Source organism: Ptychodera flava, assembly GCF_041260155.1.
Source record: "Ptychodera flava strain L36383 chromosome 23 unlocalized genomic scaffold, AS_Pfla_20210202 Scaffold_23__1_contigs__length_28996876_pilon, whole genome shotgun sequence".
NCBI lineage: Eukaryota > Metazoa > Hemichordata > Enteropneusta > Ptychoderidae > Ptychodera > Ptychodera flava.
In genome coordinates this window covers 21,029,118-21,317,475 of record NW_027248277.1, presented here as the reverse complement: position 1 = coordinate 21,317,475, position 288,358 = coordinate 21,029,118, and the positions used below count along the sequence as shown (strand labels likewise).

The window sequence follows — 288,358 nt, the reverse complement described above, 5'->3', positions numbered from 1 at the left end:
TCCAATTTTGGCTGTTCAGAACTTCATCTTCAACTGCATTGAGGAAAGCTTCCAGTGTTTGGTTTTCATTCGGAGGTGGATTGTAATAAGACTTTTCCCTTTTAAAAGGACAAATGATTTATATGTTGGCTTTGTACGATCCGGCCGGTCAACATCGCTACTTTTAGACTGAGTGTTCACTCGTCTTCTGTTTATAAGTTCAAAACTTTTTTCTTCTCGTCTGTACAGATTGATTTTTAGCTATAGTTCCTTTTATAAACCAACAACTCGGTTTTTCGAGTAGTTTTTAAATGGTTTTACGCCAGTGTTGCTCTTTTTCGTTTTTACTAGTCCCATATTTACTGTAATTTTGTTGTTTTTTAGATTCCTGATGAAGATTCCCTGTGTGGAATCGAAACGTCGAAGTTTTAGAAATAAACTCTATTTTGGAACAGAGTCTTGTTTTTTCATCCGCTCAAGACCAAGTTTCATTGCCACCTAGTACCTGCTACTGTAGTTGGACTGACACCAGTTCTAAAAACAAACACACTTTATATTTGTAAACACCTGCCTTATGTCTTTCTTGCAGAAACAATCATTTAAAATGGTTATAATTTATCGAAAAATAATTCACAATATTTAAAAATACATTTTTGGGAACAACGTATCACATGACCAAACACATGATCAGTCACGTGATCAGTCATATTGATATTATGGCTGCTATAAAATTTCACTGGCTTATAGTAAAAATTGTATTTCCTCTAGTTTCATTCACGAATATTGCTGTTAACAGAACATATTTACATATAAATCATTTGTTTTCCATAAATTAACATTTCACTTCATTAAAAAAACTAACCATAAACATCTTCGCAATAGTCCGTACTTCTGAAAACTGTAAACAATCAGCGCGACACTTTTGTGATCAGTCTGACCTTTTAGGGTCGAGGTCATGGGTCACGACATTTGCTTCCGGATTTTGGCCATACTCGGACGTACGGGGGCGCAATTACATTCAGGCCAGATCGGAATACATCAATCTTAGTTGCGCTGCGTGCCGACGCCGAAATTACGGGATTTTTAGCGACAAAAACGAAGCAAATACGCCTATTTAACTGTGCCGGATATTTCCGGCACTCAAGGTATATGGTAATTCAATATGGCGCCGGATATATCTGGCGCCATAGGTAGTCAAGGGGTTAAGGTCATCTTCAGGTAATCATCACAAGACTCGATGTTATGTTGTCCTTTGCAAACAACACAAGGTTTGTTACTAGTGTTAGTGTTCTTGGAAGAAGTTGAACTCTGCTTCGGTTGAGGGCGCTGTTTGCTCTCTTCTGTGCCAGTTTTGAAGATTCTGGCAGCATTTGTTTACTCTTCGTTGGCTTCTCAGCTGTCGTCTTGGTACTGTCTTCTGTCCTGCGGTTTTTTGGACCGCAAACAATTTCAGCCTCTTCCTTCAAGAAGTCACAAAGCTTGGAAAATCAGTGTTTCCGTTAACGCAAAATCCTACGTATTTTACGCAAAATTTTTCGGAAATACGCAAAAAAAATCATGACTGCGTAAACAAATACGCATTGAAAAATGCCGCCCAATGACACAACGTACTTGACCCGCACTACATTGCCTGAGCGTGGTTCAATGCAGGACAAAAATAGAACATATGCACCTGCTTGCAAGTGACATTCATCATGATATTGCAACATTTTAGACTTTAGCAGACCGCAGCACTTTATGCAACATTGTATTTCACCAGCACAAAACGTCATGTCAATCAGTTCTGTACAGACAATGGCACTACAGTTGCAAAAAATTCGAGAATCAATCGAGTCTACGTTGTTGGTAACACTATACAGTTAATGGTCATTACTTCGCATGTTATTTGGAAAGTGTTTACGGTTGACCATTTAGACTCTGTCGGGTTGCATTCTTGAGAGGTCCTGCTGGACTTTGAACGGTATCTGCTTTTTGTTGGCCCTTTGAAAACACTAATTTCGTAGTCAGAAGGTATTCTCTTTGAACATGAACTCATTGGGCTGCTCAACGATCATATACGGGACATGCATCACGGCGTGGCAGATGTTCAGCTACACCTTGAAGCCCCCCAGGTTGTTGTTTTTTGTTAATAGAGCATGCGCATTACAGGAAACCCCAAGTTTTACAGAAAAGACTGCCCAGCTCACTTCAGATACTGATTCCTGCCGTACGCATTTCGAATACATTTTACGCAAATAACAACTCAGTTGCGTAAAATCGTACGCAAGTTTTGAAATTGTAACGGAAACGCTGGAGAATGATGGGTAACTTCCGTACAGGTTGTCTCCATCATCATCATGCAGATCAACATTGGAACCCTTCGTCTGCTTGTAAACGTAGCAGTCCCATCTATCGACTATATGTCTGGGGAGTTTTCGCAGTATTTTCTCGTGCTCCTCAGGATCATGCAAAACTCTCAGTTATCGCATCGTTGACATTGCTGACTGGCATTGTTGCAGGTAGTCAGGAAATTTCCGCAGCTCTGGACCATCTCTGTTCTTTATTGGGGGCCAGTCATGGATCTTCTTTCTATACATCTCTGCAACGGCCATTTTGTTGCCATAGCGATCAGCTAGTAGCTTCTTAGCCTTGGTGTACGCTTCATCTGTGTCTTGTAAAAGCAAACACTTGATAGCTTCCTTTGCTTCACCGGAAGTGTACCTGCCTAGATAATACAGTCTATCGGCAGCTACTGAGACCTTTCTCTCGATCAATGCGTCAAATGATTTTTTCCACATTGGATAATCATGCACAGAACCACTGAAGACATTTGGTTCCTTACTTGGAAGTTCATCACTTCGATTGTTCAAGAGCGTATTTAATTCCTTCGCAGTAAAGGAAAACTTCTCTCTGTCACCATGGCAACTTGGTGACATCATACGTTTACTCGGTGTAGCCTTTGGCTCAGTGTGTATTGAGTTTACACTGTCTCGGCTAGAGAATAGGAAAGTCCCATGGGACGAAACAGAATCAGAGTACTTTGAGCTGTACTCACTTTGACGGTCTAGCTGTTTCATCATAGCTGTATACTGGAAGTCTAGTATTTCTTCTTTTAGCCTTCTTGATTTCCTTTCTCAACTCCGCCTTCATTCCTTCAAACTCTAACATTGCTGTCTTTATTTGAAGATCAATCTCTTTCATCTGTAAGCCCAGCTGTTCTTTGTCTTTGGGTAGTGCAACGCTATCTGCTAAGTCTGACTTCCTTATGTCAACACCTCACAATCTCTCAACACTGTTGCTGGAATGCGTGGAATGCGGATTGCTTCACGTACCCTTTGTCAGGAATCGTCTGTCTTGGATCGATACCTTTTCATCAATCTTCCCTTCGCTGAAGTCGAGCTCGAACATTTGCTTCACCTGGGCTGGACTGAGTTCTTTAGTCTGTTTTCTGAAGGCAAAGTGACACCTTCTTTCTTCTGTATTGACAAGTCTGCATGCACGTACGTCGTTGTAGTTCATTGACTTGTTCACGATGCCGATAACACCCCATCCAAGAATAGTCTTGACTGCATAGGGAGCGTCGTCTTCGCCAAGTATAACATTTCTCGGCTTTATGGCACGGACACAGTTGTACCCGATCAAAAGGCCAATCTCGACATCATCTCTGAATGGATGCAACTTCTCTGCAACTTCATGTAGGTGTGGCCATTGTCTTAGTGTCTCTGGCTTTGGAATCTGGTCGTGGCTGGCTGGAATGACATTCCTTGTGTAAACACTGGGCAGGTATACTTTGGTTGTGACATCCAGATCCTTGATGACTAAATCGTCAATTTTCTTACACAAGACCACTAAGTTATCATCCAACATGGTGGATAGTGTCAGTTATATTTCTTGACCTCTCACCGGCCTTCATCTTGCTCAGGGTATCTTCTGTTATAAAACAGGAGTCTGATTGTGGATTGAGCAGGGCATACACAAGTGTTTGTGTAGCTGGTGTCTTCTTGTGATGTAGGTATACAGGCACAATGAGTGAATGGGAGCATGTACCTGTATAATCTTTGTTGACCTCTACTCGGTGTGAAACGGCGGTTTCTTGTTTCACCTCTGTTTTCTGGGAAGCTTGGTTGGTGTCTGGATTCTTCTCACTGGAGGGATCATCATGTAGTGTGGTATGGTGGCCTTGTCCACAAGTACCGCATACCTTCTTAGGGACCGTTCAGTTTTTACGGCCGGGGGGGCCGGCAAAATCCAGGGGGGGGTCATCATAATTTTGGAATCCGAGAAGGGGGGGTCATCACTTTTTCACTGGTAGGAAAGGGGGGGTCACCACATTTTCAAAAACATAATACCTACAATAAAGTTCACTTTTATGCCATGGCTATGATCGACCCTCTTTACCGGCGGGCCGCCTTCGGCGGCCCACTACAATAAATATACTTTATGTATTACCCATGACCCTCTTTTAACAGGCAGACGCCTTTGGCGGACCACTCCAATTAAGTTACTTCATGCAATGGCCATGATCGACCCTCTTTACCGGCGGGCCGCCTGTGGCGGCCCACTACAATAAATTGACTTTATTGTAATACCCCATGACCATCTTAACAGCCGGACGCCTTCAGCGGCCCTTTTCAGTAAAGTTTACTTCGTGCAATGGCCATGGTCGACCCTCTTTTTATCAGCGGGCCACCTTTGGTGGCCCACTAGAATAAAGTTGACTTTACGTAATGGCCCATGACCCTCTTAACCGGAGGGCTGCCTTTGGCGAACCACTCCAATAAAGTTTACTTTATACAATGTCCATGGACATAAGTTGTCTCATTATGGAAGTTCAAAATTGCCTTACAGTCGTCCTAATTAACAGACGTTTGCATGGATGTGGCTGAGAAGTTTGTGCACTGGCATCTCTGCTACACGAATAAAGTGCGCCGCGTACCGGAGTTCAAATCCAAACCGTGCGGGTAAATTCGACATATGGGTTTTGGTTATATTTCAGCGGGGGGGGGGGGGGGGTCATCAAATTTTTCGTCTGACAAAGGGGGGTCAACACCTCGCAATCTCTCAACACTGTTGCTGGAATGCATGGAATGCGCACTCATCTTTTTATTCTTGATTTGGTAAGAGTGTGGTTGAAAGTTTCAACTTGTCAACATCAGCCAGTGTTTTGTGCTAAGCTAATGTTGACAAGTTGATTTAACCCTTTCACCCCCAGTTCCTGTATACAGGTCCAACTTTACCATAGAAAACAATGGATTTGGGACAAACCATGGTGGTGAAAGGGTTAAGATGTAATTGCCCCCCAAATATGAAAGCATTAAACTTTAATCAAACTTCTCTCAACAAACTTTATACTTCTCTTTCAAAATCAAGAATTAAATTTGGGATCACCATGCAAATTTTTTGTACAACAGAAACAAATTTACCGATATTTAACAGTATTTGAAATTCAAAAATGTCCACAATCACTGTATTATCTGTATGGAGGTGGGGGGCGGCGGAAATAAAATGTAAAAGTTTGGTGTGGTCATTGCATGAACACTGCTTAGAGTAAAAATTAAGTAAGTACCAATAAACCATATATTTTCTGAATCAGCATGAAATTTTCAACTTTTTACATACATAAGTTTTGTATTTCCAGGTCACGTGACTGATCACATGACACATCATGTGACCAGAGTTTGCAAAGAATATGAATATTTGAAGCATCAGGACGTGTTTTGAACCCATATAATGACGCAAATTTGAATACAATTGCAATTTTCATGGCATTGTCTTTACACAATGTAATATTAACTACCCTTTACTTTATTTATAGATGTACCTATCTATGATTTTTCTCAAAAAAGGCAGAGTAAATGAACCACAAACATCAGCATCTGACATGATTCTGTATTTGAAAATCAACACATTTTATATTTGTAAACACCTGCCTTATGTCTTTCTTGCAGAAACAATCATTTAAAATGGTTATAATTTATCGAAAAATAATTACAATATTTAAAAATACATTTTTGGGAACAACATATCACATGACCAAACACATGATCAGTCACGTGATCAGTCATATTGATATTATGGCTGCTATAAAATTTCACTGGCTTATAGTAAAAATTGTATTTCCTCTAGTTTCATTCACGAATATTGCTGTTAACAGAACATATTTACATATAAATCATTTGTTTTCCATAAATAAACATTTCACTTCATTAAAAAAACTAACCATAAACATCTTCGCGATAGTCCGTACTTCTGAAAACTGTAAACAATCAGCGCGACGCTTCTGTGATCAGTCTGACCTTTTAGGGTCGAGGTCATGGGTCACGACATTTGCTTCCGGATTTTGGCCATACTCGGACGTACGGGGGCGCAATCACATTCAGGCCAGATCGGAATACATCAATCTTAGTTGCGCTGCGTGCCGACGCCGAAATTACGGGATTTTTAGCGACAAAAACGAAGCAAATACGCCTATTTAACTGTGCCGGATATTTCCGGCACTCAAGGTATATGGTTATTCAATATGGCGCCGGATATATCTGGCGCCATAGGTAGTCAAGGGGTTAAGGTCATCTTCAGGTAATCATCACAAGACTCGATGTTATGTTGTCCTTTGCAAACAACACAAGGTTTGTTACTAGTGTTAGTGTTCTTGGAAGAAGTTGAACTCTGCTTCGGTTGAGGGCGCTGTTTGCTCTCTTCTGTGCCAGTTTTGAAGATTCTGGCAGCATTTTGTTTACTCTTCGTTGGCTTCTCAGCTGTCGTCTTGGTACTGTCTTCTGTCCTGCGGTTTTTTGGACCGCAAAAAATTTCAGCCTCTTCCTTCAAGAAGTCACAAAGCTTGGAAAAATGATGGGTAACTTCCGTACGGGTTGTCTCCATCATCATCATGCAGATCAGTATTGGAACCCTTCGTCTGCTTGTAAACGTAGCAGTCCCATCTATCGACTATATGTCTGGGGAGTTTTCGCAGTATTTTCTCGTGCTCCTCAGGATCATGCAAAACTCTCAGTTATCGCATCGTTGACATTGCTGACTGGCATTGTTGCAGGTAGTCAGCAAATTTCCGCAGCTCTGGACCATCTCTGTTCTTTATTGGGGGCCAGTCATGGATCTTCTTTCTATACATCTCTGCAACGGCCATTTGTTGCCATAGCGATCAGCTAGTAGCTTCTTAGCCTTGGTGTACGCTTCATCTGTGTCTTGTAAAAGCAAACACTTGATAGCTTCCTTTGCTTCACCGGAAGTGTACCTGCCTAGATAATACAGTCTATCGGCAGCTACTGAGACCTTTCTCTCGATCAATGCGTCAAATGATTTTTTCCACATTGGATAATCATACACAGAACCACTGAAGACGTTTGGTTCTTTTCTTGGAAGTTCATCACTTCGATTGTTCAAGAGCGTATTTAATTCCTTCGCAGTAAAGGAAAACTTCTCTCTGTCACCATGGTGACTTGGTGACGTCATACGTTTACTCGGTGTAGCCTTTGGCTCAGTGTGTATTGAGTTTACACTGTCTCGGCTAGAGTATAGGAAAGTCCCATGGGACGAAACAGAATCAGAGTACTTTGAGCTGCACTCACTTTGACGGTCTGTTTCATCATCGCTGTATACTGGAAGTCTAGTATTTCTTCTTTTAGCCTTCTTGATTTCCTTTCTCAACTCCGCCTTCATTCCTTCAAACTCTAACATTGCTGTCTTTATTTGAAGAGCAATCTCTTTCATCTGTAAGCCAAGCTGTTCTTTGTCTTTGGGTAGTGCAACGCTATCTGCTAAGTCTGACTTCCTCATGTCAACACCTCGCAATCTCTCAACACTGTTGCTGGAATGCGTGGAATGCGCACTCATCTGTTTCACTGGCGTAACGTGTTCAGCACTATCTGGCTCTTGTTTGACTTGTGCAGTCTTCAACATGTCAGTGACAAAAGACTGGAAAGTTTCAATGTCTCCCTGTCTCACATGCAACTGTGTCTCAAGCTGTTTCAGTTCTTGTTCATCCAGCATTGCAAGAAATTCTGATTCAGACTGGTAGAATCTGTCTAGCAGTGGTAGCCACTTATCATAGTTTTCTTAATTAACACGTGTATTGTCCTCACCTGTCACGATCAGGTCATACGTGTCTTGCATTACATCATAGAGGCGTCTGTATGAGTGGTCAAAGTCCTTGGAAATCTTCTCCCTGGCATTTGCCAAGGCTCTTGCAGTCAGCTTAATCTGACGTCCATATCTACTGTAAAGGGGTGGATATCTTTTTGCCGATGCCATCGTTCGTTGAATGTCGATGAATCCACAGGGTAGAGTTTTTACTGTTGCGGATATATATTGGCTCAACACAGTTCTTCAGATTACCAATATTCAGTTTTATTCATCGACATTGTTAACGTAAAAACTGTAGGACAAAAATTAACGTAATCTATGTAAGAAACTCTCTACAACTATTAAAGTCAAGATAACTCGGAAAGTTCTACAACTACAAACTCAACTGTAAATCAATCAATACTATAATCAATTACTATTTCAATGCGCACCTCTATTCCTGGGTCGGAGGGTGAATTCATGGGTTATTTTGGCATCAAAGTACCATCGATGTTGAGGCCAGTCTACTCGTTTAGGCGGGCACTCATTCTATTATCTCAAGAGAACATGATAATGATCTTGTCTTTCAAGGTTAATGTAGAGGGCGCTCTAATGCAAACTACTTCAATTCAGTTCAGTTCAGTTCATATCAATGCAGTGTTCATTGTCATTTGTTACACTGTAATTTTTACCATGTCATGGACCATACATATTAGTTCAGCGCTATTGTCTCTTTGAATAAAAGAGGTCACGACTCAACATGGCAAAGTCGTGACCTAAAACTGCTGTTTAAAGTAAACAAGTCATCGTTTATGACACAGTCCCCACTTTTTAATTGGTAATTTGATTACAGGTCCTCAGAGAGCGAGGATAGAGTCATGTTTGTTAACTGGGTTTATGATTGAAAATACTGCAATACAGATGAGGCTTATAATGGCCAAGAATGAGTTCCATGGTGGTGAAAACATAAAACCAATCTGGTCTTCCACCCTAATTACAAAAATGATTCAAGTAGTAATTAATCAATATGATGTTGCAAATCATTTTTACACTGACAGATTATCACCTGTGTCACATTTCATCACCTAGACATCACCCTAATTATAAATATTCATCAAATATGCAAATAACAATTAATTTTTGCAATACTCACATATGTCAATGTGTGATATAAAAACTCTGTGTGAAAAACATCTGCACAGTTTCATCAAATTTGGCACAGTCGTACCAGAAATAGCGCTCTAATCCCAAATTATGCAAATTAGCAATAATTATGCAAGCCACACCAATATAAGTGGACCCGTATATGTATGCCATAGCGTAGTATCATTGTGTTAAGTTTAAAAAGAATTGGCACGGGCATATCTGAGATATCTGCATTCATCATCTCCTATGCATGGACAGAGCATTATTTATACAAAAAGCACACCCAGCAACGGTATACCAGGAGATTTTGACCAGTTCACGACATATATATAGCGATAGCGAGTGCATATATGGAGTGAACTGGTCAAAATCGAATGGTACAGCGTTGCTGGGTGTGAATTATTGCTATTATATCATAACAGTATATTGAAATTCTAGCGAGGAACGACAAAAACATATTTTTGCTCAAGCTGAGAGCTTGTGCGTATGTCAGCCATTGTATCTCACCAATATACCATGGTTCTTTTCGCGTCTCAACCAATCAGATCGCTGTATTTGCGCCATCAATATACTGGTATGATATAATCTTTATTATCTCTTAATTGGCCATCCTTGAGCCCCTTGTGTATAAATCCTGGCGATCCTGTGGATGCTGTCACACAGCCATTTTTGATTGGATCATTACAAAAAATGGCGTGCATATATAATATATGACATATTGATTAATATATGTACCAACTTTCAATACTATCGCTACCGGGATCACTGGGAAATTTACGTGAACGGACGCACTGTCATCAAATATGGGAAACAAAATGGCGGCCATTTTAGACCAGATCAAACCAAAAATCGATGTGCATATGTACAACATGTAGAGCAATCCTTGTACCAAGTTTGAATAGAATCGCTCCAAGCATCACTGAGAAATTTGCATGAATGTACACACCGACATCAAATACTGGAAACAAAATGGCCACCTAGCAGCCATATTGGATATCGGATCACAAAACAAATCAACATGCATATGTATGACATAGGTAATAATCATTGTTACAAATTTGAATAAAGTCTCTCCAGGCATCTCTGAGATATCTGCGTGAACTGACAGACCGACGGATGCATAGACGCATGGACGCATGCAGGGACATGACCAAACCTATGTCCCGCCGGACGTTGTCCATGGGGACTAATAAAGGACTATAACACCATGTAAATACTCAATGTCAACAAGAACTCATACAAGAACCAGGGATTAGGGACTGCCCCTTTAAGTTTGGAGGGGTTGAATCATCAATGCATGACATACAACAGGAAAAATTAGAGTCAATATTTTTATTGATAAATCCTTCATGAAATAACAGAATCTATAAGTTCCATTGCCTGTAATGTTTGATGTACTTTCCAAGTGCCTGAGGCACAGATATTTGGACTCTCAAATTTTAAGCTTCTTCTTTTTGATTTACCACTTGTGGGACTTCATTTTAAAGATCTGGGAGTGAGAAAATGTTCACTGTCTTATGTTTGCAAATATAAAAAAATATTTATCCCCATGGAGTTAACACAGGGGTAGCAGCCATTTTGAATGTTAAATATCATTAAATGTCATGCAATTTGTTTCTCTAGTACCAAAATTATGCATGGTGACCCGAATTTTTATTCTTGATTTGGTAAGAGTGTGGTTGAAAGTTTCAACTTGTCAACATCAGCCAGTGTTTTGTGCTAAGCTAATGTTGACAAGTTGATTTAAGATGTAATTTGCCCCCCAAATATGAAAGCATTAAACTTTAATCAAACTTCTCTCAACAAACTTTATACTTCTCTTTCAAAATCAAGAATTAAATTCGGGATCACCATGCAAATTTTTTGTACAGCAGAAACAAATTTACCGATATTTAACAGTATTTGAAATTCAAAAATGTCCACCAGGAATGATTAGTGACCAATTTCCTCTGTTACCCCCACTTTCCAACACCCCCATACATCCACACTCCCCATCTAGGAAACCATTGACAGTACATTAGCATTTTGAAAACCTGATGATTTTTACTGATCAAAATTTATACATATAGATTTCAATATTGGTTTGACATGACTTTCAAAAGTGTACACCAGAATGAAATTTCAAGACTGAAATTGTCTTCAAATTTCCCTTTGAATATTTCGCGAGTATGACAAACATTCCCTGAATAGAGCATCAAAAAGAGAATCAATAAACGTGTTTTTGCAGGTAATTTACATCCCTTTCACCACCATGGTTTGGCCCCAAACCCATTGTTTTCAACGGTGATTGTGGACCTGTTTACAGGGAATTTGGGTGAGCCATTAAACATTTGCTGAGTGGAGAGAGTTTCATTTCCTAGCTACAAGATAAAAGCTTTGTGGAGCTGAGCATTGGCAAGAAAGATGGCTGGGCTGTTCTATTCAACTTCAAAGAAGATGTGAGTACTTGGGATTGACATCCAGTGCACACCCAGGACACGGAAAGTCTTTGGTCAGGAATGGTTCATACCTGCAGTGAGACAAAAAAAGTATGAAGGCAATTACAAAAACTATTTTATGATGATTTGTATAAACTGGTTATATAATACACTGTAATATGAATTTTTACTATAACCCAAACAGGATTTGAACCCCCACACACTCACGGCAACATCGCCTAGCTGCTAGGCCTCACACGAAACCAGTCGGCCACCACTTCCAACCCAAAAGAGTTGGTCACAGTAACCGACTTAGATGTTACAATTCTGTGCGCGACCGAGCAACACAGTGTGCGTGGAGCAGATGACACATAGGCACAGTACACACACATATAGTAATCAGAAAAGCACGAAGCTTTTACTGAGCTATCAGACAGACTCGGGGACAAGTAAATATCCACAAGCAGAACTGTCCACTCAGGTTAAAGAAATATGAATTTTCACTATAACCCAAACGGGATTCGAACCCCCACACACTCACGGCAACATCGCCTAGCTGCTAGGCCTCACACGAAACCAGTCGGCCACCGCTTCCAACCCAAAAGAGTTGGTCACAGTAACCGACTTAGATGTTACAATTCTGTGCGCGACCGAGCAACACAGTGTGCGTGGAGCAGATGACACATAGGCACAGTACACACACATATAGTAATCGGAAAAGCACGAAGCTTTTACTGAGCTATCAGACAGACTCGGGGACAAGTAAATATCCACCAGCAGAAACTGTCCACTCAGGTTAAAGAAATATAAATTTTTACTATAACCCAAACGGGATTCAAACCCCCACACACTCACGGCAACATCGCCTAGCTGCTAGGCCTCACACAAAACCAGTCGGCCACCACTTCCAACCCAAAAGAGTTGGTCACAGTAACCGACTTAGATGTTACAATTCTGTGCGCGACCGAGCAACACAGTGTGCGTGGAGCAGATGACACACAGACACAGTACACACACATATAGTAATCAGAAAAGCACGAAGCTTTTTACTGAGCTATCAGACAGACTCGGGGACAAGTAAATATCCACCAGCAGAACTGTCCACTCAGGTTAAAGAAATATAAATTTTTACTATAACCCAAACGGGATTCAAACCCCCACACACTCACGGCAACATCGCCTAGCTGCTAGGCCTCACACAAAACCAGTCGGCCACCACTTCCAACCCAAAAGAGTTGGTCACAGTAACCGACTTAGATGTTACAATTCTGTGCGCGACCGAGCAACACAGTGTGCGTGGAGCAGATGACACACAGACACAGTACACACACATATAGTAATCGGAAAAGCACGAAGCTTTTTACTGAGCTATCAGACAGACTCGGGACAAGTAAATATCCACCAGCAGAACTGTCCACTCAGGTTAAAGAAATATAAATTTTTACTATAACCCAAACGGGATTCAAACCCCCACACACTCACGGCAACATCGCCTAGCTGCTAGGCCTCACACAAAACCAGTCGGCCACCACTTCCAACCCAAAAGAGTTGGTCACAGTAACCGACTTAGATGTTACAATTCTGTGCGCGACCGAGCAACACAGTGTGTGTGGAGCAGACGACACACAGACACAGTACACACACATATAGTAATCAGAAAAGCACGAAGCTTTTTACTGAGCTATCAGACAGACTCGGGGACAAGTAAATATCCACCAGCAGAACTGTCCACTCAGGTTAAAGAAATATAAATTTTTACTATAACCCAAACGGGATTCGAACCCCCACACACTCACGGCAACATCGCCTAGCTGCTAGGCCTCACACAAACCAGTCGGCCACTGCTTCCAACCCAAAAGAGTTGGTCACAGTAACCGACTTAGATGTTACAATTCTGTGCGGGACTGAGCAACACAGTGTGTGTGGAGCAGACGACACACAGACACAGTACACACACATATAGTAATCAGAAAAGCACGAAGCTTTTTAATGAACTAACAGACAGACTCGGGGACAAGTAAATATCAACCAGCAGAACTGTCCACTCAGTTAAAGAAATATGAATTTTTACCATAACCCAAATGGGATTCAAACCCCCACACTCACGATATAAATATCTGACTCAATTTATAAAACTTATTTTGCTGGTAATCAATGAAGACTTCCAAAATTGACACATGTGTGGAAGTGTCACCGTCCAACAGAATGCATTTAAAAAGCCTATTATTAACATTAAGGATTTGGTTATTTTGTGAGGACATACTGAGACACAAGTAAAAATAACACAAAATGAAATCCAACTCTAGCATTTTACATGTTACATCAATGTCATATTTCCTGTCTGCAAACATCTATGTCACCATGACAATGTTTTAGGCCTTTAAGTTGTGAATCAACTTGACTTACTACAAATCGAGCATTTGTAATGAGCTATGCAGCTATTTTAATATCAATAACTTTATCACTTAAAAACACAGAGTGCAGTAAGGCAAAATATTATATATATATATATATAAATATATATATATATATATATATATATATATATATATATATATATATATTATTTTAATATCAATAACGTATCAAAAACACACTGCAATAAGGTAAAAATTTATATATATATATATATATATATATATATATATATATATATATATATATATATATATATATATATATATATATATATATATATATCCATTAGATATATATAGTTAGAGAAATATATAAAAGTCAACCTTTATTGACCATACTTTGGCCCTATTATGTATCGTTATCGATGTAAGTGTGAACCTATTTATAGGGAATTTGAAGTGAACAGGTTTTTCCCTATTAATAGGTTTGATGCTAAAAGCAGAGTGTTCTATAGGAAGCACATCCTAGTTTAATATTATTTTGCTCTGACCCAGTCAGTTATTTCCCCCTGAAGTAAAATCAAGCTATTTATAGTATTTGGATGAATCATACAATGGAAGTAATTCTCACACTGCGTGGTATACCACGAGATTTAGACCAGTTCATGACATATATGCAGGAGCAATTGCGAGTGCATATATGAAGTGAACTGATCAAAATTGAGTGGTATACCATCGCTGGGTGTGATTTATTGCTATTATATCATGACAGTATATTGAAATTCTGGTGTGGAACGTCACAAACAGTGTTGCGCTCAAGCTGAGAGCTTGCACATATGCCAGCCGTGGTATATCACCAATATACCACCTTTTTCATGTCTCGACCATTTGCACCATCAATATTCTGGTATGATATATTATTATACATCTACCATCGAGAACAAAAGAATTTTGTGTGCACTAAAAGCCGTACGGAACGCCTGTTCCGTGGAGGCTGAGTTATACGAGGCAACTCGCCGAGCAACATAACGAGCAACACGGTAGGCAACTCGCGTTGCCTGTCGTGTTGCTCGTCGCATTGTTCAACGAGTTGCCTCGTGTAACTCGGCCTTAACACGAACGATATCGAGGCACCCCATCCCCTGCAGGTTTATCTGCATGTTTTCTGTTGAACGACCTCAACGGATCCATTGGCCAAGTGCCAAAAAGTGTCTCACACGCGCTCTGGACGTCTGTGCGTAGTGCACACACTCCAAAACTTGCAGAAGCGCATCGGAGATAGTGTTCCACTCGTGCGCAATAAATCTTAAGAAAAATTCTTGACATTGACGTACCGCCCTCTGTTTTGCGTTGGTCGATACACTGCACCAATGTTCTTGTGCATCCTTTGCGGTATTTCTGTAATAACCTCATAAAATTAATATTTTGCAGGCAATATAATCACAGGAGTGACACGTCATGCTCATTCACGGGCTCATTTTTAGATATTGTCAGGAAAACCTATGTTTGCTTGCGCTGACACTTTTTCCACCAAATGATGACAATGAATAGCTTGTTTTTTACTAGCCTTATTATTGCTGTTTGGACATGTGCCTCATTGTTTCACCAAGCAGGTAAAAGTGTAATATGTTGTAACCAATCAAAAACTGCAAGACTTGAACTCCTGGATTTTCAAAATTAGCAGTGCTTTATAGATGCTATGCAGACGACAATTTTATAATGCTACAGCCAATCAAATGCTCAGATTTTCACTTTTAATTGTATTTTCTGAGTTCAGAGACTGAGTCTTCTAATAAGAACAAAGTTATACCTTTGCCTTGATTAAGACAAACTAAAATCACTTTGAAGGCCTGTGTCAGGCATCAGATTGTCTTGCCAGGAAATTTACTTTCTAGATTTCAATTTCAACGGAAAACAAAAGCCTGTGACACCTTCGTAATCCTCTTAGAGACTAGAACAAACTTGATCCTTGGGATCCAGCCCCTGGCTTGCAAGTAACTTTTGGCTGATGGGATTATAGTTGTATGGTATGGACTACTGAAAACTCTAAAAATATTTTCTTTGTAAAATTATTCTGGAGAAAGGTTGCTTTTTTCCCCAACTCACCAGAAATTGACTGCAACATTGCGGTTTTCCGTTAGACTTGGAAAAGACTGGACTTCATGCCACCAGAATGCCGGCATCAACAAAACCTCACCCTCGGAAATGGTACAGTTCTGGGGATATGTCCTGGAAAATTCTGGAAACCTCTGGAAAATTATTGGTAATAACAGAACCTTTTGTTAGAAAGTGAAAACATCTGTGCAGTTTTTTCAGATATTGCTTTTTCTATGGAATGCCATTTTGAATAATCTGGTGTACAAGATTACAAACACAGACATAATTGAACAACTGAAAATTGAGAACTGCAAAATCTTAAATCGTATGGTATCTCACTTTTGTCCACGTAGAGTCCACAAACACATACCCATAAACAAATTCAATATTATAATACATGGGTTTATGTGCCCGAGAGCAGGTGACAATTTGCCCGATGCCAGGCATGTATTCAGGCAATAATAAGCTATCTTTATTACATGCCTCTTCACAGTTAATGCTATATTACATTTAGTTACATGCATGGCATTTTCAAACAATATTACCATTATCGACAGGCATCAAACAGATTTTAACGAAAGTCAAAATAGCAGTGCGCACATGGATATGGAGTTAACAAACACAAACAAACACACTAATAAAAAAGGACCAATGTAAAAGCTTGCAATGTTTTCACAAACTATGATAAAACTACCAAGAGATTTGTCAAGTCTATGCTGGACATGAAAAAAAAAAACTAACATCACAATGCCTGGTTTTTGTTGTGTAACAATTATAGGAGGGGAAAGACAGCTTGTTACTAGGTCTGAAATATTTGTATAATGGCATACAAATGAAACTGCCGGTATCATGACAAAAGTTTTGGGTATGATCAGGTCAGTCAAGATCTATCAACCAAGGTTGGTACATTTACGTGTATTATGATTGCACATCATTAAAAAAGCTGCATAGATGCTTGCTGGTATATGGTAAAAGTTCAATGAGCTCATTTAATTGGGAGAAAAGAACAAGTTCAAGGTCAAATGCGATAATCTTTCAGCTTTCACTTTTCATAGCCTGCAAGATTGTTTACTCAACGCAGCAGCTTTCAGTTATCATCTTCACTCAAAGAGGAAGCAAAACGAAGAGCGCCCTCAAGTGACAGATCGTCCAACCTAACTTGAACTGTTAGAAACCTGACACTGTTGTTGGGTATAAATTATTCCTAGGGATGAAAGTGCACAAAAATTACAGGACACATAAATAGTAGCTTGACACTCTTACATATATGATTGGAACGAACCATCTCCGGAGATCAGCGTAAGGATAAACCACCTGATTGTAATTGACCCGGCATACCCTTGAAGGGTAACTGTCAAGTCAAAGGCGTGTTTACAATGCCAAAGTATAAACGGAAGACAACGCAGAGAGGGTTTACATCGGCCTCACTGATAACACCTTCAAGAAACGCTTCACTAAGTACACGCAATCATTCCATAACGAGAAATACAAGAACAGTTCTGAGTTGTAAAAGCATGTGTTGAACTTCAAAAGTAACGACCACGTCTTTGACATTTCGTGGTCAAAGCACCGAGCTACTCTAACATAAGCAAGCGATGTAATCTTTGTATATCAGAAAAGCTGCATATTATCATTGCTGACAAATCTACACTGTTAAACAAATGCTCTGGGTTGGTTTCGCCACCAAAACATATATTATTTATCAAATTTTAACACAGCACTACAAATAGAATGGTTCGTTCAAATCATATAATCATATATGTAAGAGTGTGAAGTTTATATCTATATACATATATATACATATATATATATATATATATATATATATATATATATACATACATACATACATACATACATACATACATACATACATACATACATACATACATACATACAATCATACACACACATACATACATACGTGGCCACTTCTCTCATGTTAGCTCTACAGGGAAAAACGGAATTACGTTTTTCGACAAAAATTAGATTATAAAAATTTACTTTTCTCCTAGAGCTTAAATGTTGTGTAATTAGTAATACTTTATAACGTCTTTCATTTGAATTTGTAGTTTGTGGACTTTGTAGCAATCTTATATAAGGTTTCTTGTCTCCGCTATATTAATTGTACATCGATCATTCATCATTCTGGAATGTAGAGAATCTGTAGCGTTCTGCAGTCTATACAAGAGATATTTTCCCGACAATTTTTGGAAATCTAGTAGATCGGAGTAAAATTTGTGAAGTTAACACCAAACTTTTATTGTTATTCATTATCCTCCGTGGTGGAAGTTGAGATGGATATATTATAATTGTTTATGTGACTGCTAACGTCGTGTATTTTATATAATTAATTGAGTGGCATTGTGTCAAGATTAAACATGTCTTTTACAAGTTGTAAAAGACTATATTGTATGCGGTCGACGATTTTGTGAAGTTTAGACATTGATTGAAATAAAACCTTAACTTTACAGATATATATATATGGAGAAAAATGTGTTGTTGTTAAGATTGATACAAGCTAGTATGCAGTCATCAGTTTACTTCAAAGTCAGTGCGAATTTCTAAAATGATAGCACTTAATTTTTGCACAAGATATTAAAAGTGTATCTTCGACAAATTCAAAATATCTAAATTATCCAGTTTACCCTATTTTTCAGACAAAACTCACCCACAGCGTACGTGCATAGATTGTCATTTATTGTGAGGTCATTATGTATATTAGCCAAGTGATAATGTCCTACAAAAAGAGTGGCTTTATTTCACCAATTAACCAATCAATCATGGCTATGATACGGTCGGAGCTGCAGATGTACCTTACATGGAGTCACATCATTGTTGGGAATATAATAATAAATTGCTATGTTCGCTAAGCCAAAAGCACTAACCTTTTACGTTCACCACTAGATGTCTTTTCATAATTTATTAACATCCATGCAATTCATAATGTTATTCTGAAGTCAAGCCAGTAAGAAAAGCTGTTTCAGCCGTCTTGTTTTGGATGTCAGCTTTCAATAAGACTCTTCACTTTGCCATCCGAAATGAGTAACGTAAAATAATACTATAATTATTGAAGAACGACTGAGTGCTCATACCATCAGTACCATCAAAAATGAGGTCGTATAATAGCGTTGGCTAAGAGACCGCAACACATCAGCAGTAATGAAGTATTATAGCCAAATAATTGGCAACATTTTCAAGAATATTTCTGAAGGGAAGGCAACAAAAGACCGAAACAGTAGTTCTAATTGTAGAAGGTCTCGCTTTCAAAACATCTTGTTCTTGGCGAGCCCAGAAAGGCCTGTTCGATAGCGCCCACTGTGACCTAGACTAAATGGTACCACGCCACAGCGGGCCATCACCGGTAATGCACCTATCAATGTGTTCCACCGGGGAGGGGGTGTGCTGCAGGCCTAACTGGGAAATTTTGACAAATTCATTAGCCATGACAAATTCCTCTCTTGGGCAATGATGATGTCAAATAGCCAGGGTTGGGGAAATAGGGGATCAGTAACAAGCTACCTGTTAACGATGAAAGAGGGAAAATTTGTTTCAAGACAAATTTAAACCGTGACTTTTTAGGGAGGATGGTGTTCTCTATATGACAGTGTACAATCGTACATATAAACTGAGGCCATGTGATTTGAAAACGCCTAGCAGGTTGAATATCCTCTCTTAAAGTTAGCAGCGCGAGTGGTAGGAGAGTAACTTTAAATGGCTTAGTACCCTGCTAACAGTAAAGGGGGTGCATAAATATTTTTTTATATAAACACTCTGTCTTTTTTATTGTAATATAATAAAGAAAAGGAGAAAATACGTGGTATGTATTTTGATATGATGAGTGGATTACTTTCAACATTTTCCAAACAACAAATATGCTTCAGCATGGCCTTTTTAGTCCCCACGGACGAAGTCCGGGGGACTTATAGATTGGGTCATGTCTGTCCGTCCGTCCGTTCACGCAGATATCATTTCTTTCAAACTTGGCACAAGCATAGTACCCTACTCCATACAGATGCACGTCCATTTGTTTCACAATGCGATCAAATTTGGCCGTGTTAAAGGACTTTTTAGTTTGCACCTCCATAGACTCCCATGTATAAGGCAGTTCTCCATATACTTCCATGTATAAGGCAGTTCTCCATAGACTCCCATGTATAAGTCAGTTCTCCATAGACTCCCATGTATAAAGCCAAGAAAAATAAAAATTTAGTTTCTCATCGTATTCATATTGCAAAAAGGATGCAGTGACACAGATTTTAGTCCCAACGAATGAAGTCAAGGGCAGCTTATAGACTGGGTCATAACCGTCCATCCGTGAGTCCATCCATTCACGCAGATATCTAAGACATGCCCTTGTCAATTTCTTTCAAACTTTGCACAAGGATAGTACCCTATCCCATACAGATGCATGTCGATTGGTTTTGTGATACGATCCAAGATGGCCGCCAGACGGCCATTTTGTTACGATTTTTTGTGTTTTCAGCCATAACTGAGGCATGTCTCAACCGATTTCTTTCAAATTTAGTAAAAGGGCATTGATCTATGTCATACATATGCATATTTATTTTTGTTGTAATATGATCCAAGATGGCCGCCAGGCAGCCGTTTTGTTACGATTTTTCGAGTTTTAAGCCATAACTAAGGCATGTCTGGACCGATTTCTTTCAAATTGGGTACAAGAGCATCTTTGTCATAGCAGCCATTTCGGTACGATTTTGTGTGTGTGTGTTTTGAGCCATAACTCAGACATGTCTCAACTGATTTCTTTCAAAATTGGTACAAGGACATATAGACCTTCGTCATATATGAGAATGTCGATTTTCGTTTTTATAGATCCAATATATGGCTACCAATTGGCCATTTTGTTTTCCATAATACAATTCATGTCAACTGTTTGAAGGCGCTCAACTTGATTCATGATGTATATTGCAGAATAAACATGGGTTGACAACATTGCCCATTTTAAAACCCTCTTACAAATGTCCATAATACTACACACATGAGCACATCCACTTCATATCTGGTATTACGATTTTTCTGGTTCAGAACGGTAACATAGACATGCCTCATGTATATCTGGTATTACAATTTTTCCCGATTTAGAATCATAACTTAGACATGCCTCATGTGTTTCAAATTGGGAAGAACGACATAGACCTATGTGCCCATAGATCTCAACATATACACTCCAGTGATACTTCTTAATGACCACATTTCCCTGCCCCAATCAAGACTTATACTCCTATTACGAGTGGGGACTATGTCATTGTCAATGACTTGTTTTATTGTAATATGATAAAGAAGGGAGAAAATACATGGTATGTATTTTGATATGATGAGTGGATTACTGTCAACATTTTCCAAACAATAAATTTGCTTCAGCGTAGCCTCTGTTGCATTCATAAAAAAACGGATGAAGTTATACTTTTCAAAGGACAAGTATCGTAACTTTTTTGCTCTTTCCAATACAAGTCTTTTCAAAATAATATACAATACAGTACACATATAAGATTAACTGACATTAAGACGAAATCCAACTGAGAGAACAAAGCTGTCGACAAAAAATGTTTGGTTTTGAACATGGAGGAAATCCTCCATGGTTTTGAACTACGCCCGATACAGGGACTAGATTTTACACGGCAGCTCAATTGTGCTACTAGCAGTCGACAGTCAAGTTGATGTTTACTTGCCTTTGTTTGTGGCTGTTTGTTTGGTCTTCAACCAAAGTTCACAAGGCCAATTGTTACCACGATATATCGACGCGATGACAAGTTTACAATTCATTTAAAAGAGCACTAAGGGGCCGTCTCAGATTGTCGCACATGTTCAAAAAACGAAATTCGTTCGTTTACGGGGGAGGGTGTTTGACCTCCATTCTATCAGTGAAAGCTTCGCACTTTCATTTTGTGATCACAATTTCTCGTGTCAAACTGAATCCGACTCATACGTAGCCCAAAACACATCCTAAACCTTTCAATCATATAAGTATAATTTTTAAATGTGCTATAATCGTCTGCCTGCTCTAACCACACCTGGGTGGTCATTTTGCTCATACTGTGTTGACGAGACAGCACTGAATCCAGTGTAAAATATCGAAAAACCAACCCATATAGCTGGGCAAGTGACGTAATTTTGTAAACCAGTTGCTGGCTCAAAGCAATACTTCATAAAGCACCATAATGCCTTTGAAAAGTTCTTAGGAGCCTTGTGTTTGTACACCAGGGCGACTTGTCGACAACTGAAAAAGAAAGAACAGAGATGCACAGAAAGATTGGAAAAAAGTGTTGAAGTTTGACGCTGGAAAGCTAAAATTTGTGACTATCTATAGCGAAACAAAAAAGGAAGCAGGAAAAGGGGAATAAAATAACACCTCTATGCAGTAAAACGCCCAGTCTATTACTCAAATTTGGTTGATTGCTTGACATTGTAATGTGACATGGTGATACATATTTTTCAGTATTTATATAGCAAAATGCTACATTGTACTCTCAAGCAGACATCAACATTTCGCACTTTCGAACTTTCGTTTAGGGAGGGTGTTTTGATGTTAACGAAGTTATTTCGTTTTTTGAACTTCTGCGACAATCTAATAAGACGGTCCCTTTTCATGAGTTACGTCGATGTGCGTCATCCTTCGTATATAAGCTTACTCCCAGAGGCCTAGAGAAGGGCTGCAAATTGTTTCGACATATAGCACTTTACGACAGACATGCAAAACTTACGGTCATACTTGGCCGTAGGCCCAAATGTCGCAAACAATTTACGTCATTTAAGGTTTAACGGTACCATGAACTGTTCTATTCGCGATATTTTTACAGCAGTAATGAGTTTCAAACTTTTTAAAATCATTTTAATTATTTTAAGCTTTCAGGGGCCATAAGACCTAGAAATCGCTTAGGCAAAACTTTTCCATCAGAAATTATGCATTCATTTTTGTGAATGGTGACGTGCGCCTGTTAATAATTGTTAGTCTTCTGAATAACATAAATTTGTAATTTCTATGGGTGTACAGTGTCAAACATGTAATTTGTAAGGCCAAAGAAAAAATTTGTGCTGTTCCGATAACCCAACCCAACCTACTCTATTTTTTGCCTGCCGACCCTGAACTTTTTAGAGCTACGTAAACAAGGAAGTAAAAAAAGAAAGTAAAAAAAACCATAAAATCACGTGTTTGTTACCTGGCATTTGATATTTGCTTGGACGAGGAGGTGTTTTATGTTTTTATTGCTTTTATATGTATGATACGTTTTTCTGGAAATCTTGCTGCCAGTGTTTGATCACCCTGAAACCCTAGAAAGTATGTATTTAAAAATAAAAACATTTTGAGGAAACAATCCCTGCCGACCTACCTACCCTATTTTCGAAAACAATTTTATTGGAACAGCATGACTTATTTATTTATTTTGCGTAATGTTTACTGTTAAAAAATGACGTGTTCAAAATCTTTAGTTTTTAATTTAGACTAAACCCCCTTCTTATGGACAAGTGCTCCTTTAGTAGATCCTCCCAGATGATAGGCAAGAAGTCATCACACATAACAGCAAAAATGCAATAAACACAACATAGCTTAAAAACACAGGCAAAAATGATACGACTAAAATATAGAAAAATGCCATAATACACACAAATTAAGACTTGACACTGTAGCAAAAAATGTCAGACTCATAAAAACTTTTCGAACGCACAAACTCACGAAAACTGAAAATTATATGCTCAGCAAAGACTTACAATCAATCCGAACATCTAATCATTCCAACAGAATTAGTATTACACGATACAAACAAGTACATCTGGAGTCATTTTCCAAGTGTCATTTTTCCAGATGTACTTGTTTGTATCGTGTAACAGTTGGATCTTTTTGGCTGATTAGGTGTTTGAATTAACTTTCGGGCTTTGCTAAGCATGCAGGGTTCATTTTTTGTGAGTTTGTGTGTTGATCAGTTTTGTATGAGTCGAACATTGTTTGCAACAACGCTAAGTTTTAATTTTTGTGTTGTGGCCTTTGTTATTTTTGGTCGTTTCTTTTTTTTTTGTTTCTGTGTTTTTATTAGTTTTGTTGTGTTGATTATATTATTGCTGTTATATGTGATATATTCTTGCCATCATCTAGGAGATCTACTAAAGATGCACTGGTCCATAAGAAGCGGTTCAGTCTAAATTATAAATTAAAGATTTTGTACTCGTCTTTTTTTAAACAGGGAACATTACATATTACGTTTTGACACTGTACAGTGTAAAACACCCATACAAATCATAAATATGCCATACATAGATGAATCAAATGTTATATTCAGAAAGAGAATATATTCAGAAGAATAACAACAATTAACAGTTGTCATCTCTAGAAAAATCTCAAAATAATACTTCTTTTTCACGCAACTTACGACTGCTTGACAAGCTAAAAGGTGAACCCAACCAATATTTTAATCTTGGGTTTACAAATTAATCAAAATTGAATGAATATTTCAAAAAAAACTGATTTTGAGTAAAATACGCTGGGTTTGGTGCAGCGCCCTCATAACAGTTTCTTCTTGATGTTCCTAGTGCTAAAAACTATACCAGAACCCTAGTTATATTAGAAGCTATTAAACTATCTATAATAGAAGCTATTAAACAATAAGGCATTAAGGTGGTTGGAAAGGCTAGAGCGTCAGTTATAAATTTCAACAAAACTATTAAAATATAAAAGTAGTCAACATTCTCTGTGGAATAAAAAAAACTAGACATTTGGGCACAAAGGCATTGCAGAGTTATAGCCTGTTAAAACTTCTGAAAAACTGACCAAATAAGAAGAAGTTGGGGAGTCCTTAGTGTATTAACTATGGTAGAGGTCCCCTAGCTTTTGATAAAATGTTTGAAAAGGGAAAGTCATTATTTGCTGTTTTTCAGGAAAGTTTGACAAGGTGGTGCTGGCATTCAGAGTGAGTGACTTCTATTGTAAATGCATTTTTAGATTCTTTGAGTGTCAAAGAGGTGTCAAAAGTGAGATTAACCAAAAAAAACTGCTCTATGACTTCAAAAGAGGGGTGCAAATATGGCTTGTTTTCAACATTTTTGATAGAATAACAGTTTTCCTACATAATTGTATACCAATTTAATCCAACTTTAAAATGAGATATGGACATGGAATTTTTACAGCCTATTAACAAGGTTACAGATCAGATTTGTACGGCACAATTTTCTTGTATTTGAAGTACTTTATGAAAAATAACATTTTGAAATTTGAAAGAATTTTTAATAATTTTTTTATATGTAAACCCATGTAAAATCATGAAAACAAATTTTATTTACAAATCCTGCCGTACAAATCTTACAATAAATAGTGTCAACATATTTATAACTAATTTGGTAATATTAATACTATCCAATTATTATGAAATTCAAATATGTAAAAAAAATATGAAAAATTAAATTTTAATATTTACTGGTGTCATATTTCAAAATCATGGCTGCAAATATACAATTTTTATATTCTTTGGAGAAAATATTAACTAAGGGAGTTATCCTGAAAATTTGAACTAAATATCTTGATTCTAACACTTGAAACTTGACATTAACTCTGAGAAAAGAATTGGTGCAAAAATAGCCTTTCCAACCACCTTAATGTGGAAGCCATATTTAATTTATGAAAATTATCAAAGCGCCTTTTAAAAACATTGAACCAGCAAAAGTGTTTCTTCCAGCCCAAGAAACATATTTAAAATTTCAAAATGGCTAAAATAGCTTGTATAATACATAGTATATGACAGAAAAGGTCTTTTGTAGCTATGTTGACCGCCATATTGGATTTATGCAAATTAAAACAATTCCTAAGCCAATAATTACATCTCCCAAATCGCTTGTCCATGCCAAAGAAATATACATTTAACTTTAAAATCACAGAGACAGCTTTGTTTAATGCGTGGTATATGACTGATAATGTCTTTTATAGGTATGTTGGCCGCCATATTTGATTTATGCAAATGAACAAAGTTCCTACGCAAATATTTACATCTCCAAAATCGTTTGTTTTGCCGAGAAATATACTTTTAACTTTTAAATCACGGAAATACTTGTTTAATACGTGATATATGACCGAAAATGTCTTTTGTGGGAATATTGGCCGCCATATTGGAATTATGCAAATTAACGAAGTGCCTATACAAAACATTATATTTCCAAAATGATTCCCCGGGGGGAAATAAATAATGTCACACTTTGAAATCACTGAAATAGTTTGTTTTACATGTGATATATGGCTAATTATGTTATTTTGTCAGACGGCTGGCAGCCATATTTGATTTATGCAACTTAGACATATTTCCCCGAAGTGGATTCGAGTAAACTTTTAATATGTTGTTCTGGGTACCTCTCCAAAATGCATTCTGAAGAAAAAAATTCTGTTGCAATTTGTGGTAGGTTGGGTGCCAAAATCTCGTAGATTGACTGGACTAAAAGTGTCTAATTACATTGTTTGGTATAGGTCGCAGTGTATTTTCTTAGTTCGGGCTGTTGCATTTCAGAGGGTTTAAAGTTAGGAAATGGCGATAAGCAGGGTGGCATACTGTCAACCAAACTGTTTAATATTTATATTGATGACTTCTTCTCTAAGCTAGAAACTTCACGAACAGGTTGTAATATTGGTGGCATGTTAATTAATCACGTCTTTTATGCTGATGGTAGGTGTCTTATTAGTTCCTCTGTTAAAGGGACACAGAAATTGGTCATCATTTGTAGCAATTATAGTAACATCCATGACATAGTTTTCAATACGAAAACGACCGAATATTTATGAGTCACATCAGATAGTTTTAACGTTAAGCACATTCCCACTGTTTACCGTTTGTCAAAACGACACCACCGCGGTGATCCCTTGGTGCGAGAACCTCATCTTCGTTCCATCATGTGTCCACCTGGGCTCGTACAGTTTACCTGTCCCCCAGGACCCCCTCCCCCAGGCCGTATCACCACCGCAGTGATCCCCTGGGTGTGAGAACCCCTTTTCTAACATCATTCTCAATTCATCATTCATCATTCTCCTTTTGGGGGTCACTTCAGTCATACTTCCTTCGTTTGGGCTTTGGATTCCATCCTGACCCCCATTTCTCGGGAATTCCAATCCTTTCCCACATCCTCTCAGGATGGATTCATCATCAAGGTCTTTCAGACCTTGACCCCAAGGTACCAATGACCTTTGCTCGGTTGCTTGACTGAAGGGGCCCTCTCCCATATATTTTGCTCATATTTTAGTGTAGGTTAGTTTGCTACTTCTATTTTGACTGTTTTGTATTGTAAGTTTTGATAGTACATAGTTTGAGATCTGCGAGGGCACTAGTTCAATGCCCTTTAATGCTTTAGATTTGCTATTTCATTTTGTGCTTTATTCTATACTTTGTCGGTCTTTCCATTCTTCTTTTTGCAATAAACCCTCCTCTCTTTCCCTCAACTTAGCGGTGGTGTATTCATTTGTAGCAATTATAGTAACTTCCATGGCATTGTTTTCAATACGAAAACAACTGAATGTTTGTGAGTCACATCAGATGTTATAACGTTAAGGAGGTACGCTACCATTCCAAAAAATGTTGGGACATTCTTGAAGTTGACTTTTCTGAAATAGTTTTTATGTGTACATTGCAAAGATTTGAAAAAAATATGGGGTACCCAAATTTTTGAAAAAACACATGTCAAAATTGACAGAAAACCACTAAATCTCCCATTTTGCGAAATTTGCACTTACCAGCAGAATCTTTATTTTATCGCAAACGATTAACAGATCCCAGTGTGCGTACCACATTTTTGCATTGCCAGGACAGCTGAATTAGGACAATCAACTAAAATTTGTGATGTCTTGTCTTAAAAATTAAATATTAGACCCTAAATTTATCATTTAACTGTAAAATTAGTCTTTTTAAAAAATATAAACTTCTTATAAATGCACAAAATAATTTTCAAAATGTTAAAAAGTACAGCAATATCTATCAAACAGACAGTGTTCATTGATTTAGAAGCAAAAAAAGTTTGGGTCACCACGCAAATTTTCTTACTAAACAGCAAAAAGTGACGAAAAAAGGTGAATTTTGTTAGACCTGAGATATGACCCTCTAGCTTGTTGATATTACGTCAGAACTACAATTGTTAATTATTCTCTACTGATCTTTCAAAATAAAAATTACTGTCGATTTTTCAGTGCAAAAATATAACTTCGGTTGTTTTGATTCATAAAAACTTCTGAAAGAAATATTATGAGGTCACTAGCATGATTTTTTGCCATTTTGTCCTGTTATTCACGGTCACCAGGTTAGGTAGTCGAAAAGGAACATGTACATCTTCTGGACAAAAGAGGGCGCTCTCCTATATAGAATGGTAGCGTACTACCTTAAGCACATTCCCGCTGTTTACCGTTTGTCGAAACGAAGAAGTATCTTGGGTTTTGGCTTTCAAATCACTTTAGAGATGAAAGCGATATTTGGTGACAAAGGAGAGCATTCTATGTGTAAGCTAATAAGTAGTAAAGTAAAGGTGTACTTTTGGGATGAAGTAAGAATTTTACACCCATTTTATTCATTTATCTACATGAAGCGAAGGAAAAATTAACCATCCATGTAACTAAAGTATGACCCTGACCTATATACGAACTCACGCATGCGCAACAGGGGTTTGGCGCAGCCTGAACTAAGCGGGAAATTCCCTGCTGAGCATGTTTATACATGTACGGGAAATTCCGTGTGAGTCAACCGGGTCATCAAACTAGCCTATATAAAGGAGCCCGTTGTCAGTCCGACCGGTCGCGGAGTCTAGCTGATGTTGAACACGAGAGTTCCTATCGGTACGAACTAACTTTCATATCCATTCAATCCATAATATCGTAGATATCGCTCCAGCGGCGGACTAAATCCTTCTTGTTTTTGAATTTCTAGCGCCTGATGAAATATGTCCTGAATAAGTTCTGACCCGGAGCCTCCTCGTTCCGAAGGGTTGCGCCTTTTTCTTGTATTTGTGTAAGCAGCTGTTTATATTGAACATAATAATGTTTATATTTCTCTCGTCTCTTTGCTACACCAGTTTTCCCTTGTATCACATCAATAACAACACCTGGTATAGGAGTTAAGGCTAACAGTACCGGAACTGTTGGAATTGCTGCTATTACAGCAGAGCTTACAAGAATTCCCTTAGTAATATTAAGAGCCATATCAATTCGACCCATTAATTTATAACTTCGTCGATATGCAGCACTTGTTCTTTCTATGTAATCAGCCAATTGTTCAACGCTTTCAACAACTGAGATGTGCATTTTTACTGTATATGTAAGGGATGATAAAAAATAATTGTAGTAATATAGAAATACAATATGGCAGAAGGAGGAGAAGATATACCACTCCAGGTTTTCGATGATGCAAATTTAAATGATGATGACGCTACTGCTGAAACATTCTTTATAGAAGATGATAATGCTCTTGCAGAAGCCGATCCTTTCCTTGCTAGCCCACAGGAGGATATTTTAATTAAACAGAGAAGAGAACTTACAAAAGATATGGCTGAAGGACTCTTAGACAAATATAGGATTACTAATACGGATGCACGAACCGAATTGATTTTAAATGCTGAGATTATTGGTAATGATCTGTATTATAAAAAAATCAGAGTTACAACAGATAAAGGAAGTAGATTTTTAGAGAAATCTACATTAAAAAAGAAGGCAGGAGGATCCGAATTTGTAAGGAAAGTATATGAATATAGAGAGCCCGAATTTGTGGGACGTGCATTGCATTCTAAAGATGTGGAAAATGATAAAATACCAGCTGAGAAGATGACGCCAGAAGACATGGGTGTATACAAAGATGAACTGACAGAGTTACGGCGAGATGCTTCTGGTAATGCAGATAAAATACAAGCTTTTGAAAATAAAATCGAACAATGGAACAATCTAAACCCAGAATATAGAGCTATTAATGATGAATTAAGGATTGCGAATATGCGTCTTGGCGAGCTTAACAATGAAAAAGTTAAAATAAGGCTAGAGAAAAGAGAAGTTGAAAAACAGTTAAAGGAAATTCCTGTAGAACACACCCAAGCAAAAGCAAAAGCCGAGAAACTACTAGCTGAACTCATAACAAGAGAAGCTAAAATTGACAATCGAATTGAATATGAAAATGGTAAGATCAGTGAGGCACGTGAAAGTCTAGCTACGACTAGGTCTCTTCGTGATGTAATTTCTGATCCAGAATTATCACTGAGACTGAAGCTGACAGAATTATTTAAACGAAATGGTATAACAATCGCTGCAATACTGACTGCCATTGGAATGGCAATATCAACAATTGCCATGGCTGTAACTAAAGGAGGAGGAGGAGGGGGAGCAGGAACTGGCGGGTCTGGTTCAGGTCCGCCCAAAGTATATACAAAAGCGAAAGAAATTGTAAAGCAATTTGGTGAATGGTTAAAAACCTTGGCCGCAAAAAGTGCTGCTGCAATACCAGGTTTAATCGGTTCCCTTGTCAGTTTTCTATTAAAAACAGCAGGATCGGTGGTTGGATTTGTTGGAGAACAGCTATGGATATTTTTAACTGGATTAACATTAGTCATTATAAATAAAATATGTATTAATATGGCATCAACATGTTTGGTGAAAAGAATATTACAAAGTTTCTTTCCAAAAATAAAGACCTGTTTGGTTTCTCTGTCGAATTGGAATGGTGCAAACTCCGGCGGGTAAATCGACATATCCTTCGAGCAAATCCAGGTGTCCGACTAAAGGATGATAATCTGTATCATAACATATTAGCTTTCGTGAAGGAATGTCAAAAGACTAACTTCTTTAAGCGACTAGAATTCATAAACGTCTTTCAGGAGATTGACAATGATGATATGGAAGTCCAACATTTACAAGAATATTGGGTCCTTCGATTGATTCGCGACACAGGCAATCGATTTATCTTTCAGGCAGACGGAAATATTTATGTAAAGATGTGATTTTTTCTTCTAAGTCATTATATACACGAAGTGAAACTTAAGATGTGATTTATTTCTTTTTTTTTCTTCTACTATATACATTACACGAAAATGGGGTACGATAGAACATTATCACCGACTTTCACCAACCGAATACCACAGGGAACAAAGTCAGAAAGAACTCATCCACGTGATTGCTCATAATCCAAGTGAGGCAGATCCAGGCCAGACACTTATCATACGATGTCCAAAGTTAGAAAGCGGAGTACTCTTAGTTCCAGATACTTTCGACCTGGTTTTTGATCTCGAAGTAATGGGAGGTGGAACTACCCGAGTAGTACAAAATGTTGCAAAAAATTTGGTGGAGCGTATGGAACTCAAATTTGAGGGTCAGACACTTTTCGATTTGAATAAATATAACCTCATTGAATGCTATCGTGATCTCTTCAAACATAAAAAGGAGAGATCGAACATGACACTGTACGGAATTCAGAACGAAAATCTAAGAAAATTGAGAAGTGGCGCGGCCGATGCAGATGCTGCCGTCGTGGGCGATAATTTACTTTTCGACACATATAAACAAAATATGCTATTCGTCTCACTCATCCCCTCATAACAGGTCATGGAGTTGCATATCCAAAAGCGTTAGGGAGTCATATTGAATGGGAAATTACGTTGGCACCGCCCCCCAATTAATTGTCAGTAATAAACTGATTACAACCAATTATAAATTAAAAACATTCAAATGGAATACGAGACAATTTCTGACCTCGATCTCGCGAGGTCAACTGCTGGTTATTACAACGGTGGAAAAGTTACCTTTACGAGCATATACATTATTTTAGAACAATCCCATTCAAAGAATCGGACACGGTTATCAATGAAAATATAATGTTCCACGACGTAGCATTAGAGGTATTGCTATACTCTTCACTAAAAATCAGAATCAGTCAGAACTTAATAGCGAACTTTTCTTTAACCCATCCATTGAATCTGTGTCTGTAATGATTGAAGGCATTGCAAATAAAGTGTACGCTCAGAAGATGATACCAAGACAATTTTGGCGAGAGGTGCGACGGTATTTTGCTGAAGATAAAGATTGGTGTGAAATTGATATAGATGAGGTCGATTATTTGAAGAATAAATTCTGTCTGTTTATCGATCTGCGTAGCTTTAAAGATATTGAGTTTCATGGAAATGGTTTAAAAGTAATGAACACAAAGGACGGAATTCAACTTGAGATCCTGAAGAAAGATACCGCGTGGGTTGGCGATGACGCTCACAATGATAATATATTTGCCCACATTTATGTTATCAGTGATGCCCTGGTCTCTATTGAAAATAGTAGATTAAAGTCTTTACAATTTTAACCATGACCCGTCGTCCGTCCTATCGGCCATGTTTCTGCCAGCCATTCGCCCGTGACCAGATCGCATAACTGCACACGTTTGATATCATTTGGCGCCATCATGATTTTACTGCGCTTTTCACTACGGATTTCTCCAGCCTTTTTCCGTACAAACTGTACAAACTGTGCCGGCTCCGGCTGCTTTTCACTACGGATTTTTCCAGTCTCCTGCTTCTTCCCAGTTTCAAACAGATCTTTATAATCTTCAAAGTTCAAATGTTTTCTAACACAAACATCTTTTATCCCTTTATTTTTTTTCGTCTCGGAAGTTGGAGTTCGAAAAGCATACACTTTCGAACGTATGCCGACAAAATCAAGAATAGGTACACCATTCAACTCATCTTTAAATTTACCTATCACTTTTTTATTAATCTTCGGAAAGTTGGGGGCTATTGCGGAGCTCATCCCACTAGTATCATATATAGACTTCTCACCATTCTTTTCCACATCTTCTCGGACTATATCATTGAAAGTTACGTCCGGGTCCGGGAGGGGCACACTGTAAACAAAACTGTCAGTATCCATGTAGGCTAATCGTATTCCAGGGAACCGCTTTCGAAAGTAATTGTAATGCGTCTCATACATAAGCAGCTTAGAAAGTTCCAGTACTGCGGCGCCGATGAAAACTGGTTTTACATATCTATGCTCATCCGTTTTCAGTTCCAGTAGGACACTGTCGCAGGAATCTCCATCCTTTTTGGAAGTTATGAAAGTTGTATGTTTCGTCTTTGGATTATACTTATGAACTTTTTTACAACCACTATCCGTACCGTTCCGGTCTGAAACAAATTTAAAATCTCTGTACTTTCGAACATCTTCTATTGTCTTACCGAACATTGCATTATTCATAAGCTTATAGAAATTCTTTTCAAAATCTGTCCTCCCCTTTGTCCTCATTTTAGTGTTAAAGTCAATATATTCTGCAAGACATGGCGCCTCTTCGAAGGCAAGCGCCCGATGAATCTCTTTCAATCTCATTCCCATCCGAAGATAGAATTCCAGCAACTTGTAGTGTAAGATGTATCTCTCTCTGTCCAACACACTTGTAATCAGTCGAGTGCCCTGCCTATCAGGAAATTCATAGTGATGTGGCGCTAATGGCAAATCGCTGTGTTCTTCATGTAATTCGACCGGATATTCTAAGTCTACTTCTAGAAAACTTGGTGGAAAGGTGGAACCGGGTCCCCACCCTCCCAAGCCTGCTCCGCATTCTTTCCACTCTTCCATCGTCATCCAATGAAGTCCACCCGTGGGCATTGCCTGACTCATTGCCCAGCCGTAGAGATTGTTTGCATCGAGATATTTTATTTCGGTTAACGGCTTCTCTGGATCGTAATTCCCGCCAGCTCCGCCGGCGACGGCCGGATGATTTGTCTGTAAATAATGAATATTACACTGGCTGATACCGCCTCGAATCCCCCTCTGTACGAAAGTCATCTGCTCAGCATCTTGAATGAGCCCAAATTTATTACCCGTGTAAAGTAACATAGCATCCCATGTCAAGCCGGGCGCCGACATATAGTGGGCTGGATCTAACTTGTAAGCTTCTAAACATGTGTCGCGGAAATTTTCGAATATATTTGCAAGAAGGAGAACGTCCGTCTCACAATAGAATTCCATATAATCTTTAATCGTCTTACATCCCACTTCATCCCACACCTTCAATGCATGCTCATAATCGGATTCTGAAATCCCCTCTTCCGTCAATTCGCTATAAAATTTATCCCTCTCTGGGAGCTCCTCCTCTCCCAGTCTGTCAACCGAGTCTAAATATTCATATGGGAAGAAACCTTTCGCCCTTTGAATGTCCGGGTATGAAAGTGGTACTGCCGTCCACCCGTGGTCCGGCACAGTTTTTGCCAACTTCGCGAGCGACCCAGACATCAACTGAGCACTGTCCATAAACTTTATAGAAAAGAAACGTTTCTTTGTCTCCCTCTTCCCTCCGGCAACAACAATTGAGCCACTAAAAATAAATGTTTTCGAGAGACCCATAATTCCACCATTGCTCGTCTTAGCTATGATTTTAGGCTCTGGTCCGGGGGTTTCCCCTCCATCTCCTTCGGTAACGATTTCATGTAATTCTTTCAAAATAAAAGAACCATCGTATCCCTTGAGGTTGTGAAAGTAGATAGGAATGGTTCTCGACGGCCGGCATCCTTCGCAATAGAAGGTCGCCTCATCCTTCACTACTCGGTATCCGGCGGGCTCCGGACACGCAATACAGTCTGGATTGCCGTAATTAGAAGGATCTTTCATCGGTATTATTTTCCAATAATACGATTTCGAATAATACTCAGCCCGTTCTTTCATATCCTTTAGAAAGTCTGTAACACAGGAGAGCCCCGTGAATGTTCTTTTACCATAAACTTTTGGTCCGCCGCCACACCGTTCCACCATAACATACGAAAGACAAATTGGAATGTGTCGACCGGTCCCCTTCTCAATAATTGCCTCAGTATCTGCATAGACGACGTAGGGAGAAGGAACCTTCTTCCGATGTCCTTCAAATTGACACACTTCCTTAGGAAAAACTGGCTGGGAGTCGTCTGTTCCACAGTACACCTGATGTATTTCTAATTCTTCTGTTGACTTAAAACCTCTTTTACAAACCGGGCAAATACACTTCCGTCTGCGCTCATTCTTTCGATTAGTATGAGAATTAAGAAGACGATTTAATGAAGTAATTGGCACGAAGTGGCTATCGCGTGAGCCCCCGCCCTCTTCACCAACTATCAGTAATATATTTGCTACCCGTCCCACTCCCATAACGGGTCCCTCGGCTCCGCTATATAACACAGTTATGTCGGACGGGGCGGGATCGGACTCGTGGATCTGAAACACTTGAAGTTTCGTGCTCGGATTTTGCTGCTCGAAGCGCCTGAATACAGTCAGATCGGCGGGCGTAGGAAAGGGAATACCTTCCCAACAGTAGTCAGCCATAAATGGGGCGTACGTATTCCATTTTCTCCTTACCTGACCACCCCTCTTTTCACGAAACTCGGGGTCGGCCAACTTTAAACTTGCTACGATGGCGTATTGAAAACAGTTCTCGCTGCCCGAAGGTAGCACCAGATCGCTAACACAATGCTTATTTTTTAACCATCCGGGAAGTTGGACTGCGCCAGCCCCCGGCCAGCCCCGAGTAAAACTTCTACTAGAATTACTTCAAAATTAAGTATCTCCTCGAGAACGAGACCAGAACCCTCACATTTTCAATTGTATCAAGCATACGATCGTAGCGATCTATTAATTGTTGCCCCACATCCGATCCCGATCCTCTTACATCTTTTGTGTATGTATCTTTTAATTTAACAGGCAATGTACGATTTTGTGTATTACCAGTTTTCGGATCCGATAATTTGACTTCCATTTCAGTATAAACAGAGTACATCTTTCGTTCCGAATGGACCATACCTTCAATATCCACCAGCTCCCCGATATCCTTGACTCGCTTGACTTCAGGAAATTCTTTTCGTAAAACTGCTCCCTTGAATGCTGTATGTAATCGACGGGCCATAATAATCTTTATGATATATACTATCCTAAAATTTTTTAAAATGAAAAATAATTATTTTATGATAGGTCATCAAAATCCACTATAATATTTTTGGCAGCATTTATTTGTTTATATATCTCGCCTAATCTTTCTAAGTCGACTAGTTCTTCCGCATCTTGAATTTCTGGTTTATTAGGTGCAGCACAAAATATTAATCTCTCAACAGTGAAAGAAAGAGCACGCTTACTTAATCGCGGTTTAAATGCTAAGAATTCTATCTTACTACCTTTCCTGATATTACGAGGTACAATAGCAGGATTTTCTCGGACTGGTAGTAACGGGCTCACTGCTTTAAAAGCACAGTCAATTTCTTGAACCATATCAATACATGTAGCGCTTTTAAACTGAAATTTAAAATACCTCATGCCCGGCTGAGGCCCCTCGCTCCCTCGCTTCTGATACACTTTAGATGGATTGTAAAATCTGCACCCTTCGGTGACGGTTCCGATAGGATTCTTGGAGTGAGCGGCCAGGCTTAGAGCATAACTTTTAGCAGTAGATGCATCGAAACTTTCACCTAGGGTACGGAATATTATTAAATCAGTAAACTTTTGAAGACTCGGTTGCCAACGGACACACACCCCATCACATGTAGCTGGATCACCTCCCGAACCATATTTAGGTCCGATGTTGAAAACTACTTCTAGCTCACTGTCTATGTATATGAAAGGATCTACATATTCACCAAATACTAATTTGCCTCCATCATCAATTTTGATGTTTTCTCCGGTTTCAAGTATTTTTATTGCATCTGAAATAGAAAGGATTGTCATTGTCTTATCGTATATATCTTAATAAAAAATTTTTTTTAAAAAAAATTTCTATGATATAGTATCCCCCCAAAATGTCATACATATTCATAAATGGACCAACTGGAAGTGGTAAGAGTTACGATGCAATAAATTTGGCGGAGGGACCGGAGGTGTATCACGTACCAGAATTTGACACTAGTTTTTCCAGCAACATTGCCGACTTTTATAATGGGCGTGTCACCCCCGTTTCGATTGCCGATTTTCAGAATCAGTTTATAGAACATACTCTTAGTTTACAATGTCAGGCTGGGAGGAGGAGGGAGGAGGTTTCCTCCTCCCCCCTCCCTTCAGAACAATACATTATTTGTGACTCTTCCATAATTCAACATCTGACTTTTTCTCGAATCCGGGGCGTTTCCACGGAGTGGGAAGAAAAAAAGATTGTTTCTAGAGCATTTGACCATTTACCCAGTTTCATTATCATATTCAAAGATATGCCTTGGGATTATTGCAGGCGGAATGTGTTGACTCGAGCCAGGTCGTACGAAATCACCGGTACCGCCTTAGAAGAACTAGAAGAGATTCACAACAAGTTCAAACAGACTTTCTTAGAAATTTGCCACGACTACAGACTTCCATGTTTGGTAATTCGGAACGCTCTTACCCCCCTCGTTCTCAAGAATATACTTAATCCAACAATTGATACTGAGACAGTCGGACCAGTAGAATATCCACGAGCTTTTGACTTTGGAATTGCATGGGGCAGCCCTTCGGCACGCGATAGCGGCAGCCAGGGATTTTTAATAGACGGTTTTTCCGAAGGTGAACTTGAAAAAGCGTACTTCCCACCTGGTCAAGAACAACTAGAACAACCTCGAGTCTCACTAAAGAACCTACACAAACTTCTTAACGCTTGTGAATCTGTGTGTGCTTATAATGCTTCGTTTGACCTACGAGCACTTGACATTATGAAACCCTACGGTTCTGTAACACCGGACTTTGAAGTTACTTGTCTATGGCTCATGTCAGTTGTGTACATTATACTTCAACCAGAACTTATCGATAAAGCTGAAAAAGGGGGACTCGAAAGAACGGACTGTGGTAACATGAGAAGTCGTTTTGAAGATCTTGCAAACTTAATATGTGCCTCCGGAGGAACTGAGGGGGTACCACCTCATCCACATACGGCCGAAAAAGATGCAGTAAGTGAACATTACTTACGACAGTACATGATAAATACTTGGCCAGGTGGGGGGTGGAAGTGGGGTGGTAAACTGACACTTTCGGCTTTCAAGAAATTAAGACTTTTTCCATGGTACTTATTGAATAACTTTCGTAAATACTTACGTTAGTACTTACGTAGTACTTGACAAGTACCATGGACAGGAACTTACGAAGTACTTACGTAGTACCAGCACAGGAACTTACGAAGTACTTACGTAGTACTAATAACATTTTCCTCCGGCTCCCAACTATTGAAACTTTCTGGATAACCTTTCCATTTATCAGATAATATTTCTTTCCTCTAATTTTTTTCGTCTTCAAAATTCGTTCTACTCTGTACAGCTCGTCGCGTTCTGAAGGTGCGCTCTGAAGTTCATCAGAATAGAAAGTGCCGAGTATTTCCTCTCCATTCAGATCTTTTATTTTGTAAACTGGTGGTGTTCCCAAGCCAGCTGCGTACACAACTTTTGAAACTACGAAAATCTCCTCTGTCCAATTTGGCAAATATCCTTTCTTGAAAGTGGTCTTGTATTTTGTAATTCGGACCCGTTCTCCCGGCTTGAATTCAGGGTTGGCTCCCCCGGCTGCCAACTCAGGACCGAATAGTGTATAAAATGCCTGCCAATCGTTCTCCTCTGTTACGTCCCTGGGTTTCATTTTGATACTTCCGTGAACGGTGTTATTGTAATTCTCAAGAAGGTGGGGTAGAATAGAAAGCCATTCACGTGTCTGTCTGTATGTAAAGTATTTCCACATCATCGTCTTGAGGTCCGATTAAAACGTTCAACGACGCTAGCTTTTTTGTCACTGTAGGTGTGAAACCAATGAATGCCTGACTCCTCCAACCACCCCTGCATTTTTCGGTTAGTAAATTCCCGCCCCTCATCTGTCTGAAGTTTGTCGGGCCTTCTCCCAGATTTCTTAATCACGTCTTGTAGCGCCTGTAACGTATCATCAGCCGTTTTGACTGTATCGGCCTGGCCCATGCATATTTGCTGAGCACATCGATTACTGTTAGCATGTATCGAATGTTTTTATTCTCTTTTGCGAATGATGAAGGGAATTCCACGAGATCCGCTTCCCACTGGGCGTCTATCGATGTTACGAAAACGCGCCGGCCCCTTCGGAACGCGCCACGAGTACGAGGGACCGGTTTATGAAGATTATAAGTTAGCTGAGTTTTTAACCAGTCCTGTACCTCTTTCTTAGTGACGTGGAGTCCGCTGGCCCGTGCTGCGTCATATAATTTTTGTACACCTCCAAAACCAGTTTTCGGGTTGTAATATAATTCTCTAAGAGTTCCTTCGGGGGTGTCACCTTCGGTGTTCCTATCGGTGTTGTCGTCTTCCATAATTGCTATATTATACGAAAAATTTTATGTCGTACGGATGCCGTAAATGAAATACTAGTTTACTGAATGGCCTACTTTTCAATTGTCTGACCAGGTCCGTGGCCTCCCGTTCTGACACCTCCATTCCATATTCTTTTATAATAGTTTTGTTGTCTGTCTTGCTCGGCGTGTAAAAAAGTACTAACATCTGTATGTTTTCCCTGAATGGTTTACTAATACTAGTATATTGTTGAGTCAGAACCCAGACAGATAGTCCGTCGTGTCTTGCGCTGAAACCAAGTTTGACTAAAACGTCACTGCGCTTCTTCATATCTTTGGACGCGGCGCAGTCGTCGAGTACTATTAAAGTGTTTGTACCGACCCATTCGTTCCGTACGAAGGCTAGTGTATCATCCACAGCATCGAGTCCGACTGGAAACACAAACACATTGTCATCGGTGAAAATGAATCTTTTATTATACGTTTTATTGTTCATGAATGTCGGACAAATGAAAACTATATATTCGAATTTTCCTAGGTACGGACCGGTGAGGAGATCCATTACATATTCCGTTTTGCCAGAATTTGTCGGTCCAGTTACAATCATGTTGAATGGTGGGGTTGCGAACATTTCCATCGGATCGGATCTATATACTGTACATTAATGTAATGAATATTGCTAAAGATAACAAACCAATTTTACCATATTCATGAATAGGGTCTGCGCCGGTCACTGCTGCTGCCCGTTCCGAAGCCCTGTCGGAAAGGTTCCGAAGGGCCTTCGGGGACCGAGTCGTGTCATTGTGAGGTGGTGGTCCTCCGGGCTCGTCCTGCCACTTCACAGGATCCGCCTCCCCCTCCATCTCGTGTACAGCACTTTCTCGAACTTCCGTGTTTATATCACCGTTCACTCCGAAGACCATAGATTCTGTTGCGTATTGCAATTCATTATTATAACCTGAGATCGCCGGGCCCGAAAGAATGACCATCTCAGACGGTAAGAGAAGTAAATTTGGTGAGACTGCCATATCAAGTTTGACACCAGTATTCATTATTGTGTCTTGATATCGCCTATAACTAATTACTTTGTCGGTATTACGAATTTCATCTTCGAGGAGAACGCCGAATTCTTTTCGGACTTGCTCTGCACTGCCAGTATCGCCCACTATGGTACTACGAATATTTGCTTGTGCGCCGAGTATGCAATATACGTAGGCTTCAAGGCTTTCATTGAGGCGGGCGAGACCGGCCTTTGTTAGTCCCGAGTCTCCTGTCAGAGGAATGAAACTATTATATTGTCCCTCCGATCCATCATTTCGGAAGAAATAGTAGTGCGGTCGTCTTTGTCGGGCAGTACATGTTTTTTCTTTCCAAAATGGTATGTGTATAGAAAACGCCTCCGTCGGCGGAGAGGAAAAAGTCATGACCGTTGTATATTGCTTTTGGCTGTCGAACAGGGCCACGATTAGTGTAATATTCATATCCATAACCAAGACCTTTATTTTGACCTTTTCGATATCGAAAGTCGGACTTCGTTGGGCTTATATTTCCAAATTCAGTACATAGAAGTTCATATTGGACGAGATTGTATGGATTGTCGCCCGCTTTGAAGGGGGGGTATCGTCTGGAAGTGCAACGCCCATTTCGTGAAGGATACGACGTATTGTAAAATATACATGGAAACGGCAGAATGATCGTATTTGGGGCGGAAATTTCTTATCAAAGAGATGGGCGAATGATATACCACAACCATAGTGCTACACCATACAGCGAAATTCAGTTGCTGGTCCCAGTATTTCATGTTTGGACCGCCCAGCCAGACATTACTTTCTTTTGCTGTTCTATGAGTGATTACGTTATCTTTAAATATATCCCGTGGATGAAAAGTAAATTTATCTGTCGGTGTTACATATATTTCTAAGTCCATGAGAATAGGTTTTATTCCTCCATTCGGTTTGGTAGGAATATCAGCATGCTGTACTGTTGGTATGCTCGTCTTATTCAATTGAAAAGCAACTGGGAATAGGTCTGTACTCATTATTCGTGTTTCTATATACAGATAGATTTAAATGGAGGAGAATTTTCCATACTTCAGAATCCCTATCGGAACGGTACTAACATTCCAGACCATGTTAATATTATATTTCGGATTCAGGTTTAAACGAATTTTTTATTTTTTACTAAGAATAGATAACATACTGCAAACAATGGAGAATTTAATAAAGTCATCGGCAGCGGCAAATACGCGTTCCGAAGGGTCTTCGGTGCCTTCAGACGCTCGATCCATAATAGAAACAAAGCGTGAAAAAATACTCTGTGTCATCGCAAGTGGACAAAGTAAGTTATTTTTGGTAAGGAGATTACAGTTGTTGACGTTGAAAAATGGGGAGATGAAACGGTGAATAAAGCATTTAAAGTCTATGAAGCGAAATACAGTTCTCTTATAAGTGATAATATCACTCAAAGTTTCATAGATCTAGGAGCCCGTGCAATAAGTCAGGTAGTTCCGATCAATGACCGAGATAACTATGCCACTGATCTTAAAAGGATTTTATTCTAAACAGTGAAATAAAAAGATTATCAGGACGGATAGCGTACACGTGGGGCCCCATACTTGCTCTAGTTTCCACCGGTTTAATTACGGGTAAACATTTAAATTTTAAAAAAATCGGGTTTAATATAGTACCTGAAATAAATGGATTCAACTTCGCCGACTCAGCAAACGACTCCGGCCCCGCCGACGGAGCCCACACCGGAAATGGAAACAACGACTCCGACACAGCGCAACATAGAGAAAGTGACGTTACCGCCGAAGCATCCAGGGAGAGTTGCTGCGGGCAAGAAATTAGCGGAATGGAACAGGCAAAACAAGGAGAAGAAACTAAAAGCAATGGGGGAGGGGACTGATGCGGTAGCGACAAACTGTATAAGCCTACCGCCTACAATGAAAGAACAGTGTGATAATAATTCACGCTGGTATAATAAATGTTATCTTGTTTTAGGAATTGTGGGAGTTTCATTGACTGCATTAGGGCTATATTGGGGGCGTGCTCGGCATACCCCCTGTCCCGTTAATCGATCGAGTTCAGATCGGAAAGGGGCTGCTCCCCAAAATAAGAAAGCGGAAAAAACAGAGCCAGTAGCGGCTCCCTCCAGAACAGTTCCGACGGGAGGGGAGGGGGAGGGGAGGGGGAGGGAGAGGGAGAGGGAGAGGGGAACCACAGCTCCTCTACATTGTATGAGATGGATTAACTCCCCATATTTTTTATTTTTATTTTTTATTTTATATACTAGTCAGCAATCATGGATATTAAAACAGTTGTAAACACAATGTACGATGGAATTGTAATCGCAGGACTTGCGATGGGATATCTTATGATCTCCAGCAAATTTTTGAAGATGGATATGGGCGATCCAAGTCGACCAAATTTAATTCGATTGGCAAAATTAGGCGGTGCGACTGCTGCCGCGGTTGCGACCAAAGATCTCCTTGAACAGAAAAATATTATTCCTGCAGAACCTTATACTGTGTAATAATATTCATCGAACACTTATACTTAGTAATATATACAACGTACAACAATGATCATTTGGATTGAAAGCAAAACAGGTGAACCTGTTACTGTTAATTTTTACCCTTGTATTGACACGACACAGTTTACGAAGATAAGACTGCTAGAGTGTGGACTATATAATTCATGGCATAACATAACATCGACGAATAATGTAATAAAATATCAAGAAGGTGACCAACCGAAGAAGACTAAATCAATACGTCCAGGTAACTACAATATCGATACGTTAAACAAAGCAATCGGGTTGAAGCAAAAAATTAATTTTGAAAAACTCTGCCGACAAACCACGTTCTTCTAACTTTGGCTAAAGATGTTAAAGTTTATTTCAATGCTACAGGTAGCTTCGCCAACGTCGTTGGCTTTTCAGATAAACCAGAGGACAACCCAGTTATAAAAAGTACTATGAGTCCGAAGAAAGTGGATTTCTTAACAGTCACTAAATATATAGTTCATTCAGATGTAGTCGATGTTACTGGAAATTATGTTTCATTTGGCTCCGGAGGATACATACAGGGGAAAGTATCGAACTGTTTACAAATACTTCCCATCCGGGATACGAGAGAAATAAGTGAAAAGGTTACTTACGATTTTAAAAACGGAGCAATTTCTATGCCATTGAGAAAAGGGGGAGATTACATGAATTCAATGCGTATCTGGATAACAGATCAGGATGGGAACATGATCGATTTCAATAACTGGCCAATTAGCTTTTGTATTGAATTGCTGTAGTCGTTCTGAAGCCCTGTCGGAACGGTTCCGAAGGAGCCCCCTACCGGTGTAACATAAACCATCCCACGACTAATCCTCCAGCAATATAGATCATCTCATATTTCTTTTGCTCAGGGCTGGGTTGATAATAATCTGAGAATTGCGCTAACGCTTGCGCTGGACTTGACGTAGAGTTGCTTTGCACCGCTTCTGCTTCTTCCAGGATTTCTGCATCTGTATCTCTTAATTCTGCCGCAGCATGTGCGTCCTTTGCCTGATTTTCTCTTTCCCAGTCAGCCTGTAGTAATCTTTTTTCTGACCAGACGTTGCGATCATGTTCAAATTTTTCTAATGCTTTATCATGTCGAACTTTCTCTTCAATAAGAGCCTCACCATTCCCAGAAAGCTTTTGTCCGATAATATTTCCTCCTGTGAATGCCGTTGCATTTAATACAGCACCGAGAACTGTCATTCCTATAGCTGAAGCCATGACTGTGTATATTACAAGGTATTATTTTAATTTTCACTGTATATAGGTCCCTACGGAGTATGTCTGATCCAAGTGGCTTCGGTCTAGGTACAATTCGTATGCAAAATCTTGAGCTTGAAGATCTGAGTGATGTTAAAGTTAACAATAATACTAAGATGGCTGCTAATCATAATAAGGATTACGTCCTTCGTTATAAAGACCGCGAAAAATATTTCGTTTTAGCCAATGCCGCGGCGCCACCCCACGAACATGCTGTAGAATTTTCCGAACTTAAAGACATTGATGAAACTGTAATTGACGCCACAAAGGCTTCGAATGATTCTACTCCTTTTGCTCTGACATGGGATTCGGCTAGTCAGAAATTCATGCCTTATAATGTGCCGCGTAACATCTTAGATATATTGGGTAGTGAAATTGCAGGAGGTGTTGCTGAACCACCAGGAACTCCGAATGTGATTTATTTTGATAGCAATGTAAACAAATATAAATTGTTAGATTTTCGTAGTTGGCTTACTCCTACAAATCCATACATTGCACTTCTTGGTATACCAATTCATCTTAAAATTAGTCCTCTTAATACAATAATGAAGGCAGATAATACACTAAGAAGGTGGATAAACGAGGGGGAGGGGGTCTATTGCTCGTATACAGCTAGCGGAGTTCCAGTTAGATTATTTTGGGACACAACTTTAAAGAAACTGGGCTTGAAAAGTGTCGGTGATGAGGCAGCTGTTCTCACTTTACAGACTGTAAATCAACAGATGACTGATAATATGAAAATACTTCAACATGGTACAGTTCTCATTAGATGTGTAAAGTTAGCTACGGGAGACGAGTTTGACGATTTGGTTGGATATTATGCTATGAAACAGATAACAGAACAACTTGTGATATTATCATAAGTATTGATAAAGATCGGGGAGGGGAAATGAGTATTGAATGTTTTGTTGGTGGGAATAGAATAGAGAACGACTTAGGAACTACATTTGTACGTAGAGATAAAAGAGTGAACACTTTAGATATCAGTACCATTCATCTGAAACGACTCATTTTGTTTGAAGTAATGGTCTTTCGTCATATTTTAAGTTCAGAGGAAATTACTAAAATTTTATCTATCAGGTGAACAAGTTCGCACCGATAGGAACTCTCGTGTTCAACATCAGCTAGACTCCGCGACCGGCCGGACTGACAACGGGTCCTTTATATAGGCTAGTTTGATGACCCGGATGACTCACACGAATTTCCCGTACATGTATAAACATGCTCAGCAGGGAATTTCCCTGCTTAGTTCAGGCTGCGCCAAACCCCTGCTGCGCGTGCGTGAGTTCGTATATAGGTCAGGGTTATACTTTAGTTACATGGATGGTTAATTTTTCCTTCGCTTCATGTAGATAAATGAATAAAATGGGTGTAAAATTCTTACTTCATCCCAAAAGTACACCTTTACTTTACTACGCTAATATGCTGCTAGGGACATTTTCCTTGTTCTCTTTTCAAGTGTAATGTAGAATTTTTAAAGTGTGTTGACCTTAATTGTACGATGGCTACCTCTGACTCAAACGATGCCATGAGAAAACAAAGTTGCCTACAACTATGCTACCCGTACTTTTTGCATTATGAGAGACGAAGTAGTGCCAGCTCTTTGTTTGTCACAAATTGGTTGTGCAACTTTTATGCCCTTCTCAGAAAGCAAATATATGGTTTCATGGAACGTTTATCACGAAATGGAAATACGAATGTACGTCGAGTTTATGACAGTATGTATTTCATTTCTGATCTCCTCAAAATGTGGATAAAATCACTTTGCTATTGAGCGGTTGTGGTTATTTTTGCAACAATTATAAAGTATCACGAAAATTTCACTTCTTCAGGCAGTATTAATGATATATCTGTATATTTATTTATCATTGTACTGAGAACTCGAAGGATACATTTAGTCCTAAATAAAGTGAAATAATAATAATAATAATAATAATAAAAATAATAATAATAATATCCAAAAATTTTAAATTAAAAAGATTCACCATAAATTCTTTTTGCTTATAAATATCTGCTTCTAAAACTAGATAATGGGAATGCTAAAAATGCACTAAAGCTAGACATTTAATCAGAACAATAGTAAGTTGCCATAATCTACATCAAAGTCATAGACAACAAACCAGTTCTATTACACACAACAAAGTCCAATTCGTAGATTGAAAATATATGGACGTCCGGTAAAGACAACCGAGAGGTAATGTCACGTGTTGTTAAAATGGTAAGCACACTCTGCCTCACATGTGGCAGATACACTACATCTATTTATTTTCATGAATAAGATATTTCAATTTTTGTTTAAATATTGGAAATTGTCACAAGAAAAATTAGAAGGATACACTACATCTATTTATTTTCAGGAATAAGATATTTCAATTTTTGTTTAAATATTGGAAATTGTCACAAGAAAAATTAGAAGGATACACTACATCTATTTATTTTCAGGAATAAGATATTTCAATTTTTGTTTAAATATTGGAAATTGTCACCAGAAAAATTAGAAGGAAACACTACATCTATTTATTTTCAGGAATAAGATATTTCAATTTTTGTTTAATATTGGAAATTGTCACAAGAAAAATTAGAAGGAAACACTACATCTATTTATTTTCAGGAATAAGATATTTCAATTTTTGTTTAAATATTGGAAATTGTCACCATAAAAATTAGAAGGAAACACTACATCTATTTATTTTCAGGAATAAGATATTTCAATTTTTGTTTAAATATTGGAAATTGTCACCAGAAAAATTAGAAGGTACACTACATCTATTTATTTTCAGGAATAAGATATTTCAATTTTTGTTTAAATATTGGAAATTGTCACAAGAAAAATTAGAAGGATACACTACATCTATTTATTTTCAGGAATAAGATATTTCAATTTTTGTTTAAATATTGGAAATTGTCACCAGAAAAATTAGAAGGAAACACTACATCTATTTATTTTCAGGAATAAGATATTTCAATTTTTGTTTAAATATTGGAAATTGTCACAAGAAAAACTAGAAGGATACACTACATCTATTTATTTTCAGGAATAAGATATTTCAATTTTTGTTTAAATATTGGAAATTGTCACCAGAAAAATTAGAAGGATACACTACATCTATTTATTTTCAGGAATAAGATATTTCAATTTTTGTTTAAATATTGGAAATTGTCACCAGAAAAATTAGAAGGAAACACTACATCTATTTATTTTCAGGAATAAGATATTTCAATTTTTGTTTAAATATTGGAAATTGTCACAAGAAAAACTAGAAGGATACACTACATCTATTTATTTTCAGGAATGAGATATTTCAATTTTTGTTTAAATATTGGAAATTGTCACCAGAAAAATTAGAAGGAAACACTACATCTATTTATTTTCAGGAATAAGATATTTCAATTTTTGTTTAAATATTGGAAATTGTCACAAAAAAAACTAGAAGGATACACTACATCTATTTATTTTCAGGATAAGATATTTCAATTTTTGTTGAAATATTGGAAATTGTCACCAGAAAAATTAGAAGGAAACACTACATCTATTTATTTTCAGGAATAAGATATTTCAATTTTTGTTTAAATATTGGAAATTGTCACAAGAAAAACTAGAAGGATACACTACATCTATTTATTTTCAGGAATAAGATATTTCAATTTTTGTTGAAATATTGGAAATTGTCACCAGAAAAATTAGAAAGATACACTACATCTGGTGTTTGCACATGAGAAAATTGCTGAATATTACTAAAAGGGAGTTTTTAAATTCTTAATGAAAAGCTGTTATCAAAGAGGAAAAATCTGTATTGGTTGTGTTGATTCTTACACTGAGATATAAAATAGACCTAATCGCAATACCGTTATGTACTATACACATGTTTCTAAAATGGTAACCTAAAACCAAAGTTCAAAAAACACTGAGAAAAATACATTGCTCTTGTTTTGCTTTGGTTTTTAAATACCTATCTATTAAAGACATAAGACTGAAGCTAAGGAATTGTTTTCCGTATAAATTGTTATCCTCCTTAATTGATTCTGAAATATTTTGTATAAAAAATGCATGGTATAGATAAAGCTACAGTTTTGGAAATTGTTGATGTAAAGGTAATACACACAGATTACAGAAAACTGCTGAATTCAAAGTAAACATATGATTCCAGGGGAAATTAGGGAGGCTATTAAAAACCGTTACTCTTAAAAAGTGCCATTCTTATTGTAACTGTCATTGCACAATGTACCTTTGCGCTTTTATTTTAATTGTGTATTGAAAAAGTCAATACCGGGTATCACAATATGTTAAATGATATAATACAATAATTCTTGGTTAAAATACATACCTTACTGTCATCCGTAATTCAATACTGTGAGTCCCGATACAATTGTAACGTGTTTGTCAAATGTCAATTTCTACAAGGCATTTGATGCCACGAAACTCAAATAATTTGTAATGAAATGCCTTCCTGCTGTCTTGGAGTATGAGCAACACGAGAACAGAAAACTGTTTTGGCAGCATTTCTGTACTTTGAGTTGCACAGCAAATAAATAAAGGGATTGACTGAACATTGAATAACAAGTAAAAAATTACAAATCACAACTATAATATTGAAGTTACATGTACTCCAAAATGCAATCATAGCTTGGGGCTGTATAATTAATGCAATGAATAATAAGACAATATCAAATGGGAATGAACCGAAAAAGTACACAACAGTCGTGACGACAACAGTCCTAAATACTCGTCTAGAATTTTGTACAACTGACTCTGACTGAGGTAGAGTAGACGATCTACGTCTTGAATTCATCGCTTTTGCGACTAATATGTACAATATAGGCACAGCAGTTATATTGATAGGAAGAACAATAATTATGAAAAAGAAACTGATTAAAATAAAGGAACTACCAGGGAACAATCCAAAAAAGCAGAACGCACTGAGCAACCATGTTATTGAGAGCATGATAATAAAATTCTTCTTCTTGAAATACAAACGTGCCTTAAATGGATGGCACACGGCAATGTATCGTTCAATTGCAACTAAAAGAATCGTAAAATTCGACTCCATCAATGATAGCCAAGTAATATTGTGAAAACAATCTATTAGAAAACCGGAATGCCCGTAGACACCAACTGATATACATAAAATAATTCTAAAGATGTTAAAAAGAATATCTGAGACGGCTAAATTAAGTAATAATATATTCGTTTTGCTACGCATTTCCTTAATTTTACTTAACACAAATACGAAGAAAGAATTGTTTAACATTCCAACAATGGATATTGCCATATTGAGGAAGTACAGATACTTGATAGCATCGCAAAAAATGGTCGTTTCGTTAAAAATGTCTTTTGTTGCATTTGTTGAAAATCTACTTGATGTATTGTATGTGAAATTCACCATGATAAGCACTTCTGCGTATTCGGTAATATCTACAACTCAGAATATTCTTTTAAGCAATCTGTCAGCTCCTCCTCGGTGAATATTTTCCTTTCACACACAGAGGCCGTTCTCGATGACGCTGATGTTAGGTATTTTGGAATTGGTGACAAGTAATTATGTCAATCTGCTTCAACGGTTGTCCTTTGCAGTGTCAAAAAGAGGGTAGACGATACCACTAGTGGAATCTAGCCGTCACTACCTGAGAACAATCAATATAAATACATTAAGAATGTAATAACAATTTATCTGATTGACAGTTTTAAGCACACTCTTGTCTATTCCATATTGTTCACAAATGGCTGACATTGCAGTATCAATGTAACCTTCCCTTTATCGTACTGAAATACTTTTACTCATTTTAGTGTTATTCGTCTTCCCCATGACAAAAATTCAGATCTCCCTGAACGCTGATAAGATAAGAAATGAAGCGAGTTTGTCTCTCCCAAAGTATGGTTAAGTACAAAGTTTTACTATACCAGGCTTAAGCAAGTTGTGCGTTTAATGAGATCTTGCTTTGAAACAAATTCATCGTCCAGTAAATACAGTCTTTGTCAGCTATTGTTTATTTTGTGCCATGTTGAAACCAGTGTATAAGGTATTGGCTACGCTATGTCCTGAGAAAGGATGTTGAAAAATGTCACACTACCAATGCATATGAATCTTTTTGAACAATATTGAACTTGTCATGAAACAAAGAACAAAAACAAAAATATTTTTGTATTCCATTTTCATTTTCATGTAGATTATAATTTTATTGAAACAAATACATTGAAACTGTATTCATTATCTTAAGTCACTTTCTAACAATGACGCAAGTAAGGCTTGAATGCACTAGATTTTGTGAATTATTAGCATGCAAATTTGGTCCACCTGTAATATTTTCTGGACATGTAAATTGTACGTCTTTTGCACTTTTTACAAAGCAAAGTAAAACGGTTTAGTTACATGTATGTATGGCATTTATTTTCTTAGAAATAAGGGTAAAATTTAGCTAATATATGCAAATTAGGTAAATATTTATTACATTTATTGTTCGAAAGTATTTATATGTAACTTGTTGAACCTTCCATAATTCCATAGGAAAGAAACCAGTAACTTGAAATCAGTTTATACGAAAATGTATATGTAATTTGAATATATGCAAATTCAAATTATTTCACCCAGTAGATTTTCTTCGACTTGTAATATGTCACTAGTAGGACCTGTAGGAAGGTATTTCTAAAGAAATAATTTATGTTGCCTTTAGTGCTAGGTTACATCATAAATTGACTGAAAGTACACCTACTATCCATATACGCATGCCACAGCCGATGTATAATCCAGGCAAGGCTGCAGAGTTTCAGCCCTTCATGCAAGTCATGCTCTGAATGTAAAGCATGATAGGGGTTAAGACAAACAATTGGACGACACCGAAACATACCATTTTACCGACCGTATACGCTTGCGTCTACCCAAGGACAGGCATACAACACTGACAATGTAAAAAGTATACGTTTATATGAATTCACACAAAATAACGATTGAATCCTGATTTGGTTAATTTATAGACATTCCTTTTGAATAGATCGACTTTTCTTCCCCTGATTAATTGTGACGCAATCTGTTGAACACTTATAGGATCACTTTTCAATATTTTGTGACTGTTACCTCGATAAGCTCAAAGGATCGTCAGAAAACCATCGACAAATTCCTTTCTTATCTACAAGTGTTCAAATTCCTTTCTTATTTACAAGTGTTAGACTCTCATTTCATTCGGTGCATTTTCAATAAGATATATCAACTGGGTAATTATGGAACGAAATGATTATTTTAGAGTCATATGTGTAAATATAAATATCAAGTCGTGAAGAAAAGCTGGGTTATCATATTGTCGATTTTTACAGGCTCTGTTGATGGCCTTACACAGAACAAATAAAATAATCAAGCCAATGGAAATGAAACTATGCGCTCTCAAAACTGATTCCAGTGAATTCTATATAGAAGGTTATCAACGAGCCATATGAAATGATATCTTTACCTGGCTTAACAGCTACAGATCATCAACAGAGATATGCATAACATTCTCAACAAGCGTTCGAAACTAATTCCCAAATGCATACATAGAAATCAATTTATCTGTCAGAGTCCCGTACCGCGTACTAATGCTGGATCACTGAAGAGAATGAAAGGACTAGAAATTATAAACACACAAGAGAGTCAAAAAATCAGTTGTGAGTCTACTTGCAATCTGAAGATCTTTGAAATCCTTTGAACTCTTAGTTATAATGAAGTTATTTGAGCATTTTTTGTCTAATAATCATGTATTGTCTCATCTGTTGTACGTGAAAGACGATTTGCCTCTCTGATAAATTTGGAAATGTTCATCAAATTGATAGCATGAGATGAAGTCTGAGAAAGGGAAAAGCAGAATTTGGTTTTGTAAGACAGACAACGGGAATAATGCAGCAATCAATGTAATCCCCGAGGGACCCCACCTCGGGCAACACGGGACATTGTGGGAGATTAAACCGTGTTTGCCATGAAACTATACCGAGGCTCGAGGGATGTGGCAATTTCCTTATATTGATGCCCCTGAATTAATGAATGCCCAACCCATTAGGGTGGGGGAAAAGGGGGATTTACCTGTCTTAGGTGGGGTTTTTCAGATTGTCTTGCTCCAGGAGGTAGGGCATTTAACAAATTTCATAAGACTAATTTCTAAATCTCCCGCTATGCCCCTAGGTGGAGGAGTGGAGGTTGATATTGACTGCCCCATATGAGTCATTGTGATATTTTCGTATCTTTATTCGATTTTTGTCGAATAGTTCTACATCATGACAATGAACTGCAATTATAACTCTAGATGAGAATTAACTGTTTTGATACAAGAAAAATAAGTACTTTCAGGTTTTGCTGGATAACACTGTTTTTGCCAACGTTCAATATTGAAAGCGTACATTAGACAGGTGACTTTGATACATTGACACAAGGTAACCATGTGTTTATGGATATATATAACATCTGTGAACAACACTAGATTCTCTAGTACTTTAAATATATCGTTTAAGTGAACGTCACAAAGTACGAAAACTGCACTACTGGCCGTTTTGTATGGAACACCGTGTATGATAAAATTTTGATTAAAAACTTTGTTTACTCTGAGGTGTACAACATTGAGTGGCAATTGATCACGTTCGCCTAAAGAAACACAACAACTCTGCTGCACATTAAAAAGCGTCTCTAACACTATATTTACATCATGCATGAATACTAAAAAGATATTAAATGTCATGGGATAATAGAATCGTTTAACTCATCGCTGATCTCTACTAGCCGTCCTCCAGTTCCCAACACCGTGACATTAAGCAAGTAAACTACACTAAATCATCAATCCTATACGAAGAATGAGCCTCCGTTTTACTGCTATATAATAAAATCTCTCCGACTTGCATGATTTTGATCTCGTTTCTTATTTTGCCCCTTGCTCGCGCTATTGGTCGCAGATGGACGTAATCTTTGGGCTCCAGATTCTCTAGGATTTCAGGAATATGTTGGTATAGAAATTTTGTGATGAAAATCCCGACATTTGACTGAAATTGCGATTCTTAAATTATGACTATGATACAAATTCAACTGTACAGCTACTTCATACAGAGCGACCGTGTTGGCAATGCTTTGAAAAATTGTCCTATTCGCCAAGCCAAAAACACCCAACCCGTACATTCACCGCCTGATAGCGTTTGATATTTTAGTAGGATGTGAAAGACTCCCGTGGAATTTGAGCATTTTGTACAAAATATGAGGCGTGGCCTACAAAAATTATCATTCATAAAACACATGCCAGTATGCTTAATATATAGCACTCTTTTAACTGGCCACGTTGATAAGACAGCAGCTCATTAACATAATGAATTGTTATAACATCATACATTAAAATGCCATTTTCCTGAGAATAATCAAGATATTATGATCGTTCAAAATAATGGGGTGTTAAGTTTTAATACTGGTGTACAGATTTGCCCTGGTTGTTTTCATAGTGCTGAGAACTGGATCTTTAAATCTGACGCACCATTCGACAGTTATAGGAGACAAGAAATTATATATTGAGTTGGCGATTAAATATGTCAACATTGTAAGGCTAAAATTATAAAACACACCTCTTCACACCATAAACAATATATATTCAACGATGACTATCACTGTCTGGATATAGAAATAATTTAAAAACCCATCATAGATATGTCTATTTTTCACAGTTTTAATTTTCAGCAGGACCCTGTTAAAAAACTCATGCTACACAAGATGTATGACTCCTCAGGAGAAAAAGTTGGCATAAAGATGTAGAACTTATGAAATGGCGGCAGCACAAAATATCGAGAATGAACAATTTTGACACGCCTACTACTACTTCTGGGCTACCGTCTTCAATGGTGCACGGGTGTGTTACGTAGGAAAAAACTTTGTGAAAACGTATTAGTCTGACAATCAAATTGCACAATATGATGCACAGTTGATGACAAAATAAAATGTTTTACTCACCGCTATGTGAAAACTAGACTTGATTTGACTTGACTTGTCTGTGAAATGGTTTTCAGTCTGTTGGAACAGATGAAGCTTGTATTAGTTGCTGGCAGTTAAACAGTCACAAACCAAATGTGAACTGATTGATCAAAGCTTGATCATAAGATCTAGAACGTTGGCCAATCACAAAAGTCAAAACAAAAGAGCAGTCCCTATTCTTCGAAAGTCAAAACGACTTCTGAATTTGAAATTTAAATATTTTAATGAAGTACGCAATGCTTCCAAATTTAGAGATACACGTCAAAAGACAGCCGCCTGAATTTTCTAAATGTATAAATCTTGTAAAGTAATTGAATGGACATCCAATGTTTCAGCTATAGGTAAAGGCGATTTTCTGCGAAAAACAGGGTTTACTTTTAAAAGTCCCTCTTAATAAAAACTACCCCGTCTGTTGAATATGTAAAGAATGGCCTTATTTTCCTAATGGAGCTTAGACATGCACCAGAAGCGTGATATTGGTTTTCAATCATAGCTAAGTATAGACGCGGAAGTCCCAAGATGCCTCGACAATGACACCATCCTCTTGATATGCCATCAACACGTTTTGTATCAGCAGAAAGAAAAGCTTTGTCCGAGGTCTGTTTGCATAAGTTGTTTTGACCTTAAAGGTAGTCACAATTGAACAAACTGCCCCATACGTTGTCGCCACTGGATTCATGCTACTCACAGCTTGTTTTAGGACAACAAGCTGAGTCCAGTTTGTCTGAAGCAATATAAAGCGTTTTGTGGCTGTTTTTCTTGAGACGAAATTTCTAAAACGGCAACAGTAGACTATGGCATGGAACAACTTATTCAACCTATCCTTACCAGCACTCTCACGAAGCTATCGCCTCGTCAAACCTATCTAATAGTGTATCTGACGTAGTAAACCAAAAATCTCCCATTTTCTGACTTTTCCAAGAGTGTCTTATTTTTTTTACCACCTTATGTTCAAGCAATTTACAAGGCAAGTACGAAAAAACACTACAAATTATCTTTACTGTAGCTGTAAAAGACGTTTTCCTGAGATTAATCAAGATGATATGATCGTTCAAAATAATGGGGTGTTAAGTTTTAATACTAGTGTACAGAATTGCCCTGGGTGTTCTCATAGTGCTGAGAACTGGATCTTTAAATCTGAGGCCCCACTCAACAGTTATAGGAGACAAAAGATTATATATTGAGTTGGCGATTAAATATGTCAACATTGTTAGGCTAAAATTATAAAATACACATCTTCACACCATAAACAATATCTATTCAACGATGACTATCACTGTCTGGATATAGAAATAATTTAAAAACCCATCATAGATATGTCTATTTTTCACGGTTTATTTTTAATTTTGAGCAAGTCCCTATTCACAAAATCATGCGACACAAACAGTTGGCATAAAGGTGTAGAACTTATGAAATGGCGGCAGCACAAAATATCGAGAATGAACAATTTTGACACGCCTACTGCTACTTCTTGGCTACCGTCTACAATGGTGCACGGATGTGTTACGTAGAAAAAAAAAACTTCGTGAAAACGTATTAGTCTGACAATCAAATTGCACAAATTGATGCACAGTTGATGACAAAATATAATGTTTACTCACCGTTATGTGAATAAAACTTTCACCCCTGGACAAGATTTCCTTATGTACCAGATTTCGTCACGACAAAATCGGCCTGGACTGTTCTGAGATATTCGATAGACCGAGGTGTCTCAAACACGGCGTGAAATGTCTTTCCAGTCCGTTAGAACAAATGAAGCCTGTATTACAAACTGGCAGTTAAACAGTCACAAACCAAATGTGTGCATTGCTTCAAATCGCAGATATAAATTCGCATGACTCCCTTTCAAAGAGACCAAACATGACCGTATAAGGACTTAAACTCAAACTAAAAACAGTGACGAGATCAAGAAATGGTTCTATTGGCTACAGAAACCTTTCCATACGCAAATGAAAACGTGCCAAAATAAGGAAATGTGTGCACCGGTTGAAATAACAGCTATAATATCACACGACTCTCTTTCAAAGAGACCAAACAAGACCGTATAAGGACTTAAATTAGAGGTTATAAACGGCAAGCGAGGGTATTTGGTTGCGGATATAAGACCTCTGGGGTGAAAATTAGCATATTTGGCGGGAAATAATCACCGAGCGAAGCGAGGTGATTATTTCACCCAAATATGCTAATTTTCACCCCAGAGGTCTTATATCCGCAACCAAATACCCGAGCGCACCGTTTATAACCTCATTATAATATGCTAAAGTTAAAAACAAGTGGACAATTTCGTTATTTAGGGCCGAAGTTGGAACGACAGTTCAGGAGCGCGGAGCGCCCAGCCTCATACAAACTCGAAAAAAGAACGTTTAATTTCAGAACGCGCGCGCGTGCACAGTTGAATTCATAAAATACGGTTACGCAACGCATCGATATCGCGATTAGACATCGAACTTGAAGAATTTTACTCCAAAAAACGCTCATAAAACTTTAAAAAATTATGTTGTTGTTACATAGCCTCCGCTGCTTACAGAAACTCTTCATATGTTGCACTAGACTAAATTTAACAATCAAAATCAATCTGAAGCCATAGATTTGTTCGATATTATGGCGCGTTGAGCTCTCAAGTTGGCGTTCGAAATTTGCGCGAGCTCAAAAATGTTACGCGGCGCGCAGGTCTTCTTGTTTAGAATATAAACCCCGGCTCCAGCCAATCAGATTGCCGGATTCCAGCCAAGCATATTATAAATAGAACTTAAAACAGTGACGAGTTCCAGATATGGGGGTTTTTTGGCTAAAGGAACCTTTCCAGGCGCAAATGAAAACGTTCTCAAAATAAGCAATCCCCCTATCTTACGAAAGACGTAGAAACTTCTAGAGGTCAGAGTGTAAGATGAACAAAGTGAATTCTTATAACTTTAAGTACAGATTTCGAGGGAGAAATATGAAACTAGTAAATTTTAAAAATCTATGAAAAGGCGAAAAGACATCAATCTGGACACCTTTAAGCAGGGTTCATTGTTCGCCTTACAGTGCATTTACAACTCTTCAATTAGAGGTTATAAACGGCAAGCGAGGGTATTTGGTTGCGGATATAAGACCTCTGGGCTCAAAATTAGCATATTTGGCGGGAAATAATCACCGAGCGAAGCGAGGTGATTATTTCACCCAAATATGCTAATTTTCAGCCCAGAGGTCTTATATCCGCAACCAAATACCCGAGCGCACCGTTTATAACCTCATTATAAAATGCTAAAGTTAAAAACAAGTGGACAATTGTCGTTCTTTTAGGCCGAAGTTGGAACGAGAGTTCACGAGCGCCCAGCCTCACACAAACTCTGAAAAGAACGTTTCAGAACGCGCGCGTGCACAGTTGATTCAATAAAATACGGTAAGGTAACGCATCGATATTGCGACAACGAATTTGAAGAAATTTACTTGAAAAAAACGCTCAAAAAACTTTAAAAAATTATGTTGTTGTCACATAGCCGTCGCTGCTTACAGAAATTCTTCATTTGTGTCTCATCGAGCTGCACCAGACTAAAATTTAACAATCAAAATCAATCTCAAGCCGTAGACTTGTTCGATATTATGGCGCGTTGACGCGTTGAACTCTCAAACTGGCGTTCGAAATTTGCGCGAGCTCAAAAATGTTACGCGACGTGCAGGTCTTCTTGTTGAGGATATAAACCCCGGCTCCAGCCAATCAGATTGCCGGATTCCAGCTAAGCATATTATAATGCAAGATCTGTGGATGGTATGACGCAACACGGGTGCGTTTTTGTGGTTGACACATTCCAAAACGTGCAATTATCAAGGGCATTGGGTTGTGTACACTATTGCTATACGCGATCGCGTGGTTAAGAAATGTCAAAAGACAGCATTCTAAATTTTCTACATTTTTAAATCTTGTCAAGTAATGCAATAGATATCCAACGATACAGTTATAGGTAAAGGCTATTGTCTGAAAAAAGAGAGGGTTTGCTTTTAAAAGTCCCTCTATAAAAATACCCCGTCTTTTGAATATGTAAAGAATGGTCTTATATTTCTAATGGAGCTTAAACATGCACCAGATGCGTGATTTTTGTTTTAATCATGGCTACGTATAGACGCGGAAGTCGCAAGATGCCTCGACATTGACGCGTATCCTCTAGGTATGACATCAACACGTTTTGTATAAAGTATAATTTTCCGAGGTCTGTTTGCATAAGTTTCACAATTGAACAGACTGTCCCATACCTTATCGCCACCGGATTCGCGCTAGTCACAGCTTGTTTTAGGATAACAGGCTGAGTCCAGTTTCTCTGAAGCAAAATACTGATAATGGGGAAGCGTTTTGAGGTTGTTTTTCTTAATACGAAATTTCTAAAACGTCAACAGTAGACTATGGCATGGAACAACTTATCCAACCTATCATTGCCACCACTCTCACGAAGCTATCGCCTCGTCAAACCTATCTATAGTGTATCTGACTTAGTAAACCAAAAACCTCTCATTTGTCTGGTTTTTCCAAGAGTGTCTTATCTTTTTACCACCTTATATTCAAGCAATTTACAAGGCAGGTACGAAAAAACACTAAAAATTGTCTTTACTGTAGCTGTAAAAGACGTTTTCCGGTGATTAATCAAGATGATATGATCGTTCAAAATAATGGGGTGTTAAGTTTTTCAATACTAGTGTAGAGAATTGCTCTGCTTGTTCTCATAGTGCTGTGAAGAGGATCTTTAAGTCTGACGTACCACTCTACAGTTATACAGTTACACTGGTTATACTGGTTATACGAGACAAAAGATTATATATTGAGTTGGCACAGCGTCCAGAAAAACCAGACTGCCCCGAAATGCAGTGTGGGTAACCGAGACAACGTAAATGGACACTCAGGTCAAAGGGAAAATTCCACAACAGCTATTTTTCCATTAGTGTAACCCTGAAGAAGGTAGTCTATGTACTGCCGAAACGTGGTTTTAATAAAGTAATCTTCCTTGAAGACGGGAAAAAAGGTCGAGCACACTTGCTTTCTTTTACCGAATTTATGCTATGATTGTGCGCTCCCATTTTCCACCGAAGGCTTCAATAGTTGTAGTTGGACTGACTCTCTTATTAATACCATACAATTCGAATTTTTTGATGAAGTCCCAAGCATCTGATATGATGGATCCTACGACTAAACTAATGGAATTTTCAAAGACACAGTGGAACCACTTCAACAAAATCAAAGCACTCCAGAAGTAGAAGAAGATCTAGGTTGTATTTTCATATGTTTTTTTTTCCCATTAGTGTAACCCTGAAGAAAAGACACAAATCTGACTCCAAATTTAAGGAATAATCTGGTAGGCTCAATCCTAGTGGTTTATCATGTGCATGGCTAGAGCAGAACATTTGATTTTACATGGACAGATTTGATCGACAACTCAATAAAGAACTGAAACATTTTCCTTGCACAAATATCTGCCATTGATGTTACCACTTGATATATAGAGACAAGTTAACACAATTTTTTGTTTATTCCCAAACAATTCAACAACATTTCTCCTGTAAGGCTGCGTTCACAGACACTTCTGGAGGGAGCAATTGCAGGAAATGAAAGTGGTATTCAAAAGGAATTTGATATTCAGTAAATTTTCAAAGGGGCACACTTTGCAACATCATTTTTCCCCTTGTTTGTTGTTAATTTTTTCAAGTCCCCCTGAAATCTCCTGCCCCCCCACCTCCAGAGATGTTTGAAAATGCAGCCTAATTCAGCTTGTCAGAATCCTGTTGCAGTTTTCTTATTTCCAAAGCTGCCGACCTCTAATGAACATTCTGAATAATTGTCTACTTTGATCTGGAAAAAAATATTGTAAAGAAGCAGTTGATTTATCAGCTTTATCTGAAAACAAATTGACCAGTTTGATACAAATTTGGAAGGAAAACAAAAGACTAATGTCATGTAAATACTCAATGTCAATAAGAAGTAATGCAAGAACCAGGGATTAGGGACAGCCCCTTTAAGTTTGGAGGGATTGCGTCATCAATGACATACTACAGGAAAAATTAGAGTCCAGGATATTGTATTGATAAATCCTTCATGAAATAACAGAATGTATAATGTCCATTGCCTGTAATGTATGATGCATTTTTCATGTGCTTCAGGAACAGATATGTGGACTCTAAGATTTCAATACTTCTATTTTGATTTACTACTAATGGGGATTCATTTTAAATCTCTTGATTGGAGTAACAAAATGTTCACTATCTTCGATTTGCGAAAATAACAAATTTTATGTATCCCCATAGAGTTAACACAGGGGGCAACCATTTTGAATATTCAAAAATCTTTAAAATGTCATACAATTTTTTTCTATTAAACCAAATTTTGCATGGTGTCCCCTAATTTTTATTCTTGATTTTGTAAGAGTATGTTTGAAAGTTTTATCAAGTTAGAGCAAAAGTTTAAGTCTTTCACTTTCTCGGAGCTTCCTGTTCTTTTCTAAAACCATGTCACTCAGCTGAATATTCAACTTGTCAACGTCAGCCAGTAAATGTATTTTATGCTAAGTTATTGTTGACAACCCGATTTAAGGTAATTTGCCCCTCAAAAAATAAAAGTATTGAATATTTGCTCAAGCTTCAGTCAACAAACTTTGAACCTCTCTGAAGAATAAAACTCAGGATCACCATGCAAACTTTTGGTACAACAGAAACAAATTACCCAATATTTAGAGGTTATAAACGGCAAGCGAGGGTATTTGGTTGCGGATATAAGACCTCTGGGGTGAAAATTAGCATATTTGGCGGGAAATAATCACCGAGCGAAGCGATGATATGCTAAAGTTAAAAACAAGTGGGCAATTTCGTTATTTAGGGCCGAAGTTGGAACGAGAGTTCAGGAGCGCCCAGCCTCATACAAACTCTAAAAAAGAACGTTTCAGAACGCGCGCGCGTGCACGGTTGAATTCATAAAATACGGTTACGCAACGCATCAATATCGCGATTAGACATCGAACTTGAAGAATTTTACTTAAAAAAAACGCTCAAAAAACTTTAAAAAATCGTGTTGTTGATACATAGCCTCCGCTCCTTACAGAAACTTTTCATTTGTTGGTTCGTCAAGCTGCACTAGACTAAAATTTAACAAACAAAATCAATCTGAAGCCATAGACTTGTTCGACATTATGGCGCGTTGAACTCTCAAGTTGGCGTTCGTTCGAAATTTGCGCGAGCTCAAAAATGTTACGCGGCGCGCAGGTCTTCTTGTTGAGAATATAAACCCCGGCTCCAGCCAATCAGATTGCCGGATTCCAGCTAAGCATATTATAATTAACAGCATTTGAAATAGTGCTGTTCACAGTTACAGGTTTATTACTAAATATAGCTGTACGTACGTGACATCGGACATGCAGCTTGAAATGCGGACACATTTTCTCAATGTTGCATGGCTGTTTTTGCAGCTTGTACCCTAAGTCGTGAATATGTTTTTAGTATTCATTGTTACACTAGCAGTCGCCCACTGAGATGTGTTTTCGTCGTTCTTGCATGCGTAATTTTCAAAAGCGTAATCTAAAAATGCGGACAAATATTTATTTTTGCATATTAATGAGAGAACAGTGACGTAAACTGGAACGGCCCTATTCAAAATGGCTGCCATCGCTGTATAATCTCAATGGAGAAAATACAATTTTCAATTTTTATAAACATAAGCTGGTGATAACTTTATTTACTCCATAAACTTCAAAATGAGCCCCCACAAGTGGAGGGTCAAATGAATATTGTAAAAGCTTCAGGGGCCAACTATCTCTCCTAAGGCAAATTTTACCTTAAATCTGAACAAGAATCCATTTGTCTTCAGTAATATTGCCTTATTGTACAAAGTACACTGCTAAACCTTTGAATTTGGATATAAATTGAAGAAAGGAATAGGAAAATGTATTTTCTTTATAGATTAAAAACAGTGACAATGTAATTAAAAGTAACAACTATTCATTTGACTAGACTGCATCAGCATTTAAAATTATTGTGTCATTTAGCTTTATTACAACCATACCAATTTGGTAAAGTATGCATTCTTCAGTATTGTCTACCAGGGTAGAAGTGGGGAAGTGTATGGGATGGGAGGGGTGGGGGAAATTTGTGGCGCTAACAGGGTGGGGGAAGTGTGTGGGTCTAACAGGGTGTACGGAGGTTTGCAAGCCTAACAGGAGAATGTGATATTTTTTCCAAGCCATGTCAAGTTGCCCATCCACAAGCTACAAAACTATGTCAAATACCAAAAGGTATGTGAATTTGGCAAATTTTCATGGGATTTGTACTCACAACATATGGTACCCTGTCATAGAGGCAACATGTAGATAATTTAGGACTTGATATCAGCCAAATTAGAACTAGCCTTTTGACGCATTGTCAAATTTCCCATGAAGGGCATATCATAACGATCAAATTCCCGTATCTCAGGATACAATTTGTGATCAATTTCCCCTGTTGCTCCCACTTCCCACACCCCCATACATCCACACATCTCCCATCTAGGAAATCATTGACAGGTACATTAGCATTTGAAAATCTGATGATTTTACTGATCAAAATTTATACATATAGATTTCAATATTGGTTTGACATGACTTTCAAAAGTATACACCACAATAAAATTTCAAGAATGAAATTTTCGTTAGAACATTTTGCGAGTATGGCAAATATTCCCTGAATAAAGCATCAAAAAGGAATCAATAAACATGTTTTTGCAGGTAATTTACATCCCTTTCACCACCATGGTTTGGCCAAAGCCCATTGTTACCAATGGTGATTGTGGACTTGTTTACAGGGAATTTGGGTGAGCGGGTGCAACATTTGCTGAGTAATAAGAGTTAGTTTCCTAGCTACAAGATAAAAGCTGTGTGGAGCTAGCATTGGCAAGAAAACTGGCTGGGCTGTTCTATTCAACTTCAAGAAGATGTGAGTACTTGGGATTGACATCCAGTTTACACCTAGGACACGGAAACTCTTTGGTCAGGAATGGTTCATACCTGCAGTGAGAAAAAAAATATTATTTATACTTTGGAATTGATTGCAAATCAAATGAAATAACAAAACTTTTAAAATTTGTTACAGGCAATTACAATAACTTTTTCATGATGATTTTGATAAACTGGTAATATAATACACTGTAAGTATCTGACTCAATTTATCAAAATTATTCTGCTTGTAATCAATCAAGACTTCCAAAACTGACACATATGTGGAAGTGTCACCGTCCAACAGAATGCATTTAAAATGCCTATTATTATTACCATTAAGGATTTTGTTATTTTGTGAGGACATGAGACACAAGTAAAAACTGCACATAATGAAATCCAACTCTAGCATTTTACATGTAACATCAATGTCATATTTCCTGTCTGCAAACATCTATGTCACCGTGACAACTTTTTAGGCCTTTAAGTTGTGAATCAACTTCACTTTCTACAAACCGAGCATTTTGAATGAACCATGCAGCTATTTAAATATCAATAACTTTATTACTTAATAACACAGAGAGTGCGAGAAGGCAAATATATATATATATATATATATATATATATATATATATATATATATATATATATATATATATATATATATATATATATATATATATATATATAGTTTCTACTTTAAATTTCCACGCTACACAACACTGGGGAACCGGTCATATTTCATTATCACGTTTCTAGTTTATATCTATATATATATATATATATATTCTTGTGTACAGGCCAATGTATACTTATATATATATATATATATATATATATATATATATAATATATATATATATATATATATATATATATATATATATATATATATATATTCTTATTTTGCTCTGACCCAGTCAGTTCTTTCCACCTGAAGTAACAATTAAGCTATTTATAGTATTTGGATTAATCATACAATGGAAGTAATGCTGAGGGTGTTTTAGCATATATAAGACCTTTCAGGGCAATATTATTATATATTTCACAGCAATATAATCACTGAAGGAGTGACACGTCATGCTTGCACAGGGGCCCATGTTCTAGGTATGTAAGTAAAACCCATGTATGCCTGTGCTAACACTTTTTCCACCTAATGATGACAATAATAGCTTGTTTTTTTACTAGCCTTATTACTGCTGTTTGGACATGTGCCTCATAGTTTCACCAAGCAGGTAAAGTGTAATATATTGTAACCAATCCAAGACAGCAAGACTTGAACTCCTGAATTTCAAAATTAGTAGTGCTTTATAGATGCTAAGCAGAAAACAAGTTTTATCATGCTACAGCCAATCAAATGCTCAGATTTTCGCTTTTAGTTGTTTTTCAGAGTTCCGGGACTGAGTCTTTTAATGAGAACAAAGTTATACCCTTGCCTTAGTCAATCATTTGACTTGATTGAGACAAACGAAAATCACTTTAAATGCCTGTGTCAGGCATCAGATTGTCTTGCCAGGAAATTTTATATTCAGATTACAATTTCAATGGAAAACAAAAGGCTCTGGGATCTCCATAATCCTTTAACGACTAAAACAAACTTTGATTGAGTCCCCAGCCCTTCAGCAACTTAGTGGCTGATGGGATTCTAGTGGTATGATGCATGGGACTACAGAAAACACTGACAATATTTTCTCAGTGATATTGTACTAGAGAAAGGTAACTTTTTATAAAACCTACCAGAAATTGACTACAACTTTGTGGTTTTCTGTTAAACTTGGAAAAGACTGGATTTCATGCCACACGAATGCCGGCATGAACAAAATCTCACCGTCGGAAATGGTACAATTCAGGGGATACGTCTTGGAAATTCTAGAAACCTCTGGAAAATTATTGGTGATAACAAAACATTTTTTCAGAATACGAAAACAGCTGTGCAGTTTTCAAGCTATTGCTTTTTCTAAGTAATGCCATTTTAAACAATCTGAAGTATATAAATACAAACACAGACATAAATTAAACTACTGAAAACTGAGGACTGCAAAATCTAAACTCGTGTGGTGTCTCCTTTTTGTCTGCTTAGCGTCCACAAAGATAAGCACATACACAATAAACAGATTTGATTATACAAAGTTCTGATGACACCCACTTTTCGAATTATTTTACAGTTAACAACCACAAACAAACACACCGAAAAAAATGTACCAATGAAAAAGTTTGCAATGTTCTCACAAACCTATGACAAAAACTACCAAGAGATTTGTCAAGCCTTTTCTGGACTTGAAAAAAAAATTACATCACAATGCCAGGTTTTTGCTGTGAAACAATTATCATAGGGGCAAATCAGCTTGTTACTAGGTCTGAAATATTTGTATTATGGCATGCAAGTGAAACTATCATGACGGAAATTTTGAGCATGATCAGGTCGGTCAAAATCTATCAACCAACGTTGGTACATTACGTGCATTACGATTGCACACATCATTATAAGTTTCATAGATGCTTGCATGGTGGTATGTGGTCAAAGTTCAATCACTTCATTTAATTGGGAGAAAAGAGCAATTTCAAAGTCAAATATGATTGTTTAATCAAGGCAGCAGCTTTTAGTCATTATTCTCAGTCAAAGAGGAAGCTTGGAGAAGAGCGTCCTCAAGTGACAGATTGTCCAACCTAACTTGAACTGTTAGAAACCTGACACTGTTGCTGGGTATAAATAGCATTCCTAGCGATAAAAGTGCACACAACTAGAACAAGAAAGCTGAAAATAAATGTGGAATCTCAAGACAGCATACACATTCTGCCTAGTTCTAAAATACCGCAGTAAAATGTGAAAAGTTTTGGCATGCAAAAAAAAACCTTCCACACCTGCCATAATTCTGATCACTCATACCACTCCTTTTTATAATATCCATTACTGTAGAACACTTTCAATTTGCTGCAAGTTTTTAGCTAAATTGGGAATTTAAATCGGTTTAGTTCATTCTTAATTAAGCTAACAAGACACTCTGACCACTGTGTTTTAATGTAGGGAAATATTAGCTGCACCTAATTCTTGCCGCTAAATTATCTTAAGCTTGCTTGCTAAAAAGTACCACAGGGGGCTGTCTACATGTCCGTCCCCAGGGGTGGGTAGGTGTTTCGTTGTATCGCTAATAAAGATATATTCTACCAACCTTTGGTGTTTCGGTCTTAACTTAGTACTGCCCTTGACAATCTTGCGTATACGTTTTATGAACATGCTGCGTCTATTATCTGATGAGTTTGAGTGCCTAATTAGCCAAAGTAATCAAGGGTAAATTACTAATCTGTGGACGCTCTCACCAGATTATAACCGATTAAATTTGACAAAGTCAATAACGAACGCGCCAGCAAGGTATAACTGAAGAAAGGGCTGAAACTCTCAAAAGCCGTGTCCAGAGGTGGTCCGTAAAACTAGTGGACACTTTATATTCATGTATTCATAAACAAACAGAAGGCAAAACACAATTGAATATTCATTTGTAAACGAACAGGTCGGAAAGGAGGACCTCCCAGGAATGCGTGGTATGAGTTCAACATACCTTGGTAACGTATCGGAGATGTGTTTATACTCTTCCTGCATGCTGGCCCGGCAAAAAACCACGTTGGTTGACGTGTCTAACACCGCATCGAACTGAATCAGTATATTGAAAATTCCGTGTTAGTCGAGAACAAGAACAGAAAGACTTTATTAACTGGACGTTCGAGCTCGCCTTCAACTTGTCCAGTTTATCAACTGCGTTCTTGCAATACGCACACTTTTGTATTAGTCTTTTTTTTTCAATAACAAAAGACATGTTTTATATAGCTCAAAGCTGTATTAACCGCCATCTTGGAAATCGCAAAGGATTATGGGGCGACCGCAGTGCTATTGGAGGGGCAAACCCAGAAACATGTCACTGGAGCCATAGAGTTCTAGCGTACACATCGTACCAGATACTCCGCTATTTCCGATCATTCCTTGTACAGAACTACTAAAACACGTCTGAATTCCTCCAGAAAAAATATTTTCGATTTGAAATATTTAATAAATCGGAAATTAACACCGCTGAAACAATCAATGGTCAAACTAATAGAAGACATAGGCCATAATCATGAAATTTACGCGAAACATGTATTTTATGTGATGACAGATTTATAGCATGAACGGTAACATTTTTTGAGATCGACATATTTATCATTCAAACTACGAGTATATATAATTATATATAATTTAGTATTGACAGGCAGGTAAGAGTCCAAAAGCGTTTAGTGCATTAGTCTGTCCTTACGAAAATAATAAATGTGACATCACCGATCATAAGAAACGTGGTGTTGAAGAACATATTTTTTAACAGATGACTACGGCGACCATTTTCGGTAAGTATAATTCTAACTTTAGCAAACTTCTGAAACCAACATATGAAGAGTAACTTCAGCAGTCTTGGTTTTGTTCTACTCTCGTTTCAAAATTAATCAAATGTCCGGAAAGCATATGTACATTTTCAATATCTGTGCAGCTACTGCGTAACCCAACACCCACCCCCTCTCGCTCGTGACAAGTCTAGCCATTTGATGTGTTATTTTGCCGATATTTATGGTTCACGGCTAACCCTCAATAATGATGTCGATTTCAGGTCGATGTCATCACTCTGTTTTATTGCGGTCATGTCTGGCCTTTAAAACGCGAACGCTAGCATCGCATCTTTTAGAGGGAAAACTTCAACTTGACATATTTCATGGCCTGGAGCAAGTCATCACTATCAAAAGTCTGTAGAATTTTAAGTTTTTGCTATATATACAACCTGGCCAAGTATTTTGCTTTGAATTTTCAATTTTTGTTGAGTATTCTCTGTAATCAAGAAGCCTTTCGAACACAAAAAGAGAAAGAATGAGTCAGTAAATATGAAATCATAGACGGGAGAATCGAGACTGTCTATGATTTAATCAATTTGAAACATAATATTTCGATTAATTGACTAACACAAACAGAAAGAACATTTTATTCAACTTTAAAAAAATAAGTCGGCGCCTTTCCTTGGCATCCCTGGCAATGGAGCAACACACGATGTCGTTTGGGTCTTCAAAATCTTGTAAAACGGCCTTGACGGTAATATAATACTTTTCACGACAGAAAACAAGTAAAAGAACTTAAATCTCAACTTTAAATAATAGTTCTGTAGTAGAAATGATCGGAAATTGGGGAGTATCTGGTACGATGTGTATGCTAGAACTCTATGGCTCCAGTGACATGTTTCCGGGTTTGCCCCTCCAATAGCACTGCGGTCGCCCCATAATCCTTTGCGATTTCCAAGATGGCGGTTAATACAGCTTTGAGCTATACGACCGATCATGTGCTCTGCAGTACAAGCAGTGTTGTGGGTTGGTGACTACGTGCTTGCAAATGTTATACACCGCGGTATTTTGCTTTGAATTTTTCAGTTGACCCCATGTGCTAAGTTAAAACACAAACAAGAAGGTCGAGTGTTCTCTCTGCAAATCAAGAAGTATTTCGAACACGAACGATTCAGATATCTTGACCTCAACATTACTAGCTACGCAGCTCGAAAGTTATGCTCGGAAACAGGACGGGAACATTAGTCACAGCCGGATTTTGCATGGAAAGCATGCAATGTACTGCATACTGCTTATGCTCCCTTGGGTCTGAGACTCTCGCCCTCTCGGCCATAAACGTCATTGAGCTGCCAAGAATATGATAGTGCAGTCGCGTGAATCTGTGTATATTTTCATACATTATTTTATCAATCCTTATTCTCAACTACCTAACGCATCAAACAAGGGTCATGTCAGGTTCTTAGGACATTCTCCAAAAGACATATAATCGATTAGTGTCGCGGAATGATTTTCACCAGGTTTGAGAACTAATAAATAACTGCATGGTCGTCAGTGTGTCTTCGCATATCAAATCGACAAGTGTATTACTAACTTCGAGGGATCACATCCTTCACTGTAAAGTTGTTTTTATACAAAACACATTTTCGAGAAAGCTGACGTACAAGGGAAAGACCCAGCGACTGAGTCCGACGTAGGCGAAAAAAACCCCAGTGCATTCGCATTTGTGTCCGATGTACACATCTCTGTTATTCCATTCTATCAGTCGACGAAGCCTACGTCAAATTGTAGTGAACTCCGAGCAAAGTCCCACATAACATGTAAAGGCGAGCCAGTGGCGGCCATATGATGATGGATTGCATAAACTTCGAAGTCTAACATCCTTAACTGTAAAGCTGCGGTTTTTATACAAAAAACACATTTTTGGTAAAGCGAATGTGCGAGGAAAGACGGGGAAAGACACCGTGATCGCGCGACTGAGTCCGACAGCGGCGCAAGAAGTGTTTTCCCGACAGTCAGACATATACAGTATGCTATATCATGCATTTCTAAAGCGTGTCCAAACGTTGACATAAAAGGATATGTCCAAAAGGTTTTGTATAGTTATTACATTGTTACGCAGGGTTTCACGCGGGTTCAAAAACTGACATAAAAAGATATGGTGTCCAAAAAATTCGTTTTATTCAGCTGACTGATTTATCGTCTTTGCTATGGCCTAAACATCCCCGTTTTCGTTCGACAAGACTGTGACATCAATATCTCCCCAACGTATAGATCAACCTGGTTGAGTATTACTATGCTTCCAATGTGTCTTCGCAGCTTTCATCTCGTCTGGAAACGAATAAGCATATATATAAGACATGAAAATACTTTTGCCGACTAGTCAATTTTTATGTTTACAAGCGGCGAGTTTCTTCCCGCAAACGATGACCGGCTGTAGGGAAAAATACATAGATTGTCATGTCCGTGTTTATAAACACCGATGAGCTTGACCCTCGATCCCAAAGCATGTTGGCTAATTTGTTTACCTCTATCGATCATGTGGGCTTAAACTAAACATTTCTAAGGTTAAAGGTTTGTAGTTCCGGCTTCCGGTCTGACGGACCACATCGGGACACTGACTCCGCCACTTCGATTAGCGTCATACAGCTCAAAGAAGCAACCGACGAAAGCATAAATTGGCCTGTCCCCGTTTAAACATGTCAGAAAACTGTTGACGTTCGAAAAATTAGGAAATGTTTATTGTAAAGTAGATTTCTGTGAACACGGCTTTTGAGAGTTTCAGCCCTTTCTTCAGTTATACCTTGCTGGTGCGTTCGTTATTGACTTTGTCAAATTTAATCCGGTGATAATCTGGTGAGAGCGTCCACAGATTAGTAATTTACCCTTGATTACTTTGGCTAATTAGGCACTCAAACTCATCAGATAATAGACGCAGCATGTTGATAAAACGTATACGCAAGATTGTCAAGGGCAGTGCTAAGTTAAGACCGAAACACCAAAGGTTGGTAGAATATATCTTTATTAGCGATACAACGAAACACCTACCCAACCCTGGGGACGGACATGTAGACAGCCCCCTGTGAAAGTACATTTTAGAGTTGTTGTTCTACAGTTGAATATGCCATTCCTGCAGGGAATATAAAAGACTGTAAATCATGGATTAAGGCACAAGGATTGAGGTATGGATTGGAAGACAACTATTTCACCTTAAAATCTGGATCCAGAATATCAACTGGAGACATGAGCATGATGTGCTGTCAAGAAGCCTCTTCCGCCGGAATTTCCCAGTCTCCCGCTGATAGTCCAAAATCGCAGTGGTACCTAACCTCACTGAGTATCCCAATGGGTGGTACCTAACCTTACTGAGTATCCCAATGGGTGGTACCTAACCTTACTGAGTATCCCAATGGGTGGTACCTAACCTTACTGAGTATCCCAATGGGTGGTACCTAACCTTACTGAGTATCCCAATGGGTGGTACCTAACCTTACTGAGTATCCCAATGGGTGGTACCTAACCTCACTGAGTATCCCAATGGGTGGTACCTAACCTTACTGAGTATCCCAATGGGTGGTACCTAACCTTACTGAGTATCCCAATGGGTGGTAACTAACCTTACTGAGTATCCCAATGGGTGGTACCTAACCTTACTGAGTATCCCAACGGGTGGTACCTAACCTTACTGAGTATCCCAATGGGTGGTACCTAACCTCACTGAGTATCCCAATGGGGGGTACCTAACCTTACTGAGTATCCCAATGGGTGGTACCTAACCTCACTGAGTATCCCAATGGGTCGTACCTAACCTTACTGAGTATCCCAATGTGTGGTACCTAACCTTACTGAGTATACCAATGGCTGGTACCTAACCTTACTGAGTGTCCCAATGGGTGGTAACTAACCTTACTGAGTATCCCAGTGGGTGGTACCTAACCTTACTGAGTATCCTCAGTCATATTTTTGAGGGTTCCCCATGCTATGTAACAGCAATCATAATAGGGCTACAGATCACCAAACTTGTGGAAAACACACTAAATATTGTAGAAAAATTGAAGTATGTCAAAGTTTGCTTAAAGCAGTAAAGCATTGCCCCAGTATCGATAGAATATTGTCACAGAATGTAAATACACTGTACTATCTTACCTATGAAATGTCTAATAATAATTTACTATTGAATAATATCTCAATATTTAAATGTTTTATTGGACGATGAACATTTTAATGTTAACGAATGAAATGAGTTGTAACATCAATAAGTTGTAGCTTATCTCTCCTGTATAGTCGGGTATTCTATAAACTCAAAAGTGTGACCTTCAAGTGACCTAGTTTGTATTGTCTCATTTGTATATTGATTCAAAGATAAGAACTGGTTTCTTGTAAACTCTGAACAGACTAAAAATTAATAATCAAGGTAATGAAACCATTTAAACATTGAAAATTAGCTCCATTTAGATTTTCGTTTTTGAAGGTGAAAATTGGTTTATTGGCTGGCCGAATGTGCCACGGATTTATTATCATGCCAACAAAGACTTTTGAAAATCAAGGGTTTTACATATAAAAAAAAAACATTACATTTAGTTTAGGTAACTTTAACAAATAACTTTAACAAATAACTTAAACTTTAAAATAACTCACTAAATAAACTTCTATATTATGAAAATAATCTTTCTTATGCTTTCTTATGCAAACAAGTGTAAACATCAAGGATTGTGGAATCAACTCAAACAAATCTCGACCTTAGCCACTGTCCAGCCACAACCGTGTTAAGTCAGTGTGCCATGTAATTCCTATTAAAGTTTAGTTTCTTTATAAACTTTGCACTTATGTACAAGTCCGTTGATGTATGACAAACAGATTGATTTTACAACATCACTGCATTAAAGAAATTCTTTGAAGGAAGAATGCAAAAAAAAGGCCAGGATTCACAAGAGAAAAAAAATAATATCCAGTGGAACATGTGGAAAAAAATAATGTCCCCCCAAAATCTTCCAGACCCCCCTCAGGATATCAAATGGTTCACCCCTTAGTATTAACAGTTACATTCTCTGGTCGACTGTTATCTGCAGGTGCCTGTATTGTGGGTGTTTTGCAAGTGGGGGCAGGATCGTCACCTTGCTCGAGAATATTACCTCCAGCAATCTTTCCTGAGATACTCTCTGTTGGCTGTTCAGCCTGTTAATCTCATGGGCTTGATCACGAATTACCGACTGCATTTGCCTGATCTCATTACGCATTTGTTCTAGCATCTCTTGACTTTCTCTCGCCTCCCTCTCATAATCAATACATTCTCTGTCATCTGTCCTCATGCCGACATCAGCACAACTACTCAACCTTTTGCCTACATCTCCTTCGTGAAGACTGCCACTCACACTTCTACGTTCGATGTAACCCCTATCATTATCACGCAGTCTCTGGTTTGCTTGCACACTCGTACTCAAACCTTCAGTCAGAAGTCTGCCATCTCTACCAATCAACACCAAAGTACTTGGAATTTGATCTGTTTCATTTATCTCATCAACTTAAGTCAAAGGCTCGTTATAGTAATAACCCTCACTAAACTCGTCCACACTTCTAGCATCATCATGCCTCTCACCATCGAAACTCATTGCTTAAGCCATTCTTTGAAAATATACAAAATTATTATAATTTTTTTCAAACAAACTTCTATGACCGTATACTAAGCTAGTAAAAATGCAAAGTCAAAAGTGAACGCTTTCCCTTTGCAAATAAATGCTTAGCTCCTGTATGCACAGACAAACAGCAACACAGATCACAAGCCCTTATGTGTATATATTTTTCAACTTCCAAAAATTAATAACGAATCAATTAATCATCCCACCGCTGCCACCAAATTGTAATGATTTGATTGATTGTTTTCGGGACGAGTTAATTAATTTGGAAGGCCTTGGTTTCGACTGGCCGTGGGTAAGTGGGGAGACTGAACTCTTAATGTGATCAATACTACCAGTTATTGTCCATGCAACAGTAATCCAGACACACAGAAAATATAGTGACTCTCCTATTTATTCTAATTAAATATAAAAGAAATAGTAAATCACAATAATAAGAAAAACTTACCCGACTCTTGTGCATAAAAGAGGGGTAGGGAGTAAGGTGTAGTACAGTCTATGAGCTCTACAGTTGCCCGGGTTAAGTAAGCGTCCGTTTGCCGTGTTCACTGTCCAGTCGAGCATACAATTCCTTGATTCGGTAACTTCAACACAGATCCCGTCCAAGTCCTTTCCCGTAGCACGTGTGCACAGTTGTTTATCCTAGCACCAGAGGTCCTGCAATTCAGGCCCTGTACGATAATTCCGTAGGATGCCGAGATTGTCTCTGTACAACTGGCCGAGTGTATGCACGCCAAGTGCTTCTCTCGTAGTTCAGTCACTCTGCTCAATGGTGGGACCACAGTCTTGACACCGTAGAGTCCTGACTTTCAGCACACTCAGCAGGCTCCGCAGAGAGGAGTGCAGCGCAAGGAGGAGAAGTAAGGAATGAGCTTCCCTAGCTCAATCATACTACGAATTGCATTTTACATTAAAGGTTTGATCATTGATAAATTGTCAAGGAGTGGACGCAAAGTCTGGTCTCAGCGTCATGGTCTGGCAAGTTCAGATCATATGTACCTACAGATGGTCTGTAATCCATCATATTTAGACACTAAGTAGGGTTTAATTGTGAGAAGGGGGAAGCCATTCCCCAAGTGTATTATTTGGCAACCTCCACTTAAAATCTGATCCAGGATGTAGCCGTGCCCTTGTCATCTTAAAATGTATAAAATGTCTTTGTGGAAGTGCGGCCGAGGTGCCGACATTTCAAGGTAATTTTGATGTTTCACACAAGTATTCACATGAATTCTTTCACTTTCAGGAGACGGTGGCAAAAAAAAGAGTAATTTTGGCAAGGTGATGAATGATGCGCCACCTTAGAATACCATCAGTCACAACAATTGTGTTTTGGATACAAAATCAGCCACTTTTAGAGTATTCAGTCAGGCTAATCCACCAGCATCAAAGATGAATGAACCAAACTTTTGTTTATCACTTAACCAACAAATATGAAAATGTCTCATCAAAGGTTGATATTTTAATATTCAGTGTGGGCTCAAAATGATCAATTTTGAAAAGTTCCCGTAAAAACAGCATTTCAATGAACTTGATGTCACATGAGTGATACAGTTTAGACCATTGACAGGTGGATGCTAGGTTTAGAAATTATTTTCACATAGATGCATGCACATTTCGCCAGAATTCATCCCGCACCAGAGTTGATATATACAAACAAAAATAAAATTTGCACAACACACAGCAGACTATCATATCAAAACAAATATTCCTATTTATTATCTCAATTTATCTCCCTGCAGGAGTCATCAAAAATTTGAATAAATGTCATTAAAAAATGCTAAACGTCTTCAATAATCTTGGAAAAAATGAAATATCAGCAAGAAACAAAACGTGTTCACAGAAAACAGCTGTTTTTACTTTTTAATGTCGAAAGTACAAGTAAACTAGAGCACATGCAGCTGCATAGTCGTGGCCATGGACACTGACAGAAAATAAAGTATATTTGGAAAGCCACATATGTGCAGCTGTGTTGAGAAACATGATGTGATTGTAGACTAGATAGACAACGAATGACCTCTCACGTCGAGAACAAATTAATTTTCAGTAGTTGAAGTAGCTTTTGTCGGTGCTCGGGGGTCAAAATACATGATTGATAGTGATATTTTGCTGGTTAGTTTACCTTTGACCCCTTGATGTCATCCAAGGTCAACAGGATACAGTTGCGAGACTTGATGACTGATTGTGATGTTTGTTGTCTTTTTATGTACACCATTTCATGGAGCATATATTAGTTCAGCTCTGTTTGATGCCTGTAATTTTGGACCAGACATCAGTTCAGCTCTATTTGTTGTCTGTAATTTTGGACCAGACATTAGTTCAGCTCTGTTTGTTGTCTGTATGTTGCGGATATACATTGGCTCAACACAGTTCTGATCAGATTACCAATATTCAGTTTTATTCATCCACATTGTTAACGTAAAAACTGTAGGACAAAAATTAACATAATCTATGTAAGAAACTCTCTACAACTATTAAAGTCAAGAAAACTCGGAAAGTTCTACAACTACAAACTCAACTATAAATCAATCAATACTATAATCAATTACTATTTCAATACGCACCTCTATTCCTGGGTCGGAGGGTGAATTCATGGGTAATTTTGGCATCAAAGCACCATCGATGTTGAGGCCGGTCTACTCGTTTAGGCGGGCACTCATTTTATTATCTCAAGAGAACATGATAATGATCTGGCCTTTCAAGGTTAATGTAGAGGGCGCTCTAATGCAAATTACTTCAATTCAGTTCAGTTCAGTTCATATCAATGCAGTGTTCATTGTCATTCGTTACATGGCTCCCCTAAATTGGAAGCAATTTACCTAAACTTATCAAAATAGTCCCTAACTAATAAGGAAAAGCAAAAGGTAAAGTGTGTCAATTTTTTTTTACTACATCTATCAAAGTTTCACTATACTATCGAGTAATAGATTCAGATAAATTCAAATTGAATCAAATCAAATCGGATCAAGGCTCCTCGACGGGGCTGCCTCGGTTCATCAGTAGCACAAGTTTGTGGATTGGTCTATCATATGTTGATTGTCCAATGCGCAGTCGAACTTTTCTCACAAGACCGTCTTCTCCTGGAAAGGTTTTCACAACACGTGCTATTGGCCACTGGCATCGGGGTGTTTTATCATCAACCACCAAGACAATATCATCCTTCTGGAGATTTGGTGTGGTAGCAACCCACTTATTTCGCTGTTGCTGGGTTGGTAGGAATTCTGTTTTCCATCTTCTCAAAAATTCGTCGGCAAGATACTGCACACGTCTCCAATGACGATGACAATACATATCTGCTTTCTCGAAATTGCCTGGGGGAGGTAAAACCACCTTGGGTTTCAGTGTCAGTAGTTGACTTGGAGATAGGGGTTCTAATGAGTTGGCTGAACTCACATCGTTGTAGATCAGTGGGCGACTGTTGACTATCGCTTCTGCTTCTACGAGGAGGGTTCTCAGTACTCGTCGTCAAGTCGATAAGCGTGGTTTACCATTAGACTTGTCATGGCGTTCCTCGCTGATCTTATCATTCTTTCCCACACTCCTCCCATATGACTGGAGTAGGGAATGTTCATTTCGAATTTTATCCAATCGCAGTTATCCTTCAGTAACTCTTGTCTGATCTTATCTTCATCCATCTCTGCTAGTGCAGCGGCTAATTCTCCCTTGGCACCAACAAAGTTCGTTCCTTGGTCGGATCGCAACTGTCGGACTGGACCTCGTCGACAAACAAAACGACGGTACGCATTGAGAAATGAATCGGTGCTCAATGTGTTCGCCATTTCGATGTGGATGGCGCGTGAATTCAGGCAGGTGAATAGCACGCCATATCTTTTCTCTTCCTTTCGTTTTCTTTCACATAGAATGGACTGAAATAGTCCACTGCGCTGTAGGTGAATGGTGGGGCTGGTTCTAGCCTGTCTTTCGGTAGGTCTGACATTCGCTGTAGTTGGGTAGGTCTCCGCAGCTTTCTGCATCTTACACATTTCCATATGTGGGAGCTTACGGCGGCCGTGGACGCAATTATCCAATACCCGGACGAACGTATCTCATTTATTGTCATACCGCATCCTGGATGGCCTATCTTCTCATGGTAATGAGCAATCACTAACTTCGTGATGTGTTCTTGTTTCGGCAGCAACACAGGGTGGGTTATTTCTCGTGGAAGATTTGCTCGTCGAATTCTACCGCCAACTCGAACAATACCGTCTTTATCAATATATGGATCAAAGCGATAGAGGGAGCTCGTCTTCTTCACCAGAGATCGAAGATTTTTTGCTTCGTCCTCTTCCTTTCTCTTCGGTGGGAGAGTCAGGATCTCTTGGACGAAAGCTTTCTTTTGCACCAATTTTATGATGAATTGCTCTGCCTTGCGCATTGCTTCAACGTCGACTGGTACATAGTCGCTTTCAATCAGTTTCTTCAGGGTCTCCTTATCTTCACATTTCTTCGGTTTCTTTACGCTGCGCTTCTGTAGTTTCTCTCTGAACTACATACACGCTGCTATCGCTCTCTTGGCTCTATGCCAACTGGAAAAGTACTCTAGCCTTGTCAGTACGTCGGCATAGTCTTAGTTTGTTTGTGAAGCGAGGACTGTTGCTTCTTTCTTCACTTCAGGATCATTAGTATCGAGTTCAGGTATTTCTTGGGTTGTCTGTTCCAGTTCGATATCAGTCAGGAAAGCCGGTCCTTTCCACCATAGAGTACTTGTAAGTAGCTCGTCTGCAGTCATACCTCTCGAAGCCAAGTCTGCTGGATTTGTCTTGGTATCGACGTGTCTCCACTGGTCCACTGATTTGCTACAAAGATGTGGAAATGCTTTGCTTCATTGTTGATGTAGCCCAATACCGCATTACTATCGGTGTAGTATGTGTGGCTGACATCTTCATATTGTAGGTTGTCTCTCAGAAAGGCGCCAACTCTGGCTGAGATTACCGCGGCTGTGAGCTCCAATCGTGGCAACGTCATTGGTCTGGTTGGAACCACTCTGGATTTTCCCATGACGAGAGAACTTGAAACTCTGTCTTCGTCATCGATGAGTCGCAGGTAACTACATTGGCCGTAACCATAATGGCTGGCATCGGAGAAATGGTGTAGTTCTGCTTTCTCCAATTAACCAAAGTTGTTAGGCTTGTAACATCTTGGTATCTTCAAACTTGATAGAAGAAGTATGTCTCTTCTCCATTTTTCCCACTTAATCATGGTGTTTTCTGGTATCGGATCATCCCAGTCGGCACCGTCTTTGCATAATTCTTGCAGTATGTGTCTGCCTCCGAGAAGTAGTGGGGATACAAGTCCGAGGGGATCGTACACCGAACTTACTGTCGATAAGATGCCTCGTCTTGTCAGTGGTTTGTCCTTCAGCTGGACTCGAAATTGGAAAGTGTCGGACTCGACACCATTGCACACCCAGCATGCACTCGATTGGTAGGTTCTGGCAACGAAGGTCGATGGTTTGTATGTCCTTAGCTCGTTGTGCTGGAGGAATACTATCGATGACTTCCTTGTTGTTCGATATGTACTTGTGCAATTTAAGCCGCCTCTCTGACACAGTTGTCGGCTGCTCTCAATCAGGTTAATTGCCTCGGACGGCTCTCGGACTGACTTCAACCCCTCGTAGACGTAGAAGTCTCTTCTAACGAAGTCAGCAGCATCTTTACCATAGTCCTTTTCATAAAGGTCAGCTGTCGTCTTGAGGGCGAAGTTTACACAGCCTGGTGAGGACGTTGCTCCAAACAGTCTGTATTCAGTGGGCTCGTTATCAAGGTTGCCGTTCTCGTACCAAAGAAATCTCAGGTAATCACGGTGTTTAACGTCAACTCCAACTTGGTGGAACATCGCTTCGATGTCGCAAGTGAATGCTATCGGTTCTTGTCTGAAGTGACACAAAACTCCGATCAACTCGTTTGTCAGATCTGGTCCTTGAAGCAGGTGGCTGTTCAGTGTCTCTCTGTGATATTCAGCGCTGCGGTCAAATACCACTCGTATTTTACCTGGCTTCTTCGGGTGATACACGCCGTGATGTGGAATGTACCATCGTTGACCGTCTGTCTGTGGCTCATCATCGGTGGGTACCCTTTCTGCATACCCTTTGTCTATGATGTCACTCATGAAGGTAATATAATCGAACTTATACTGCTTATCCGTCATCAGTCTGTTCATTAATCTAGCCAAGCGTTTAACAGCTATAAGGGTCTGTTATCTGGTAACTTAACTTCATCTTGTTTGAATGGAAGTGGAATTTCAAAGTGTCCGTCATCTCTTGGCGGATTCCTTCACGTACCTTTGTCAGGAATCGTCTGTTTTGGATCGATACCTTTTCATCAATTTTCCCTTCGCTGAAGTCGAGCTCGAACATTTGCTTCACCTGGGCTGGACTGAGTTCTTTAGTCTGTGTTCTGAAGGCAAAGTGACATCTTCTTTCTTCTGTATTGACAAGTCTGCATGCACGTACGTCGTTGTAGTTCATTGACTTGTTCACGATGCCGATAACACCCGATCCAAGAATAGTCTTGACTGCGAAGGGAGCGTCGTCTTCGCCAAGTATAACATTTCTCGGCTTTATGGCACGGACACAGTTGTACCCGATCAAAAGGCCAATCTCGACATCATTTCTGAATGGATACAACTTCTCTGCAACTTCATGTAGGTGTGGCCATTGTCTTAGTGTCTCTGGCTTTGGAATCTGGTCGTGGCTGGCTGGAATGACATTCCTTGTGTAAACACTGGGCAGGTTTACTTTGGTTGTGACGTCCAGATCCTTGATGACTAAATCGTCGATTTTCTTGCATGAGACCACTAAGTTATCATCCGACACGGTGGATAGTTTCAGTTGTACTTCACGACCTTTCACCTTCATCTTGCTAAGCAGGGCGTCTTCTGTTATGAAACAGGAGTCAGATTGTGGATCGAGCAGGGCATACACGAGTGTTTGTGTAGCCGGTGTCTTCTTGTGATGTAGGTATACAGGCACAATGAGTGAATGGGAACATGTACCTGTATAATCTTTGTTGACCTCTACTCGGTGTGAACAGCGGTTTCTTGTTTCACCTCTGTTTTCTGGGAAGCTTGGTTGGTGTCTGGATTCTTCTTACTGGAGGGATCATCATGTAGTGTGGTATGGTGGCCTTGTCCACAAGTACCGCATACCTTCTTAGGGACCATTCAGTTTTCACGGCCGGGGGGGGGCCGGCAAAATCCAGGGGGGGGTCATCATAATTTTGGAATCCGAGAAGGGGGGGGTCATCACTTTTTCACTGGTAGGAAAGGGGGGGTCACCACATTTTCAAAAACATAATACCTACAATAAAGTTCACTTTTATGCCATGGCTATGATGGACCCTCTTTACCGGCAGGCCGCCTTCGGCGGCCCACTACAATAAATATACTTTATGTATTACCCATGACCCTCTTAACAGGCAGACGCCTTTGGCGGACCACTCCAATTAAGTTTACTTCATGCAATGGCCATGATCGACCCTCTTTACCGGCGGGCCGCCTGCGGCGGCCCACTACAATAAATTGACTTTATTGTAATACCCCATGACCATCTTAACGGCCGGACGCCTTCAGCGGCCCTGTTCAGTAAAGTTTACTTAGTGCAATGGCCATGGTCGACCCTCTTTTTATCAGCGGGCCACCTTTGGTGGCCCACTAGAATAAAGTTGACTTTACGTAATGGCCCATGACCCTCTTAACCGGAGGGCTGCCTTTGGCGAACCACTCCAATAAAGTTTACTTTATACAATGTCCATGGACATAAGTTGTCTCATTATGGAAGTTCAAAATTGCCTTACAGTCGTCCTAATTAACAGACGTTTGCATGGATGTGGCTGAGAAGTTTGTGCACTGGCATCTCTGCTACACGAATAAAGTGCGCCACGTACCGGAGTTCAAATCCAAACCGTGCGGGTAAATTCGACATATGGGTTTTGGTTATATTTCAGCGGGGGGGGGGGGGGGTCATCAAAATTTTTCGTCTGACAAAGGAGGGGGTCATCATTTTTTCGTGAAAAGTGCAGGGGGTCTATATTTTTTTGAACACCGGCGACAAGATTTTGCCACACCCCCCCCCCCCCCCCCCCCCCCGGCCGTAAAAACTAAACGGTCCCTTACTTCGACATTCGCGTCGTCTGTGTCCCCATCTCAGGCAGGTCATACACAGGCCTTTTGACATCACTAAAGCTTGTCGGTCGTTTAACCCCTTGACTACCAAGGCCAATGTATTCCTATATACCAGGCCCCTTATGTAAATATTGATAAAATCTTGGGTGTGGTCATTGCATGAACACTGCTTAGAGTAAAAATTAAGTAAGTACCAATAAACCATATATTTTCTGAATCAGCATGAAATTTTCAACTTTTTACATACATAAGTTTTGTATTTCCAGGTCACGTGACTGATCACATGACACATCATGTGACCAGAGTTTGCAAAGAATATGAATATTTGAAGCATCAGGACGTGTTTTGAACCCATATAATGACGCAAATTTGAATACAATTGCAATTTTCATGGCATTGTCTTTACACATATGTAATATTAACTACCCTTTACTTTATTTATAGATGTACCTATCTATGATTTTTCTCAAAAAGGCAGAGTAAATGAACCACAAACATCAGCATCTGACATGATTCTGTATTTGAAAATCAACACATTTTATATTTGTAAACACCTGCCTTATGTCTTTCTTGCAGAAACAATCATTTAAAATGGTTATAATTTATCGAAAAATAATTCACAATATTTAAAAATACATTTTTGGGAACAACATATCACATGACCAAACACCTGATCAGTCACGTGATCAGTCATATTGATATTATGGCTGCTATAAAATTTCACTGGCTTATAGTAAAAATTGTATTTCCTCTAGTTTCATTCACGAATATTGCTGTTAACAGAACATATTTACATATAAATCATTTGTTTTCCATAAATAAACATTTCACTTCATTAAAAAACTAACCATAAACATCTTCGCGATAGTCCGTACTTCTGAAAACTGTAAACAATCAGCGCGACGCTTCTGTGATCAGTCTGACCTTTTAGGGTCGAGGTCATGGGTCAAGACATTTGCTTCCGGATTTTGGCCATACTGGGACGTACGGGGCGCAATTACATTCAGGCCAGATCGGAATACATCAATCTTAGTTGCGCTGCGTGCCGACGCCGAAATTACGGGATTTTTAGCGACAAAAACGAAGCAAATACGCCTATTTAACTGTGCCGGATATTTCCGGCACTCGTATATGGTTATTCAATATGGCGCCGGATATATCTGGCGCCATAGGTAGTCAAGGGGTTAAGGTCATCTTCAGGTAATCATCACAAGACTCGATGTTATGTTGTCCTTTGCAAACAACACAAGGTTTGTTACTAGTGTTAGTGTTCTTGGAAGAAGTTGAACTCTGCTTCGGTTGAGGGCGCTGTTTGCTCTCTTCTGTGCCAGTTTTGAAGATTCTGGCAGCATTTTGTTTACTCTTCGTTGGCTTCTCAGCTGTCGTCTTGGTACTGTCTTCTGTCCTGCGGTTTTTGGACCGCAAACAATTTCAGCCTCTTCCTTCAAGAAGTCACAAAGCTTGGAGAATGATGGGTAACTTCCGTACGGGTTGTCTCCATCATCATCATGCAGATCAACATTGGAACCCTTCGTCTGCTTGTAAACGTAGCAGTCCCATCTATCGCAGTATTTTCTCGTGCTCCTCAGGATCATGCAAAACTCTCTGAGTTATCGCATCGTTGACATTGCTGACTGGCTTGTTGCAGGTAGTCAGCAAATTTCCGCAGCTCTGGACCATCTCTGTTCTTTATTGGGGCCAGTCATGGATCTTCTTTCTATACATCTCTGCAACGGCCATTTTGTTGCCATAGCGATCAGCTAGTAGCTTCTTAGCCTTGGTGTACACTTCATCTGTGTCTTGTAAAAGCAAACACTTGATAGCTTCCTTTGCTTCACCGGAAGTGTACCTGCCTAGATAATACAGTCTATCGGCAGCTACTGAGACCTTTCTCTCGATCAATGCGTCAAATGATTTTTTTCCACATTGGATAATCATACACAGAACCACTGAAGACATTTGGTTCCTTTCTGGAAGTTCATCAATTCGATTGTTCAAGAGCGTATTTAATTCCTTCGCAGTAAAGGAAAACTTCTCTCTGTCACCATGGCGACTTGGTGACGTCATACGTTTACTCGGTGTAGCCTTTGGCTCAGTGTGTATTGAGTTTACACTGTCTCGGCTAGAGTATAGGAAAGTCCCATGGGAGGATACAGAATCAGAGTACTTTGAGCTGCACTCACTTTGATGGTCTGTTTCATCATCGCTGTATACTGGAAGTCTAGTATTTCTTCTTTTAGCCTTCTTGATTTCCTTTCTCAACTCCGCCTTCATTCCTTCAAACTCTAACATTGCTGTCTTTATTTGAAGATCAATCTCTTTCATCTGTAAGCCAAGCTGTTCTTTGTCTTTGGGTAGTGCAACGCTATCTACTAAGTCTGACTTCCTCATGTCAACACCTCGCAATCTCTCAACACTGTTGCTGGAATGCGTGGAATGCGCACTCATCTGTTTCACTGGCGTAACGTGTTCAGCACTATCTGGCTCTTGTTTGACTTGTGCAGTCTTCAACAAGTCAGTGACAAAAGACTGGAAAGTTTCAATGTCTCCCTGTCTCACATGCAACTGTGTCTCAAGCTGTTTCAGTTCTTGTTCATCCAGCATTGCAAGAAATTCTGATTCAGACTGGTAGAATCTGTCTAGCAGTGGTAGCCACTTATCATAGTTTTCTTAATTAACACGTGTATTGTCCTCACCTGTCACGATCAGGTCATACGTGTCTTGCATTACATCATAGAGGCGTCTGTATGAGTGGTCAAAGTCCTTGGAAATCTTCTCCCTGGCATTTGCCAAGGCTCTTGCAGTCAGCTTAATCTGACGTCCATATCTACTGTTTTGCCGATGCCATCGTTCGTTGAAATGTCGATGAATCCACAGGGTAGAGTTTTTACTGTTGCGGATATATATTTGCTCAACACAGTTCTTCAGATTACCAATATTCAGTTTTATTCATCGACATTGTTAACGTAAAAACTGTAGGACAAAAATTAACGTAATCTATGTAAGAAACTCTCTACATAAAGTCAAGATAACTTGGAAAGTTCTACAACTACAAACTCAACTGTAAATTAATCAATACTATAATCAATTACTATTTCAATACGCACCTCTATTCCTGGGTCGGAGGGTGAATTCATGGGTTATTTTGGCATCAAAGTATCATCGATGTTGAGGCCGGTCTACTCGTTTAGGCGGGCACTCATTCTATTATCTCAAGAGAACATGATAATGATCTTGTCTTTCAAGGTTAATGTAGAGGGCGCTCTAATGCAAACTACTTCAATTGAGTTCAGTTCAGTTCATATCAATGCAGTGTTCATTGTCATTTGTTACACTGTAATTTTTACCATGTCATGGACCATACATATTAGTTCAGCGCTATTGTCTCTTTGAATAAAAGAGGTCACGACTCACATGGCAAAGTCATGAATTTGTGACCTAAAACTGCTGTTTAAAGTAAACAAGTCATCGTTTATGACACAGTCCCCACTTTTTAGTCTCCACGGACACCGTCCGGGGGGACTTATAGGTTTGGTCATGTCCGTGCGTGCGTCCGTGCGTCCGTGTGTCCGTCCGTTCACGCAGATATCTCAGAGATGCAAAGAGCGATTTCATTCAAACTTGGTAAGAGGATTACTTCATATGTCATACAGATGCACGTCGATTTGTTTTGTGATACGATCCAATATGGCCGCCAGGCGGCCATTTTATTACGATTTTTTCATGTAAAGAGCCATAACTCAGACATGTTTCAACCGATTTTATTCAAAGTTGGTACAAGGACATTGACCAATGTCATAGATATGTACATTGATTTTTTGTGTGATACGATCCGGCCGCCAGGCGGCCATTTTATTACGATTTTTTCATGTAAAGAGCCATAACTCAGACATGTTTCAACCGATTTTATTCAAAGTTGGTACAAGGACATTGACCAATGTCATAGATATGTACATTGATTTGTTTGGTGATACGATCCAATATGGCAGCCAGGCGGCCATTTTATTACGATTATTTCATGTATAGAGCCATAACTCAGACATGTTTCAACCGATTTTATTCAAAATTGGTACAAGGACATTGACCAATGTCATAGATATGTACATTGATTTGTTTTGTGATATGATCCAATATGGCCGCCAGGCGGCCATTTTATTACGATTTTTTCATGTATAGAGCCATAACTCAGACATTTTTCAACCGATTTTATTCAAAGTTGGTACAAGGACATTGACCAATGTCATAGATAGGCACGTTGATTTTTTTGGTGATACGATCCAATATGGCCGCCAGGCGGCCATTTTATTACGATTTTTTCATGTAAGGAGCCATAACTCAGGCATATCTCAACCCATTTTAATCAAAGTTGGTACAAGGACATTGACCCATGTCATACATATGTACATCGATTTGTTTCGTGATACGATCAAATATGGCTGCCAGGCAGCCATTTTATTACGATGCTTTCATGTACAGAGCCATAATACTCAGACATGTATCAAGCGAATTTATTCAAAGTTGGTACAAGGAGATTGACTAATGTCATACATATGCATGTCAATTTGTTATGTGATACAATCCAATATGGCTGCCGTGCAGCCATTTTGTTACAATTTTTTCATGTACAGAGCCATAATTCTCAGGTATATCTCAACCGATTTTATTCAAAGTTGGTACAAGGACATTAACCTATGTCATACATATGTAGGTCAATTTGCTTCATGATATGATCCAATATGGCTGCATGGCAGCCATTTTGTTACAATTTTTCATGTCCTTTGCCAAAACTTGGGCACATCTCAACTGATTTTATTCACGGATTTTATTGAAACATAGTGCAAGGACATTGACCAATGTCATACATATGCACATTGATTTGTTTTGTGATACAATCCAATATGGCCGCAGTGGTGCCATTTTTTTTCTGAATTTTTCATGTCTGGAACCATAACTCAGACTTGTATCAAGCGAATTTATTCAAAGTTGGTACATGGACATTGACTTATTTATACATATGTATGTCGATTTGTTTCACGAGATGGTCCAATATGGCCACATGGTAGCAATTTTGTTATGGTTGTTTCATGTCGAGAGCCATAACTCTGGCAAGTCTCAACTGATCTTATTCGAAATTGGTACATGGACTTTGACTTATGTTATACATATACGTGTTGATTTTTTAATAGTGAGATCAAATATCGCTGCATGGCTGTGATTTTGTTACAATTTTCGAATGTACAGAGCCATAACTCAGACATATTTCCACCAGTATCATTCAAAGTTGGTACAAGGACATTGACCTATTTCATACATACGCTCGTCAATTTCTTTCACATCATGTAGCAGTAACATGTCAATTATTGAAGTTTCGTAAGTAGGCTGATATGTCAAGAAATACTGCATCAAATTCATGAAATTTGTACAGATGTTAAGCTCACATTGCTTTAACATTGAAAAAGACATTTATCAGTGTCATTTTCATTAATTTTTAATTGCATAAGTAATGAACTTTCCTAATTAGAGTGATATAGCAACAAATTAATACAACGTCAAATTTGATGAACCTTGATACAGATGTTGATCTCATAGTGTTGTAGATACTGCATCAAGAAATATGGTAACATTGAAAATCTGTTAAGTGTTAGGATTGTATGCAAAAGTGTTTTACAACATCCTGTTGATTAATTCCTAGTTGACTCATTTTATGAACTTTAGGATGGTTGCCTACATTGGTTTTATGTTTTCATCACCATGGAACTCATTCTTGGCCATTGAGCACCATCTGTATCGCAGTATTTTTATCACAGACCTAATTAATGAAGATGACTCTATCCTCTCTGAGGACATGTAATCAAAGTACCCATTAACAAGTGGGGACTGTGTCATCAACGATGACTTGTTAATTGGTAATTTGATTACAGGTCCTCAGAGAGCGAGGATAGAGTCCTGTTTGTTAACTGGGTTTATGATTGAAAATACTGCAATACAGATGAGGCTTATAATGGCCAAGAATGAGTTCCATGGTGGTGAAAACATAAAACCAATCTGGTCTGCCACCCTAATTACAAAAATGATTCAAGTAGTAATTAATCAATATGATGTTGCAAATCATTTTTACACTGACAGATTATCACCTGTGTCACATTTCATCACCTAGACATCACCCTAATTATAAATATTCATCAAATATGCAAATAACAATTAATTTTTGCAATACTCACATATGTCAATGTGTGATATAAAAACTCTGTGTGAAAAACATCTGCACAGTTTCATCAAATTTGGCACAGTCGTACCAGAAATAGCGCTCTAATCCCAAATTATGCAAATTAGCAATAATTATGCAAGCCACACCAATATAAGTGGACCCGTATATGTATGCCATAGCGTAGTATCATTGTGTTAAGTTTAAAAAGAATTGGCACGGGCATATCTGAGATATCTGCATTCATCATCTCCTATGCATGGACAGAGCATTATTTAATCAAAAAAGCACACCCAGCAACGGTATACCAGGAGATTTTGACCAGTTCACGACATATATATAGCGATAGCGAGTGCATATATGGAGTGAACTGGTCAAAATCGAGTGGTATAGCATTGCTGGGTGTGATTTATTGCTATTATATCATAACAGTATATTGAAATTCTGGCGAGGAACGACAAAAACATTTTTTTGCTCAAGCTGAGAGCTTGTGCGTATGTCAGCCATTGTATCTCACCAATATACCATGGTTCTTTTCGCGTCTCAACCAATCAGATCGCTGTATTTGCGCCATCAATATACTGGTATGACATAATCTTTATTATCTCTTAATTGGCCATCCTTGAGCCCCTTGTGTATAAATCCTGGCGACCCTGTGGATATATCAAATACAGGAAAGAAAACGGCTGTCACACAGCCATTTTTGATTGGATCATTACAAAAAATAGCGTGCATATATAATATATGACATATTGATTAATATATGTACCAACTTTCAATACTATCGCTACCGGGATCACTGGGAATTTACGTGAACGGACGCACTGTCATCAAATATGGGAAACAAAATGGCGGCCATTTTAGACCAGATCAAACCAAAAATCGATGTGCATATGTACAACATGTAGAGCAATCCTTGTACCAAGTTTGAATAGAATCGCTCCAAGCATCACTGAGAAATTTGCATGAATGTATGCACCGACATCAAATACTGGAAACAAAATGGCCACCTAGCAGCCATATTGGATATCGGATCACAAAACAAATCAACATGCATATGTATGACATAGGTAATAATCATTGTTACAAATTTGAATAAAGTCTCTCCAGGCATCTCTGAGATATCTGCGTGAACTGACTGACCGACGGATGCATAGACGCATGGACGCATGCAGGGACATGACCAAACCTATGTCCCCCGGACGTTGTCCATGGGGACTAACAAAGGACTAACACCATGTAAATACTCAATGTCAACAAGAACTCATACAAGAACCAGGGATTAGGGACTGCCCCTTTAAGTTTGGAGGGGTTGAATCATCAATGCATGACATACAACAGGAAAAATTAGAGTCAATATTTTTATTGATAAATCCTTCATGAAATAACAGAATCTATAAGTTCCTGGCATTGCCTTTAATATTCGATTTATTTTCCAAGTGCCTGATGCACAGATATTTGGACTCTCAAATTTTATGCTTCTTCTTTTTTGATTTACCACTTGTGGGACTTCATTTTAAAGATTTGGGAGTGAGAAAATGTTCACTGTCTTATGTTTGCAAATATAAAAAAATATTTATCCCCATGGAGTTAACACAGGGGTAGCAGCCATTTTGAATGTTAAATATCATTAAATGTCATGCAATTTGTTTCTCTAGTACCAGGCGGAAATAAAATGTAAAGTTTCAGAAACATAAGGGGTGATAACTATATTTACTCCATAAACTTCAAAATGAGCCCCCCCCCACAACTGGAGGGCAAAATGAATATTGTAAAAGCTTCAGGGGCCAACTATCTGTCCTGAGGCAAATTTTTGAAGTTTGACATAAATGACAGTAGGGAAAAGAAAAATGCATTTGCTTTATGGATTAAAAACAGTGAAAATGTAATCAAAAGTAACAAGTATTCATTTGACTAGAGCTCATTAGCATTTAAAATATTGTGTCACCTAGCTTTATTACAACTATACCACTTTTGTAAACTATGCACCTATCGGTATTTTCTACCAGGGGAGGGGTGGGGGAAGTGTGTGGGTCTGACAGGATGGAGGAGGTGTGCAAGCCTAACTGGGGAATTTGAGATGCATCTTCCAAGCCATGTAAAGTTCCCCACCCACATGATGCAAAAATATATCAAATACCAACAGGCAGGTGAATCGTGCAAATTTTTGATTGGATTTGTACCCACAAAATATGGCACCCAGTCATAGAGGCAACGTGTACCGGTAGATAATTTAGGACTTGATATCTGTTAAAATTAAAACTAGCCTTTTGCAGCATTGTCAATTTTTCCCGATGGGAGTATCATAACGATCAAATTCCCCCGTCTCAGGATATGATTAGTGATCAATTTCCCCTGTTACCCCCACTTCCCCACATCCCCACACATCCACACTCCCCATCTAGGAAACCATGGACAGGTACATTAACATTTTGAAAACCTGATGATTTTTACTGATCAAAATTTATACATATAGATTTCAATATTGGTTTGACATGACTTTCAAAAGAGTACACCAGAATAAAATTTCAAGACTGAAATTTGTCTTTCACAAATTTCCCTTTGAACATTTCGCGAGTATGACAAACATTCCCTGAATAGAGCATCAAAAAGAGAATCAATAAACATGTTTTTGCAGGTAATTTACATCCCTTTCACCACCATGGTTTGGCCCAAACCCATTGTTTTCAACGGTGATTGTGGACCTGTTTACAGGGAATTTGGGTGAACAGGTTAAAACACATGCTGAGTAATCAGATTTCCATTTCCCAGATATTAGATAAAAGCTGTGTGGAGCTAAGCATTGGCAAGAAAGCTGGCTGGGCTGTTCTATTCAACTTCAAAGAAGATGTGAGTACTTGGGATTGACATCCAGTGTACACCCAGGACACGGAAAATCTTTGGTCAGGAATGGTTCATACCTGCAAGGAGAAAAAAGAAAGGTATTGATTGCAAATCAAACAAATAAAAAAATTTTTAAAACTAGTTGCAGGCAATTACAATTACTTTTCCACAATGATTTGGATAAACTGGTTGTCTAATACACTGTAAATATCTGACTCAATTTATAAAACTATTTTGCTTGTAATCAATCAAGACTTCCAAAACCGACACATGTGTGGAAGTGTCAACATCCAACAGAATGCATTAAAATGCCTATTATTAACATTAAGGATTTTGTGAGGACATACTGAGACACAATTAAAAACAGCACAAAATCAAATCCAACTCTAGCATTTTACATGTAACATCAATGGCACATTTCCTGTATGCAAATATCTATGTCACCGTGACAAGGTTTAGGCCTTTAAGTTGTGAATCAACTTGACTTACTACAAACCGAGCATTTTTAATGAACCATGCAGCTATTTTAATATCAAGAACTTTATCACTTAAAAACACAGAGAGTGCAGTAAGGCAAAAATTATATATATATATATATATATATATATATATATATATATATATATATATATATATATATATATATATATATATATATATATATATATATATATATATATATATATATATATATATATATATTATGAGCTTATTACGAAAATACCGCATATATATATATATATATATATATATATATATATATATATATATATATATATATATATATATATATATATATATATATATTATGAACTTATTACGAAAATACCTCACAGGATGCATGAGCACATTGGCACAGCGTATCGCCCGACGCAAAGCGGAGGGCGATGCGCAGTGCCAATGTCCTAGTGCATCCTTTGCGGTATTTTTGTAATAACCTTATTATTATACATCTTACATTCATGACTAGGGCATCAAATTGTCAGAGAAATGACCGTTTTCGTGCAATGTCAACAATTTTTCTTCCGATTTATAGCGCAAGTGTTGAACGCTATCTCGGACGCACTTCTGCAAGTTCTGGATAGTGTGTGTGCACTACACAAGTACGTACAGAGCGCGCGCGAGACATGTTCTGGCACTCGTCCAATGGGTCCCTTGAAACCGTTCAACAGTGAACGCGCAGACGAAGCTGCAGGGGATGGGGCAACTTGAAAACATTCGTGTTTCGGAACGGGCATTCCGTACGGCTTTTTTAGCGCACGTAAAATTCTATCGTTCTCGATGGTGGATGCATAATATATATATACATATATATATATATATATATATATATATATATATATATATATATATATATATATATATATATATATATATATATATATATATATATATTCTTATATATTCTTCTATAGCGCATTACATAATAGTATAAAATTTCAATGCACTTTATATATAGCATATATATATATATATATATATATATATATATATATATATATATATATATATATATATATATATATATATATATATATATATATATATATAGCATATAGCAAGTAACAATTAATTCTATTTTATCCTTTACTACATGACTAATTATGAATCAATACAAATAACATTTCTAATCTAATAACCCCTGGCGCGACACCAAGGGCTGAGTCCTATATAATATTATTATTTTGCTCTGACCCAGTCAGTTATTTCCCCTGAAGTAAAATGAAGCTATTTATAGTATTTGGATGAATCATACAATGGAAGTAATGCTTAAGGTGTTTGGTAGCATATATAAGACCTCTCAGGGCAATATTTAAGCGATAAAGTACACCCAGCTATGGTATACCACGAGATTTTGACCAGTTCAGGACATATATGCATGAGCGATAGTGAGTGCATATACAAAGTGAACTGGTCAAAATCGAGTGGTATACTGTCGCTGGGTGTGATTTATTGCTATTATATCAAAACAGTATATTGACATTCTAGCATGGAACGTCAAAAACAGAGTTCCGCTCAAGCTGAGAGCTTGCATGTATGCCAGCCGTGGTATATCGCCAATATACCACTTTTTTTCACGTCTAGACCAATCAGATTGCTGTATTTGCACCACCAATATACTGGTATGATATAATATCATATATTTCGCAGGCAATATAATCACTGAAGGAGTGATACGTCATGCTCATTCAGGGGCTCATTTTCTAGGTATGGTAAGGAAAAAAGTATGTATGCTTGCGCTGACACTTTTTCCACCCAATGATGATTACAATTTCAATGGAAAAAAGCCTCTGGCGTCTCCATAATCCTTTGACAGACTAGAACAAACTTTGATTGAGTCCCCAGCTTTTGACAACTTAGTGGCTGATGGGATTCTGGTGGTATGATGCATGGGACTACAGAAAACACTGAAAATATCTTCTGAGTGAAATTATTTTAGAGAAAGGTTGCTACTTTCCCAACTCACCAGACGTTGACTGCAACGTTGCGGTTTTCCGTTAAACTTGGAAAAGACTGGACTTCATGCCACCAGAATGCCGGCATGAACAAAACCTCACCCTCGGAAATGGTACAGTTCAGGGGATATGTCTTGGAAAATTCTGGAAACCTCTGGAAAATTATTGATGATAACAAAACATTTTGTCAGAATACAAAAACAGCTGTGCAGTTTTCGAGCTATTGCTTTTCCTAAGTAATGCCATTTTGAACAATCTGGAGTACATAAATACAAACACAGCCATAAATTAAACAACTGAAAATTGAGAACTGCAAAATCTAAAATCATATGGTGTCTCATTTTTGTCTACTTAGAGTCCACAAAGGAGTCTACAAAGATAAACACATACACCATAAACAAATTCAATATTATAATACATGGGTTTATGTGCCCGAGAGCAGGTGACAATTTGCCCAATGCCAGGCATGTATTCAGGCAATATCTTTATTACAGTTAATGCTATGTGACATTTAGTTACATGCAGGGCAATGTCAAACAATTTTACCATTATCGACAAGTATCAAACAGATTTTGACGAAAGTCAAAATAGCAGTGCACCCATGGATATTTTCATCAGCGTTAAGCATCTGCTTTGACGTCGAAAACGCCTGATGTTTCCAATTCAAATCAATGCACTGATTTTCACTCACATCGAGGCATTTAATAACAGGGTTTTATGACACCCACTTTTTGAAATATTTCAGAGTTAACAAACATAAACAAATACACCAATATCATCAATATCACCAAGTCATCATTGATGACACAGTCCCCAATTGTTAATGGGTACTTGATTACAGGTCCTCAGAGAGGATAAAGTCCTCTTCATTAGGTCTGTGATAAAAATACTTTGAATAAATTCGCTTGATACATGTCTGAGTTGTAGTTCAGGACATGAAAAATCGTAATAAAATGGCCACATGGTGGCCGTATTGGATCGTATCACAAAACAAATAAATGTGCATATGTATGACATACCGGTAGGTCAATGTCCTTGTAGCAAATTTGATTAAAATTGGTTGAGATATGCCTGAGTTATGGCTTGTACATGAAAAAATCATAACAAAATGGCCGCACAGCAGCCATATTGGATCATATCACAAAACAAATTAATGTACATATGTATGACATTGGTCAATCTCCTTGTACCAACTTTGAATAAATTCGCTTGATACATGTCTGAGTTATGGTTCTGGACATGAAAAAATGTAATAAAATGGCCACACGGCGGCCACATTGGATCGTATCACAAAACAAATCAATGTGCATGTGCATGACACAGGTCAATGTCCTTTTACCAAGTTTGAATAAAATCGGTTGAGTTATGCCTGAGTTATGGCTCTGTACATGAAAAAATCGTAACAAAATGGCCGCACAGCGGCCATATTGGATCGTATCACAAAACAAATTGATGTGTATAGCTATGACATTGGTCAATGTCCTTGTACCAACTTTGAATAAAATCTGTTGAAACATGCCTGAGTAATGGCTCTGTACATGAAAAAATCGTAACAAAATGGCCGCACGGCGGCCATATTGGATTGTATCACAAAACAAATTGATGTGTATAGCTATGACATTGGTCAATGTCCTTGTACCAACTTTGAATAAAATCTGTTGAAACATGCCTGAGTAATGGCTCTGTACATGAAAAAATCGTAACAAAATGGCCGCACGGCGGCCATATTGGATCGTATCACAAAAAAAATTGATGTGCATAGCTATGACATTGGTCAATGTCCTTGTACCAACTTTGAATAAAATCTGTTGAAATATGCCTGAGTAATGGCTCTGTACATGAAAAAATCGTAACAAAATGGCCGCCTGGCGGCCATATTAGATTGTATCACAAAAAGAATTGATGTGCATATCTATGACATTGGTCAATGTCCTTGTACCAACTTTGAATAAAATCTGTTGAAATATGCCTGAGTAATGGCTCTGTACATGAAAAAATCGTAACAAAATGGCCACCTGGCGGCCATATTAGATTGTATCACAAAAAAATTGACGTGCATATCTATGACATTGGTCAATGTCCTTGTACCAACTTTGAATAAAATCAGTTGAAACATGCCTGAGTTATGGCTCTGTACATGAAAAAATCGTAATAAAATGGCCGCCTGGCAGCCATATTGAATCGTATCACAAAACAAATCGACGTGCATATCTATGACATATGAAGTAATCCTTGTACCAAGTTTGAATGAAATCGCTCCAGGCATCTCTGAGATATCTGCGTGAACGGACGGACGCACGCACGCACGCACGCACGCACGGACATGACCAAACCTATAAGTCCCCCCGGACGGTGTCCGTGGGGACTAAAAAGGACCAATGTAAAAGCTTGCAATGTTCTCACAAACCTATGGAAAAAACTATCAAGTGTCAAGTCTATGCTGGACGTGAAAAACAAATTAACATCACAATGCAAGGTTTTTGTTGTGTAACAATTATCTGAGGGGCAAGAAAGCTTGTTACTAGGTCTGAAATATTTGTATAATGGCATGAAAATAAAACCATCATGACAAAAATTTTGAGTATGATCAGGTCGGTCAAAATCTATCAACCAAGGTTGGTACATTACGTGTATTATGATTGCACACATCATGAAAAAAGCTGCATAGATGCTTAGTGGTATGTGGTAAAAGTTCAATAACTTCATTTCATTTGGAGAAAAGAACAAGTTCAAGGTCAAATATGAAAATCTTTCAGCTTTCACTTTTCATAGCCTGTAAGATTGTTTACTCAAGGCAGCAGCTTTCAGTTATTATCTTCACTCAAAGAGGAAGCAAAACGAAGAGCGCCCTCAAGTGACAGATTGTCCAACCTAACTTGAACTGTTTAAAGCTGACACTGTTGCTTGGTATAAATTATTCCTAGCTATGAAAGTGCACACAACTACAACTAGAAGGCTGAAAATAAATGTGGAATCTCAAGACAGCATACACAGTTTGCCTAGTCCTAAAATACCGCAGTAAAATGTGAAAAGTTTTGGCATGCAAAAGACCATTGCACACCTGCAATAATTCTGACCACTCATACCACTCCTTTTTATAATATCCAATGCTGTAAAACATTTTCAATTTGCTGCATGCTTTTTAGCTAAACGGGGAATTTAAATTGACTTAGTTCATTCTTAATTAAGCTAACAAGACACTCTGACCACTGTTAATGTAGGGAAATATTTGAATTAGCTGCATCTAACACTTGCCTCTAATTATCTGAAGATTGCTTGCTGAAAAGTACATTTTACAGTAGTTGATCTACAGTTGAATTTGCCATTCCTACAGGGAATATGAAAGACTGTGTAAAATCATGGATCAAGGCACAAGGATGGAAGGATGGATTGGAAGACAATACTTCACCTTAAAATCCGGATCCAGAATATCAACTGGAGACATGACCATGGATGTACTGTCAAGAAGCCTCTTCCGCCGGAATTTCCCAGTCTCCCGCTGATAGTCCAAAATCGCTTCTGGAATGTGAGCTTCATAGAGTTTGTGGTTGTCATGAGGTTCAAAAATTATCAGCTGTTTCTTTCCACTGACCTGTAAAAAGTACAACATATTTGAAGAATGTTGTTTTTGACAAGAATGTTTACAACGATTACGAACATTTGAAACAACAAGTCTATTTATAAAGAATCCTTCAAGCTAATGTAGTGTTTGTACAAGCCATGTTTTTTGCTTTGGGTGGAACCTAACCTTAATGAGTATCCCAAGTCATGTTTTGAGGGTTCCCAAATGTTATGTAACAGCAATCATAATAGGGGACTACAGAAATCTTACAGTTAATTTCTAGTATTTGCCTGTGTCACCAAACTTGTGGAAAACACACTGAATAATGTAGAAAAATTGAAGTATGTCAAATTTTGCATTTGCCCCGTATTGATAGAATGTTGTCACAGAACATAAACACTCTGTACTATCTCATCTATAAAAATATCTTAATATCGAAAAAGTAGTTTACATTTGAATAATATCTCAATATTTTAATGTGTTTTATTGGATGTTTAACGTTTTAGTGTTAACCAATGAAATCAGCTGCAGCATCAATAACTTGTAGCTTATCTTCCCTATGTAGTTGGGTATTTCATAAACTCAAAAGCATGACCTTTCAGTGACCTAATTTGCATTTGAATGGTCTCATTTGCATATTGATTCAAAGATAAGAACTGGTATCTTGTCAAACTCTGAACCGGATATTCAATTTTCTGCATTTCTAACCATGCGCCAAAAGAGACCAAACTGAATGTATATTGTTAGTTTGCTTTTACAGTGAACTGTTCAATGTTGTCCATATCAATTCCCTTGGAGAGTGGTGCCTGGAAAAGTTAACATTAATCTCATCTTGAAAAGTTTGAGATGCTTTGACACCAGAGAAAGAACAGGGTACAGGGGAAAGTCCCCTGGGGTGGGGAGGAAGGTGTTTTTTGTGCAACGGTTTACCTTATTTGATTTTATTAATTTTGACTGTGATATTTCAAATACAGAGTTCAACTCTACACCGTCTGACTGCTTTATTATTACCGACAAGTCCTTATCTCCTCTCCAACTTGTGTATACACCACTGTAATTGCTCCGAAAACATTGCCAACTTGCTAATCCGCTGTCCGTATCAGCGGATTAAGTGATCGAGTCAACACCACAGCCGTCCCACACGCATTATTTGAAATATCACAGTCAAATTAATAAAATCAAATAAGGTAAACCGTTGCACAAAAACACACCTTCCTCCCCACCCCAGGGGACTTTCCCCTGTACCCTGTGGAGAAAGTTCAATTTTTATCCCATGATGAGTGTTTATAGGAAAGAATGGACACCAGTGGTGCAGTACTCTATCTCCTTGGCACATCAAAGCCTTGAAAGTTTGATATAATTATCATTTTCTTTACAGTTGTTAAGAAGGTAAACAGTACAAATAAATTAACAAAAAAAGAAATTTTTTTGTTCTTTAATTTTATCACCAAATAATAACATAAATGACAACAAAACAACAACATTAAAAACCAAGGTTACTCTGTTCCGAGTGACAATACTTACCATGCACAAAAAGTTATCAAAAGGATCGAAGTGCAGTTTTCCAAGTGTGTTTCCATCACTAATCCACAAATTCAAGTGTTTCCGAGTGAGCATTCCTTTCACAAAAGGAAATTCCTGTATGTCTTTTTCCAGTTCCGGCATGTACTGTGGTATAGAAGAGTACTCCAAGTAGGCAGAGACATTATTCTTTTTAAGGGTTGCATTTTCCACCATATCCAGAAAGTCTGAAAATTTTAAATTCATGGTGGCCGGTCGAACCACCACTAAATCCGGAAAAGGAAGCTGATCCCGGACTTGTTGAGGAATTTTGAAAGATCTGGAATCTTCCCATATCCTGATGGTTCACATCCTTCAAATTCACCTTCGGTGCAAGTTTGTTGTGAATTTCTTTTTTGCCATACTCTTTCCGCAAAAATTCATTTTTCCATTTGTCAATGGCGTCCCAGTTTTGCATGGCGTCTGTGATAATAACTGGTTTTGAACGTTTTAGAAAATCGTGAAAAAGTCATCTTTTGTTGGCATGGTGATCCTTTCACATTCTGGCATTTTGTGCGATCGCCAAGATACAGTGACGCGGTTTCCGTGGCAACACCATCGTCCTCGCCGTCACATTTCTTGCAGTTACTGCTGCCTCGCCTTCCGCAAGTCTCAAACTTTTCCTTGAACGCCATACCTGAAGTGCAGTTACTGATGTCAGAAACACGAAAGATGTTGTTTAGAATATCTTCCTTGTGAAGTCCCTCGACAGAAACATGTCCGTTCGCGTTTCTATACGTGCCGCACTTTGAGTTCACAAAGTCAAGCATTGCTCCGAAGGACTTGGGACCATCGTAGTTCTCGGCTTTCGGATAAAATCTAGGAGCTCGGATGAGACACATCCGGTCGGTTTTCACCTGCTCAAAGAATGCTATGTCCTTTCTCTCAGTGGGTTCGACCCATTTCAGTGTCTCTTTTCCCCTTCCTTCGTTCCATGTGAACGAATCCAGGTCGTCCGACAGACGGCCAATGCTGACGTGTATTTCAGATCGGAAGCTGTGAGCCAGTTGCTCGAGAATTTCGACCGTTTTGTCGTCTGACGCCGATGTAGCAGCAAAGACACAACTTTGTTGCACTGTTGTGAATATATCTGATGGGGACAGCTGTTGCAGGCACTCGCAGTATAATAATAGTAGTAGCAAAGGTGTAAACAGTCGGGCAAATAAGCCGTGCATACGGTTTATAAATGCTGCCATATTGAACCACAGCGCCCTCAAGTAGGTCACCGCTCTTTGCTGCTCTTTGAACCTACATGAACCTGAGATGACCCTGGGATGACCTCCTCGGCGGTTTACGCTCGGTTTGAGTGTCCAATAAAGTATATGCAGAGTCAGAGTTATCTCTCAGTGTGTCACTACCGATGTGCAGTGACAGTGACACTGCGGTAGCAAGGCAGAAGATGTATTAACTTTGATTATTTTGACAATATTTTTGTTCAGTTTTAAAATACAACTCGGCCTGTGATCTACCATGGATGTAAAAAATAGATGAGTCTATTTTTTACATCCATGGTTCTACTAGTCCCTTCAGCATGTTGAACTGTTCAGTATTCAGTTTGCCAACACAGCCTGCCATGTATGTGTACCGTGCACTTGTATCATTGACAAATGACTTTCAGTCTGGACTCTAATTCAATTATCATCCTACATACACATTTATATAAACAGGCTTTGTCGACAAACTGAATATTGTGTGTTTCAGTATACTGTATAAGCTTATATTGCATAGAAATATTGAAAACATCAACATTTGCGACTTCTTTCCCTTTAACTTACCTACTAGGCCAACTTGTTTGGGTTTTTTTTTTGCCAAAATTCACAGTGTTTAGGTTTTTTGATATAAAAGTCATGAAATGTGACAAAATTATGCTAGACTTTGTTTAATTATTACTAATATTAGAATAATTAGATGACACTAAGGGACCCTTCAGTTGTTATGGCCGGGGGGCGGCAAAATCCAGGGGGGGGGGGTTTCATCGTAATTTTGGAATCCGCGAAGGGGAGGTCATCGCTTTTTCACAGGTAGGAAAGGGGGGTCACCACATTTTCAAAAGCATAATACCTACAATAAAGTTCACTTTATGCCATGGCCATGATCAAACCTCTTTACCTCTTTACTACAATAATGACTACAAGACTTTATGTAATAATATAGCCCATGACCCTCTTAACGGGCAGATGCCTTTGGTGGCCCACTCCAATAAAGTTTACTTTACGTAATGGCCCATGACATTCTTAACCGATGGGCCGCCTTCAGCAGCCCTGTCCAGTAAAGTTTACTTCATGCAATGGCCATGATTGACCCTCTTTTTCCGGCGGGCCACCTTTGGTGGCCCAATAGAATAAAGTTGACTTTACGTAATGGCCCATGACCCTCTCAACTGGACGGCTGCCTTTGGCAAACCACTCCAATAAAGTTTACTTTATACAACGTCCATGGACATATTAAAGATGTCTATGGAAATGAAGTTAAAAATTTCCTTACAGTTATCCTAATTAACAGGCGTTTGCATAGATGTGGCTGAGAAGTTTGTGCACTGGCATCTCTGCTACACGAATAAAGTGCGCCGCGTACCAGAGTTCAAATCCAAACCATGCGGGTAAATTTGACATATGGGTTTTGGTTATTTTTCAGCCGTGGAGGGGGGGGGTCTTCAATTTTATTCGTCTGACAAAGGGGGGGTCATCTTTTTTTCATGAAAAATGCAGGGGGGGTCTATATTTTTTTAACACCGGCGACAAGATTTTGCCGCCCCCCCCCCCGCCGTAAAAACTGAACGGTCCCTAAAATGTTATAATTCGTTTTTTCATTGAATTACCTGAAAAAACCTCGGAATTGGAAAATGTAAAGGTAAAAGGGAACCATAAAATTTTCATGTCCCTTTTATAGGCAGTGCAAGCCTCTCAAAGCCGTGCATCACCTTGCTGTTAAAAGATAAAACATACAATATTTGCACATCGTCGTAAACGACGCACCCCTTTACGGCAACAGCAAAGAGCTTCATTTTTGCGCAGGTCCGCGGGGTGGAAATCATGCTGTGGCTCGTTAGAATGCATTTGCACACTTTTAGAAGTAATTTACAGTGTCTATTCGGCTTTTATAAATACCTTTCAAATATAACCAGCTAAGAATCTTTGAACCATTTTGTTTTATCAAACCTTTCCTTGGTAAGGGAGCCGTCATTATTTACAGCCTGGAGGGTCGGAGTAATTTCGTCGGAAACTCTTAAATTTCGAGTACTCCCCCCAAAGTCACAACAAATGTAGATATAAAAGCTCATTCTATAATCAGTATCATATAGTATTGTTTAATTTTGATTGGTATCATGACAGGGTTTTCACTAGGCTATCTGACGTGGCAGAATTTGAAAGTATAAGGGGGAGAACACACAAGGGGCTAATAGGAAAAGCGTCAGAGGAGTTTCCCCTCTTTTGTGGGAAATTTGAGAAATCGATAGTTGCAATAGTGCAGTCTGGTGTAGTCTGAAAGGTGTGTTCAATTTATTTTAAGTAAACACGCCAAGGAGGAGAGAATGAGAAATGTTTAGAGAAACTGATGTGTGAACTTAAATGATGCAATCTGAGAAGTGTTTCAATTTCTTTTGCACCAAAAATTGAGTAACCCCTTCTTTCTCTCCACATTTTGAGCAACCCCTATTGTAGCTTTCAATTTTTGAGTGACCCCCCCAAGATTCCTCCACCCTCGGCCATAAATAATGATGGCTCCCTCAGCCTTTATCACATATTGTGCTGAACACATATTTTGTATGAAAAGTGCCATATAAACACAGATGTTTTAGTGAACAAAAAGACACAAGATGCTGCATAATCATTCTCTATTTATACTACTACCAGCTGACTACGACCATCCCTCTTGCTCCTCCTCTCCAGTATCATCATCATCATCATCATCATCATCATCATCATCATCATCATCATCATCATCATCACCATCATCATCATCATCATCATCATCGTCACCATCATCATCATCATCATCATCATCATCATCATCATCATCACCATCATCATCATCATCATCATCATCATCATCGTCACCATTATCATCATCATCATCATCATCATCATCATCATCATCATCATCATCATCATCATCATCATCATCATCATCACCATCATCATCATCATCATCATCATCATCATCATCATCACCATTATCATCATCATCATCAACACCATCATAATCATCATCATCATCGTCGTCACCATCATCATCATCATCATCATCATCATCATCATCATCATCATCGTCATCATCATTATCATCATCATCATCATCTTCATCATCATCATCATCATCATCATCTATATACATGCATGTAATACTGTTATTGATCAGTATATGTAGATGTGCGGTAACATTTTTTCACAGAAAAGCTGCATGTTTTTATTATAAATAAGCCGGCATTTCTTCCTCACACCATATACACTTCGTTGATATGTGTCTAATCGTTCATCATAATATTGGAAGTCACGCATTAAGTCGTGTTTTCGTGGTTACTGGGTGAGTAATTTCAATTTTAGTTTCGGACGAATTATTGCTTTCCTGTCATATTACCGAGAAAACAATGTCGTCATTGGCAAACAACAAAATTGAAATTTGGCAAGGGCTAGGCGAGGAGGTCGTCATTTTTTGCGTAGGCAGCCGGTTTGGGAAGGGTCAGTAATTTCCGTGCATTCATCTTTTAAATAGCACTAGCTCTTCCCTTCTGCATCATTCGATCCAAGCCCATTCTGACAAGGTGCAAGGCCCGAGTCCAGGCATGGGCCGAAGTAGTCGCTGAAAATAAAACTTGCTGGTATTGCTTTTATATTTCTTTCGTCTCCACCCATCCAGGGGCGTTTATTAACTACCGTGTCACGGACACTTGCCATAAAACCCGTAGCATTGCCACAATCTTGTTGTTTGTATTGTAGGGCAAAGCAAATTCAGGGGGAATGTAACTTGTATGGCTACACAAGGAGGTCTCGCTCGCGCTCCTACCTCTTTCATCTCACTGGCAACAACACGAGATCTGGTGAACTGCAAATGACTCTAGGATCTTAATGGGCCTCACGGAAGCTTCAGACAGCTGCAGCTTCTGTTCAGACAAACCCAATGATTGATTTCCCGACGCAGCGCATCCATCATATCATGCATATACACTCCGTATTAAATATTAACCCCAGAGTACGGCGAGTCATACGCAGCTGGTTCATCCAGCCACCTTGCGGACTTATTTCAGCCATTATTGCAGCTAGAATACACAAGAATAACGAAATAAAAACAAAAGCTACACAACTTTAATATTACAAGATCTTATAAGAATGAAGACGGCTCTGTACATTCGCTTGGTATCAAATTGTTGACATCATTCGACCCAAGCGTTAGCCCGATAACATTCTTTTAGTCCAGACTCCAGAGTTTACTTGTTTTACGATATATGAAAGTTTGACCCTAAAATACGGTCTTGTAGCTCATTAAAACAAAGATTTACACTTTGTGGCTAGTCTGATATCGGAGAGGGGTGGTGGAGGACATGAGAATGAATACATTTGTTTACTCATTACGATTTTTTTCAAAATATTACTTGAACAGGTTTTTGCGGGGAGAGGGGTCCTATTGAGGCTAAACAAGTATATTTAGCAAAACGCTCAATAGTTCTAACAAAACACAATCACGGTGCAACACAATGTCGATATTAATTTGACACTGCCTGCGATACAAGCTGCGATAATTTGGAATGATTCAAAAAACACTGGCAGTCATACTGTTTATATATGTTGCATATCAGGAAGATGATATACACACAGATTCATATCATATATGAGATTTGGTGCGTGCAATAGCTGCTTTACCCGCCCACTACTTTGGTTTAGCCCAAATCCATTGTTATCAATGGTGATTAGGGACCTGTTTACAATAGTGAGGGTGAAGGGTAAACCATTCCCGCAGACAATCCGCGAAATGGTTAAACCGGAGGAAGGACTATGTATTTTTTCACCCGTTTATACTCAGGTACTTCCTCCCTAGTTCTGGCACAGGAAGTCTCTTTTTTTGTAATCATGGTTGAGTTCCAGTTACATATATTTGAAACGACAACATGAGATTGAAACAACAACAACACGTGTTTTTTTTATTTGTCCATTTTATCGGTAAAATACAACAAGAAGAGTACTGAGTTCCCGTTGTTACGCTTCCACGTACATTATATCAGGTTTTACCGACAGTCATGCACCCGTTGCTCTAAAATGAGCTAAAATGTTAAATTTCAATCTACATATAAGATCGCCTACGATTAAAATTTACACACTCTCTCTCTCTCTCTCTCTCTCTCTCTCTCTCTCTCTCTCTCTCTCTCTCTCCAAACCAAAACCTTATTGCGAATCCAGTAAAATACTGAGTCCAACCGAAACTAGTAGTTTATTCACTTTTAACCCTTTCCCTTTGAAGAGTTGGGCGTTAAGTATCGACCGGCTTTTAACAAAGACTTTCGCTCTTTTTGAATACGACAATAGGACACTGACCTCTAGTTGAACTTCCTGATCTGAAAAGTGGGCTCGTGATTAGTTTCCAACACGCCTCAGTGTTCTGGAAAAAAATAGTGTATAGCTGCCTATTTCCAGTGATATTTTCACATTTCGTTTATTTGTTTGTTTTGTTTTGTTTTGTTTTATTGTCTGTAAAGGAAATGGTGAGTTCGGGTAAGGACGATCCGGCGTATTCTTTCTGAAAGTTGCAACAGACGAACTGAGTCGTAAGGATATTCTGTCATCTACGTCAAGTGTTAGATAAAATGATATAAGCTCTACCGATTCCACTGGATTCGTGTAAACTATAAGCTCACGTATCGTATAACAACCCATGGAGTGTTGCTACGCAGCCACTTAAGGCATACACAGTACAAAAAAAACTCTCTACAGTCTGTAGCCTAAGATGTGCTTTTTGTTGAAATTCGTGCCAACGAAGTCAAGAAAAAAATCCACGGTAAATTGAAAACAAATTGCCTGATTGCAAGTGGAAACTTATGAGCATTCTGTCTGCACTGGGAATTACATGTAATATTCGAATCGCTGGTTTTCTATCAATGGCTACATTGACCAGCAGGGCAGAAATTATTAATGAAAGTTTTATAAATAGCAACGGGCAGAGGGAGACGCCCTCTATTGATGAAAGTGGTGAATGCTTGTAGTCGTTGAATTATATTATGAAAGGGGTTTTTACATGATGTGCAGGCGAGAGCGAAAACATTTGGGCGTTCCCCTTCTAATTTCGTAAACTGTACCCCAGCTGTCTTCCACAGTGGGCAGAGGGGATACTTCAAGACCACAGCTACCTCCCAAAACCGCCGAAGATGCCAAAATTCCCGCCGTTCTGTTTAATTTTCGCCATTTTCTGCGTGGTGGTGAGTGAGGTTGCTGGCGCTAGAGGTGATGGCATTGTCGAAGACGAGAGTTCTACAAGTAGAGCACTTCCAGGTTCGTATTCCACATATATCCTTGTTTGGTTAGGGTACAACACTCAAATTGTTTCATATATGCCTCGGTAGAGAAATAACTCGTATTGGTCAGGTAGTAGAGTTCGGATATACCCCGCGGGCAAAGAATATTGCCCATGTGTTAAATTATGTGATGTGTGTATGTTTTGAAGTTTAGCGCGGTAGCTGAGCCACGCGACAGGCATTACCATGTGAAAAAGCGACATGTTTATGGCGTCGATGACCCAAAACTTGCCCTCTGAAAAATCCTTCTTTTGTTAAGCACAAGAGGTGCTTAGCAAGAGAGCTCTCAATGCAGAAGTGTTCTCTAACCGTAGTGATGAAAGTTTTGGGGACACTGGACGGGAATATTGGCGTCAACGATTATGCAATTTGATACACTCGGATCGTACAACGTCAGTAGACTTCACAACGTTACAGATTCTAGCTTCCGAAACACAGCTTCCATACCAACAAAGGAATAAAGCTGTAGGTTGTAAGATTAGGCCGTCAATGCAAACGTGGAAGGTATTAGCAGCTGGTTAACCAGTATTACACGATAAGTCCTCTGTAATACCGCCATTGAAGCCTCATCGGTGACGGTTAATTAAAACGGCTATACACAACATTGGGAAGTACTACGACACAATGTGTGTTGTAATGGGGCACGTACAGGTACTCAGCTTGAAGGAGGCAAACTCGAGTGTTGGCAAGTCATTAATAATCTTTGAAAAGGTGATAACAGATTATTAAAACGCCATCCATTGACGAGTGTTGTGTTGTTTATAGCGAGGAAGTGGCCGGACAGTAGGAAATTCCGTGTTTACATTGCGGTCTAAAGGTGGCTAGCCGGTTGACAAAAGGGATTAAGTCGCGCTTTTCACATGTTAATAAATGGGAAGACCAACAAAAGAACATTCCACACTAGATTGAAATTTGTGTTTAAAAAATTCTCATCATTTGAAAACTAGATTTTCTTGTGATTTGAAATGAAATATTTGATTTGAAATATGTAATTTCATTTAGTATGGAATATAAATGCTTCATGTCAGAGTTCTGAGCCTCAAAAGAATAAGGTCCGTAACATTTACATTAATCTACAATTTTAGTCGCAACCCCTCCTTTCCTGCAAACTTTGGTACACCACAATGGCTGAACCTGGTTTTGGTGAATCTATCCATAAAGAATAGGGGTCTAGGGTGAAAACAGAAATGATATTCTTTGCTGCTAGTACAGTGTAATGCAAAATTGCAAATTGAAAGCACATTTTAATCACGCACAGGTCCGACCTCGGCATTGAGAACAATGGTGTTAAACCACAGCACAGCGGTGAACACCTTCATTTCCCTGTACATAGGTCCAACCTCACCATTGAAAACAATGGGGTTAAACCACAGCACAGTGGTGAACACCTTCATTTCCCTGTACAATAGGTTCCCCCTCACCGTTGAAAACAATGGGGTTAAACCACAGCACAGTGGTGAACACCTTCATTTCCCTGTACATAGGTCCAACCTCACCATTGAAAACCAAAGCACGCCTTAATTTCCGCTTGACAAATTAGATCATTTCAGCCAGCTCCGAACACAAATTACAGGATGTGAGAAATAGATTTTTGAGAAGAGAGGAATCCAGTTACATACTCTACAACTGCTATAAATAAACGGAATAATTTTCTCTACTACTGTATGTGTGTGTACTCAGCGGTGACTACAAGTGTGTCTAGCCAACTGTGATACATTTAATTAACCCTGTGTGTGGGACACACTGTGCGTAATTGAAAGTGTAATCTGATATTTGTTAAAGCAAATCAATGATCCATTGTTGGAAAATAATAACTTGGTAATTTGAAGTAATTGAGCGACTTGCAGGTAATTAGTATTACAAATAAAATCTGGCCATAGACTGAGTTCTGTAAATTAATCTTTTGTTCCAAAAAAATAATTAAGGATTGACAGTTTCAGATACATTGATAAGAAAACAATTGGTCTGTAGGGAGTATTTTTGGCTCCATTCCAAAATGAGACACCTATTGTCTCAGAGATATCGTTTTGAAATACCCATTTCTGCTTCCAAAAGACACGCTGACTATAAGGGAAGGCACTTTAACTCTCTTCTGTGTACGTAAATATATGTAGGATTTGGTCATATTTCGCTGAAGTCAGTACAGTCGTGTATGATCAATAACTACACTACAAACAAGGTGTAATTTTGAGTGTGAACCAATTGATGTCTGACTCAAAGTACCAAATGTGTGTACATATATACCGGTTATGTGTGTGTATATTAATTGCCAGCATATTAATATAACTTCCATGGAAAGGTGTATTTTGTGAATTCACTGGCAAAGGTTGTGGTCTATATGTTTGATGTTTTGACAAATGTGTTTTGGGAATTTAATCATCTCAGTAAAATTTCACTTTTCATTTCATTTCATGATACGAAACTTTCATCATATATTCATTAAAGGATCAGTAGCTGTTACTTTGGATGATTTCTAGGCTATTTTTGTCGTGTCAACCACAGTTTTTTTTTTCTGTTCGCCAAAGCACATTTAGATACACAGTATTCAGCTTGTCAACTCAGCCTGTACAGCAATGTGTAGACTGCATTGTTATGGTCGACAAGGTGAATCGGATCTACTGAGCAACATGCTCTGGGGAGTAAAACATAAACTTGAGATTGACACGCACAAAGTGGTTATATAATAAAGCCAAGAAAAAGACGCAAATTGTTCCTCAGAATTGTCGCTTGCTCTTGTGATATTGCAGCAATTACAGGACATTTTTGTGGGGGGACATATTTTTTGTTTTAATTTCCAGGAGCATGTGGAAATGTTCAGAATTTGTTCTCTAAACACTGCCTGCATATGCAGTGCCTCTAGTATTATTGTGGATAGTATATCAGATCTAAACTCCAAGTCATCAGTAACGATGCAACTACAGTGGAAGATTTTCCTGGTTTGTAAAACAACTAAAGGAACAATAGTGTTTTTGTTATTACCTAATGCAGTGTTACTCTTCCATTGGCTTAAAATTACTGGTAGTATCTAGGATATTGTTCATAATTTTAGGCCAAAATAAGTTCCCCATTGATATTAAATAAATCAATCATCATGCAATTTTTGTATACTGTATTGTTGGTTGTACACTCGCCCTGCACCAATTTCTAGTTTACACACTGTTTTGTAAAGGAATATATTTATTTGGGAAATCAAGTGCTGATTACAAAGTGATCACAGTAAAATCAGAAAGGATATTCTATTAGGCCGAACAAAATAAAAATGTGCTGTTCCGATAACCCAACCTACCCTTTTTTTTTAACCTGCTAACCCTAAACTCTTTAGAGCTACACAAACACAGAAGGAAAAAAAAAGAAAGAAAACAACGTAAAATCACGCGCTCGTTACTTGGCATTTAATTTTAGCTTGAACGAGAATGTCTTTTATGTATTTTTCCTTTTATGTGTGTGATAGTACATTTTTCTTGAAAATTTGTGGCCAGTGTTTGACAGCCCTGAACCCCTGTAAAATGCATATTTAAAATTAAAATAGTTTTGAAAAAAATTCGTACCGACTTACATGTACATGTACCTACCCTACATGTATGTTTGAAAATCATGTTATCAGAACAGCACAGTTTATATATTTTGGGCTTTATACAACTTCTTCTGCGTCATGTATTTGTAAAACTCTCTTTTTCATTATTTTCTTTCCCAGGAAGCCAAACAGCTAACAGTGAAACACATCACGCAGGTACAAACACCCCTTTCCAAAACTCTCCCATTCCAGGTACAGTTGCCGTGACAACAGCCCAGTCGAGGCTGACTCAGGAAGCAGACCATATTTTGTCAACAGCACAAAATGCACAAAGTAGTTCACCTAGTTCTAGCAGTACTCACAACCCTCACCATGAATTTAGATCTAGACTTCCAGAAATTTCAAAAATTTTGCTCAGCTTTCAACAAAGAGACTTGTGGTCAAATGAGTATAACGGTCTCATGACAACGCCCTCGCATGACTCTTCTGAAGGAGAGGGAGAAAGGGAGACGGCGTCACGACCGTCGCACAATTCACTGCAACGCACCTTACAAACTGAGGCTGTTGATCAGCACCACACTAGTGTAGATACCGTAACACCAGCGCTTGAGTTGACGCAGCGCACCACGTTGTCCCGCATGGCAGACCAGCAGAGTGTTGCAGAGGCATCAACACAGCCAGACAATGAAGTTACTCAATTCACAACAGTATCTGGTTCAGAGATTCTTTTAAATAGTGATGCGGCCGACACCGCGAGATCATCGTCACATCACCACGCTGAAACACCAGAGCCTGCTACGCAGCTAACTGGTACGAGTAGCGAACTGGTCGTTGAACCGACACAAACATCGTCGCCATCACAACTGACAACGCAACATATCACTGGACAATCTGGTTCCACAAACCAGCAAAGTACTAACACAGCTTATCTGACATCACCATGGCAACAGACTATGCAAAACAGCAGTTCATCTGCCCCTACACAGCAGCTGATAACAGATACACCTTCAGTCGAGACAACGTCGCATGCGCGACACACAGAGGCATCTGACCTCGCCATGCCCTCATCACCAAGCGTCGTCGACGAAAGTACAACATCACAACATAGAATGCGAAACACTGCAGCTCCCAAGTTCACCGCTCGTCCCCGAAATGACACCATTGATATTGTACAACCCACTGCGGTACCTGAATTCGCTGTGCGGCCCCGAAATGACACAATTGACGTGACCCCACCATTGCATGAATCTGAGGTCACTACCGCCATGTCTGGCTTTGCAGATGAGAACAGCACTAGAGTAGATAAAACTCAAAAATCACAGTCAACCATTCATCTTAACACTCCCCTGTCATCATCAACAGCCAAACCACAAGGATTCGTTGAAATCAACAACGAAACAGACACCTATTCCTCGTCAGAGAGAGTTTATCAAAACATCAGTAGGAACGGCGTTTGATGCGACAATGCCGACCACTGAAAGTAACCCATCAAGCAGTGCGGCAGGACTCGCAAATATTGACACCATTGAAGCCGCCATGCCATCAAATCAAAATTCCTCATCTGAGAATCTCATCAGCACCGATGAAAACCATGACAACGATGATAACGATGATGAGGAAGCAGAAACAACAGAGCAACCAGTAACTGACTCATCTTTTTCAGCATTTACACTAGGGAATCACAGCACTGGTTCCCAGGAAGCAGTGGTTGCCACGACAAATATTTCCATGGCAACATCAGAGATACCAAGAGAAGATGCTACTGAAGAATCAGACACTATGGCAACTGTTACCATGGAAACAGAAGCAAACGACCATGGAAGCACCGAAGAGCCAGTGTTAGTCACGACTGAAGTCACAACCACACTTTATGGTCTGTATGGAATGTAACGAAATATGACACTGTATATCAACTTTGTATGTGTCTGTGGCAGTTATAACATCTCATTTACATGTTCATGCATCCTGTTTGTGTACTAACCTACTGATCTCGAGCAGTCGTCAATAGCAACACGTTTCCATGGCAACACATTCTTTTAATTTTGCAATTGCAGCATACGTCTCCATTGACAACCATTGTACCACAACACATTGCATGGTCAGTAATTTGCTCTTTGGCTGTGCATAATTTTCTGTTTATATCATTCACATGGTAACATATTTGTTTAACATATTGTGACATATTATTAATTCATGTTTTCTTTACACTTACCACAGATTTTTCCAAATTTCAAGTAACAAGTTTGAGTTTCTAAACGTTGGACCCTAGGATTATGCAAATTTGTAAAATATTTCGATATTGGTCCAGCATTCTCCATTTTTTGTTCAGTTCATAGGCTTCACTGGCTGTGTTTTATTTCAGATCATGCTCTCAATTTTCACCCACTGTTAGTGTCTTGTGTAGTATTCATAACTTACATCTTATTACACATTGACATATTTGTTTTATGTAGATTTACATGTACAATGTTTCTTTTTCTTTTAAGGTAGTGCGCGCCTCAAATTTGAAAGACTTAAACTTTTGCTAAAATCTTCCAAAAAGAATCTGCAAATAACTCCCATTTGAATACACGAATAAAAATCAGCGGTCACCATGCAGAATTTGGTACTTACAGAGAAACATATTACCTGGTATTAACTTTTACTGACACTTGAAATCCAAAATGGCCGCCATTCCTGTGTTAACTTTATGGGGAATATTGAATTTTCAATTTCACAAAAACCAGCTAGTGAAAATTTTTGTTACTCTAAGAGCTTAAAAGTGAGCCCCCACAAGTGGTTGACAACAGAAAAATTGCAAAAGTTTTAGAGTCGGAATATCTGTCGCCAAAGCGCATTTTACCCTTCTAGAAAATTTCGTGATGTTCTGAGATTCACAACTTGACTTGGACTTCTTGTCAACAAATTACAACATTGTATGCACACGTATTTATTTACTAACATATTAACTTTAATTTTCTTACCCAGCACTGATATGTTATTTCTTTCATCAGTACACCACTAAATTGTCTTTTTCCCAATGAAAAATTTGTAATAACGTGGTCTCACATCATACATTGTTTTATTTGCGCATTTCTTAGATATACATGCATTTATTTATGCCTGATTCAAAATTCCCATAGTTTACACAGTCAGACTGTCATAGAAGAATGACATGCATGCATTAATTCATTTTGCAGATTCTTCAGTTTTCAAGATGTGAGTGCATTGTTAGAATTCACTCACAATCACAACATATGCATGTACGTTTTCATATTTAACCCTTTGAGCACCAGAGTCAATTTTTGTCACCTTTAGAAAATGTACTCCAGTCAATTTTTTTCAGATTTTTGTCAAAATTTTGATAACAAACTGGAGCCAATGAAATGTGATGTCCATTCATTCCAAAATTATCAAAAAATTACAGAAAAATTTATAAAATTTGGTAAAAATGTTGCGCTAAAATTTTGGTGGGAACAATTACAGCACTCAAAGGGTTAACATCAATTTCTGACTTCAAACCCCAATTTCCAACTTATGCCATCGATAGAACCTCAGGCCCATGATAAATTTCATTGTGTAATGCTTTTTGGTTTGTCTCCTTTTTCTTTATTTTTAAACTGGATAGATCCGTGTTCGTCGTCTCCGTGTCAAAACGGCGGGCTTTGTGATCAAACCGATGGAAACTTTACTTGTGAGTGCCGCGTTGGATTTGAAGGAGAGTTCTGTAGTGATAGTAGGTATCGCTGAATAATCTCTGCACACATACTGTGTTCTCATTGGTCGACTTGAGTCACATGATCACAAATACACTGCCAAGACACATTGCATTCCTATTGGCTGACAAAAATCACATGATCTTGGTTGGTTTTGGTCGTGCTTGGTCTGTGACATGATGTACATTTCTAGTTTATCACCAGGAAAGTTGTCAGAATTAAAACTAAGTCATGAAGACGGCCGTCAACATTCGCAGACAATATTTTCGAAACCAATATTTCTTTAATTGCATACATTTCGGAAAGGGCGTTTCTCGTATCACTTACGTAGAGTATTAAGTCACCATATTTCACACAAACAGGATGTGCTATTGAAAGATATTATATTTTTAATGACAGACATTTTTCAGTAGTTGGTACGTACCGATGTCATAGCTATTGAAAGTATCATGTTGCATAGAAAGAGGAAATGGATTGAGACGGCATTGAATTTCTTACATAGATACAATTACCATGGACACCAAGAAAAGCGCCTCTCATTTACCCATTCACAAACAGACAGTGGTACGTCCCAATTGCTTTCATTAGGAAGGTGGGCTTATATACAGCGAAATAGGGGTGGAAGGGTGGAACAAACTAAATGTGACCCTCAGAGTTCCCCTTATCTGTTGAAATGAAAGTTTGTTATGTTATTGCCATGTAATTGTTCCTGTCATGAATAAAATGTATTTATTTATTGGTATCTTTTATGTAATATTTCACAAACTTTCATAAATCTGTGCATTTTATACATTACAGATATTGATGACTGTGTCCTAAGTCCGTGTGATAATGGGGGTCAGTGTATAGACCAGGTAAATGGTTATTTATGTGTGTGTATGTCCGGATGGAATGGCATAAACTGTACTTACAGTAAGTATAAACATACACAGTTTTGAGTGACATGTACAATATTTTGATTCATGCATATTTGTCATACGAAACCTCTGATGTGTTTTAAACGCCACGAGCTGATGTGTTGACCAGATTTTTGAATCTGATAGATGCTGTACATTAGTCATATTGAGATACCCAAATATTCTCAGGATGGAGTATACCGTATGTCAATTTTAACTCTAGAAATTTCATGCAGACTACCACTCAGATGTGTGTAAAATGTTTTTTTCTCTCAAGAGGGTTTTATGATGTATCAATAGCAATTGATACTGGCTGAGGAGCAGCTTGTTTGACTGAAATTCTTACCTCACCAATATACATACCCTGCAATGTCTGTATCAGAACACAATTGATAAATGTAAGTTATTAAAAGTATTCATACCTCATGAGAACCTCCTGTATGCACACTGGCTTGATATGCTCACCCCTAATTCCCAGTAAACAGGTCCAAAATCACCAATCATAACAATGGGTTTGGGCCAAACCATTGTGGCAAAGGGGCTGAAAGGTACACAGCTTCATTGAACTTCTACGCATTGTTGAATAAGGGGTTACAAGGTCAGTGTAATGAGGTCAAAGAACATGGACCTATGTCACCAACCGAGGGCACATGCCATAAACCTTCTGTTCAGAGTTTTTTCAAATGGCAGAAGTACCGGTTTATTCACATTTCGGAATGACATGTCATGAAAGTACCAAAAATTGCTTATTCTTGAGTTTAACTACTTTGATAATGGTTAATTGTGAAGCCAAGTAGGGGAAAATTGGGTGTGAACATGTCAAAGGTCGTGACCTTTTCACCTGAAACATGTGAATCAGTTTTCCCGGGTCTCTTCAGGCACTTCCACTCTTCCTTGTAATTCACTCAATAGATAAAGCAGGCCTAGTTTGATGGTTGTGAACATGTCAAAGGTCATGACCTCTTGACCTTAAACATGTGACTCAGAGTTTTCATAGCGTCTCTCCAGGCACTCCAATTCAATTTCAACTCTTTGAAATTTAAATCAACAGATATTGATGAATGCAGCAGCCGTGATTTGAATGACTGTAGTGAGAATGCCAACTGTACTGACACCGAGGGCAGCTATCACTGTGCTTGTCATGATGGCTATAGTGGTGACGGCAAGATTTGTGCAGGTCAGTGTTTTAACCTGTTCACCCCTTATACACAGTAAACAAGTCCACCATAATCATAGATAGCAATTGATGTAGGTTGAACCATGGTGTTAAAAGGGTTAAATTAATGTCAGTGACACCAGCTGCTTCACGTTGTTGCTGGCTCCTGTATTACTGCTTTTGGTACAGTACTGAGGAGAAATAGCAAGCAGTACTTGTATTCGATGTCATCCTATTAGGTGACACTGTTATATTGAAGAGAATCTTCAAATTTCTCAGAAAAACAATAAATAAGATCATTTGCAATACGGATTTGTTTGACCAAAAACCATGAATAAATTGTTACCTTTAAGATTTGTCTGATTTGTAACTCAAAGACTATGGATCCTTGCCCACTCCTTTTCATAGTTCTTGTTGTTGAGGGAGAGATAGCCACCCATGTGATTTTGGATAAATCTGTTCATATGTTAATAACTGTGCAAGACATGTTAATTATGCATTATGCAAATTAGCCACCCTTTTGTTTTTCAAAAGCTGTGGAGCACATGCCCCTATGAAATTTCAATCAAACATAATCAACAATGGATGTAAAATTATTAAACTAAGTTCAGGATATAAAAATTTTGCAATTATTGTTATCATTTGTAGAAATTGATGAGTGTTCATCTAACCCATGTATGAATGGTGCTACGTGTCTGAATAAACTCAGCAGATATGAATGCAGGTGTACCATGGGATGGAATGGAACACACTGTGAACAAGGTAAGAATTTCAAGAACAAGGTAGAGGGGACAGTGACAGATCAACCTATATCTGATCCTTGCACAGCTGTATAACCTCAATTTAAGACCTTAAAAAAACACTTACTGCTCTGAGCCAGATCAGTAAACAAACAATCAGTCACACCCATGTCACAAGGTCATATCATTCTGCAAATTGCTATATTTGACAGCTGTGCTAGAAAGATATAATTTTTTATTGCCAGTGGTAACAGCTATACTAAATTCTGTACTCAAAATTTTCCTTTGTCTGAATTTACCATATTAAACCGTTGTCGATTGAAGGGCCAGAATAGAAACACCAGTCATGACGTTCTTTCCTGATATGATGAATTAATTAGAAGTAATCAACATATACACAGTTGATTTGTACTTTACTCCATTCACCACAAAATTTCAATGTAAATACATCCATTTTCACAGTCATCAGTGGCCTAGTTAGACCAGGTATTTGTGTAGCAAAGGTTTAGTCCTGGAAGGTGATCTGAAGTCTGAGCTTATGCCCCAGAAACATTTCTTAATAAATATATGCAGTGTCTTCTGAGGTCAAGTGTTAAAGTTCATGACATTCTTGGTTTCAGATGTTGATGAATGCTCATCCGGTGTGGCAGTCTGTGACGCTGCAGCAGAATGCACAAACCTTGATGGATCTTACCGGTGTGAATGTCATGATGGATTCAGAGGTGACGGATACACTTGTACAGGTGAGTTAGGATTAGTTAGATTTGTTCAAATTGTGATGAAATCATTGTAGATTAACTTTAGGAGAAATGGATAATCCAATGAACACCATTCCTCATCTTTCTTACAGAAATAATGTTGTATCCATACCAACACAGCGGTGCTCGCACTCTGAAGGGTGACGATGTATTTACTGAAGCAATACCTTTTCTCGAGGGATTTCCCTTTTTTGGAAAATTTTACACAAAATTTTATGTAAGTAGAACCAACATTTTCAGACTTTTGCGATGGACTTTGTAGCACAGGTGCAGCTTTCTGTGATAAGATAATGAAGTAGTTACATATACCAGTAGTGTTCATTTTGTACTTTTTCTCAAACATATCTTACCAGTACTTCCTTATTATTACAATGATCTTTAAAAAATAAGAAATGCTCTAAGAAAATGAAAGTTAGTCGTTTGTCTAAAAAAGATTATTTTAATTTCTTTTTGAAAATTTTATCAAAAGCTACCATGAAAGATAAGGAGCTGTGTTTTCTTGCTAAACATCGGCATAAGAATGATATAAAAAGAACCAATCAAAAGACGTGTTTCATAGAACTATGCTAGCTGTGTAAATTTAAGGATGTACTGTGCCAAAGCAGTGTAGTGATTGGTCTGTTACACCTACTGTATGCAAGCCAATATTTTTTTCAGCCAATTACACTTTTGATGACAAACTGTATATATTGGAAGATGTTCACACTATCCTGACATTTCATTTTCAGGTAAATATGAATGGGTACATCTCATTTGACAAACCATATCAGCACTCGGCACCTATGAAGCCATTCCCAGTGCCCGCTGGTCAGGCAATATTGGCTCCTTTCTGGTCCGATATTGACACAACACACGGCACTGGCGCTGTGTACTACCAGAGTTACTCATTGTCTTCCTCCAGTGAGGGTCGAGATCTGATTGCCAAGGTCACCAGACACATACAGGCGTACTTCAACGTGCCCGATTTCAACGCTACTTATCTATTTATAGCAACGTGGCACAGAGTGCCACCGTACCCTTCCAAAACTTATGCAGACATTGAGGTAAGCTGTGGGATTTATTTTTAAATATTAATAATTGAACAGATTTAATCGTCAAGAGTAAAAACTATGAGAGAAATACATCGAAATATGTGGAAATACTGATTGAAATATAGTTTCACCTTAAACCATTATTATTAATGGGGATTGTGGACTTGTTGTGATGTGAATATGTTAAAATGCTGCTTCCAATGTAATTTCTGTTTCATTTTCTTTTTCAGACTGCCTTATTTCAAGTTGCCATAGCAACTGACAGAAATTTATCATATGCAGTGTTCAACTACGACCTTGGTGGAATGCTGTGGCATTCTGGGAATGTTGAGGACAGGTAAGAGTCATCTTTCACTATGTCATAGTACTCTTTCCATTGTGTTAAGTTATACCATGTAAAGGACTGAATGAAATAAAAAAATGAATTATGACTGATCTGATACAGTTAACCCTTTGAGCACTATAATTTTCTCCCGCCAAAATTTCAGTGCAAAATTTTATCAAGTTTTATGAATCTTTCTGTAATATTTTGATAATTTTGGACCAAATGGACATCACATTTCATTGCCTACAGTTTTTTTTCACAATTTTAGCAAAAATCTGAGAAAAATTGACAGAGGTTTATTTTATGTAGGTGACATAAATAGATTTAACAATGGATATTGCAGGTCAGTCCAAGTAGGATATTCAGATGGCGGCAGTCATTACCATTCTCTGTTAGAATCTTTTACAAGAGATGTTTACCAAATGGATGAAGTCATTGGAAATTCTACCGGTAAGTGTACAATAGTATTGTTGCCAATTAACCCTTTGAGTACTGTAATTTTCTCCCGCCAAAATTTTAGTGCAAAATTTTACCAAATTTTATAAATTTTTCGGTAATGTTTTGATAATTTTGGACCAAATGGACATCACATTTCATTTGCTACAGTTATTTCTCAAAATTTTGGCAAAAATATGAGAAAAATTGACTGGAGTTTAGTTTATAAAGGGGATAAAAATAAACTATGGCGCTCAAAGGGTTAATGTCGTCACTCTGTCTGTCTCTCTCTCTCTCTCTCTCTCTCTCTCTCTCTCTCTCTTTGTCTGTCCTTCAGTCAGTGCAGTTGCAATGTCAGAATTTTGAACAATTTTGATGTAATCAATCTTTGTCGTAACCTACGTAACTTGATTATCTTCAGGACAACGTGGACGGCTGGCATTTGATCTGAATGTACCAGGGCAATACAATCCAAATATCCCTTGCTATGACTGGTACAAGAATCGTCCTGACCTCAGCCAGTACATCCGTGCATCGGAGCCGTGTCCGTGCAGTCTGCAGCAAGCACGGATGGATCCGCGATACGAGGTGATGAACAGATCCTTCTGTGCGGGAAGTCTCTTCTGGAAGGCAGGGACCCGTCAGCAGTGTTGTTATGATGAATTTATGCTTGACGACAGCACATCCACTGGCTTGCTTACAGGTAAGATGCAGCACATGTCTGTTGAAAAATTCCAAAATTGCTATCTCCTCTGTTGAAAAGGGTTGATCTTCTCATTATTTCAAAGTGGGAAATCAAAATTTTATGATCATCAAGTTAATGCTGTTTGAATTTGAAATATACAGACCATGCTGTTCTGTGCACAGAACCTGTTTGCTTCATTTCAATAACCCCAGAAAATTGTGAGTAACATCACTTACCGTGCCTGGTCCAACCATTCTGCTCTGAATGAATGTCAGTTGTACTGAAGTTTGGATTTGATAATTTAAAATCCATGTGAAAGAGAATTATTCTGTCCAATTCTGTTTATCAGGCCAGTTACATGTAAATATAAGGAGAAACTATCAAGTTTTTGCCACATGTGCATTTCTTATTGGAAACCTTTCCAGCCATGGTTATTTCTCACTATCAGATATTGAACTTGGTGTAAACCAGCGAATAGTGTGTTTCACATTGTTTTTGGAATGGGTTAAAGTTTGAGAACTTTTGTAACATTTCTTTTTACGCCGAATGCACTTACATTGATGTACTGAAATGAATCCAATGAAACTTTTCCAGGGTTGGGCCTTTAACAAAAACACTTTCAACCATTTTCATCATTTGTAGATCCTTAAAAACAAAGATTAATATGATTTTTGCCAACTTTCCATGCCAAGACATCACACGCCTTATTTTCACTGACATGATCCCATTGATAATGTATGTTTTCACGATAGTGTGTGTCACAGAGATGTTCTTGATGTCTTAATTTTGATAACTTGACTTGAAAAGCGTAGATAGATTCAGAATCAACCTATTCATGCTATTCAGTTCCATATCTGTGCAGACTCAGAATCAGGCTCAGATTCATAGTCAGATTTATTATATAATGGTAGGGGACTTGCACGACTACACACTGACAGAGATTTCTTGGTTCCTCTCACAGGAACCCCCAGGGGAGGCACCATCATGGTTGAAAGTATGGAAGACTTCCGAGTCAAAGGATTCCAGGAATGTTGCCAGCGGTCGGATTACTGTCATCTCTACTACAGTGTCTTCCCATCGGATGATTGTAGCCGGTACAGACCAGTAGCATCAGGTAATGCCATATATTCAGATTGAGGGAAATTTCAGTACATGCAGAGATAAACTAAAAGTAGTGTGTACCTTAAATGTGAAAGACTAAAATTTCACTTGAAATTCCCAAAGGAATCTTTCAACCATTCCCTTTCAATGTCAGAGATAAAATCAGGGGTCACAATGCAAATTTCAATAACAGAAACAAATTACCTAAAATTATCTGGTATTTAAATTCAAAACGGCCCATTCCTTTGCAACTCTATGGAGAAAAATTGACTTCAATTGCAAAAAAAAATATGACCATGAATTTTTTATATATTCCAAAGGCTTCAAAATGAACCTACACAAGTGGTAGGTCAGAGAACCATTGTAAAAATCTGTCCCAGGGGTACATTCTAACATAATAAGGTATTTAAGCCCAAGAAAGTTGAAGTGTTAGATCTCTCTATTAAAATGTTTTGAAGCCAGATTAAAACCGATAGCTACAACCTGACTTTGATCTACTTTGAGAATCATCTGTGGCAAGTCAGCATTTTTGGAATCAGATTTAAACTCACAATTAATCTACAGTACCTAGACACTTAGCAAAGAAATCGACATCAAGAAACCACTCAGACACTCCAAATACCTCTATTACTGATTGCTCAGCTAAGCTAAGACAGAGCAGTATCTAGTCAGCCCTCTTTAGTTCATCTATATCGTAGCTCTTCTTAGATTGTCAAAGCAATTATGCTAAAAGGACAGCATGAATGATGTTACAGGATTTTTCAACCCATCTACCCACTTTTAAATCATAATATTATATAGGGCTCAGCCCTTGGTGTCGCGCCAGGGGTTATTAAAGATTGGCAATGTTATTTGTATTGATTCATGATAAACTGTAATTGTTACTTCATAAACGTTTATATGACAACTATGCCCAGTTTCCCTCTGATGAAAGCAGTTCACGTACGTACACGACGTCAAACCCTGCAGCAGGGCAGGTATAGATTTTCTGTAGCGTGTAAAAATTTTGGACAAAAATTGGCAATTTTTACAATGATAACAGCCTATTGCGATAAACAAGGGACGTATTATGCAATCATTATCATTTCAATGGTAACCGCACTGCCCACCTTCCACTTGCAAGCTGAAAACTATAGCGTTCCGTCTAAAAACTGGCAATTTTTGAATCTAATTATTGACACAGGGGGCGCTCTTCTATAATTCAATCCCAGCATTCTTTGCGTATGCCCCCGTTCATATGCACGACAGTTTTCTCCCTTTATCTATATTAACGATATTTTGTATCAGCGACAAGGTGCATAATAACATTTACTGGCTAATAAAAGAGGTATATTTTATAAAAGGCATGTTATATAATAGTAATTTGTTTCGTTTTTGTTTATTTACGAGTACTCAAAAAAAAACATGGCGGCGCCCATGAAAGAAGGGTACACTTCCGGTTACTCGCATAGTATATTATGAATAAGCGCATGCGTAGTCAGTAAGCCGCTGGCGCGACCCACTTTTAAATCATTTTAAATCATATCAATAAAATTTATAGATATTGACCCATAAATTTCAAGGAACAAGAAGTTTATTGACTGTTTTCTTGTTTGTTGTAACAGCCTTGTCTTGGGGAGATCCTCACCTTATAACACTGGACAATTACAAGTATACTTTCAATGGAATGGGAGAATACACTATAGTGGATGTGGACAACCAGTAAGTAATACTATTATTGCCTGAGGTCTAGGTCAGTATGGTTCCGTTATTACCCTTGGGCTAGGTCAATAGCATTCCATTATTTCCTGACATGTTGATCAACACGTTTCCATTAGTTCCTGAGGTGTTGGTCAGTATAGTGCAAATTAACCATCAAAATGAGTCCAAGGTGCATGCTTTATGGTCAAGTCTCACCAGACCTAAAAATTCACCTATAAAATCAACTTTGTTGGTCATCTTGCAAGAGATACCATACAGTCTTCATCAGTGAAGACGATTATCATTTCAGTTTACTCACAGGCTATATTACTTATAACACAATTTTCCCATAGTTACGATATCTTACCTTTGGAGTTATCAACACAGTCATCCTATATACTGTGTGATTCATTTGTTTTCAATGGTGTTGCGTAGGTATATCTGGTTTTGAACTTAATCTTCTTTTGCAAGTTCACAAACTTCTAGAGAACTTATTGAGAAGCGCCCTCTAGTGACCAAATCTAACACTGCTGTCACATTTTTTTATAAAGTGGCAAGTGGATCAAATCTACATTGCTGTGAATGCATCGAGCAAAACAAATGACAAAGCAAATTGTCTACAAAATTAGTAATTTAAGAAGAAAGAAAAGAAAGAAAAATATCAATGCATTCAAGATATATGAATGCATTCAGGACACGTCCTTCTTCTTCAAGTCTTACAAGGCTTGGAAACTTGGCCATTGACTTGTTCATCATGTTATAAGTGTAATACAATGTATTCATCATTGAAGAAAGATGGCATTTGAGTTGTATGAGATTGAGGATGGGCACAATTTTTTTTTTTTTAAAAAGATAAATTTATTTCAACATGGTCGCAAATAAAACAAATCTACATAACTGTGAATGCATTAAAATTACAATGCGTCTTGTCTGAAACAAAAAAAAAAACAAAAAATAATTAGCTGTGTAATTACAAAGATCATCATATGAATGCATTCAAGATGCATTCTTCTCCTTCAAGTCTTACAAGGCTTGAAAACTTTGCGATGAAATCCTCACTTTTGGCACATCATATTGCAATGTGAATATATGAAAGCGCCCTCTAGTGGTAATATATGATATTAGTGACTCTGAACTTGGATGTCATAACCATTGTGTTGATAAAAAACCAAAGACAAGGTCATCTTATGAGAGTTTTGCAACAGATCTTCAAATGATAGTAATTTCATAGTGTTTGTTTTCAGTACTTGCATTATTTCAATCAGTGAAAATTAATCCGTGAGTTTGCCTTGTGGAGCAAGGTGTATCATCCGCCATGCACATTATTGCTCAAACTTTATCAACTTGAATGATATTTCAAATGTCCTTTTCTTCTAGGTTTTTTGTTCTGCAAGGTCGGACAGAAGCAGCGCCTTCTATTGGCAACAGGACAACAGCGACGGTTTTCAGCGCCTTTGCTGCCAAGCAGAATGGCTCTGAAACAGTCCAGATTGAACACATCCCTGGCACGGAAGACGTACAGATCTCAATCGATGGCACAGAGAACAAGAAACTCAGTGAGATTGAAGAATACCAGATGGAGAAATTTACTGATGTTGTCCTGATACAAAATCAGGAGAAACTTCAGTGCATTTTTTCTTCAGGAATATCAGTACAGGTATAATTATGGTTTCCAAACTCTGTTTTTAGCTCACATTTGGCATATGTATATGTACCAACGAGAGCTTATGTGGTAAGTCAGCAGTGTCTGTATGTCTGTATGTACATATGTCCATCCACATCAAAAACTTAACAAAGCACAGCACCTACTGTCTTTGCATTTGTGTACAGGAGAGATGTGACTTTGTTCAAATGAACATGTCAGAGTCAAAAATATGCAAATGAGGTTAAAAAAAAGGAAAAATAGTTATATGATCCCTAGATTCTGTGTTTTTAATATTTTATTAATCTGTAACATTTTGGTCTAAAGCATTTATTGCGTACAACGTCGATAAAATGGTGTTCATTTCCTTTTGAAGAGTTTGTGAATTTTTAAACAGTTAAATTCCACATTTTATCACTGAGGGGAGATGCATGTATTTTGGTTTTATTTATCCAAACGGTTACATAAACTCAGAGTGAAAGAATGTTATCCAGTGCAATAAACTTAACTGTACATTCACTGTATAGCACTGGTTGCAATTCTAGTTCGTTATCATGTCTTTCATGTGACTTTGACCTCTATCATCAGAAATTTTCTCATTCATGTTTTGAATAGAGATCTAGAAGATTGCATTTAAGATATTATATGCCTCAAAAGACAATGTTTGAAGCTTTTGCTCAAAACCTTCCTCAAGAACCTTATAACCATTGTCTTTCTTAACAAGGAGTGATCTCACAAAGTTTTGAATTAAAATTTGTAGATATTTTGAATGTTATAGTTTAATGGTCACTATACAGTGTTAGCTACATTGAGCAAAACACATTTTTATCTTCACAAAAAAAAGATGTCAACATTTTATATAATACTCAGGCATAACAAAATCCACATGAGCAATAGACAAGCAAATCACGGTAAAATTTCAGTGTCTAAATATCTTTACCAAAGGTGTGCTTGACCTCATTCGACTGACAGAATCTGTTCAACTGTATGACCTTGCTTTCAGATCACAGCAAGTTACAATATGTTGACAGCATCGGTGGTGTTACCAGAATCATTTCATGGACGTACATCCGGTCTGGTAGGACTCTGGAACGGTGATATGGCAGATGACTTCCTACTTCCCAATGGTACAGTCATGTACCCAAAGAGTGGGAGTTTCTCAGATCAAGAAATCTTCACATTTGGACAAATGTGTAAGTTGTACACAGACAGATATCTAGATTAGTTTCCCTGTTAATCAATTGGGACTAAATTGGGAGAATTGGATCTTCATATTGTTAAAATTTCTTAAAAGTTTTAGGTGCCCTGTATCTGAATGTTGCAATCTTACAAATTACTCATAAAAACAAGTGTGTAACCTAAAAAGAAAAGCAGATGAGATTACATTGAAAATATTTACATAATTGCATACTAATTATATTTAAATTATTTGCATTTTGTACACCTGCCCTGACAACTAATAGCCACTCTTGTCATGAACAGAATGTCAACAGAGTTCCAAGACTATTTCTCATCATTATCTTCCAAAACTTGGCAAAAACAGTGTGAGTAACTGATGTGTCATATTTTAACAGCAGGTGTTCACATCTACCATATTACAACATATAATTCATATTGAATGTTGTGTACATACATATACTGGTACATATGTCGATAACACAGTATATCATGGTTTTCTGTGGTTTTCAATGCAGAGCAAATACGTCGATAACACAGTATACAATGGTTTTCTGTGGTTTTCTATGCAGGGTAGTGTTCTCCCAGGATTTTTTTACAAGAGGGCGAAAACGTGGTGCAAAGCACCCAAGCGGACCGCGTAAGCGTTCGCGGGGGGAGGTCAGGAGGGAGTGTCCCCCCTCCTGCCGTTGGAGCTTTTGAAAAACAGAGATTAAAATGGTGTTATTTGGTGGCACTTGGGGAGTATTTTTTTTGTATAAAAAACTCAAAGGAAACGAAATCTGAGACAGCGGGGGGGAGGTCAGGAGGGGGGTGCCCCCCCTCCTGCCGTTGGAGCTTTTGAAAAACAGAGATTAAAATGGTGTTATTTGGTGGCACTTGGGGAGTATTTTTTTCAGATTTTTTTCGTATAAAAAACTCAAAGGAAACGAAATCTGAGACGGTGTTCCACAACTTTTATTCCAGTTCAGTGATTTCAATGAAGATTACATTTTTTGAAAACGAAAACATAAGCTTAGCGACAGACATACATTTATTCATCGATGTCAAAATTATCACCGTGCACCATAGCACTCACGTGTTCTCATCCTCCGGCGGAGCCTAAAAAAGGTCGTTTTGCTTTGGGAAGGAATACACAAGCGAAATTCTAACCTCCTATAAAATCTTCAGTGTACTCTGCTGTCCTTGGTTCGGCTCAAGCTCCTTGGCATGTTTACTCAGCTATAAAGTCGGTTACCTAATGCACGGTCCCTATGGAGGGACCGTTGCTAACGATACTTAGGCCTGAGCCATGCAACATGTTGTACCATGGTTTTCTGTGGTTTTCTATGCAGGGCAAATAGAAGAAGCTGAGTCACTCTTCACATATGGTAATGGCACAAACTACACGCACTACAGAAACGACGACTTTCAACCACTCTTCTTTGGTTCAATTGATGAGATGTTTGAAGGGATAGAAGACATGAAAAATGCTTCTGTGGATCTCTGCGGAGAAAACATGGCCTGTTTGTTTGACATTGCTGCTACAGGAAATATCACTATGGGAGAGGTCACGGCATTGGCTGAAACTACTTACAACTCAGAGAAGGAAATTAGAGGTTGGTATTGTACCATGGCAGATATTGGCTTCTTAGTAGCCAATCACATTAAATTTACCTAGGAAAAAGGCAGTAAGACTCATACTGACCTGCATGTAATGGTTATGGAATATTATTTGAGTTCTTTAACTAAGTAGCCAATCACATTAAATGTACAATGGAAGGGGGCAGTAAGACTCATATTGATTTGTATGTAATGATTATGAAATAATATTTGACTTCTTAGTAGCAAATCACATTAAGTGTTCCAAGGAAGGCAGCAATAAGACTGTTATTGCCAGGTATATATTGGTAATGGAATATTATTTGACTTCTTAGCGGCCGATCACCTGAAATATACCATGGAAGGAGGCAGTCAGAATCATATTGATTTGCATGTAATTGTCATGGAGTATTATTTGACTTCTAAGTAGCCAATTATATTAAATGTACATGTACCATGGAAGGAGGCAATTAAAAAATCATATTGACTTGTAAGTATAATGGTTATGGAATGTTATTTGACTCGCCAGTGACCAATCATATTGCAGTTCAAATGACAGAATAATACTCATAATGACCTGTGTATAATAATTTTAACACTGAGAAGGGTATAAAAAGCTTATAGTCCAAAAGTATATCTACAATGTCCATTGTGCTACTTTGCAATGTGATGTCCTTACACAAAATATTTTCTTCCTACCAACAGGGAACTACCCTCCAATATTTAGCAGTGCACTTCCAAGTCGATTGGAGATGAAAACAACCAAAGACTATTCAATGACTCTTGATGCTTCTGATATGAATGGGGATCCAATCAGCTTTGCTGTGTGGAGTAATTTTGTACCTCAGGACTCTATCCGTAAGTTATAGCCATATCTTGCCTACTTCCTTTGTACGATATAATACAATACAAGATAACTTGTGATGCTGAATGTAAATCTTGACATTCAGTAAAAATCCCAACAGAGCAGTATAATTCTTTTATAATGTGTATTCGCCACCAACAGTACAGTCAAATTTATTTCAGGGAACAATTCTGGTAGTTATGTAAACAACTTATGAGGGCGCTGTTTAAAATGGTCCATAAACTTGAATTTGCATGGCACTGATGGGTCATTGTACACCCGGCATATCGACACTCACACATGTTTATGTTGATTGAATGTTGTAATTAAGAGAAAGTGAGAGTAAAGTTGATACCTTGTGAGAAAAAATAATGCAAGAAAATGGTGCAGTTGGCTTTAAAATGGTTGAAAAGCTGATCAAAGTTTCACAATAATTGTAATCCACTTGTCGAAGGGTAGCTTTTATGATAAAGTACGTAATACAAACATACCCTGTAGGAAAGCATGGAACAGGGCATTGTATGGTTGTAGGTTAGCTAAATCTAGCTGCAAGCATGTGATGTGGTAATTGCAGCTTGTTGTCTGAGCTGTAAAGATGTCTTTTGCTGTTTGTCATTGTAACATTGGAAGTCGCCTGCTAAGCTTTTGCGTCGGTACTGCATGTGTAGTGGAAAGAAAGAATCTAGATGTGTGGACAAATGTGTATTTTTGCATATTAATGAGGAAAACAGTGATGTAATATTGTTTGTCCCTGTGCTAGGTTTCTTCATCTGACAAACTGTTGACAGAAAGAATGATATTTTTTTTTTCCTTCAGGTGGATCAGAGTTCAGCTGGACACCAGAGCTTCCTGTTAATTTGAGTACTCCCATTGTGTTGTATTTCACGGCAAGTGACGGCAGTGGCGCTGCCATATATAACCCAGATGTGTGGATATGTGCCTGTCAAAATGGCGGCAACTGTACTTTTGGTGAAGGCGATAATTTTGCATATACACCCCACAAATCCAGGTGAATATCAACATTTGACACATGCACAATTTAAGGTAGTATGTACCTCAAAAGTGAAAGAATTAAACTTTGCACAAACTTCCTCAAGGAAATTTAACTTTTAACCACGAACTTTAAAATTGTGCATTTTCTTTCAAGATGCACTTACAAAGTCAATCTGATTAAAATCAGATGTTTAGATGGTGACGTATCCATCTTTGCTTGTTCTTTGCTATTAGCTGCTCATCCCCTCACTACCACTGAACCACTACCATTGAAGGTTAATCTGGCACTTTGCAGAAGCCAATCAGGTTGCATTTTAAAATGTAATACAGGAATCCATAAATAGTTGTGGTTGTAAACTTCTTTCTGATTGGTTGGCTGTTTTAGCTAATGCGTGAGATTTGAACACCAAGATACTTTCAGTGTTATCATATTCTAAGCCATTTCCGAGTTTTCTAGGTGCTCTCATGTTTTCTGATCATCCAATCACAATAAAGGGACCCCCTAGGCTGCAATCAACAAAATTGTAGCTCGGCTTGTGATATTTTCCATGGTCATCAATTTGAATTAAGTATAAGCTGATGTGCGCAATCAGTCATGGACTTCATACCTATTCCATGTAAATGTTTTGAAAGGCCCAATTATTGTCATGGCATATTTGACCTCTATACTATGAAATAGGGGTAACAGTGTTAAAAATCATGTTTGTCTCTTCAGAAGGTTACTACATTGCTGACTGTGATTGTGCCAACGGATGGACCGGCAGGTTTTGTCAGGAAGACAAAGACGCTTGCCTGGATTATCCGTGCTATCAAGGAGTGAACTGTACGGATATGCCAGCTGGCAGTGCCGTGGAATACCAGTGTGGACCGTGTCCTGACGGAATGGTCGGCGATGGCATAAAATGTTTTGGTGAGTTTTTCTCATGCAATGAAGTGAAATCGCCTTTCGAGAATGCAGCAGTCAAAAAAAGTCAACTCACATCCAAAATGTTTATCTGTAGAATGGGTCAAGACGTAGGTACAGACTTCCACTGAAGCATGTTGAGAAGTATTACATGTAATTGAGAAGTTGAAAATTTAATTATACCCAGGATTGTGAGGTTGTAGGGTATAATGGCAGTACAGCCAGGCAGCTGTAGTGAGAAAATGTCTTCAGCAAGATACTGTATTTTGCACTTTGTCACAATGATCAAAACACTGTGCCAGATCATTGTCAGGTCAAAGATCACAATAGGTCAGCTGAGGTCAAATGTCCCATTGGAAATCTTACAAGTCACTTAGTTGCACATCATTTCAAGCGTCAGATTTCAGTATTTGGAAATAGGGTTGTATGCGGCATTGAGAGAGGAAACTTAGAAGCTTAGTGATAACCTTAACCTGTTCACCCCCAATTCCCTGTAAACAGGTCCACGATCACAATCGATAACAATGGGTTTGGGTAAAACCATAGTGGTGAAAGGGTTAAATGATTTTACTGTATTTCAGATGAGAATGAGTGTCTGAGTGAACCAGGTACTTGCAACCAGACATGCATCAATACACTGGGATCTTACTATTGTGAGTGCAGGCAAGGATTTCATCTCAATGAAGACAAACATTCTTGTGATGGTAAGTATACAAACTGAAATTCAGTCAAAACAAGACATACTTTCCATGGCACAGTGCATAACCTTCCCTCTACATGATATCTTTGGTTCTCGCCAAAAGATTTGATAGTTGAGGTGGATAGTTCTATTATGATACTGCAGGGGTGTCAGGGTGCCGCTTTTAGAGGATATCTATGTGACCATGTCATTCCCAGGTTTTTTTGCCAAATAATCACATGGTCATGCAGATGCTGTTTTTACATAGATAATGTGTCTGTGATTTGAAAGAGGCGAGGACATATGTCTGAAAAGCAAGAAAAATATGTTGACGCACAGCAATTTGCGGCAGCCAAAACAATGACAGTCATAATCTCTTGCAGTAATTTTACACTCTTTTGTAAAGACGTTCACTTTGGAAATAAAATGCAGAAAAAGTTGGGTCTACCATATTTCAAGGACTTTAGTCACCTACTAGATTTACAGTAGCCTATCACAGATTGTCACTCAGGTGCCCTGCATAATCAACTGAGCCACCAGTGCTTGTATAGATTACTGAATTTCTGTATAAACATGCTTTTGGCTGAGATACCTCTTCTATAGTATTTGCATAGACCGAGTATCCTACACAACACTGCAAATCCTACCTGAACTCCATCGGGAAAATCTTGTTTATTCCAGAAGCTTCAAAGTGATATTCGAGCCCCCAAAATTGGTAGATCAAAAAAGAACTTTAACCCTTTCACCCCCAGTTCCCTGTATACAGGTCCAACTTTACCATAGAAAGCAATGGATTTTGGGACAAACCATGGTGGTGAAAGGGTTAAAAGTTTGAGAGTCCAAATATCTTCCCCTGAGACACTGTACCTGTATAACGGAGGGATGAAGTAATGTTTCCCAGTTAATTTCAAATACCAGCCCTAGATGGTTGATTTTACACGACTATCCTTTCTTTGCTTGCAGACATTGATGAGTGCAGTCACCATGGCAACCGGTGTGCAAGATATGCAAGGTGCATCAATTTACCAGGATCTTTTGATTGTCAGTGTCTCCCAGAATACCATGGCAACGGATTTGTCAAGTGTATTGAAGGTATGACAAAATAATTTTTATGAGACCTGTAACAACATTTTGAATGACTTATTTTTGGATTCAAACCAATTTTAACTGAATACACCCCTGCAAGGGCACTCCTTAACTTTAATGGCCAATTCTAATACAAAATATCAAGGATACAGGCCATTAAGGCATTTATTAACTCCTGAAATATTTCATGTTTCATATTGACATTACTACTTCCCAGCTGTGAAGTATGGTGCTACATTGGTGTTTCCGTATCTGGCTTACCAAGATGACTTTGAAAATCAGGACAGCGATGAATTCAAAGAATTAGCAGAGATAATTGAAGCAAGTGTGAGTGTTGAATTTTTCCCTGTACAGTCCATGCTCAGTAAGAATTCATTATACCAATAACATCCAATAAGCAACAAGTAAACTGAAGGCAAATACATAAAATGCAATGTCATGAAAAACACCTTCATAGTCACCAAACAGAGTGTTGAATACAAGAGGCTGAGTAACTTTTTGATGTCAAGTCCAACACACTCTAAACAGTTCAAGTATGATATTCTATAGTCTAGTCCCTTGCTGGAGTATTTTTGCCTTCAGAAATTCCTTGATCTTTGGTACTTTACGGGCAAAGGCAAAAAATCTTGGGAGGCAAAAATATTCCGGCAAGGGGCTAGACTAAATATTCTCCATCAATATCTGAACATTCAAGAGATATTTGATATTGAATGTGGTGTTGCCATGCAGCAAAGAATATACAAGGAAAAGACTGCCTTTTCAGTCAAAAATTGTAATTATCTCAAGTTTACATTATTGTTCAAACTTCTGTCATTTCATATATTTCATAATTCTGTTTGATATTTTGGTGATTTTCACTGGTATACCATCACAGCATAGCAAAATCATGCAGTTTATTTCTGATAAAAAATATAACTTTTTCATTTCTTTTTCCATTGATCAGCTCAACAAGACTTACAAGGCCTTGGAGGGATTCATTGGGTCAAAGGTCATCAAATTTGAGTAAGTAACAGATTTGTAGTGAGACAGTAAACAGACTAAAAGAAGTGGGGACATTAGTATAGACAGATACGCAGACAAATAGATGGACAGACAGACTGATAATGAGTAAATAAAAAAGCAGAATAAAACTAGACATGAAGAAGATGAAAACAACGTAGAATGATGAATATACAGTTCAGTACTGGACGGCTTTCATCCTTACATTAGTCTGTACACCAAATGTGCACAACAAGTGGCTGAACCAGACTTTTGATGATAATAGGGATGAACCATTCATCTTGTAAGGGTGTAATCAATAATGGAAAAGATTACAGGCAAAGAAAAAAACTCTTTGTAGCCTCGCTGGTTTGAAAACATATATATTGGGTTTGCTATAAAAGGTGTGCAAATCCAGGTAAACATTGTTTGCATCCAGTGCAAAATCCATAAGTTACGTGATAAAAATTAAACTCGCCAAAGTTGGAATAGTAAAATTTGTACATTACATGATAGCATCCCAATCACCCTCTCCCAAGATCTGACGGTCCATCATGTATTGGTATTGGGTAAGTCTTATCATAAGTGTGAAATCAATGTAATATAAGTTAAACAATTAACCCTTTCAGTGCTGTAAATTTTTTCCCATCAAAATTTTACAGCAACATTTCACAAAATTTTATGATTTTGGGGTAATTTTTTGATAATTTTGTATGTTATGGACATCACTTATCATTAGCATACACATCAGTATTTGTCAAAAATTTTGGACAAAAAAAACCGGAAAAAATTAACAGTAATATTCTGTACAAGTGACAAAAATTGACTTTGGCACCTAGAGGTTTAACAAATACTCAATTTTTCTATATGAAATTTTTCATTGTAGACATGGTAGTGTGGTGTCGCACAGTGAGCTAGCATTTGACATCGATACCAATGTGGATATATCTGATGTGGAAAGTGCATTAGAAGACGCTATCCAGTGTGACGGTAGTACATGTTACATGAACAATGAAGAAGTCCCTGGACTTGAAGTTGATAGACATAGTTCTGTGGCTGGTGGTAAGACAGACGTCTTCAAGAAATTGCCTATTGATGTGAAACATTTTGCTTTCTATTATCAGTGCAGCAAACTAATGGAAAATGCTAATCAGATATTCTGCCACGTAGTTTGAAAAGTTGCCAGTCAGATGTCTTCAAGAATTTGTTATCTCTGTTATACATATTAGACATTCTATTATAACTGCAGTTAACTTGTAGAAAATACCAACCTGACATCCTGTGAGGTAGTTTTGAAAAGCCAAAATAGCGACTGCCTTCGTAATTATATTTCACTGATTCCTCTGTATACTTAACCTCTGATCTTTCTGATAGATCAAACCAAATATCAGTTAGTATTTCCATCCTGCCACCCGGCAAGTAACCATAAAATTACACCTGCCCAGCCAATAACTTATCTTGTATGACTTTGTATGTAAGAAATGGTAAGCACTGATGCTCAGAATATTATGTTATGTATTTTGAAGAAATTTCAACAATTTCTATATTCTGTGAATGTTTTTTTTGATTTCAGATTTAGATGAGTGTGTGTTAGGCATCGATGACTGCCACCCTCTTTCCACAATTTGTATCAATTTGAACGGTACTTTTACCTGTGAATGCCGTGATGGATGGAGGCCGTACAGCTTGCCAAAAATGTGTGAAGGTAGGTATTGTGTGTTTTTTTCTTCACAGACAGTTATGATGTAGCTTTTGAAAATATGTGATAGTGGGATGGATGTGTTGTTGTTGTAAATATTACCGAGAGAAAGACCAGTAGAATGAGCTTGTGGTCTAGATTAGAAGTCGTTTCCCTTTCTTCCACTCAGTTTTAAGAAACATTGCAAGATTTACAAGAACATTCAACAGGGTTTTCAGTGAAGACATGCAGCAATCAGACAGAGAGAAAACTTGACTAGACTGAACCTGGAATTCAAATCGACCACGGTACAAACAAATCCATGTGCACAGAGCACATGCATAGATATGCCTGTATTTCCATTCGCGTTACTGAGCAAACAGCATTTGTTTGTACTGTGATCATGTGATCCCTTGGGCATAATGGGTATGTAAAATATTGCGCTGCCTTTTTATTCTGGAGTAGAACCATTGTCGGCTAATTGTAGTAGTCAGACAGGTAAATAGAGAGATACCTTGGTTGATCAATTGATGGAGGGAAGGAGGGAAGTATATGCAAACTAAGGTAAATAGGGAAGAAGAGAAGGTGATTGGAAAAAAATGGAAAAATAAATTTTGTTTATTTTTGAACAGATATTGATGAATGTGCCGAGACTTTGAATTGTACAGCTCCCAACACTGTCTGTGTCAACAAGCCTGGCAGCTTTGCATGTAACTGTCAAGCAAGTCACATGGGTGATCCACTCTCAGCTGAAGGATGCTCCAGTAAGTACACCTCTCAGTCTGAACTATACGAGGGGCCCTATGGAAGATTTATGCTATTGGCATTGTGACCTAGCATGAGAAATGCACATGAATATTTTCGCCTCAAATCATATGAAGAAACAGGTCCGTAATGTTGTTACCAAATCATGACACGTCCAAGCTGAAATATGCTAGTCATTCTTCTCTACAATTTTTGTCAATATATACGAGGAAGTATAATTCATCAGTTACACATTTTATGTTTTAATAAACAGATATTTGTAACTCAAATCCATGTTTCAATGATGGTACATGCAAGCTGTTGAGAATGGATTTACTTGTCTGTAAGTATCTAGCTATGTCCTATCGCTCTTTTATCTTTTGCTTGATTTGTATCCAAACTTTGGTTCCATTTGTGACTCAATATACAAGAATATTGGTTACGTTGTTACCATTGCCATACTTTGTATCCAGTTTGTTGGTTACTTTGTTGCAAATTCTGCAACTAAGTATTCATTAAGGTTGGTTACTTTGTAACTGATGCCATACCTCAGTATCCAGAATTTGGTGACTTTGTCACAAACTCTGTAACTTAGTATCCAATATTTGATGACTTTTTCACCAATTCTGTAACAGAGTATCCAGTATTGGTTACTTTGTTAAAAATTCTGTAACTTTTTATCCAGTTACTGAACAATATTACCAATTCTATTACTTTGGAGCTAGTCATTTTGGCCTCTGCAACACTAATTCGGTAACTTTGTACTCGTAATTAAGTCAGATTATAGCCATTGTTATTTAGTTAACCCTGTTATCTGATTGTTGTGCTTTCTATACCCACTATATTGTAACATTTTTAGCAGATTTCATGGAAAAATTCTGTGATTAAGATTTTCAATTCCCATGAAATCTTTGCTATTTCATATCAATAGCAATATCAGGTGTAAGTATGGGTGAAGCAGGTCTTGTTTTCTGATATCTGTCGTACACTTACAAATGTTTTTTCTTTCAGGTGTCCAAGTGGATATGTTGGTTTGACTTGTACTGAAGAGGATCCTGAATTGAAAAGTAAGCAATAACAAATCACAAATGGCACAAGACCTTTAACTGATTTCTCATAGGCTATCACAGTGGCATTGAGCTAAATTTTCTTATTTTATTTTCCTAAATTTCAAACATTCAGGAAAACGAATCCTCTTGACAAGTGTGAGGTCAACATCAGATTGACTACTGATGAACTTTTCATGTGGACAAGTCCAGTGAAATTTTGAGTTTAGTGATGAAAATACCGCCCCAGTGATACTTTTGCAGAAATTCAAACTCATTGCTATGATTCTCAGGGACCTTATAACTCTCTATATTACCATAGAATACTACAGCCATGTTTCACAACAGTCAACATTTTGAGCCAAGCAGACAATTATCTTGAAATTACAAAAATACATTAAATCCAATCTCACACCAAACAAGCATCAATGCAGATATCAAAACTCAAACTCAAAGGTCTGCACCAATTTTCATTTTAACCGATTTTGTTTGTGGTTAACAAACCAAAAGTGAATGGTCTTGTGTCAAATGATTAAATATATCTGTTACACTTCTACAAGTCTTAGACATTTCGTGATATTTTTGTACATTTTCCATAATTGATCATATCAATTCTCCTTATATATAAACCTCTTACAATAATGATACACATTTCTTGTAAATGTTCTAATTTCAGAATTGAAATGGATCGCCATTGTAGTGGGCGGTATTGCTGGATTTCTGCTAGTGGTATTGGCAATAACATTGTTAGTGGTTTGCTGTAAAAGGTATCTAAATTTTGCACTCGCTATCAGTCTTCAGGACAACCCCACACTTATGTCTGATCCAGTATCATGGCTATATGAAGTCATAGCCATTTCATGTTTCAACCCATACATGTATAGAATGCACTGTTATTGTTGAATCATGGTCCAGATTGGAATTCAAATATCAGCATTGACAATACACTTTACGTAATGATGTGATGATATGCTGACTAGCAGGCATTTCAACAGTTTTATAGAGTAGGAGAACTTGCTGTTGACATGCAAAACAAAAAAGTGATAAAAACATATAAAAATGTGAATTCTATCCCTTTAAAAGCAACAAATTGTTCCTGAACCGCTGATCCCAATTAACAAAGTCCACATTATATTCAGGCTTTGTTGGTCATCGTAATTTCACACCTTTAATTCATCCCTGAAGAGCTGATGAACATCAAACTTTTCACAGGGAATGTTCTATCAGCTTGTAGACATTTGTAACATTTTTCACAGCATGTGATTGAAATATTATAGAAACCCAGGCATCATTGACCAATATTAATGTGGCCTCAGACAAATGTGATCACACTACAAATATCACAGCATAATATGCATTTGAAAGAATAGATAAATGACTTGCTTTTGTCAGGAAAAAACTTGATGTACCAACACCTCGAGAAGAAGATGTTAATGAGTTGCTGTGGTCATCAGGGTATCAACCTGGGTTACTCAGAGCCACACTACATGATAGAGATTTTGAAAAACTAGAACTTGAACAACAACATGCAAATAGGAGAGATCCAGTGATAGGTGAACATCCTGGTGATGTTGAACTTAGGGTAAGTTTTTGAGTAGATTGGATTTTTTCATTTACATTCCTTGATATCAAGGTTTAAGTTGGTATTGAAATCCATGGTAATGTACCATGGTCAAGGGTTTACCCTTTCACCACAACGATTTGTCCCAATTCTTTGTTTTCTACAGCAAATTTTGACCTTTACAGAAAGAACTAGGAATGAAAGTGGTAAGAATATCAAACGTTTGCAGGAGGTTGCTCTTTTTACAAATTGGATTTACTATCTACCTATTGAACCTTGATCCCATTGTGACCTTGAAACAATGCAGAGATTTGACCTCAAACGGAATGTAAGGATAATAAATAGATTTATTGAAAAATATATTTCTCTATAGGGATGAGCATATCAGTACATGGTCCAGTGTCTTCATTTCAACTCAGAGCAGATATTTTTCTATGTATTTAGTCTGAAAGATGGCATGTCATAGCTTTGTATTACTACATAATATTCTTTTGTTTTGTGTTCAAAGACTGTTCCTCAGAGTTTAAGGTTCATAGCATGCCGTCCTTGCAGCATTAGGGCTATACAACTGCACACCAAGTTGGTTTGTTGTTGTTGTTGTTTTGTTTTTTGTTGTTTTTTTGCTTTTAGGGGGGTGTGTGACAATCACCAACTCCTTTCCATTCTGTTCCTTGATAGCGAGGATATCATGTAGGTTCTGAAAACCTGAACAGCAATCATCAAGTGACATGCTCCCAATTATTCTTTCCTTTAATGTAATGGTCCATGAGTAGTGGCCTTGGACCATTTCAGCTTTTCTATTGCAATAAATTGGTATAAATATAACTAGACAGTAAACATTTTGAGACTCTTAGTCTTATCGACTTCACATGCTGCCAGTGTCATACAATAAAATAACCTATGAGTACAAACCAGTCCATCTGACACAGTTACATCTGATATCATTTAATGAAAAAAATTACTGATTTATTGCTTTAATTAGGAACAATTACACACAGAAAATACACTAACACAAAACAAAAGACAAAAGAGTCACAAAATTGTTATGCTACATGTTAAAAAAAGATAACTGTAGACTGTCAACCAATGATGCAAAGTCTAAATAAACAGTTGTAATGCAGCATCAAATATTACAAATTGGTTAATTTCATGAAATAGTAAGGGTTGAAGTTAGGGATGTTTTACTTTGAGACAATGAAATGTGGAAATTAAAACATTTGTCTGTCTTTTTGATTCAAAAGTCTTAAAAGTAGAATGAAATTAGTATAAGTAAGCTTACACAAACATGAAAATGTTGAAAGGCATGCTTACATTGTATTGAATATTTATCTACTTTACGTAAAATGCATTGAGAATTAAAAGGAATTGATTTTTTATATGGAAAAAATACTATGAGTATTATAAAAACTACAACTACTGTCCTATAAGGTAGTTCACGCCTCAAAAATGAAAGACGTAAGCTTTAGATCAAAGTTTTCTCAAGCAAAGTTTCAACTGATTTATTTCAAAAGCAAGAATATATTTGGGAATCACCGTGCAAATGTTTGTACCAGGGAATTAAATAACCCAACATTTACCGGTACTTGATATTTCAAAATGTCCCAATGCCTGCATCAACTCTATGGGGAAAATAAAATTTACAACTTTTGAAATACTGAGACAGTGAAAATTTTTCTTACTCCAACATTTTTAAAATCAACCCCCCCAAAGTGGCTGATCAGAAAAGAATTAAAAATTTGAGAGTCTAAATATCTGTCTCAGAGGCCACATTCTTCATAAACTTTCAAAGTAAATATGGAATAATATATATATAATAAAATAAATTCTCTTTACACACACTTACGTCCATCTACCCAGCTTTGTTCTGACAAGTGAATCAAGTGAAGTTGAAAAAAGGCACTTTTTCGAACAGTAGAAGAATATGATGTCAATAAAAAGTTCCTTCATGAATAAAGAGAAAATAAAAATGTCTCTAAAACCTGTTTATTTATTAACTGTGGGCAAAAACTGCAAACCAGTAACAAATTAAATGTGATTGAGTGTGATCAAATCATGAAAAAATCTTTGTTTTACTTGTTTGCATTTTGGAGGTTTTTTATTACAAGAATAAGCCTATACTGCTATAAGGGAATTGAATTTTTTCCTTTCTTCTGCAACATATCAATGTTTTTATTAAATTGCTTGTAAAAGATGAACAAATATTCAGTATATATCATTTCCATTTAAAAGATGTAGATCAAAAATGTCTCTGGATCTGACCAATGTCAACAAAACACAGTCTGGTACAATTTATTGTGATGTTATCACTGTACAAACACTTTAATGCAGTGGTTGTCGGTATCAGCAAGAACCACCCTGCAAGGTACATCATCTGTCAGTGCTATACCAATGGGCCAATTCAGCCCATCACTATCACTATCAATACTACAAACAAACTTACCACTACTCTCAAACTTCAGTAGACTACTAGGGCTACTAGTAGTAACATAGACATATTTATCATTTTCAATTGCTATTCCCCTTGGGAATCTGATCTTACCATCCCCACTCTGACAATCAAAGGAATACAAATACTGGTCATGTACATTGAATACCTGGATATACTGGTTAATGCAGTCTGCTACAAATACCATTCCAGTAGTTGCTATGACTACACCCCAGGGCCAATCGAATTTCCCTTGACCTTTACCTTCTGACCCAAATGACCTAAGGTATTTGCCATGTTTTGTATAAACCCTGACACAATGCCCACCCTTGTCTGTCACATAGACATTGCCATCTACAGGACTAATCCCAATACCATATGGATTCTTCAACTGATTTTGTCCAAAGTATCTGATGACATGTCCATTCTCATCACTGACAACTACTTGATTATTGTTGTCATCTAAACTACAGTATCTATTATCACTTGATACAGCTATATCACGTGGTGTGAAAGGTTTGTTAAAGTGTTTGAATTCTAAAATTTTCTTAAATTCTCCTTCTCTAGTGGTTATCTGCAACCTACTTATTGCCTGTATCTGCAGTGACAATGTCTCTGTCTTTGTTTATGGCCACACTCCAGGGACTTTGTACTGTCCCTCAGCACTTCCTAGACTGCCAATGGTCTTCACCAATCCTTTGATGACAGGTATGATGACAGGACAGCCTGGTATTGGTTGATTTCCTATTGTCATGGTAACTTGATATTTTCCATCCAATTGTCCAGACACTTTCACTCTGTGTGTACCATCTCTGTTATCAGCTACATTGATGTCTTCCCATGATGCACCAGGTTTTCTTACCATGGCTTTCACATGTTGTTTTGGGATGACTTGTTTTCCTGTGGAATCTCTGGTTGTGATCAGTAGGTCCGCAGAGTCACCTTTCAGGAGTTGTTTTGGAATGTTTTCAACTGTACACTTTGACATACACACATCAGATTTCAGGATTCCAAGAATTCCATTCTCACAGTCCTCATGATTTTGTGTGAATATGATGTCCTCGTATTCGGATTTTGCTGTAGTTTCCACGGTAATCAGTTGCTTGATACGAGTGCTGACATCAAACTTTGTGGAGAGAATTTGAGCAGCATTCCCATGATGCATCAGTGTCTCTATGTAATTGCCTGCGCTCTTAATGTTACCATGTTTTAATTCCATGTCATCAATATCAGCAGCTGCTCTTTAATTTTCACTTTGTAATTGTTTTCAGTTCATTGATCAGTCTCTGCTCTTCTCTCTGTATTTTCTTGATGATTTCTTCTGCTTTCATTCTCACCTTCCTTTCTTCTCTGCTGCACTGCTCTGTAAGATCAGTGTGTATCTGCTTGGCCAGGGTTTTGTTCTTTTCAGCTTCCTGTTCTTTCACTTTCAGTTTGTCAACCATGGCTTTCAATTCTGTAAGATACTCATCTGCTGCATCTTTCAAGTCTCTGTGTACATGTTCTGGTATGCGGTGTTTGACTATGGTGCAGTTTGTACAGACAGGTACCTGACAGGTTTCACAGTAGAATTCTATTTTGTTCTCAGTATGGACACTGCAATATTCCACTACTTGCAGTGTAACTGGAATGGTTGACATAAATGTTTCATATTCTCCAATGGTCATTAGTTGATGCGTACGTGTTAGTGGCAGATTTTTATGTGCCCTAACACAGTTGTCACAGAGATTGTGTTTACACTCCACGCACCTGTGAGTTGCTGTATTCTGTTGGCAGCCTTCACATTTGATCTCAGTTCCCTGCATAGACTCCAGTCGTTGCTTGAATATTCTCGATCAGATTGCTCATAAAGAAGTTGCCTTTTATTGCTGGCACTCCTCCAACAGGAAGCTGATATTGCTGTCGACATTCTGGACAGTTTAGAGATCCAGTCTTCTCAACCAGTGTGACTAAACACTGCTCACAGAATGTATGCAGACATGGTAGAATTTTAGGAGACTTGAACTGCTCCAGACAGATGGTACAACACAGGAAATCTTCACCGATTTCTTCCAAAGCTTTGCGTTCAGAAGCAGCAGCCATTGTGCATAGGTGGTCAGTAAACCAACTGTAAACAGGTACAGAGCTGATCGCAGATAGGGCCCCTCAAGATATTGCAGATACTGTTCATGGTGTCACATGACTGACACTCACTAACAGACTTTATTTGTATAGTGAAGTGTGTTTTGATTTTATAAGGTTAGGTAGGGAGTTCTTGGTGACCTGGTTCTTGATCAGGCGATCCACATAGTATGAATACTGACATGTGACTGAGGTCAGAGGTCACTTTCACAACAATTGCATTGTTGATATAGAGATTTTAAACTGAGTCCTGGCAGAGCCATAGTTCATACAACATATTAAAGGAAGTTTTTTCTGGTGCAATTGCTCTGCAATAACGTTTGTAGATAGTCGGTAGGGCTATTGCATAAATTTGCTGGATATTTATATGTATGTAAATATTTACCACTATGTATGTTGTATGTATGATATCAGCTGTTCAAGTACATAATTTGCCGAAGATTATATTAATATTCCATTTGATGATGATGTCTTTAAATTCTTTTTTGTTTTGGAGGTTTTGCATTTCCTTTCATTTGTGGTTAAATCTTGTATGAAATCATTGTGTTCCTTGGCAACCAATATATTAGGGATGCTCACATATATATATTAGCTGTAAAAATCACAATGCAATGAGCAATGTTGTTTTTTCAGGATATATTTGTCATCGTCTGCCAAACAATATTCTGATAAAGCTCTCTTCTTGTTGCTTTGAAATTGTTTACAGGACGCTTTGAGTAGTAACAACATATTATGAGGATGAATGAAATGATTTTGATCAAATAATAGTCAGATTTGCATACAAGACTGTAGCAAGTTTAAAATGTAGATCAGTTCTAGAATTCAGATGTAAACAATAACTGTACATTGTACATATATAGATGCGTCGACAGGCTAAATGGTAGGTTTTTCAACATGCTTTTAACTGTCAGTAAATTGGCCTGACCATGAGTCTCTTCACATTTGTGCTCAATTTTGATAAAATTTGTGCTATCATATCATTTTGGAAGCTGTTGTTATTTTTTAAAACTTCCATAAATGCATCACTCTCTAACTGAAAGTAGCATTTTTTGTTCCTCATGGTATGGAATGTTTTCTTCAAATTTGATGAATTATCAAATCAAAACTAGGAACATTGGCTATTTTAGGAGTAAAGTGACGAAATTCAAAAATCTTCAAAAAAATACTGCTAACACAATATACCTTTTGACACATGTTTGTACAATATCGTGTAAACAAAATATGATCGATGGGAGCAATGGTCATTGATACTACATCAAATCTTGATTCTTGTTACAATCAAATAACAGTGGATTTTGTCATTCGTGAGTAACCACAACTAGAATAAAAAGATAGTCACAGTTTATTATTTGACTTTTCTCCTCATGAGTAATTGAAATCATTGCACTAACAAATCTTTAATGTTATGTTTACATGTGCAGTTTTTTCAACTTTTCATTAAAACATGGTTTCATTATTTCTTTACTAGTTTCTGTGTCAGTTGTATACGGTCAGTTGATTATGAAAAGCGATATTTTCTTTAGTAGTTTCCAATTTCATCATTTAACATTTTTTTCTCTTTTAACAGTACCAGCCGATCCACTATCCAACTGGAATATACTCTATAGACAGCACAAACAACAGTACACTTGACTACACCCTGGAAAATGGAGCTGGTCCAAGCAGGCTTGGAACAGAGTATTTCTAGTGGATGTCAGCCAGGTCACGGAATCTTCCATTTACAGAACAGGGTGTTTACTATGAAGACTTCCAGATAATTGTGTGTCAGATTATCATTATGTCAGTACTTTTCAAACTGTGAATCAAGAATGATGGATCATAGCTTTAGCTACCCTGTCACCCCCATTTCGTAGTATGCAGGTCCTACAATTCAATAGACAGCAGTATGGTTGGAATGAATTATTTGCAGTCAAAGGTGTAAATTTGTCTGAGACATTAAAGGAACAAGTGCGGTTAAAATAATTCAAATGTATTCCTCAGGTTTATAATACATTAGATGTAAGACTGATAATTGAGAAATACACCTCCCCAATATCTCTCTCATAAAATAACTATTTTTCCAAACTGTCTCACCTGGTCCTTCATCTATTGACTCACTGGACATGAATTTCCTGTTGAAATAGTTGAGACATGTACAAGAACACTAAAAAATGACTCCGAATGCAACCATTGATCATATCATACCATTGCCTTTATACAATACCATACCGGCACGAGCAATTTTGCACATGCCAATGAAGATACTGACAATTCTACTCTAAACTTACCAAAAACCATGTGATATGAAACTACCAAAGCGATGTTGAATGTTGTATCCATATAAGGCTTGCATATCTCTGAAACACTGATTTCTATGACAAAAGTGACGTGTCAGACACTGTTAAACAGCAAGGCACCTATATCCATTTTCACTTTTATTTCTCATAAATGCACCAACTTTCACATGAAGTGACGTTCATTTTGAACATGATTGAAACTAATTGAGAGAATTAGATCTTTTAATTGTGCAAAATTATCAAAAGAGTTAGGTGACCATATCTGAAAGTTGCAACATTACAAAATTACCCTCAAAAACAAGTGCAGTGCAAAAAGAAGAAAGCAGATGAGCTATACATTTGCAGATAACCAACACTACTAAACTATCACACATAAATACTTCAAAATATACACGAGTATCTGAAAAAAATCTGTGAATTTTAATGTCTACCAAACTTTGATGGCAGGGGCTAAAAGACACAAACTTGAACGTGAAGTTTAGGAATAAGAAGACATTGAAGATATTGTTCCCAAAACAGGCATTTGTCCATAAACCTCACACTGCTCCCATCTATTACTTCCAAATTTTGTACTGTAACCTTTCTTCTAGTACAACTTTGAAGAAAAACCCGATTTTATCAACAAAATCAAGTCAGTCATGTTGCCCTGTGCAGTACATCATCAAGAAAATGATTACAGAGAGTGACGATCAGAAGATTTCTCAAGTCTTACCACTTTTCTCATTTGAACCTTGTAGAAACTGTTTACAGTATGATGTCTGCTTGTACAAAACACGGTACTTTCCATCAAAAAGTAAGATTGTTTGTAGTTAATGACCACTACAAAACTTACCTTTCTTTGCACGCCTTATAATTTTTCATCACATCCTGTGAAAGTAAGAAATGGGTACTTTTGTGTTGTGATTTATTTGCAATTTTGTTGAGTGATACATTTTCTGTTTATTGTTATTTTTCAGACTGTAATGTTTGAAATGATGAGGACTTTTGAAATCATGTGTGCTATTATATAATCTTTCACAAGAGAGAAGATTATAACTTGCCAGCCTTCACTATTTACAGTCATCCAATCATAGTCAGCCATTCATGCTTTAATTTGCATTGGCTTTGTTAAAAGCTACTTGATTGGCTAAGCAGTATACTTTGGTAAACCAACAGCCAATCAAAGACTTGATGCCAATATCTTGACTATGTCTTATTTATGTATCAAAATGATACATTATTGTGTATGCTTGTCGTGAAGCTTTTTGTTTACATTTGGCCATGAAAATCACCTAGCAGTATTCAATTTTTTCAGATGAAAAAGCAATGTAAATAGAATAAAAGTGCCAAAGGCAGCTAGAATTTAGAAAGAAATGTGCCAAAGAATTTATTTTTCTTTGCTACTGTGTTACAGCTTTGTCCATTTCTATAAATTTAATTAAGGTCTATAAAAAGGTGATACAAATATTACTTCTTACCAACTTACTTTGTTAGTCCCTATGCTGAAGTCAAAATAACAATGTCTTTCTTTAATATGGTAATAAGTCCTACCAGTTGTGGTTCAACCACAGTTACTTCCTTGATATCCACCCTAAACCCTTATCCAAGACACAATGTCATACATGGGATCTGTCAGTGTGGTGAATGTTGATGGGGTCCTATTACTAGTATCGCTTTTTTGACTTGCCAGTCAACTGACAAACAACATAAAATGTTAACTTTTGCTCACATTTTACCCTGAATTAATGAAGACTGCATGCAAATGATATCAGAAAATGGAGGTTTTTTGAATAATGTGGCAATAGTTTAAAATTATGAAACAAACAGCAGAGACATATGAAAATGTGATTTTGAAAGTACGTTATTTAATTTTGAGTAATGGTTCAAGAAAAATTTAATTTCATTCAATTTGGGATCATATAAGAATGACTCTAGCAACTATGACTTAAAACATTTTACCTAATTGTTGAGTCAAAATGTTGAATTTAAATGTTCATTTCTAGCTTCCAGTAATTCTGAACAATATTTTCAGTGTGAAAAACAGAAAATTGTGAAGTTCAACAATGCTGTACAAAAAGATGTATAGCTGTAGGATTTACTTATTTTGAAAAAATACTCAGTGAGCGTGAAACCTCGGAACCCAGAGTTTAAATTAAAAAGAATGTTTGGCAAGCTTGAAATGAAAGAATTGCTTGTTATTATGAAATTAGAAAAAGAAAGAGTGCATCTTGATTATTTTAGCTTTTAAAAATGTTCAGAAACTAGAAACAGTTGAAATGTATCATTTTTGTCCATGCCTTTATCATTCTGCCTCTATCAGATTTCTGAGTTTTGGCAGTGTGTGTTTGCCATTGCAATTTTTGTTGTTTTACAATTTTTACACGGTTGTGTGCTGTTGTTATTATTTCAAGTTTTGTTATTAGATTTTCTCAAGAGAAATAACTTATTTAAAGAGAGCTATTTTATGTGTAACACAAGTTGTAAATAAAGTTTATGCATTATAATTATAATATTACTTGACATATTGTTTTTAAATGGACAGTTCATTAAGGTGATATGCATTTGCCAGACCAAGTTATCATGTTGGCTGAAGCACCAACATGTAAGCATGGCAATATTTTCTCAGTCAGACTAAACTGTTTAAATGCAACTGTCTTTGAAGCCATGAACCCTACAACCACAATAGTCGTTTGTCTTATTCCTATTGAATTATTTGAAGATGGACATGCCAATAGGATCAATAACACATCGCCACGCTCAAATACATATATTTCTTAAACTAGTGCTCTTGAGTTCAATGTCATTAGTGTTATAACTCCTCTCATTGACACCTGTCTCTGCTGTATCATGCCTGTGCAAGCCTGATAGGACAGAGATTGTACGTACAGGCTAATGAATTTCCTCATTCTCACAATTCCACACATATCAACTGATATGGTACGTGCACAGCTGTAGAGAATTGGATTTACCTGTCTGTGTCTATGTGTACTTACCTGTCCCAGTTTTGCCTTCCATTCACTCAATACTTTGTTACCAATTGTTTCACTGCAGTATGCTGTAATATTGGTTACTTTGTTACTAATTCATTGACCTAATTTCATTTTTGTTACATTGTTGCCTAATAATAATAATGTTGTATAAACTTCTGTAAAATTCTATGGAATCTTGTTTTTCTATAGAAATATATGGTGCCAAAACTATACAAACTCCTATAGAACTTCTAGAGATATCAATAGAATATCTGTTAGCAACAGAATTTTAGTCTTTATCGTAAGGGTGAATAAGCTGGATAGTGGGTATTTCAGCATGCTCCACTGAGTAGGACAAGAAAGTTTTAATGACATACAAACAAAAGTAGTGAACAAATCATTAAATTCACCAAAAGGTCCTTCAACAATCTCACTGGTCTATGTTTTTACCTACCTACGTTGCTCATTGTAATTCAATACCTTTGTACCCACAGTCATCCATAGCCGTATACTTAGGGAGGCTGACAAATATCAAACTTTTCAGTGGGAATGTTCTGATCAGCCTGTAGATATTTGCCCACAATTGATACAGCATGTGACTGAAATGCAATTGAACGTCCAGGGATAGTGAACAATTGTCAATGTGACAATGGCTTGTCTATCTTAGAGACACGTGGTACTGAACAAAAAATTCACTGAGAACCATTTGTCTCTTTCTTGAAGACTTGCTCGCGCTGTATGTTGTCCTTTGATTTCTTTGTTGTTTGTTTGCTTGTTCAAATTTTAATTTGTAAAGATCAAACAGCCCTTATTTTCATATTATATGAAAAATAATTTCTGAGGTGGAGCCAAACTTGACCAGCAAAAAGCTATTTTTAGACTTCAAACTTACCAGTTCAGTGTCGTACTTTGGACTTTGGCTAGTTATAAGTAATTTAAGCATCATTTTTTGTGCTTTACTGGCAATAAATGAGTGCATGAAAGACAAAAGATATGTAGACAATATTATTATATAATAAAATATTTGCTTTTGTCAGGAAAAAACGATGTTCCTAAATCTCAAGAAGTTGTTTTGGTCATCAGGGTATCAACCTAGGTTGCTGAGAGCAACTCTCTATGATCGAGATTTTGGAAAACTGGCACTTGAACAACAAATGCAAATAGAAGAGATCTGGTGATAGGTGAATGTCCTGGTGACGCTAAGTAAAGGGTAAGCTTTTCACTAGACTGGACTCATTCCATAGTCATATCTGAGGAAGAAGGCTGAACCTAGAATTAGAAATAGTCTTGAGATGTACCATACTCAACTGTACTTTATCTCTATACTTTGATCCAATGTCATTGCTTTCTATGGCGAAGTTGGACCGTTTAAATTGGGATGAAAATATAAAAAAATCTTATGTTTGCAGGATCCCTGATCCCTGGTGTCTTCATATGACATGTGGAGATCTTACCCAAACGTTTACTACTAACCACTGAATCTACCACAAGCTTCAGAAATATATGGTTATAGGAATATAGTCGAACTATCACTATACTCCATTGTTAAACGGCCGTGAAAGTTTGTGGTAGATTCGGTGGTTAGTAGTAAAGAGCAACACAAAATCTGACAGTGGACATTTTATTATAAGTGATTCATCGTTTATGCAAGGATACTAGGCATAAACAATAGTTATGTAAACACGCACAGCCTGGTTTGAGCTTGGGTAAGTGGACAATGCATACCTGTCGGTTGCTGCGAATCCGTAGCCTCTACCACTCGGGTAGGTTGGTCATTGGAAGCAGAACACGTCAAGGAGTGGCAGGGCTCGTTTTCGCAGCAAACCTGTCGGAAGATGGTCTCTCTCATAACATGTGATGCAAGTTCTAAGCTTGGAGCTTGTTTCTATGATTCATAATACATGGAGTTGAAGAAGCCCTAAAATGACAACTTCCTATACTACTTTTATCGCTTTTTGTAAAAAATCGCGCGAGTTACAAATGGCGAAATAGCATTTCTTGGTAAGTGACCACAAAGCTAGCAAATATGTAAAAATCATCCTTGGTGAACTTCCCCTTTAATTCATTTATAGTTCAACTGGCCTTTATTGTACAGACAGCACTATTATTGTTTATCAAGAAATTATTATATCTTAAAAGTCGTATACACATATGCACTTTTAACAACCCTACTCCAGTCAATTATCAAATGTGTATATATGCACAAATATTGCGAGTTTTACATTGGGATTTGCAGTTTTGTTATAGACTCCTTTGTATAGTGGATGAACATCTTCGGTGAAATTCCAAAAGTCAAATTTCCTTAAACATAAGCATTTGTAACTATCTTCTTCTAACCAAGTAAATTTATGTCATTTATTGAACGTCTATACTATATGCACAAGTATAGCAAGTTTTATATTGGAAAAAAGTATTCGCAGTTCTCCTCATAGACTCCCATATATAATTGATGAACATTTTCCAAAATCAAATAAGTGAAGTAAAAAAAATATTTCTTAACCTTATTAATGTTGTATGTGCAAACAATACAAAGCAAAAACAATTATATGAGAATGAGTTTGATCGAGACATGAACAAGCCCTTGTTTTACTCATTTACATTGAACACAATTTGAAGTAATTTTGGATAATTGGATCTTCATATTTTTCAAATTTCTCAAAAGTGTTAGGTGCCATATAGCTGAACACTGTAATATTACAAAATACTTATAAAAACAAGCGTGTAACTTAAAAAGAAAAGCAGATGAGGTTACAATTGCAGATTAAATCGACACTACTCACCATCCAATTATCCAAAATTAGTCCCAATCGTGTTATTGTGAAATTTTTACCATAAGAAAAAGCATAAGTCAAATACTTTTGAAAGGAAATTGATTTGTTTTCTTTTTCGCTGCCATGTGTCAATCTTTGATTGAGTTTCTGATAAAAATTGTCTTTGGATTTGACCAATATCAATCAACAAAACAAAGTCTGGTACAATTTGTTGTGATGTTATCACTGTACAAACACTTTGATGCAGTGGTTGTTGGTATCAGCTACAACAACCCTGCAAGGTACATCATCTGTCAGTGCTATGCCAGTGGAGTCACTCAGCCCATCACTATCATTATCAATGCGACAAACAAACTTACCATTACTCTCAAACTTTAGTACACTACTAGGAAAGTCAGTAGTAACATAGACATATATATCATTTTCAATTGCTATTCCTGTGGGACGTCTCGTCTCACCATCCCCACTCTGACAATCAAAGGAATACAAATACTGGTCATGCCCATTGAATACCTGGATACGATGATTATAGTAGTCTGCTACAAATACCATTCCAGTACTTCCAATGACTACACCCCAGGGCCAATCAAATTCCCCTTCACATTCACCATGTCCCCCAAAAGACCTACGGTATGTGCCATACTGTGTATAAACCTTGACACAGTTCCCACCATAGTCTGTTACATAAATAAGGCCATCTACAGGACTAATCCCAATACCATGTGGATTTTTCAACGAATTTTGTCCAAAGCATCTGATGACATGTCCATTCTCATCACTGACAACTACTTTCTTGTCCTTGTAATCTAAACTATAGTATGTATTATCACTTGATATGGCTATATCACGTGGTGAGAAAGGCTTCCTAAACTGTTTGAATTTTAGGATCTTCTTAAATTTCCCATCTCTGGTTATTATTTGCAACCTGTTATTGTCTAAATCAGCAATGACAATTTCTCTTGTTTTTGTTTATGGTCACACCATGGGGATTCTTGTATTGTCCCTCAGCACTTCCTTGACTGCCAATGGTCTTCAATAATCCTTTTATTACAGGTATGATCACAGGACAACCTTGTATTGGTTGGTCTGCAATTGTCATGGTAACTTGATATTTTCCCTCAATTTGTCCAGCCACTGTAACTCTTTGTGTATCATCTCCGTTATCGGCTACATGGATGTCTTCCCATGATGCATCAGGCTTTTTACCTTGGCTTTCACTTGTTGTTTTGGTATGACATGGTTTCCCATTGAATCTCTGGTTATGATGAGTAGGTCTGCAGAGTCACCTTTCACCAGTTGTTTTGGAATATTTTCAACTGTACAGTTTGGCATACACACATCAGATTGCAGTATTCCCAGAATTCCATGCTCACAGAACTCATCATGTGGTGTGAATATGAAGTCCTCATATTCAGTTTTTTCTGTAGTTTCAATGGTAATCAGTTGCTTAATACAAGTGCCTATGTCATCTTTTGTTGAGAGAAGTTGAGCAGCATTCCCATGATGCATCAGTGTATCTATGTAATTGCCTGCGCTCTTAATGTTACGATGTTTTAATTCCATCTCATCAATATCAGCAGCTGCTCTTTTAAGTTTCATTTTGTAATTGTTTTTCAATTTATCGATGAGTCTCTGCTCTTCTCTCTTTATTTTCTTGATGATTTCTTTTGCTTTCATTCTCACCTTCCTTTCTTCTCTGCTGCACTGCTCTGTAAGATCAGCGTGTATCTGCTTGGCCAGGGTTTTGTTCTTTTCAGCTTCCTGTTCTTTCATTTTCAGTTTGTCAACCATGGCTTTCAATTCTGTAAGATACTCATCTGCTGCATCTTTCAAGTCTCTGTGTACATGTTCTGGTATGCGGTGTTTGACTATGGTGCAGTTTGTACAGACAAGTACCTGACAGGTTTCACAGTAGAATTCAATTTCATTCGTTGTATGGACATTGCAATATTCCACTGCTTGTAGTGTAATTGGATGGGTTAACGTTGCTTCTTCATATTCACCAATGGTCATTGTTAGTTTATGTGACCGTGTCATTGGAACATTTTCATGTGCCCGTTTACAGTTCTTACAAAAATAGAGTTTACACTCCACGCACCTGTGAGTCACTATATTCTGTTGGCAGCCTTCACATTTGATGTCGGTTCCCTGCATAGACTCTAGTCGTTGCTTGAATATTTCAATCAGATTGTTCATGAAGAAGTTGCCTTTTATCGCTGGAACTCCTCCAACAGGAAGCTGATATTGCTGTCGACATTCTGGACAGTTTAGAGAGCCAGTCTTTTCAACCAGTGTGACTAAACACTGCTCACAGAATGTATGCAGACATGGTAGAATTTTAGGAGACTTGAACTGCTCCAGACAGATGGTACAACACAGGAAACCTTCACCAATTTCTTCCAAAACTTTGTGTTCAGAAGCAGCAGCCATTGTGCTAGGTATGTCAGTGAACCAACCTAATTAAGAGTAAGTTCTGAGTTGATAGCAGATAAGACCCCTCAACATGATATGCTGTTCATTGTGTTGAATGACGCACCAAACTTTAGTATTGTAGTGAAGCAAATTCTATCGTGGTTTTGTATGCTCAGCTAGGCTGTCTAGGTGACCTACTTCTTGAATGAATGCTGACAATGCTGAGGTCGGAGTCACCTTAACAACAAGACCATTGTTTACGTAGGATTTTAAACTGAGTTCTGGCAGAACCTCAGTTCACAAAGCATCTTAACTGAAGTATTTTCTGGTGCAAGAGCTCCGCAATAACATTTATATGCTGCCTTCATTTGCTTATACTTGTTTAAAATATTGATATATATATATATATATATATATATATATATATATATATATATATATATATATATATAATATATATATATATAATATATGTATATCCCAAAGGAGCACTGTCAGTTGGCTGGGTATAATACTGTATGTATGTATGTCAATATTAACAAGTATGTAATGTTTGCAGATATCAGCTATTCATGTACAATTTCTAAAGTTTATTGTATGTTATTTTTTATTTGATAATGATATCTGTAAATTCTTTATTTGTAACTGATTTTGTGCATTTCTTTAATTTGTGGTTTGAAATCTTGTAACAAATCATATGCTCAATTGCCTTCTATTTTGTTAGGGATGCTCTCACATAAAGAAAACCTGTTTAATCCCAATGCAATCGTGATTTATCATCCTTGGTCAAAAATGTCATTATGAAGCACCTCTCTTGTTGCTTTGAAATTGCTTGTAGGGTGCTTGGAGCGTAAGATTCACATACAAGATGTGTAAGAAGTTTCAAATGTAGATCATTTCTGGAATCCAAATGTAAATATTAACAGTGTATTGCACATATAGATGTTGTGTTGACAGGCTATGTGGTTGGTGTTTCAACATGTTTTCAACTGTATGTAATTGACCTGGCCAGTCTCCTTTTGTTTAAATTTTGATGAAATTTGTACCATCATAGAATTTTGGAAGTTAATATTTTTTTTTACTTCGTAAATGAATCACTCTGTAACTGAAAGTTATATTTTTATGCCTCTTTGTACCAAATGTCTTCTTCAAATTTGATGAATTATCAAACAAAAAATAAGAATGTTAGTTATTTTGAGTAAAGTTATGAAATTCAAAGATATTCTGAAAGACTGCTTACACAATATATGTCATACATATGTACAATGGCATGCATGTGAAATATTCTCTATTGGTTCAATGGTAATATCGAATCTTGATTCTTGTTTCAATCAAATACCCAGTGGATTTTGCCATCATGAGAAATTGCAACAAGAATAAAAGCATAGTCACAGTCATAATTTTATTATTTAATTTTTCTCCTCATGAATTATTAAAATAATTATCGCACTGACAGATCATTTAGATATGTTTACATGTGTATTATTTTGTCAAACTTTCATAAAACATGTTTTCGTTATTTCATCACTACTTAATCTGTCAGTTGTAATGGATCACATAATCTGAAAGTTTCTATTCTGTAGATGAGATTTGATTTTCATCATTTCATTTTTTCTTTATTTACAGTACCCACTGATACACTATCGAACTGGAATATACTCTATAGATACCATTGCCATTATACAATACCATACCGGCATGAGCAATTTTGCATATGCCAATGAAGATATTGACATTTCTGGAAATTTACCAAATATACCAAAAACCATGTGACATGAAACTTCCAAAGTGATGTTGAATGTTGTATCCATGAAGTCTTGAATATTGCTATGACAAAGTGACGTGTCGACACTCTGTTAAACAGCAAGGCACCTATACCCATTTTCACTATTTATTTCTCATAAATGCACCAACTTTCACACGAAGTGACGTTCAGTTTGAACATGATTGAAACTAATTGGGAGAATTGATCTTTTAATTGTTCAAAATTATCAAAAGTGTTAGGTGACCTATAGCTGAAAGTTGCAATGTTACAAATTGCCCTCAAAAACAAGTGCAGTGCAAAAAGAGGAAAGCAGATGAGCTTACATTTGAAGATAACCAACATTACTAAACTATCACATATAAATACTTCAAACTTTACACAAGTATATGAAAATGCCCCTGAATTTCATGTCTACCAAACTTTTATGGCAGGGGCTAAAAGGCAACAACAGACATTTCTCCATAAACCTCACTTTGCTCCCATCTATATATCATGTAACCCTTAGTCTAAGTCAGTACATCTTCTAAGAAAACATTGATTTTATCAACAAAATAAGGACAGCTATGTTGTCATCAGCAGCACATCATCAAGAAATTCCTCAATTATGAAGAATGATAATCAGAGGATTTCTTACCACTTTTCTCATTTGAACCTTGTCAAAACTGTTTACAGTATGATGTCTGCTTATACAAAACACGGTACTTTCAATCAAAAAGTAACATTGTTGTAGTCAATGACCACTACAAAACTATGCTTTCTTGCACGCCTAGTAATTTTTCATCACATCCTGTAAAGTAAGAAAATGGGAATTTTTGTGTTAACATTTGTTTGCAATTTTGTTGAATGAAACAGTTTCTATTTATTGTTATTTTTCAGACTGTAATGTTTGAAATTATGAGGACTTTTGAAATCATGTGTGCTATTATATAATCTTCCACAAGAGAGAAGATTATAACTTGCCAGCCTTCACTATTTACAGTCATCCAATCATAGTCAGCCATTCATCATTTAATTTGCATTGGCTTTCTAAGAAGTGGCTTGATTGGCTAATCAGTATACTTTGGTAAACCAACAGCCAATCAAAGACTTGATGCCAATATCTTGACTATGTCTTATTTATGTATCATAAAGATACATTATTGTGTGTGTTTGTCATGAAGCTTTTTGTTTACATTTTGCCATGAAAATTACCTAGCAGTATTCAATTTTTTCAGGTGAAAAAGCAATGTAAATAGAATAAAAAGTGCCAAAGGCAGCTACAATTTAGAAAAAAATGTGCCAAAGAATTTGTTTTTCTTTGCTACTTTGTTACAGCTTTGTCTATTTCTGTAAATTTCACTAAGGTCTATAAAAAGGTGATACAAATATTATTTCTTACCAACTTACTTTGTTATTCCGTATGCTGAAGTCAAAATAACAATATGTCTTTCTTTACCACGGTAATAAGTCCTACCAATGGTGGTTCAACCACAGTTACTTCCTTGATATCCACCCTAAACCCTTATCAAAACCACAATATGATTCATGGGGTGTTTTAAGTGTGACGGGTGTTGATGGGGTCCTTCTGGTGGTATTGTCTTTCGACTTGCCAGTCAAGTAATTAACAACATAAAATGTTGCTCACATTTTACTCTCAATAATGAAGACTGCAAATGATATCATCTCTACAACTTGACAATGGAGGCTATTTGAACAATGTGGTAATAGTTTAATATCATGAAATGAACAGCACAGACATATGAAAATTGTGATTTGAAAGTAACGTTATTTAATTTTGAGTCCTAGTTCAACAAAAATTTGATTTCATGTGAAGAGAAATGACAATTTGACTTACTTGTTGAGTCCAAATATTGAATTTAAATGTTCATTTCTAGCTTCCAGTAATTCTAAAAAATATTTTCAGTGTGAAAAACAGAAAAATTGTGAAGTTCAACAATGCTGTACAAAAAGATGTATAGCTATAGGATTTACTTATTTTGAAAAAATCTCAGTGAGCGTGAAACCTCAGCACCCAGAGTTTAAATTAGAATGAATGTTTTGCAAACTTGAAATGAAAGAATTGCTTGTTATTATGAAAATTAGAAAAAGAAAGAGTGCATCTTGATTATTTTAGCTTTTAAAAATGTTCAGAAACCACAAACAGGTGAAATGTATCATTTTTGTCCATGCCTTTATCATTCTGCCTCTATCAGATTTCTGAGTTTGGCAGTGTGTGTTTGCCATTACAATTGTTGTTGTTTTACAATTTTTACACAGTTGTGTGCTGTTGTTATTATTTCAAGTTTTGTTATTAGATTTTCTCAAGAGAAATAACTTATTTAAAGAGAGCTATTTTATGTGTAACACAAGTTGTAAATAAAGTTTATGCGTTATAATTATACTTGATGCTTTTTTAAATTGACAGTTCATAAAGTCCCATAGCTGCTAATTTTATGCATTATTTTCATTATTTTATTTTCAAACCAAAGTTGGTTCGTGTAAATGTGCTAATTAACTGAAGGACGTGTATTGAAGTATCACTGCTCGCTGATTCGGACCATGCCTACACGTTTAACAGGCCTAATAATAAACGGGTGCCGCACCCATAAAATGGCGCCCCACGGGAAAATACAAAATAAAGAGTATTTCCTGGACATAAACATCGTGATCATACCAGAAACAAGCATGATGCGATTTACTTGAATGCACAACACACGATGGCCAACATTTTGTTGTCTTAATTGTTATTTTCTCTGTCATATGATTAGGTTTTGAAAATGGCGGGAAATCTAAAATGACGTTAAAACCTCTGAATGTACATGCCACTTTTGACAGTTATGGCAGCGTTCTACACTTTTTTAGTCTCAATGCGTCTTATTAAAGAAAACTCTTGGAAAACTAAGGATATTTTGAGATCGGTTTGCCAAACATTTGCAGCTATTGGGGCTTTAAGGTAATATGCATTTGCCATACCAAGTTGTCATGTTGGGTGAAGCACCAAACATGTAAGCATGACAATATATTTCTCAGTCAGACTAAACTGTTCATATGCTACTGTCTTTGAAGCTATGATTCTTACAACCACAATAGTCTTTTGTCTTATTCCTATTGAGTTATTGGAAGATGGACTGCCAGATTTAGTATTTGATGGGTCTAATAGGATCAATAACAAATCGCCATGCTCTGCTATATATGATATTTCTTAGACTAGTGGTCTTGAGTTCCGTTCTCATTAGTGTTGTAACTCCTCTCATTGGCAACTATCTCAGCTTTCTCATTTTCTATGCAAGCCTCTTAGGACAGAGTTTGTGTAAGGCTAATTTCAATATTCCACACAATTCCACACAACTGATATGGTACTATACACAGCTGTAGAGAATTTGATTTACCTGTCTGCAAGTGTATGTACTTACCTCTCTCAGTTTTGCCTTCCATTCACTCGATACTTTGTTATCAATTTTGTGACTGCAGTATGCTGTAATATTGGTTACTATGTTACCAATTCGGTGACTCTAATATCCAGTTTCTTTGTTGCATTGTTGCCTATTCTTGACTTGGTTTTCAGTAAGTTTGGTCACTTTGTTACCAATTCTGTACATTAGCATCCAGTATCTGATGACTGATAACTGAGCAAATAGAAGAGATCGAGTGATAGGAGAACGTCCTGTACTATGTTCAGACAGGGAAAAATTGAAACGCTTCTGCAACACTATTTGTGATTTGTAAACACAGGGATTAATAGATCGAGTCCGCTTGCGTCCACATACACAAAATTAAGCCATTGTTTTTGATGTTTAAGACGTCTTAATGCGCCCTCTCGAGTTCAAAAGGTGTGTATGGCCAAGCATTGTTTGTAACAAGATGGCTGAAATGGACGACGTCGTACTGGCTGTAAAGAATGTGAAAGAGGCTCCCCACCTAACTATCCAAAATGTTTTTGTGTCGAGTTTGTGTTTTATTCGTTTCTAAAATGTGTTCCTACATTCTTGTCAGATTGTTTGTGTTAATAAAATGTTTGTTTCGCCTCGCCATAAGCTTTCCTCACACAAACAAAACATTACCGTCCACACTAATCCAAACTTCCCTACAAATATCCGAGGCGAAACAAACATTTTTATTAACACAAACAATCGGATAAGAATGTAGGAACACATTTTTGAAACGAATCAAACACAAACTGAATGACTCAATCAAATATTTTTGTTCCCAATTAATAAATCATAGACAATCTCAATTCTCGGTTTGTGGCAATTTTTGTTGACTGATAAAAGTCTTTTCATCTTCAACATTCCATTCTAATTTCACCTACGGTATATAATATCCTAACCTCCTGTGACTTTCCTTCTAAACGTTGATTTGCTTTGTGCACCAAAGAGATGCTGTATTTTATGCCAAACGATGAAAAAATATGTGAAGAAATAACCATGTATCAGTCAGTACGGCAGGCGAAACCCGGACGGCCATACCGATTGGGGACAGAGCAGAGTAGATCGAAACGCAAACGGGGTGTTATTATAGGAAAGGCGGTGACTTATTTTAAAGCTGAATAAAATGCTGTCTCTGGTTGTGTAAGTCTGTTGATCGAAATATATATTTTGTTTCCAGTTGATTAATCATGGGGGATGGCAGTCTCGATCTCCCCTTTATGGTTCGATATTTACTGACTCGTTCCCTCTCATTTTTGTCAATCAATGAAAGCATTTTCGTCTTCCATATTCAATATTACTTTGACCGATGTTACATCCTGACCTATACTGTCATTAGTTTTGACCAACGTACAAAGACATTGCCATGCGTCCGGCTGATGAGATGTTTTGCAAAACGGTGAAGAAATGGGGGCCCGGGAGACATCGATGTCAGTCTTTCCGGACTGTTTACATGTAGCTAATAGGGGATATCAAAGGAGATGAATCAGTTAGTTGAATAAAATAACTTTTCGGACTTATTTTATGTCAATTTTAATTGTCAATGTCGGACTTTTGGTTCAAGAGAAACCAGAATCACCTACAGAGATGTCTGTATTAAACACGGACGCACAATTGGGAATAGTTTGTTATGCTACTGTCGGTCTCAGTCGTGGTGTCTCTCCCCGTAAAATTTCGAAGCTATAGGTCTACACTTGTCGTTTCGATTCACAGGTAGCGGTACACCGATGACCAGATATTGTACCGTTCTTAAAACTAGTCTAAGCAATTTTACGACACTGCACTATTTGCCATCGTGTCTCCCCGTGAACGTCCTTGAACCTATGGACGTGACCATTTTTACTGCGCCCATTAGAGTGTAAACCCCCGTTCGTTACCAGCAGAATACTTTTTAAAGTTCTGTACATCAGTGTACACTGTGTGTATAAGCCCTAAACCTAGTTTAATTCAATTATGGAAAGGTATTAAAGAATAAAGGGTCGTTACAGTTGCTAAATTGCTAGAAAAACGGCACTTTTTACTCAAATAGAGTAGTCCTATTCACAAGCGCTATTGTTTTAAATCACGTCCATGGTGTGCTGTTGATTTTTATTCTTTCGCGCAATTTCATTCGCTTGAAGCAATTATCCTTTCATTTGACTGCTCTGTGGGACTCTTCTGAATATGTTTTAGATAAAAAGAACTCTACAGTGAAAGACATAAACTTCGACGGTGATAGGTATACAATATCGGTTCGATGTGTGAAGAGATACAGATTACAAGTTATTTTAGAAGTTCTCAAAACCAGTAAAAATAATTCTGCGCGCCACTTATTGATAATGTCTTCTTGTGAACGTCCTTGAATCCGTGACCGCGACCATTGTTTTCGAAGTGTTCGACGGTGGATGACGGTAGATTAATGAAGATATATGTTACTGAACTATCGTGTGATTGTTTAATAGCATGGTTAGGTAATAGACGGTGTAGTCTGTAGAGGCGATACGGCGAAATTCCACGGCCCAAGGGAGCGTACATCGCATGGTTTCTTACAACGAACGAGCCGTCGGTTTCCATAGCTACGTGAAATCCGGCCTCATCGATGTCCCGGGTCGATGTCCTGTCCTGATTCGGAGAACAACTTTCAAGCTGCGTGTTGAGGTTCAGATGTCCGATTTTTTCATATTCAAAAGGCTTATTGATTTACAGAGAACGCCCGTCTTGTTTTTAGCTTTAACTTAGCACATGATGGCAATTGAAAATTCAAAGCCAAATAGCCAGTGGGAAAAAAATAGACGATTCGCTCTCACCAGCGGTCGAGGTCGCAATGAAAAAAAATCGAGGTCTCTGAAATCGGTATCATTGCTCCGCCATGTTTATTGTTGGTTGTACGGCCAGTTTAAAGTCACAGACTTTCTTCACGGTAAAATTCATATAATTGCCATACCACGAAGTTCCCTGTGCATTTCAATATGTCTACTATTTGGAAGCAAAAGCGTCACGGACATTCGATCGATGGTGATGAACTTTCTCCAGGCCGTGACATGTCACCATTTACGAACTTTACCGGTTTCGATACGAAAGATGCAATATATTATCAGCGTTGTTCACGTTGTGTTTTGAGTTTGATATGGAATATAACAGGAAAACACTAACGATTAGACTGACGATAGAGACCATGCCCGATACGGAAAAAATTGACATCAACTACTTGCAATGAGCAGTGACCTGAAACTTCAGACTGAAATATAAATGTCGACAATATAAAACATTGAAATGCCGGAGAGAGAGAGGGAGAGAGAGGTTTACGCTGTCGCGAACTGATTATACTCTTTCGGATATGACTTCGGTGTAGACGATACACAGACATCGAAAATGTACACCTACTTTCCAGAAATTCGACTAATCGACTAAGAGTGGAACAAATCCAAAAGTGTTGGTTGAAGTAAATCTTCAGATGTTGGTTTTCTAAAGTTAGATACAGAAATATGGTCGTCATAGTCTTCTTTAAAAACTATTATCTTCAACACCACGTTTCTTATGATCGGTGATGTCATTTTTTATTATTTTTACAAACTTTCAATGCATCAAATGCTATAAGACTATCTCATCTGTCTGTCAAGGAGTTACAATATATTTCCAAGGGCTGGCACACGATGTCAACTTACGTGTCGTCCGTCGAGCGGCCGGTGGCAGTGTCACAGATTGTTCCGTCTGTAATCGCGGCCACTTTGATTTTGATGTGACACCAACGTGCGTTTGAGGTTTTTTGTTACGAAATTTGTCGACCTCACAAAATTTCACAGTCCGTGCTTTGAAGCAGTCTCAACATGGCAAACATGTCTCGCTTAAATTTCATCCTCGTCGTTCCAAATTAAATTCGACCACTAAATTATTTCGGCAGTTTTAATTTCCTATTAATTCGACGTTTTTCAAATCGTAATGAATTTTTTCTGGTCGAATTGATAGGGTTTTTGGTAGCAAGCTTATCTCTTCGTCGGACCAGTATACCGCGAGATGTAGTACTGTGTTCGGCAGCCATGGCGAAAGTGAATATTGTATATTGGTTGTTGTTTGTTTTATGTTACAAATACCTGTCGCGTGAGGGCGTTTGAAACGCTTCTGAAGCGGCTCAGTCTGTCCACACAGCGATTTGCGGATTGAGTTAATCCCTACAACGGCTCTGGTCGGGCCGACTAAACCGTCTCAAATCTGAAACGCTTCAGAACCACTTCGGAGTGTCCACACATAACTTTCTGTGTCAGTATTGGCCCAGAACCGTTTCAGAGACGTTTCAATGGCCTGTGTATGAACGGCATACTGGTGATGTTGAACTTTGGGTAAGTTTTTCAATAGATATGACTCTTTCATTAACATTCCTAGGTATCAAGGTTCAGGTTTGTATTGAAATCAGTGCACATGGTGATATACCATGGTCAAGGGTTTACCATTTCACCACTACCGTTTGGCCCAATCTGTTGGTTTCCATGGTAAATTTGGACCTTTATAGAAGGAAATAGGGTGAAAGTTCACAGAAGGGTTGGTCTTTTGACTAAGATTATCAACCCTTTGAACCCTCTCCCTACAGTGACCTATGACATAATGCACATATTTAACCTCAAATAGGATGTAAAGATGAGATATATCTGTTGGGACAATATACTACTCTATAGGAATGAGCATATCAGTGCATGTTCTCACATTCCCAGCCGCTGGGAGTGCAAGATCGACGGTGAGGGAAAAATCTATCCCACACTCTGAAATCGTCCCACACTCTGCAGCAAATATTACACGAGCTCTGATTGGATGATAAACAGTCTTTTTCGTTCCACGTGCAAAATGTTATCCAATGGCACAAGGAGTAACACACGGACCGGAACTACAAAGTAAGCAGGTCAGAGTGCAGTTGCAGACGACAGAGTTGTCACGATTTTGGATAATATTGTATTTGTCCAAGGTGAGAAAAAGAATCTCGCACACCAAGGACCTGGGATCACTGATTTCTCAAACTCGTTGGGGATATTTTGTCTCACACGAGCCGCAGGCGAGTGTGAGACTAATAGAATCTCACACCCCCAAGGACCTGGGATCAGATTTCTCACACGAGTTGGGGATATTTTGTCTCACACGAGCCGCAGGCGAGTGTGAGACAAAATATCCCCAACGAGTGTGAGAAATCTGATCCCAGGTCCTTGGTGTGTGAGATTCTTTTTCTCACATGACCACAAAATGCGTTAAATTCATATTGGACACGTACAATATTATCAAAAATCGTGACAACTCTGTCGTCTGCCGCTGTACTTTGACCTGCTTACTTTGTAGTTCTAGTCCGTGTGTTACTCGTCGTGCCATTGGATAACATTTTGCGCGTGAACAAAACAGACTGCTTATCATCCAATCAGAGGTCGTGTAATATTTACTGCAGAGTGTGGGACGGTTTCTGAGAGTGTGGGATCGATTTATCCCACACTCTCGATCCCGCACTCCCAGCAGCCAGGAATGTGAGAAAAAATATCCCCAACTCGTGTGAGAAATCTGATCCCAGGTCCTTGGGGGTGTGAGATTCTATTAATCCAGTGTCTGTATGTTAACTCAGACCAGGCATTTTACATGTATTTGGTCCAATAGATTGCACGTTAATATGATAACTTTATATTACTACATCTCTTTTTACTTTGTGTTCATAGACTTTCTCAGAGTTCAGGGTTCATAGCATGCAGCTACAGTTGCTCTGCCAATGAACATCAAGTTGGGTTGTTTTGTTGTTGTTGTTGTTGTTGTTGTTTTTTTGTGGTGTTTTTTTTTTCATGACAATCATTGACTCCATTTCCTTCCTTGACCACAGGATTATTGTGTAGGGATTGAAACTTGAACAACAATCATCAGATGACATGCCACATTTATTCTTTCCCGTAACCTTGTCTTTCCATGATCAATGTCCAAGTGAGAAGTGGCCTCAGACAATTCTAGCCCATCTTGTTCAATGAATTGGCATCAACATAACAAGAGAGTAAACATTTTCCGTGTTGACATTAAACTCATAGTCATACAATCAAACAACATATGAGTACAAACCAGTTCATCTTAGCTTAAACATCAGTGACACAGTTACATCTGATATTGAATGAAGAAAATATTGATTTATTGCCTTAAGTAAAGAACAATTACATCCAGAAAATACACTAAAACACAGCACTTGAAACAAGAAAACCAGTCACAAAATTGTAATGCTACTTCGAAAAGATAACTTAAGATTGTCGACCAATGATGCAAAGTCTAAGTAAAAAGTTGTTACAAAACATTAAATATTACAAATGAGTTTACTTTCAAGTTATGAAACAGTAAGTGTTGACGTTTGCAATGTTTTGCTTTGAGACAATGTGGAAATCAAAACATTTGTCTGTCTTTTTTGATTCAAGGTAACATGAAATTCAGTAAACTTACACAAGTTTGATAATGCATAAAGGTGTAGTCTGTAAGGTATGTATATTATCTCTTTTTATTTACAGTGACTGTAAATATCCATCTCTTATGATTCCAGAGTCAATATGGTGTTGGGATACAGTTGAATAGATTTAAAATAAGGTAAATTTTCATGAGAAATATTTTAAGCTGATAGACATATTTCAAATACTGACTCCCAGCAAATATATGGTCCGTCAAATATCCCAACCATTAATCTATTTACCAAACGTTACTCTGTTATTTTGAATAAGTCAAGTCTCATTATTGACAACTTGATTTTTGTAAAGACAAGAATTTATTTGTCAACTATTACATGTCACATTGTGCATAATAGGATGATTCTTTGCACATTTGCATTCTGTGGGAAATGAGAAGACAACATCTTTGTGTTCATATGGAAAATACTGTGTATATTGTGAAGATTACAACTGTCATCCCTTTAATGCGCTTTAAAGGGGAACGCCTTAAACTTTTGCTCAAACTATCCTCAATAAAAAGTTCAACCATTTTCATACCAAATTAAGAATAAAATCAGCGGTTACTGTGCAAATTTTGGTACTAGAGAAACGTACTGCCTAACATGTATCGACATTTGAAATTTAAAATGGCCGCCATTCCTGTGTAAACTTTAAGAGGACAAGTAAAATGATCAAGTTTTTGAAAAACTGACATTGTAAATTTATTCCTTATTCTTATTTAAAATGAGCCCCCACAAGATCACAAAAGAAATGAAAAATTTGAGTTCAAATATCTGTCCCCGAGGTGCATTCTACACTTACTGCCCAAAATAAATAGAGCGGAAACTTTCTCTATACACAAAATTACCTTCCATTTACCCAACTTTGTCCTAACGAATGAAATGGTGAAAGACGAAAGAATGGAACTTTTCTGATAATGGAATATGATTGGAATACAAAGTTCCTTCATGAATGAAGTAACAGTGAAAATGCCTCTAAAACTTTAATGTTTTACCTGTGTGAAAAAATACAAACCAAGAACTCATAATAGTATGTGAATTAGTGTGATCAAACCGTGGAAAAAAAACTTTTTTTTAATTGTTTACATTTTGATATCGTTTATCACAAGAAAAAAGCCTTAATCCAATACTATTGTAAGAACACTGAATCTTTTCCTTTCCTCAGCAAACAATTGAATCTTGTGATTGAGTAGACAGCAAATGAAGGAAAAATCTTGAGCACAAATCATCTATGCATCAACCATTGCATTTAAAATGTAATGCATTAAAATGTCACCGGATCTTTGTCTTTAGATTTGACCGTAACTATCAATCAACAAAATAGAATTGCTACAATTTATTGTATGTTATCACAGTACGACTACACTGATGCAGTGAGTTTCCCTATCAGCTACAACCAACCTGCAAGGTTCATCGTTTGTAAGTGCTATACCAGTTGGGTAGAGTAGTCCATGATTATCAAAATGACTCACAAACTTACCACTACTCTCAAACTTCATTAAACTACCGGAGAACTCAGTAGTAACATAGACATATTTATCATTTTCAATTGCTATTTCCCTCGGACATCTCATCCAACCATCCCCAATCTGACAATCAATGGAATACAAATATTGGTCATGTGCATTGAATACCTGGATACGATCATTATAGTAGTCTGCTACAAATACCAATCCAGTAGTTGCTATGACTACACCCCAGGGCCGCCTGAATTGGCCTTGATGATGCCCATATGACCCAATGATCTAAGGTATTTGCCATGTTGTGTATAAACCCTGACACAATTCCGACCACAGTCTGTCACATAGACATTGCCATCTACAGGACTAATCCAATACCACATGGACCTAACAATTCATTTTGTCCAAAGCATCTGATGACATGTCCATTCTCATCACTGACAACTACTTGCTTATTGCTGTCATCTAAACTATAGTATGTATTATCACTTGATATAGCTATATTACGAGGTACGAAAGGCTTCTTAAACTGTTTGAATTCCAAACTTTTCTTAAATATTCCCTCTTTATTAGTTATCTGCAACCTATTATTGTATGTATCTGCAGTAACAATGTCTCTGTCTTTGTTTATGGCCACACCAAAGGGATTGCTGTACTGTCCCTCAGCACTTCCTTCACTGCCAATGGTCTTCACCAGTCCTTTGATGACAGGTATGATGACAGGACTGCCTGGTATTGGTTGATCTCCTATTGTCATGGTAACTTGATATTTTCCATCCAATTGTCCAGCCACTGTAGCTGTGTATGTACCATCTCTGTTATCAGCTACATTGATGTCTTCCCATGATGCATCAGGTTTTCTTACCCTGGCTTTCACTTGTTGTTTTGGGATGACTTGTTTTCCTGTGGAATCTCTGGTTGTGATCAGTAGGTCTGCAGAGTCACCTTTCCAGAGTTGTTTTGGAACGTTTTCAATGGCACAGTTTGACATACACACATCTGATTTTAATATTCCCAGAATTCCATTCTCACAGTGCTCATCATGTGGTGTAAATATTAAGTCCTCATATTCAGTTTTTATAATTCCATGGTAATCAGTTGCTTGATACGGGTGCAAACATCACCCTTTGTAGAGAGAAGTTGAGAAGCATTCCCATGATGCATCAGTGTCTCTATGTAACTGCCTGCACTCTTAATGTTACCATGTTTTAATTCCATCTTATCAATATCAACAGCTGCTCTTTTAATTTTCATTTTGTAATTGTTTTTCAGTTCATCTATCAGTCTCTGCTCTTCTCTCTTTATTTTCTTGATGATTCCTTCTGCTTTCATTCTCACCTTCCTTTCTTCCCTGCTGTATTGCTCAGTAAGATCAGTGTGTATCTGCTTGGCCAGGGTTTTGTTCCTTTTAGTTTCCTGTTCTTTCACTTTCAGTTTGTCAACCATGGTTTTCAATTCTGTAAGATACTCATCTGCTGCATCTTTCACGTCTCTGTGTATATGTTCTGGTATGCGGTGTTTGACTATGGTGCAGTTTGTACAGACAGGTACCTGACAGGTTTCACAGTAGAATTCTATTTTGTTCTCAGTATGAACACTGCAATATTCCACTGCTTGTAGTGCCACAGGACTGGTTGATTTTGCTATTTCATATTCTCCAATGGTCAGAAGTTGATGTGTCCGTGTTAATAGAGGCAGATTTTTATGTGCCCTAACACAGTTGTCACAAAGATAATATTTACACTCTACACATCTGTGAGTGGCTGTGTTCTTTTGGCAGCCTTCACATTTGATCTGAGTTCCCTGCATGGATTCCAGTCGTTGCTTGAATATTTCAATCAGATTGCTCATAAAGAAGTTACCTTTTATCGCTGGCACTCCTCCAACAGGAAGCTGATATTGCTTTCGGCATTCTGGACAGGTTAGAGATCAATCTTCTCAACCAGTGTGACTAAACACTGCTCACAGAATGTATGCAGACATGGTAGAATTTTAGGAGACTTGAACTGCTCCAGACAGATGGTACAACACAGGAAATCTTCACCGATTTCTTCTAAAACTTTGCGTTCAGATGCAGCAGCCATTGTGCATAGGTGTGTCAGTGAACCAACCTGAGACAGGTACAGTGCTGATAGCAGACAACGCCCCTTTATAAAATGATATTGCAAAACTTCTCATGGTGTCACATGACCCACCAACTGACTTGAGTATTGTATGATCACGGTCGAAGCAAATCATGTTTTGATTTCATACGTTCAGCTGGGGAGTTCTTGGTGACCTACTTCTTGATCAGACGATCCACTTTAATAGTATGGATACTGACATGTGACACATTCAAAAGCTGTTTTTGTTTGCTCATATTTGTTGAAACTTTTAAGTACATATAGTCCATGTTGGCTTACACTGATTTGCGGAACGGAACGAAATAGCCACACAAAAAAGAAAAATAGTTTCTCTTAATAACAGTCCATTTCTTCGTCCACTCAATTTTGGAGCGGAACAGCATGGAATTTCGGATCTAAAACAGAAATTTGGATCTAAATAAAATGTCATGTGTTTTTCTTGCCGTAATGAAAATCGTGAATAAGACTACTAATAAGAACTTTATTCCATAGAATAGTATCTGTAAATTCCTCTTTTCAGTATATTTTTTACATTTGTTTAATTTGTAGTTAAAAATCTTGCAAGAAATTATGCCCCTCGCTGTCGAATTTGATAGGGATATATATATAATATGTAGGGGTAATGCATATAGTACATCTGAATTTTATCATTTAAGATTATTTTTTTTCCTTCACAGTACCAGTCGATACACTATCCAACTGGAATATACGCTATAGACAGCACAAACGACAGTACACTTGACTACACGCTGGAAAATGGAGCTTGTCCAAGCAGGCTTGGAACGGAGTATTTCTAGTGGTCGTCAGCCAGGTCACGGAATCTTCCATTTACAGAACAGGGGGTTTAACCATGAAGACTTCCAGAGAATCATGTGTCAGTTTATCATTTAATATGTCAGTACTTTTCTAACTATGAATGAAAAATGATGGATATATAGCTTAAGCCACCCTGTCATCCCCATTTTGCAGTGCACAGGTCCTACAATTCTATAGAAAGCAGTAAATGGTTGGAATGGATTATTTGCAGTCAAAGGTGTAAATATGTCTGAGACATTAAAGGAACCATTGCGGTTGTCAAATGTATTCAACAGGTCTATAATAAATTAGATGTAAACTCATCACTGAGAAATACACCGCCCCAACATGTCTCTCATAAATCAATTTGTTTGCAAACTGTCTCACCTGGTCACTCATCTGTTGATTCACTGGAAGACATGAATTTTTTGTTGAAATAGTTGAGACATGTACAAGAACATTATTTAATGACTCTGGGTTCAACCATGAATCACATCATACCATTGCCTTTATACCATACCATACCAGCACGAGTATAATTTTGCATATGCAAGTAAAGATACCGACATTTCTGTAAATTTACCAAACTTATCAAAAACCATGTGATATGAAACTACCAAAGCGATGTTGAATGTTGTATCCATGTTAGGCTTGCATATCTCTAAAACACTGATTTCTGTGACAAAAGTTACGTGTCAGACACTCTGTTAAACAGCAAGGCACCTATACCCATTTTCACTATTTATTTCTCATAAATGCACCACGTTTTCACACAAACTGACGTTCATTTTGAACATGATTGAAACTATTTGAGAGAATTAGATCTTTTAATTGTGCAAAATTATCAAAAGAGTTAGGTGACCTATAGCTGAAAGTTGCAACAGTACAAAATACCCTCAAAAACAAGTGCAGTGCAAAGGAAAGCAGATGAGCTTACATTTGCAGGTAACCAACATTACTAAACTATCAAACATAAATACTTCAAAATTTACACGAGTATCTGAAAAAATCCGTGAATTTTCATGTCTACCAAACTTTGATGGCAGGGGCTAAAAGACACAAACTTGAATGTGAAATTCAAATGTTGAAGGTCTCTAGTTTAGGAATAAGAAGTCATTAAAGATATTGTTCCCAAAACAGGCATTTCTCCATAAACCTCACACTGCTCCCATCCATTACTTTTGTAATGTAACCTTTCTTCTAAGTACAACTTTGAAGAAAAACCCTGATTTTATCAACAAAATCAGGTCAGTTATGTTGTCCGCTGCAGTACATCATCAAGAAAATACTAGATTACAGAGAGTGACGATCAGAAGATTTCTCAAGTCTTACCACTTTTCTCATTTGAACCTTGTCAAAACTCTTTACAGTATGATGTTTGCTTGTACAAAACATGGTACTTTCAATCAAAAAGTAAGATTGTTTGTAGTTATTACCGCAGTCATAAGTACTACAATGGTGGTTCAATGACAGTTACTTCCTTGATATCCACCATAAACCCTTATCCTAGCCACAATGTGATACATCGGATGTGTCATTGTGGTGGATGTTGATGGGGTCCTTGTGCTGGCATCGTCTTTGACTTGCCAGTCAAGTGATAAACAACATAAAATGTTAACTTTTGCTCACATTTTACCCTCAATAATGAAGGCTGTAAATGATATCAGTGCTAGAATTTAACAAAGGAGGATTTTGAACAATGTGGTTAAAGTTTAATATCATGAAATGAACAGCAGAGACATTTGAAAATTGTGATTTGAAAGTATGTTATTTAATTTTAAGTCGTAGTTCAACAAAAATTGATTTCATGTGAAGAGAAATGACACTTCAACTAAGACTCAAACAATTTGACTTACTTGTTTGAGTCCAAATATTGAATTTTAATGTTCATTTCTAGCTTCCAGTAATTCTGAAAAATATTTTCAGTGTGAAAAACAGAAATTGTGAAGTTCAACAATGCTGTACAAAAAGATGTATAGCTATAGGATTTACTTATTTAGAAAAATACTCAGTGAGCGTGAAACTACAGCTCCCAGAGTTTATATTAGAAAGAATGTTTGACAAGTTTGAAATGAAAGAATTGCTTGTTATTATAAAAATTAGAAAAAGAAAGAGTGCATCTTGATTATTTTAGCTTTTAAAAATGTTCACAAACCACAAACAGGTGAAATGTATCATTTTTGTCCATGCCTTTATCATTCTGCCTCTATCAGATTTCTGAGTTTTGGCAGTGTGTGTTTGCCATTACAATTTTTGTTGTTTTACATTTTTACACGGTTGTGTGCTGTTGTTATTATTTCAAGTTTTGTTATTAGATTTTCTCAAGAGAAATAACTTATTTAAAGAGAGCTATTTTATGTGTAACACAAGTTGTAAATAAAGTTTATGCGTTATAATTATAATATTACTTGACATATGTTTTTTGAATTAACAGTTCATTAAGGTAATGTGCATTTGCTATACCAAGCTGTCATGTTGGCTGAAGCACCAGCTTGTAAGCATGACACTATTTTTCTCAGTCAGACTAAACTGTTCACATGCAACTGTCTTTGAAGCCATGAACTCTACAACCACAACAGTCTTTTGTCTTATTCCTATTGAATTATTTGAAGATGGTTTGCTACATTTAGTATTTGATAGGTGGGATAGGATCAAAAACACATCACTATTCTCCACTACATATGATATTTGTTAGACTAGTGGTCTTGAGTTCAGATGTCATTAGTGTTGTAACTCCTCTCATTGACAACTATCTCTGCCGTGTCATGCCTATGCAGGCCTCATAGGACAGAATTTGTGAAAGGCTAAAGAATTTCAACATTCCACACAATTCCTCACCACTGATATGGTAATACACAGCTGTAGAGAGTTGGATTTACCTGGTGGTAAGTGTCTATGTACTTACCTATCGCAGTTGTGCCTTAATTCCATTCACTCAAACTTTGTTACCATGCTGTAATATTGGTTACTTTTTACAAGTTCTATGACCTAATTTCATTTCTCTTGTTACATTGTTGCAAATTCTGTGACTTTGTATCCAGTAAGTTTGGTTTATACTTGTTACCAGCTCTGTAGCATAGTATCAAGTACTTGATGACTTAGTTGCCTGTGACTTCACATTGTGTAACGTACTTGAAACGTTTTGGCTAAATCCATGGCAATTACTATGTTACCAAATTTGCAACCTACAATCAAATCATTTTGGCTACTTAATTTACAAATTCTATGATTTTGCACCCCGACTGCTCTACTCTATCATGATCACCCCGGCATGAACCCAATCTTTACTTACTGCTTTGCACTCCTTATTACCTACTGTCATAGCTTGTTAGCAATTTTCATGTGAGCAGTGTATTTTACACTCAATCATCTCACTGCATTGTTTGTGTTTGATAAACATTTTGATTAAGATAATTTATTCCCATTTTGCTGTATGTATGTTGTTACGTGCAGAGAAAACGAACAAAGGGTGAACTCAACAGTTTCCGTTTAAACAAAATTTATTACGAAAATAAAACTAATTGCTAAGTCTTGGATAGAATATAAACTTTAAAAGTGTACAGACTACTTATCTCAGCTGGGACGGCAAAGCTCCAGTCTCAGAGTTGTAACAGTCAGTCGGATGAATGAACAGTCCTTTGGCTTGCAGGCTTGAAGCTGCACAAAGTCCACAGTATAAATCCAGCGTTGACAGTGAAGGTCTTGAAAAGTCTTGAGAATGACTACTGCTGGAGTTTAGTAACACACAAGAGACACGATCCCAAAAGTCTGACTGGAAGCTGTGCAAGTCCCTTTTATACACATGCATATAAGAACAATCTAGAACTTTTATTGACATGCTAATTACTGTTCTAAAATTATCTCTCTTACACAACTAATTAAATTTCTAGAACATTCCAAACATGACTAATTGAATTCAAGGTTGTGAGGTCACTAAGGGCAGTGACCTTGAGAATGTTCTAGACTAATTGAACTCAGGTCATGATGAGTGTGGGGGGAAATGACCTACATAACAATGGGAGGTATTAATATGCTGGTCTGTCATCTGATATCTGTAGATATTTACATATTTTTTATTTACAGGTGTCCTTGTGGATATGTTGGTAACAGAAGAGGATCTTGAATTGAATAGTAAGAAGTACCACTTTACATACCCTAAGAATGACCGAATTCTGTTTGTATATGGACTCTGTACATGCACTGTTGAGCACATCAACTCAGCCTGCACATCTATATTTCATTGTTGTTGCTGACAAGTGAATTTTTGGTTCAGACCAGAATTCAAATTTGAACAATAACTGCACTTAATAGATATATATGTAGTGTAAACCTTTACGAAAATGTTGTATAGACCTCTATACAATTATATAGAATCATTATATTCTATAGAAAATGGTACCAAACTCTTATGAACTCTTATAGAACTTTTAAAAGCTAAAGAGAGTCTGTAAGCTGTAGATTTCTATAGAATGCTATGAAGTCTTTGTCGTAAGGGTGGAGCTAGATTATAAGTGGGTGTTTCAGCATGCTCTACAGAGAAGAACAAGAACTTACAACCTTACAAACAAAAGTAGTGAAAACAATCATTTATATTAACTCACTGCCGCTTAACAAGGTGACAAAAAGTTCTTCATACAAGTAGCAGAATCTGACTGAAGTCCGCATTTTAACCTATACCTCTGCCGGTGGTGCAATACCTTTGTACCTACAGTCATCCAGAGTCATATACTTTTGGAATCTGACAAACATCAAACTTTTCACAGGAAATGTTCTGATATTAGCTTGTAGACAATTTTATACAGAATGTGACTAAAATACAATTGGACTTCCAGGCATAATGAACAAGTATGAATGTGGCAATTGCTTGTCAATGATCTCATACAGATATGAGGTACTGAACAAAAGACAACAGATATGTGGACAATATTATCATGTTACATAAAATTTTATTGATTTGCCCAAGTCGGGGAAAAACGATGTCCCAACACCTTGAGAAGAAGAGTTGCTATGGTCATCAGGGTATCAACCTGGGTTGCTCAGAGTCGTGCTCCATGGTTGGGATTTTAAAAAACTAGAACCGAAACAACAAAATGCAAATAGGAGTGATCCGGTAATAGGGTAACGTCCTGGTGATGTTGAACTTTTAATAGGATAAATTTTTCATTAGATTGGAACTTTCATAAACATTCCTGGGTTTGATGATTCAAGTTAGTAATGAAAATAGTGACAATATACAACGGTCAAAGTGTTTTACCCTTTCACCACCATGATTTGGCTTTAAAATCCCATTGTTTACTACATAATACTCTTTTTATTTTGTGTTCATAGACTGTATCTCAGAGTTCAAGGTTTATAGCATGCCCTCCTTGCACCAACAGGGCTACATCATCACACACCAAGTTGGTTTGTTGTTATTGTTGTTTCGTGAGGGTTTTTTGTGACAATCACTGATTTCATTCCTTCCTTGACAGCAGGGATATATCATGCAGGATCTGAAACCTGACAATAATCATCAAATGACCTGCTCCCCAATTTGTTTTTTCCCATTACCTTATCTTTCCATGACCAAGGTTTAAGTGAGTAGTGGCCTTGGACCACTTTGGCTCTTCGTGTCCAATATATGGTATAAATTTAACTGTTAACATTGCATTCAGTGTCAATCAAACAATATATGAGTACAACCTGTACATCTTACACATCAGTGACACAATTTCACTCAATATTTAATGAAGAAAATACTGATTTATTGCTTTAATAAAGAAACAATTACACAGTGAAATTAACAAAAAACACGACACTTCAAAGCAAAGGAAATCTTACTATGATGTTCTATATCCGACAATGATGCAAAGTAAATTCAGGTTAAACTAAATTGTTAGAATGTGTGATGTATTACAAATTTTCGTTTATTTCAATTAATGAAATAGTTAAGACAGTGTGCTTTATGAGAGTGAAACGAATTTCACACAATAAAATGTGAAATCAAAACATTTGCCTTTCTTATACTGTTACCAAGGTAGAAGTACTAAAATGAAATAGTCACAAGCAAACTTGAACAAATTTGACACAATGGTTGCATTGTATTTAGGACACACACACACAAATATATACATACATACATACCGGTACATACATACATACATACATACATACATACATACATACATACATACATACATACCGGTATTTACATACATACATATATATATATATATATATATATATATATATATATATATATATATATTGTTATCTTATATTGTATCCAAATCTTGATCACATATTATCTTAAGAGCAAATGTATTGGTATAAATCAATGAAGTACAATTGGTATATTTTAGAATGTTGAGAGTGTTTCTTACTCCAATGGGTTTAAATTGAGCCGTCACAAGTGGTATATCAGATAAGAATTGTAACAGTTTGAGAGTCCGAGTATTTGTCCCCTGGGTGAATTCTACCTGAACTTTCCAAGTGAAGATAGAAGAATTCCATGTACACATTACCCCCATCTACCCACTTTTTTCTTACAATGAACAGAGGAAAATACAAAAAGAAAGGGTTTTGTCTGAAAATGGAAGAATATGACGTGAATACAAACATCCTTCATGAATGAAGTAAAAGTAAAATGTCTCTGAATGTTTTTAACTGTGTGCAAATAAAAACCAGGAAAGCATTATAGGTGGTTGAGCTTGATCAAAACATAAACAAGCCATTGTTTTGCCTATTTACATCATGATTTTTTTTACCAAAAGAAAAAGCCTAAATCCATTACTATTGTAAGGAAATTGATTTCGACTTTCCTCAGCAAACGATTTAATCGTGGGATTCAGTTGCCAGCAAATGAAGAAGGAATCACCCATGCGTCAACCTTTGCATGAAAGATGTCGATCTTTGTCTTTGGATTTGACCAATATCAATCAACAAAACACAGTCTGGTACAATTTATTGTGATGTTATCACTGTACAAACACTTTGATGCGGTGGTTGTTCTTATCAGCTACAACAACCCTGCAAGGTACATCATCTGTCAGTGCTATGCCAGTGGGGTCATTCAGCCCATCACTATAAGTATCAATACGACAAACAAACTTACCACTACTCTCAAACTTCAGTAGACTACTACTAGGGTATTCAGTAGTAACATAGACGTGTTCATCATTTTCAATTGCTATTCCCCTTGGGTATCTCATCTTACCATCCCCACTCTGACAATCAAAGGAATACAAATACTGGTCATGTGCATTGAATACCTGGATACGCTGGTTATTGTAGTCTGCTACAAATACCATTCCAGTAGTTGCTATGACTACACCCCAGGGCCATTGAATTGCCCTTGACCTTTACCTTTTGACCCAAATGATCTAAGGTATTTGCCATGTTTTGTATAAACCCTGACACAATGCCCACCCCTGTCTGTCACATAGACATTGCCATCTACAGGACTAATCCCAATACCACATGGATTTTTCAACTCATTTTGTCCAAAGTATCTGATGACATGTCCATTCTCATCACTGACAACTACTTGATTATTGTTGTCATCTAAACTATAGTATGTATTATCTCTTGATACAGCAATGTCACATGGTGTGAAAGGCTTATCAAACTGTTTGAATTCCAAAATTTTCTTAAATGTTCCTGCACTGTTGGTTATCTGCAACCTATTATTGCTGGTATCTGCAGTGACAATGTCTCTGTCTTTGTTTATGGCCACACCGTAGGGATTGTTGTACTGTCCCATGGCACTTCCTTGACCGCCGATGGTCTTCAGCAATCCTTTGATGACAGGTATGATGACAGGACAGCCTGGTATTGGTTGATTTCCTATTGTCATGGTAACTTGATATTTTCCATCCGATTGTCCAGCCACCCTGACTGTGTGTGTACCATCTCTGTTATTGACGACATTGATGTCTTCCCATGATGCATCAGGTTTTCTTACCTTTGCTTTCACTTGTTGTTTTGGGATGACTTGGTTTTCCTGTGGAATCTCTGGTTGTGATCAGTAGGTCTGCAGAGTCACCTTTCAGGAGTTGTTTTGGAATGTTTTCAGTTGTACATTTTGGCATACACACATCAGATTCAGTATTCCAGAATTCCATGCTCACAGAGCTCATCATGTGGTGTGAATATGAAGTCCTCATAGTCAGTTTTTAGTGTGGTTTCCATGGTAATCAGTTGCTTGATACGAGTGTCAACATCATGCCTTGTTGAGAGAATTTGACCAGCATTCCCATGATGCATCAGTGTCTCTATGTAATTGCCTGCACTCTTTATGTTTCCATGTTTTAATTCCGTCTCATCGATATCAGCAGCTGCTCTTTTATTTTCATTTTGTAATTGTTTTCAGCTCATCTCTCAGGCTCTGCTCCTCTCTCTTTATTTTCTTGATGATTTCTTCTGCTTTCATTCTCACCTTCCTTTCTTCCCTGCTGCATTGTTCTGTAAGATCAGCGTGTATCTGCTTAGCCAGGGTTTTGTTCTTTTCAGTTTCCTGTTCTTTCACTTTCAGTTTGTCAACCATGGCTTTCAATTCTGTAAGATACTCATCTGCTGCATCTTTCAAGTCTCTGTGTACATGTTCTGGTATACGGTGTTTGACTATGGTGCAGTTTGTACAGACAGGTACCTGACAGGTTTCACAGTAGAATTCAATTTCATTCTTAGGATGAACACTGCAATATTCCACTGCTTGTAGTGTTACTGGACTGGTTGATTTTGCTGTTTCATATTCTCCAATGGTCAGAAGTTGATGTGTCCGTGTTAGAGGCAGATTTTTATGTGCCCTAACACAGTTGTCACAAAGATAACATTTACACTCCACACACCTGTGAGTGGCTGTATTCTGTTGGCAGCCTTCACATTTGATCTCAGTTCCCTGCATGGACTCCAGTCGTTGCTTGAATATTTCAACCAGATTGCTCATAAAGAAGTTGCCTTTTATCGCTGGCACTCCTCCAACAGGAAGGTGATATTGCTTTCGACATTCTGGACAGGTTAGAGATCCAATCTTCTCAACCAGTGTGACTAAACACTGCTCACAGAATGTATGCAGACATGGTAGAATTTTAGGAGACTTGAACAGCTGCAGACATATGGTACAACACAGGAAATCTTCACCGATTTCTTCCAAAACTTTGCATTCTGAAGTAGCAGCCATTGTGCATAGGTGTATCAGTAAACCACACTGAGACACGTACACAGCTGATATAAGGCCCCTCAACAAGATATTGCAAATACTGTTTAATATGTCACATGAATCACTAACTAAGCAAATTCTATACGATTTCATACACTCAGCTAGGGAGTTCGAGGTGACCTATTTTTTGATCAGGGTATCCACATAGCATAGGAAGTGATGTTACCCATAATTCTTGATGATTTGTACACAATGAGGTCACTCATTGAACTGAACCATTTTTTTTCTGTAGGCCTAAACAGAACAATACGGTCCGTATTTCGAACTTCTGAAATTGTTTTGATAATGATTTGTAGTACATAGGTCCTACAATTCTATAGACTGCAGTATGTGATTTGAATGAATTATTTGCAGTAAAAGGTGTAAATTTGTCTGAGACATTAAAGGAACCAGTGTGGTTAAAATAATTCATATGTATTCCTCAGGTTTATAATAATTAGATGTAAAATCAGAACTGAGAAATACATCTCCCCAACATCTTTCTCATAAATCAAATTATTTTTCAAAACTGTCTCACCTGGTCCTTATTATTTGATTCACTGGGAGACATTAATTTTCTGTTGAAATAGTTGAGACATGTACAAGAACTTTATTTAATGACTCTGGGTTCAACTATTGATCACATCATACCATTGCCTTTATACTATAATACCATACCGGTACAAGTAATTTTGCATATGCAAATAAAGATACCGACATTTCTGTAAATTTACAAAACTTATCAAAACCCCTGTGACATGAGACTACCTAAGTAATGTTGAATGTTGTATCCATGTAAGGCTTGCATATCTCTGAAACCCTGTCTTCAATGACAAAGTGACGTGTCAGTCACTCTGTTAAACAGCAAGGCACCTATATCCATTTTTCACTTCTAGTTCTCATAAATGCACCAAGTTTTCACACAAACGACCTTCATTTTGAACATGATGAAACTAATGTAAGAGAATTAGATCTTTTAATTGTTCAAAATTATCAAAAGTGTTAGGTGCCCTGTAGCTGAAAGTTGCAACATTACAAAATACCCTCAAAAACAAGTGCAGTGCAAAAAGAGGAAAGCAGATGAGCTTACATTTGCAGATAACCAACATTACTAAACTACCGTATATAAATACTTCAAAATTTACACAAGTATCTGAAAATGCTCCTGCAGTTTCATGTCTACCAAACTTTGATGGCAGGGGCTAAAAGACAAACTTGAATGTGAAATTCAAATGTTGAAGGTCTCTAGTTTAGGAATAAGAAGTCATTAAAGATATTGTTCCCAAAACAGGCATTTCTCCATAAACCTCACACTGCTCCCATCCATTACTTTTGTAATGTAACCTTTCTTCTAAGTACAACTTTGAAGAAAAACCCTGATTTTATCAACAAAATCAGGTCAGTTATGTTGTCCGCTGCAGTACATCATCAAGAAAATACTAGATTACAGAGAGTGACGATCAGAAGATTTCTCAAGTCTTACCACTTTTCTCATTTGAACCTTGTCAAAACTCTTTACAGTATGATGTTTGCTTGTACAAAACACGGTACTTTCAATCAAAAAATAAGATTGTTTGTAGTCAATGACCACTACAAAACTAAGCTTTCTTGCATGACTGGTAATTTTTCATCACATCCTGTAAAAGTAAAAATGGGAATTTTTTTGTTAACATTTATTTGCAATTTTGTTGAATAAAACATTTTCTATTTATTGTTATTTTTCAGACTGTAATGTTTAAAATGATGAGGACTTTTGAATCATGTGTGCTATTACAACCCTTTTCAGAATTAGAGCGCGAAGCCACTGCAGTGAACTGCAATAAAACTGCTCACACTAATTAGTTTCAGCTGTAGCCAGCCGGCAAAGTCGACAACATTGTATGTCCCATGCAGACAGTTTGTCTGGGAAGTTGAAATAAAAAAGATTTGTACATGGACTAGTGCATGGTAATGTTACATTGTATCTTAATCTTGAACACAGGGTGCCAATCGTAAACTCTCATTTACAACTCGAGCCTCAGACAGAGCTAGTTTTGCCTTTGTACAAGCAGACTTTTTGGAATTTATCAAGTAGCCTTGTTCAACACCAAAGTGGCCACGGCTACAGCTGAAACTAATTAGTGTAAGCAGTTTTATTGCAGTTCACTGCAGTGGCTTCGCGCTCTAATTCTGAAAAGGGTTGTATATAATCTTTCACTACAGAGAAGATTATAACTTGCCAGCCTTCACTATTTACAGTCATCGAATCATAGTCAGCCATTCATGCTTTAATTTGCATTGGCTTTGTAAGAAGCTACTTGATTGGCTAATCCGTATAATTTGGTAAACCAACAGCCAATCAAAGACTTGATGCCAATATCTTGAATATGTCTTATTTATGTATCAACAAGATACATTACTGTGTGTGCTTGTCACAAAGCTTTTTGTTTACATTTTGCCATTAAAATTACCTAGCAGTATTCAATTTTTTCAGATGAATGTAAATAGAATAAATTGCCAAAGGCAGCTAGAATTTAGAAAGAAATGTGCCAAGAATTTATTTTCTTTGCTTCTGTGTTACAGCTTTGTTCATTTCTGTAAATTGAATTAAGGTCTTTAAAACTGTGATACCAATATTAATTCTTACCAACTTACTTTGTTATTCCGTATGCTGAAGTCAAAATAACAATATGTCTTTCTTTACCATGGTAATAAGTCCTACCAATGGTGGTTCAACCACAGTTCTTCCTGGATATCCACCCTAAACCCTTATCCAAGCCAAAATATGAGACATGGGATGTGTCGTTGTGGTGGGTGTTGATGGGGTCCTTGCGGTGGCATCGTCTTTTGACTTGCCAGGCAACTGACAAACAACATAAAATGTTGCTCACATTTTACATGAATAATGAAGACTGCAAATGATATCAGAGCTAGAATTTAACAATGGAGGATTTTCAACAATGTGGTAATGTTTAATATCATGAAATTAACAGCAGAGACATATGAAAATTGTGATTTGAAAGTATGTTATTTTATTTTGAGTCCTAGTTCAACAAAAATTTGATTTCATGTGAAGAGAAATGACTCTGGCAACTATGACTCAAACAATTTGACTTACTTTTTGAGTCCAAATATTGAATTTTAATGTTCATTTCTAGCTTCCAGTAATTCTGAAAAATATTTTCAGCAAAAAAACCCAGAAAATTGTGAAGTTCAACAATGCTGTACAAACAGATGTATAGCTATAGGATTTACTTATTTAGAAAAAATACTCAGTGAGCATGAAACTACAGCTCCAAGAGTTTAAATTAAAAAGAATGCTTGGCAAGCTTGAAATGAAAGAATTGCTAGTGATTATGAAAATTAGAAAAAGGAAGAGTGCATCTTGATTGTTTTTCCTTTTAAAGCTGTTGAGAAAACAGGTGAAATGTATTATTTTTGTCCATGCCTTTATCATTCTGCCTTTATCAGATTTCTGAGTTTTGGCAGTGTGTGTTTGCCATTACACTTTATGTTGTTTTACAATTTTTACACAGTTGTGTGCTGTTGTTATTATTTCAAGTTTTGTTATTAGATTTTCTCAAGAGAAATAACTTATTTAAAGAGAGCTATTTTATGTGTAACACAAGTTGTAAATAAAGTTTATGCGTTATAATTATAATATTACTTGATATATTGTTTTTAAATTGACAGTTCATTAAGGTAATATGCATTTGCCAGACCAAGTTATCATGTTGGCTGAAGCACCAACATATAAGCATGACAATTTTTCTCAGTCAGACTAAACTGTTTAAATGCAACTGTCTTTGAAGCCATGAATCCTACAACCACAATAGTCGTTTGTCGTATTTCTATTGAATTATTTGAAGATGGACATGCCAATAGGATCAATAACACATCGCCACGCTCAAATACATATGATATTTCTTAAACTAGTGCTCTTGAGTTCAATGTAATTAGTGTTATAACTCCTCTCATTGACACCTGTCTCTGCTCTATCATGCCTATGCAAGCCTCATAGGACAGAGATTGTACAGGCTAATGAATTTCCTCATTCTCACAATTCCACACATATCAACTGATATGGTACGTGCACAGCTGTAGAGAATTGGATTTACCTGTCTGTGTCTATTTGTACTTACCTGTCTCAGTTTTGCCTTCCATTCACTCAATACTTTGTTACCAATTGTTTCACTGCAGTATGCTGTAATATTGGTTACTTTGTTACTAATTCATTGACCTAATTTCATTTTTGTTACATTGTTGCCTAATAATAATAATGTTGTATAAACTTCTGTAAAATTCTATGGAATCTTGTTTTTCTATAGAAATATATGGTGCCAAAACTATACAAACTCCTATAGAACTTCTAGAGATATCAATAGAATATCTGTTAGCAACAGAATTTTAGTCTTTATCGTAAGGGTGAATAAGCTGGATAGTGGGTATTTCAGCATGCTCCACTGAGTAGGACAAGAAAGTTTTAATGACATACAAACAAAGTAGTGAACAAATCATTAAATTCACCAAAAGGTCCTTCAACAATCTCACTGGTCTATGTTTTTACCTACCTACGTTGCTCATTGTAATTCAATACCTTTGTACCCACAGTCATCCATAGCCGTATACTTGGGGAGGCTGACAATATCAAACTTTTCAGTGGGAATGTTCTGATCAGCCTGTAGATATTTGCCCACAATTGATACAGCATGTGACTGAAATGCAATTGAACGTCCAGGGATAGTGAACAATTGTCAATGTGACAATGGCTTGTCTATCTTAGAGACACGTGGTACTGAACAAAAAATTCACTGAGAACCATTTGTCTCTTTCTTGAAGACTTGCTCGCGCTGTATGTTGTCCTTTGATTTCTTTGTTGTTTGTTTGCTTGTTCAAATTTTAATTTGTAAAGAAACAGCCCTTATTTTCATATTATATGAAAAATAATTTCTGAGGTGGAGCCAAACTTGACCAGCAAAAAGCTATTTTTAGACTTCAAACTTACCAGTTCAGTGTCGTACTTTGGACTTTGGCTAGTTATAAGTAATTTAAGCATCATTTTTTGTGCTTTACTGGCAATAAATGAGTGCATGAAAGACAAAAGATATGTAGACAATATTATTATATAATAAAATATTTGCTTTTTGTCAGGAAAAAACGATGTTCCTAAATCTCAAGAAGTTGCTTTGGTCATCAGGGTATCAACCTAGGTTGCTGAGAGCAACTCTCCATGATCGAGATTTTGGAAAACTGGCACTTGAACAACAAAATGCAAATAGAAGAGATCTGGTGATAGTGAATGTCCTGGTGATGCTAAGTAAAGGGTAAGCTTTTCACTAGACTGGACTCATTCCATAGTCATATCTGAGGAAGAAGGCTGAACCTAGAATTAGAAATAGTCTTGAGATGTACCATACTCAACTGTACTTTATCTCTATACTTTGATCCAATGTCATTGCTTTCTATGGCGAAGTTGGACCGTTTAAATTGGGATGAAAATATAAAAAAATCTTATGTTTGCAGGATCCCTGATCCCTGGTGTCTTCATATGACATGTGGAGATCTTACCCAAACGTTTACTACTAACCACTGAATCTACAAGCTTCAGGAATATATGGTTATAGGAATATAGTCGGAACTACCACTCCACTCCATTGTTACACGGCCGGGAAAGTTTGTGGTAGATTCGGTGGTTAGTAGTAAAGAGCAACACAAAATCTGACAGTGGACATTTTATTATAAGTGATTCATCGTTTATGCAAGGATACTAGGCATAAACAATAGTTATGTAAACACGCACAGCCTGGTTTGAGCTTGGGTAAGTGGACAATGCATACCTGTCGGTTGCTGCGAATCCGTAGCCTCTACCACTCGGGTAGGTTGGTCATTGGAAGCAGAACACGTCAAGGAGTGGCAGGGCTCGTTTTCGCAGCAAACCTGTCGGAAGATGGTCCCTCTCATAACATGTGATGCAAGCTCTAAGCTTGGAGCTTTTTTCCATGATTTATAATACATGGAGTTGAAGAAGCCCTAAAATGAAAATTCCTGTACTATTTTTATCGCTTTTTGTAAAAAATCCCGCGAGTTACAAATGGCGAAAATAGCTTTTCCTTGGTAAGTGACCACAAGCTAGCACATATGTAAAAATCATCCTTGGTGAACTTCCCCTTTAATTCATTTATAGTTCAACTGGCCTTTATTGTACAGACAGCACTATTATTGTTTATCAAGAAATTATTATATCCTAAAAGTCGTATACACATATGCACTTTTAACAACCCTACTCCAGTCAATTATCAAATGTGTATATATGCACAAATATTGCGAGTTTTACATTGGGATTTGCAGTTTTGTTATAGACTCCTTTGTATAGTGGATGAACATCTTCGGTGAAATTCCAAAAGTCAAATTTCTTTAAACATAAGCATTTGTAACTATCTTCTTCTAACCAAGTAAATTTATGTCATTTATTGAACGTCTATATATGCACAAGTATAGCAAGTTATATATTGGAAAAAATTATTCGCAGTTCTCCTCATAGACTCCCATATATAATTGATGAACATTTCCAAAATCAAATAAGTGAAGTAAAAAAAATATTTCTTAACCTTATTAATGTTGTATGTGCAAACAATACAAAGCAAAAACAAATTATATGAGAATGAGTTTGATCGAGACATGAACAAGCCCTTGTTTTACTCATTTACATTGAACACAATTTGAAGTAATTTTGGATAATTGGATCTTCATATTTTTCAAATTTCTCAAAAGTGTTAGGTGCCATATAGCTGAACACTGTAATATTACAAATACTTATAAAAACAAGCGTGTAACTTAAAAAGAAAAGCAGATGAGGTTACAATTGCAGATTAAATCGACACTACTCACCATCCAATTATCCAAAATTAGTCCCAATCGTGTTATTGTGAAATTTTTACCATAAGAAAAAGCACAAGTCAAATACTTTTGAAAGGAAATTGATTTGTTTTCTTTTTCGCTGCCATGTGTCAATCTTTGATTGAGTTTCTGATAAAAATAGAATAAATGTTCAGTAAAAGTCATCTACATTTAAAGACGTACATTAAACTGTCACTGGATCTTTGTCTTTGGATTTGACCAATATCAATCAACAAAACACAGTTTGGTACAATTTGTTGTGATGTTATCACTGTACAAACACTTTGATGCAGTGGTTGTTGGTATCAGCTACAACAACCCTGCAAGGTACATCATCTGTCAGTGCTATGCCAGTGGAGTCACTCAGCCCATCACTATCATTATCAATGCGACAAACAAACTTACCATTACTCTCAAACTTCAGTACACTACTAGGAAAGTCAGTAGTAACATAGACATATATATCATTTTCAATTGCTATTCCTGTGGGACGTCTCGTCTCACCATCCCCACTCTGACAATCAAAGGAATACAAATACTGGTCATGCCCATTGAATACCTGGATACGATGATTATAGTAGTCTGCTACAAATACCATTCCAGTACTTCCAATGACTACACCCCAGGGCCAATCAAATTCCCCTTCACATTCACCATGTCCCCCAAAAGACCTACGGTATGTGCCATACTGTGTATAAACCTTGACACAGTTCCCACCATAGTCTGTTACATAAATAAGGCCATCTACAGGACTAATCCCAATACCATGTGGATTTTTCAACGAATTTTGTCCAAAGCATCTGATGACATGTCCATTCTCATCACTGACAACTACTTTCTTGTCCTTGTAATCTAAACTATAGTATGTATTATCACTTGATATGGCTATATCACGTGGTGAGAAAGGCTTCCTAAACTGTTTGAATTTTAGGATCTTCTTAAATTTCCCATCTCTGGTTATTATTTGCAACCTGTTATTGTCTAAATCAGCAATGACAATTTCTTTGTTTTTGTTTATGGTCACACCATGGGGATTCTTGTATTGTCCCTCAGCACTTCCTTGACTGCCAATGGTCTTCAATAATCCTTTTATTACAGGTATGATCACAGGACAACCTTGTATTGGTTGGTCTGCAATTGTCATGGTAACTTGATATTTTCCCTCAATTTGTCCAGCCACTGTAACTCTTTGTGTATCATCTCCGTTATCGGCTACATGGATGTCTTCCCATGATGCATCAGGCTTTTTTACCTTGGCTTTCACTTGTTGTTTTGGTATGACATGGTTTCCCATTGAATCTCTGGTTATGATGAGTAGGTCTGCAGAGTCACCTTTCACCAGTTGTTTTGGAATATTTTCAACTGTACAGTTTGGCATACACACATCAGATTGCAGTATTCCCAGAATTCCATGCTCACAGAACTCATCATGTGGTGTGAATATGAAGTCCTCATATTCAGTTTTTTCTGTAGTTTCAATGGTAATCAGTTGCTTAATACAAGTGCCTATGTCATCTTTTGTTGAGAGAAGTTGAGCAGCATTCCCATGATGCATCAGTGTATCTATGTAATTGCCTGCGCTCTTAATGTTACGATGTTTTAATTCCATCTCATCAATATCAGCAGCTGCTCTTTTAAGTTTCATTTTGTAATTGTTTTTCAATTTATCGATGAGTCTCTGCTCTTCTCTCTTTATTTTCTTGATGATTTCTTTTGCTTTCATTCTCACCTTCCTTTCTTCTCTGCTGCACTGCTCTGTAAGATCAGCGTGTATCTGCTTGGCCAGGGTTTTGTTCTTTTCAGCTTCCTGTTCTTTCATTTTCAGTTTGTCAACCATGGCTTTCAATTCTGTAAGATACTCATCTGCTGCATCTTTCAAGTCTCTGTGTACATGTTCTGGTATGCGGTGTTTGACTATGGTGCAGTTTGTACAGACAAGTACCTGACAGGTTTCACAGTAGAATTCAATTTCATTCGTTGTATGGACATTGCAATATTCCACTGCTTGTAGTGTAATTGGATGGGTTAACGTTGCTGCTTCATATTCACCAATGGTCATTGTTAGTTTATGTGACCGTGTCATTGGAACATTTTCATGTGCCCGTTTACAGTTCTTACAAAAATAGAGTTTACACTCCACGCACCTGTGAGTCACTATATTCTGTTGGCAGCCTTCACATTTGATGTCGGTCCCCTGCATAGACTCTAGTCGTTGCTTGAATATTTCAATCAGATTGTTCATGAAGAAGTTGCCTTTTATCGCTGGAACTCCTCCAACAGGAAGCTGATATTGCTGTCGACATTCTGGACAGTTTAGAGAGCCAGTCTTTTCAACCAGTGTGACTAAACACTGCTCACAGAATGTATGCAGACATGGTAGAATTTTAGGAGACTTGAACTGCTCCAGACAGATGGTACAACACAGGAAACCTTCACCAATTTCTTCCAAAACTTTGTGTTCAGAAGCAGCAGCCATTGTGCATAGGTATGTCAGTGAACCAACCTAATTAAGAGGCAAGTTCTGAGTTGATAGCAGATAAGACCCCTCAACATGATATGCTGTTCATTGTGTTGAATGACGCACCAACTTTAGTATTGTAGTGAAGCAAATTCTATCGTGGTTTTGTATGCTCAGCTAGGCTGTTCTAGGTGACCTACTTCTTGATCAGTCAATACATATGAATGCTGACAATGCTGAGGTCGGAGTCACCTTAACAACAAGACCATTGTTTACGTAGGGATTTTAAACTGAGTTCTGGCAGAACCTCAGTTCACAAAGCATCTTAACTGAAGTATTTTCTGGTGCAAGAGCTCCGCAATAACATTTATATGCTGCCTTCATTTGCTTATACTTGCTTAATATATATATATAATATATATATATATATATAATATATATATATATATATATATATATATATATATATATATATATATATATATATATATATATATATATATATATATATATATATATATATATATATAGGGATATATAGGGATTTTAAACTGAGTTCTGGCAGAACCTCAGTTCACAAAGCATCTTAACTTAAGTATTTTCTGGTGCAAGAGCTCCGCAATAACATTTATATGCTGCCTTCATTTGCTTATATTTGTTGAAAATATGATTATATATATATATATATATATATAATATATATATATATATATATATATATATATATATATATATATATATATATCCCAATATATATATATATATGTATATATATATATATATATATATATATATATATATATATATATATATATATATATATATATATATATATATATATATAATATATATATATATATATATATATATATATATATCCCAAAGGAGCACTGTCAGTTGGCTGGGTATAATATGTATGTCAATATTAACAAGTATGTCATGTTTGCAGATATCAGCTATTCATGTACAATTTCTAAAGTTTATATGTTATTTTCTATTTGATAATGATATCTGTAAATTCTTTATTTGTAACTGATTTTGTGCATTTCTTTAATTTGTGGTTAGAAATCTTGTAAGAAATCATTATGCTCAATTGCCTTCCATTTTGTTAGGGATGCTCTCACATATATGAAACCTGTTTAATCCCAATGCAATTCCTGATTTATCATCCTTGGTCAAAAAATGTCATTATGAAGCACCTCTCTTGTTGCTTTGAAATTGCTTTTAGGGTGCTTGGAGCGTAAGATTCACATACAAGACTGTGTAAGAAGTTTCAAATGTAGATCATTTCTGGAATCCAAATGTAAATATTAACAGTGTATTGCACATATAGATGTTGTGTTGACAGGCTATGTGGTTGGTGTTTCAACATGTTTTCAACTGCATGTAATTGACCTGACCAGTCTCCTTTTGTTTAAATTTTGATGAAATTTGTACCATCATAGAATTTTGGAAGTTATATATTTTTTTTTACTTCGTAAATGAATCACTCTGTAACTGAAAGTTATATTTTTATGCCTCTTTGTACCAAATGTCTTCTTCAAATTTGATGAATTATCAAACAAAAAATAAGAATGTTAGTTATTTTGGAGTAAAGTTATGAAATTCAAAGATATTCTGAAAGACTGCTTACACAATATACCGGTATGTCATACATATGTACAATGGCATGCATGTGAAATATTCTCTATTGGTTCAATGGTAATATCGAATCTTGATTCTTGTTTCAATCAAATACCCAGTGGATTTTGCCATTCATGAGAAATTGCAACAAGAATAAAAGCATAGTCACAGTCAAAATTTTATTATTTAATTTTTTTCCTCATGAATTATTGAAATAATTATCGCACTGACAGATCATTTAGATATGTTTACATGTGTATTATTTTGTCAAACTTTTCATAAAACATGTTTTCGTTATTTCATCACTACTTAATCTGTCAGTTGTAATGGATCACATAATCTGAAAGTTTCTATTCTGTAGATGAGATTTGATTTTCATCATTTCATTTTTTCTTTATTTACAGTACCCACTGATACACTATCCAACTGGAATACACTCTATAGATACCATTGCCATTATACAATACCATACCGGCATGAGCAATTTTGCATATGCCAATGAAGATATTGACATTTCTGGAAATTTACCAAATATACCAAAAACCATGTGACATGAAACTACCAAAGTGATGTTGAATGTTGTATCCATGTAAGTCTTGAATATTGCTATGACAAAGTGACGTGTCAGACACTCTGTTAAACAGCAAGGCACCTATACCCATTTTCACTATTTATTTCTCATAAATGCACCAACTTTCACACGAAGTGACGTTCACTTTGAACATGATTGAAACTAATTTGGGAGAATTGATCTTTAAATTGTTCAAAATTATCAAAAGTGTTAGGTGACCTATAGCTGAAAGTTGCAATGTTACAATTGCCCTCAAAAACAAGTGCAGTGCAAAAAGAGGAAAGCAGATGAGCTTACATTTGCAGATAACCAAGATTACTAAACTATCACATATAAATACTTCAAACTTTACACAAGTATATGAAAATGCCCCTGAATTTTCATGTCTACCAAACTTTTATGGCAGGGGCTAAAAGGCAACAACAGACATTTCTCCATAAACGTCACTTTGCTCCCATCTATTTATCATGTAACCCTTAGTCTAAGTCAGTACATCTTCTAAGAAAAACATTGATTTTATGAACAAAATAAGGACAGTTATGTTGTCATCAGCAGCACATCATTAAGAAATTCCTCAATTATGAAGAGTGATAATCAGAGGATTTCTTACCACTTTTCTCATTTGAAATCTTACCACTATACTGATTTGAACCTTGTCAAAACTGTTTACAGTAGGATGTCTGCTTGTACAAAACATGGTACTTTTAATCAAAAAGTAAGATTGTTTGTAGTCAATGACCACTACAAAACTATGCTTTCTTGCACGCCTAGTAATTTTTCATCACATCCTGTAAAAGTAAGAAAATTGGAATTTTGTGTTAACACTTATTTGCAATTTGTTGAGCGATACATTTTCTATTTATTGTTATTTTTCAGACTGTAATGTTTGAAATGATGAGGACATTTGAAATCATGTGTGCTATTATATAATCTTTCACAAGAGAGAAGATTATAACTTGCCAGCCTTCACTATTTACAGTCATCCAATCATAGTCAGCCATTCATGCTTTAATTTGCATTGGCTTTGTAAGAAGCTACTTGATTGCTAATCAGTATAATTGGTAAACCAACAGCCAATCAAAGACTTGATGCCAATATCTTGACTATGTCTTATTTGTGTATCAAAAAGATACATTATTGTGTGTGCTTGTCATGAAGCTTTGTGTTTACATTTTGCCTTTAAAATTACCTAGCAGTATTCAATTTTTTCAGATGAATGTAAATAGAATAAAAAGTGCCAAAGGCAGCTAGAATTTAGAAAGAAAATGTGCCAAAAATTTATTTTTCTTTGCTACTGTGTTACAGCTTTGTCCATTTCTGTAAATTAATTAAGGTGTTTAAAACTGTGACACTGATATTACTTGTTACCAACTTACTTTGTTATTCCGTATGCTGAAGTCAAAGTCAAAATAACAATATGTCTTTCTTTACCATGGTAATCAGTCCTACCAATGGTGGTTCAACCACAGTTACTTCCTTGATATCCACCCTAAACCCTCATCCAAGCCACAATGTGATACATAGGATGTGTCATTGTGGTGGATGTTGATGGGGTCCTTGTAGTGGCATCATCTTTTGACTTGCCAGGCAACTGACAAACAACATAAAATGTTGCTCACATTTTACATGAATAATGAAGACTGCAAATGATATCAGTGCTAGAATTTAACAAAGGAGGATTTTGAACAATGTGGTAAAAGTTTAATATCATGAAATTAACAGCAGGGACATATGAAAATTGTGATTTGAAAGTACATTATTTAATTTTGAGTCCTAGTTCAACAAAAATTTGATTTCATGTGAAGAGACATGACACTAGCAACTATGACTCAAACAATTTGACATACTTGTTGAGTCCAAATATTGAATTTTAATGTTCATTTCTAGCTTCCAGTAATTCTGAAAATATTTTCAGTGTGAAAAACGGAAAAATTTGAAGTTCAACAATGCTGTACAAACAGATGTATAGCTATAGGATTTACTTATTTAGAAAAAACACGCAGTGAGCGTGAAACCACAGCACCCAGAGTTTAAATTAAAAAGAATGTTTGGCAAGTTTGAAATGAAAGAATTGCTTGTGATTATGAAAATTAGAAAAAGAAAGAGTGTATCTTGATTGTTTTTCATTTAAAGCTGTTGAGAAAACAAGTGAAATGTATCATTTTTGTCCATGCCTCTATCATTCTGCCTCTCTCATATTTCTGAGTTTTGGCAGTGTTTGTTTGCCATTACACTTTTTGTTGTTTTACAATTTTTACACAGTTTGTGTGCTGTTATTATTATTTCAAGTTTTGTTATTAGATTTTCTCAAGAGAAATAACTTATTTAAAGAGAGCTATTTTATGTGTAACACAAGTTGTAAATAAAGTTTATGCGTTAGAATTGTAATATTACTTGACATATTGTTTTTAAATTGACAGTTCATAAGGTAACATGCATTTGCCATACCAAGTTGCAATGTTGGCTGAAGCACCAACATGTACAATATATTTCTGTCAGACTAAATTGTTCACATGCCACTGTCTTTGAAGCCATGAATCCTACAACTACAATAATCTCTGGTGTTATTTCTATTGAGTTACTGGAAGATGGACTGCTACATTAGTATTTGACACTGGAATAGGATTAATAACACATCACTATTCTCCACTACATATGATATTTCTCAGACTAGTGGTCTTGAGTTCCCATGTCATTAGTGATGTTACTCTCACTGACAACTGTCTCTGCTATGTCATGCCTATGCAAGCCTCTCGGGACAGAGTTTGTGAAAGGCTAATGAATTTCAACATTCTACACAATTGATGGTACATGCACAGCTGTAGAGCATTGGATTTACCTGTCTGCAAGTGTCTATGTGCTAACCTGACTTGCAGTTTTCGCAGTATTCCATTCACTCAATGCTTACTTTGTTACCAATTTTATGACTGCAGTTACTTTGTTACCAATGCAGTCATTGTATGCGCAGCTGTTGTTGCAGCTTGTAGTCTCAGTCATCAATTTATACGGATATGTGTGACACTAAATAGCCTTTCTAACACTCTCAGGTAAATACTGAGATAGATAGATCAATGGATGGATGGGGAGTATATGCAAACTTAGGTTAAACAGAGAAGAAGGCAAAGATGACCAGAAAAATATGGAAAAATGGAATTTTGTTTATTTTTGAGCAGATATTGATGAATGTGCAGAGACTTTGAATTGTACAGCTCCCAACACTGTCTGTGTCAACAAACCTGGAAGCTTTGCATGCAACTGTCAAGCAAGTCACATGGGTGATCCACTCTCAGCTGAAGGATGCTCCAGTAAGTACACCTCTCAGTCTGAACTGTGAGGGCGCTCTGTGGAAGGTTTATGCTATTGGCATTGGTGACCTAGCATGAGAAATGCACATGAATATTTTCGCTTCAAATCATATGAAGAAACAGGTCCGTAATGTTGTTACCAAATCATGACACGTCCCAAGCTGAAATATCCTTGTCATTCTTCTCTACAATTTTTTGGTCAAGATATCTGGGATATATAATTCATCAGTGACACATTTTATGTTTCAATCAACAGATAATCGTAACTCAAATCCATGTTTCAATGATGGTACATGCACAGCTGTTGAGAATGGATTTACTTGTCTGTAAGTATCTAGCTATGTACTATCTCTCTTTTATCTTTTGCTTCACTTTGTATCCAAACTTTGGTTGCATTTTACCAATTTTGTGACTAAGTATGCAGGAATGTTGGTTACTTTCTTACCAATGCCATACTTTGTATCCAGTTTGTTTGGTTACTTTGTTGCAAATTCTGCAACTAAGTAAATGTTAAGGTTGGTTACTTTGTAACTGATGCTGTACCTCAATATCCAGAATTTGGTGATTTTGTCACAATCTCTGTGACTTACTTTCCAGTATTTGATGACTTTGTTACAAATTGTGTAAGTTAGTATACAGTGTTTGGTGACTTTGTCACAAATTCTATAACTCAGTATCCAATATTTGATGACTTTTTCACCAATTCTGTAACATAGTATCTAGTATTAGTTACTTTGTCAAAAATTCTGTAAATTTGTATCCAGTTACTTTGTTCGAAATATTACCAATTCTGTTACTTTGTAGTAGTTATTTTGGCCTCTGCAACACTAATTCGGTGACTTTGTACCCCTAATTAGGTCAGGCTATGGCCAATTTTTCTCAGTGAACCCTGTCAAGTGATTGTTGTGCTACCCATACTACTGTATTGTAACATTTTTAGCAGATTTCATGGAAAATCCTGTGATTAAGATTTTCAATTCCCATGAAATCTTTGCTCTTAAATATCAATAGCAATATCAGGTATAAGTATGGGTGAAGCAAGTCTGTTTTCTGTATTTACTTACAAATATTTTTACTTTCAGGTGTCCAAGTGGATATGTTGGTTTGACTTGTACTGAGGAGGATCCTGAATTGAAAAGTGAGCAAAAACACATCATATAGCCTGCAAATGCCACAATATCTGTAATTAATTTCCCATCGGCCACCACTGTGGCGTTGAGATCAATTTTCCTATTTTAAAACATTCAGCGGCACGAATCCTCTTGACAGGTGTTAGGTCAATGTCAGTTTGACTACTGATGAATTTTTCGTGTTGGCCAGGCCAGTGAAATTTTGAGTTAGTGATGAAAATACCACCCAAGTGGTACTATTGCGGAAATTCAAACTCATTACTACAATTTTCAGGGATTTTATAACTCCGTTTAAAAACTATCTACTGTTGATTGACCAATCAGAGCGCTCAATTCAGGGTGTTTTATCTACTCGTAAAGCCTTGGTCACCAAATTCCAGAAACGAATGACAGCGCCGTAGTAAAGTACTGTCCAATCAAAAGTGAACATGTCATATTCTGTATGCATCTGGTACGTTTTAATATTCAAATTTGGTAACACAGCGGAAACCAGCTGCAACACAAAATATGCTGTGCCCTAGGGCATTTATATAATGTGCCCTAGGGCATTTATAGGATGTTCCATTACACTGGAAGGCTATTTCACAAATAGAAGTTTTAATTCATATCCTAAACATGTTACATTGACAAAGGGGACGGTTGACGTAAACACATTGAAAACGAAGTGAATTACTGGTCTGGCAAATGATGGAATATATCCGCTACACTTCCACAAGTTTTAGACATTTCTCGGTATTTTTGTATATTTTCCATTATTGATCATATCATTACTCCTTACATAGAAACCAGGCTCTTACAATAATGATACACATTTCTTGTAAATGTTCTGATTTCAGAATTGAAATGGATCGCCATTGTAGTCGGTGGTATTGCAGGATTTTTGTTAGTAGTACTGGCAATAACATTGTTAGTGGTATGCTGTAAAAGGTAATTTAATGTGCTCTCATTGGTTATATCTACTTAACTCCAATGCAGCTCTCAAGATAACCCCACACTTTTGTCTGATCCAGCATTATTGCTCTATGAAGTCATAACCAGTTTATGCAGCAAACTGTACACATAATGCATTGCTATTGTTGACATTGTATATTTTGGTCCAGATTAAATTCAAATATCAGTATTGACAATGCGCTTTACATATACATAGCCATATTGACAAGCTCAATAGTGGGTTTTTCAATATGCACTATGGAGTAAAAGAACATGCTATTGACATGTAAAACAAAAGTAGTGAAAAAAACATGTAAAAGTTAGAATTCTGTCCCTTTAAAAGGCAACAAATTGTTCCCGAAACTGCTAATCCAACCACATGTTAACCCAGCTGGGTCACTCATCGTAAGTTTGAACCTTTGTACATATACAGTCATCCATGAAGAGCTGATGAACATCAAACTTTTCACAGTGAATATTCTATCAGCTTGTAGACATTGCCAACATTTTTCACAGCATGTGATTGAAATATTATAGAAACCCAGGCATCATTGACCAATATGAATGTAGCAATTACTTCTTAGTCATCTCAGACAAATGTGATCACGCTACAAATATCACAGTATAATATGCATTTGAAAGAATAGATAAATTACTTGCTTTTGTCAGGAAAAAACTTGATGTGCCAACACCTAGAGAAGAAGATGTGAATGAGTTGCTGTGGTCATCAAGGTATCAGCCTGGGTTACTCAGAGCCACACTCCATGATAGGGATTTTGAAAAACTAGAACTTGAACAACAACATGCAAATAGGAGAGATCCAGTGATAGGAGAACGTCCTGGTGATGTTGAACTTAGGGTAAGTTTTTCAGTAGATTGGACTCTTTCATTAACAATCTAGGGTATGAAGGTTCAAGTTGGTATCGAAATCCATGGTAATGTACCATGGTCAATGGTTTACCCTTTCACCACCATGGTTTGGCCTAACTCCATTGTTTTCTAGGGCAAAGTTTGACCTTTATATAAGGAATAGGGGTGAAATTGGTAAGGAGATTAAAAGTTTGCAGGAGGTGGCTCTTTTGACCAATGGATTTACTATCTACCAATTGAACCTTGATCCCGTTGTGACCTTTGATATAATGCAGAGATCTGACCTCAAACAGAATGCAAACGATAATAAATAGATTGTTGAAAAAATATGTTTCTCTATGGGGATGAGCATATCAGTGCACATGCATGGTCCAGTGTCTTCATTTTAACTCAGAGCTGATATTTTTCTATGTATTTAGTCTGGTAGATGGCATATCAATGCAATAGCTTTGTATTACTACATAATACTCTTTTGTTTTGTGTTCAAAGACTATCCCTTAGAGTTCAAGGTTCATGGCGTACTGTCCTTGCAGCATTAGGGCTATACAAGTGCACACCAAGTTGTTTGTTGTTGTTGTTGTTGTTGTTTTGTTTTGTTTTTGTTGTTGTTTTATTTTAGGGGGACAATCACTGACTCCTTTCCATTCTGTTCCTTGATACCGAGGATATCATGTAGGTTCTGAAAACCTGAACAGCAATCACCCAATTATTCTTTCCCATAATGTTATTTTTCCATGATCGATGTTTTAACTGCATAGTGGTGATGTTTAAGTGAGTAGTGGCCTTGGACCATTTCAGCTTTTATATTGCAATAAATTAGTATAAACATAACAAGAGAGTAAACATTTTGAGATTGTTAGTCTTACTGACTTTACATGCTGTCTGTGTCATACAGTGAAATAACCTATGAGTACAAACCAGTCCATCTTAGCTTAGACATCAGTGACATGGTTACATTTTATATTGAATGAAGAAATTACTGATTTATTGCTTTAAGTATAGGAACAATTACACACAGAAAATACATTAACACAAAACAAAATAAAACCGAGTCACAAAATTGTTACGCTACATGTTAAAAAAATATAACTTTAGACTGTCAACCAATAATGCAAAGTCTAAATAAACAGTTGTTATGCAGCATCAAATATTACAAATTTGGTTAATTTCAATTCATGAAATAGTAAGGGTTGAAGTTACGGATGTTTACTTCGAGACAATGAAATGTGGAAACTAAAACATTTATCTGTCTTTTCTATTCAAAAGTCTCAAAAGTAAAATAAAATTAGTATAAGTAAGCTTACACAAATCTGAAAATGTTGAAAGGCTTGCTTACATTGTATTGAATATTTATCTACTTTCTGTGAAATGCATTCTGTGGTGAGAATGGGAAGGAATTAATTTTTTTAAATGGAAAAAATACTATGAGTATTATAAAGACTACAACTGCTATCCTTTAAGGTAGTTTATGCCTCAAAAATGAAAGACTTAAGTTTTCTCAAGCAAATTTTCAACTGATTTATTTCAAAAGCAAGAATATATTTGGGGATCACCATGCAAATGTTGATACCAGGGAATTAAATAACCCAATATTTACCGATACTTGATATTTCAAAATGTCCCAATGCCTGCGTCAACTCTATGGGGAAAATAAAATTTACAACTTTTGAAATACTGAGACAGTGAAAATTTTTCTTACTCCAACATTTTAAAATCAACCCCCAAAAGTGGCTGATCAGAAAAGAATTAAAAATTTGAGAGTCTAAATATCTGTCTCAGAGGCACATTCTTGGTGAACTTCCAAAGTAAATATGGAACAAAAATTCTCTTTACACACAATTACGTCCATCTACCCAGCTTTGTTATGACAAATGAACCAAGTAAAGTTGAAAAAAGTCACTTTTTCGAACAGTAGAAGAATATGATGTGAATAAAAAGTTCCTTCATGAATAAAGAGAAAATAAATATGTCTGTGAAACCTGCTCATTTATTAACTGAGTGCAAAAACTGCAAACCAGTAACAAATCAAATGTGATTGAGTGTGATCAAATCATGAAAAAGCCTTTGTTTTACTTGTTTGCATTTTGAAGGTTTTTTATCCCAAGAATAGGCCTAAATCAAAAACTGTTGTAAGGGTATTGAATTTTTTCCTTTCTTCTGCAACATATCAATGTTTTGATTAAATTGCTTGTAAAAGATGAACAGATATTCAGTACATATCATTTGCATTTGAAAGATGTAGATCAAAAATGTCTCTGGATCTGACCAATGTCAACAAAACACAGTCTGGTACAATTTATTGTGATGTTATCACTGTACAAACACTTTGATGCAGTGGTTGTTCCTATCAGCTACAACCACCCTGCAAGGTACATCATCTGTCAGTGCTATACCAGTGGGGCAGTTCAGCCCATCACTATCACTATCAATACGACAAACAAACTTACCACTACTCTCAAACTTCAGTAGACTGCTGGGAAAGTCAGTAGTAACATAGACATATTTATCATTTTCAATTGCTATTCCCTTTGGCTTACCCCATCTGACAATCAAAGGAATACAAATACTGGTCATCTGCATTGAATACCTGGATACGCTTGTTATTGTAGTCTGCTACAAATACCATTCCAGTAGTTGCTATGACTACACCCCAGGGCCAATTGAATTGCCCTTGACCTTCACCTCTTGACCAAAATGACCTAAGGTATTTACCATGTTGTGTATAAACTCTGACACAATTCCCACCATAGTCTGTCACATAGACATTGCCATCTACAGGACTAATCCCAATACCATATGGATTTTTCAACTCATTTTGTCCAAAGCATCTGATGACATGTCCATTCTCATCATTGACAACTATTTGATTATTGTTGTAATCTAAACTATAGTGTGTATTATCACTTGATATAGCTATATCCCATGGTCTGAAAGGTTTGTTAAAATGTTTGAATTTCGAAATTTTCTTAAATGATCCCTCTCTGGTAATTATCTGCAACCTATTATTGCCTCAGTCAGCAGTGACAATGTCTCTGTCTTTGTTTATGGCCACACCATTGGGACAGCTGTACTGTCCCCTAGCACTTCCTTCACTGCCAATGGTCTTCACCAATCCTTTGATGACAGGTATGATGACAGGACAGCCTGGTATTGGTTGATTTCCTATTGTCATGGTAACTTGATATTTTCCATCCAATTGTCCAGACACTTTCACTGTGTGTGTACTATCTCTGTTATCAGCTACATTGATGTCTACCCATGATGCATCAGGTTTCTTTACCTTGGCTTTCACTTTTTGTTTTGGGATGACTTGTTTTCCTGTGGAATTTCTGGTTGTGATCAGTAGGTCTGCAGAGTCACCTTTCAGGAGTTGTTTTGGAATGTTTTCAACTGTACACTTTGACATACACACATCAGATTTCAGTATTCCCAGAATTCCATGCTCAGACAATTCATCATGTGGTGTGAATATAAAGTCGTCATGTTCAGCTTTCACTGTAGTTTCCATGGTAATCAGTTGCTTGATACGAGTGCCAACATCACCCTTTGTTGAGAGAAGTTGAGCAGCATTCCCATGATGCATCAGTGTCTCTATGTAATTGCCTGCACTCTTAATATTACCATGTTTTAATTCCATCTCATCGATATCAGCAGCTGCTCTTTTAATTTTCATTTTGTAATTGTTTTTCAGTTCATCTATCAGTCTCTGCTCTTCTCTTTTTATTTTCTTGATGATTACTTCTGCTTTCATTCTCACCTTGCTTTCTTCTCTGCTGCACTGCTCTGTAAGATCAGTGTGTATCTGCTTGGCCAGGGTTTTGTTCTTTTCAGCTTCCTGTTCTTTCACTTTCAGTTTGTCAACCATGGCTTTCAATTCTGTAAGATACTCATCTGCTGCATCTTTCAAGTCTCTGTGTACGTGTTCTGGTATGCGGTGATTGACTATGGTGCAGTTTGTACAGACAGGTACCTGACAGGTTTCACAGTAGAATTCAATTTCATTCTTAGGATGAACATTGCAATATTCCACTGCGTGTAGTGTCACAGGACTGGTAGACTTTGCTGTTTCATATTCTGCCTTGGTCATAAGTTGATGTATACGTGTTAGTGGCAGATTTTTATGTGCCCTAACACAGTTATCACAGAGATAGTGTTTACACTCAACACACCTGTGAGTCGCTGTATTCTGTTGGCAGCCTTCACATTTGATCTCAGTTCCCTGCATAGACTCCAGTCGTTGCTTGAATATCTCAATCAGATTGCTCATAAAGAAGTTGCCTTTTATCGCTGGCACTCCTCCAACAGGAAGCTGATATTGCTGTCGACATTCTGGACAGTTTAGAGATCCAGTCTTTTCAACCAGTGTGACTAAACACTGCTCACAGAATGTATGCAGACATGGTAGAATTTTAGGAGACTTGAACTGCTCCAGACAGATGGTGCAACACAGGAAATCTTCACCGATTTCTTCCAAAACTTTGCGTTCAGATGCAGCAGCCATTGTGCATAGGTGTGTCTAGTTAACCAACTGGAGACAGGTGCAGAGCCGATAGCAGATACCGGATGAGGCCCCTCAGCAAGATATTGCAAATACTGTTAATGGTGTCACATGACTCACCAACAGACATTAGTATTGTAGTAAAGCAAATTCTTATTTGATTTCATACACTCATCTAGGGAGTTCTTGGTGACCTATTTCTTGATCAGGCGATCCACATAGTATAAATACCGACATGTGACTGAGGTTGGAGGTCACTTTCACAACAATGCCGTTGTTGACAAAGTGATTTTAAACTGACTTCTAGTAGGACCTCATTTCATATAGCATCTAAACTGAGGTATTTTCTGGTGCACAAGCTGTGCAATATAACATTCACCAGCTGCTTTCATTTGCTGATATTTGTTGAAAATGTTATAGATAGATAGATAGATGGATGGATATATAGACAGATTGATTGATTGATTCCATAAGAACTATTGCATCAGTTGGCTGAGTATGTATGTAAATTCACCAGTATGTATGTCATATGAATAATATTAGCTACTCAAGTACCTTTGCTAAAGTTGATGCGTATTTTTCCTGTTTCATTATGATATCTGTAAATTATTCTTTTTCATGAATTTTGCATTTTTTACAACACTTTGTGAAATATCTAGCAAGCAATCATTATGCCCCTTGCCATTGTATTTGCTACCTGGTATGCTCACATATAAAATACCTCTTAAATCACAATGCAATCAGCAATGTTATCCTTTGGGAAAAAAAATATTTTCTTTCACTTTTCTTGTTGTTTTGAAATTGTTTTTAGGGTGCTTGGAGTTAAATAACATATGGTGAGGATAAATTCAATAATTTTGATCAAACAACGGTCAGATTTGCCTACAAGACAAACTGTCTAACAAGTTTCAAAGGGAGATCAGTTCCGGAATTCATATGTAGATCAGATCTAGAATGCGGATGTTAACAACAACTTTGCATTGTAAACAGATAGTTGATGTGTTGACAGGCTACATGGAAGTTATTTTAACTCGATCCTATTTGTCCACATAATGTATGACAATCTGGAGTTGTACTTACAGGCTGGAGATGTGTATGTATGTATATATATATATGTATGTATTTATGTATGTATGTACGCTCAAATAACTCGCAAACCACTGCCATGGGTCTATCATGTTGGTATTTGGTATGTAGAAACATTATGGCTTGTAGATGGGTAGTCTGTTAGATAAGTTTGTCTGCTTCAAAACTATGCAGATGAGCCCAAAATGGTAAAAAACTAAAAACTTAGGAATATTGATTGGCTTTCTTTGATATTTGGGATACAGGAACCATGTGGTGGTATAAGTGGGACGTATCCATATTGTGATGAAATCTGCAATTGCAAATTTTTAATGAATTTATTTGTAATATTTTGATACTTAGGTCATCCGCTCAGAAACTGCTCCACAATTGGCCTTCAAATTAATAATAGAAATTCCTGGTGATGACGTAAATAAGCTTGCAAAACAGTTGGGTGAAATTTTTAGATAGGATTTTGGGACATTCTTTCCATTTTTTGGTCAAAATATGTTTATTTGAAATATGTGTCTTATCATTTTTAGCTCACATTTTGTATAGGTATGTATACCAAAGAGAGCTTATATGGTAGGTCGGTGGCGTCTTTATGTCTGTATATGTATGTACATATGTGTATGTATGTATGTTAGTATGTGCAGATGTATGTCCATCCACATCAAAAACTCCTAAACCGCAGCACCAACAATCTTTCTTAGTATTTGGTGCACAGGTGAAGATATGATTTTGTTCAAATGAAAATGTCAGTGTCAAAAATATGCAAGTGAAGTAAAACAAAGGAAAATCATGTAAAATGCTAAAACTCTGTAACCACTGGCCAGCTTTGATTGAAACTTGGTATGCAGGTTACTTTAGTTATATTTGTTCAAATTTTGGTGAAATTTTGAAAGTTGTATTTTTGGGGCAAGTTTTCCCATTTTTGGTCAAAATATCATTTTCTCAAAATTAACTATTCTGATTGCATTCAAACTTGGTAAGCATGTACATAGGCGCATACTTGGTTGATTGTCTTCAAATTGTGGTGAAATTTTCATATTTGTATTTTTGGGGCAATTTTCCCCATTTTTGGTCAAAAAATCATTTTCTCTGAAATCGCTCATCTGATTGCTTTGAAACTTGGTGTGCATGTTCCCAGGGGTAAACTTTGTTAAGTATACTCACTCTGGCCTGCCACATCAAGCTAAATGTGAGTCAAGTGTTATTGACGCTTTGATATTCAAAACTCTTCCATAAATGCATTACTCTATAGCTTTTCATGTCTTATGAAGTTTAATGTTTTCTGCAAATTTTATGAATTATTGAACACAAATAAGCATGTTGGTTATTTTTGGAGTACAATGTTTCATTTCAACATCGTCTAAGAAAGACTATGTCACTATGTCACACATATGTAAAATGTCATGTACATGAAATATGATAAATTGCAGCAAAAACTATGTCAAATCTCAAGTCTATGTTACATTTAAATCCCCAGTGAATTTTGTCATTCCTGACAAACCTCAACACAGATGAAGCAATAGTCACAGTCATAACTTTATTATTTGATTTTTCTCCTAAGAAATTATTAAAATCATTATCACACTGATTGAACATTTACGTTCCCATTATTTTTGTTTGAAATTCCATAAAACAGGGTTTCAGCATATCACCACAAGTTACTGTGTCAGCTATAATATGTCACATGATCTGGCATTTACTCAGTTGATTATGAAAAGCAGTTTTGGAAATTTATTATAGAATTATATTTCAATTTAATCGTTAAACATTTTGTCTTCTTTAACAGTACCGACCGATACACTATCCAACTGGAATATACTCTATAGACAGCACAAACAACAGTACACTTGACTACACCCTGGAAAATGGAGCTGGTCCAAGCAGGCTTGGAACGGAGTACTTCTAGTGGATGTCAGCCAGGTCACGGAATCTTCCATTTACAGAACAGGGTGTCTTTGAAGACTTCCAGAGAATTATGTCAGATTATCATTATGTCAGTACTTTTCTAACTATGAATGAATGGATAGATAGCTTAAGCCACCCTGTCATCCCCATTTTGCAGTGCACAGGTCCTACAATTCTATAGAGAACAGTATGGATGGAATGGATTATTTGCAGTCAAAGGTGTAAATTTGTCTGAGACATTAAAGGAACCAGTGCTGTTGTCAAATGTATTCATCGGGTCTATAATAAATTAGATGTAAAATCATAACTGAGAAATACATCTCCCCAACATCTTTCTCATAAATCAAATTATTTTTCAAAACTGTCACGCTGGAAGACATGAATTTTTTGTTGAAATAGTTGAGACATGTACAAGAACATTATTTAATGACGCTGGGTTCAACCATCAATCACATCATACCATTGCCTTTATACCATACCATACCAGCACGAGTATAATTTTGCATATGCAAGTAAAGATACCGACATTTCTGTAAATTTACCAAACTTATCAAAAACCATGTGATATGAAACTACCAAAGCGATGTTGAATGTTGTATCCATGTTAGGCTTGCATATCTCTAAAACACTGATTTCTGTGACAAAAGTTACGTGTCAGACACTCTGTTAAACAGCAAGGCACCTATATCCATTCTCACTATTTATTTCTCATAAATTCACCAAGTTTTCACACAAACTGACGTTCATTTTGAACATGATTGAAACTAATTTGAGAGAATGAGATCTTTTAATTGTTCGAAATTATCAAAAGAGTTAGGTGACCTATATCTGAAAGTTGCAACATTACAAAATACCCTCAAAAACAAGTGCAGTGCAAAGGAAAGCAGATGAGCTTACATTTGCAGGTAACCAACATTACTAAACTATCACACATAAATACTTCAAAATTTACACGAGTATCTGAAAAAAAACCGTGAATTTTCATGTCTACCAAGCTTTGATGGCAGGGGCTAAAAGGCAAAAACTTGAACAAAAATTCAAATACTGCAGGTCTCTTATTTATGGACAAGAAGACCAGTTGATATTGTTCCCAAAACAGGCATTTGTCCATAAACCTCAAACTGCTCCCATCTATTACTTCCAAATTTTATCATGTAACCTTTAGTCGAAGTACATCTTCTAAGAAAAACATTGATTTTATCAACAAAATAAGGACAGTTCTGTTGTCCTCAGAAGTACATCATCAAGAAAGTCCTCAATTATGAAGAGTGATAATCAGAGGATTTCTTACAACTTTTCTCATTTGAACCTTGTCAAAACTCTTTACAGTATGATGTCTGCTTGTACAAAACACGGTACTTTCAATCCAAAAGTAAGATTGTTTGTAGTTAATGACCACTACAAAACTTACCTTTCTTTGCACGCCTTATAATTTTTCATCACATCCTGTGAAAGTAAGAAATGGGTACTTTTGTGTTGTGATTTATTTGCAATTTTGTTGAGTGATACATTTTCTATTTATTGTTATTTTTCAGACTGTAATGTTTGAAATAATGATGACTTTTGAAATCATGTGTGCTATTATCTAATCTTCCACAAGAGAGAAGATTATAACTTGCCAGCCTTCACTATTTACAGTCATCCAATCATAGTCAGCCATTCATGCTTTAATTTGCATTGGCTTTGTAAGAAGCTACTTGATTGGCTAATCAGTATAATTTGGTAAACCAACAGCCAATCAAAGACTTGATGCCAATATCTTGAATATGTCTTATTTATGTATCAAAAAGATACATTATTGTGTGTGCTTGTCATGAAGCGTTTTGTTTACATTTTGCCATGAAAATTACCTAGCAGTATTCAATTTTTTCAGATGAAAAAGCAATGTAAATAGAATAAAAAGTGCCAAAGGCAGCTAGAATTTAGAAAGAAATGTGCCAAAGAATTTATTTTTTCTTTGCTACTTTGTTACAGCTTTGTCCATTTCTGTAAAATTAATTAAGGTCTATAAAAGGTGATACAAATGTTACTTCTTCCAACTTACTTTGTTATTCCGTATGCTGAAGTCAAAATAACAATATGTCTTTCTTTACTACAGTCATAAGTCCTACTAATGGTGGTTCAACCACAGTTACTTCCTTGATATCCATCCTAAACCCTTATCAAAGTCATAATATGAGACATTGGATGTGTCGTTGTGGTGGATGTTGATGGGGTCCTTGTAGTGGCATCGTCTTTTGACTTGCCAGTCAAGTGATAAACAACATAAAATGTTGCTCACATTTTACCCTCAATAATGAAGACTGCAAATGATATCAGTGCTACAATTTAACAATGGAGGATTTTGAACAATGTGGTAATAGTTTAATATCATGAAATGAACAGCAGAGACGTATGAAAATTGTAATTTGAAAGTACGTTATTTAATTTGAGTCCTAGTTCAACAAAATTTGATTTCATGTGAAGAGAAATGACAATTTGACTTACTTGTTGAGTCCAAATATTGAATTTTAATGTTCATTTCTAGCTTCCAGTAATTCTGAAAAATATTTTCAGTGTGAAAAACAGAAAATTGTGAAGTTCAACAATGCTGTACAAGATGTATAGCTATAGGATTTACTTATTTAGAAAAAATGCTCAGTGAGCGTGAAACCTCAGCACCCAGAGTTTAAATTAGAATGAATGTTTGGCAAGCTTGAAATGAAAGAATTGCTTGTGATTATGAAAATTAGAAAAAGAAAGAGTGCATCTTGATTATTTTACCTTTTAAAAATGTTCAGAAACCAGAAACAGGTGAAATGTATTATTTTTGTCCATGCCTCTACCATTCTGCCTCTATCAGATTTCTGAGTTTTGGCAGTGTGTGTTTGCCATTACACTTTTTGTTGTTTTACAATTTTTACACAGTTGTGTGCTGTTATTATTATGTCGAGTTTTGTTATTAGATTTTCTCAAGAGAAATAACTTATTTAAGAGAGCTATTTTATGTGTAACACAAGTTGTAAATAAAGTTTATGCGTTATAATTATACTTGATATGTTTTTTTAAATTGACAGTTCATTAAGGTTATATACATTTGCCATACCAAGTTGTCATGTTGACTGAAGCAACAACATGTAAGCATGACAACATATTCCTCAATCGGACTAAACTGTTCACATTCAAGCGTCTTTTACACCATGAATCCTACGACCACAATAGTCTTATTCCTATTAAATTATTGGAAGATGGACCGCTACATTTAGTATTTGATGGGTGAATAGGATCAACAACACATCACTATGCTCTACTACTTATAATATTTCTTAGAATAGGGGTTGAGTTCCGTTCTCATTAGTGTTGTAACTCCTTTCACTGACAACTCTCTCTGCTCTGTCATGCCTATGCAGGCCTCATAGGACAGAGTTTGTGACAGGCTAATGAATTTCCACATTCCACACAATTGTATGCTGTAATATTGGTTACTTTGTTACTAGTTCTGTGAGGCCAAAAAAAAATTGATTTGTTTCTGGTCATGGCGCGCATCATTTCAAAGTGTGTGTGTCAACTCTTTTTTTTCCTGTTTTTCATTTGCCCCTATGGAAAAAAGGGGAAAATGTATCAAATTCCACCCAAAATTTAAAACAAATTGGAAAAAAATTGCGTCACCGCATCATTTTTGCCACATGTCAATGACCAGAAACAAACCTGTTATTTTTTTGGGCCTGACCTAATTTCATTTGTTTTGTTACATTGTTGCAAAAGTCTGTTACTTTGTATCCAGTAAGTTTGGTTTATACATTGTTACCATTTCTGTAGCATAGTATCAAGTTTTTGATGACTTCCTTACCTGTGATTTCAGATTTGGTCTCTTAGTTAAAATTTTGTGGCTAAATCCTTGGCAATTGCTTTAATTAGTTACTATGTTACCAAATCTGCCACTTATAATCTAATTATTTTGGCTACTTAATTTACAAATTCTATTATTTTGCACCCACCATACTGTCAGGTTTTGGTCACCACTGTATCGTGAACCCACTGTTTTTTTATTGCTTTGCACTCCTTACGTGCTCTTAATAACCTAATTGCTTGCAATTTTCACTGTCTCACTGCATTACTTATGTTTGATAAACTTTTTGATTAAGATTAATTTCCATTTTGATATAGGTATGTATATCAATTGAGTATGCAGGTCTGTCTTCTGATATCTGTCAGTACATATTTTTACTTACAGGTGTCCTTGTGGATATGTTGGTAACAGACGAGGATCTGTGTATTGACCCTGTACGTGCAGTGTTGAGCACTCGACTGTGCCTGCACATGTATATTTTACTCATATTGTTGACAAGTGAATCTTTGGTCCAGGCTAGAACTGACATTTTAACAACTGCACCTTATAGATATATGTGTTGTGTTAACTCTTACGAAAATGTTGCATAGACTTCTATAAATTTTAAATAGAGTCATTGTTTTCTATAGATTTCTATAAGAATATGACATCAAAGCAAATTCAATAATCCAAATCAGACAAGGTAATAAATTACCAGGTTCTTTAGTATAAATATCAAAAAGAAAATATTTACAAGATAACGAAGGACGGTCTTGAACCACAAATGTAATCATAAGTGGTGGTACCAGGTGTCCGTAACGGGTAAACGTACCCTGTTAGCATGATACACTCGTCAAGCATGGCCCTAAAGTTTCCAAATCAATGGCAACTCAGTGAAGCTACCGTATAAGGTCAACAATGGGAATACTGTCACGAATCATTTGTGTAACAGAAATGTGTCATATTTGGAAACTATGTCCCCCTATCTACCATAGAATTTCTTAAAAGATCTTGCAAGTGTACTTTCCGAGAAGCCCTGTCTCACTAACTTATAAGCCAATGAGGCATATCGTTCTCGAAAATCATATGACTCACAGGCTCTACAGTATCTAAGGAGCTGTGAAACATATACACCATACGCTGGAGCAGATGGAATGTTGCTCGACAAGTAGGAAAAGTTGATAATTTGAAAATTAAAATTAAGCCAAAACTCTTGTAAACTTCTATAGAACTGTAGAAAGTTAAAGAATGTCTGTAAGCTGTAGATTTCTATAGAATGCTATGGGGTCTTTTTCGTAAGGGTAGAGCTGGATAGTGGGCATTTCAGCATGCACTACAGAGTAGAACAATATCTTGCCATTGAGTTACAAACAAAAGTAGTGAAAATGATAATTTATATTTACATTCACTGGCCCTTTACAAGGCAACAAAAGTTCCTCATTAAAGTAGTGGAATCTGACTGAAGTCCGCATTTTAACCTATACCTCTGCCGGTGGTGCAATACCTTTGTACCTACAGTCATCCAGAGTCATATACTTTTGGAATCTGACAAACATCAAACTTTTCACAGGAAATGTTGTGGTCAGCTTGTGCACATTTGCATGCCCACATTTGACACTGCATGTGACTGAAATACGATTGGACTTGAAGCATGATGAACATTGCACAGTGCAAATAGAAGGGGCCACGGTCAAAGGTTTACCCAATCACCACCATGGTTTATCCTGATTGCATTATTTTATATGGCAAAGTGGACCTATTCAGAAGGAATAGGGGTGAAAGTGCTAAGAAAATCAAATGTTTGCAGGAGGTTTGGTCTTTGACCATAGAACAGACTATCTACCTTTTGAACCCTGACCCTGGTGACTTATGACATTATGCAGATATTTTACCTCAAACGGGATGTAAATGATTAAATAGATATGTTGTTGATGCTCTTGTTCATAGTCTATTCCCCAGAGTTCATGGTTCACACAATGCTCTCCTGGCAAAAGTAAGGCTACATCATTGCACACCTAGTTGATTTAGGGTTTTTTCATATGTTTTTATGTGTTTATGTTTTTTTATTTTTTTTTTTCACAATCACCCACTTCATTCCCTTCCTTTACAGCAGGGTTATTGTGTAGGTTCTGAAACCTGAACAACAATCATCAGATGACATACCTCCCCATTATTCTTTCCCATAAGCTTAATCTTTCTATGATCGAGTAAGTGACCTTTGACCATTTCAGCTTTTCTGTCCAATGAATTGGAATCAAAACACTTCAGTGTAAACCTTATTTAGATTACTGTTTATGTTGCACTCAGTGTTATACAATGAGACAAAATATGAGTCCAAACCAGTCTATCTTACAGATCAGTGACACAAGTACTCATGATATTTAATGAAGAAAATACAGATTTATTGCTTTAATAAAGGAACCATTACACACAGAAAATACACTAAAAATAGCACATGAGACACAAGAAAACCAGTTACAGAATTGTTATGCCACTTCTAAAAGATATCTTCAGATTGACAACCAGTTTTGCAGGTGTTACACAGTACATCAAATATTAAAAATTCACTAAGTTTATTTCAATTAAAGTGTTGATAGTTTGCAATTTTACTTTCAGACTATAAAATGTGGAAATCAACATTTAGTCGGGAGAATGAAAGTAATACAAGTAAATTTACACAAATTTGAAAATGTTGAAAGGCATGGTTACTTTGTATTAAATATTTATCTACTGTCTGTGAAATATGTTCATTATCTGTGTTTATTGACAGTGATCGTAAATCGTCTGTTATTATCTTGTCATCAATGTGGTGGTAGAATACAGCTGAATGAATCTAAAATGAAGTATATGTTATTATTTGATGATTGATAAAAAACATAACAAATACAGGCAACCAGAAAACATATGGTATGCAAATTATACTAAGCATTGATCTCTATTTTAGCGAATGTGACTCCTTTTTTAAATAAGGAAATGTTAATGTTGACAACTTAATTTTTGTGCAAAATAGAATATATTTATGAACTATGAAATCGCATATTGTACTTTATAGGCTAATTCCTTCTACATATGGATTCTGTAGGGAGAATTGCACAGAAATAACTTTTACATGGAAAAATACTATGAATATTATGAAGTTTACAACTGTTATCCCTTTAAGATAGTTCACGCCTAACACTTAAGATGTAGATCCAAGTTTCCCTCCAGTAAAACTTTCAAACAATATTTTTCAAAGCAAAAATAAAATTCAGGGATCACCGTGCAAATTTTGGTATTAGGGAATCAAATTACCGAATATTTACCAATATTTGAAGTTCGAAATATCACCATCCCTATGTGAACTCAATACAATTTTTGAAATACCAAGACAGTGATTTAATTCTCTGTACATATTATGTTACCCCATCTACCCTGCTTTGATCTAACACATGAATATTGTGAAAGATGAATGAAAGTCACTTTTCTGATTATGGAAGCATATGGTGTGAATGCAAAGTTCCTTCGCAAATGAAGTAAAAGTAACAATGTCTCTGAAACTTGTTAATGTCTTAATTGTATGCACAAACCAGTAAAATATTATATGTTATTGAGTGTGATCAAACCATAAAATGCCTTTGTTTTACTTGTTGACATTTTTTATCACAAGAAAAATCATAAATCAAATACTAATGTAAGGAAATTGATTTCCTTCCATCCTGCTGCAACATATCAATGTTGTGATTAAATTACTGGTAAAAGATGAAATATTCAGCAAAAATCATCCCTGGCCCGTACTCACTGCATTTTAAAGATGTGTATTGTATGTCAAAATGTCACTGGATCTTTGTCTTTGGATTTGACCAATAATATCTGGTACAATTACTTGTGATGTTATCACTGTACAAACACCATGATGCAGTGGTTGATTGTATCTGTAACGATCACTCTGCATGGTACATCATCTGTAAGTGCTATACCAGTGGGCTCCTTCAGCCCATCACTATCACTATCAATACGACAAACAAACTTACCACTACTTTCAAACTTCAAAAGACCACTAGGGTCACGAGAAGATACATAGACATATTTATCGTTTTCAATTGCTATTCCTATTGGGTATCTCATCGTACCATCCCCATTCTTACAATCAAAGGAATACAAATACTGGTCATGTGCATTGAATACCTGGATACGCTGGTTATGGTAGTCTGCTACAAATACCATTCCAGTAGTTGCTATGACTACACCCAAGGGACCATTGAATTCCCCTTCACCTGAACCTCCTAACCCAAATGACTTAAGGTATTTACCGTGTTGTGTGTAAACCCTGACACAGTGCCCACCATAATCTGTCACATAGACATTGCCATCTACAGGACTAATCCCAATGCCCCCTGGATCTTTCAACTCATTTTGTCCAAAGCATCTGATGACATGTCCATTCTTATCAATGACAACTACTTGCTTATTTTCATCTAAGCTATAGTGTGTATTATCACTTGATATAGCGATATCACATGGTCTGAAAGGTTTCCCAAACTGTTTTAGTTCCACAATTTTCTTAACTTTTCCCTCTCTGGTGATTATCTGCAACCTATTATTACCTGTATCTGCAGTGACTATGTCTCTGTCTTTGTTTATGGTAACATCACAAGGTACGTTGTACTGTCCCTCAGCACTTCCTTTACTGCCAATGGTCTTCACCAATCCTTTGATGACAGGTATGATGACAGGACAGCCTGGTATTGGTTGATCTCCTATTGTCATGGTAACTTGATATTTTCCATCCAATTGTCCAGTCACTGTAACTCTGTGTGTACCATCTCTGTTATCAGCAACATGGATGTCTTCCCATGATGCATCAGGTTTTCTTACCTTGGCTTTCACTTGTTGTTTTGGGATGACTTGTTTTCCTGTGGAATCTCTGGTTGTGATCAGTAGGTCTGCAGAGTCACCTTTCCAGAGTTGTTTTGGAATGTTTTCAACTGTACACTTTGACATACACACATCAGATTTCAGTATTCCCAGAATTCCATGTTCACAGAATTCATCATGTGGTGTGAATATGAAGTCTTCCTGTTCAGCTTTTGCTATAGTTTCCATGGTAATCAGTTGTTTGATACGAGTGCCAACATCACCCTTTGTTGAGAGAAGTTGAGCAGCATTCCCATGATGCATCAGTGTCTCTATGTAATTGCCTGCACTCTTAATGTTACCATGTTTTAATTCCATCTCATCAATATCAGCAGCTGCTCTTTTAATTTTCATTTTGTAATTGTTTTTCAGTTCATCTATCAGTCTCTGCTCTTCTCTCTTTATTTTCTCGATGATTTCTTCTGCTTTCATTCTCACCTTGCTTTCTTCTCTGCTGCATTGCTCTGTAAGATCAGTGTGTATCTGTTTGGCCAGGGTTTTGTTCTTTTCAGCTTCCTGTTCCTTCACTTTCAGTTTGTCAACCATGGCTTTCAATACTGTAAGATACTCATCTGCTGCATCTTTCAAGTCTCTGTGTACATGTTCTGGTATGCGGTGTTTGACTATGGTGCAGTTTGTACAGACAGGTACCTGACAGGTTTCACAGTAGAACTCAATTTTGTTTTCAGTATGTACATTGCAATATTCCATTGCTTGTAGCGTCACGGGACTTGTTGATTTTGCTCTTTCATATTTTCCGATTATCATAAGTTGATGAATCCGTGTTAGTGGTAGATTTTTATGTGCCCTAACACAGTTGTCACAGAGATAGTGTTTACACTCCACACACCTGTGAGTGGCTGCAATCTGTTGGCAGCCTTCACATTTGACCTCAGCTTCCTGCATAGATTCCAGTCGCTGCTTGAATATATCAACGAGATTGTTCATAAAGAAGTTGTCTTTTATTGCTGGCACTCCTCCAACAGGAAGCTGATATTGCTGTCGACATTCTGGACAGTTTAGAGATCCAGTCTTCTCAACCAGTGTGACTAAACACTGCTCACAGAATGTATGCAGACATGGTAGAATTTTAGGAGACTTGAACTGCTCCAGACAGATGGTACAACACAGGAAATCTTCACCAATTTCTTCCAAAACTTTGCATTCAGAAGCAGCAGCCATTGTGCATAGGTGTGTCGGTCAACCTGAGACAGGTACAGAGCTGATAGCAGATAAGGCCCCTCAACAAGATGATGTCACTTGACTCACCAACTGACTGTAGTATTGGAGTGAAGCAAATTCTGTTTTGATTTCATACGCTCAGCTAGGGAGTTCTGGGTGACCTACTTCTTGATCAGGCGATCCACATAGTATGATACAGACATGTGTCTGATGTTGGAGGTCACTTTTACAACAATGCCGGTGTAGAACCACCGTTAAGATTATTATTATCACAATGGAAACACTATGTTACCAACCGATATACTATCCAACTGGAATATACACTGCCGACCGTGTAAACAACAGTATACACTTGACTGTACACCCTGGAAAATGAAGATGGCCCAGGCAGGCTTGGAATAGAGTATATCTAGTGGTCGTCAGCCATGCCAAGGAATCTTCCATTTACAGAACAGGGTGTTTAACTATCAAGACTTCAAGATAATTGTGTATCAGATTATCATTATGTCAGTACTTTTCTAACTATGAACACGATTGGAACTAATTTGGGATAATTGGATTTTCATATTTTTTAAATTTCTCAAAGTTTGAGGTGTCGTATAGCTTAATGTTGCAATATTACAAATTGCTCATAAAAACAAGTGTATAACTTAAAAAGAAAAGCAGATGAGCTTACATTTGCAGATTATATCGACATTACTTCACCATCCAATTATTCCAAATTAGTTCCAATCGTGTTTATGAATGAAAAATGATGGATAGACAGCTTTATAGCCACCCCGTCATCCAAATATTGTAGTATGCAGGTCCTACTTAAAGATCAGTAGGGATGGAATGATCGATTTGCAATCAAAGGAGTAAATTTGTGCCAGATTTTAAAGGAGCTAGTGCGGTTGTCAAATGTATTCCCCAGGTCGATGGTATTAAAATTAGATGTTGACATACACCTCCAAAACATCTCTTACATAAATCAAATGAATTCTCTTTCCAAACTGTTGATTCACCTGGAGTGGCGAATTTCCCGTCAAAGAATCAGATATGTACAGCAACATTAAAAAGTGACTCTGAATGCATGCAACAATTGATCATATCATACCAATGACTCTACATACTCTAACAATTTTACACAAGATGCAGAGAATTCTGCGAATATACAAAAATTATCAAAAACTGTGCGACATGAAATGGTTAAATTAATGTTTGAAATATTGTATCCATCTAATAGTGCCGTATCTCTGAAACCCGAAACCCATTTTTCTACAAAGTTGCACGTCAGTCTATTCAAATGAGGATAAGGGAGGAAAAGTACTCATCTATACTAGAAAATGTTTCATAGTATATCTCGTAGACACTCTATAAACATTTTTATCATTGATTTCTCATAAGTGCACCAGTTTTACACAAATTCACATTAATTGAAACCTTGATTTGTCAAAATTATGAGTCGAGTGTGCTGTCAATGAAGGGCGCACGTCATAGAATGCTGACTGCTTGCAAAAAAAGAGACCCATTATGTTGAAAACAAAAGGCTAATCATTCAGCCGTATCGAATTCAGCCTCTCATTTTAGCCTTACATCCAAAGTTTATAACACAATAATTCTGTGTATAAATTATGCATGTTATTCCACAAAATCAGTGATGATAAATTCACTTCATACCCTTTATTTTGGTGAGATGGTTCATATCCCAAAGATCTCTTACTATGAGTGGAATTGAAAATCCACTTACAGGGGTGAAAAGCGTTCTTCCTTTGTTTTCAAATTCATAAAATGTCTTTAATTTGAAATCAATTATATCCTTGAACATAAGCTAAATCTGCAAATCAAGTTTATTTATTTGAATTTCGAGAGAAATAAAAAAGGAAAAATTCTATTCCGGTTAGAAAACTCAAACTCAGGTAATATACATTCTTTACAAACTATGTTCTTGGGTAATAAAAAGAATCCGTAAGACAGTGAACAATCATCCACAATGATTTCACCAATACAGAAAAAAAGTTCAGACAGGGCACAAAAACAAAACAATATAACAATTTTCTGCTCCTTGCATTGACATGGGCGTCATTCAGAGGCACTGACCTTACAAGTTCACAGGAGTAAAAGACTTTTAGGCAAACAAGCCTTTGCTCTTTTGGGTCCTCATTAATTTTGAGAAGTTCTACAATCGTCTCGTAGATAAATGTCTTTTACAAAGAATGTAAAACTCTTAGTTCTTTATGGATTAAAGTTTACCTACCTGTGGAGGTTTTCAGCCGAAATTGACTTGCTAGGTGGCTGTACGGTGAATGAAAATGTTAATTATATGCTCGAATATAAGCTAAATCTGCAAATCAAGTCTATTTATTTGAATTTCGAGGGGAAAACGGGAAAATTTGGCCATTTGAAAATTTGGGCCCTCTAGCGGATTTTGGGGGCTTTGGTGTGCCACGCATAGAACGCCCTCACATGGCACAGTAGTCGACTCTGCTCCCCTGAGAGGGATAACGTTTTCTGACGCTAACTCTTCATCTCATCCGTAGAAGAATAAATTAAACAATTTTTATCACGCATCTTTTACATCTTTATCTCAAGTTACATAATAATTACTGCATGTCGGAAAACTGAAAGCCACTATTAAGCTACTTTCCTTATGGAGTATGGATGACCAAAATACTCCGTGTGACAGTGAACTCACTAATCTCCACAAAATTTTCACTGATATTGAATAACATAAAGGGAGCTAAACTGATATCTCACTAACCTTTCAAATCTGAAGCTCAACTTAGGCAAACTACGGCGGTATATTTTGTTGGCGTGCAAAAGATCAACTGCACGCGGCCGAGTACTCGAGTGTGCTTCCTTGAGAGGAAAATTTTCCGACGCTTTTAGCTCCTCTCCTATGTTTACACATGCGTAGTCACTAACGTCAGAATTTCACACCGGAGTGGAACACTTTTAGACATGCAAGGCTTTGCTGTTTTTGGTCCCTATTAATTTCAGAAAGGTGCCCGATTGTTTCGTAGCTAAATGTCTCCTAGAAATCTAGGCATCATATGACATACATCTTCCAGAGAGCATTTTCATTGTAACTCTGAGCGCCACTGAGCATTCTATTTGTTTCACTTGGATATTTGGCGCTGTATTAGTTTGAGAGAGAGAGAGAGAGAGAGAGAGAGTAACACTCAGATTTTGATTGGATTCTTAAAAGTTTTTCTAGATGTGGAGGCTTTTCATCTAAATATTGACCTGTTAGGTGGCTGTATGTTGATAAAAGGTCAATTACATGTGTAAGCTGAATCTGGAACGCAAGTCTATATATTTGAATTTCAAGGGAAAAAGAAAATTCGGCCAATTTTGGAAGTTTGTGCGCTCCGGCGGAATTTTCTTGTTTGGTGAAAAACATTGCCTGCACGAGGCCGAGTATACTCGACTCAGCAGTTTCTGACGATAATTCAACACGTAACTATATAGACATCCATAGGATTATAAAACGGTTTTGATAAATAGTTTCCCTGGCCCTGGTATGACTGAAAGGTTCTTCTTATAGTTGCACGCTTAATAGCACTGCGTGTGTTAAGTAACGCTTGAAACAAAAGCTCGTTACTATGAATATCAATATTACCGGTACATAGACTGATATAGCGTTGCACATTAGCATATGGACATGCCACAGTTACCAACTTTGCTATCGTTACTTAGTTCCCCTTTCTATATTGGTCAGTTTTACTTGATTCCAAGTTGAGTATCTTGTGATCACTGTGAAAACTAACGTTATTACATATCAGACGACTTAATTCGACATGAATGGCATTAACAGGTAGTGGACTCACATTTTTCTTTCCGCCCATTCTTCCATTTCTTAAATGCCCCGAAATACTTTGAAATTGTCCTAAAACTTCAAGAATCTAGTCTCGTACTGGTAAACTGAGTCGCAATGTCTCTCATTTCTTTGTCCATAACAACATGTTCATCAAGCTTGCCCATGACCACACCTTGCATATTTAGATCTTGCAACTTCACTGACATGCAACATAAAGTTTAACTTGAACTCAACAAACTTCGACTAGACTAGAATTCATAGCAGTTCCAGAACTTAACAATGACGATGTTTTGAATAATGTGATAATAGTGAAATATTAGGAAGTGAAGAGCAGAGATAGATGAATATTGTGATTGTGAATGTATTATTGTTATTTACTTTTGCCTCACACTTCAGGAAAAGTTTTATTTCATTCAATTTGATTTCATGTGAAGAGATATTATACTGGCAACTATGGCTCAAACAATTTCAGATATTTGTTGGGGTCAACACAGTCCCACAGTTAAATGAAAAAAGAATGGCTGGCGAGCTTGAAATGGAAGAATTGCTTGTTAAATTTAGAAAAAGAGCTCATCGTGATAGTATTTTCTTTGAAAAATTGTTCAGAAAACAGATGAGATTGAACTTTTTTGTCTCTGTTGATATTCCTTTTAAAAATGTACAGAAACCAGAAACAAGTGAAATGTATCATTTTTATCCATGCCTTCATCATTTTGCCGCTATCAGATTTCTGAGTTTTGGCAGTGTGTGTTTGCCAAAACGCCTTTTGTTGTTTTGTCATTTTTTTTCACAGTTGTGTGCTATTATTTTTATTTTAAGTTTGGCTAGTAGATTTTCTCAAGAGAAATTAATTAAAGACAGGTAGTTTTTGTGTAACACAAGTTGTAAATTAATTTTTTGCGTTATAATTACAATATTACTTGACATACTGATTTGAAATTGACAGTCCATTATAGTAATATGCATTTGCCATACAAAGAGCCGGTGCACCCACATACAAGCATTACAACACATTTCTCGGTCGGGCAAACCTGTTTCAATTGTCTTTTAAGGAGTACTGCACCTAACACAGCGTATTTTGCTCAATACCAAAATTGAGGTTTTTTACCCCAAATATACACCCCTTCATCTTTCAAGTTAACTATTGCTGCCATACTAAATGTTAGACTCTCTGATTTTTAAAAAGATATAGTATGAGGGGGTTTTCTTGTCATCTTAGATGAGAGACATTCCTTTGAAAAAAAACTGTGCTGGCAACATGCAGCTCTACGTTAATATAGTGAATCCTATACATACAATATCTTTGATCTTATTCCTATTGAATACTTGGAAGATGGACTGCTACATTTACTGTTTGATGTGTAGAATAGGATTACTAACACATCAACATACTTCACTACAATTCCTAGTGGTCTTGAGTTCTGTTATCTCTGTTCTGTCTAGCCTATGCAGGCCTCAGTGTATAGAGTTGCGAAAGCCTAATGAATTTCAACATTCCACACAATTCAACACAATTTATGGTACATACATAGCTGTAGAGAATTGGATTTCTGTAAGTGTCTATGTGCTTGCCTGTCTTTCATTATTTGCCTTCCATTCATTCAATGCTTACTTCAATTATTTCCAAATTGGTGACTGCAGTATGCTGTAATATTGGTTACTTTGTTACCAGTGCGGTTACTTATCATCGATTTTCTTTGCTTCATTGTTGCCAATTCTGTGATTTGGTATACAGTAAGTTTGATTTCTTTGTTACAATTTTTTAAGTTTGTATCCAGTATTTGATACATTTGTTACACTCATTCTGTGAATAATAACACAGGATTATTTTGTTTTCAATTTTTTGGCTAAATCCATGGCAATTACTTCTTTTACTACGTTATCAAATCTGCAACTTAAAAACGATTATTGTGGCCACTTAGTAACATTACCAATTCTATGATTTTGCACCGTTCATTCTGTGCAGGTCGTAGCCACTGCTCTCTCTTGAACCCACTGTTTACTTCTGTTCACACTTCTAATACCTGCTGTTCATAACTTGTGAGCAATTTTCATGAGACCAGTGAATTAAGACACTCAATTGTTACATTGTTTATGCTTGTAACACTTCAAGACAGATTTGTGATTCCCATTTTGCCCTATGTGTGTATAGCAAGGGGGTATTAATGCTGGTAAAGCAGAGCTGTCATTTGATATATGTTAGATATTAACATATTGTTGCTCACAGGCCACTACAGAAGCAAATTGGGATCAAAGTTTAAAAAGAAACTAATGTTTGCTGGAAGTATGAGCTTTGACCCCTGGTGTCGCCGTGTGACATCATGCAAGATTTAAGTCAAAACAGAGTGTACAGGATGAAATCAACCAGATTTTTCGGAAAAAAAGTTTCTTCTTATAAAGATGAGCATATCAATGGAATCCACATGTCTCCATTTGAACTCAGACCTGATAATTGTCCATGTATTTAGTCTGATAGAAGGCCTTTCAATGCGATAGCTTTATATTGCTACATAACACTTATGTTGTTGGTGTTCATAAACTGCTCTCCAGCGTAGCCTAGCCTATCCACCTTCAGCGTTTATAGCACCATTTCCCCGGGCAGCATTAAGGCTAAACCATTGCATACAAAGAATAATTTTTGGTTTTTTAAATTTATTTGTTTAATAGTGGGTTTTTTTGGGCGGGGGGGGGGGGGGGGGTTGCTACAATCACTGACTCCATTCCCTTCCCCGACAATGAGGTTATCATGTAGGCACTGAAACATGAACAACAATCATGAAATGACATGCCTTCCTATTATTTATTCCGGTAATCTTATCTTTCCATGATCGATGGTTAAGTGAGTATAGTGGCCTTGGACCATTTCAGTTTTCCTGAATCTTATAAGCAAAACTAGAGAGTAAAAGTTTTGAGCCTCTTACCGTGTTTACATTGCACTCAGTGTCATACTGTGAAACAACTTATGAGTACAAACCAGTCATCTTACGCATCAGTGACAAAGTTACATCTAATATTGAATGAAGAAAATACTGATTTATTGCTTATTGAATTTAGGAACAATTACACCGAGAAAATACACTAAAAATATGACACCTAAAAGAAAAGAGAACAAAGCCACAGATACATCGAAAAGAAACTTTAGATTGTCAACCAATGATGCAATACTACAAATTGGTTAATTTCAATTCATAAAATAGTAAGTGTTGAATTATGCAATGTTTTACTTTGAGACAATGAAATGTGGAAATCAATACACTTTCTGTCGTTTTTGATCTAGTCTCTTAAGGGTTGAATGAAGTTAATACAAGCAAATTTACGCAAACTTGAACATGCTTAAAGGCGTGGTTATGTTATATGTTACACTGTGTGTACATTCTGAGAAATATGTATATTATCTCTTTTTATCTACAGTGAACATAAATATTGATCTCTTATCATCTAAGCATCAATGTAGTGGTAGAATACAGTTGAATGAATTTCAAATAAGGTATATTTTCGTGAGACTTGTTTATATTTGACAATTGATAAAAACATTGTCAAATACTGGCTACCAGTAAATATATTGTCTTTAAATATGCAAATTATTGATTGCAGAAAATTGTGAACATTTGAGAGTCCGAATATCTGCCCCTGGGGCACATTCTCCCTTAAATTCCCAAACTAAAGCGAGAAGGAAATTCTCTGTACATATAATTACCAAACTTTTTTCTAATAAATGAACTGAGTGAAAGACAAAAGAAAGGCACTTTTTCTGATATGGAAGAATATAATGTGAAAACAATGATTTAAAATTTTAAATATTGCTGAAACTTGTTAATGTTGTAACCATGTGCAAACAATACAAATCAGTAACAAATTTTATGAGATTGAGTGTGATAAACAACGTATCAATCTTGTGATTGAATTACTGATAAAAGGAGAAGAACTTTTGAGCACAAATCATCCATGCATCAACCACTACATTTTACCGAAATGTCCCTGCATCATTGTCTTTGGATTTGACCAATATCAATCAATAAACACAATAGGGTACAATTTATTGTGATGTTATCACTGTACAAACATTTTGAGGCAGTGGTTGTTGGTATCAGCTACAACCACCCTGCAAGGTACATCATCTGTCAGTGCTATACCAACGGGATAGTTCAGCCCATCACTATCACTATCAATACGACAAACAAACTTAGAACTCCCAAACTTCAGCATGCTACTACCAGTAGTAACATAGATATATTTATCATTTTCAATTGCTATTCCCATTGGACATCTCATCTTACCATCCCCACTCTGACAATCAAAGGAATACAAATACTGGTCATGTGCATTGAATACATGGATACGCTGATTAAGCCAGTCTGCTACAAATACCATTCCAGTAGTTGAAATGACTACACCCCAGGGATTATTTAATTGCTCTTGACCTTCACCATACATGTAGGACCCAAATGACCTAAGGTATTTTCCATGTTGTGTATAAACCCTGACACAATTCCCACCACAATCTGTCACATAGACATTGCCATTTACAGGACTAATCCCAATACCATATGGATCTTTCAACTCATTTTGTCCAAAGCATCTGATGACATGTCCATTCTCATCACTGGCAACTATTTGCTTATTGTTGTCATCTAAACTATAGTATGTATTATCACTTGATATAGCTATATCACGAGGTGAGAAAGGCTTCTTAAACTGTTTAAATTTCATGATTTTCTTGAATTTTCCCTCTCTGGTTATTATTTGTAACCTATTATTTTCCCTATCTGCAGTGACAATGTCTCTGTCTTTGTTTATGGCCACACCCCAGGGCTTGTTGTACTGTCCCTCAGCACTTCCTTCACTGCCAATGGTCTTCACCAATCCTTTGATGACAGGTATGATGGCAGGACAGCCTGGTATTGGTCGATCTCCTATTGTCATGGTAACTTGACATTTGCCGTCCAATTGTCCAACCACAGTAACTCTGTATGTACCATCTCTGTTATCAGCTACATTAATGCCTTCCATGATGCATCAGGTCTCACTTGTTGTTTTGGGATGACTTGATTTCCTGTGGAATCTCTGGTTGTGATTAGTAGGTCTGCAGAGTCACCTTTCAGGACTTGTTTTGGAATGTTTTCAATGGTACAGTTTGGCATACACACATCAGATTTTGATATTCCCAGAATTCCATTCTCACAGAGCTCATCATGTGGTGAGAATATGAAGTCCTCATATTCAGTTTTGGTGTAGTTTCCATGGTAATCAGTTGCTTGATACGAGTGTTGACATCACCCTTTGTGAAGAGAAGTTGAGCAGCATTCCCACGATGAATCAGTGTCTCTATGTAATTGCCGCACTCTTAATGTTACCATGTTTTAGTTCCGTCTCATCGATATCAGCAGCTGCTCTTTTCATTTTCATTTTGTAATTGTTTTTCAGTTCATCTATCAGTCTCTGCTCTTCTCTCTTTATTTTCTCGGTGATTTCTTCTGCTTTCATTCTCACCTTCCTCTCTTCTCTGCTGCACTGCTTTCTAAGATCACTGTGTATCTGCTTGGCCAGGGTTTTGTTCTTTTCAGCTTCCTGTTCTTTCACTTTCAGTTTGTCAACCATGGCTTTCAATTCTGTAAGATACTCATCTGCTGCATCTTTCAAGTCTCTGTGTACATGTTTTGGTATGCGGTGTTTGACTATGGTGCAGTTTGTACAGACAGGTACCTGACACGTTTCACAATAGAATTCAATTTCATTCTTAGGATGAATGCTGCAATATTCCACTGCTTGAAGTGTCACAGGACTAGTTGACTTTGCTGTTTCATATTCTCCAATGGTCATAAGTTGATGTGTACGTGTTAGTGGCAGATTTTTATGTGCCATAACACAGTTTTCACAGAGATAGTGTTTACATTCCACACACCTGTGAGTGGCTGTATGCTTTTGGCAGCCTTCACATTTGATCTCACCTCCCTGCATGAACTCAAGTCGTTGCTTGAAAATCTCAATCAGATTGCTCATAAAGAAGTTGCCTTTTATCGCTGGCACTCCTCCAACAGGAAGCTGATATTGCTGTCGACATTCTGGACAGTTTAGATACCCAGTCTTCTCAACCAGTGTGACTAAACACTGCTCACAGAATGTATGCAGACATGGTAGAATTTTAGGAGACTTGAACTGCTCCAGACAGATGGTACAACACAGAAAATCTTCACCGATTTCATCCAAAACTTTGCGTTCAGGTGCTGCAGCCATTGTGCATACGTGTGTAAGTAAATCACACTGAGACAGGTATAGAGCTGATAGCAGATAAGACCCCTCAACAAGATATTGCAATGCTGTTCATAGTGTCACATGACTCACTAACTGACTTTAGTACTGCGGTGAAGCAAATTCTGTTTTGATTTTGTACAGTTAGCTAGGGAGTTCTAGGTGACCTACTTCTTGATCAGGGGATCCACATAGCATAGTAACAGTAGTAACTGGTGTTAACACAATTCTCGATGATCTATACACAATCAGGTCACTCATTGAACTGAAGCAAATTTCTTCTGTAGGCCTACACAGAACAACACGGTCCATATTTCGAAATTCTGACATTGTTTTGACATAATGACTATATGTCACTATGTCACACATATGTAAGATGTCATGTATATAATTTATGCTGAATTGTAGCAGTGATAATTGATGCTACATCAAATTGTGATTCTTGTTTAATACAATCAAATACCCAATGGATTTTGTCTTTCCTGATAAAACTACAAAACAAATTAAAGCACAGTCACAGTCGTAATTTTATTACTTTATTTTTTTCTTCTCATAAATTATTAAAATAATTATCGCACTGATAGAAATATGTTTACATGTGTATTTTTTGTCAAACTTTTCATAAAATATATTTTTATTATTTCATCACTAGAGTCTCTGTCAGTTGTAATGGATCACGTAATGTGAAATTTTCTATTCAGTAGATTTTAGAATCAGAGTTTCTTTTTTTTCATATCATTTCATTCATACTACCAACGGATACACTATCCAACTGGAATATACTCTATAGACAGCACAAACAACAGTACACTTGACTACACCCTTGAAAATGGAGCTGGTCCAAGCAGGCTTGGAACGGAGTATTTCTAGTGGTCGTCAGCCAGGTCACGGAATCTTCCATTTACAGGACAGGGTGTTTAACTATGAAAACTTACAGAGAAATATGTATCAGATTATCATAATGTCAGTACTTTCCTAATTATGAATGAATGAATGAATGATGGACAGATAGCGTAAGCCACACTGTCATCCCCATTTTGTAGTACATAGGTCCTACAATGCTATAAAGAACAGTTTGATTGAAATGAATTATTCACAGGCAAAGGTGTAAATGTGTCTCAGACGTTAGAGGAACCACTGCCGTTGTCAAATGTATTCCTTGGGTCTATTATAAATGAGATGTAAAATCATAACCGAGCATCCCCTCATATCTCTTCCATAAATCAAATAAATTCTCTCTCCAAACTCTCTGAGCCCTAGTCCCTTATTTGTTGATTCACTGGCAGTGGCGAATTTCCCGTCAAAGAATCAGATATGTACAAGAAAATTAAAAAAGTGACACTGGATGCAACAACTGATCATATCATACCTATTGCACCAATGCCTCTTTAAACTCTAACAATTTTACACTTATGCCATTCGAGATGCAGACAATTCTGCGAATATACCAAAATTATCAAAATCTGTGTGACATGAAATGGTCAAAGTGATGTTGAAATGTTGTATCCATCTAATAGTGCCATATCTCTGAAACCCATTTTTCTATGACGAAGTTGCATGTCAATGCATTCAAATGAGGATTAGAGAGGACAAGTACTCATCTATACTAGAAAATGCTTCATAGTATATCTCGTAGACACTCTATCAAGCAGCAAGATACCTATATTCATTTTCATCATTGATTTCTCGTAAGTGCACCAAGTTTTCACACAAATTGACATTCATTTTAAAACCTTGATTTGTCAAAATTCTAAGTCGAGTGTGCTATCAATAAAGGGCGCATGTCATACAATGTTGACTGGTTGCAAAGAAAGAAACTCATTGTGTTAGTAAGGCTAATCATTCAGCCGTATGCAATTCTGCTCTCATTTTAGCTTTACATCCAAAGTTTATAACACAATAATTCGGCGTTTTATTCAACAGAATCAGTGATGGTAATTTAACTGCATACCCTTAATGTTGGCGAGATGGTTCATTCCAATGATCTCTTACTATTGTGGTATGACGTAGCCATACATATGCTTAGAATTTAACCTTTGAATTTGACTGTAATGACCGACAGTAACCCTGCACGTTATCTCCCGTGTTCGTTTTCGTGACCTTTTATTGTTTCAACTCCTGAAGTTATCATCAATGCCTGGACGACCTTTACCCCTGTTTGACATTGTACTTAACCAAGAGCGATTTGACTTTGCCGATTGTTCTTAGTTAATTATAGACGCATGACTTTGCAGATCCTGAGACCCGATTGTTTTTAGTTAATTATAGACCCATGACTTTGCAGTTTCTGAAACTCAATATAAACTATGAATCTCAGTGTGTTAGGGGGAGAACATCAGACACCGTGTTAGGAGAACTTTAGGGACACGGTCCCTCCGTGGATCGCCGGCACGCGTCCGGGAACTCGACTCTGCTTCCTTGAGAATGACAACATTTTCACATGCTAACTCACCTCTCTTTACACATACGTAGTCATTAACGTTAGAAGTTAACTGGGAAGATGTCCGATTGTTTTGGTAGCTGAGCGTCTTTCTAGAAAGAATGTTTCATTTTAGTTTTTTTATTGGATAATAGTTTACCAGCCTGTTTAGGCTTTTTATCCACAAATATTTACCTGCTAAATGCCTGTATGTTAATAAAGGGTCAATTGTATGCTTGAATATAAGCTAATTCTGAAAGGACATCTATACGAGAGGAAAACCCCGAAAATTTGACCAATTTGGTAAAAGCTTTGCTCCGTCGGAATTTACTTTGTTGGCGTGCAAAATAACACTCGACTCTGCTCCTTGACAGTGACAACGTTAACATTTTCACACGCCAACTCTCCACTTCTCTTTACACATATATACTTTTTTTTTCAGCGGGAAGATGCTCGATTGTTTGATAGCTAATTTACCTTGTAGAAAAGAATTTGACACTCTAAGTTTTTTTATTGGATTAAAGTTTACGTGCCTGTTCTAACTTTTCATCCCAAAATGTTGACCTGCTAGATGGCTGTATGTTAATAAAACCTCAATCATATGTTTAGATATAAGCAAAATCTGCAAAGGATATCTATTCATTTGAATTTCGAAAAAAACCCCAAAAGTTAGGCAAATGTAAGAAGTTTGTGCGCTCCGGCGGAATTCTTTTTTGGCAAGCAAACGATCGCCCGCACGTGGCCGAGTACTCAACTGTGCTTTCTTGAGAGTGACAACATTTTCACATGCTAACTTTTTTCACCTCTCTTTACACATACGTAGTACCTTACAAGTTCACCGAAGTCACGTTGCTGTTTTTTTGCCCTGATTAATTTCAGGAAGATGCCCGATTGTTCGGTAGCTGAACATCGTCTAGAAAGAATGTGGCATATTTAGTTTTTTGATTGGATATTTACAGTAATCTTTACATACCTGTGTAGGCTTCACATTCAAATATTGACCTACAAGGTGGCTGTATGTTGAAAAAAGCTCAAGTATATGCTTTGATATAAACTAAATCTGCAAAGTAAATCTATTTATTTGAATTTCGAGAGAAAAAAAAACTAAATTCGGCCAATTTGGGAAGTTTGTGCGCCCCGGCTGAATTTTTTTTGTTGGCGTGCTAAAGATCGCGGCCTAGTACTCGACTCTGCTTCGCTTAGAGTGACAACTTTTCATACGTTAACTCCTCACCTGTCATTACACATACATAGTCATTGACGTCAGAAGTTCACCGGGATGATGCCCGATTGTTTGGTAGCTAATTGTCTTCTAGAAAGAATTTGAGACTTTTAGTTTTTTATTGGATTAAAGTTTACCTGCCTGTTGAGGCTTTTCATCCAAAATATTGACCTACTAGTGTCTGTGTGTTAATAAAAGGTCAATTTTATGCCCGAATATAAGCTAAATATGCTAAGCAATTCAATTCTAAATTATTTGAATTTCGAGCAAAAACCCAAAAATTCTGGTAATTTGGGAAGTTTGTGCATTCAGGTGGATTTTTTGCTGGGGTGCATTTATACCAGCTCTTCGCACAGCTCCTTGATGGTATGGAAGTTATACCTACCCGACTGCATAAAGTCACCTTTAATTTTTTTTTTGATTCACTATACACTTGGTGCTTTTCAGATATTGCACAAATTTTCAACAGCTCAGAAAAATTTCATCAGTCGTGTCAGAAATGAATTTTTGCCTTCACACACATGCTTAATTACGTGAAGTCGTTCAATCACTTGTTACAATCTTGTTACTTGAATAGATTTCTCAATGTCATCTTGGACTTTGACTATTGCCTTGTGGCTCTATTAGCCTCCCTGATGTACCGGTATGTATAGATTTTCTCATTGGTACTGTGCTTTCACCAATTTTAAGCGTCACAGTATTGTTCTCTGCAGTGTTTATTTCCATGAACTCTTAAATCTGCGGTGTTTCTGTGACAACCTACCAGGCAACTGTCAGAACCCACCAGGTGATTCTGTCAGAACCAACTAGGTGATTGTGTCAGAAACTACCAGACAATTCTGTCAGAACATACGAGGTCATTCTGTCAGAACCCACCAGGCCGTTCTATCAAAAGCCACAAGGCGATTGTGTTATAACCCACAAGGTGATTCTGTGAACCCACTAGGCAATTGTGTTATAACCAAACAGATGATTCTATGAGAACCTTCCAGGCAGTTCTGACTCTACTATATTTTATAGTTTATACAAGTATGTTTCATGTTTCAAAGTTTTTGCTTTATGATCTTGATACTCTTCGTTGAGCAAACCAGAAAAGACTGATTAATGACTGCTTGTCACATAAACAGTGGTGCAAATAAAAAAGACACAAACAAATGTAGAATTTAGAAAAATATTTTATATATGTTCTAAAATTCTTTCCAGAGTATTAAGTGGACAGCATACAGACAATTCATCTTAAGCAAATATTTACAATATAATATCCACATTTAAAGTACACATTATTCTTTGCAAAGAAAAATATTTCTTACAAATGAAGATTTTGCTAACACTTTGCAAGGCTCCAGGAGTACTGGTAACATTGTTTACAAAATACCATATTTTCAATAAAAATACATTTATTTTTAAGTAATATGCAATTCCTGATAATCAGTTTAAGTAATAACCAATATCTCATCAATTTTTCACACAAGTGATTTTGTGTTTGTACTGCCCACCACCTCATTTGAAATTTTCTACCAAATGGAATGGTCCTTTCACAAGTTATAAAATCATTACCATATATGACATTCTCTTGTAGCCTTGGCTAGTCCATCACTTAATTACTTCCATATATGGTATTGCCATGTAGTCAACACTAACATCACCATTGACCAAATATGGCATCCTCAGTCACCCTTTTCCTTACTGATTGCAAAATGAATACCATATATGGTGTTCCTGGTTAGCATATCAAGGTCTTTTACATTTGAAAATGTATGAAATCAAATTTTTTACATTTCAATATCACTTTAGGGCCATATTATTTGGCATCTAAAAGAATCCAACATATTTGATTCTCTCTCTGTATCACAAAATTGTAATTTTGATAGAAAAAAAATTAAAAAGAATACACCAGGGTAAAAATTACTGAGGAAAAAAAAGAAATATATTGCACACCTGTCAAATAAAAATATACTTAAACATTGCCATCTCTGTGTAATACAGGAAAAAAGTTCTGCATTAATTTAGAAAGAATTCAAAAGTGCAGTTGCCACTGACATGTTCATAAACAAGGGACAAGAATGTGTTGTGATGTAAGAAATAACATTTAAAAGAACAGACCTACTTCAAGAGCTAATTCATGACAGCCCCAAAGTTTAAGAGTTCAGATATCCAACTGTAACACAATAGCTCTATGCAAATGTTGGAAGTCTTACAGAACATGTGTAGAATGTTGAAGTTTGGCTCAAAGTGTATTAACACAATTTAGCATACACACAATTCTACATTTCGTATGAAGTACAGACTTGCAGCAGTATAGTATCAGCTTTTTCCTCTTCTCAAGAGACACGCTTGACTAGAATCAAAAGAAGATAAAACTTTTCTTGAAAATCTGCAACCTCTTTTTGATGAACTGCCTCATGCTTCCTGGCCTTTTACAAAGTTTTTGTTCATTATTTACTTTTAAATTACTCTTCAGAATCACATTTGGCAGATGAATACCATCATTAGGCAACATGGCAACCTATTTTGGCAATATGCCAATTCATTCTTGGCAATCTGCCAAAACATTTTGGCAAAATGCCGAACTTCTTCTAGCTAACTGTCAGCCTGTTTTGGAAGAAATGAAGAAGCCAAAATGTTGATATTTTGCTGTTATATGTCACTATCAACCCTTCTTCTTGGTTCCACAACCTTCAGCTTTCGTTGTGTAACCTGCTGGCTTTGGCAAGATGCTAACTTTTCTTGCTAACTTAGTTGTCATCGCTACAGAGTACGGGAATAGTGAAGACATTGCTGTAAAATCTACATGACGATACAAACTTTACTTTGTGGACCCTGGAGATTTACTTTTCTGTTTGGCACGGCGCTGTTTGCTCTTTTCTCTCGGGCATTCTGTCTCATTTGCTCTGACTGTAACTTGACCAACTGTTCTTGCAGCTGCATGACAATGTGGTAATTGTCCTGCAGTTTGCTGTTCTGAGATCGGAGTTCATTTTTCAAAATATCAATCTCCCCACGGAGCTTCTTCTCTCTCTCCTGCATGATAAAAATTCAAAATTTGATTATTTTTTTTGATCATTTGAAATAAAAATTGCAGCTGGCAGGATCCATCTGTCGATGGCATTAGGGGAAGACTGCATTAACTTGCATGGTACCTGAGACCAGAGTCCTTGCCTGACCATGTCGGGTGACAAACAGAAGACTTTTAATCCTCCAAGGTGTGAATGTTCCATTGTTATGTTTATCTAATCCAGCTGGTGCCATTGTAGTGCCATTGTAGGAAAGGCAGGTCTGTGAAATTGATCAGGGTATTCCTAAGTTAATGGAGCTTTCCCGTAATGGAACACCAAGCAGTAGTTTTAACCGTGGGATCTGTACCCAAGTAAAATCTACCAATGTTCCTCGGTCATGTTACCTGGGTTGCCCTTGAGGTAGAATGCACCTAGGGGACAGATATTCAGACTCTCAAACTTTTACAATATTCCTTAGGCCCACCACTCGATTCAAACTCTGCAAGTACCACACAATACCTAAATGATAATATGAATATTGATCAAACAACATCAAAAATGTAAATTGTACTTCACCATACACCATGTATGGGAAACAAAAGAAAACATCTATGACTGAGATAGTACCGTAAAACCCTATCAATTCAACCAGAAAAATTTAATTACGATTTTAAATAATTGAATTATTTGAAAATTAACAAAGCCAAAATAATTTCGTGGTTGAATTATTAAGGATTTCAACTTTATTGACAGTTTAAAAGTAATATGCTTACCATCTTGGATGATTGAAATATATAAAGGTGACTTTCCTGAAGGCCTGACTTAGACATTCTGTGCTGTACATCTTATTGTTCTGTGTATTTTATCGAAAATAAAATATGCAAAACAGCTTGTCATGATTGGTTGGTTGAATTATTAGAGATTGAGAAAGTCCCAATTTCCATCGGTGGTCGAACTGATAAGGGTAAAATAAAATTACGTTTTGAGAAAAAAATAGGGTGGTCGAATTAATAGAGTGGTCGAATTAATAGGGTTTTTACGGCAATATGGCAAATACTTACCTCAGCCAGTCTTTCTGCTTCCACATGTACCTGTTGTTGATGGTACAATTTGTGCTCTTGAAGTTGCTCTAACATTTCTTCAGCTCTTCTCTTCTCTAGCATAACTTTATGTAATTCAGCCTTCAACTGCTCATCTTGTTGGTACATTGGCTGCGCGTGCGATCTGCTTGGTTCTTTCAGAACGCCGTCAATTGTCCAAGAGCTGCAAGGAACATGTATAAAAATTCAAGAAGAGAGATTTTTGTGCAAGTTTCCTTTCCCTGTAAGACTAAACCTGATACAATGGGTATTAGGTGAGGCCTTACCAAATCCTACAACACTGATTAGGTCACCACAACTGATCAAAATTCATTTGTCTGGGTTAGACCAACAGATTTTACAAAGTACAATGGATCCTCCACCATCAAGATGTCGTTTGGAGACAAAAATGTACCAGATTATTTTGAAGATAACAGTAAATATTTCTACAGAAGTCAACAGTTGCATTCTTACATTGTTCCTACTCTCATTCTCCCAGCTCTCAATCTTACCTTGTTCTCGCTTTCCCTCTCCCAGCTCTCAATCTTATCTTGTTCTCGCTTTCCCTCTCCCAGCGCTCAATCTTACCTTGTTCTCGCTCTCCCAGTTCTCAATCTTACCTTGTTCTCATTCTCCCAGTTCTCAATCTTACCTTGTTCTCAGCTTTCCCTCTCCCAGCTCTCAATCTTATCTTGTTCTCGCTTTCCCTCTCCCAGCTCTCAATCTTACCTTGTTCTCGCTCTCCCAGTTCTCAATCTTACCTTGTTCTCCCTCTCCCAATTCTCAATCTTACCTTGTTCTCCCTCTCCCAGTTCTCAATCTTATCTTGTTCTCCTCTCCCAGTCTCAATCTTATCTTGTTCTCGCTCTCCTCTCCAAGCTCTCAATCTTACATTGTTCCTACTCTCATTCTCCCAGCTCTCAATCTTACCTTGTTCTCGCTCTCCCTCTCCCAGCTCTCAACCTGTTCAACGGCCTTTGACCCTGTACTCCAGTTGGTGTCTTTGGTTTATGGTAAGGGGACGGATTGGATATTTTTGCGGAGGGACTGCAAAGAAAAAAGAACAATTTGGCTCAAATTGTGGATGTTATAAATATTGACCATTTCCTATAGTCGAGTAGGATTGCACATTTTTTATTTATGTGAGGACATTTAGGTTGCTAGGGACACCTAATTTGCATAATGACCACTGCCATTGGGAATAAGATCGTATCATATTGTCATGGTGTTGCAATATGGCAGGGTCCATACACTCAAAGTCACTTAAATTTCAAGGACGTTCAAGGGTTTTTCAGCAATTTTTAACATTTTTTCTTCTCCAAAATACCATTTTAAAGATATCCCTTTTATGATATATCAATTTTATATGTCATTTGACATATCATTTTTAGGATATCATGGCTGATCATCTGGTCATTTTTGAACATTGTGTGTGGATTATTAGTTATTAATTTTCCTGGACTTCAGGACTCTCAATATTATTTTCACTGTCTTTTCCAGGACTATCAAAAAAGCTGTAAAATTCACGGACTTTCCAGGAACGTACGGACCCTGTTTGGTAAGTGTGAACCTGTTCACAGGGAATTTAGGTACACAGGATAAAACAGTGTGATACTATATATACAACAGAGTACCAATATCAATCAATGATTTGAGTCTATAAAGGCCAGCACAACAGCTAAGAATCTGACACCTATCATTCATCAATGCAAAATATTCTACATTGCTCTAAACAGGAATTCTTTTTTCATAAAACACTGAACGCAAAGACATTAACAAATACTTAAGGTAGAGATAAAATGGTTCAAAAAGTTTCTTACATTGATGCAGGGGGTCCGTATGATGCCTTCTTGGCTGATCTTGGACTCCTGGACGTTCTGTTCAGAAGTAAAAAAATATCTAATGAAGCAAATCATTTCTGGACTATAGTATTCTTTGACATCAGCAAACGTGACACGAACAACATGATTTGGATTCAGATTCAGCCTGAATATTTACCAAATATTACCAACTGTGCTGCCTTACTATTGCAAATTCCAAAGCAAAAGTAATTTAGATTCAGGTTCAGATTGAGCATCCATCCACTTGGACTCAGCAAACTTGTAAAATGAGAGCCAAGGTGATTCAGAATCAAATTCATATTGAAAAGTATACATACTCAGATGCCTGAGCTGTAGCCCTGAGATCACTGGAGCTGGAATCTGTAGAATATTCTACCACGTCCACACCACTTTCCGATGATGCAGCACGCGCCCGCTGTCTCATTTTGACAGGGGGCGCTCTCTCTGACTTCTCACTCTGCCAATCAAATCAAAGCTAGGAAGTTAGAAACATTCACAACGAAACAGACCTGATTTGATTACAAGTTAGAAACAAAGCTACATCTTAAATACACTTGTTAGCTTAATAGCTCATCTTACTGAGAACATGTAACGCTATATAAGAATTTTTCAGAAATAAATAAGTACAATATAGTCTAAAGTGTACTACCGTATCAGATATAGACATATGTATGAAAATTTGTAACAGCACAGAAACACAAATCGTACACTTTCCATCCACTTATTTACATACTTAATTATGCATGTACTGGTACATACCAAATACCGGCAGGTTTAGACACCAACCCATCCATCTATCTACCCACCTACCTGTACCTTCCTACCTACCTGCCTCCCTCCCTTCCTACTTACTGGTACCTGCCTGTCTACCTACCTACCTGCATACATACAAAGACAGACACACACACATACAGACAGACACAAGACACATATCGGCCTATTCTAAATTCATCAAGGCATAACATACTTTGCAATACTTACCTGTTTTGATGCTGCTGTGGCATTTTCTTTACCAGTACTCTGTCTATTTGCAGCCTTGGAGAACTCCAACCGACCAACTGAAATGCAAAAGGGGGATGGCAAGGGGGAGGTAGAGGGGAAGGAAGGGAAGAAAAAGATGGGGTTAATGTCTTCATAGTTCTCTTCAAGATGTATTTCTTGCAAGAGACTTAGATTGATCAAAGAATCACCCAAATTTAAACTCCATACACTCTGTATTATTTACAATGGCAAGAAGGAAGGTTACTCCCTGTACTGTGTCCATCCTTACCACTGTTCCACACAGCTTGGAAAATAAGGAGGACTGCAAATTTACATAACAATGAATATTTTGCATATTACTTTACTGTGAAAATGTATTTTTTGTACAGGTATTAACATATGAATTGCTTGCTCCAAAAACAAAAGGGTGGTCCATCCTTAAAAATCCCCTTGTGGAGAACCCTGTTTACATTTCCCATCTACCAGAGTGGGCTAGGGTTGGGGTCAATATAGCCTAGTCATTGAAGAATCATATAACGTTAAGCAGAGGTTTCAGATAGCACAACGTACAAACATGAAGTTCAAACTATTCCTGTGGGAGACAAGTCGATCAAAGAGCACCAATAATTCTGTTTCTGCCCACACTTTGGTTCAATTTCAATAAATACATTATTATGATATATCTACTGACTTTGAATATCTATAATTACAAGAAAGATCACTCTTAATGATATCAAAGATATGTCAGCCATTTTATGACCCAAAAATGATTTTATATCCTGGCATTTTTTTTGCAGTATGGTTCACAGAACCCCTTCATTGAACTGTCTACTGCCACTCTCTTTTAGTTATTGAGCAAAAGTGCATTTTGCCCTTTTAAAACAAAATATTGAAACTTCATTAGTATTTACAATTGCCAAAACCGGAATGTGGGTCAATAAAGAGACAAGAAAATGCCCTGTTGTCCGTTTAAACCTATTATACACAGACAGAAAACATGCACTTAGCAATATCGCGATTTAAATGCCTTCATGATGTCCATGGTAAATTGTCAAGCTTTTTGCGCAAACACACACATATCAAGATGTCAACAGTAGTGGTTCCATTACAAAAGAAATTCTTCCATAAATGTATATGATAAATTGCGAATTTACGCATGCACAGACAGAAAGACGCGTGAAGAGAGTGTTAGCTACAGGGTTTGTTAAGCACTCTTACATGTGTCAAGGGTGACATGAGAAAATGACTTAAAGGAAAGTCACTGGGTCAATTGTGCCATTGTGGATGAGAAATCACTGTGAATAATTAGGTTTTATGATTTCTCAGTTATACAACATTCTTAAGAATTTTCAGTTGGATTGAATATATTTCATGTGTAAGAGTCACATTTTTCTGTCAGAAAGTATCGCTTCCCCATCTGCCATGTAAGTAAAAAGCGATATTTGGCTTGGAATGTCATTGCAGCTTTAGTCAATAAAAATCATATTTACAGTATCTGTGATTTCAGGGGCCTTCAAATTTTATATTTTACAATAAAATTCATCATGTGGACATGTTGTGCTTGCTAAACCTTTAACCAATTTGACCTGATGGTGAAATATGAACTTGGCAGGAGAAGGATTTTAATATGCTAAATAGCACTTTTCAACGATTGATGTTAGCAATATTGTGGCATTATTGACCCCATGACCTTCAGTGTAAACCTTGCCATGCCCAGTAGGGGTGATTCGTATGTTTATATACACACATGCTTATACACACAAAGACCCACATACACAATGACATGCATAGACACACAGAGACACACAGAGACATGCATAGACACAATATGAGTGATGAGCTATGGTGCTACTGTAGTGCATTATGGGTAAGGTTAACAACTAATGGATACTTATTGAATTACCGGTTTCATGGCTAGCTGGGATGGTTGCCGTGGGAACAACTCCATTCTGGCCTACATCCAGTGACACACGCATCCAACATTAGAAACAACAGAGAAAGGAACCAGCATGGAATATGTCAGTCTAGTTTGATAATATAAGTTTCAATCATAATTCACGTTTTAAGCTCATACTATTTCAAACCTTTGCCACTAATCCCCCATTTCCATATCTACAAGTTAAAGTTTTCCATAAGAAATAATAAGATTGCTCAAAAATTTGATAATCACGGAATACTTCATCAACATTTCAAAAGTAAGTTTTTAAATAATTCGAGAAATTTTGGAAGAAGATATTTTTCAAAATATAATTGAAGTTAAAGGGCCCCATATGACATCCCCTATCCCCTTGATACTTTTCAACTACAGTACATCGGATACTTTGGGGGTCTCATGGGACTGCAACTGCCTTATTATTGCAGGGTGCTCCAAACTAACAATCGTTGCGATACGTACAAAACATTTGGCTAAAACTGTCCTTTCTTTTAAAACTCTTCTGTTGCGTGCATATAAGCGCCCACACAACCCTCAAACACCACAATGTCCTACAATTTATCTCTTGGAGTCAATTTAAAATTTTCTTGATATATCCATAAGCCAGCCAGCCCTATACAAACACCATGAACATGTAATATGGAAAATTTGTCAGGTTTACATGTACATGTATAGCACCACTACAGAATCAGTGATTAGTCATACTCAGACATAGGTGGTATTCTAAACACACATACAAGCACACACACTGTAAAATTCTTTCTATCTGATCACATGACACATTCATGACACATTCATATGAAGGGTGCAGGGTAGATGGTTTATTGAAAGCTGAGTATCTGTGCAGAATTCAACCTCTGTGTATGTATTTCAGTGTTTCTTTCAGGGTTGCTACAGAAAGAAGGGGGGGGGTCACTTTGTTTCATCTTAACCTGTTTGAATTTTTAAGTGAAAATGGAATAAGCTAATTAACCTGAGAAGTGAATAGAATAGTACCATTGAATGGTTTCCCACTGATAGTGAGAACTGATCATGTTCATGGCCACAAAATGTTACCCAGCAGTCTTGAAGGTAATACAGTGTATGCGCCTTGGGAACAGATATTTACAATTTTTTTCTGATCTACCACTTGAGGGCGCTCATTTAAAAACTCTTGGCGTAAGTAAAGTTTTCACCATCTCAGTTTTCTGAAAATCAAAAATTCACTTTTTCCCAACAGAGTTCACACAGTGTATGGCAGCCATTTTGAATTTCAAAGATCGCTTAATATTGGACAATTTACTTGTCTTGTACCAGAATTTGCGCGGAGAGAACTGATTTTTATTCTGGATTTCTCAAGAGAATGGTTGAAAGTTTCATTGAGGAAAGTTTGAGCAAAAGTATAAGTTTTTCACCTTCGAGGTGTGTACTACCTTAATTAGGAGTAAAAAAATTCGAAGGGAATGCCATAAAGAGTTCCAGTACCAAGAACACAATGTTAATTTGGGTCTACACTTTTTAAAATGCACATGTTACAATGCTGTCTGGCTATAAACAGACAACAATTGTCTACGATCAGAACATGGATTGACTGGATGTTGTCCAATTGTAGGTCACTGCCCTTTTTAATCATTTGACAGAAGAAACATGGGGTAATCCAACAATTCTGCAGCCTATATGAAACACTAGAATATCTGAGGTACCTTGCTCATACCCGTTAAATACAAATATTAGCATACAGATGCTGTAACCCCTCTCACTGAAAATGGTTTGGCCCATAAACAAATATCAGGACTGTTCCAAATGTTGATTAAACGGGTATATCAGATGGAAACTTACCCTTAATCTCTTGTTTTAATCCTGTGCTAATCTTAATGCTGCCAAACTTTCCATGGCTGCTGTGTTCATCGTCAGAAGACGCGTCGTCATCGTCTTCACTGTCGTCAGGTAACGTGGTCTCTGAGTCCTTCAGTTCTTTTTTGAGCCATGTTGGGATCTGACAAAAAAGCAAAAAAAGGTCAAGTTCAAGAGTTATCAGAGGGAGCTGAGCCACCTAAGATTTCAGAGATAACCTGGAACTGCATTTTTTGCATAAATTGGACCAGAGACAGATTGCCATCTCTTATTAAAATTTGTGATGTAAGTGTACTTTTTCATCGTAACATTTTGTGGTCACATAGCACTCTTTCCTTCAAATTCTGATACATTTTACTGATTTTAGTAGTTGTGCATCATGTACCATACAAGTGATACAACAAATGATAAATGCAGAGCCATTCTGTAGTGTTATCTCTCCAGATATTGCAGATTTATGAAAACCCACACAAGCTTGTGATGGGCAAAAGTGAACGGTCTCATTCAACACTTTGAGCACCAAAGTCAATTTCTGTCACCTTTATAAACTATACTCTAGTAATTTTTTTCAGATTTTTGCCAAAATTTTGGTTGGAAACAATTACGGCACTCAAAGGGTTCAGGCTATGCAGGAAAACCAGGATTTTATCCAATCTCCATATTCTACATCCTCTTATCATACAAATTGTGACCCTTCAACTTTCAAATATGGTGGAATCAAATCCTTTATAATCGTCTCTCACCACCTCTCTCCACCTCTCTCTCTCTCTCTCTCTCTCTCTCTCTCTCTCTCTCTCTCTCTCTCTCTCAATTCCTTCTTCTTTGAACTTTGAACTTACTGTTCCCATGCTATCCAGTTCAGAGGCCTCTGAGCTTGTGTACTCATCTCCGGCTTCATGACTTGATGCAGAATTCAATGCATTACTGCCCTCTGGCACTTGTAGTGTATTATTGTTACTCCTGAAATAATAACAATAGATGTCAATACACCCCAAAACAGTAGGGTAACACAGCATTATATTGACCTCCATATGGACATGCAATACACAGTATATGGTGCCTTTTCAAATGCCTGTGGAAAAGTTTACAAATCCAGCTCTGACATTGTTTATCTTCTTTGTATAATGGGACTTTATCCCCCTTCCTTGAATATGGATGTCCAAATATACATTGTACAGAGCAAGGCAGTGCTAACAGCTTTAAAGAGATGTTCCATGTTTTTTTATATTGGCCTGGCTGAGGTCATTAATGTTCAAAATCACTAACAATCTTTTGTCATTCTTTGATCACTGTCAGGGTGGTGTGACAGTAAAAGGGAATAATAATAAATGTTTTGCAGGACATGGTCAGTAAATTTTGATACTGACTTGCGTGCAGTTATTAACTTAGTAGCTAACCACTTACATTTAGGAAGACTCATAGTTTAGAGTTTGGGGTCAATAAAGTTTTATATTGACCTGACTGAGGTCGTTAAACGTAATAAATCACTTACTGCCGTTTAGGGAGACTCCTCTTCTTCTTCTTAGATCTCCTTCTAGGTGGCGGGGCAGTGGTTTCAACTTGGAGGAATAAGTTTTCTCCATGGCAAATAATATTATTGAGAGTTACCGGAAACGTCTCACCTTCCTCTGTACTCTGTGAACCTGTTGAGTCCAGCCTACAACAACAGTTCAAATGATTTTCTCTGAATTATACAATTTGTTTATACATTTTATATAAATTACAGGTAATTTTTCACAGTGAAGTGATATCATATCAATTTTTCTTGTCCAAAAAAGAAAGACCTGTTTTTGGCTATTTATTTGTTCATCAAGATTTTCACATCTGAAGATGCCTGCCGCTTTCTCTCACTGTTATCTCCTATTGTCCTCCCTCCCTTCATCTCTCGCCCTTTCCTCCCTCAAACTTTCTCCCTCCTCCTACCCTCCCTCTCTCTCACACACACATTCTCTCTCTCTCTCTCTCTCTCTCTCTCTCTCTCTCTCTCTCTCTCTCGCTCGCTCGCTCTCACTTACATCAATATTGGCTGGGGACTCAGGATAACTTCTGGCAGTCTTTCACCGTTCACACTGTCCACACTGGTTGTGCTTGTGCTGTTTGGCATCTGTCGTTGACCTGAAAATAAATAAACACAGAAAACAAACAAGACAATTCAGTCAATGATAAATGCACAAGAACATAGTGATTGGATGTACAAGAATAACCCGGGGCTATGAAGTCCAATGACATGTTTTGTTTTTTCTTAGAAATTGAGTTGCTGTTTCAAATCATAAGCACCCGTAACAGTCATACGGTAAAGAATGAATGTAGAACTTGGAAACTTGAGTACAGAACTGCTTGACTGATAATGAACCATTTACATATTCACCCTAATTCCCTATAAACAGGTCCACACTCATTGACAATAATAGGATTGGGCCAAACCATGGTGTTTAAAGGGTTAAATACCAAATGAACTTGCTCATCCCTGGCTGGACTTCAAAAATAACCTCTGCATGATTTGATGCTTCTAAATTTTAGCTCCATTGAAATTTAGATTTTCAAATAATCCTTTATTTTGCAAATCCAAATTTGAAAAAAAAATAAAATTAATGAGAGATGTTCCGACTGCACAAACATGTAAAATGAGATATACACACTTTTGATTGCTCACTGTCTCTCATAGAAAGAGATGAGAAATATCAGAAATCTTTGAACTGTAGAGGGCGCTCACCTTTAATCTCACTGGAAGTTGGTGATTTCAGTCGCTGTTGCTGCTGCTGTTGTTGGAGTTGCTGCTGCTGCTGCTCCCCAGCTGATAGGAAGACACTGTCACTTCCTGTGCTGGACGTTGGTGGCGCACTTTTCGTGGAACTCAGTGAGCCTTGAAAAATGAGGGGGAAATTACACCATGAATTTCACTGACAATTGAAATATTCAGTTTCCTCTACATGTTCAGGGCAATGTAGGTACAATACAATCTTACAAATAGTATTTTGTAAACAAACTGAAAAGATTGAGCAAACTAAGCGGTCCAAGGAATGTTCACAGGACCAGGCAAAGAATCTACACATGATGGCATTACATGCATGAATATTGATCCAGAGACTTTACTCACACCAGCTCTGATCATTCTAAATCCTGCATTGTTCCTAAGAGAGGTCCAAGGAGTTGCTCCAATCCTGCCCAAGAGGGCGCTATACAGAACAAAGCAGATTGCTCATTGTACTCACCTTCTGTCTTGTGTGAGTTGGAGTTGGTTGGGGGCGCACTTCGACATGAGCTTGCTGAACCTTGGAGAAAGACAGTACAATTTTGATGAATGATAAGTATAATTATTTTAATTTCAATCCTAAAAACTCCACATAATTTGAAATACTTCATGCTGTAAATAATTCATTCTTCACAAGTGGAAACATTGAGGGTTTTTAACATAAAGGTTTGAACTTTTCGTTTTCAACAGTCTTAACCACGGGCTACTTATATTCACTTTAAAATCAGTCCAGATTTGACATCAATAGTTCCTGCAAACTTTTTTATTTTCCCCTTTGCCAAAAGCCCTTCTCCCCCCTGTAAATCATGCAACTTTGGCTGTCTTCTTTTCAAACTGAAGCCATACCAAACAAAAACAGGGATATATAGTGGGGTGGTGTGTACATTATCCATAAAGTTATTGTGTGAATAAAGAGGGCCATGCACATACCATCATTCCATTGTGTGCTTATATACTTACAGTGTTTTTACGGACTAACTACGTCACAAAGTCACCACTAGATATATAGTCTTGTTGTGGCTTACCTATGATTTCAATCATATTGGGAGTTTCATTGGCAGCTAATTGAGCATTTCTACTGGCGACGTTCATGTTCGTAAACGAACGCATAATATCAGTAGTGGCAAGCGCCAAGGCTAGCCAGTCTTTACCTACGCTCCCGTTCGGCGAACGCTCGGGTATTGGCGTTTTGTCGTTCACGCCGACCAGACTGCTCGCAGAGCCGATGGACGCGTTACTGGGATTTCGCTGGTGTCCTTTTGACCATTTACAACTTTCTTTGGAATCGGCGGTGTTGTTTTTACTGCTCTCCTCACTAGAGGGCGCTGGTGGCTTGAAGCCACGCCCCCACATGAACACTGAGTTGTCTTCGGTGCCGGCCACTGTGAACCTCTCACCGCATGCCAGCATCTGAAATGAACCAAGCTCAATATTCAATGCCATCAAACCAACGATTCATGTTTGAACTAGGTAAAAAAAAAAACCAGCCGTTTCAAAATTTCCAAATGAACGATTGTATCATGACAATATTATAATCAGACATGCACTATTCGAAAGGATCATCATAATTTGTCAGGTGACCAAATCACATGATACCCATCGCTGGAATATCTGAACACAGCAGTACCATTGGTTCACTTTCAATGTCTGGATAAGATGGACAGAAATACCTGTCTTATAACTGTACTGAGAAACAAAATAGGGAGAAAACATTCAAAGATGAAATGAACAGAATATTCGGTTTGACAACATGATGTCAACACAGAAATTAACGAAGCAGTGGGATTATTGAAGTTACAATAGTAATACTATCACTATGGAGACCACAGTATTGAATTCTGGGATAGACTGTAAACAAATTGACAAACAGAGATCTCTCTTCTGTTGCTCACTTCAACTATTCAGTATTTCTTCACCCACATAGCATTTCATACACCCCTGTGGGCTCAAATCTGAAAAATGGACCATGCCAAAACAATAGGACTATTCCAAAATACAGGGTGTTCAGACTCACCAGGACTGTTTTACTTGATAAATCTTTGACAGGTACAGGAGCTTCTCTGGGTTTCACATTTCCCGTACCGAGTTGACCATCCCCGTTTTTCCCGAACGTGTAGACGAGCCCCGGTTCGACTATAACAGCGCTGTGGTACGGCCCGAGTATCATGTCAAGAACCTTGAACTTGGACAGTGCTTTGATGACAGTGGGGACTTTGCGACCTTCAACTTCCGTCTGTAAAATCAAGAAATTGATGAGTATAAGAAATAAGGCCCTGGAGGTGCAGTATAGATGATTTGTGATACAAGTTATATTAGTAACCCTTTAAATCTAATCAATCAATCTAATCAATAAATCAATCGATCTATCAATCAATCAATCAAAGAATTTATAAAGCGCCAGTATCCTATGCATCCATAGTTCAGAGGTGCTGAATAGTTATGAAGCAAATGCTTCAGTAAATAAGTAAGTTTTAAGATTCCTTCTAAAGCTAGTGACTGAGGGCTTCTGTCTTAGTTCAAGAGGAAGTTTATTCCATAATCGAGGCACGGCGCATGAGAATGCTCGTCCACTGTATGATTCACGATTGAAGCTTGGTTCCTTCAATAGACATTCAGCAAATGAAAGCCGAGTCCTTGTAGTTTGCTTTTCCTGGATGAGGTCTGTTTTGGAAGTTGGTGCTAATCCATTGAGTACTTTGTCTGTGGTATAAAGAACTTTGAGTGCCTAAGGAGATTCTGAAAAACTCATCTTAGTCTGGTAACTAGTATCATTTTGAGACAAAATTCAGAAATATTTGACTTTATTCAGCTCACCCTTGTAAATATATTTTTCATGGCCATCAGGAAACCCTGTCTGTTGTTCAAGCCAAGCTTGTTGTCTTCATTGCTACCACATGCTAACAGACATCCCATGTCAGTCAGGAACATGGAGCCATCAACTCCACATTTGACTTCCCGGATAAACACTGGCTCACTGATGGACACTTCCATGGGCTCACAGCTGATTGGAAAATTAGAAAAAAAAAAGGAACTATTTAAACGGGCAGTTTTCGATGCCTGTTTCTCCTATTAGTGGTTGTTGACATTGACTGTTTATGTGATTTTAAGGTAGCTAAATACCTTTTAGACACTTTCAGATTTTTGTTTTTTTCTCAATTGAACACGTCCCAAACCCCAATAAAGTATACATTTTCTGAAAGCCCTGATATAGAGCTATCCGACCAAGCACAGTACACGGTCATTATTTGCATAAGAGTCACGTGACAAGCGTTTTGCTGAAGCTTCAAAAAACCGGTTTTTCCCGCCTCATGCAAACACGCTGCAAGATTTCCGGTTAGAATTTCTTCATTGACAAGCCTTGACAATATCCTTCAAAACCGTGTCTGCGATTTTTTCCCGGAGGCTCCATTCAAATTATATGGCGTGATAATTAAAATTCCTTGAAAAGCACCTTCATCTAACACCTTAATTAAAAAAAAACGAAGGCATATAAAGAAAATCGCAGACACGGTTTTGAAGGATATTGTCAAGGCTTGTCAATGAAGAAATTCCAACCGGAAATCTTGCAGCGTGTTCGCATAAGGCGGGAAAAACCGGTTTTTGGAAGGTTCAGCAAAACGCTTGTCACGTGACTCCTATGCAAACAATGACCGTGTACTGTGTTTGGTCGGATAGCTCTATATCAGGGCTTTCAGAAAATGTTTACTTTATTCGGGTTTGGGACATGTTCAATTGAGAAAAAATAAAAATCTGAAAGTGTCTAAAAGGTATGTAGCTACCTTAATCCTTTGTTTTCCTTTGAAAGTTGTGTTCAGTTAGTCAATTTGCTCACACATAAAGCTGATAACAAACCTGCCAGCATAAACTATCATTTCTCGATCCGCATGTTCAATCATACCATGAGAAATTATATCACTACACTACACAGTGTTTCTCTGCATTCTAGAGTAATATAGTTATCACAGGTATGTCATGTCTGACAATAGAAAATACCAGCCTTTCCACCCCTCCTTACAAGTGCTAGGTTCCAATCATGTCATCACAAACAATGGGGTAAAACAATACAATGTTTCTCTGCAAGGTCAATGTTGTCGTACACTCTATTGTTACAGTCAAGGTCATGACATTTTGACTTACTAGTCTTCTTCATTGCCAAGTCCAAGTCGGCCGTCTTTGCCGCAGCCCCATGCAAAGACCTCGCCGTCAGCTCCCACCACTACCACATGGTGAGGTCCACAGGATATGGACGTAACGTCCACACTGAAAAAATGATGAGATGAAAGATGAGTAATTCACTACTAAGGCAGTAACTGCACCCTGCCACCCCTATTTCTCAATGCTGGCATCCAACTCTGCTATACAATACAATGGGGTTAAACCAAAATTTTAAAATGATGTGGTAATAATGTACTGGCAAGAATTTGGCTGACTGCATTAGAACACGTCATTGGTGAAATGGGGGAATATCCATGGATCTAAAATCTTGCACTGTACACTTGAAAAGGCAAATGGTAATTTTGACAGACGAACAGTGACTAGTTGGATTGGAAGTCACCAAATGAAAACCATTCACTTCACAAGCATTCCTTCACTACACCGAGTTTCACCAAAGAAACCCATCTACTCTCAAAGCAATCCCCCTTACTGCACAAAGTGTTACCTAAACAAACCCATCTACTCCCAAAGTAACCCTCTTCTACACCCAGTGTTACCCAAACAAACCCATCTACTCCCAATGCAATCCTTCACTGCACCCAGTGTAACCCACAGAAACCCATCCGCACCCAGTGTTACCGACCCATTCCTTCCAAGTGTCCTTACCTCAGCAAAGGTTCAATGAGTCTTGGTCTTGATGCACTTGACCAATCACCATGTCCCAGACATCCATTACTTCCATCACCACAGGTCATTACAATGCCATTGTCGCTACCAAATACACTGAAACCATCTCCACAGCATGTACTGTGGAAATAATGAACACAAACAAACACCTCTCTATGAGTTCATTCTTATCCAGTACATTTGTTGTCTTCAAAACATTTTAAATTGGTTAATCACTTGGCTAAAAATGGTCAGGCGAGTGTGACTGTGGCAATTCTTGCACAATTCCCTCTCTGATTTTTTTTTATTTGCTTTCTGAAGCATGGTAAAATACCTGGAATTTGTCTCGTCAACCAGTACATCATGCATAATTTGTACAGCGTGTGTTTGTCCACACAATACTGATTATCTGAGATGCAACTTCCATGGCATTCAATATGATTAAGAAACGTTATGCTAAATAACTATAGTATAGTGTGTACTTTTGATGATAAATTTGGTGTTTCTACAGTTTCACAAAATACTATTTGATGCTTTGTTCATAAACAGTTTAAACAATATAAAGTTTGTCACATATTCTCAGAGAACCTAAGAGGTTTTTAAAGCTGTTTTACCAGACTGTAGGAACCCTGAGACCTGCCAAGTTGAACTTCAAGGGACAATAGTAGTAACTTTTGATGATTTTGTCACTATTTTTGTTTTGCATGTCAATGTGGCAAGTTTGTGTTCCACTCCCAGAGCATGTTAAAACACCCACATTTAGTTTGACAACATAACATCCACATCATGTGTAAAAAGCACTGTTATTGTTTACATTTGAATTCTAGTCCGGTCCTAGTATTGTCAACAATAACAATTCAGTCTACACATGTACAGGCTGAGTTGATAAGCTGAATACTGTGTATCTCAACATGCTTTGGGAAGAAGGAGAAAATGTAGATGACATTGAAAACAGATTTGGTGAAAAATTCATTAAAAGTTACAGCTTTTTTTCAATTTTGAATTACACAAATGATGCGTGGCTCAATTTCAAGAATAATCACCAACTTAAGGGTACTCACTTAGTGATAGACTTTCCTTTCAGTGCTTCCACAATTTCAGGTTTACCTCTGGACTTAAGGTCACCATGACCTAGCTGACCTTTGCTCCCTTCACCCCAGGTGTACACTGCTCTCTCAAAGGTCACGACGATCATGTGATTGGCACTGACAGCAACCTACAGTAAAAACACATGTAAAAAGGACAACTTAAAAAGTCACACAAATAAACTGAAATGTCTTAAATTATAAAACTCAGGTTTTTACTCAACTTGTTCACGTAGCTTGACTGTTGAACTTTTCAGTACAGAGACCTGGGAAATTGGTTTTTTCATTTGAGTGTGTACCTAACACGAGAATTGAATGAAGAACCCAGTACAATAAACATTTCCTGTTTCAGTGAAAATAAATATCCTGCAAAGGTGTTGATTCTTAAAAAAGTAATATCATCATTATTCATACTGATAAACATATTTTTTTCTGTGAAATATTCAACATAATTTCAGAATAACATGAACCAGATTTTCAAATATGGTACTTTGTTACTACAGGTGACTATCACACATCAAAGAATGTTAAGCACTTTGCAGCCTGCAGTTTTAAAAATAAACAAAAAAAAATTCTGAATTTCTGTTTGCAGCACATAGTGTAACACATTTAGAAACAATCCTGCAATTGCTATGTTCTGATGTACACACACTTAACACACCCAGGGGCCAAATACTTGGCAGCTTTGGATGTTGGACTGCCATAAGTCTTGAACTCTGACCTCTATGCAAAGTACTTACTTTTCGTATTTTGATTTTGCAAGGTAAGTCAATGGGCTGCATGGCCATGTTCATGGTTTCAAAATAATACAACACAGATCTGTAAAACGAAAGCAGAAAAGAATGGTGTCAAAACTTGCAAACTGTCTGCAAATTTCAAAGCAGAAATGTCCAATAGCTTGTTCTCAAATCTGAAAACATTATTTGTCAAATTGGCAAATGTTTCAGAATCACAATACTGGCTGAACAATCTATAAAAAGGCTTTCCTATACAGCTTTTCCAAAGACTGCAGCAAATAATACTTCCCACCAGACAATTCTGAAATTAAAATAGCCACACTGGGGTATTGTCCGATAGTTGTATTCTCCAATCTGACAACATATAATTAGCCAAATTGGCAAATACATGTAATATTTCAGAATCATGTTATGGACTAGCAGTCTATAAAAAGGCTTTCTTATACAGCTTTTACCAAGACCGCAGCAAATAATACTTCCCACAGGACAATTCTGAAATTAAACTGGCCACACTGGAGTGATGTCCAATAGCTGTATTCCCAAATCTGATGACATTTAATTTGCCAAATTGGCAAATAATGTTTCAGAATCACATTACTGGCCAGACAATCTATAAAAAGGTTCACTATAGCTTTTACTAAGAATGCAGCAAATAATAGTTCCCACGAGACATTTCTGAAATTGAACTGGCCACACAGGGGTAATGGCTGTATTCCTAAATCTGACAACATTTGATTTGTCAAATTGGCAAATTATATTTCAGAATCACACCACTGGCCAAACATTCCAAAAAAATAGCGTCAATGACACTGTAGCTCCCATCCTGGACTATTTAGTGTTTGTTCTCTGGTCAGATATTTGAACATGTGTGAAAGGGATAAAGTGCATGAAGTGAAAATACTTAAAGAGGAAAGTCCCCTACAAAAGGGGATTATGATAAGACTATGCAGATGTGAAAAAGCCACGCTACGGGTAAGACGCACTTGATTTGCTCCGAGATTTCCGGAAATTCGACGGGTTAACGGCGTTAATTTCCGTCCAATCTCATACATGACACCTGTGAATGTATAGCGACTGCCTATATGTCGAAAAAATGTTGAAAAACACTGTTATTTAATACAGAGAACGCATATTTTCACAAAGCGTGGGTCCAGAATGTCCATTTGACCTCTGTTCTAAATGTTAATGTATGCTGCCAATCATGATTACTCAAATTCAAATTGCGGCCTGGGCGATCTTGATCCTTGCGGAGCACAACTAACAAAGCGTACTGACTTATCACTAAAATCACCGTTATGTACCTAAACATACGCATACACAGCCACATACAACGTACACGATAAGACACATGTAATGAACAAGCAAGAAGCGGCATTTTCTTTTTGGAGTGATTGGTGGTCTTGAAAAAACGTTTTGTATGTGTTCCTGTAAAAAGTTATGAACATTGAGAGTCTTCACACCTCCTTTTCGACTAACTTTCTGCTGGTTGCTTACTTTCTACTATTTTTATAGTATTTTATACAAAGGCACTGACTTATTCTACCTGCAACTTAAAACTGATAGTGATTTTGTAGCTCATCTTTACTGTTTTTCATAGTTTTTGGTAGCCAGTTACAGACACTTCGTGTTCGTGTCGGCTACATGGACGATCTGCCGATACTTTCTCACAACAGCAGCCGGTGATTTGAATGTGAAGGCGCTGTGATTGAAGCCAGTAGTTGAAATGGACATATTTTTACGAGCTTCGGAAGGAAGATAGAAAACGAAGGTCTTGACTTAGTTCAGGAGAGAATTTCCTCGGGCACTGTATCAAGTTCAAATCTAGCCCTGAACATTTCGTGCTCGGTACAAGCGCGCAAACTAGACATATAAACAATAAGGGGAAAGTCTAGCCATGGATGTAAAAAATAGTCTCTAAGGACGGCAGCAGATTGTGATCGTAAGCAATCGTAAGTTAGAACCTTCTACTGTTTGTAGCTTTATGGTTTTTTTGGTTGGCAGTGATGTAGATAATAGCCGGTCACTGGTAAAAGACGTCGCGCGGCCGGGTTACACGCAGCTTGCAACGGAAAAAACTTGTGACTTTGAAAAACAAATCTTCACTCATTCGTAAGCTTATTTTCAGTGTAATTTTGGTATTTCGAACAAATCACAGAAAAGGGTGAAGAAATTTTGAGTAAAACTGATTTAAAACGTTACGATCCCCAGTTTAGAGTTTGGTATGCAACAGCATGACCCGAAGTATAGTAAGCGCAGGTTGCATATCCGGTTACCTCGGATAGGTAACCTCGGAAAACATCGACGACCGTTCGTAATATGCAAATGACATGTGACTGAGACGTAGTGGAAAAGTTGTCCGTAGTTCCATAGATGAGCCTGTATATTTGAATACTATATACGCTGCTTGCTGTTCACGATATGTAAGCCAGAAACTTCAACAAAAGGAAACTACCAGTAATCTGTGACAATGGTCAGTCAAGTATTTTGAAATACATTGGTAAAGAATAAATGACGCTGATGACTCCCCCAGGACAGCTGTGCACAGTGCAAGGCTGTGGTCGTCGTCGATGAGTACTCGAGTATGGATGATCGATCTACTACGCAATGTTGACGTAGCCAGTAACAGTGGTAACACTGATATTTCCATTCCACTCAGCTCAACTGAATTGAATCAACTGATAAAAACAATGACCAAAGTTGTCACAATGCCAAAGGTACTTCCTCAAAATGTGAGTGAAAAGATTCTTCAGTTTCGATGCCTGAAGGAAGAAATGAAATTTTGATTGCCTTCAAAACGGGCAGATCGTCCATGTAGCCGACACGAACACGAAGTGTCTGTAACTGGCTACCAAAAACTATGAAAGACAGTAAAGAATGAGCTACAAAATCACATCAGTTTTAAGTTGCAGGTAGAATAAGTCTGTGCCTTTGTATAAAATACTATAAAAATAGTAGAAAGTAAGCAACCAGCAGAAAGTTAGTCGAGGAGACCTTAACCGCATATCATTTGCATCTCATTGTCGCTACATGGACTGTGTGCCAAAGTAGGCGTTCCATGTTGAAAGCCGGGGTTGAAACCAGGGGGTTGAAAACCGGGTCCCGTTTGAAATCGCAACGGAATATGCACACATCTACTTAGACGCGAAAAAGTTAGCCGAAATTCAGAGATGTATTGAAAGCCATACATCGTTGCTGTTTATTGAGCAAATTGTATGATGGAAATTCGTCTCCGAACTCGGCGATACATGAGCGGTCCATTCTGTTCATAACTTCCTAAAGTATAAATGTATTTCTATTGCATACCACAGCGGTCATCGCATCGCTGTCTATCGAACCACAAAACGACTGTGATTTGAATCAGTAAATTTTGATTGGATTCGAACTCAAAACGTACGGCATACAGTCACCTTAGTAGAGAAGAAACCACAGTCAAGGAAGGTCTGTCGACCAGACCACAGCCCCTCGACCACTCCACAAACCCTAGTTATAATGTAGTCTCGAATCGTGTGAACCCTACACACTTCCGTAACATTCAGGCAGATGTGATAATCGGTAGTTCCTGGTGTAAAAGATAGTTTATGTTTCTCTGATAAGCCAACGACTAAGCAAGTGTTTAACCATCCCGCCCAATGTTTGCCAACAACCAACGTCACAACGACGTTGCCTATTGTGCGCCCACGGCGCTGGACTTTCCTCTTTAAATGAAATGTACTGGAGACAGTGAAATATGTTTAATGTAATTATTCAGAATATAAAATGGAAAAAATACAGAATTAGATATATCGAATACTGTGATACAACCATTAACTCAACAAGTCATTTACAATGACATAGTCCCCACTTGTAATAGGAGTATTAGTCTTGATGGGGCAGGAAAATGTGGTCATTAAGAAGTATCACTGGAGTGTATATGTTGAGATCTATAGGTCTATGTCGTTGTTCCCAATTTGAAACACATGAGGCATGTCTAAGTTATGGTTCTAAATCGGGAAAAAAGATCAGACCTCTAGCAGTATTGGCCAGCCAAGAAATACATATGCGCATTATAAATGAGGTACAAGATGTGACATCTTAAGGTCTAATATCCTATCAAAATTGCAGGGTATAGAACTTGTGGTTACTGAAATATGCATATATATGTATAATCAAGGTCAAAGGTCATCGAGGTCACATGACATTTTGAAAAAAAAAATTATATTGCTAATTAATCCCTATATGCCAAAAAATCAGATCCTAGCTCTATTCGCTTGCCCAGAATAGACGTGTACATAATTAATGAGGTAAAGCGTGTGTTGTCATAAGGTCTCCCATCCTACTAAATACAAAGGACATAGCATTTGTGGTTACTTATTTATTGACATAAACATATATTTTAGGTAAAAGGTCATCGAGATCACATGACATTTGGTCAAAAAAATTTCTCTCCTATAGTTATCCCTATATACCAAAAATCAGACCTCTAGCTCTATTGGCTCGCTCAGAATGAGATATGCACATAATTATTGAGGTACAGTATGTGGCGTCATAAGGTGTCCAATCATACCAAACATGAAGGGTGTAGCACTTGTGGTTACCGAGTTATAGAAAAATATGTATATTTGAGGTCAAAGGTCACCGAGGTCACGTGACATTTTGTCAAAAAAATTGTTTTGCTAAGTTATCCCTATATACCAAAAATCCGACCTCTAGCTCTATTGGCTCGCTCAAAATTAGATATGCGCATAAGTATGAGGTACAATATGTGGCGTCATAAGGTGTCCCATCATACCATACATGAAGGCTGTAGCACTTGTGGTTACTGAGTTATGGACAAATATGTATATTTGAGGTCAAAGGTCACCGAGGTCACGTGACATTTTGTCAAAAAAATTGTTTTGCTAAGTTATCCCTATATACCAAAAATCAGACCTCTAGCTCTATTGGCTCGCTCAAATTAGATATGCGCATAATTAATGAGGTACAATATGTGGCGTCATAAGGTGTCCCATCATACCATACATGAAGGCTGTAGCACTTGTGGTTACTGAGTTATGGACAAATATGTATACTTGAGATCAAAGGTCATCAAGGTCACATGACATTTTGTCAAAATATCCGAGATATCTGCGTGAACGGATGGACTCACGGATGGACGAACAGACGGACATGACCCAATCTATAAGCTCACTGGACTTCATCCGTGGGGACTAAAAATTGTGTCACTGCATCCCTTTTGCAATATGAATACGATGAGAAACTAAATTTTTATTTTTCGTGGCCTTATACATGGGAGTCTATGGAGATCTGCCTTATACATGGGAGTCTATGGACGTGTAAACTAAAAATATGCAAATTTCACCACGATTTGCCCAAATTTGGGAAAGGTCACTCCTATGCACTTCCATACCAAGTTTCAAATCAATCGGACTTGTGGTTTCAGAGCAGGAGATTTTTTGACCAAAAATGGGAGAAAATTACAAAAATTCATGAAAAATAGCAAGTCCAAGATACTGACCCAAGATGCGCACAATCATTTCATGTCAGCCCAAAGTACTTACATGCTAATTTTTCATGTAATCTGCTCAGTGGTTATTGAGTTTTTTCAATTTTGACTGTTTTTTTACATTTTTTCACTTAATTTGCATATTTTTGGCAATGACAACTTCATTTGAACAAAATCTCATCTACAGCCCATCATCCATGTACACACCAAATATCAAGATGAAATGTACAGCGGTTTTGGAGTTTTTGATGTTGACGGACAGACATACAGACATACAGACATACAGACATACAGACGTACAGACATACAGACATACATACATACAGACATTTTCCTAGCCTATAAGAATAGCTTCCATTGCCATATATACATATGGCTATGGGAGCTAAAAAAACTCACTTGTATAATTTTTACAAAGACTACAGCAAATAATGTTTCCCACAGGACAATTCTCAAATAATAGTAGCCACACTGAGAAAATATTTAGTTTCTCTAACAAAATTTGATCAAAATTGTCTATAAACACATCCTCAGCAAAACACACATCAGATATGTTGTGGTTGAAAAAAGTGTAATGGCCACACAGGGGGTAATGGCCGTATTTGACATATGATATTTGACATTTTCTAAGGCATTTAGACCAACATGAGCCAAAGTTGATACAGTCAAAAATTCTGTTCATATAAAATCAACTCACCAACATTTATACTGATTCAATGAAACTTTAGCCTGCTCACCGCAAATTCCCTGTTAACAGGTCCGCACTAACTATTGATAACATTGGCTTTTGGGCCAAACCATGGTGGTGATAGGGTTATATCAACTTATCGTGGTCTAGTTTTACATAGTATCATTGCTTAGATAGTATTTTTCCGATGATTTTAGGACACAGGTAAATAGTTTGGGGATCCTACACCATTTCTGTTGTTCTCTAATATGATAACATAGATTTAAAGGAAACCCTAGTAATATGACAGGGAACGCCAGTAAATTTACCTATACACCACCCTCTAGAAAAACACATGACCGAGAAAAGTCAGAAAATTAACCTATGTACCGCCCTCTAGAAAAATGCATATGACTGGGAGTGCCAGTCAATTTACCTATATACCGCCCTCTAGAAAAGCGCATATGACCGGGAGTGCCAGTCAATTTACCTATATACCGCCCTCTAGAAAGGCGCATATGACGGGAGTGCCAGTCAATTTTAATCTCTACGGCCCTGATACGGCTTTTGCAGCCCGAGGTCGTACGGCGGAAGGGCCCGAGCGTGCGAGGGCCCGTACGACCAAGGGCCGCAAAAGCCGTATCAGGGCCGTAAAGGTTTTATCATATATATACCTTATGAATGATAAATATGTAGTTTACATAATATTCAACATTGTTTAGGAGATAAAAATGCGTGCGATGTCAAAAATCCATCGCCATTTGTGTCACTTTTTCATAAATACGATGGCCACTTCCCGTCGCGGATTGACATACATAATGACGTCATTTGTTTACCTGCAGAATTCTAGAACACGCAAAGCAACATCCGTACTATTACGTGACCAACAGAGATCAAGGCTGAATTTGAGGTGTAAGAAGGACAAAATCGTGATGTCAGTTTGTTGTAATTTATACTGAACAGGCACGCACTTAGTATACACAGGATTTCACTAGAATTTAGAAATAAAAGCCCATGTCACCTGCGCGACTCCACAGTTGCCATGCGCAACTATGATCTGAGGAGCAGATGTTTCCTAATCTCGCGCTGGCTTTGTGTACGAATGGAAATTTGCGGATAGCAACACCCGTAGTAACCAGAATCGAGATAGTTCAGAAATGCACGCGATTGCCCATATTTGGGCATCGGGCCGGGGCGTGATACGTAAAAAAATGCACCGATCTGAGGGCTCTTTCTCCCATAGCTTTACACAGGCACGTGAATGTAGGTATATGATAATAACTATATACCGCCCTCCACAAAGTCAGTGCAGTGTAATTCTTGCACAAGCTATCTGTAATTATGGGCATACACTCTATTCAGTGACTGTGCCTGGTGATGGCAGCTTTCTGGCCAAACTGGTGTGTTTTCAAATTGATTCAATCTACTAACTGCATACCTGGTACGTTGTTTCCTGCTTGTCATGCTGTCGGCCGATAACATGAACTCGTCGTCAACATCGGTGACAGGATCCTCGTACTGGCTCATCAGCTCCGGCAATCTTGCATACATTAATTCATTGGCAGATGGACGGTATTCTGGTTCGCGTTGCAACATGTCGCGAATCAAGGCTTTGAAACCAGGTGAGTAGTTTCCCTTTACAGGTGTAAATTGTCCCTGTTAGAAAAGAAAAACAAAATAAAGGGAATTCATGTCAAATGAGGGCGCTATACAACTAGATTTGTTGCAGTGTGGAGATGCACAGCGCCAATGTCTGAGTGCATCTTTTGCGGTATTTTCGTAATGACCTTGTTATAATACGTCTTACATTTGTGACTGTGGTGTCAAATGGGCCAAATATTGAGCATTTTAATGCCAGTTCAACAATTTTATAGCACAATCATGGACGCAATACTGGACATTCTGTGAACTACAAAGACACTGCACACAGAGCGCTAGACATATTCTAGCATTCGTCAGATGGGTCCCTTAAAACTGTTCAAAAGTAAATGCCAAGATGCATCTGGTGGGCACATCTAGAAAGAGTGTATGTTATGGACGTCATGCAAAATTTCATTATTCTCGATGGTAGATGTATGATAATGTAAAGTACCCTCATTACACTTACAGAGGAGCAGGAGCAGCTCAACAGTTTTCAATTTTAGGGAACTTCTGTAATTTGTTCTGTCAGTCAGGTCGTGGTTCTACATTTTTGAACAGAGTTCAAATTCTGTATCGTAACTTTGCTCTTTCATTTCTTGATCAATCTACCATCATTTATCCAGACCCATAAACCTGAGATCTAAGAATTGCTTACCTTCATAATTTTGTTGACTAGGGCTGGTAGATTTGATCCTTCAAATGTCTTCTGTAGACAGGCCATTTCATACAGGATGCAGCCCAATGCCCAAATGTCAGATTTTTCATTGTACGGTTTGCCTTCACACTGTCAATATGAGATAGAAATCAGTTTATCAATGCAATCCTCAACAGTTTGAGATTCTTTGGTCGTTCTTAGAATACAGAACACACAATGCTTTATCACAGTCAAATGATTCTATGTCTGGTCCTACTATACTTATGATTTTATTACGGCTTTATCAATACCAGTGAATTTTGCGACGTCATACCATCAGATTATCACAGATAATGTATCCGATTACCCAGCATTGTGGCTCAGATGTTTTCTACATCTACAAATTCACTGGCATTGCGAAAACTATAAAATAATAGCAATAATGTACCCCTCCCAGCCCATGATGGACTCAAGCAAACTTTGCACTTCATAATGTATGAGGTGTAGCCACATGATATGGTGTCATGTGATGTGACTCTACTTGACGTGACTTGATTTAAACATAACCCACTGTGACCTGACATAATATGATATGATATTTGGACAACAAACTGCACATATCGATGTAATATCAAACCATAAAATATATCAATATGTTCGATAGCATCATTCATCAAGTATAATTGTTGTACGACTGTCTAAACTTCAATCCAAGTTAGCAAAAGCTTTGCCAGCAGTTAAAATTTCCAGCCTGACTTTGAAATTATGCCCTCTGCTAGGTGATGAAAACAGTAGAAATACTGATTACATGTGAAAGCATTCACACAGTCTGTGACTTACAATTTCAGGTGAGATGTAGTAAGGTGTTCCAAGGACAGTGTTAGCACCCTTGTTGTTTGATGTCATTATCTTGGAAATGCCAAAGTCACCAACTTTCACAATGCCTTCTTTGGTCAGGAAGATGTTGGCTGTTTTCAAATCTCTGGAACAAATGAGGAGACAAATTCATGATTTTAGAACAGTGTTAGGCAGCATTTATGACACAAAGCTAGTACACAACATACTTGGCCAGTAGTTCAACCAGCCTCTCAGCTTGTGCTGCAATGGGTTCATTTTTCAGTCCAAATTCAACCTTTCTGAACACCTGTATGCACATACTGTAACAGCGTGCCCTGTGACTTACAACATTTCTGGGAGCTGTGATTCAATATAGGAATTTCTGGAAACTTCCTTTGCTTCAGCCCCAATACCTCTAACAGAACTATGCCTTTTCCATACAAGATGTAAATTATTTCAAAGACCTCTTATTATAAATACACTTGAAAGATGGGGACAAAACATATAACATGTATGACATGTGGAAAAATTATTCTTCTCAAACTTACTGATAAATATTAAATCCTTTCATTGACATCAAAGCAAGTCAGTGTTTACCTTAGACAACACAGTCACTGTCGCTGGCAAAGACAGCAGCAGCAGGAAACCATACTGGGTCAACTACATGTATCTATCTTTAATGAACACACAACTTCCCTCTGAAGGGAAGAAAAACGTTAAAAAACAAACAGCAGACAACAGTAACTGTACCTTTCTAACTTGAACATATCAGCGATATTTCTCTACTCACCTATGTAAGATGTTGTGTTCATGGATGTGTCTGATGGCCGCCACCATCTGTTGAAACATGTTCAAAATTTCTTTTTCTTCCAATTCTTTCCTCTGCTGGTTGGCTAGGTACTGGTGTAAAGTGCTGCAAACAAACAAACAAAAATGCATTGTTACGATGAGAATCCAGGCATGCACACAAAGTTATTTCAAAACAGAATTTTCAACTGAAGACAGCCATGGACAACGTCACCAGTTCAATGTTGAGCAAAAATAGCACCTTCAAATTTTGAAACAACACTCATTCTCTCAGAACATTGAGACTATAAAAAATTTTTGTCTAAAAATTAGATTATCTTCTGACTTGTTTTCACAATTAAAATGCCAGCAAATTGTGAGAAAAATTATTCTTTTTTCTAAGATAGGACCATTTTTATGCAAAACCTCACCACTTCCAAGCTCGCATTGCAAACATTTTTTATCCATTATTAATTGTTTGCCGGTGACCTTACGAGATCGCACAATAAAACCATTGAACAGGCACGAACTCATCAAATTTACAACTCATAAAATTTATCACATAACGTTGTCTTGAGTGTGTCTTTCGTTCTTGAAATCGATACCTTTTTCAGATACTGTAATTTTACAAATATTTTTTGATATTCAATAAATGCTGTTTAGTCATTCAAAGCTAACTTTTTCAAACTTGAGGGTGCAAAATATTGTCTGACAAAACAAAGATCCCTTGATTCTAATGATAACTCTTTATTGTTCCATGCTGACCTTTGGTTTTATGTCCCCACATGACCTACAAAGGTCAGCTTAAAACAATATAAAGACTAGGAATGTATGTTGCCTGTGTCACTGTGCCTTTTTCAAGATCATAGTGACGAGGTTAAAGTTCAAAGGTCATGACCTACCCTCCATCTGCATATCCCATTTCTATCATCAGTGTACCATCCTCTTCAAAGCTGTCGTAGTAACTGATGATGTTAGGATGATCCAACATGGCTAGCACGTTGACCTTGTCAAGAGAAAAATCTCAGATTTCAATGTTGGTTGAAAACAAAGCATTACTCCAAATACACCAATGTGCATAATTTTATCATGACATTTTTCATCTCAATGTACTCCAAAGCTTGGAAAGACAGAGGTCATTTACATAACAATACATTATTTGCATCTCCATTTGTTGTAAAATGTATTATTTTATATCGTTATTCACATATAAACAGACTGTTCCAAGTGGGCCACCCATCAAAGTCCCCTTGCAGGAACCCTGCATACACCAACAATACTCTCAACAATACTTCTAAATACACAGCTTTGTACCATTAATACTACAAAGATGTTGGGCTTTAAGCATTTCACAGCAGCAGTAAAGATGGATTTAGGAAATCTGTCTTTAATGCTGAAGATATACACGGTGTGAGTAGAGTTTCTTGAATACGTAAATCTAAATACAGGCATTAGTTATTCCCTGGGATTTCATTCCCCCAGTTTTGCTGATGGTTGAATTCCTCTCAATTTAATTCCAAAGAAAATGTTAAAATAACAACAGATTCAATTGTTATAAGGGCAAATAAGTGAATTTAAACCAGTGAAAACAAAAAGACATCCATCTAATGAAATTACATCTGAGCAAATATGTTTTCACATCACATAATTCTCATTGTCTCATTGTAAACTCTATATGATGGCAGGTTTAAATATTGACAGTCAGCGTTTAAATGAATATCTGATGATGGTTCAGACTTGCAGTTAGTAAACTCAATGTTTTTAAGTGCTCTGCTCTTCAACGACGTATGGCCACATCAAATGAATAGTGCATTTCAAACCCTGACATTGACATCACTTCATCTTATCGAAGCTTCAGATGCCTGGTCAGAATGTCATGCTTAAATTTGTAGATGTTTTTAATGGTTTCTTACAGTTAGTTGTCAGTGTGTTGCTTATTGTTTTACAGAATGTTTTACCATTTATATTTTTTATCTATTTATTATAGAGCCTTTAAATTGGACTTGTTCCTGTTGGTCTTCCTTGAAATAAATAAATAAATATGTAAATTAATAGGAAGAAAGAAAGAATTAAATAAATCAAGGAAGACAATGCCTTTTAATCAACCCTTTGAGTGCCAAAGTCAATTTTTGTCACCTTTATAAAATGTACCCCAGTCAAATTTTTTTCAGTTTTATGGCAAAATTTTGATTAAAAAGTCATCGTTGATGACACAGTCCCCACTTGTTAATGGGTACTTTGATTACAGGTCCTCAGAGAGGATAGAGTCCTCTTCATTAGGTCTGTGATAAAATACTTTTGAATGAATTCGCTTGATACATGTCTGAGTTGTAGTTCACGACATGAAAAAATCATAATAAAATGGCCACACGGTGGCCATATTGGATCGTATCACAAAACAAATAAATGTGCATATGTATGACATAGGTTAATGTCCTTGTAGCAAATTTGATTAAAATTCGTTGAGATATGCCTGAGTTATGGCTTGTACATGAAAAAATCATAACAAAATGGCCGCACAGCAGCCATATTGGATCGTATCACAAAACAATTAATGTGCATATGTATGACATTGGTCAATCTCCTTGTACCAACTTTGAATAAATTCGCTTGATACATTTCTGAGTTATGGTTCTGGACATGAAAAAATCGTAATAAAATGGTCACACGGCGGCGCCATATTGGATCATATCAAAAACAAATCAATGTGCATGTGCATGACATAGGTCAATGTCCTTGTACCAAGTTTGAATAAAATCGGTTGAGTTACGCCTGAGTTATGGCTCTGTACATGAAAAAATCGTAACAAAATGGCCGCACAGCGGCCATATTGGATCGTATCACAAAACAAATTGATGTGCATAGCTATGACATAGGTCAATGTCCTTGTACCAACTTTGAATAAAATCTGTTGAAACATGCCTGAGTTATGGCTCTGTATATGAAAAAATCGTAACAAAATGGCCGCATGGCGGCCATATTGGATCGTATCACAAAAAAAATTGACGTGCATATCTATGACATTGGTCAATGTCCTTGTACCAACTTTGAATAAAATCAGTTGAAACATGCCTAAGTTATGGCTCTGTACATGAAAAAATCGTAATAAAATGGCCGCCTGGCAGCCATATTGGATCGTACACAAACAAATCGACGTGCATCTGTATGACATATGAATTAATCCTTGTACCAAGTTTGAATGAAATCGCTCCAGGCATCTCTGAGATATCTGCGTGAACGGACGCACGCACGCACGCACGCACGCACGCACGCACGCACACACGCACGGACATGACCAAACCTATAAGTCCCCCCGGACGGTGTCCGTGGGGACTAAAAACTGTAGTCAATGAAATGTGAAACCCGTTTGGTCCAAAATTATCAAAAAAATTACTGAAAAATTTATAAAAACTGGTAAAATGTTGCACTAAAATTTTGGTGGGAAAAATTACAGCACTCAAAGGGTTAATTAAAAAGACCTGGGAAAGATGAATAAGAGATATGATGCATGCTTCATTACCTCGTTTAGAGACATTTGTCTTTCAGCAGCTGTCAAATCATGCATATTAATTTCTTTCAAAATGACCAGCGAGTCATCGTCTTTCTTCCTGTAGAGTACAGCTGCTCCATAGGCACCTGGTGGGTAAACAAGTCAATGTCAAAAACACTGGGAAAATAGCAACAGTGAAAACTGTGCTCCCATTTGTTCAGAATGGGTGCAAATTTAACCTGCACAAAATTTGAAAGCTATCAGACAAGCAGTTTTATGGGTGGTGTTTTGACCTAAAATGAGAAAATTTCAAGTTTTAAAAACTGCATATATATAAATTTCAACATCATTTGAACGTATCTGAATAAGGTCGTTGCTAACAGACTTAGTTTGAAAATGATGGGATAAGTAGTTTCAGATATATTGATGGGAGAAACATTGACAAAAGTATGCCAGGCTTGGAAAATGTGGCAATGGCAGCAACAAAATAATCTACTAAACAAATAAATAACTCAGTCAATGAAAAAATTTAAAACTTAAACCACAAAAGATATCTCTAAAAATGTAAAAATTATCAAAATAACATTCTACTGGTATGAATAAAACTAGGAAAGAATTACAATAATAAAATATGTTTCCATAGGGGGACAATAAGTGCAATGGTGGATTAAAAGATCTAAAAATAAGAAATATGATAAAACCTGAAATTGCAAATTCGAACACACAAACATTCACACAAATGTACATGCTTAACACATCATTGGATGTCTACACTCTATGCTGTTTTATTGCTACTTGTAAATATAGACATGGGAGCTAAAACTCATAGTCAAATCCACAAATTACCGGAGAGGCACAGTTTTGCATAATTGATGGTGACATCGGAAAAACATCATATATCTAGGCCATATCATACAGCATTTAAGAGTACTTGTATTAATGGCATACACATTAACATTTACAACAACTAGTCTATGATGAATGCATACTCTGTATACTGTATACATGACAGTCTACAGACAACATGCTGTACAATAAATATCCAGTTGGAATCACTCTGCTTTTCAGGCATGTACAAATCAAATCATACACTTGTCGAAACAAACAGCATTTAATTTACTAGCTTAATATAGTGAAGACCACCAGCTTTCCTTACTAATCCTGAGATGAAATTCCAGGGTTTCTCAGCAACATGACAAAGATGTGCAGATGGCAAGTCCTGAATAATGCCACCGTCCTACGTGAGTGTGCTACAAATGTATACCCTTTGAGTGCCAAAGACAATTTTTGTTCCCTTTACAGAATATAACACGAACACTTTTTCTCACATCTAGATAATTTTTCCCTTATATTTCATCCAAAATTTTGGTCAAAAATTGTGGCTGGTGAAAATTTAAGTCTACCGGTATTTGGTCCAAAACTATCGAAACAATTACAGAAAATTTCATAAAAGTTGGTAAAATGTTGCACTGAAATATGCCCCAAAAAATGTGTACCACTCAAAGGATTAAACAATCACAAAGTCTGGGTTTCAAGCTCAAGACAGTGTAATGTTTCCCTATTTTAATTCATAAAATTTCATGGCCTGACAGTAAGAGTTACTTCTTTCTAGCCAACTAAAGGGACAGTGGCTGAAATTTTTATGAAATTTTTTGTTCATTAAAGTAGGTACATTTGTCTTCTTGCCCCTTAAGTATGTGAAAATAAAAGTATTAGCCTTGTAAACACAACACAGTGTGTACAATATGCAATGTTCTTGTTAACAAAGGAATGATAGTCAGTGCTTAAATTCATTTGTCAACAATAACATTGGGTATTACACACATACAGATGGTATTGACATGTTGAATACTTGGTATTTTGACACGACTTTTGGAATAGGACAAGAAACTGTAGCTTAAAACATGACACAAGTATTGAAAAGTACATAAAAAGTTACACGAAAGGAGCTGTAAACAAAGATTTATCTCAATATGGCCTCACCTTTGCCTACAGTCCTGATTTTCTCAAAGCCAGCAAGTGACTGGGGAGTTGTTTTCCACTTTTCTAGTTTTTCAACCTTGAAGTAAAGCTCACCGACACTACAGAGAGAAACAAAAGACATCCTAAACTACATCCTACTATAAAAATGAATCTCCTCTTCAGTGGTAAATGCTTTTCGACAATAAAATCTTTCATTGAGGGTGACACTCTGTGTAGGGAATGTTAATAGCTTCACTCTCGCTTTGAAATCAAGTGAGATAATTAGGGAGAGCTATCATGACAGACTTTGTATTCAAGGAATAAAATCGTAAGAACAGTGCCATTGCATACCAATCATATGTAAAGTTCTTATCACAAAGTAGATTTTGTGTTCAGCAGAACTTGAAAAGAAATGTTCGTACACTCTGTATGACTTTTCAAAGTTCCTCTCATTGCACCCCATAAGTTGAATTTCTTTGAAAAATATCACTTTTTGAAAGCATCAAAGTTAAATTCAATGTCTTTCTTAGGTGTTGGAGTTAACTAGAATAAATTCTATTATAATGCACAATTGACTTAAAACAGCAAATTAAAACAAAGCTGTATTATTATGTGTTTGGCCTTTTCTGTATTATTTTTCTTGAGCTGCTCAAATTCTCCATCATTTTATCAAAACAAAGAAGGTGAAAAAATGCCATTTTGTTACAATTTTCTTACTTGCAGTCTCTAAAACATCATTAAATTTGGAACACCAGTTTTGATTTGTAAGTGCACAAGAAATGATGACATCATTCACAATCCATACGATTTCTTACCTTATTTTGCTGGTGTCTCCAACTCTAGTTGCTGGAATGTCAGTACCTAAAATTTCTTTTGATATTCCAACAGACACCTATAAACAAAACAGAATCACATAACATATAAGATGCCCACATCAGAGATGTAGTTTGCTATATATTCTTAACAGTTTGTTTTTATTCTCCTATTTTAAACCTTTTTGGGTCAAGGCATAAAAATAATCATAAAAGTAAACAAACCCAGCAATGAGGTCTTTTATTTTGGGGGAGGTTTTTTGATCGTTTTTTTGTTTGTTTCTTTTGTATTTTGAGCTCATAAGATCCAGCTTTGACTTGAAAAAGACAACGTTTACATGCAACAGTAATTCTGATATCTGGCATTATGATTGTGATATCACAAACTTTCCAAACTTTACAAATTTTAGTCCATGTCATCCTATAGCTACCCGGTAATAATTTTTCTGCTGCACATTACACAACGTAATTTTTTTATTTCCTAAGTTTTACAAACATGTGAAACAAGGCTGATGTGACTAGTCTAGATCGATCCACGGGTGGATGAGAAATAAAAAGCTTTTGCTTTTTTTGGCCTTTAATAACCAAAGCAACTTTTTCTACATATCATGGATGTCTACTATGGACAACAATGACCTGCTTTGTCAAAGATGAATTACAACCATAACAGCTTCATAGTGTTCTCTTTAACTTGGAAACACAGAGGGGGCAGCCAATCTACATAACAATGCATAATTTGCAATCTTTTGTTGCAGCAATATATTCATTTGCTTGGTTATTAATAACATACAAATAGGTTGCTGAAAGACAGAGGGGTGGCCCAGCCCTAAAAATCCCTGATGGAAAACGCTGATTCCGATATATCAAAATCAAGGCAAAACCACTCACCCCAATCAAACTCTCCAGTTCCTTAGCAATATGTGTTCCATCTGGATTCTGTGCGGCGTGACACGCTAAGAAGTCAATTCTGGCATTGACATTGTCCTTGTCTAGGTAGTTCTTTACCAAATTACAGAAGAAGTCCCTGATGTTTTGTTGCTCTGATAGTGTTGTCGATGTGATGACCTGCAACAGAAATCAAAACTTTCAAAGTTTTCACAAACAACTCCTTTGCACTATTTTTATTCAACCCATCATTTATCTGTCTTATTAAATAATCCTGTTTTCATTTCATACATTATTCATTGAACATGTTTGTTCATTCATTCATTTGTATGCTTATTCCTTCATTCATTCACTGACTGACTGACTCACTTGGTTATTTATTCATTTGTACATTTATTCATTAATTTGTTCATTCATACTCATTTGGTCATTTATTCATTTGTACATGTATTCATTTATAAATCATTCATTCACTCACTTTCATTTATTTAATTGTACATTTATTCATTCATATATTCATTCATTCATTCATTCACTTACTCACACTATCATTTCTTCATTTGTGTATATGGATATTCATTTCTTCATTCATTCATTCACTTGGTGCATCATTGATTTGCATCTTTATTCATTTGTAAATTCATTCTTGGCCATTATTCATTCACTCAGTCAGTTATTCATTTGTATATTTATTCATTGACTTGGTCATTTACTGAATTAGTTCATCCAATCATTAGACCATTTACTTTTCCAAAGAAGGATAATATAACAGTGAACGTGGCAAATACAACGATATGGGATTCACAAGACCAAAAATATTGGATTCACACTAATCATTACCTCAATCTATCATCACCAAAGTATTTGTTTGCTTTCATATTTCACATCCTGGGATTGGGAATGTTGACATGAGTATTATTCAGGGAAAGTATGCAAATATTTTAATCCAAAGGCTAATTTTATAAAACTCAGGTTAATAGGAGAAACATATGTTGCTACGGACATCTAATATTTCTAGCCGGTAAAAAGAGGGGGGCAAAATTTGAGCAAATCTAGCATACTGACTAAAATCACTAATGGGACAAAACATTGTTTCCCTTCAACATAACATCTATTCTCAATTTGCTAAAGAAATGTGTTCATTTATGCAAAGCGTATTAACACTGTCTTTAAGTGCTGTAAGTTTTTCCACAAAAATTTTAGTGCAACATTTTACCAATTTTTATGAAATTTTTCTGTAATTTTTTGATAATTTTGGACCAAACAGACATCACATTTCATTAGCTACAATTTTTATCAAAATATTGGCAAAAATCTGAAAAAAATCTGACTAGGGTACATTTTATAAAGGCAACAAAAATTGACTTTGTCGCTCAAGTGGTTAATTATGCCTTTGAGTGCAAAGTCAATTGCTGACAACTTTATAAAATGTATTTACCAATTTTTTTTAAAGATTTTCTCCAAATTTTTGATCAAACACTATGGCCAATGACAAGAGACGCCCATTTTGTCCAAATGTCAAAAAAAATTACAAAAAAATCAAAAATTGGGAAATTTTGCACTAATATTTGGGCGGGAACATGAGCATTGTTTGAGTAAACAATGAACAGACCGCTAGTCTCTGATGAATATCATAGGCATAGAATCTTGCACTATCTATACACATATAGGTTGCCATTTATATAATTCCATATTATTAAAACGTACATCAGTGTAAAATATTGACTTGTAAGTTGTTGGATACTTATAACATAAACTTTACCGTAAAACACACCATATTAAAACTTTTGAAATATTTACCTACATTATCTAAAACCTGGTGATACAATTATTCACATGTTTCAAATGACTAGATGCATATAAGCAAAGTTTAAAACCACCTCTATGATGAAGGAAAAATTTCAGTTATTTCAGTGAATATAAAATATTCTACATACAGTGGTTTTGCTAGTGAATTTAAGAAACGACCCAGTTTTTGTGTTCCAAAACCTGAATGTCTGTGTATACAATTTTTAAGCTTCTGTTCATAGTGTTGCAATAAAATTTAACTAGCTCACACGCGTGGTATGGATGCCACATTTTACGGCTTGTTTGGAGACAAATATCATCTGAGCTCATTAACGTCTACCCCTGGGAGATCAAACGTTGAAAAACAAAATGACAAATGAAACAAACAGGAGGAAGTAAAAAGAGTGAGAGACAAAAGCTCAAGCTGGAGGAGGAAGATGGGGAGGGAAAGGGAAAGAAAGAGAGGGAGAGAGAGACTGAGAGACAAATGGAGACAGACACAGTAGGGGAGCCATGGAAAAAAGAGGGGTCAGACAATGACTATAAGAAACAAAGGGCGCATACATTGTAAATATTTTTAGAACTGAACCTTTCCGCATTTTAACTCTTGTAATTTTTTTTATTCCACAATGAGAGTGCAACTATATCATCATGAAAGCAAACTGTTTTACAAATGTTTTCTGTCCGTGTCCGTAACTGTCTTTCAACATGAGTTCAGTCCGATATTTACAGAGGGAAATAATTAGAAATTTCAATGGCTGAACAATCAGTAGATTTAGCAGACTTAATGATATGCTAATTATCATTTCCTTTTATTTTTCAATTCTTTGTCACTTCTCTGTAAAAGCAAACTTGGCTCACATTATTGAGACACGTACCATGTTTCATTTTTTAATATCATTTCTGACATGCAAATCTTTGTTACTACAGTCTTTGTATTCATTTTTTGAGATTCTGAAAATTTCTTTGAAGTTTCATTGTTTTCATATGTATCCACCCTTTTAGGCCTGACTTTCTTGTAACTTTAATACCAGAACTATTCAAACATACCTACTACTACATTTATAGTATTGAACTCAAAATATTGTGCACAAAAGACAATGAAACTGTGTGAAACCATGTATACGTATCTGGCGACCTATTACCATGAGGAACAGAGTGCTGCACAGCAGGGACGAGGATGTCAGTGCAGCATTACAGAGTGGCACTTTAACTCTGAGTCCACACTTTTAGGAAAAAATTTCAAAACGAACCTTATCATTAAAATTGTACATATTCTGTTCAACATTAAAGATGTTCAAGGGCCAGTAGGCGTCACTTTTGGCGGTTTTGTTCACTACTTTTGTTTTGTATATATATCCAGTGTTTCCGTTAGCGTACAAACTTGCGTACTGTACGCATATTTATGGCTCTGTACGCAAAATAAAAATCGCTTGCGTACGGATGTACGCAAATTTCTGGCTCTCGACTGAAAATCAAAATTGTTCGCGTATGTGTTCAAAGACGTTCTCAGCACACGCAAGTAAGTGGGGCGTCGACCTGTTGAAACTATAAATAGCACGGAGTGAACGCGTACCAAAGACGTCCCTAGCGAGTTTCAGGTCACGTTCGTTGATGTTCACATACCAGCGTTAAAGACTAAACGTTTCTCCTATCTACAAATCAATACTGTAGCTGCCAATCATTTCCACGCACATTGACTTTCGACCAATGACAAGACGTGCCTAATTAACTTAGATACAAATAAACTTTTATCATCACACGATGTTTTTTTCTTTCCCACGGGCTTGCACAATCATTTCGAGTCGCTTCTCCACGCACGTGTTATTTGCTATTTGACTGTTGATCCTCTATCCACGGACCGGGCTAGACGTAAATAAATATGTCGAAACGTCAAAAGACACTCGATTCTCTGTGGAAGACAACAAAGACCACAGAACCACGCGTTAACGACGATGTTCGTGACACGGAGCCGGGTGATAATAATGAACCTAATAACGCTACCGAAGACGTTGGAATTTCAACACCGCATGCCTCGGTTTCCAGCACAACAGTTACCGATTTGGACACGCCCAAAACCGGATAAAAACATCAAAACGAAGTCGACTAAATGAGAACGTCATCGATGACATCATGATGATAACACTGCAAGGGCCAGAGATCGGAGAGTTTGACTTCCAAAGTGCGATGCAAGAGTTTAGACGGCAGAAACAGCGGAGAAAATAGATTTGTTTGACGTCTATTTAGGGAACGATGACGTCACCACTGATACCAGCGGCAGCCTTCGTGTATTAGCGGTACTTCTTTGTTTTGGTTTTATGAGGTCAGTGGTCACCGCACGCGACATTTTTTACTTTGTACGCAATTTTCCAGAGCCTATGCGTAACATCGTATGCAAGTAGAAAAAAACTAACGGAAACACTGTATATCACAAAATATTCTTCTTTTACTCCCCATGTTGAAAGACTCACTATTCAGCTTGTCAAAACAGTGTTTACACAACTTGTCACGTGCAGTACACTGTCATTGTTTACATCTAAATTCTAGTCCGGACCAGAATTCACTTGTCAACAATGACAATGCAGTCTACACATGTACAGGCTGAGTTGACAAGCTGAATACTGTGTATCTCAACATGCTTTGGGGAGCAGAACAAGAAACTGGAATTGACATGAAAAACAAAATGTAATAGATCATTGTAAGTCACAACTACTGTCTTCAATATACTCAATACTAGAGGTTATAACGTATGAGGCAATAAATGAATTATATTTGACCTACCTCTTTACTATCACCATTCCCACATATTGTTATTGACCCGGGGCTTGAATACATCACACATGCTATACTATCCACATTCCTGCTTCCTAGAGTCTGTGAAATCTGCTGCAGTAATCCTTCCAATGTCACATTCTCATACTTGTATTGCACTAGAGCCACGTTTGGCAAAACAGCGTTCGCAATCTGCGAAAAGTTTCGCATTTTCGTCGACAGGATGACCAGCCTCTTCTTTTCTTCGTCTCCATTCTTCTTCCTCCCTCCGTCATCTTCGACAGTCTGCGCAGAATCCTTCAAATCCTCGGGATCAATCGGCTTTTTTCTTTCATTTGTCTTTGCGATAGCCTCATCAAGATCAGCTGACCTGAGATCAGTCAGCGATTTACTCTCTTTTCGGTTCAGTGGCGGTCTTCCGGTTGGACCAAGCTTTCCCGTGCTAGGACGCTGTCTTTCCGTTGGCTTTACTAATCTATTCCCATTATTCCCATTTGTGTTTTTTTCCGTCCCATTTTTACCAGAATTCTGGAAGGACATCTTATTATATGCCTGCACCAGAAAATACAAAACAGAGATCATCTGTAAGGTTACACTTCTTAAACAAAACACGAACACTCTCTCTCTCTCTCTCTCTCTCTCTCTCTCTCCTTTTTTTGTTGTTAGACTACTTCGATGAGACACAACAGCCTCTCTCTCTCTCTCTCTCTCTCATATGATTATACTCATTTAAACCATAGACAGTCTATGTTTAAACGAGAGAAAACAGCACTCTCTCTTGCACACACACATAAAAATATACATTACATAGACACCCTCTGACATACTGGGGTATTTAGTACACCACTCGCACTGTAGTTTTGATACAAATGCAGCGCTTCTGTTTCAAAGACAATCTACCGCCACCTGATTTAAAGTTGTAAAAATTTCTCGTGGCTTTGGGAGTAGTGTCTGGTACTTTTGATATCAAAAGAAAAAGTTTAAAATTTTGTAGCAAGAAGCAAATTACAATATAATACTTGTACTGTAAGCTGGCATATTGTTGTTTCAGCTAAATGGTGAAACGTAAAATTTGAAAGGAATGGGGTTAAAGAAATGAATGTTTTGTCTCTCTGATCTCGACAGCAATTACAATAACATTTTGGAAGACATAGTATACAGTTCATTTCCCTGATGTATTTGAACAATATTTTGTGTCAAGCATTGTTATGCTGCTTCACCGGGCTGTTGTTCATAGTACAATAACACAATATTAGCATAGTTGTAAGAGATAACATTTGATAATAAGATAATTTTTCACAGGTGAGAGTGGGGTAAATAAATTTAAGTAATATTGGACTTGGCGGGTATTACCTATAGAATACAAAATGTAAGTGAAGAACACAGTCTATCGTAATAAATGGGAGGGTAAAGGGTCTACTCTAGGTGGGCACAAAAATAATGTTCAACTTCATAGCACATACTTCTTCCTACATACAAACCGTTCGGATCATCAATAAAGGATACATAAATTGAAGGATGGTGCAAAAAAGGAACTCTTTCTAGACTGTTCTTCCACCATTAAGACAAATATAACGAGATATGGGGCTATTGCGATTGTGGTATTTATGTCACCGGCGGAAAAATCAATAAAGTTTAAAGGTAGAACTATAAAATTAAACCTTTGATAGTCTACACGTTTCGGAATGTAAGCTTGCACAGAAACCATGGCACCGACTTTGAAGGACGCGTGAAAGGCAAGAAACTATTAAAACCTTACCTTCAGGTTCAATATGTTTCATGAAGTGTCGCACTCAGTATTGCCTTTCTGGTGACTTTCGTTCCGGGCTGGACGGCTGACATCACCATTTCTAGAGAAATTAGCGTGCTCTCCCCGTTGCTAGCTATTTGCACAACGCTAAGTTGCCATCGCCATTTTGGAATGTATGTTCTCGGGGGCACTCTCTACCTGTCAGATCGTCTTCCGGTTTCGGATCACGACTCCTCCGGGTCGGAAAACCTCTAAGTTTGGACGGAAAAAGGCAGAAATGCGCGCGGGATGTATTGTCTCACTTCAGTAGCTGTAGAAACACATGACGCTGCCTATTTTCGTAAATAATACAGCACAAACTGCCGTGTTTACGATCGCTACTTGCGCGCATGAAGGCAGCTCATTTGTATGCATGACGTTTCTTACCCAGAATGCACTGTGGGTCGACCAACTTGGTCGCAAATCGAGTGGAAAATTGCAGCTTTCACTCCACATGTAAGCCACACAATACCTCACCGTTTATAAAAGGACACAGGAAAATAATACCAAATAAAGTAATTTTAGAACCAAGTTTACGTTACTTTAACAATCGACTCAGCTTTAACAACATATTTTAAAACTCTCATATTATGTCAAGCTTTTCAACAGCCTCAGAGGGAACTTGAGGGACCCTCTGGAGACCGGGGACCGTGCTATAGACTATCAAACCGATGAGTTACCATGTAATTTTCTTTTCCCGTTTGATATTTATTCTCATAATTTCATATACCTGTATTTTCAGGATCTATCAACCACTTCTGTTCATAACCCCCCCCCCCCCCACCCCCGTGTACTTGGGCCGGCTTGGGGCCTTCAAGGTCGCAACAAAACTGCACACTAAACATGTTGCGCTCAATACCAAAACATAGTCACTGACAAATACAGTCATTGACCAAAAATAAGGAATGAAACAAGTAGTTGATTATTTTCATTCTTGTTAAAAATCGACCTTCTCGAAAATTGTGCTTTCCACTAGGTTAAGAAAGAGGAAGGCAATATCTGAAAGCAGTAACTGTTATTAGGCCTAATTTTACGCTTATAGTTGGCGCGGAGAAGGAAAATGAAACTATTTTAAATATGGACGTAATAATTTTTAAGGCAATTTTTAAATCTTGTCTACTGGAATGACACAAAGTTTTAAGCATAGTCTTAACTTTACTAATAATTTATTGTCCTTCGTATAAAGTTTTCGTCTCTCATATTGTCATAAAAGTACACCGTAATGAAATCAAGCGAGCGATATGTTCGGTACGCGTGTTCTGATGGTACGACTTACACATTTGCTGTCCTCGTCACTCTTCACTCGAAGAGCACGAAACTAAAACGAATACAAAGGATAAAGAAAGAAAGAAAAGTGACAAATCCCTTATCTGATCCACAGGTGTCCGGAGTTGCCGGTGTACATGCATAGAGAGAGATCTCTCTCTATGTACATGCATAGAGAGAGATCTCTCTCTATGCATGTACACCGGCAACTCCGGACACCTGTGGGTCAGACTTGTAAAATACTACTCTTTTTGTAGAATGATGTGTCACGTGTCAATTTGAAGCATCCCCATGCATCTTCTACCCGATTAAATTGTCTCTGTACGTAAAATGTTTATTTTGCTTTTGTTTGAATGAAATACAGACATACTGCTTTGAATTTTATTTCCCAAGATGTACTTACAGTATGTGCATTACTGCACTCTGGATAACATATTTATCATTTAGTGCTCTGTTTTCTATGGTGTTCAACTGTGTACGTGTTTGGCGGAGAAACCATGCATTAGAAATGGGGAGACCGGACGACTTTCGGGGAATAAAATGTTGTTGTGTTAATTCTTTACACTACAGTCTGCCAGCACCAAGGTTCAGCCTTCGGCCTAACACTTCGATCCCAGGCCTTCGATCGACTATCTAAACATCGCTGCACGCACCTGTGGCACACACCACAGGTGATTGAGAGTAATAAAGGGGCCGGGGAAAGGTATGACAGTTTTATCCTCTGGGATCAAAAGCCATAAAATTCCTAACATAGCTCGCGAAATAGCCACCATCCATCGATAAATACCTGATGTCCCAGTACGACATGTACAAAATGTCGTAACTAAGGCCAAGAAAAAAAAAGTTTGTTTCTCATCCTCGCGCGCGTCAATACACACCCCGCCGCGTCAATCTCTTCTTCTGCTTCTCATGAGGAATAAAATGAAAAAAAAACAACTCAAAATATGCGACTATAGTGTGCTACACACAAATGACACACTGTGAGTGGAAGATCTATTATGTTTATTTTCATACAAGTGACGGCCAAGTCAAACCGTATAACTGTTGCTATACAAAAAACCCAAAGCATCACTACTGTGCATTTATCTCTGCGTGCATTCCGATGTTGTTTTAATTTTGTTTGCGCGTTAACGTTCTTGTTGATTCAAGAATAAAAAAATTGGAGAGCGAAAAAATGCCGCGTCACCGCATCATTTGTCTAGGACGAGAAAAAAACGTTTTTTGTCTTTTCTTGGCCTTAGTTCCATTTTTGACCAAGAAACGTCTCTTGCTCTTACGTACGAAACAACTATGTGGAAACTGTTTTGCGGCGAAATGGTGATTAATCCTTTGAGTGCTGTATTTTTCCCCAAAAAATTTTAGTGCAACATTTTACAAAGTTTCATAAACTTTTCCGTATATTTTTTGGTAATTTTGGACCACATGAACACGACATTTCATTGGCCACAGTTTTTTATCAAAATTTTGGCAAAAATCTGACAAAAATTGACAGAGGTGTATTTTATTAAGGCAACAAAAATTGACCGTTGGCGCTCAAAGGGTTAAATGCTGGTCAGCACGTGTACGTTTTGAACTTTACATGTAAGCAATGAACAACCAAACTAGAGTCATATACTGTAAGTAACTACCGACGTAGATCCTTTACTCAACCATAAACAACTATGAGATTTGTGGTCCGGAAGATAAAAGAGTGTCACAATTTCCATTCTTTCTGCGTATACCACATTGGACAACCACGCAAATTCTCAATCTCTTGTTCTCGCATTACGTCATACCGTTGCCTTGTTTGTTGTCAGTTTTGTTTCCCATCGATTATCTTCTGCTTTTCTTGAAAACAGTCAGTTTGCTTTAAATTTCTAGAGAAGGCTAATATGGGATACCTATACTTTCAGCCGTTGTTTCATAATTTTTCCTCCGTATACATAGGATAGAAAAGAATATAGGATAGAAAATATTACTAGAAAATAGAAGCATGATTTGTACTACTTTTTCAGTAATAACTATACTCTCTTGGAATTGTAGTGAGATATACACAATCAATTAATAAAATTAACATATTTGGTAAGCCAGAAGTATACAGAAAGAGATTAAGTAATTTACAGTGCATCAACCGGAAAACAACGTTATCTTGCTTAGGGCGAGCAAAACTGAGGTCTTTCACTTACGAGGCTCATAGTAAACCTCAGACTCAAAATTCGAATCACATTTTTCACGCATTTCTAAATATCTTCCTATGCAAAACAGCATGCAATCTGAGCGGCCAAAATCCACCACCTTCTTTGTTTGATAAAGATATGTGGCCGAGTTTCGTGCGAGATGCAATACAGCGCACGTGGGGGAGCTTACCTTGTCGCTTGGTGGCGTGCCTTTCAATTTATGCCATATTTTACAGAACACCGAACGACACTAAACTCAAACCTAAGCGGCAACATTTTTGTAGTCGAAAAGTAAATGGTCAACTAAATCAGCATATTTGATGCAATTGTGCAAATGCATGTGTATGTGCTCGGTACCCGAGGAGGGGTGCATGCATTTTCCTAAGGGACTGGTCAGTTTCTTCGGCCTGGGGGGGGGGGGGTGGATTATTTTTTGCCGACGTCAAAAAGTTGCTGACCCCCCTATTCCAAATTTCAAAAACAGGTGACCCCCCATTCCAAATTTGAAAACAGGGTGACCCCCCCCCCCCCGGCGCGCGACATAGGTAAAACAAAAGTGGACATAAATTATATATATATATATATATATATATATATATATATATATATATATATATATATATATATATATATTTGTTATGTAGGTCATTTCCCCCACACTCATCATGACCTGAGTTCAATTAGTCTAGAACATTCCCAAGGTCACTGCCCTTGATGACCTCACAACCTTGATTCAATTAGTCATGTTTGGAATGTTCTGGAAAGTTGATTAGTTGTGTAAGGGAGATAATTTTAGAACAGTAATTAGCATGTCAATAAAAGTTCTAGATTGTTCTTACATGCCTTTATAAAAGGGACGTGCACAGCTTCCAGTCAGACTTTTGGGATCGTGTCTCTTGTGTGTTACTAAACTCCAGCAGTAGTCATTCTCAAGACTTTTCAAGACCTTCTCTGCCAACGCTGGATTTATACTGTGGACTTTATGCATCTTCAAGCCTGCAAGGACTGTTCATTCATCCAACTGACTGTTACAACTCTGAGACTGGAGCTTTGCCGTCCCAGCTGAGATAAGTAGTCTGTACACCTTTAAAGCTTGTACTCTATCCCTGACTTAGCAATTAGTTTTATTTTCGTAATAAATTTTGTTTAAACGTTAACTGCTGAGTTCACCCTTTTGTTCGTTTTCTCTGCACGTAACAAAATTGGGGGCTCGTCCGGGAGACGAATATTTGAAGCCGTTTGACAACATTTTGACAGCCTTTTCAAAACTACTGTATACTGTGAACTCAGCGAAATCCAATCATGGCGGAATTTAAACCAGACGAATTTATGGATGACCTTGATCAGGACACATTTAATTCCCTCAGAAAAGACAACCTCATAGTACTGGCAAATTTCCTTAAAGTAGATGTCAAAAGATCTATGCGCAAGCGAGAAATACAGTTCAAGATTGCAAAACATTTAGTTAATGCAGGCCATTTTGAGGAGTCTGCCTTAAAAGATTATGAACCTGAGTCTTCCTTTGAACTCAGAAAATTAGAGTTAGAAATACAGGCAGATTTGGCACGTGAAAAGTTAGCAATGGAAGAAAGACAGAAAGAAAAAGAATTACAAATGAAAGAAAAAGAATTACAAATGGAAAAAGAGAGACAGGCATTAGAAAAGGAAAAAATACAAATGCAGTTAGAAATGGAAGAAAGACAGAAAGAAAAAGAATTGCGATTAGAAGAACAGCGATTGCAGGTAGAAATAAAACGTTTAGAGCTTGGACAGTCAGGAAAATTCTTCCCTTCAGACAAGTTTGACATCACTAAGCATTTCAGGTTAGTTCCCCCTTTCCAAGAAAAGGATGTTGATAAATATTTCCTCCATTTTGAGAAAATTGCTCAGAGCCTGAATTGGCCTAAGGAGTCCTGGTCTATGCTTTTGCAGAGTGCTTTGGTGGGTAAAGCCAGAGAATTTACATTCAGTTGTCAGTAGAGCAGGCTTCAGATTATGATTCTGTGAAGGAATTAATTCTCAAGGGCTATGAGTTGGTGCCTGAAGCTTACCGTCAGAAATTTAGGGATTGTGAGAAGGTGAAGGATCAAACTTATGTTGAATTTGCTCGAACAAAAGAACAACTGTTGATCGTTGGTGCTCTTCTGAAAAGGTCAGTCAGAATTATGACAAATTACGACAGCTTGTTTTGATTGAAGAATTTAAGAGGTGCATTCGGAGTGACATCAAGACGTTTATCAATGAACAAAGGCAGATACATTGGAGGTTGCTGCACGTTTGGCCGATGACTATTCATTGACACACAAATCTTCATTTCTCAGCAAACCATCCCAGTCCTTTTCATACAGAAACAATGCAGGTAAATTTAACTCCTCCTTTTCATCCAAGAATTTTTCAAAGGAGAGTAGGAAATCAAATGACAGCAGTTCACACAGTTCAAGTAACACTCCCACATCATCAGATCCCAAGTCTCAATCTCCTTCTGACAAACAGTTTGGTACACTTTCTTGTAATTATTGTAAGAAAGACGGCCATTTAATGTCAGAGTGTTTCAAATTGAAAAGAAAACGTGAAGGTCAAAGTGGTCAAAGTGGATCTAAGCCCACCGGCTTTATTTCTTCATCAATCAATTAGAGTCTAATAATGTGTGTAACACATTTTCTGAGGTTAAACCCCTCTTATCCCCAATTAATGAGGTCAAGGTCAATTCTTCTCAGATAGCATTATGGGTATTTTCGAACCATTTATTCATGATGGTTTTATATCACTTCTAGTGATTTTTCTTCCGCTACCCCTGTCAAAATTTTAAGAGATACCGGGGCTTCCCAGTCTCTTTTGTTGGCAGATACCCTGCCGTTTTCTGAAAAGTCATTTTCAGGTTCTAAAGTTCTTATTAAGGGGGTAGATTGTAATGACTACATCCTGTTCCTCTCCATAATGTCTATTTGTCTTCGGACTTTGTTTCTGGACCTGTGGCTTTAGGTATTAGGCCTTTTTTGCCTTTCGAAGGGATTCACCTTCTTCTTGGAAACGACCTTGCTGGGGACAAGGTCATTACTAATCCACTTGTGACTGATAATCCTACTTTAGATCAGGATCCAGAGCCAATTGAACAAGAGATACCCGATTTATTTCCTTCATGTGCTATTACTCGAGCCATGTCAAAGAAAACTCCGAGAATCAAAATACTCTCAAAAATAATGTCACAGATGTTGACTTAAATGACACCTTTCTCAGTCAGGTGTTTGACACGGATCATTCCGTTATCCCTAATGGATTTGCAACTTCCAGTAAAACTGCTGACCAAAGTCAGACATTTTCTAGATCAAATCTCATTGCAGAACAACACAAAGACCCAGATATTTTGTCTTTGTTTGACAGGGTAGATGATGAAGGTAAAACTTCAGATAGCTCTGTTTCCTATTATACAAAATCTGGTATTCTCATGCGTAAATGGAGACCTCCAGATGTTTTGGTTGATGACGATTGGGCTATAAAACATCAAATTGTGGTTCCAAAGCCCTACCATGCTGAAATATTGCGCCTGGCCCATGATACCCCCTGGGCTGGTCACTTAGGAGTCAGGAAAACTTATCATAAAATTCTCAGTCACTTTTATTGGCCTAATCTCAGGCAGGATGTAGCACATTTCTGTAAAACTTGTCACACATGCCAAATGGTAGGAAAGCCAAATCAGACTATTCCAAAGGCCCCTTTACAGCCAATTCCTGCATTTCAAGAACCATTTAGTAGGATACTAATAGACTGTGTTGGGCCCCTACCAAAAACAAGATCAGGAAATGAGTACATGCTGACAATAATGTGTACATCAACTCGGTTCCCAGAAGCCATACCACTGAGAAATATAAAGACAAAGACTATAGTGAAAGCTTTAGTCAAATTTTTCACTTTATTTGGCCTCCCTAAATGTGTCCAGTCCGATCAAGGCTCCAACTTTATGTCTGGAATTTTTCAACAAGTAATGGATCAGCTAGGCGTTAAACAGTATAGGTCATCCGCCTATCATCCAGAAAGTCAGGGTGCTCTTGAGCGATTTCATCAAACTTTGAAAAACATGATTAGGACCTACTGTTTTGACACAGAGAAGCAGTGGGATGAAGGAATTCATTTTTGCTCTTTGCTGTTAGAGAGTCAATTCAAGAGTCTCTTGGTTTTAGCCCATTTGAGCTTGTATTTGGACATACAGTCCGTGGCCCACTCAAGCTCGTTAAGAAGAAATTCCTATCAGACGATGATGATTGTCTGAATATTTTGCAATATGTCTCAGATTTTCGTACAAAACTCTCTAAAGCATGTGAATTAGCCAGAGAAAATCTTGAGTCATCTCAGCAGTCAATGAAAACCAAATATGATAAAAGCACCTCAAAACGGAAGTTTGAACCCGGTCAAAAGGTTCTTGTTCTACTTCCAATTCCTGGAAAACCACTCCATGCTCGTTACTTTGGGCCATATCTAATTGATAAGAAATTAAGTGATTTAAATTACATCATAATAACACCTGACAGCGAAAACAAAAACAGCTATGTCACATAAATATGCTTAAGCCATATTTGGATAGGGATAATCCTACTATAACTCAGCCTGTCAGTACCGTCAGTTCTGGCCATTATGAAGATAGTGATACTGAAACTGACTTGAGTGAAAATACTCTAAACTCAAAGCTGGGCTCGGTCAAGCTTCAGAACTCAGAAATCCTGGAGAAGCTGGAGTCTACAAAGTTGGCACACCTCCAGCCAGAACAACAACAACAGGTGAAAGAACTGCTCCACGAATATAAACACCTATTTCAAGATGTTCCAACGAGGACAAACGTCATCTATCACGACGTTGATGTTGGGGACAGTAAGCCTGTAAAACAACATCCATACAGACTGAATCCAACAAAAGCGAAATATCTCCAGGAAGAAGTCAAATACCTGCTGGACAATGACTTTATTGAACCCAGTAAAAGTAACTGGAGTTCGCCGTGCATACTTGTTCCCAAATCAGACCACAGTTATCGTATGTGCACGGACTTTAGGAAGGTCAACACTTTAACAAAGACAGACACTTTCCCAATCCCGAGGATTGATGACTGCATCGACCGAGTGGGAAAAGCCAGTATGTGACAAAATTTGACCTACTGAAGGGATTTTGGCAAGTCCCTCTGACGGATCGTGCTCGTGAAATATCCGCCTTTGTTACACCAGACGGATTGTTCCAGTACAAGGTGATGCCATTCGGAATGAAGAACTCTCCGGCAACGTTCCAACGGATGATCAACGACGTCATATCGGGCTAGACGGATGTGCAGCTTACGTTGACGACGTCGTCCTGTATAGTGACACCTGGGAGGAACACATCAAGCTCATGCGGAAGTTCTTTGAGAGACTGAGCAAAGCAATGTTGACTGTCAACCTTGCCAAATCTGAGTTTGGTTGGGCGAGGGTAACTTACCTCGGACATACTGTAGGACAGGGTGAGGTAAAACCTGTTGATGCCAAAATCACTGCCATTTCAAGTTTTCCCATACCAAACTGCAAACGACAACTGATGCGCTTTCTCGGTATGGCTGGTTACTACAGAAAATTCTGTCCAAATTTCTCCACAATTACTGAGCCTTTGACTAACTTACTTAAAAAGAAAGTAAAGTTTGTTTGGTCAGAGCAATGCCAACAGGCATTTGATACACTTAAAGCCATACTGCAAAGTGCCCCAGTGTTGTCTGCACCAGATTTCATTTTGCCATTCAAATTAGCTGTAGATGCTAGTGATACGGCTGCTGGTGCTGTTTTATTGCAAGAGGATAGTCATGGTATAGATCATCCTGTTTGCTATTTTTCACGCAAATTTAACAAATCCCAGAGAAACTACTCTACAATCGAAAAAGAGTGTTTATCTTTGATATTAGCTTTACAGCATTTTGAAGTTTATGTTACTTCTTCAAATCAGCCAATAGTGGTTTATATTGATCACAACCCTCTTGTTTTTCTGCAGAAATTTAAAGGCAAAAATCAGAGATTGCTAAGATGGAGTTTAATGTTACAGGAGTTTAATCTTGACATTAGACATATCAAAGGCAGAGACAATTTAATTGCAGACTGTCTCTCTCGTATTTAGAAATTATTGTTGTTCACTTTCAAGAAATTTTATTGTTGTTCACTTTCAAGAAATTTTACTTTAGAGTAAAACAAAAATTGAGTACTTAAATCTTTTCAAGATTACATTTGTAAAAGAAAGATTTTTCTTTGAAAAATTTTCTTTTTTTGAAGAGGGGGTGTGTTATGTAGGTCATTTCCCCCAACTCATCATGACCTGAGTTCAATTAGTCTAGAACATTCCCAAGGTCACTGCCCTTGATGACCTCACAACCTTGAATTCAATTAGTCATGTTTGGAATGTTCTGGAAAGTTGATTAGTTGTGTAAGGGAGATAATTTAAAACAGTAATTAGCATGTCAATAAAAGTTCTAGATTGTTCTTACATGCCTTTATAAAAGGGACGTGCACAGCTTCCAGTCAGACTTTTGGGATCGTGTCTCTTGTGTGTTACTAAACTCCAGCAGTAGTCATTCTCAAGACTTTTCAAGACCTTCTCTGCCAACGCTGGATTTATACTGTGGACTTTATGCATCTTCAAGCCTGCAAGGACTGTTCATTCATCCAACTGACTGTTACAACTCTGAGACTGGAGCTTTGCCGTCCCAGCTGAGATAAGTAGTCTGTACACCTTTAAAGCTTGTACTCTATCCCTGACTTAGCAATTAGTTTTTATTTCGTAATAAATTTTGTTTAAACGTTAACTGCTGAGTTCACCCTTTTGTTCGTTTTCTCTGCACGTAACAATATATATATATATATATACGTAATTATATTTTACATTTTACATATATTTATATTTAAATAGTCATTCTATGTTGTAATGAAATTGTTGACATGTCAGTTGTAATATGGGAATTTCAAAGTGTCAATCTTAAAGTTTGAATACAGTACATTTTGAATGAGCTGTATTTTGAATGAGCTGTGAATGTACTTCACACTTTCTATGCTTAACCAGATGTCCTGAATAGTTGTACAGAAATGGATGTCAATCATTAGTATCAAAGAGGAAAAAGCAGTGAATCAAAAACTTTGATGGGTGTTAAGACTTGCCAACCATCCAATTAAATCTCCTGAGGAGCCATAGAGAGCTTTTTTAGCCAAATCTGATGTGTACAGTGTCTGAGAGGACCTTTTCTTGTAACATTGAAACCATAAAAGCACAGCTAATAATGACAAAAACTGCCTTTTTTAACTGTTATTTTGTTCATAAAAAACATCTTTCTACAGAAAACCTGTGACACAAAGGAAAATAATTGCATCAATGAGAATGAAAGATATCTTGTCATTTTTCTATCTCTAAAATAAGTCACTGTATCAAATATATATTGTGAAATATTTGTGCATGTTGCTTTCTCATACTGAATTCTCATACAGAGAACAGAAAAGTATCAGGAATTTGTCATCCTTTTCATATGAAATGCAGATATTTCATAATGGTACACTTTCACTTAGCAAACATCAAGATATCTCTGATTTATTAAAGTATGGCGCCCGATGGGTGCGCCGAAAATATGAAACATCCTGATATCTCTGATATATATGCCTTGTATATTAAATTCATGCACCTGAAGGGTATGCTGAAAAATGTCTGATATGTTAAAGTAATGAGCTTGAAGAGCACGCTAAAAATATTGAACATACAGATATCTCTGATGTATGTATGCTTGATATGTTAAAGTTGGGCGTGCTGAAAATATGATTGATAATTAAAGTTATGTGCCCGAAGGGCGCGCCGAAAAATACAACTGAATGATGAAATTTGTGCCTGAGACTAGCATTTTAGGCAATGATGAGCCTGTGTCAAAATTAAAAAACGCACCGACCCCTGCCCTTTCATATAATTAACTTTTTGTCAAAGTCAGAATAATCGTGTGCGACATCAACTACAACTCTCTCCTGAAGCCAAAACACAAAATGGTTGATGACCCTTGGTTATATACTAACGCCTGGAGTGGGGTCACCAACCTATCCAGTTGGAGTTGAATGGAGTCCGTCATGCATATGATGACGACTGGCCGGGGTAGTAACAAGTCTGGGGAATATCTTCAGGTCATTCACCTTTACTCTTTTGCGTGTGAAGGTTTGCCCACAGTCCCTCGTGGGCTATTCAGAAGAATTGTAAATGATGTTAAACTTGTTTCAGCCTCACTTTCGTGAAAAATATACCGTGATCATCCATATCACCAGAAACACAATGCTGGAAAAGGGCACGCTTTGCCGAGTCCGAGCTCTACAGAAAAGTTAAAGATTGAACGTCGAATGTCCTACAAGCCTCTTATAAAGCGTTTCCGACAATAGACCCCAAACAACAAGGGAAAACAAGGTTATAATTTCAACACGTTCGGATTTTCGATGAAAAGAATAATGCAAAACTCTCAAGGAGGGTGTTTGATTTACAACCCTAAAAAGCTGTAGGGCTAATGCGTGCATTTCAATCAGTTGCTCTAGAAGACAAATTTAAGCAAATTATTTCTGTTCTCCCCAAGTACACAGACATGCAAAGTATAAGACGTGCATACATAATGCATGAGTAGAATGCACAATTTCATCAGTGCGCGACAAGCCAAATCATGATGAGCAGTCCAGACTAAGGTCAACAATTTGTTATTGAACACCACATGCACAGTTCTATGACCTCTTATAGTGTGGTTGCAGAACCCAGAATCCATCGCCAAACTATAAAAGGGTTCTGGAATTTACATGTAAACATTTAAAGTTTGAATAGTGTGGGCATTTAGGCATGCATGAATTTGGCTGTAGAACAAGAATAACCTTGTTTTCAAAAACAAGACAAGTATCGTGGGAAAATACATGTACTACAGCACGTCGTGAAAAAAGTGATAGACTTTCAATCAAGCTAAACAGCGATTAAGCCACCCTCCTCCCGCGTACAATCTCAACAAACCTCCAAGGTTCCTCTTCTTTGCTTTCATTGTTTACGTTCGATCACAAATTTTACATCACAACAGATTCCCGAGGGTTTAAAAAGCACAGCCTCCCTCCTATCCACAGACGCACCGTGTTGAAATCTACTGGATCAGTGACCAGTGATGACTCCTTCAAACGTGTCAAAATCTATGGAGATATAAATACTCCGCAAGAACTTAGATATCATGAAAATACAACAATTGTTTTGAATTTGAAGCTCGAAAATTGTGAACTTCATTTCTAAGGGACGATTCAGAATTTACTTCCAGGGGGGGTGGAGGATTTTCAGGGGGGGCCACCCATTTTTCCCAAGAAAATTTAGGGGGGGCCAGACAAAAATACCACAATCTTTTAGGGGGGGGCCAAGGAAAAAAAACATCAATTCAATATTTGCCCAGAATTTCTGATCTCTACAAAGAGAACCATAGATGCTACCTGGGTGACAGATAAACCCGACATGTTTAGTTTGACTCCTTTAGCTGCTAAATTCGGTAATATTCACAGTGGTTTGTTTTATGCATCTACTGTACTATCTTGTTCTCCTCCCTGAACCGTCATGAAATGTCCAGTATTTTAATAGCATGTCGACACAAACCATATAGTGAACAGTCAGGGTTGTTTTTGACGAAAAGAGATCTTGGATCAAGTCCAGACTAGAATTCATTTGTTAACAATAACAATGGTCATTTATGTTCACATTGGTATGTTGCTAAATACAGCATTTGGTGTTCTATGTAGTGATAGAATAACAAACAAATGCTGATACACACTCATGTATGTTAATGCATGGGCATAGGCTTACATACATGTAAAATCAGTTTGAACATACTTTTTAATCAGACCTGGTCAAGAAAATTGTGAAAATTGCCAAAAATTGTTTCGCATTTTATTAAGTTGAAATTTATCCTAATATATTACGTAAGTCAGGTCACGTGACCATAATCTGTTAATTTCCCGCCAAAATTGTATATTGCAAATAACTGAATATTCCAACCGCTAAACATCAAAATATTTAAAATATTATGACTAATTAATGTAAAATGGGATGGGAACTTGGGTTAGAACTAGTGGCAGATGCAAAATTATTGAATTTTGAATAACATTTCTTCACAAAAACAACAAATACAATATTTTTGACGTTTTACATGAATATTTTGAATATCAGAAAGAAATATAGATAGAGTTTCATGAGTGCCATGTATTTTTGAAAGAATACGATAGATGTTGTTTCCAAAAGTGCAAAGAAAATCAAGAAAATTTAACGACCTACGGTTGGAATATTAAAATTAATAAAGACGTAAATTTTGGCGGGAAAATATCAGATTTGGTCACGTGACTCAACTCGTCAAGATTTAGGCAGACATTTTTTTTAAAGAATTTAATAATTCCAACAATTAGACCAAATATCAATCAAATCTGGTGGTTTTTAAAGATAATTGATCATTTTCTTACTTTTGGGCTTGATGGGGACAAACACCCATGCATTAACTTACTTGAGCAGAGATGAACATTGAACAAATGCTAAAAATTACAGCAAATTTCTTGGGTTTACCTTGTAGCTTGTAAAGCAGTTGAAAGTTGTGTGATAAAGAAGTGTTAATTTATGCAAATGTTGCAAATCACCCGATTTCTTGGCTTCTTTTTCCTCCCAATTTGAAAATTTCCAAAGAATTTAACTCCACTCCGGCTGGGTCAAATTTACTGAAATTTTCACATTATGTTTTTTAAATGCTATGTAACAAAACAACTATCAATTGGTTTTGTTCGGCAATAAAGCTCTTACATTTTTAATAAGAGGCATTTTAATTTTGCTGATCATGATTTAAATCAATTATTAGAGTGTCAGTCTTTAAACCCCTACAATTTTAAAATGAGGATGGATAATGCCAAATAAAATAGTTGTTTTTTTTCTACATATACTCTCCTTTCAAGTGAAATATTACATTTCAGAAAACTGTCTAGTTTATGACTTAATTTTTATCATTAATACCAAAATTGAGGTTTTTTACCCTAAATATACACCCACTTCATCCTTTGAGTACACTACTGCTACCATACTAAACTTTAGATTCTCTACTTTTTGAAAATATATGGTATGAGGGGGTTTCCTTGTCATCTTTGATGAGAAATATAGCTTTGAAAAAAACTGTGAGCATTCAGAAAGTAGCATACATTAATATTATGGTGTCAGAAGTTTCAACCATGTTTTTACAATGGTGTTCTGTGTATTGAAAAATTTTCTACAGTTGAAGAAGTTCTACAAATTCAACACTTCAAATCAAAGCCATCAGCAACTGAGATGGTCAAAACATACCATCTGTCTAACATGTAAATTGTCTTTGTCATGGTCATTCATAAAAACAAATATCCTTTCGTTGCCCAAAACAGATGGAACTTGTTCCCTTTCCTTAAAAATATTATGTATTACTGTCAAAAATATATGGTGAAAAATTTACAAAAGGGTTGATATTCCAATAATCCTGTATGTGCATCCAGAAGATCATGTGGCACTGCATCAATGCTATGGTGTCGGATTGTTGAAATATTGTGTACACAAGAAATTTGCTGTAGTCCAAGAAGTGATCTCAGTGTGTATGAGGCTAGGAGAAATGTGGATAGGCTTACACATTGTGTATAGATGCTAATACTTTTGTGTCCCATTCATTCTGATATGTATAATTAAATATTTCTCAGTGGCGGCTGGCAGAAAAGGCAAAAAAACAAATTAGCATGTATTGTTTCGTGTCATCTGAAAACATGCGCATCATGACTATTTTAAAATTAAAGTTTGTTAAAAAAATTTGAAATATGAATGCTCTGTCAATTTTGAAAAATACTGCTGACAAAATGTGAACTTTGACTTACACAGGGTTATCTGCATTTTAATATGAACATTGGATTGTGAAAGAATGAGCAGAATAACATGTGAATTCATGTTTTGGATAAGGTGTTTTGTTCAAGAAATGTTCTAAAATATTCCTCAGCATTGTTGCTTTCAGTGGCAGCTACTTGGTTTTATGACAACTAAATTAGAAAAAAAGAGAAAAGTAAAAACAAGTTGGCTTTCACCAATTTTAATTCCTAATGTTTAAAACTTTCAGTTTGAGTCTGCAAATATTCAGCATCATCAAATGAAAATGTATGCTGAACTTGTGCATGTACATCTCACTTTCCAGAAATATCTGGATATCTGCAAATGATGTATCATTAAACTTCAAGATATATATCACTTTGTCAATTATCTGCTCCTCTGATTTTCTGTTCACCATTTCTAACTGACATCTTTGCTTGTCTTTGTGTGCATCATATGTATCAGTGAGACATAACGAAAAAAGTATTCATATTTAGTAATTAACTTTTCTTCAGAAATTTACAACCAGATATGTTTATTGCTACCCTTTCCAAAAGTGTGCAACTTGCAGTCCCTGCAAATCATTCTTTTATAGTCACATACCCTGAAATGATTTGTTATATCATCGATTAAATGTCCACTACAGTTCCTGCAACTTGTTAGACTGGATATGTCTATAGTGTATGAGCATGCATGTATATATTAGGGGGGGGCCATGGAAAAAAAACAGCAAAGATGAGGGGGGGCCATAGATTTTTTCTATAATTTACTAGGGGGGGGCCATGGAAAAAAATCACCCAGAAAATAGAAAATCCTCCACCCCCTCCCTGGAAGTAAATTCTGAATCGTCCCTAAAGTCACACAGTAGCTCATGTACATATAGAAGTGGCAAGGTAAGCTTATCGTAAATCCAGTGTCAGAACACGTTAAACACTGTGCATATATATATTTATCTGATTTTGATTGGTTTTAATGAATTACTGGGGAAAGGTAAATGTGTTCAAGTCCGGGGTTCAAGTTTCACGAAGAAGCTACCCGCCTATTGTCATCGACACTTGATTTTGTGTCAACGTATACGGGTCAACGTCCTGATGGTAAACATGGTGGTAAACATAGTGATAGCGCCCTCTACGTTCATCTCAGAGTTGCAGCAGACTAACAGGTATCAGGTATGATTACTGGATGGGGGACAAAATCATACTGCATGCACTTCGAAATATATAGTGAGTAGAATATGACCAGTTTTATAAGTACAAATAATTTTAATGATACTGTTTTAGGATTTTAATACATGAGAACGACCTCGAGTGAAAGATATGAATTTTATTTAACAAAGATAGGGGGTCTTGTTACTTGTCGCTTGAAAGCGAAACCGAGACGACCAACGAAGGGACAGCTGCAGCTGACACGGACATTCATACCGCTCTTTGGCATATTATCATCACTTGTGTTGATAGATTATCTGGAAGTATATACAGATAACGGTAGACAGTTAACTGCTTCAGGGAAAAACGAGTTCGTGGAAAGTCACATTTCACGTCTTGTCACGAATATCAGACGGTGCACCACGACGACTGGCGAGCGAGGCACAGGGGCGAGCTGGACATTTTATTGGTCATCAACACCGAACCGCGGCCGTGTTTGTGAATTGTGCAAGTTGGGGTCAACAGCCCGTGGCCAACAGCCAAAGGACATCTTTTGAAGACAGGCCGTACTCACGCCTGCGAACGTTGAGAGTGTAAATGCAATGGGGAGTTGTAACTGTCTCACAAGCTTTCCAACGAACTGTTTATGCGGCGACAGTTTGGCAGGAACCTGGCCAACTCAACACAGCAACAGTCCGAAATGTGGAGTTAAATTTTAAGTGCTCCTCGTAAAATATTCGCATCGGACAAACAAGTGACGCAACTGTCATCACTGTCGAAAAACTTTGGCTTCTTCAAGACCCGTAGAACACAACTCAAATCCCTCACGATGCCGGAGAAACTGCTCTGTTGTACGGACAATCTGCTGCTGTTTCTGGTGGTTGGAGTGTTTGTGGCCCTGCTCGGCTTGATACTAGGAATTTTGTGTATATCAGTCTACAGTATGACAGATTCAGTGGAGTATGCAGAAAGTGCCATACCATCATACGTGCCCGCCTTATCGGTAAGGCTTTCTATGTTGTAAGCTAAAGGGTTTACAAATCCAAGGTTTTCTATTTATCTGTTTTTGTATTATTTACAACGGATTTATTTATTTTTTATTCATTCCAGCATGAACAATTGTTCATTTGCCCCGTCCACCCAAAATGTAGACTTCTTGCATCAATAATTATGTAATAGCGAACTTAGCTATAGTTAGTTTTAGATTTCAGGCAGGTGTCAACATTAAAAAGTATGAATTCACCAAAATTAGCTGGTTTTAAGAGTCGTAGCCTGCAAAAAAAAATCAAAAAGTTGATACGGAGGAAAAGCTATAAAACCCTGTCAAATGACCCATCATATTTCTTGGAGGCAAATTACTGGAAACACCTTTATTTCAAACAATTAAACTGGAACTTAAAAAAAAAGAAATTTACTATGTTCATTTCCTTTTTGAGTAAAGTTATGTCATCAATGTGACACATTTGTGGTAAAAAAGTGTAAATTTAAAGCTTTATTTATGCCTTCTACCTACACAGACAACAGTTAAAGGTCAAAAGGCCAGGTCAGGTGTCAGTCAGGTGATAAATACACATATCCATTGTTGTAAAGAACATGCAAGTAACCATTTTGTCATATAATAAGATGTTCACACTCTTATGAGTGGCTTTTTTCAGAATTTTTGTGAGTCAGCCCAAAATGATGTAATGTGTATAACATAAGAGGGCAAAGCGGTACAGAGCATAAGCTATCACATTTACTGTCAGGAGATGACTTCAAGACTAAGGTGTTGTATCGTGTCTGAATCTTGAAGTAGGAACTTCTAATATTCTGGATGTCTTCACAGTGTTGATGGCAAATGAAGTCATTATTCTTTAATTAATATGCAAATATAAATACTTGTCTGCATTTCTGCAAGAACAACGAAAATAAAGCCTGTCAGTGGTACAATAGATACTGAAGGTTTAATACACTAATTTATGGCTCAGACTACGGTACAATCTGCAACAACAGCCATGCATGCAACAATAAAATCTGTCCAAATTTCAAGCAGCAGTGTCCGACGTGGCACACGAGCTGCACTATTTAGTAACAAGCCTGAAATAGCGATCAGCACTGTTGGGTAGTAGGTTCTCTCACCTGTAATTAGGCTTTACCCATCGGATAATGGATGAATAAATGATATTTCCAAAGTCCAAGAAAAGACTTCAGCGCCACTTTTAGAGGGTTCAACAACAAATTCTTATTGATTCCGATGAAGGTCAATGTATTAGCTACCGGGTACTGTGTTATCCCTTTCACCACAATGGTTTGACCCAAAGCTATTGCCATCAATGGTGAATTTGGACATGTTCACGGTGAATCATGATGAACAGGGTAATGAATTATTTTTTTTTTAATTTACAGCTCATTTTGACAGGTCTAGTGGTCCTTATTTTGTTTAAGAAGAGGAACAAACTCTTGGTAGGTACAAACAAACTTCAAATTTCAAGTTATTTCCAAAAATTGCGTACATGTGCGGTATTATTAATCGATTCAGTCAAACTGCTTGTAACCCTTTGCACCCTGACCCCCTGGTACCCTATGACAGCATGCGGACATTTTTGTCCAAGCCAGGTTCAAAGGGTTAAAGGGTGGATATGTGTAAAACTGATAACATTATTTCATTTTTATTCTATAAAAGCAATTCTCTCAAAAAGAGGATGTTGAAATACAGAATATCAGGTTGACAATAGAAAGTATGGGAAACACTTTATTGTTATAAAGCAAATTTCAGTCTGGACTGAAATTCAAATGTCAACAATAAATTTAAACACACATACTCTAGGGTTTACTCGTGACTGTGCAATTGTGCAAATTGCGCATTTCAAACCACTTTCTGCCCTTTAAATTTTACTGACAATGCAAAAATCATGCACAAAACACAACAAGCAAATATACCTGGATATGATGGTGACCCAAGCTCATAGTGTAGTGACCTGTGAATTTGCTGTTGTTTCTGCTCCCTAAAATGTCAAGTCTGCCCCCTAATTTTGATAAATTGGGCAGAAATTGCCCCTTCAGTGAACATGCAGAGAAAACACTGATGCTCTACTGTATTAGGTGCATTATCGCAGTATGGACAAGTTATATACAGATATTTTGATGTGCTTTAAGGAGTTGAACAAGAAAGTGTATGTTACTAAACTGAACAAAATTTCTGGAATATACCTCTTAGAACTTGACAAACATCTTGTCATATGTAATCATAAATGTTCCTAGTCAGTGAAAATTGCATTGATTTTAACCCTTTGAGTGCTGTAAATTTTTCCCAC

The 288,358-nt window shown here is 37.3% G+C and overlaps 11 protein-coding genes, 1 long non-coding RNA gene and 1 pseudogene across 14 annotated transcripts in view; 5 read left to right on the top strand and 8 right to left on the bottom strand.

Moving 5' to 3' along the window:
* Positions 1-6,869: 6,869 nt before the first annotated feature.
* On the bottom strand, positions 6,870-8,707 carry LOC139124104 (uncharacterized). The gene is made up of 2 exons (XM_070690247.1): positions 8,487-8,707; positions 6,870-8,347 (listed from the first exon to the last, which is right to left on the bottom strand). The coding sequence occupies exon 2, from the start codon at positions 7,960-7,962 to the stop codon at positions 7,048-7,050; it is 915 nt and encodes a 304-aa protein (XP_070546348.1). The 5' UTR covers positions 7,963-8,347; positions 8,487-8,707; the 3' UTR covers positions 6,870-7,047.
* Positions 8,708-76,729: 68,022 nt separating this feature from the next.
* On the bottom strand, positions 76,730-77,302 carry LOC139123844 (uncharacterized). Its single transcript, XM_070689995.1, has one exon. The coding sequence runs from the start codon at positions 77,300-77,302 to the stop codon at positions 76,730-76,732; it is 573 nt and encodes a 190-aa protein (XP_070546096.1).
* A 734-nt stretch (positions 77,303-78,036) lies between these two features.
* Positions 78,037-79,035, bottom strand: LOC139123843 (uncharacterized). The gene has a single exon (XM_070689993.1). It carries the CDS (start codon positions 79,033-79,035, stop codon positions 78,037-78,039), a length of 999 nt encoding a protein of 332 aa, XP_070546094.1.
* A 9,605-nt stretch (positions 79,036-88,640) lies between these two features.
* Positions 88,641-98,904, bottom strand: LOC139123603 (jmjC domain-containing protein E-like; annotated as a pseudogene).
* A 5,991-nt stretch (positions 98,905-104,895) lies between these two features.
* On the top strand, positions 104,896-110,154 carry LOC139123606 (uncharacterized). Its single transcript, XM_070689776.1, has 2 exons — positions 104,896-105,153; positions 108,871-110,154. Exons 1-2 carry the CDS (start codon positions 105,030-105,032, stop codon positions 110,145-110,147), a joined length of 1,401 nt encoding a protein of 466 aa, XP_070545877.1. The 5' UTR covers positions 104,896-105,029; the 3' UTR covers positions 110,148-110,154.
* On the top strand, positions 110,139-128,285 carry LOC139123605 (mucin-like protein). 2 transcript variants are annotated; one of them, XM_070689775.1, is made up of 19 exons: positions 110,139-110,563; positions 112,298-112,405; positions 113,184-113,297; positions 114,333-114,458; positions 115,086-115,199; positions 115,798-115,920; positions 116,028-116,152; positions 116,664-116,978; positions 117,197-117,303; positions 117,635-117,741; positions 118,148-118,429; positions 119,373-119,525; positions 121,117-121,213; positions 122,570-122,849; positions 123,838-124,027; positions 125,345-125,608; positions 126,297-126,449; positions 127,252-127,444; positions 128,147-128,285. In XM_070689775.1, exons 1-19 carry the CDS (start codon positions 110,155-110,157, stop codon positions 128,160-128,162), a joined length of 3,276 nt encoding a protein of 1,091 aa, XP_070545876.1. In that variant the 5' UTR covers positions 110,139-110,154; the 3' UTR covers positions 128,163-128,285. The 2 variants fall into 2 exon arrangements, with proteins under 2 accessions (XP_070545876.1, XP_070545874.1); XM_070689773.1 differs by having other exon boundaries at positions 128,144-128,281.
* On the top strand, positions 128,169-191,062 carry LOC139123842 (fibulin-1-like). The gene is made up of 8 exons (XM_070689992.1): positions 128,169-128,338; positions 128,914-129,036; positions 129,975-130,103; positions 130,315-130,424; positions 131,041-131,099; positions 131,962-132,137; positions 132,649-132,780; positions 190,902-191,062. The coding sequence occupies exons 1-8, from the start codon at positions 128,260-128,262 to the stop codon at positions 191,060-191,062; spliced, it is 969 nt and encodes a 322-aa protein (XP_070546093.1). The 5' UTR covers positions 128,169-128,259.
* Positions 191,063-191,289: 227 nt separating this feature from the next.
* On the top strand, positions 191,290-203,426 carry LOC139123604 (uncharacterized). Its single transcript, XR_011549724.1, has 5 exons — positions 191,290-191,359; positions 192,116-192,171; positions 193,000-193,090; positions 193,763-193,952; positions 201,325-203,426. It is a non-coding gene; the product is annotated as an uncharacterized lncRNA (long non-coding RNA).
* Positions 203,427-209,124: 5,698 nt separating this feature from the next.
* LOC139123841 (tripartite motif-containing protein 2-like) lies at positions 209,125-211,326 on the bottom strand. Its single transcript, XM_070689991.1, has 2 exons — positions 210,995-211,326; positions 209,125-210,055 (listed from the first exon to the last, which is right to left on the bottom strand). Exons 1-2 carry the CDS (start codon positions 211,324-211,326, stop codon positions 209,125-209,127), a joined length of 1,263 nt encoding a protein of 420 aa, XP_070546092.1.
* Positions 211,327-219,175: 7,849 nt separating this feature from the next.
* On the bottom strand, positions 219,176-220,135 carry LOC139123839 (tripartite motif-containing protein 2-like). Its single transcript, XM_070689990.1, has one exon. The coding sequence runs from the start codon at positions 220,133-220,135 to the stop codon at positions 219,176-219,178; it is 960 nt and encodes a 319-aa protein (XP_070546091.1).
* Positions 220,136-220,450: 315 nt separating this feature from the next.
* Positions 220,451-221,359, bottom strand: LOC139123838 (E3 ubiquitin-protein ligase TRIM56-like). Its single transcript, XM_070689989.1, has one exon. The coding sequence runs from the start codon at positions 221,357-221,359 to the stop codon at positions 220,451-220,453; it is 909 nt and encodes a 302-aa protein (XP_070546090.1).
* Positions 221,360-226,174: 4,815 nt separating this feature from the next.
* On the bottom strand, positions 226,175-268,985 carry LOC139123601 (uncharacterized). Of its 2 annotated transcripts, XM_070689771.1 has the most exons (31): positions 268,589-268,985; positions 266,839-267,381; positions 262,273-262,449; positions 261,388-261,464; positions 260,594-260,691; positions 258,641-258,756; positions 256,023-256,126; positions 255,125-255,247; positions 254,338-254,479; positions 253,519-253,647; positions 252,661-252,878; positions 245,077-245,155; positions 244,313-244,467; positions 243,252-243,392; positions 242,568-242,690; positions 241,245-241,431; positions 240,445-240,663; positions 239,582-239,840; positions 238,891-238,950; positions 238,392-238,541; positions 237,694-237,793; positions 237,171-237,335; positions 236,518-236,638; positions 235,664-235,820; positions 233,816-233,866; positions 231,913-231,989; positions 231,249-231,388; positions 230,911-230,967; positions 230,021-230,137; positions 229,073-229,274; positions 226,175-228,036 (listed from the first exon to the last, which is right to left on the bottom strand). In XM_070689771.1, the coding sequence occupies exons 2-31, from the start codon at positions 267,367-267,369 to the stop codon at positions 227,803-227,805; spliced, it is 4,509 nt and encodes a 1,502-aa protein (XP_070545872.1). In that variant the 5' UTR covers positions 267,370-267,381; positions 268,589-268,985; the 3' UTR covers positions 226,175-227,802. The 2 variants fall into 2 exon arrangements, with proteins under 2 accessions (XP_070545872.1, XP_070545873.1); XM_070689772.1 differs by lacking the exon at positions 233,816-233,866.
* Positions 268,986-285,308: 16,323 nt separating this feature from the next.
* LOC139123599 (uncharacterized) overlaps positions 285,309-288,358 on the top strand; it is a 19,919-nt gene continuing 16,869 nt past the window's right edge. Inside the window, exons 1-2 of the mRNA XM_070689767.1 lie at positions 285,309-286,068; positions 287,451-287,507. Coding sequence (XP_070545868.1) covers positions 285,895-286,068; positions 287,451-287,507 — 231 coding nt within the window. The 5' untranslated portion in view covers positions 285,309-285,894. The remainder of the gene's footprint in view (positions 286,069-287,450; positions 287,508-288,358) is intronic.

Excerpts from the sequence above, each read along its gene's own strand:
- LOC139124104 (XM_070690247.1), bottom strand. The coding sequence starts at position 7,962 with ATGCTGGATGAACAAGAACTGAAACAGCTTGAGACACAGTTGCATGTG.
- LOC139123844 (XM_070689995.1), bottom strand. The coding sequence starts at position 77,302 with ATGCGCAAGGCAGAGCAATTCATCATAAAATTGGTGCAAAAGAAAGCT.
- LOC139123843 (XM_070689993.1), bottom strand. The coding sequence starts at position 79,035 with ATGAGTGACATCATAGACAAAGGGTATGCAGAAAGGGTACCCACCGAT.
- LOC139123606 (XM_070689776.1), top strand. The coding sequence starts at position 105,030 with ATGCCAAAATTCCCGCCGTTCTGTTTAATTTTCGCCATTTTCTGCGTG. Across the intron at positions 105,154-108,870 it reads TACAAGTAGAGCACTTCCAG|GAAGCCAAACAGCTAACAGT; the intron begins GTTCGTATTCCA and ends TTTCTTTCCCAG.
- LOC139123605 (XM_070689773.1), top strand. The coding sequence starts at position 110,155 with ATGCCGACCACTGAAAGTAACCCATCAAGCAGTGCGGCAGGACTCGCA. Across the intron at positions 116,153-116,663 it reads AATTTTACACAAAATTTTAT|GTAAATATGAATGGGTACAT; the intron begins GTAAGTAGAACC and ends TTTCATTTTCAG. Across the intron at positions 117,304-117,634 it reads TCTGGGAATGTTGAGGACAG|GTCAGTCCAAGTAGGATATT; the intron begins GTAAGAGTCATC and ends TGGATATTGCAG.
- LOC139123842 (XM_070689992.1), top strand. The coding sequence starts at position 128,260 with ATGCCAGCTGGCAGTGCCGTGGAATACCAGTGTGGACCGTGTCCTGAC. Across the intron at positions 128,339-128,913 it reads CGATGGCATAAAATGTTTTG|ATGAGAATGAGTGTCTGAGT; the intron begins GTGAGTTTTTCT and ends ACTGTATTTCAG. Across the intron at positions 132,781-190,901 it reads CTTGCCAAAAATGTGTGAAG|ATATTGATGAATGTGCAGAG; the intron begins GTAGGTATTGTG and ends ATTTTTGAGCAG.
- LOC139123841 (XM_070689991.1), bottom strand. The coding sequence starts at position 211,326 with ATGGCTGCTGCTTCTGAATGCAAAGTTTTGGAAGAAATTGGTGAAGAT. Across the intron at positions 210,056-210,994 it reads CAGATTGCAGCCACTCACAG|AGATGGTACACACAGAGTTA; the intron begins GTGTGTGGAGTG and ends TGCTGATAACAG.
- LOC139123839 (XM_070689990.1), bottom strand. The coding sequence starts at position 220,135 with ATGGAAGGCATTAATGTAGCTGATAACAGAGATGGTACATACAGAGTT.
- LOC139123838 (XM_070689989.1), bottom strand. The coding sequence starts at position 221,359 with ATGGCTGCAGCACCTGAACGCAAAGTTTTGGATGAAATCGGTGAAGAT.
- LOC139123601 (XM_070689771.1), bottom strand. The coding sequence starts at position 267,369 with ATGTCCTTCCAGAATTCTGGTAAAAATGGGACGGAAAAAAACACAAAT. Across the intron at positions 233,867-235,663 it reads ATTAAAACAAGAGATTAAGG|GCCAGAATGGAGTTGTTCCC; the intron begins GTAAGTTTCCAT and ends CACTGGATGTAG. Across the intron at positions 231,389-231,912 it reads CCACAGCAGCATCAAAACAG|AGTGAGAAGTCAGAGAGAGC; the intron begins GTAAGTATTGCA and ends TTTGATTGGCAG.